The sequence below is a fragment of the Corythoichthys intestinalis genome, chromosome 7, assembly GCF_030265065.1.
Source record: "Corythoichthys intestinalis isolate RoL2023-P3 chromosome 7, ASM3026506v1, whole genome shotgun sequence".
Lineage (NCBI taxonomy): Eukaryota > Metazoa > Chordata > Actinopteri > Syngnathiformes > Syngnathidae > Corythoichthys > Corythoichthys intestinalis.
The window spans coordinates 4,043,399-4,279,026 of record NC_080401.1 but is presented as its reverse complement, the minus strand read 5'-3'; the positions used below and the strand labels follow the sequence as shown (position 1 = coordinate 4,279,026).

The following is a 235,628-nucleotide window of genomic DNA, read 5'->3' as shown; positions in this document are numbered from 1 at the left end:
TGAAGCAAATGTACCTGGAACAAAAGTGCGCTGGTGTCGGTGAAAGCCGTTTTCCATTTCTTGGACCCTGGCTGTTTACCAATTGAAAAATGGAATTGGCCCCGGGCATATTTGAAGCAGATGTCCTTCCAGTAGCTATCCGGCTTCCCTGTTTTTGTCATCTGTAAAAATTAAATATAGAGCAGGACAGGTTCATGTAAAATTTTGCATTCCAATGTTAAAAATCATTTTGTTTTAAGAAGTGTCTTTTTTTAACCACATGCCTAGACTTTTTGGACACCCAAAGTTGACTTTTTAATTACAGTACTATGTATACAATCAACTCTAAAGTGTTTATGTATCATTTATTTAAAAATTGTGACATAGAAGATGAATGAATGAATATACAAGACCCCTTAAAGAACTTGGAGAAAAACAAATACGAGTCTAGCGAATGTATTCTTTAAGACGTCTCTTTTACCATATGCTTAGACTATACAATATAATGTGTTAATGCATTATTTTTTAAATTGTGAGATTCAATATTAATGAATGATATAGTAGACCTCTTTGAGAACTTGGAGAAAACAGATACGAGACTAGAGAATGTTTTAGCTATCTGATTGTTCCGATCGTCCATACACGACAACAGGGCGGAAAACAAAATAGTCATTGTTTTATCTCGCTGATTTCCATTCGTCTTGCATGTTTTGTTGCCTTTATTTTCACTTACCTTTCTCCGATTGTTTCTTCATTGTGGCGGAAAACATGGCTGACACGCGAAACTTGGCGACGCCTCCTCCTCCACGTCACTGTGCGCTGGCTTGCTACATCCGGGTCTTTTTCTTCATCCGGGTCTTTTTCGTTCGGAAGTGTTAGGACCTTCGTTCGGAAGTGTTCGGACCTACGTTCGGACCTTTTGTTAAGTCGCCGTTCGGACCTGTTCGGAAGTGTTAGGACCTTAAAGCAGCCCAACTGCTAGCGGGTGCGGTCACACCCGAAAGAAAAAAAAAAAAAGGACGACACTTTATATGTGCTTTGTGACCATCTATACGGACCTCCATGAAGTTGCCCCCCTCCCCCCATAAGACACAAATTTATATAAAAATGATATCAATCGTTTGTGCTGCAACAATTTTGTTGTTACAGTATTATGCCTTTATAGCGATATTAATTTCGAGTGGTGACGTCACTCGTAGCTTTTCCTCAGTTTAGCTCCCGCGCCTAATAACTTGCACGATCATAACACAAATTCGGGTCCATTTTGCAGTAAATTGGGGGGCTTGAGATATTGATTTCGAGTGACGACGTCCCTCTAAGCCCCTCATTTACTGCAAAATGGTTCCGAAGTGGTGCCATTCTTTTGTGCTACATTCGTGCTAGTTTTTAGGACAGCCCTCTGTTACTGAACAGAGTTGGCACGCCTTCTAAGCCGCTGGAGTTTGGATGGGTTACGGAAAAGTTGCTACTAACGTCTTTCCTCAAAATTAATATCTCAAATCTTAATAACTATACAACGATATCAGCACAAAGAACAATTCGACACGTGCAAAGCTTTTAAAAGATAATTTTACGGAAATTGACTCACAAGTTTTCACTTTTTTTAGATAGTTTTGTTTTGTGGTCCCTACGGTGGAAAACACTATTCAAGGAAAGCATCCAATAGTTGTTAATGAATCAATAGCTGCCGAGCAAGGTTAGTTAATCAACTATTAAACTGCTTTAGTGACTTTTGAGAAAACTAGCATATCTTCGTCAGCACCTATTAATGTAGCTCCACGTACTAAATGTGCAACTAAATATACTTCTTTGCGTTTGTATCAAAATGACTAATCTTAAGAATCATAAAAAAAAAAAATCCACACTTCACCCTGCATACCCAGAGGAAAATTTTATTGCTCAAAGCTTGCTCTTCTATAGCTCGGGAGATAAATTTGAGATTCTCATCTTAGCCTCATTGCAGTTTCTATTTTGTCTAAAATGTTTCTCAGATGTTTCTCCTAAAATTCACTAGGAGAAATAGGTGAGACAATAAATTAGAGGGAATCATACTTGAGACTTAAGGGAGATACCTTGCTAATCTCAATTCAGTGTTTTTAATGACTCCTTTTTCTCCTTTGAAAAAGAAAATGAGCATTATTGGAGCTACTATGGAGAAAAATACGAGTCTCTCGCTCGCTCTCCCTTCCATGCGCGTGCGTCTGCGCGCACACACACACGAGACACTTAAATCATGTGACCCTCTCCTCCCACCTGACTGGATTCACCATTCTAAACACAGATCATCCACTTCATAACATCTTGATGGACCAAAGAAACAATGGTGGACACTACTCTCTCGTCACTGCAGGACAGAGGGATACAGAAGATACACCCAAAGCCATCAGGCTTTATTATTCTAGAACAAATGGCTTTAGTGAATTCCAACACAGTCATATTACTTGAAAATTGAGTACTGTTGAGAATTTTGGTCAAAGAATGTGGGCGGGCAAGTGGTGCAGACCCAAACGCAGGCAAATGGAGGCAAGGCAGACAGGCGGGCAAACATTTTTTAATTAACACCAACAAAAAACAAAGTGCAAACAATTTACAACATTTCAAATAGCTATAATAACATCAACAGCCATAATATTAACAAAAATTCAACAGTTTTTAAGACAGCAAACAAAAATTAAGTCTCTATGCCCAGCAGTATTAGGGCTTTGAACACTGCAACAAATTTCTAAGTACATCTAGAATTTATGTTGTACCCCTCATGCGACATTTGTTGATCAAGGCTTTTTTCGACTGGTGTCCAATCATCCAGCGTACTGCAGCGCATGGTGTAAGCTGCCAGTATAAAAGAAAGCACAAATTAGAAATTGAACTAGAAACTGTAATTTCTGGAGAATTTACTATGGGGCTTTGCTGTGTGGAGATACAAATCTTAGCCCTGCCCAGATTGGTTTGGGGACCTTTCGAGGTTGGAAATGAATGGGAAATTTGGACGTCCATGACCGTCAATGGCTTCGACTTACATATGCGTCAATGAAGTCCAAGTACATTGACGTCAATAGAATCTATATAATTGGCTGTCAATGGCATGGACGTACATAGCCCTCATCGGCAATTGAGTACTTGTGTGTCAATGCAATGTGAATGACAATGGAAATGAATGGGAAATTTGAACGCCCATGGCCGTCAGTGGAATCCAGGTGCATTGGCATCAATAGATTCGACATACATGGCCGTCAACGGCATCAATGCGATGTAAATTACATTACAAGTGAATTAGAAATTAGGACGTGGCATCCCATTAAAAATGAATGGAAAGTTTTTGGCAAATTTCCAAGGAACCGTAATTTCCCCCCCCCAAATTCTGTATACAACTTTTATGCCACTCATCATCCCAGAATTTTTGATGCCCCAATGATGACTTTTTCTTGTGTGTGAAAAATCAGCGTTCACATGCGAACGGAAAATTTTTCGAGGCTGGTTGAAAAATTCATTTGCAAATCAAATATATATCAAATGCATTTCATTGTATTTTTTACTTTTTCTCATTTCAAATAATGGGCAGCTAAAACAGTTCAGAAAATTGTCAAAACATTTTAAAGAATAAAGTCTAAAATTGCAATCAAGAAGTAATAGAGGTCTGCAGGTCGCAACAATTAAAAAGCTTTTTGCAAATTGATGCCTATAATGGAATTTCCCCCCCCCCATTTTCTGAGTCGCTTATCCTCAATGAGATAATTTTGATTTTAAAAGAACATCTTTAAATCAATCAATCACCACCCCCCCATGTAGAGATAATTGTACGAATGGAGTTGCAAAATTCTGTCACCAAAATATAGTTTCAAGGGATGTTACACTCCCTTTTCTAGACATTTCTTTTAAAAAAAAAATCCTGTAAATCAATATTTGTTCCCTAAACTGCCAATATAGATAATAATCCCAGTGATCAGACACTAATAAACAAAATGGTTATTATAGTGTCCAATGCAAGTTAAAAATAACAATCACTTTAAAAATTAGATAAGCCGTGTAGTAAGATAAAAACTCAATTACCACCTTGGTCATCTCTTGGTGAGTCAGGGTCTGGGTCATAAAAGCTCATCTTCTTCGGTGGGTATCGCGCTTTTTTGGGCATCTCTTTTTTATTATTTCCTGCTGGGCCATTCAATCTGTGAAATATAATACATTTTAATTTTAAAAAGTGGTTCAATGTCTTATTTGGTTTTACACTGTCATCACATCTCATAATTTGGTACAGCAACTTCTTAATATCTTTAGATACACACATTGTGTTCATTTAACCATATTAGACCACCGAAGGACTGAAAAATATCATTTAAAATCCCCCATACCAATCATCATAAAACAAAGAGACATTAAAGTAAAAATCCATGATGATCCATGATGTTAAGATTTCTGTAAGAATTGCACTTTTATTGGACAAGTTGTTGGGCTCTTCTTTCCTGTACACTGCTCCTAAAAAAAAACTTTTTATTGCTAATATATCGTGAAAAGATGCACCTTCTCAATTCCCTATGTCTCAAGTTTTTAATGTTAATAGGGTGACCATATTTTGATTTCCCAAAAAAATAGGCAGAGCAGCATGTCCTCGGGGTACTTAAATGATACACAGAATTTACTCAAAGATGCCTTATAACTACAGTTTTAAAGTATGCCTTCTCTGTATGGATAGAATATTCCGTTATACTACAAAATAATCTCCATATCCAGAGACACAAATTCAGATAGGCTTCCCAGATGTTTTTCAACATGCAACATTTATTTTGCCAAAAATAATCTCCCTTGGCTGTTTCCAAAGAAGTCATCCTTCTCCCGTCCAATTCAGCCGATCGGTGTACTTCCGCCAGCTGTCTGGCTTCATGGCACAATTGTAACGTGTGTGTCAAACATAGAGCTCAGAGAAAACAAACCAGCGAGCGCAGGAGTCGGGAGATTGAAGGAGAGCGGGAGGGGGGCATTGAGCAGATAATTGACCATGGAAAACCGGCGATATGATCCTTTTAATTTCAAATGAGTAATTAAGAAGGAACTCTTCACTATTAAAACTAGGAACTTTTTTTCTCCACCAGAGGGCACACATGCTCTTTGGACGAATAATGCCTCATTTATAGATTTTTTTTTTCTCATTGGAATTCAATGATTTTTTTCCCCCCTTTGGCTTAATGTGGTTATGCAATGGATTATTTTACAGTATCATTAAAACAACAGTTCATACAGATAATGTTGCGCTCAGGAAAAAAAATACAATTGTTAAAAAATAAATAAATAAAAAAAGAAAAATGATATTATTTTGAAGTAATGCTACTCTTACATGAGTGACATTTTTGCCTACTCTATCCACCTTTGGTCACCCCAATGTAAACTCGTTGCATGAAGCTAGAGAAAATGGGTCTCACTGCAATGAGAAGATGTTCCAAATGTACACAATTTATGTAACTCCAAGACTGTCTAGGGCCACTGTTTGTAGAAATAATTCCAAAGTTAATATTTTTACATGAATATATTTACTTCAGTAAATTCATGGCCCCCCAAGCTAGCTAGCTAGCTAGCTAGCTTCACTATTTGCCACTTATTGCCGACCAGTCCGTCCCCCCCCCCCCCCAAAAAAAAAAAAAAACTATCAGAACTAGCATAAACACAAGCCATATAAATTATACCCAAATTCCGTTCGACAAAGATGTTACTTACCCTCTTTTTTGTCCTGAAACGGTTTCTTCCTCCATTCTTCCTGACACCAACTTCATGAGTAGTACGACTTGACGTCGTTAGGTCAGCCTCCCCCTTATGAGTTAACCAATGACGAAGCAGCATTTGTGACTGATGGCGCTTTCTTCCAATGTAGACGTTAGGTCTGCATTATCTTCAGGGTTGAAAGTTCACAGTGTTTCGCGCCACATACAGCTTGACAGTGCATGAAGAAAACAGCGCTGCAGCGCCGGTCAACGCTGAGTGGTTTCAGCTGCATTTTAAGTAAGAATTAATTTACAAAACTGTTCTTTTTATACACATAAGGCTAATAAAAATAAATAAATAAATAAAAATCTTTTAAAAAATATTCATAAATTGAGTTTATTTGGCTTTATTAATATACAATACATTTTCAGTTCTTGGAGTTTTTAAAGCCTTGTTTTCATTTTAATTTAAGCTAACTGAAATGTTTACATCTTCATTAATTCAATATCATATTATTTCGTTTTTATGAAATTTAATGACCTTATAACACCATCATAATAACAATTTTAGAAGGGTAACATTATTACACGTCAGTAGGAGTTTTCCTTTGTGCATTTTGTACCTACCGGTTTGTAAATGTACCACCGTGATCGTTTTCATTATGATTATTGATTTTTTTCTAACTATATGTTAATCAATTTCTCTTTATATATAATAACTATCTCTTCATATATAATATACTTTATAATTATTCAATTACTATAACCCTTTTCATTCTGAATAAATTGCATACCATATTTTGTGCACTTCTATATGTAAAATCATATTTATGAACTATCTATGCTTTTTTATCCCGTCATCCCCAACTTCATTGACCCTGCAGCTCCATTTCTGACACCAGTAAAGCATGAATATTGCTCCTCTATAGAGGATACAGATAAGTTTGATTGTGCGGTTCATTTTCAGGAGATTGGACTGTTGCAGCAGTATATTTACAGGTCTTGATTTTTTTTTTTTTTTTTTTTCTTAAATCAGTCAGGACGCTGCAGCTAGTACAGAATGCTGCTGCCAGAGTCCTTACAAATACAGTACAAGGAAACTGGACCACATTACACCAGTTTTGGAAATCATTACACTGGCTTCCAGTGAGTCAAAGGATAGACTAGAAATTGATACTGCTCGTCTATAAAACACTTTCATGGCCTTGGACCAAAAGAATCATAGAGACCCCTCATCTGGTACCGATCTGTTGTATGTTCCAAGAACAAGAACCAAGCAGGGTGAGGAAGCATTTAGTATCATGCTCCTCACCTCTGAAACAAGTTACCTGAAGGTCTGAAGTGTGCTCAAACTGTTAGCGCCTTTTAAATCAGGACTAAAAACGATTTTGCTTATCACAGCATATCCATAACGGTCTATATATTTTAACCTTCAAGCAATTTGCTTTTTATTCATTTTAAGTATAATTTTATTGCCTGTTTCAATTCTTGTTTTTCTTTTTTAATTTCATTTAGATTCTCAACAATAATATACTGTACATTGTACTTACAACAGTGAATGACGATAGTCCATTTCTCGATACATTACTTTTTTAACGGAAACAACAACAAAAAAGAAATTAAATAAATAATACATTGATTAAAAAGTACATAAATAAACAACATACAGCAACTTAAACATTTGGGAGCACATCTGATATTGTTTTCTTACCCCCCAAAAAGTAAGGAGGTACTTTCTCTGTTGAGCATCAATTGAAATCCATTCTAATTGGTTTCACGTTTGTCCATTTGGACCATATGAAATAAAATGTATCAATCTCTAATTTAAGTTAAAATGACAGCTTTTCCATGATGTAAATTTCATGTACAATATCTATCCATTCCTCAACAGTTGGTGATTTTTTTTTTTTTCCCTAGAAATAGATTTCTTAGAAGCTGCTAATAGAATATTCAACAGTTTTTTTTAATCATTGACTTTTCATTGTCTTTGTTATAAATTTCTTTTGAACTAATGTTTTTAATTTTTTTAAATCATTTTATCTCTGATTGTGGTTATTCATGTGATGTAAAGCACTTTGAATTGCTTTGTGTTGAATTATGCTATACAAAAACCTCTATAAAAATAAATTTGCATTGCCTGAGAATCCAACGAGTGCTTGTGGAGAGCTCTTCATTTGCTCTGTCTGAGTTCAGAATGAGATGCATGAACGGAAGTTGTGATAAGAGTAGACTGAGCTCATCGAGAGATCTCTCTGATTTCTCTGCCTGAGATCACAAATAGACACAAAAGTTGAGAAACTCTGAGAATTATATGAGAGCTCGTTGAGATCTCTTCTGAAACTTAAAAGGAGACTAAATTGAGATTTAGTGCATTTTATTGCTCCAGAGAAAAAACTGAGACACAGGAGAAATAAACCTTAGTCTCAGTTTGGCGTCACACAGATCTCACAGCTGTCTAGGAGAAATAAATGAGATATTTTGGAGATCTCTTTTCAGATTTTCTTTTCCTCTGGGTAGTTTGCTGTTTAGCAATCTTACATTACCGTTAGTTTCTTAACGCTTGTCCAAAAATGGCTCCTCGAAGTCTCAGAAATTCCACACTGTGAATCCACTTGAACGTTGGATTTTCATCTTAATCATGATATGGTGCATATAAGTAATTTTAGGGTTGCGTATTTTCCTTAATGTTGACTAATTGCGATTGGGACTGCTGTTGTATTCCACTGAACCGTCGCGACCTAAAAATACAGGTGAAAATAAGACCGAACTTCAATACATTCTGTACATTAGACAAATAATTGCTTTTTTTCTCCCTTAACAGAGTACAATGTATTGTTCCTGTTGTGGATTTAATCTCCAGCAGCATACATCATCATCATTTTGCAGTTCTTGTGGGAAAAAAATTGCATTCTTATTCAATGTTGAGCAGCCAGGAACCAGTGAAGGTAAAACTTTAAAGCTTACTCTTCTTAAAATATTTAATATGCTATCCTCATATAATCACTAAGTCGTCACATATACAGTGATGTGAAAATGTTTTTCTCCCTTTTTGATTTTTGTTTGGTTTTAAATATTTATATACGATAAATATGCTGAAACAAAAATAAAGAAAGGGGCAAATACTTTTTGACGGCACTGTAATATTTATTTAATGTATGGTATGAATGAAATTTGTTGCAGGAAGCTCAAGGCAAAGTCCACTGACTTCATTCTTAAATTTCCGGAGTCTAAAAGAGAAGGAGAGGCAATCATGTTTTAAACAGAAAAAGGATCCACCTAGTGTTGCCCCTGTGAATGTAACTTGCTGGCTAATATTCTGGATAATATTTTTTTTTTTTTTTTTGAGTCATACATTTGTATCATATAAATCTTTTTTATAGTAGTCTTGATCTATATTTTTGCAGATTTCAATTGGCTTGATGCAACTGAAAGATGGGGTGCTAAAAGCTGTCAGGGGGATGGTACTACCGGTGGTTGTGAAACCATCATCAGATGCTGAACAATTGCTTAAAGGGTATGACAACACCTGGGGAAATGCTAATATTCCATCATTTATCCATCAACGCATGCCTTTTGAATTCATATCATGCCACTTCGTGTAATTACACACATCGCAACACCAAGAAAATGATAGAAATTAGGTCGATTGTCAAGCTAAAAGGACCCGCCCCCGAGATGCCGGAAATCTAGCATATTGTGTGCGTGATGTCACTATAGGGAAACAGCTCAGTGCTTTGTACTGAATGGCGGCAATGATGGCGGACAATTTTGTTTCTATTTGCAGCGACGAATCCGACATAACGAACTTTCTTCTAATGGTGACGAGGAGAGTTATGAACCTTTCTTTGGTGTTTTGGGTTATCAATTTGAGCCCAAAAGAAAGCCAATGCAGCCTAATGAAAGGATCATTGAGTGGAACAATCACACTGATGAAACACCGGCGGCAACAGAATCACCGAATGGTTTGTTTTGCATTTCTTTTTGTGAAGCTGATACACCGTGACCGCAAAATAGTGTATAGAATAATTATCATTTATTATGCTATCATCGGTTTCGCTCTGCCAACCGACACAAATATGAATGGGATTAGAGGATTTATTCTATATATTTTACGAGCGATAATTTATACATGTGTCCAGTCCTATATCCAATGCGTGATATGTTTTTTATTATAAAAGAGTACTCACTCTGGCCATTTCCCTCATTTGCTTTGCCTGGGGTGGTGAGGTGGTCTCATCAGAGCCAGTCATCGTCCTCTTTCACCGGGCACCGCATCTGCTTTCAGCAGCAATTTCTTAGCAAAACCTGATTTCATTTGCCCATAGTTCGTATAGCTTTCAGGTGTAAAATGCGCACCACACAAAACTGTGCCGGAGGCTGGGTCTGCAAAATTAGCCCTCTTAGCACTGACAAACTTTACTCATTGTCTGCGTAGTCCAGCTCTTTTTCTCGCATTCGGGAACTCATGGGTACTACATTGCGACAAATGGCTATTTGTACACCACACAGCAGGACAGGTTTGAACCATTTTAGCGATTTTTTGGATAAAACACGAACGCAACTCTCTCGTCGATAAACAACGATGGCACCTGCCTCGACCTTATGTTTCCTTGTTATGACGTCTCGGCCCCATTCGGCTGTTTCCGGAACACTTACGGAAATGTTCGTCATTTTCGATCTATTTTCGATAATTGCTCATTAATGTGATTGATTTTTTTGTTAACTTTATCAATATTTGGTATCTTGGCACATAACGGTTCAATTGATGTCTCACATCCCCCTTGCGTTTTCATACCCTTTAAAGCTGCAGAACAAAAGATGCCCCAGAACAGAAACACAGTTTTCTCTCAAGGACTACAAGGAAGCAGTTGGGAAAGCATATCAACTGAAGGAATTTAGTCCTCCCGGCCAAAACAGCGCGGGGACACCGGCAACCAAACGGAAATGGTGCTCCGCTGCTCGACGCCCCCGCGAAACCGGGAGGAAGCAAAACTCCGCGCGTTCCTGTGTTAACCCTTGCACTGACTCCAAGTTCCAAAAAGTTTAAAGAAAGCTCACTGAAAGCAGGTTGACAATTTATTCGTTCACAGTGATCAAAAACAAGCCAAAACAGACGGCGGGGGAAAAATGCTGGATCCAGGGTCGGTAACACAACGGCTTCATAAGAATGTTTCCGAGGAGCGACAAATTGTTATCTCAGAGTTCAGTCTTTTTAACAATTGTGTTGGAGTGGGCCGGGTTGAAGGCGGTGGGACGTGGTTGCCACAGCGACCGACGCAGGCCTTGACGTCAACTCGGCCTTTAGGCGCCCGTGCTATCAAGTTGTTGGTAGGGCAGGAGCGCCCTGACCCCTACCGGAGTGCTGATGACTCTTTTCTTCGCCTATCAGGTGATAGGCTCCTTCACTTCACTGTGCCTAAGGGCATGGGCCTGTTTCCTTAAGCTATGGTTAAATGCTTTACTATAATGAATGTGTTAGACTAATGCAACGAGTTACATGGCATCTAAGAGAAAAGTACCTATTTCCTACACAACGTATCACGTTGTACCTTTGTACAACTGATGATTTCAATAACAACTGTGAGTAATTCATTTTTTTTTTTTTTTTAAACTCTTTATTTTGTTATTTTTATATATATATATATGAACAACAGGAACAAAGACAGTACAAACTAACATAAAATTACAAAATAAAATAGTACAAGGGGGGCATATAAATTCTCATTTAGTTGAGTGAGCATTGTCTTTGTCTTTGAATAATGTCCATTTTCTCCAGTTTTGCGTAAAGTCACCTGCTTTGATTCGCAGATGAAAGGTCATTTTCTCCATCACGTAGATCTCCTCCATAATGTCCATCCAGTGTCCTGTTTGTGGAGCATCACTTTTTAACCAGTTTCTTGTAATGGCCTTCTTATAGGCGACAATCATTATTTTGAAGAGGTACCTATCTTCTTTCATAACAACACCTTCTGGGATCAATCCCAGATACAGAACCCGTGGGTCCCTGGGAACCTTATAATTTAAGATGTCCTCCAAAAGTCCAATACTATCATCCCAGAAAGATTGTAGTTTGGCACATGACCAGAAAATATGACTGTGATTGGCGTTATAGCTTCCACATTGTCTCCAACATTTTTGTTGTAGTCCAGTCTGTTTGCTTTTAATTTGAGGCGTGATAAAGAAACGTGTCAGATTTTTCCAGCCAAACTCCTGCCAGCGTTTGGAGCTTGTAGAGCTGTGTTGTGTTTTGCATAATAGACTCCAATCACACTCTGAAATTTTGGTCTGCAATTCACCTTCCCATTTAGATTTTATATACAGTGAAGTGTTGCCATTACATTTCTGTAGGCATGTGTATAGTTTAGAGACAGCTTTGGAAGGCATTTCCTTATAGGCATCCGTCATCATTTTAACCAGCACATTGCTCTCTGATGATATAACAGTTTTCACTTGTGTATCAAAAAAGTGTCTGAGTTGTAAGAAACGAAACAAGTCTTTGTTTTCTAGTTCAAATTCGTTTTTAACCTTTTCAAATGATTTAAAAATGTTACCTTCTGTCAGTGTGCATATGGCTGTGATACCTCTATCTGTCCATGTTGTAAAGGTTTTGTCAGTTTGTCCTGGTCTGAAAAGAGTTGTCTGTGAGGGCCATAGCAATAACCTGCAGTCCCCTTCAAGTTTATATTTTCTAACTATGTCCGTCCAAGTTTTTAGTGTTTCGGAAAGAGTGAAGTTGTCGTCCTCCTGGTGTCTGTAGTGTTTTCCTCCTAACCTGGTCTGAGGTAAACTTTTGTTCTGGGTGAGTTCTATATTTTTCCATTTAGCATAATATTCTGGAGAACACCAACATACCATGTATTTCAACTGAGCAGCATAAAAGTATTCTCTTAAATTGGGTAACGCAAGGCCTCCATTTAGTTTCTCTAGTTGGAGTGTTTTGAATTTGACTCTAGGTCTTTTGCCTTCCCAAATGAATCGCGAGATCTGCTTATCCCATGCTGTAAATTGAGAGTCTGGGATCCGAACCGGTAGAGAGAGGAATAGGTACAACAGTCTAGGTAGTATATTCAGCTTTATTGCCTCTATTCTTGAGCTGAAATCTGAAGTTATTGATAGCCATTTTGACAGGTCTTTCTGTATGTTGTTGTTGATTTTATGGTAATTTATCTCATATAGCTTATTCAGGTCTTGTGTAATAAAGACTCCAAGATATTTTATATTTCCCAAGTCCCATTTTAATTTATATTTCTGTCTGATGGAGCTGCTCGGTGTGTAGTTCACACACAGGACCTGTGTTTTAGTTATATTTAGTTTGTACCCAGATTTCTGGCCAAAATTATCCAGGACTGACAGAAGTTTGGGAAATGCTGAGTCTGGGTTTTTTAAATACGTGACAATATCGTCAGCAAATAATCCTATTTTATGTTCTTCTTGTGCTATTGTAATTCCTTTAAGTTCGTCATTCTGTCTAATTTCCTGGGCCAGTGGCTCTATGAAAAGAGCAAATAGAGTGGGGCTCAGACAACATCCCTGCCGGGTGCCTCTATAAAGTGTAAAATTATCTGTTAAGGTGCCGTTGATCTTAATTCTGGCAGTTGGCTCATTATAGAGGGATTGGATACATTTAATGAATTGACTGTTGAAACCCATCCTCCCCAAAACAGAGAAAAGAAAGGGCCAGCTGACGCGATCAAAGGCCTTCTCTGCGTCAAGGCTGATTAAGACTGCACTTAGTTTTTGTTTATTAATTGTACCTATTAGTTGTATTGTCCTTCTAATATTATCTTGGGTTTGTCGGCCTTTTATGAAACCTGTCTGGTCTCCCTCTATCAGCTCTGGCAGTAAATGTTCCAGTCTTTTGGAAATTATTGAAGTAAATAATTTGTAATCGACATTGAGGACAGAGATTGGTCGGTACGACTCGCAGTACTCTTTATTTCTACCTTCCTTGGGGATTACAGATATGACCGCTTCATTCCAGGAAGGGGGGATTTCAGCGTGTTTGAGTGTCCAGTTAAAAGACTCCAACAGTAAAGAGGAGACCTCTTGCCTGAAGGTTTTATACCACTCATTTGGGTACCCATCACTTCCAGGGCTTTTATTACTCTTCAGTTTACTGATGGCCTTGTCTAGCTCTTCTTTTGTTATTGGTGAGGTTAAAGCTTTGTTTTGGGTAGTACCTATGGAGGGAAGATCCAGTTTTAACAAATAGTTTTCAATCTCCATCTCGTTTATATTCTCGGGTGACGAGTACAGCGTTTTATAGTAATCTTTGAAGGTTTTTTGAATTATGTCTGGTTCATATATTATTTCATTGCTGGATGGTTCCCTGATTTTGTGTATTGATTGTTTAATTTTTTGTGTTCTGAGACGCTTTGCCAGAATCTTTGTGGCTTTGGGTCCGGATTCATAGAATATTTGTTTTGTAAATCGTAATTTCTTCTCCATTTCTTCAGATACCATATCGTCTATGTCCTTTTTTACTATTTTTATTTGTTCGGCCAGTTCGTCACTATGGTCAGTTTGTTGCTGTGTTTCTAGTTTTCTAAGCAGTTGTTGTGATTTTTCATATTTAAGCCTTTTTATTTTATTTATATAGGATGTCCTTGAGATCAGGCGACCTCTTATTACTGCTTTGACAGTGTCCCAGACTATTGTTGGGGCAACCTCGTTATCTCTATTTATGTTAATACATTCTTTGATTTCTCTCTTTATATCTTCCACATTTGTCTTATTGTTTAGAATTCCTAAATTCAATCTCCATAGAGTTTTTTTATTTATGTTATCCAGATTTATGGTTAAACAGATTGCGTTGTGGTCCGATACGTCTGCAGTCTCTATGGTACATTCTTTAACCCGATGTCTCTCTGTGGTATTCATCAAAAAATAGTCAATTCTGGAGTGAACTTTGTGAGTTGCTGAGTAGTGTGTATAGTCCCTCTCTAGTGGATGCAGGTCCCTCCACACGTCAAACAGGCTGGATTCCTTAATTAACATATTCAATCTTTTGGATAGGTTGTGTTTGTGTCTTCTGATACTTGTTGTATCCATATTATAGTTCAAAATAATGTTCCAGTCTCCTGCGCAGACTATAATTTCCTCACTCATTGATTCAATTTTATCAAAAACAGATTTTAGAAATGTTTTGTCGCTCTCCGGTGGAGCGTATATATTGATTAGAGAGACCAGAACACTGTCTATCCTACCTTTGACAATCACATATCTGCCCTCTCTATCGGTTTCTTCTTTGATCAGTTCGAAATTAACAGAGTTAGGTAGCAATGTTATTACACCTCTTCTTCTGCTGTTCTTACATGAGCTGTAATAGGAGTTCACATAGCCCAGCTTTTTAAACTTTTCATGTTCTTTTTTTGATAAATGTGTTTCTTGCAGAAACACTACACTTGGTTTAGCCTTTCTCAGTTTTGCTATAACCTTACTTCGCTTTATGGGGTTACCAAGGCCATTCACATTTAAAGATATTATTTTATGTGACACACTCATTTAAAGTAGGAAGAAATCAGTCGCCCCGTACACATAAGAAAAACAGTAACAACATCAGTAGAACAACTGACTCTAACATAACATAAATACCTGGAACTCCAAAGGAGGAGCAGATTTTTCTCCTCCTCCATGACCCCGTTGGTGGGTCTAGGGTAAAACCTGTCGTATGGAAAGGGCCCTATGAGGGGGTTCAGTAGTGAAACTACTACCATCCTATGTGTCCAACGATCTCAGTCCTGTCCCTGGAGCCGCTCCCAGCGCAAAAACGTTAATTCAGAAAGTGAATTATGTAACCAACATATTACTGCTCCTGAAGCCGACTTTCCTTTCACTCCGTGGGGCTCCTCTGGAACTCCCGGAGCCTCTTCTTAGCTCTATCAGCCGCGGTAGATGTCCCTCCCTGCGGGTTCTTGCCTTGTCGCTGCCAGCCAAGCAGCTCTTTCAGCCGGGTCACACCGGGGTCCACCTCGTCCTTCGCGGCGGGCACCTCCACACTGTAGCCCCGCCTCTGCAGCTCCCGTCCCGCGTCGTGCGCGCTGGTGTAGGTCCGGACTCCGCTGTCCCAGTGGATTCTCATATTGGTGTAGGGGGTCTGGAAACGTATCCCCTTCGCCTTCAGGCATTTTTTAATGTCGTTGTATTCCCTACGCTTCTGCACGATCTCTGCAGCGTAGTCATGGTCGAAGAATAGCGGGCGGTTACCGAGCTGAATCTTACCCCTTTTCCAGGCTTCTCTTAACACGGTTTCTTTAGTTGTGAATTCCTGGAAGTTAATGATGAGGGGTCTTGGGGGGGCCTCTGGTCTTGGTTTCGGGGCGAGGGAGTGGTGAGCCCGCTGTATCTTTAGGTCCATGTCTGTGGGTAGTGGCAGCTCACGTTTGAGGAAGTCTGAGACGAAGCGCATCACGGAGCTTCCCTCTTCACCCTCTCCAACTCCAAAGATGCGGATGTTGTTTCTTCTTGACCTGGACTCTAAATCTGTGAGTTTTTGTTGCAGAGTCTTCTGGTGTTTTATAGCTGCTGTGAGCGCTTCGGTCATTTCCACAGCCAAGTCCTCCACTTGCCCCACTCGTGTCTCTGTCTCGCCCATTCGCTCCCTCAGCCCCTGCAACTCTTCGGCCAAACCATCGAGTTTACTGCTCACTTCTGTGTGAAACGAGTTAATGTCCTTTCTCACGTTGTCATTGTCCCCCTTCATCTCGGATTTTAAATCTTTTATCGCTTCAAGTAGGTCTCCCGGTGATATGCTCGTTCCGGGGTGTCCTGTAGCTCTACATGGGTTGCCGCTAGCTTGCGATGCTACTTTGCTATCTTTGGTAGCGGAGCTGTTTTTGTCTTGAGTTTTCGGCATTACAGCTCTTGTCTGTTGAGTCTTTTTGTTTCGGCTTCTTTTTATCTATCTAGATTTTCACTTTCTGCTAGAATAACGAGTCTTTAATTAAAGTTATTGAATCTGCGCTAGGGAGCCTCTCAGCACACGTCCTTCTACTCCATCTACCACCGGAAGTTCTCGTGAGTAATTCATTTTGATGGCTAAACAAACAGATATCTTTGTTAATGATCCAAAACCTATAATTTCATTTTAAATACTGTTCTTTCACAGCTCAGCTGTCTGATTCTTCTGATTCGGAAGTTAATGTCACAAGCAGAAGCGCTGTAGAATTCGACAGTGCTGACACAGTGGGTGTAACATTTGCTGTTGTTTCAAGAAAGATCATAATCGATATTCATCATATTAGTCATTGCCATAAATTGAATTTTCAGCTCTATTGATTCAAATCTTTTCGCAAATGTGATTTTTTTTGTTTTGTTTTGTTTTTACTTCTCGGTCTTTGAGCCTAACTCAAATGTCACCATCGTTGATGCGCTTGGAGGTTCTTCACAAGTTGACTCAGGAGCTCCAGTAATGTGTTGTTCCTGAATTTTAATGTGTATTCAATTGCATAATTTGTCAGAAATATTTTTGCATACATAACTTTTATTCTCTGCAGTGCACAGAAGCAGTTGGGAATGCTATGGACACAACATTCTATAAGTTGTGTGTTCTCTTCAAGTGGTATACCTTATGACTGATTCGTAAAAGTTAACCATGAAAGCTCTCCCCCCCATCATTGAGTACACACAACTGTATGCACCTACAGTGATTTATGATGAAGAGGACTTGGGCGTCGGTGACTCTGTTGCCGTTTTCATGGATGCAATGTAAGAAGTGTTTTATTGTTGTTGTTTTGTTTTTGGTTTTATTTAACCCAAATGTCTGACATTTTGTAAAACCTTGTTATAAAGTTACAACTTTTGTTTATGGCAGCCAAATAAACAGGTAATGCACGTTGGAACTGTACGGGCATAATTTCCCCCACAAAGCTAAAAAAAAGAAATTGGGGTATGCTTGATTTCTCACTTTGACATGGTCCCTCTGTTGATAGGGTGGAAGAGCAATCCATAACAGAAGTAGTTAAAAACCTGGCACTATAAATAAACCACCAAGCCATCAATAGGTTTAATATCTGCCGATCAGACATTTGGCAAGGAGCCATCAGAGGATTTAAAGGAGCATCATTCTAAGACTCAAAGGATCTTCTTGTCAAGTTTTCTGATGGCGAAGGAAGACTTGAGGGAGGGATTGATACTGGTGGCCCAAAAAGAGAATTCCTCTCTCTGCTCATTAAGACACTGAATGAACGCTGCATATCTGATGGACCTGCAGAACGCCTGCATAAACCTTGTTTATGATTCTGCGGGTATACTTGAATGTTGTTTTAGTGAAAAATTTCTAATTGCAAGACATTGCTATTCAGCCAAGAATGTGCCTGTTCACCTTGAAATCTAATTGATGACTTAACTATCCATTTCTTTGAGCAGCAATAAAAAAGGACGAATATTATTTGGCAGGCAAAATGATTGCCGTGTCCATTGTGCATGGTGGACCGGGTTCAAAATTCCTCTCAAGGCACCTGGTTAACTACATAGCCAAAATACCAAGTTGTAGCTCTTCTGTTGAAGACATAACTGATGAGGAAATATGCAAAGTGCTGTGTGAGGTAAGAAGTTCATTTACGAAAAGGTGGGAAATTTGGGCAAAGTTCAGCTTGCTATGTCCACTTAAAAATACAAGGTTGGTTACCTTGCATCACTTTTTGCATTTGAAATGTATGGGGCGCCGTTTGTAAAGCAGCTCATGCTGAAAATTACAACATTTTCTCACATTTAGTGCCACACAGTGTTTAAAATTTGGTGTGAAAATTTTAGTTACCTTTTTCTGTTGTTGCACATTTACAAACATTATTTAGCAACTTAAATATTTATTTTTAAACAATAAGTATTGGATCTGAATGATAAAATCCAGAACTAAATATTTAATTTAAATCTTAAATGTAAATCTGAAATTTATATCCTAAATATATCTTAAATCGAAATGTTAAATCTATATCTTAAATCCAAATGTTAAATGTATATCTCAAATGTAATTGTTAAATATTTATCTTAAATGTAAATGTTAAATTTATATCTTAAATTTAAATCCTAAATATATATCGAAATATTAAATTTAAATGTTAAATCTGGAAATGGTTGAAACTAAATATTTAGCTTAATATGCAAATTCACATGACTGGAAACCGGAAGTGACAAAATAAAAGCTGGAGTAGCTCAGACTGTTTGCTTACAGTGGGGAGAACAAGTATTTGATACACTGCCGATTTTGCTGGTTTTCCCACTTGCAAAGCATGTAGAGGTCTGTAATTTGTATCATAAGTTCTCTTCAACTGTGAGGAACGGAATCTAATACAAAAAAACAGAAAATCACGTTGTATGATTTTTAAATAATAAATTTGCATTTAATTGCATGAAATAAGTATTTGATACATGACAAAAATCGAACTTAATATTTGGTACAGAAACCTTCGTTTGCTATTACAGATACCAAACGTTTCCTGTAGTCCTTGACAAGGTTTGCACACACTGCAGCAGGGTTTTTGCCCCACTCCTCCATGCAGATCTTCTCCAGAGCCTTCAGGTTTCGGGGTTGCTGCCGGGCAACACGGACTTTCAGCTCCCTCCATAGATTTTCTATCGGTTTCAGATCTGGTGACTGGCTAGGCCTCTCCAGGACCTTAAAGGGTATGACAACACCTGGGGAAATGCTAATATTCCATCATTTACCCATCAACGCATGCCTTTTGAATTCATATCATGCCACTTCGTGTAATTACACACATCGCAACACCAAGAAAATGATAGAAATTAGGTCGATTGTCAAGCTAAAAGGACCCGCCCCCGAGATGCCGGAAATCTAGCATATTGTGTGCGTGACGTCACTATAGGGAAACAACCGGCTCAGTGCTTCGTACTGAATGGCGGCGATGATGGCGGACAATTTTGTTTCTATTTGCAGCGAAGAATCCGACGAAACGAACATTTTTCTAATGATGACGAGGAGAGTTATGAACCTTTCTTTGGTGTTTTGGGTTATCAATTTGGCCCAAACGAAAGCCAATGCAGCCTAATGAAAGGATCATTGAGGTGAGCAATCACACTGATGAAACACCGGCGGCAACAGAATCACCGAATGGTTTGTTTTGCATTTCTTTTTATGAAGCTGATACACCGTGACCGCAAAATAAAGTAATGTATAGAATAATTATCATTTAATAGGCTATCATCGGTTTCGCTCTGCCAACCGACACAAATATGAATGGGATTAGAGGATTTGTTGTATATATTCTACGAGCGATAATTTATACATGTGTCCAGTCCTATATCCAATGCGTGATATGTTTTTTATTATAAAAGATTACTCACTCTGGCCATTTCCCTCCTTTGCTTTGCCTGGGGTGGTGAGGTGTTCTCATCAGAGGCAGTCATCGTCCTCTTTCACCGGGCACCGCATCTGCTTTCAGCAGCAACTTCTTAGCAAAACCTGATTTCATTTGCCTATAGTTCGTATAGTTTTCAGGTGTAAAATGCGCACCACACAAAACCGTGCCAGAGGCTGGGTCTGCAAAATTAGCCCTCTTCGCACTGACGAACTTTACTCATTGTCTGCGTAGTCCAGCTCTTTTTCTCGTGTTTGGGAACTCATGGGTACTACACTGCGACAAATGACTATTTGTACACCACACAGCAGGACAGGTTTGAACCATTTTAGTGATTTTTTAAATAAAACACGAACGCAACTCTCTCGTCGATAAACGATGGCACCTGCCTCGACCTTTTGTTTCCTTGTTATGACGTCTCCGCCCCATTCGGCTGTTTCCGGAACACTTACGGAAATATTCGTCATTTTCGATCTATTTTCGATAATTCCTCATTAATGTGATTGATTTTTTTGTTAACTTTATCAATATTTGTTATCTTGGCACATAACGGTTCTATTGATGTCTCACACCCCCTTTGTGTTTTCATACCCTTTAAACCATGTCTACATGCCTAAATGCTCTGAGTTGCCGCCATGTGATTGGCTGATTAGAAATTAAGTGTCAACGAGCAGTTAGACAGGTGTACCTAATAAAGTGGCCGGTGAGTGTATATATATATGTATATATATATATACAGTGGGGAGAACAAGTATTCCCAACAAGTATTTGATACAATGCCAATGGGAATACTTGTTCTCCCCACTGTATATAAAACCCTGAGTTCTCAGCCATTTTGATGATATATAATGTACAACTACAGCAAGCACTCAAAAACTATTAAAAGTTTCTTTGTGTCAAATATGCATTGCAATGGGAAAAACTGCTGCTTTTAATACCCAGCAAAGCAGTTTCCCTACAAACTAACAAACCGATCCATCAACAACTAAATCTGATTAGTCAGTCTCTTTAACCATGACCCTTAAATTCATATGCACAGAACATTTCCCTGATACACGTTGTATTTGATCAAATTTTAATCCACCTAAGTTAAATATTTTTGATCTGATTAAAGAACGAATTAAAAGCATGTTTCCGCCCTCTAATGGTAGATCATTAAAAACAAATCCAATAAACAATAGTCATTTGCCGTTTTTTAATTTTATTTTACTAACACAAGTTTCTAACAGATTTTGAAATAATTGAAACAGACCTTTAACATAATAAAAATAAATAGCAACAAACTCACGAGGCACCAACACAGTCACAAACTTTGTTGTGACTGTGTTGGTGCCTCATGAGAGGGGCAGAGGAAAGCATGCTGATCGACATAGAAAAGGGACGTAAATGGGGCTGGGAGCAGACGCCGGTGCACTGCTTATGTGCGTGCACTGCTTACATGCGTGTAGAACGCGAAAGGGAAAAGTAGTATAAAAAGTGTGCACAAAAATATACCCAAAAAATAGACAAAGAAAATATAATATTGTGGTGACCCTTTGTTGACATAATTCACCCACCTTAATTGTGTGTCTGATTGGCCGAGCGCGTTACCGGCTGCGTCACAGTCACGTGACTAGAGTCTATAGAGAGTGTACGAGAGTTCGCGAGAGTTACATCGCTGGACACAGCAATTGAGCAAGACTCTTTAACAAGCATCCCGCTTCACTGGTGACCCCGACTGCCTCGCTGAAGTCTCAGAGGCATTTTGAACACTTTCGGCAATGGCGGCTATTAGCTTTTTCGAGCTTCCGATGTTTTCCGAGTCTTCTGCGGCCGTGTGGTTCGCTAACGCGGAGGAGCAGTTCGTCCTCCGTGGTGTTTCCGACGACACCATGCGCTTCTACCACGTGGTGGCCGCGCTCGGGTACTCAACGGCGGTTAGAGCACAGCGCTTTGTGGTTTATCCGCTGACGGTGGGCAAGTACACGGGGCTCAAGGCGCACCTCCTCAGACTTTTTGAACCGTCGTACAAATCGACTTCAATGGCGCCCAAAAGGGCCGCCACGAAAGCCCGACTGCCCGAGGTTCACGCCTGCGTTGGCGGCCCTTCCGCCCCGTTTCCTCGCAGACGTCCTCCTGTCCCAGTACCCACGCCACCACCGCGCGCTTCCACTCTGGCTATTCCCGACGCCGATGTTGCTGTCTCGCCTCCGGCCCCGCTCTCGCTCGCCTCGGCTCCGTCGCCGCTCTCTGTCGACGGCGCTGCGCCCGTCCCTGGCTTTCCCGGCAGCGGCGCCATTGTGCCCGCCTGCGGCCTACTCGACGACGGTGCGCCCGCCTGCGGCTTACTCGACGGCGTCCCGTCCGGCCCTGGTCTTCTCGTCGACATTGAGCCTGCTCTTGGCCTTCCTCACGACGTCATTCCTGTGCCTGTGTCTCTGGCCTCTGCTGACGTCGCTCCAGCACCTGCGCCTTTGGAAGTCTCCGAGGTCACCCCTCTCCCGGCGCCGCTGGACGCCGCTGTCTCTGACCTGGCTCCTGCGCCTCCGGGTGTCTCCGAGGTCAGTCCTCAGCCTACGCCGCTGGCCATCGCCGCTAGCCCTGCTGCTGTTCCGGCGCCTCAGGAAGTCTCCGAGGTTGCACATCGGCCAGCGCCAGCGAACGTCGTCCCCGACGTCTCTCCTCGTCCGCCGCCTTTGGACAACGATGGCGTCGCTCCGGTTTTGGCGTTTCCCCCGCTCCTGCTACGACCGGTCGACTTGGTTCGTCTCGCCTGTCGCCCTTGTCCACGGCCGGGCGACTCTGACCGCCACGCCGGTCGCCCTCGTCTCCGGCCTTGTCCGGTCCATTCCGACCGCCGCGCCCGTCGCCCTCGTCTGCTGCTTCGACTGGGTGGTGCTGCTCGTCGCACGTCTCGACCTCTTCCTCGACCGCTGATGAGCACCTCGTGCCGCCTCTCTCGGCTTCTGCTTCTCCGGCCTCGCCTGCGCGGTGCTGCACGGCGCGCTCCTCGTCATGGGCGTCCTCCAGACCGTTCTGCTCGGACGTCCCGCTTCTGGCGTCCTGGACGGCCGCCTGATCGTCGCGTTCCGTCGCCCGCTGCCTGGCATCCTGGGCGTCCTCCAGACTGTTCTGCTTGGGCGTCCCGCATCTGGCATCCTGGACGGCCTCCTGACTGTCCGATCGGTCGTCTTCCACAGTCGCCCAGGCCGCGCAACCCTTCCGTTCCGTACTGTTGATTCGGGTTGCGCCTGGCGTCATGTGTGGGTGAATTCTGGGGGGACCTGTATGGTGACCCTTTGTTGACATAATTCACCCACTTTAATTGTGTGTCTGATTGGCCGAGCGCGTTACCGGCTGCGTCACAGTCACGTGACTAGAGTCTATAGAGAGTGTACGAGAGTTCGCGAGAGTTACATCGCTGGACACAGCAATTGAGCAATAAAGACTTTAACAAGCATCCCGCTTCAATATATTAATTCCAAATATCGATACTTTTGCTTGGGGATCGATACCTAAAACTTAACGCGCTGGATCGAAATATCGATATTTTGGTATCGATCCGCCCATCCCTACTATGTGTCAGGACAGGCTTTCTAGTCTTGCCATGCTTTCCATTGAAAGTCAGTTAGCTGGGAAGCTAGACTTTAATGCTTTCAGTGACTTTGCTAGCAAGAAGGCCCGGCGCTGGGCTCTTGGTAAGTAAGGCTGAGCAAGGGACCATGGATCATGCAGTGACAGCTGTTAAATGTACGGCTACATTAAATCAATTCACTTGCTACAGTATGTATAAAAGGTAAAAAAAAAATCTGCTCCTCGCTTTGTTTTTATGATTCTAAAGATTGTTATTTCAATTGTGGTTAATGTATACTGTAGTATAGTGAAGTTAAAACAAAACATTTATTCTAAGTCATTCATTATGGTATTTGCTTTGAGAATATTTCTAATAAAAATATATTTACATTGTAAAAGATGGGCTTCAGTACATTTCTTATAGATGATATCAGTCTATTCATTATTGCTCTATACGCTGTATGTTTACATATAATCTAATCTTAAATTAATGCAGAAAATGCATAAATTAGTGTGTAAAGATTCACCAGAATGCAGAAAATTACGTAACTAATACTCTAAAGCCCCTTTTACATACTCCAAAGCACTGGGAATATCGCCGGACTTAACCGTGCAGCAGTTGTGTGTTAAAAGAATTTCCTGTGTCGACTGACACGGAGTTTACGTGGTCATTTCACGGGTCGCGTCCTAGTATCATGTCCGGGACTTTCCTGGGAAACTGTGTGCGTGAAAGCAGGCTAAATGTGTGTGTGTCCCCAGGCACTGGTGGTGGGGCCCAAAGTGATATCTTTTCATGCGCCCCTGGCCCTGACCACACGATCATATTGTTATTTCACAATATATATATTTCCAATTTCAAATTCCTTCCTTGCTATACTTGTGCTTATTTTCAACCTTATGACAGCTGAGCTTATTGCTGTGGAGTATCTGGCAGCACGGGGAAACCGAAGCGATCTTTCTTCAGCCATCAGTGGAGAAGTGCAGGATGATTAGGATGGGACTGATCTGTTGTGACGGGATATCACTATAGTTTGTACAACTGACACGATCATTCTGATTTCTCCAGTTCATGGTCTCAGGTAATATGAAATGACTGTTTCATTGTGGAAATTTATACTGCAGGTGTATCTTTCTGGTCAGGTTGGGTTGTGTGTGCTTGTGTATTTAAAATCAAACTTCTCTCATGTTTTAACTTTTCCCCGGTCTCATTTAAAACCATACCCCTGTATGTCCTCCTCCACGAGGCCGCATCTGAAAGTAGTTTCTCTCCCAGCCCCAGCAGTGTAAATACATAATTCGATGACATGGACTTAAGTAGGACTCTTCAGACATCAACCTGAGGTAAAGTTGCATTTTATCAAAGACACACCGATGAATTCATCTTTCAGAAGAAGGCCAGGAACATTTGTCATCTCCAAATCAATTATAATGGCATATAGTCATATAAAACAGCTGATTAAGGACTGCCAGGACATCCTGGAGCAGACAAACTTGGGGGCAGTTTACATGGCGACCCAAAGACGCAATGACTGTGTTGCAGAATGGCCTCGCCTTTATATGGTGTCCGCGAAAACGGAAGGCCAAGACACAATAGCTTTCAGGTGTAAAATGCGCACCACACAAAACCGTGCCGCAGGCTGGGTCTGCAAAATTAGCCCCCTTTGCATGGACGAACTTTACTCATTGTCTGCGTAGTCCAGCTCTTTTTCTCGTGTTCGGGAACACCAGGGTACTACATTGCGACAAATGGCTATTTGTACACCACACAGCAGGACAGGCTTAACCATTTTAGCGATTTTTTGATAAAACACGAACGCAACTCTCTCGTCGATAAACAACGATGGCACCTGCCTCGACCTTTTGTTTCCTGGCTGTGACGTCTCCGCCCCATTCAGCTGTTTCCGGAATACTTTTGGAAATATTCATAATTTTCGATAATTGCTCATGAATGTGATTTACTTTATTAATATTTGTTATCTTGCCACATAACGGTTCTACTTATATCTCACAGCCACTTAGTATTATCATTCTCTTTAAACACATGAGGAATGGGGCACAGGTGGGAAAAATCGGTAATCATAATCAGAGACAGGTGAGACAGCAGGAAGGGTGAGTGGTGGAAACAGGAGGTTAAGCCTTCAAAATAAAGCAGGAAGAGACAACAATATACAAAGATATGACAACCCACACCCAGGCGTGACATATCATTGAAGCGATGTTCTGTATTGACAGATCTCAGCTGCTCTCCCCATTCACGACACTAGATGGCACCAGATATCATTGAAGCGATGTTCTGTCATGACAGATCTCAGCTACTCTCAAGTTTAACCTGTTTGCATTATTTTATTGCAATGTTTTTCCTTATTCAGATTTGTTTCAAGACTACAGTTACAGTTAGACTTCACTTTGATGGTTAAAGCAGTTATTGCAATTTTGTTGTTTTATCACAATATATTGGTTTATTTACATTTCAAAAACCATAAGCCATTCATTTACAAATGTGATTGTGCTTTAGTTTACATCAGTGGTGTCCAAACTATTCCACATAGGGCCGCAGTGGGTGCAGGATTTCATTCCTACAAAACAAGGAGACATCTTTTCACCAATCTGGTGTCTCACTAGTGTAATCAGTTGATTTCAGTCAGGTGCTGTTTGTTTTAGCACAAACTTCATTGGTTAAACTGTCTGTGCTCGATTAGTAGGAACAAAAACCAGGACCCACAGCGGCCTTTGAGGACAGGTTTGGACACCCATGGTTTACATATTTAAATGTTCAGATATTAACTCATTTGCTCCCGGAACCGTATAAATACGTTTTATTTTTAAATGCTCAACTGTCCCACAACCGTATTTATACGTCTTTTGCATTTTTTTTTTTTTTTAAGAAGCATATATAGCTTCCGCTGTATCTGAGAAACAAAGAAAAACGCTCCAAACCAATTTTAAAGCAATAAAACTGGCCACTGGAGGGCAGTAGCGCATTTTGGAAGACTAGACAAGCCGATTCAACAGCAGTGAACGGCCGGCCAGCATTGTCAAAGCGCTGGCGGATTGAGCCCAGGTGGCGCTCCGACCGGACAAAACAACGAGAGGACGCCTGGGACACCAGGCGCTGGACGATCGTGCAAAACGAGTGAAACCCCCCGTGGAGCGGCTCGCCTAGCAGACCCCGCAGAAATGCAAAAATAATCCATCTTTGTGAGACAGACAACGATGAGGGAAAAGTTTACACAGCTGACGTGGCGACAACGGCGTCATCTCGGCGACATACCGTCATCTCTCAGTCGTTGTGTGTGAATAAATTGTTACTATTCTATCTAAAGCTCTACTTGTCTGGTTGTTCATAGTATTTTGTAAAAGGAAAACATTATTCAGATGTTTGGGATGTAACTAATGCAAAAAATAGCTTTGTTAAAGTCAAAGTTATGTTTGAAATGTATGCGTTTACAAAAAGCTCATTTTCTCCGTTTTTTCATCAGAAATTGGAAAATTGCTCAAACTAAGCTATTTTCTAATGCTGATTTCTAAAGAATGGAAAAAGATACGAACTTACTTTTTTTTTCTGCTGAAAGAAGAGAGTCCAATCTTTCTTTTGGTGGGTTCAAAGTTTATATAGCAATAGAACAGAATTTTCTGTGGGGCTTGCAAAATCAGTCAAAATCCAGAAAAAACGGCCGGGAGTGAAGGGCCTTGCTCTGGTGAAAATGGCTGGGAGTGAAAGAGTTAAAGGACAGCTGAAGACCTTTCCGGATTGAGGTGTAATTTTACGAATATAAACTTTGGACAAGTTCGTCAAAACAACCATGACATTATCAACACGTAATTGTAAGGATAATTTGCGTTTTTTGTTTTTGTTTTTTTGCACTCCGTTAATGGTCCCTTCGCAAACCTGTAAGTGTGACGTGGATTCCCCGACGCAACAGAGAAGACTATCCACAGCTAGCACAGCAGCAACAACGATGTCAGTGATATTTCCACCAAAGGTAACAGTTCAGGATCGCTCTTTCGTGACGCTACCGATGGCAAAGGCTCCCAGGAAAGATGAACTACAATTAATCTCTACATGTTTGAACCTGAGGCGTCAGACGACGATTTGCTTGACACAGCAGATGTCGTCATGACGCCAATTGACAGCTCGACACTTCACGAACGGGAGAGTGAGTGGTAAGCCTAAGTCCAGCATCGTGATTTTTTTTATTTGAGAGAATGCGATTACATGGTTGTATATTTTTCTATGCTCTCCACATAGCTAAAACTGGATATTAGGTAATGGGACAGCTCCTATCGATCTAAATATGGTAACGCTAGCCCAAATGTGGCTAAATGAATGATATGTTATTGATTTTTCAAAATAAAGGACAAAATGATTTTATTTTCCAGGTGTTGCTGTAAACCGTCAAGTAATTACCCTTTCAAGAGTATGCCTGTTTCGTCAGGAGATCCCAGACGTGAGAGCCAAACTTGAGGAGGCTGAAGCACTGACAGGGGCATGAATTACATTAAAAAAAATAAAACCATAAATTGTAAACAACATTGACATATTTTGTTGACTGTTTAATGTATTCTATTGGTATATAATATATTGAAATTATATTACATTCTGAAACACTATTCAATAGGCCACAAAAATAAATGATACCAGATTTATGTTGAATCAGCATCAGCTTTCACTGTCAGATTGTAACACAACATAGAAAGCTAAGTTATACCAAGCACACAATGGCACACATCAAAGAACATAAATTTAGTAAGCAACACAAAGTTAGGATAGCAACGGACTAGCGCAACATTGAAAAATGATAATGGCAGTGGGAAATATGTATTTACTCTTTTCTGTAGCATTAAGTGTTCTCTATACAAAGATAAATCATTATTAAAATATGAAGGTAACTAGATTTTTCTTTTAAAAATGTGTAAAGTACATATGACTAGTTTATGATTTCATGTCAACAAAATTTGCTACGTTTATTTCTCCTAAGTCATCTTCATCTGATGTCACAGACGGAAGAAATTCAGCATCTGGCAGGCCTCATAGGATCTCTTCAGTCGTCATCGCTGGACACCGCATCACTTGGGTCATCATATGACTTGACCCACTCTCTGTTGATTTTGGGAAACTGGGTGGTGACTGACTTGCAACGCTTTTTTCATCGTGTTGAGGGTTTCCACCGCGTAATTTTTTATGTTTGGCTTCCTGGGGAAGGGGGGGGGGGGGGGGGGGAGAAATCACAGCAGCATGAAAATATTGGATGAATCCTAATTTTAATTTAATAATTTTTAATAATAATTTCTTGGTGATCAAATGATAATGCCCCAGTCAAATCAGCATCTATTTGATGCTATTGTTCCTTCTTCCAAAAAAAAAAAAAAAAAATGTCGCGCTTCAACAATCAGGTAGTAGGAGTGCCCCCTCGTTTATCAACAGAAGTGCATCAAATTTTAGAATCATAAAAGATGAAAACAATGAGCCGATTGGGGACCTGTATGCATGCTCACAAAAACGGTCCAAACCTTTGCAGGAGAAGTTTTTGGGGACCACTCATAGAGTCTCGAGTCTTCCTGTGAGCAATTCATCACTACACATCGAGATGGCATGACGAATCTCGCGAGCAAAACCCAGAAAATGTATGCAATATATGGCGAGGATAGCGTGGTGCTATATTTCCGTGTTCAGAGTGGTGGCGAGGCTCCCTGGAAGTTACGTCATCCGGTAGCGGTCGGCAGGGCGGCGCGTCCCTCGTTGCTATGGTGTTGCTTTGGCCATAACTCAAAAACTACGCGGTCAATCAATATATATTTTTTAATGTGACTTTTTGAGACAGCGAATGATGCATTTAATACAATTCAACCGAGTAAAGCACTAAGAGCGGAATCCGAAAAGCTATTCAGTTGCCCTTTAAGATTTGAATGAGGCTAAATAACATGCTTTTTCTCTCAAATATATTATTATAATTATTTGTTTCGGATGTACTGTAATTATTTTCTGTATAAAAATTAATTTGGTGTTCAAAAAGTCTTTTTTCAAACTTGAGTCTTGAAAAAGAGGGGGTCGTCTCATAATCAGGGCCCTCTTATATTCAGGCCAATACGGTAAATGCAGATTTGGAATTTGCCGTATTCTTGGAGCGTTACCATGTAAACTGCCCCTTAGTTCTTTCCACTGTCAACAACACCAAACTGTCTTCCTAGTGAGTTCAATTTTGTTTAATTTAACCACATTTATTTTTCTTTATCTTAGCCAAATTTATTTTTCTATCTTTTCTTACAAAATTTGTACTCATCTTATTGATATTATTATTATTATTATTATTTTTTATTGTTCTCAATGCTCATCTGAAAATGTGTTTTCAGGCTACAAGAAAGGCTAAAGAGGACAGACAGATTTCTTGCTGCAAGTAGTGAGCTGCCCCAACAAATAACTGCTGCAGGAGATTCACTAATTGATCTAAACAAAGAAAAATTGGGGGAAAAAAAAAAGTTTAAAAGGGTAAATATTTGAAAAAGAATATCTCTTTGATGTCTGCGATTTTTGCATTGCGACCCTTGTTATATCACGTTTCACCCGTAAAATCCCCAAAAGGTCAGTCGATGGCCATTCACAGCTGTGTCTTGACACTTGGTGAGACATGCTACACGAAATTTTTGGATCGAAACAAGGCAAATACACAATAATATCGGGTGAAAGTCATGGCGTCTGTAATTGTGCTCTTTCATGCTCTCACCTCGAGTTAGGGTTTAGGGGTTGAAAACATTTTTTTAAAATGCACTCCAGTTCAAAATTCTTCCTCCCTCAGAAAATTGAGATTTTAAGCTTTCCAATGATGTATCACACATGCGTATAGGACAATTTTGAAATTTGGTCAAATTGGGGGTCTCAGACTGGAACTTCAAGTCACCCGAGTGTTTTATGTCATATTAAATATATATATACTTATATATATATATATATGGGGAAAAAAAGTGAAAAAACATGTCTTATATACATCTCTAATGCTAAATGAATGAGTAAATACATTGAACACACTTTTTTTTTGCGCGGTCGTTGGGTGCGCTACTTCGTGGTGTTTCACATATCGCAGCTCCACTATTGCCCATCAGTAAAATAAATTCAGATTTTAAATTCATGAGACATCATTTTTTCCCTCTGGGATACATATGATAAAGGTATTGTCCCTGTCCGCCCCTTTAAACCCACTACCACGGCCAATGTACAAAACAGTCGCCCGATGTGCCAACATTAGTATTATGACTATACTTTGCCTTAAAGTGCCTGTGACACGAAAAAGCATGTTTATTTCATAATACACGCGGTATTTTATGCTCCTGAATGATATGGACCGCTTGGATGTGTGTGGAAGCGATCGCTTTATTTATTTAGTTTTTTGAATCCCGCGCCAGGAAAATGAGTGACTTCCGGCTTCGGTCTTGCATTGAGGAGGAGGGCGCTGTGACGTGTACGGTAGAAGACGTCCTCTTCACTATAGACCCTACCCACGTGACGTCACAACTCCTTCCTCCTGACTGGTGCCGCCCAATTGTCCGTCAACACATCATGTTTCCCTGTTACGGCTACGTACATTCCTCCTATTTACGACGTGTTTTTCTACTCGTTAACATTAATAATCAAAATGGTGAAGGCGTGTGTGGCGGTCGGTTGCAATAACAGAGAAGATAGACGGAGAAGACGGAGAGACTTGAAGTTCTACCGGATTCCGAGAGACCCGGAGAGAAGAGAGCGAGATGGGCTGCTGCAATTCGACGAGAAAACTGGGCTCCAAACGATTACCACAGATTATGTAGTAGTCATTTTATATCTGGTAAGATGCATTTAATATATATTTAGAGGGTTTTGGGCTGACAACCACAATTAAGATCATTGCTAGGCTAATCGCCGACAACATACACATATGTATGTAGTAAGAGTGCTATCGCTAAACCATATAAACATTAAAAGCCCTAAGTCCATTGACAAACGACATGAAATACATTAGACTTGACAGTGGATGTTAGCAATAACAAAAGATTTTGAATTGAAAATTTCGTAACTCACCTTTCCAAGCACAAGATATATTCCTGCCGAATTTTCGTGGACGAGGACCTGTTTCACCCAACCAGCAACGAAGTATTTATAAGCCTCCAAGCTCTTAAAGTTTTTCAAACTTTCGTGAGAATAGGCTGATTTTGTGTGGACAAGATAGTTGTACAGTTCAGGGTAGCTAGCAGATGTCAGGCAAATACGACAAAGGCAAAGACAGCGGGTCGAAAAACATCGATTTAGGCATCAAATATGGATCTGGCGAATGGATAAACTGAAGCTTTTCCACATAACGCCTTTTATGCAACGCATCAAGTGAGTTTACGGCATCCGAAAGCACCGGGTCTTCCATGAAATGCATTATAAATTGCTCGATCAATTGAGACCATTGATAATACAGACACAAAATGACGGACAAGTGGGCGGAACCATACAGCGAGCACGTGATTTTGTGACGTCGGTGGGTAGGGTCTATACAGCGTACTGTTGTGTATGAAGACGAAGGATTCAGCTGATTTTGCGGATTAATACGTTTATTTTTCGCATCACGCCAGCCAAACGGCTGCAGAAAAATCATTCTGTATGAGGGAGAGGCGTATGCGCCTTTTTGGAGTGTCAAAAGGTTCCCATTCACCGTGGATATTTACTTTGGGACCATTGGACTTACGAGGAAGTGAGTAAACATCTTGTTTTGTATTATGTCAAATACGAATACAGCGACTACAAAGTAAACACTACAAACTTTCTTTAAATAAAGGACTACTTACGTTTGATCATTGATAGGCATGTAAAAAGCTCTACTCACGCACATTAGCAGCACGTTAGCTGCACAACAACTGCAGCCACCCTCCTCCGGGGAACGAACTGTAAATTGCTCTCTGCCGGGCAGTTTGCCGATCTGCGAAGACAATCGACAACCCAGTCGTCATGTCAATAGATTCAGGCTCGTTATGTGTGATTTTCCGCTTCGAAGACTTTGAAACATCACTCTGTTAGGGTTAGCATGTCGGCTAGCTGTCATGCCTTTTGGTTTGTTTACATTCTCCGAAGCCGGGGAAGGGAAATGACATATGTCCGATTTAGGTGTCATAAAATATCGTTCGGGATGTGCGACAGTAAAGGTGAAGTCGACAGTTTTGACCATTATGGAGTAATTTTGCCATGTCGTCCTGAATAAATGCATTTTTATTATTTCATATTCCATTTAGCACAAGACTGTTATTTGTCATGACCATGCCATTTATTTAGCAATTGGGGAAAATACTTGGATAAAAAGAATATCCTGTAAAAATATTGAAGTAAAGAGACATAAACAATGACATTTTGCAGCTCTCTTCGTCGTGTTTTCCTCGTTGTGAATAGTTCCCCCTCGACGGGCTGACTGGTCCTTCTCAAGCCATTTATATAGCTATTGGGGAAAAATACTTGGATAAAAAGAATATCCTGTAAAAATATTCTAGTAGAGAGACTGAAACAATGACATTTTCCGGCTCTCTTCGTCGTGTTTTCCTCGTTCTGAATAATTCCCCCTCAATGGGCAGAATAGTAACCGATGAGCACAGTCTACCGCTGACGTCATCCACCTGTTGGGGACGCTAAAGCCCTATAATGGTAGGCGTGGCTAACCGGCAGATTAAAAGACTAATTTCTCGTCATCTGCGCTTTGCTAAATTTTTGTATATAGTCGACTCGTCTCAAAATATGATTGTAATTCAGATAATAATGCCATTTAAGACTTTTTTTCTCCTGTCGTATGCTCTTTAAGCAGGGGAAATCCATTATAGTTTCCCCGCATGTGATCCGTCAGAGTGCATGTTTCTGCTCTGCTATGATTGGATGCTCGTGTTGAAAGGCGTGTCTTAGTATATGTATTACTACCGACACAGATACCTGATACATTTTTAAAAACGCGTGAAACGGTTCAGCGTGAGTGTGAGTTTTAAATCAAATAACAACTAAAGGAGTTGTAACCTAAACCTGAGGTGTGAAGAATGGGTGCGTTGAAGGGTTTAGTTACTTTGGTCTTGCTGTGCGTATTCACACAGGTAAGAAATGTTTATTTGCTGAAAATCTATATATATAGATATACACTTAAGGATGATATGGATTGCTTGAAAGCAAATGTATTCATTTCTTCTCTTTACAGGCTAGGGCTCAAACTGGTATTGTATTTTTTTTCTTTCTAAAAATATTTTGAACAATATTGGTATAATTTAACATGGCGAGTGTTACAATAGCACAATAACCAAAACAAAAATGTGCCTTACGATACAAATATATCATTTTGTGTAGCAAACCTGTTTCACTTTTTCTGTCAGATTTCATAGCATCAGTGTTTGCAGAAACATCTAGAAGCACAACTCTCCGATGGAACAGGTATCCTGGAGCCAGTTCATATCTGATCACCGTATTCCAACAAGGCTTGGAAGATCCAATTGCTTTCACTCAGTTTGGTGAAAACATAGTGATGGGCACTGTCAACTCTCTGTACCCGAACAACCAATATGACTTCATAGTTCAACCTTTGGACATTAACCAAAACTCGCTGGCCACAACAAATGTTCAGTCATTAACAGGTAACGTTACATCAGTTTGGGGGTAGGGAGCCATTTTTGGGGCAACATAGATCAGCAATATTATATGTATTATTATTCAAAGTTATTTGAGATTTGTTTTTTGCCTTTCTAACCTATTGAAAACTGTATTCATTTAACATGTTTGCATTCATTTTTGAACTGAAAAAATGAAAACTTCCACCTGAAAGTCTTGACCTAAACTATTGCTACCGTTTCAGCTCCTGTGGTGATGGATCCCATTCAGAAAGTCAAGCCAAAAGACAGCCAAGCTTTAATAATCGAGTTTAACTTGGTCAACGGAGCAACTCATTACATTGTAAGGGTCCAAGGTCCTGATGGTTTCTTTAGAGAAGACACAGTTTATTCCTCTCCGGCTGAGATCAGTTCCCTCAAGGCGTACACCGAGTACACTTTGCGCATCATGGCAGGGTATAGCGGAGGCCGCAATCAGCCCTCTCCCACTGTGACTGGAAAGACAGGTACAGTTTTCCTATCTCTGGGAAGTCATACCATTCAGTTCGTAGTGAACATTAACAAAAAATTAGTCACATAACACCCCATTCTCAATTGATGACATCATATCTATATTGTACAGTAAAACATTCACTTGATACATCAGCAACGTTTGAGAAAACGTTTTCATCGGCAGCAACCTTCCGGGAATGTCCTGCATCGGTGGTAACTTTACCTGGGCCTCAATGTAAAACACAAAGGAATGACCTTAAATTCAGCACAAAGATGCAGTATCTATGGCTTTTTACCTCCACCCTCACCCAAGGGGCTACATCTAATCCATGGGCAGAGACACCATCTAGTATTGTCAGTGTTTTTGCAAATCCCATTAATGGTGCTATTATATGACAGTATTGTGTATCTGTTCTTATGATACTAAGCACCTGATCTAATATACAAGCAGCAGCAACAATTTGAGAAAAATTTGATGTTGAAATAGATTTGGATAAAAAACTTTGCAGTTAACGGTGAGAATACAGTATCTACCTTCTGCCTGTGTGCACTGAACCATGATGCTCGTACCGTGACAGTATGGGACAAGTAAAAATTCTGTTAGTCTTACTCGGTTCTTGAGTGCACCATGATGCCTTCGGGATTATTCAGTCTCGCCCGATCCCAATCAAACACTTTTTCTTATGCATATTCAAATAGGCGGGCTTGTGTCAACCCATAGATTAACCCCGTGAGGGCACTCTTCCCTGCTCATTTGTACACACTGGAAAAATACAATGTAAAAACAATAAATTCTAGAGATGTACCAAAAGCAAAATTCTCGGCGGAAACTGAAAATATGAAACACCTAGCTGAAAAACCCAAACCAGCCAACATTACTCTGCTGGCCAAAAGTATTGGCACCCCTGCAATTCTGTCAGATAATGCTCAATTTCTCCCAGAAAATTATTGCAATTACAAATGTTTTGGTAATAACATCTTCAATTAATTTGCTTTCAATGAAAAAACACAAAAGAGATGTTTTTTTTTTTCGTTTTTTTTTTTTTTTGAAATCATTATGATGTTACACAAAACTCCAAAAACGGGCCGGACAAAAGTATTGGCACCCTCAGCCTAAAACTTGGTAGCACAACCTTTAGACAAAATAACTTCGAACAACCGCTTCCGGTATCCATCAATGAGTTTCTTACAATACTCTGCTGGAATTTTATATCATTCTTCTTTGGTCACCTGCTCTAGGTCTCTGAGATTTGAAGGGTGCCTTCTCCTTCTCCAAACCGCCATTTCACATCTCTCCACAGTTGTTCTACAGGATTCAGGTCTGGACTCATTGCTGGCCACTTTAGAAGTCTCCAGTGCTTTCTCTCAAAAGATTTTCTAGTGCTTTTTGAAGTGTGTTTTGGGTCATTGTCCTGCTGGAAGACCCAAGACCTCTGAGGGAGACTCAGCTTTCTCACACTGGGTCCTACATTATGCTGCAAAAATTGTTGGTAGTCTTCAGACTTCATAATACCATGCACACGGTCTAGCTGTCCAGTGCCAAAGGCAGCAAAGCGACCCCAAAACATCAGGGACCCTCAGCCATGTTTGACTGTGGGTACCGTGTTTTTTGTTTTTCCAGTAAACTCTATGTTGATGCCTTTTCCCAAAAAGCTCTACCTTTGTCTCATCTGACCAGAGAACATTCTTCCAAAACGATTTTGGCTTTCTCAGGTAAGTTTTGGCAAACTCCAGCCTGGCTTTTTTATGTCTCTAGGTCAGAAGTGGGGTCTTCCTGGATATCCTACCATATACTCCATTTTCAGTCAGACGCCGACAGATAGTACGGGTTGACACTGTTGCACCCTCGGACTGCAGGACAGCTTGAACTTGTTTGGATGTTAGTCAAGGTTCTTTATCCACCATCTCCACAATCTTGTTGAAATCTCTCATCAATTTTTCTTTTCTGTCCACATCTAAGGAGGTTAGCCACAGTCCCATAGGATTTTCACTTATTGATGACACTCCACACGGTAGACAGAGGAAGATTCAGGTCTTTGGAGATGGACTTGTACTGTAGGTTTGAGATTGCCCATGCTTCTCAAGTCCTCAGACAGTTCTTTGGTCTTCTTTCTTTTCTCCATACTCAATGTGGTACACACAAGGACACAGGACAGAGGTTGAGTCAACTTTAATCCATTTTAACTGGCTGCAAATGTGATTTCGTTATTGCCGCCACCTATTATGTGCCACACACATCACAGATAAGATGTTCTCACAGCAAAGGATGATTAAATGTCAGGGCTAGAGAATAAGACATAACACTTGCTCTTCGGACATGCCCTTCAGCAAAATCACACTACTAAACTGCCATTGCAACGTGAGTGCTGTGTCTGACCTGAGACAAAATGGAACTTGTAGATTGGGCACTGAGTTCTATGGATAAAATATTTTCTACGATGAGACCGACATCCAACCAACGCCCATGTCCAGCCAGCACCTTCACGTCTGGTTATGTGGAGGATGCCTGGGGTAAATGGAGGCCGTTATGCCTAACGTCGTGATCATGAGAGACTCGCTCGAGCAAACCGGGCAAGGGAGGATGATGACTAATCTCCTGAAGCGGATACAGCACACGCGAGCCTCCATAGCACCCCAGGCCTTCCACCCTTCACCTACTTGGACATCAACTGATATATTGTCAATTTGAGTTCATTGTGTGAAATTTCCATGGCAATCAATGACTTTTGAACGAAATGCGTAAAACTATGACTGGACTGATACACAATATGCTGTTTGTGCGACCCGGGCTGATGGGGGACGGGTTTCCGATAAGCATTTGCTTTTCCCGTCTTCCTTGTCTGTCTTCGTCTTTCCTTCGGGTAAACAAATTCCACACCCTGAAACTGTTAATGATTTCGATGATGATGATGACAATGACAATAAATTCAAATTCAAACAGGTAAGTAACTGGTGCTGTTAATTACACATCACAAAAAGCATCACATGCTTTTTCAAAGGGTGCCAATACTTTTGTCTGGCCCATTTTTAGAGTTTTGTGTAAAATGCTAATGATTAATTTTTTCCCCCCATTATCTGTTGTGTTTTTTTCATTGAAAGCAAAATCAATGAAGATATTACTACCAAAGTATTTGTAATTGCAACAATTTTCTGGGAGAAATTGAGCGTTATCTGACAGAGTTGCAGGGGTGCCAATAGTTTTAGCCAGCAGTGTAATGTTGGCTGTCAGATAGTCGTGTTAGCTCGCCATGTTTTGATTACGTCATCACAAGAGGACTAAGGTTCTTCATACTTTTCGATGGCAAACTTTCGGCCTTTTAACAGATAATGCAATTTTGGCTATTTTCGGCCGAAAGTTTTCGCGCCAAATTTTTGGTCACATCTCTAGTTACACCTTGTGGATCTGCCCCTGCCCATGAGGTTTCAGAATCGGCACCTTTCATACTAAATTTCTCCAGCCTCCATAGGCCACAAACACTACTTAGCATCATTTTGACTTGTTTAAATGACATTACATCAAAGTTGGACCAGCCTGTAGTGTGTTTTTCCACTTTAATTTTTAGTATAACTCAAAATCAAGACCTCCATGTGTTGATACAGTTGATTTTTATTGATCATCTTTGTGTCATTTTGTTGCCAACACATGGAAAGAACAAAGTATTTATAAAAAATATTTCATTCATTCTGATCTGCAATGTGTTACTTTAGTGTTCACTTAATTTTTTTTAACAGTGCATTTCATATTATATAGAGCAACCCGCATCACTATAACAGAATGATTAACTTTGGAGAAATTTATTCTTTCAACAAAACATTTTATCTAAATTTTTCTGTCCTTTCCAGTTTTGGCCCCTCTTCAGCTCCACACTTCGTCTCCCAGTAATAACAGCATTGATGTGTCCTGGGACCCCATTGACAGTGCTGTCCAGTACACTGTAGCTCTGTATGATGTTTTCTCCAATACAACCATGAAACAAAACACCACCAGCAACAGTTTGACATTCTCAGGGCTTGAAGCTGGCTCGCTCTTCATGATCATGGGGTTTGGTTGGGATGCTGAAGAACGAAAAGGAGAAGGAAGCCTGTACATCAACCAGACAACACGTACGGAATCACGTTTACATTTTGTATTTGCTTAAAGAGTCCTCCTGTTATATAGTCAATGCCAATCAGATGTAGTGGGACATTTGTATACAGAAAGTAGAGAGAAAGTTATTTTTCTTTTTTATTGTTTTTGACAGGACCACCAATGCCGTCTTCCGTTGATGTCTCTGTGACAATGAACAATGACCAAGCTGAACTGTCTGTGTCCTGGGAATTAAATCAGGAGGTTTATAGCAACATAGAGTACTATGTTACGAGTGATGAGAGCCTCACTTGTAACACCACATCTAGCCCCTGCACGCTCTCACCTGTGGGCTGTGGAGAGGTGTACACTATCCAGGTTATCGCCTTCAACGACGCAGGGCCGAGCTATCCATCATACCCTGTTGAGTTCATCACCTGTGAGTATTAAACTTTCATACCACAGGATATTGACATTCTTGTCAGGAACAGCCCTTTTAATTTTCATCCCAGTCTTTTGGACAAAAATACCTATTAGTCATATTTTAGTTATTTCAAAATGTGTTTATCTTTTTATCTGGTACCAATCCTCTCGAGAGGGGTTGGACTCTCTTCCACTCTGGAGTTGCCCATGGTGAGAGGCGCCGGGCAGGTGTGGGCATACTTTTTGCCCCCCGGCTTGGCGCCTGTACGTTGGGGTTTACCCCGGTGGACGAGAGGGTAGCCTCCCTCCGCCTTCGGGTGGGGGGACGGGTTCTAACTGTTGTTTGCGCTTATGCACCGAACAGCAGTTCAGAATACCCACCCTTTTTGGAGTCCTTGGAGGGTGTGCTAGAGAGCGCCCCCTCTGGGGACTCCCTCGTTCTACTGGGGGACTTCAACGCTCACGTGGGCAATGACAGTGAGACCTGGAGGGGCGTGATTGGGAAGAACGGCCCCCCCGATCAGAACCCGAGTGGTGTTCTGTTATTGGACTTCTGTACTCGTCACGGTTTGTCTATAACGAACACCATGTTCGAACATAGGGGTGTCCATATGTGCACTTGGCACCAGGACACCCTAGGCCGCAGTTCGATGATCGACTTCGTAATCGTGTCATCGGACTTGCGGCCGCATGTTTTGGACACTCGGGTGAAGAGAGGGGCGGAGCTGTCAACTGATCACCACCTGGTGGTGTGTTGGCTCCGATGGCGGGGGAAGATGCTGGCCAGACCTGGCAGGCCCAAACGTATTCCCCTGTCAGAAAGAGTTTCAACACCCACCTCCGGCAGAACTTCTCCCTTGTCCCGGGGGAGGTGGGGGACATTGAGTCCGAGTGGGCCATGTTCCGCACCTCCATTGTTGAGGCGGCCGATCAGAGCTGTGGCCGTAAGGTGGTTGGTGCCTGTCGTGGCGGCAATCCCCGAACCCGCTGGTGGACACCAGCGGTAAGGGATGCCGTCAAGCTGAAGAAGGAGACCTATCGGGCCTTTTTGGCCTGTGGGACTCCGGAGGCAGCTGACAGGTACCGGCTGGCCAAGTGGACTGCGGCCTCGGCAGTCGCCGAGGCAAAAACTCGGACATGGGAGGAGTTCGGTGAGGCCATGGAAAACGACTTCCGGACGGCTTCGAGGAAATTCTGGTCCACCATCCGGCATCTGAGGAGAGGAAAGCAGTGCACTATTAACACTGTGTATAGTGAAGATGGTGTACTGCTGACCTCGACTCGGGACGTCGTGAGTCGGTGGGGAGAATACTTCGAAGCCCTCCTCAATTCCACCGACACGCCTTCCTTTGAGGAAGCAGAGTCTGGGGACTCTGAGGTGGGCTCTTCGATCTCTGGGGTTGAAGTCACTGAGGCGGTTGGCAAGCTCCTCGGTGGCAAGGCCCCGGGGGTGGATGAGATCTGCCCGGAGTTCCTAAAGGCTCTGGATGTTGTAGGGCTGTCATGGCTGACATGCCTCTACAACATCGCGTGGACATCGGGGACAGTGCCTCTGGATTGGCAGACCGGGGTGGTGGGGGACCGGAGGGTGTGTTCCAATTATAGAGGAATCACACTCCTCAGCCTCCCCGGTAAAGTCTATTCAGGGGTGCTGGAGAGGAGGGTCCGTCGGGAAGTCGAATCTCGGATTCAGGAGGAGCAGTGTGGTTTTCGTCCCGGCCGTGGAACAGTGGACCAGCTCTACACCCTCGGCAGGGTCATCGAGGGTGCATGGGAGCTCGCCCAACCAGTCTACATGTGTTTTGTGGATTTGGAGAAGGCATTCGACCGTGTGCCTAGGGGAATCCTGTGGAGGGTGCTCCGGGAGTACGGGGTACCGAGCCCCTTGGTGAGGGCTGTTCGGTCCCTGTACGACCGGTGTCAGAGTCTGGTCCGCATTGCCGGCAGTAAGACGAATTCGTTCCCAGTGAGGGTTGGACTCCGCCAAGGCTGCCCTTTGTCACCGATTTTGTTCATAATTTTTATGGACAGAATTTCTAGGCGCAGCCGAAGCGTTGAGGGGGTCCGGTTTGGTGACCTCAGCATTGAATCTCTGCTTTTTGCAGATGATCTAGTGCTGTTGGCTTCATCAAGCCGTGACCTCCAACTCTCACTGGAGCGGTTCGCAGCTGAGTGTGAAGCGGTTGGGATGAAGATCAGCACCTCCAAATCCGAGACCATGGTCCTCAGTCGGAAAAGGGTGGAGTGCCCTCTCCGGGTCGGGGATGAGATCCTGCCCCAAGTGGAGGAGTTCAAGTATCTTGGGGTCTTGTTCACGAGTGACGGTAGGAGGGAGCGGGAGATCGACAGGCGAATCGGTGCGGCGTCTGCAGTAATGCGGACTCTGCACCGGTCCGTGGCGGTGAAGAAGGCCGAGCCGCTACTCCTCCGCGTAGAGAGGAGCCAGCTGAGGTGGCTCGGGCATCTGGTTCGGATGCCTCCCGGACACCTCCCTGGAGAGGTGTTCCGGGCATGTCCCACCGGCGGGAGGCCCCGGGGACGACCCAGGACACGCTGGAGAGACTATGTCTCTCGGCTGGCCTGGGAACGCCTTGGGATCCCGCCAGAGGAGCTGGTTGAAGTGGCTGGGGAGAGGGAAGTCTGGGCTTCCCTGTTGAAGCTGCTGCCCCCGCGACCCGACCCCGGAACAAGCGGAAGATAATGGATGGATGGATGGATGGTGTTTATCTTTGTCTAGTTTTTATTTACAAATATTTAAAAAGTTTTCGTCTAATTTTAGTCGATAAAGACTCAAAAATCCTAGTGGTGAAATGTAAAGTTACATCAAGAGCGTAGGTTTGGTCTCAACGTTGGTAGGGACAATATATCCTTAATCATAACCTGCATGTACACATTTTGCTGGGGATGGGACATTAATAAAACTAAACAGATTGGGTGAATAGCGCTCAGGGCTACATTTCTCTCCAATAAGAACCTAATTAATTGATAGGCTTGATGATTGATGCAAAATAAATCTGTGTTGACCTATACTAACTTTCACACTGCACACTAAATCTGTTAATTTTTCTTGAATTTAGTCGAATAATTTTCATCTTGTTTTGAGTTTTAACGGCTAGTTACCACAACATATTAATGCATCAGATTTTCCCCTTACTTTTAGTAAATATAACCATTTTTCTTATAAAGCCTATATATCTAAAAGTCAGTCATTTTTCACCTAAATAAAAAAATGCTTTCAAATAATGTTTTGAACAATATCTATTCTTGAATTAAGAACATTTCTTTTTTTTCTTGAACCTGTCCTCTTTAGCTGCTCGTCACAGAGAATGGAGATCTGAGTGTCCGATTGGTCTAAACACTTTTAATCTATCACATGGGAGTATGACATACTCCCATTGACATCATTCAACGTACCTCGTTTATTTGGAGAAAAGCAGCGAACAGGAGGGGAACAGAAGAAAAGAAGGAGGGAGAGAGAGAGAAGAAGCACAAACAACAACAAATACATTGAACGCCAACTCTAACTATGAATATGTTGGTGCAATTTTTAGCTAGTTGTATTATTGAATTAAGAAATTTTCTGGCAAACATTTTTTTTTAAAGATTAAATATACTAATTTTTTTTTTTACTTAAAATAAGTCTGTTAAGCTTATTTTCAGATAGCTGTTTTACATTATTTCAAGAAATATAAGTAAAATTTACTTGAAGCACTAGCAGATAATTTCCCTAATTTCTAGTAGTTTTACACTGAAAACAAGGGAATTTAAAAAAAAAAAAAAATTTTTTTTCAATATTAAGGAGGTGGGTTTTTGCAGTGCATATTTATTAGGTCAGGTGATACACTGTTTGATTCAAACCTTTGTTTTCAAAAACTACTAAAGAAACATTATGAAAACTTCCAGAATAAATTTCTGGATTTTATTAGAAAATTTAAGTTGCATTGTTGTATTGAGTTCATTTTGCCTACAATTGTAAATTCGTCAAACCTTTTATCCCAGGCAATAGTAGGTGGTTTATTTACCTGACATGTTTCAGCACGAACACTTCCGCCTTCGTCAGAGGGTCACTGATGTTGGTGTGATGAGTCTTTAACAGCTGATGGATGAAGGCGTGACTCGCATGTCAGGGTCAATTCTATTGTTCCAACAAATGGGAAGACAATTTAAATGACCTATAGAACTGAACACATTATCAAATGCAAATATGGTTCCTTAAAAGTTGGTGGAGACAATTTGAGCCTCCTTCAAAGTTGGTAGTGTTTTGTCCCTACTGTCCCTATGCAAACCTACGCCCATGAGTTAATAATGGTAGGGTCAATTCTATTGTTCCAACAAATGGGAAGACAATCTAAATGACCTATATAACTGAACACATTATCTAATGCAAATAAGGTTCCTGAAAAGTTGGTGGGGACAATCTGAGCCTCCTGAAAAGTTGGTAGTGTTTTGTCCCTACCATCCCAATGCAAACCTACGCCCTTGAGTTACGTACATTTTTGTGTATCTGTACTTTATTCAGTACAAATATGAAGTGGTACTTTTTACTTATACTTACACTACATTTTACAGGAAGTATCTTTACTTTTTTGCCACTACTTTTTAAATTGTCATCCGCGTGACACGTTAGTTTTCTTTTTTTCTCATTGTGAATTGATAGTTTCGTTCCTATGCCTCCGGCGCAATCGATAAGCACAGTGCAACTGTACCGTAGCTGAGCACTACAGGCAGCAACACGAGTACAAGCAAGATTAGGCAGGTTAACAAGATATTGACCAATAAAAAACCAACACTGTGAGGAGCGCACCCTCAGATGGGTGCTGCACTCTTGTACAGAAGGTAGCAGTATGCACCTGATAGTTGCTTGCAATCTACCATTAAGCTAAATTTTGGAGTTTTTGATCTTGGGAAGCTTTTGTTTATTGCAGAAAAATTCAAAGTTTTCATTCATTCATTCAAAATTTCGTATGAATATTGACAGTCGAGTACACATGTTTTCAACAGTTCAAATACGGGTTAAATAATATATGTCCAAATGTTCTTCCTGTAACATAATTTGCCACAAACAAGCTAATGTATTAGCCTGAACTCAACGCACCATTTACACCAAAAATAAAAACAGATGAATGAAAAATGCAAATAGATTTTAAAATTATAATAGATTACATGCTAAAAGAAATTGTAAGACTACATCTTAAATTGTCTTGTTACAGCTTAACTTTGAATAAATATCCTTGTGATTAACTTTCTGAGAGGTGTAGTGGCAGGCTTTTGTTGCCACCAAATTTGTTGTCTGTGGTCTCCAATAGACCCTACCCACGTGACGTCACAACTCCGCCCTCCTGACTGGTGCCGCCCAATTGTCCGTCAACACATCGTGTTTACCTGTTACGGCTACGTACATTCCTCCTATTTACGGCGTGTTTTTCTGCTCGTTAACATTAATAATCAAAATGGTGAAGGCGTGTGTGGCGGTCGGTTGCAATAACAGAGAAGATAGACGGAGAGACTTGAAGTTCTACCGGATTCCGAGAGACCCGGAGAGGAGAAAGTGAGATGGGCTGCTGCAATTCGACGAGAAAACTGGGCTCCAAACGATTACCACAGATTATGTAGTAGTCATTTTATATCTGGTAAGATGCATTTAATATATATTTAGAGGGTTTGGGGCTGACAACCACAATTAAGATCATTGCTAGGCTAATCGCCGACAACATACACGTATGTATGTAGTGAGAGTGCTATCGCTAAACCATATAAACATTAAAAGCCCTAGCTCCATTGACAAATGACATGAAATACATTAGACTTGACAGTGGATGTTAGTGAGAACAAAAGATTTTGAATTGAAAATTTCGTAACTCACCTTTCCAAGCACAAGATAGATTCCTGCCGAATTTTCGTGGACGAGGACCTGTTTCACCCAACCAGCAATCAAGTATTTATAAGCCTCCAAGCTGTTAAAGTTTTTCAAACTTTCGTGAGAATAGGCTGATTTTGTGTGGACAAGATAGTTGTAAATATCAGGGTAGCTAGCAGATGTCAGGCAAATACGACAAAGGCAAAGACAGCGGGTCGAAAAACATCGATTTAGGCATCAAATATGGATCTGGCGAATGGATAAACTGAAGCTTTTCCACATAACGCCTTTTATGCAACGCATCCAGTGAGTTTACGGCATCCGAAAGCACCGGGTATTCCATGAAATGCATTATAAATTGCTCGATCAATTGAGACCATTGATAATACAGACACAAAATGACGGACAAGGGGGCGGAACAATACAGCGATCACGTGATTTTGTGACGTCGGTGGGTAGGGTCTATAGGGACAATGCATTCCGTATTTCTTTCAATCTGATTATATTTAAAATAAGACCACCGCAGCACATCACATGAGTGACATGACCAAACTATAAAAAACAATATCCAGCATTTTTTCTTGTTTCAGCAGATGAAAACTGGCTATCGTCTTATGTTACAGTCATCCAAGACATATTTATAGCTTGTTGTCATTACGTCATCGCCCTGAAAAACCCCCAATAATAATTATTTTTGTTGCTTTCTATCTTTCTCAGTCCCTTGCCCACCTAAATCTTTGGCTATAGTGGAATCAGCGGAATCAAACTGCACTCTTTCCTGGGATATTGAGCCCTACACTGATAGCTACATGGCTTATATCAAGAAAGGGGACGGCAGCGAGGAGACATGCGCAACTACCAGCAACAACTGCACCTACCACTGCCAATGTGGCTACATGTTCCAGTTGTATGTGTTTGCTTACAACCCTGCTGGCTCCAGTCCTCAAGGACCTGTTGTCAACTATACAACATGTCAGTCAAAGCTCAGACATGACAATGACAATTCTTATGTGAACCGTGCCTTAGTGTTACCATATGTGTACCATGTCTTTGTCAGTGCCCTGTTGTCCGGAAAACGTGTCCGTCTCCCTGGTGAGCACAGAAACTCTGGAGATCACTTGGACAGCATCTCGGGGAGCAGATCTGTATGAGACTCGAGCAGCGGATATTTCAGAAGTCATCCTGTGCAATGACACCGCACCAGTCTGCGCCCTCTCTGACCTCAGCTGCGATACAGCTTACAGTGTAGTTGTGACCCCTTGCAATGACATGAGCGGCTGTAATCGTGCATGCAAGGCTCACACTAAAGACACAGGTAGGCAAGGGTGTAACTTTAAATTGGGGGGGATTGAGATTGTCACCTGAAGCAGGTCTGAGGGTATAGCCTGCATGAAAAAAAAAAAAACAAAAAAAAAACTCAGATTTGTATATGGTGGAAAACACAGACAAGACTGAAAAAGCACATGCGCTCCTCTTTAAAAGAAACTGCTGTATTTTAAGCCAAAACAACTGTTGTGTTTGATAGAACAATATGTCTATATGCTGCCATAGTAGATTCATGGCGCATGAAGCCCCCAAACTATTTTTAATTTGTCCGTTTCACCCTGGAAACGCCCGTTTACAGACGTCGCGCAACCGCTTTTGCTTCAACCCAGCCATATAACGAAGGTAATTAATTATATTTTTATTCAAAATGTCTGTCATTTTTATTTCAGAATTATTAATTTATGTCTAATATTTAGTTAAAAAAAAAAAAAGGCCTTTAAAAAATTATTCACTCGCATATTTTTAAACTTTTAAACAAATTACGTCACAAATGAAAAAATTGGTGTCTGTAAAAAAGTCACGGATATCTACCTCATAATTATTTCTTAATTGTATTTTTTTTCGTTACTGTCGCATCTTCTCCGATATGTTAGATGATAATCGATCCAAACAAAGAAATTAAAAAAAAAAAAGTTTAAAAGGGTAAATATATGAAAAAGGAAGTCTCGACCACTCCTCGATGTCTGTGATTTCTGCATCGCGACCCTTGTTATAGTACCATGTTTCAACCATAAAATCCTCCAAAAATGCAGCTGTGGCCATTCACAGCCGTGTCTTGACACTCGGTGATACATGCTACGTGGAGTTTTTGGATCGAAACAAGGTAAGAACGCGATAATATCTTGTTAAAGTCATGGCGTCTGTAATTCTGCTCTCGTGTGCTCTCACCTCCAGATAGGGTTTTGCTGTTTAATTTTTTTCTTTCCAAATGCCCTCCTGTTGCAAATTTTTCTTCCCCCAGAAAATTGAGATTTTAAGCTTTCCAATGATGTATCACACATGCATATCGAACAATTTTGATATTTGGCCATATTGAGGGTCTCATAGCAGAACTTCAAGTCACCTGAGTGTTTTCCGCCATATATACTGTATATCATATATATACAGTGGTATGAAAAAGTAAATGAACCTATTGAAATTTCTCACATTTCTGCATAAAATCACCATCAAATGTGATCTGATCTTTGTCACAATCACACAGATGAAAAAACGGTGTCTGCTTTAACAAAAAAAAAACATGCCACAGCCTCTCAATGGGGTTCAAGTCTGGACATTGAATTGAACCACTCCAGATGTGTATTTTGTTCTTCGAAAACCATTCCGAAGTTGATTTACTTCTGTGTTTTGGATCATTGTCTTGTTGCAGAATCCATCCTCTTTTTAGCTTCAACTGTCTGACAGACTGCCTCAGGTTTTCCTGCAAAACATCCTGATAAACTTTTGAATTCATTCTTCCATTAATGATTGCAATTTGTCCAGGCCCTGAGGAAGCAAAACAACCCCAAATCATGACGCTCCCTCCACCATGCTTCACGGTGGGAATGAGGTGTTGATGTTGGTGTGTGTTACTCCCAAACAATTCAACTTTCAGTATCAGTCCACACACTATTTTGCCAAAACTTCTGTGGAGTGTCAAAGTGCCTTTTTGCAAACATTAAACGAGCAACAATGTTTTTTAGACAGTAGAGGCTTTCTCTGTAGAGTCCTTCCATGAACACCATTCTTAGCCATAGTTTTACGTATAGTTGATGTGTACACAGAGATATTGGACTGTGCCACTGATTTGTGTAAGTCTTTAGCAGACACTCTAGGTTTTTTTTTAAATTTACCTCTCTGAGTATTCTGCGCTGAACTATTGGCATCATCTTTGGTGGACGGCCACTCCTTGGGAGAGAAGCAACAGTGCCAAACTCCCTCCATTTGTAGACAACTTCTCTGACTGTTGATTGATGAACATCCAGACTTTCAGGGATGGTTTTGTATCTTTCCCAGCTATATACAAATCAACAATCTTTTTTTTTTTTTTTTTTTTTTTTTTTTTTTTTTTTTTTTTTTAAAAACCTGTCCTGTTAAGCTGTTTGACACAGAGAATGGAAGTCTAAGTGCCCGGATAGTCTGAACAGTTTTAATGTTTCACATTGAGAGTCTGACATACTCCCATTGTGATCATTCAAAATACCTTTTTATTATGACAAAACAGCGAACAGGAAGGGATTATGGGGGGACAGAAGAAAAGAAATACAAAATAAGAAAGAAAAGAAACACATACACTAACAAAACAAGAAATACATTGAACAACTAGACTAGTCACTAATATGCTGGAGATGTATTTCCGGTTTACACCATGTGGGGGCCTATTGGCCAGTGAAAGAGGGGGATGAGGGTGTCTAAAAGCCTATAAGCCAAGTGATTGAAAGGGGTAGAGTGTACACAAATCAGTTCTGTGATCTAGAACCCAGTGTGAATCTCTTATGAGTGTAAGCCCGTTGGCGACCAACCCTACGCCGCCGCATCGCCAATCCCGGCACCGGGACCCCCAACCCGAGCGTGCCCTACCACATCCAGCAGCACGCAAGCCCCATCGGGCGCGCAACAGCCACGCAGACGGGCGGAGAAGCCGCGCGGGCACCAACCCAGGGCCACAGCCCCCACCCAGCAAGCCCGGGGAGGGAGGGAGGGCGGGCGGGGGGCCGGGGGGCCAAGCGCAGCCCATCCCTCCTCCCGCAGCCCAGCAAACGAGCCGTCCCCCCCCCGGGACCCAGGGTGGTCCCCCGGGCCACCCGTGCACCCATCAACCGGCCTTCAGGGATGGCCGGAGGGGACGCACCACCAACCCCACGCCTACCCCCGTCCGCCCACCCGGGCCACGAGCCACAGCCGCAGCCCCCCAACCAGCACAGCACGCCACGGGACCCCCAGCGGCCCACCAAGCTCCAGGCAAGGCAGGGTCCCCCCGCCGGTGCAGGCGACACCCCGCTGATACACCAGCGCCCAGCCAGCGACCCGCGACAGAGCGCAGGGCGGATGCCCAGCCAGAGAAGAGTGGGGAGGCGGAGGCAGAAGACCGCCCAGGAACAGCCACGGGGCGATGCAAGATCGGAGCCCCGACCCCCCAACCCGCCCTCGCGGCCGGCAGCCCAGGCAGAAGGGAGGCCACACCCCAGGAGCCACGCCATATGGAAAAAGTGTGGGACCCACCTACCACCCTATTACTGTGGCTGCCAGGTTCCCGACTGGCAGCCATCACCCAGCACCGTGATGGGAATGTGAGGGGAGGGTAGTGCAATGTATGCATTAAAATAGGAGAGCTTGGCTTAGGGCAGTGGGACTGCAGCATGGAGTTTCTGCCCAGCCGCCCGTCCCACCGCCCTTTGCCGGAGCTCTACTGTGGATGATGTGTGTGGTGCATTTAAAAGAGGTGCAGGGATGGCGGGGACTGTGGTGAGGAGACAACCGTGAGGTACCACCCCCCAATAGGTCCCAACCATCCCACAACCTTGGTGTGTGGTGCATTAAAAACGGGGGGAGCCAGGCCGGGACTGTAAAGCCCCGTCCCAACTCTCCCCGGAGAAATGTATGAGCATGGGTTAACAATCCTTGATCGTAGGACTTCAGACAGCTCTTTTGACCGGGCCATGATGCACATCAGACAATGCTTCTCATCAAGACAATTCTTACCAGGTGTTTGTTTAATAGTGGGTAGGGTAGCTTTGAACCACTCATCAGTGATTGGGCTCCCACCTGACTGACCTGAATTGTTTGGTAAAAATTGGTTTCAATGGCTCGTTAAGTCTCCTTAGGTCAAGGGTGTCCAAACTTTTTGCAAAGGGGGCCAGATTTGGTGTGGTAAAAATGTGGGGGGCCGACCTTGGCTGACATCCCTTACGTAGAACAATATATTTAGGCAAATTTTAGCAAGCCATTCTTTGTGTCACATTTGCTTTTTTTTTTTTTTTTTTTTCACTTAATAATTTCAACAATCTCGCAATTTGCCTTTGTGGCGTTCTGTTTCGACTCTTGCAAAATACTGCTGCTGTGAAATTAAACTAGCTTCAAGTTGCTTCAATTTCTTGCTGCGTATCTTCCCTGTAATCTTATCGTACATGTTAGCGTGTCTTGTTTGGTAATATCGCCTCACATTGAACTCTTTAAAAACAGCAACTGTCTCTTTGCAAATGAGGCAGACACAGTTGTTGCGTATTTTAGTGAAGAAATAGTCCTATTTCCACCTATCCTTGAAGTGTCGGCTGTCGCAGTCAACTTTTTTTTGTTGATTGTCGCTATTTTAGAAAATTGGAAGTGAAGGGTCACACGGGATAATGTTGCTTGGAGTGCTGCTGCCTTATAATGGGTAAATGAGGAGCAGCATTTAGTGTGTAATCTACTTCATATGCTGGTAGCAGTACTGCAGACCAATTTATTAAGTCTGAGTGCGGGCCGGAGGTTATTGATTTTATGACAGAGGCTGGGGGCCGGATGAAATTTGACCACGGGCCGCATTTGGCCCCCGGGCCGGACTTTGGACATGTCTGCCTTAGGTCAAGGGTTCACTTACTTATTTGTCCCCTTTCTGTCATTGTTTGCATGCTTTCCTCATCAAAATATAAAAAACCTATAAACGTTTGGGTTGTTTTAGTTAAAGCAGACACTGTCTTTAAAACCTTTGTGATTTTGACAAAGATCAGATCACATTTGATGGTGATTTTATGCAGAAATGTGAGTATGTACTAGTCATTCTAAAAAATAGCAAATTGTGATAAAGTTAAATATTTTCTTTAATGTACTGATAAAGGTTAGACTTTCGTATATTTTAGATTCGCTGTACACCAACTGAAATATTGCAGGTCTTTTATTGTTTTAATATTGATGATTTTGGCATACAGCTCATGAAAATCCAAAATTCCTCACAAAATTTGCATTTCATGAAAAGGTACTCTAAATGAGCTATTAACTTAATTATATGAATCAATAAATTAACTCTAAATACCAGCAATTTTTTTTTTTTTTTTTTTAAATTGTGACGACCTCTCAGGTTTTTGTAAATGTAGGTCCCCGGGTTGCGAACACGTTCCATTCTTACAGTGGCGACGTAACCTGAATTTCCGTGTAAGTTGGAATGAACCCTTTTAGTACTCCTAAATACCCCCTAAATCTAAAAAAAACTATCCAAAAACATGTATTATACGTCATTCTACTGTCCTCACCAATACGTTGGAGCTAAATCCTTGCTAGACAGAGCTAAGTTGTAATCTTTCCCCACTGCCTCTCACTCGGCTGTGACTTCTTTGTGGGAGCAAATACGTTCTTCGTGTGTAATGTGCTCTTACTTGCATGCGGAAGTACTACCTGCTCTACGCTTCCTGCGCCAAAATAAAAGCATGCATCACAAACCAAAAGTCAACATAATCAAATGCACATTTTGCCAAATGGAAGAGTAGTCATATTAAGAAAATTAGGTAAAAAATAACATACGGTGAGGTACGATAAGGTACTGTTCATGCTACTAAAAACAGAAAAAAATGGCAGACGAGACTCCAGCGTCGTAAAATCGAAATCAGTCGGGTGTGTCGTAACTCGGGGATACCTGTATAAATAAATTTAATTTGAATAGCAAAGTTTAGGGCTCCCCCACCTGTCAAATCCCACTTTAACCTCTGGTTATAGCTAAGACACTGTTTTTTTCAGCTGTGAATTGTGAGTGGTGGGACTGGAGCCTCTTGTGGAGACGTGCTGCTCTCTTCTTTTTACTACTGTGAATGCATAACACACAGAGGGACACGGTCTGCAGTGGGCAAAACCAAATATCAGCACGGGAGGGGAGGGAGGTCAGAACAATGTCACTATTTCGTCAGGTAGAACACATAAACTCTGATAGGTCCTAAAGCATAAAGAATAATGTAAATTATAAATATATATATTCATTTATATGATACTTATAACAATCATATGCATTTGAAAAATTTGAAAACCCTATGTGCTATTAATTTTATGATGACTTTTATTATGTTTTGAATGGTTCTACTCTTCTGTAAACTATACATCTTAAACTATACATTCGCGAAAAAAAAGTACTACTCATAGCGAACTTAAGAAATGTCACTAATGCCGAAGACTCAAAAACTGTGGCGCCTCCAGAAATTTTTCATAGGGGTGGCCAGATGGGGCCACTTAAAATCTTCGGGTGGTACAGCAAAACTAAAAGTAATAATTTCAGGTTTTTATTTTGTTGTTGCAGCAAAAAGGCCAGAATAAAACTATAAGAAAGACTTAAGGGGGAAGTTCAGATTTTTTTACATCAGGCTTAATCTCCGAGTTTGTAAGGGTTTAATTAGTTGGTAGAGCTGATTTCAACAAATTCTTTGTATTTTCTCTTGCTAATTCAGCCCAGTTGACTCTTGGTTAAGTAACTCTGGAGCCCTGAAACTATCAAATAAATTATAAACTGCACGGAATTAGTTGAAATCAACTCCACCGACTAATTAAACCCTGCTAAGTCGAAGATTAAACCTACCGTCAAAAATTCTGAACTTCCGCTTTAAGGACACGCCTACTGATATACTTTGTGTATTGTGTTATATTTTGTGTTATACTTAATGTTACAATTGATTTAATTGTATAGTCAGTCCATAACACCCACAGTGAAATGTATAACTGATGCTACTACAATCTAACGATGGGGCGGCCAGTGGGGTGGCCAACAAATTTATTGGGGTGGGGCCGTGGCCACCCCCTGGTGGCGCCACTGCTCAAAAAGACATCTTAAATAAATGAACTATGGTCGTCTTGCTTGGTATCACTGGCTATAAAGCTCCTCTTTATTTCTTCCTGGCCAGCTCCCTGCATGCCCATGCATATCCAGCTTGATCCCAAAAACTCTTCCTGTGTCAGTGTAAGCTGGACAGCAAACAACCGTGCTGCCAATTACAGCGTGAATGCAGTGGGAGAAGATGGCACGTACACCTGCACCTCTGGCGGAAGTAGTTGTGACATCACAGATTTGCCCTGTGGGTGCAACTATGAGGTGATTGTCACTGCAACCAGCGCTGCAGGGCAGAGTTTACAAAGTTACTCGGAAAGACTAGAAACAGGTAAGGAATTCAAACCTTATGAATGCTGCATCACACTAACAAATAAATACCTCCATGTTAATAAAAAATAAACTGAGCATGATTATTGTAAAGTTCACATTATTTTATTCAGCTACTGTATTAAATTGGATATACAGTATATGTATTCATCCCCTTGGATGTGTTATTACATTCATAAATCAATCATGGCTAAAACAATTTGGCATTTTTAACACAAACATTTATTGGAAAAAAACTGCGTAACGTCTAATTGAAAACAGATTTCTAACGAGTAATGTCATGAAATAAAAACATATCAATACAAATAATTGTTTGCATAATTCTTCACCACCTTTTAGTCAGTTGTATCTAGTTGCATCTTTGGTTGCAACCACATCAGTGAGTCTGTGGATAAGACTTAATCAGTCTTATACATCTGCCAACTGCAATTTTATTTATTTAATAGGGACTGTGCACAAATATGACAGATTGTAGCAAAAATGCTATTTTACATCCACAGTCCCTAGGCAGGTAACACAAAACAAAAAAGACCAAAAGATTACAATAAAACAGTACAGTACAATAGGTTACTAAGAACTTAAAAGTCAGTGATTGCAGGACTGATTTTCTCTCAACCACTGCTTGAGCTAATACATACTAATGTTAGGCACTGTAATAAGTCTGTGATTGAGTAGAACTTCATCAATAATTATTTGAATTAAAATTGCAAATACATTTGTCATGGTCACTGAACATATTTCAATTTTCTTCAGAACCCTGTTGTCCAGCCAACACCACCGTGCACCAGGTCACTCAGGCGATGACCAATGTCTCATGGTCTCACGCTAAAGGCGCGTATTCCTTCATGACCTCGTTGACGTCATCGCGTGGTCATGCAAGTTGCCACACCCAGGACTTACACTGCCTCATGGGATGCATCACTTGTGGCACAAACTACACAGTCACAATGGAGGCTTACAGCCACAGTGGACGCAGTACTAATTGCACCTATCAGGGTTTTTCATCCAGTGAGTTATTCATGTACTTTGTATGGTATTCAGTCATACTGACACATAGTAGTAGACAATAATCCATACACACCACACCTATATAAAATTTCTTCAGACTTAAAAAAAACATTTTTTTGAGCTGCCTCTAACAGAAGAGATATTGCTTCATATACAGTATTTACACTGCAAATAAAGTCCTAATCAGGTTATTTTTCTTAAATATAGTTAAATCATTTTCTCCATTTTGTTTTGAGTGTTAAAGACTAGTTAAGAGATCAATGCGTCAGATTATTCCATCTAAGTAAGTATTACGATTTGTTCTCATTAAGCCAATGCATCTAATAGTTGGTCGTTTTTCACCTAAATCAAGAAAACATTGCTTTCAAATATTGTTTTGACCAATACCTATACCTATACTGTACCTTAAGGTTAAATATACAAATTTATTGTTTACAATAACTTTAAGCAAAATACTTAAGCTTATTTTTAGACAGCTATTTTTGTTATTTCAAAAAATCTAAGTGATTAAAATTTACTTGAATCACTGGCAGATAATTTCAATCATTTTTAGGCGATTTAAACTGAAAACAAGGGAATTTAACTAGTTTTAAGGAGGTGCGTTCTTGCAGTGCATATTGATACAGGTAGTCTCTGAGGTTTAGTCGCGTAAACAGTACCTAGTCCCAGTTGACGTTCTTCATGTCATGTCACCCCCAGCAGCATCGCCGACGTCCTGCAGTTCCTTTCGGCCGGGAGATCTGCTGATTCCTTGTTCTTGCCCTTTTCTCTCAGCAAGGCGACGCAGATGCGATTGCGACTAAAGCCCTAACAGTCATCGACCGTCATTTTTTTTTTTAGTACTATGATGTATAATACATGTTTTTTGGATGGTTATTTTGAGATTCAGGGAGTATTTAGGGATACTTAAAGGGTTAATTCCGATTTACGTGGAAATCTCAGTTATGTCGCCAGCACAGGAACGGAAATAGATCGTAACCCGGGGACTACCTGTATATATAGAGTGTATAGGCCTATATATATTATATTATATATATATATATATATGTATATATATAAAGGTTGTCAAACGATTAAAATTTTTAATCACGTTAATTACAGCTTAAAAATTAATTAATCGTAATTAATCACAATTCAAACCATCTATAAAATATGCCATATTTTTCTGTAAATTATTGTTGGAATGGAAAGATAAGACACAAGACGGATATATACATTGAACATACGGTATATAAGTACTGTAGTTGTTTATTATAACATTAAATCAACAAGATGGCATTAACATTATTAACATTCTCTTAAAGCGATCCATGGATAGAAAGACTTGTAGTTCTTAAAAGATAAATGTTAGTACAAGTTCTGGAAATTTTATATCAAAACCCCTCATAATGTTTTCGTTCTATTAAAATTTGTAAAATTTTCAATCAAAAAATAAACTAGTAGCTCGCCATTGTTGATGTCAATAATTACACCATGTTCACTCATGGTACTAACCCATAAAATCAGTTGGACCAAAGCGCCAGCAGAAGGCGCCAAAGACCAAAAACAAGTAACAAGCAGACATTACACTGTACTGTACATTTTAATCCGTTTGAGCGGGGCACGTGCGTTAATTGTGTCAAATATTGTAACGTGATTAATTTAAAAAATTAATTGCCGCCCGTTAACGAGATAATTTTGGCAGCCCTAATATATATATATATATATATACATATAAATATATAGTATGTATATACGTATATAGTGATCCCTCGTTTTTCGCAGTTAATGGGGACCAGAACCCGCCGCGATAAGTGAAGAACAGTGAAGTAGCGCATCCCCCAAATGTTTTTTTGGTTTGTGTTCAATGTATTTATTGAGATTTAGCATTGGAAAGAGATACATACTGTATAAGACATCTTTTTTTCACTTTTTTTCCCCAAAAGTGTAATAAAAAAAAAAAAATAATAATAAATGTTTTTTTTAAGCACTTCAAATGTAGTAATTATGATAAATTTTAAAAATTTTACCGTCCCCCCGAAGTATTTTTAAACAAGAATAAAGTAGAAGTAAAAAAAATGCTTGACTTTATTAAATGCTTCACTGAGTGAGTGATTCAAATCCGCTAGGAGCTGCTCACTTACACACAATGAGTTGCCACAGCAATTGTTTAACAAGTTAAACGATGATTGACGCGTGAACTTCGGGACTCTAGCAAGATGAAACGCATTCATCTGTCAATCATTGTTAACTTTAATAAACAACTCCAGTGCACGTGCACTGCCTGCATGACGAACAAAGAGCAGGGAGAGGGAGTGAGATGCGATCGGCTTGGGAAAGCTCATTTGTTTTGTTTTTGTTTTTTTTGATTGAAAAAAAAAAAAAAAAAAGGACTGAGGGCGCAAAGTTTGATGCGCGAAGCAGCGAGGGATAACTGTATATTATATATACACACACACACTATATGATATATACAATGCAAAAACACAACTCCTTAAAACTAGTTAAATTCCCTTGTTTTCAATGTGAATATACGAGAAATAAGTGAGATTATTTGCCAGTGCTTCAAATAAATTTCACTCAGATTGCTTGAAAAAAGAAAAATAGCTATCTGAAAATAAGTTTCACAGACTTATTTTAAGCAAGAAATGTTATATTTAATCCTAAAAAAGCTTTGAAATGCCAGAAATCTTCCTAATTCAAGAATAGATATTGTTCAATAAATTATTTGAAACGATTTTTTCTTGATTTAAGTGAAAAATGACCAACTTTTAGATGTATGGGCATAATAAAAATAAATACTAATTTACTTGAAGTAAATTGGATAATCTGACACATTAATTTGTTAACCGTCTTTAAATCTCAAAACAAGATGGAGAAAATTATTTGACTTGGTTCAAGAAAATTATACTGATTAAAACGTTAGAAATTCGCAGTGTATATATAAAATACGATAGCCACACAAACCACTGGTCGCTGCCTCACTGTTTTTGTCTTGCAGGTGCATGTTGTCCATCAGGTTTAAGGGTGTACAAGATGGCTGGAAACTCTTTGCGGTTGCAATGGCGCATCACAAGCAGTAGCCACCGTTACATAGCTGAACTGATGGGTAGCAACAATTACTACAACTGTACAACATCTGCAGGAGAGAGCAACTGTGCTATTGCAGATGTCCAATGTGGTGACGTTTATCATGTCACGGTGGCTCCATTAACAGCAGAGGACAGCAAAGTCTCATTTTGTGGTCAGAGGATTTACTCAGGTAGAGTTATGTATGACAGTATGTGTATTAAAGTTATTGATACTGTAGCTTAACATTTGAGCTTGGTTACTAAAAGTAAATTAGCTCATTAATCATGTTGTCTTTTTCAGTCACTTGCTTAGGAGATGATGTTGGTACAGGTAAGTGTAATATGTGATGTCATGAAATAGTGTAAAGTCATGACACAATGATATTAGAGATTTGTCTTGGTCTTGCTATTTTTAATACATTTTTGTCATCTTAAATGATGTGTGTGTTAGTGTATCATGAGCGTGTTTTTATTTTATCCTATTATTTCTTCAGTCATTTACAGAGGCAAGAGAAGTTTGGATGAGTCCATAGTAAGTACTGTAAAAATACATATTACACAAAATCATGGGAAAAAAGAATGATGTTGTTTCAGTGCATCTATTTTTTTTAATCCACAGCCTGCTGATATGATGTAATTCATCAGTGTCATTGTCCTGCATCATCCCCTCCCTCCTTTGGATACAGAAACACATACATATATGAACACCAGTTTTTATGGCACCTGATCGTTTTCGTTTTATAGGTCCAGTCAATGCTAGTTGTTATCTTTACTGATCGTTGATGCTATGTGAGTTGCAAGTAGGCATTTATTCCTGCTTTATCAAGATTTTTTTTTTTTTTAAACAATATTGCTTTGCATCATTTTGTGAATGTCTCCTTGTATTGGCTGAAGTGAAGGAGATGCATGTTTCTAAGAGCTATGTGGTATTTAGAAGTATCAATTTATCATTTCATTTTTCAGGCCTGTCTGAGAATCGCTGCATAAGGTTACAGGTAGTCCCCGGGTTACCAACAAGTTCTGTTTTTACGCTGGCGACCTTCCGTGTAGATCGGAATTAAACCTTGAACTGCCTCTAAATCTCAAAATAACTACCCAAAGTCATGTATTACCGTATTGGCCCGAATATAAGACGGCCCTGATCGCAAATTAAAAGCTTTTTTTTTTCTCGGGCTTCTGTTATTAACACGTTAATAAGACTGCGCTAAATTACATAACTACTAAAAACTAACCTTTGGAATGGAGGATATATAATAGAGAATAATATAATTTGACAGCCCATAAGCCCCACAATTCTTATAGAAATTGCTGTAAGTAGGAAGCCTCCTGGAGATGAACATGGACGGGGTTGTTATTATCAACTTGTACTGTTTTTTTCAGGATGAATTAAACATTTTCAAACCCCATTATTTTGTTTGTTGTGTTTTTTTTCACCCAGAAACAATTTTTTTCAACATATTACTTAGTATTAAGAGTCACTGATTTTGACTGAATATTGGGGTTTTCGTTCAGTATGGTGTGGATGATCGAACAAGTAAAAATCCTTAATGGGTACTACGGATAGAAAGACATGTTGTGAGTTATAATAATTTGATATTAAAACGCCTTTTAATGTTTTCGTTTTAATAAAATTTGTAAAATTTTAAATAAAAAAAAAAACTAATAGCTCGCCATTGTTGTTGATGTTGCAGGGCGGTGAGGTCACATGGCCACGCAGCCGTACTTGACAGTGTCACTCTTTAACTATGTAAGGTAGTGATTAAAATACACCACAAGGTGTCAATGGCGAGTTTTAAATTAATAAGAGCTCAGGGCAATGACTGTGTTTTGTCCCTCAACTGATGGGTCCATTCACCACAAAATAGACTCCTGATAATGGCTCCCAGCCTCATAGCTTGTATATTTTGACTAAATATTGCCATGCAGTGTATTTGTTGAGCTAAACGAGTTGCTAAAATGTTTAAATAGAATTTGACCAAAGTCTGAGTAAGTTTTATGAGTATTTTGCATATCTATTTTGATTGTGAATTCGTAGTTCTCCTGGCATTGTTGTTAAACTGTGAGAATAGGGCCTCATTAATACTGATTAAAGCACTTTTCATGAATATTTTTTGAGAGATATGAATATTATATTTGTTGTATTTTCACTATATGATACTTATGTTTGTTGTGATGGAGTTGCTGAATCTTATGCCAATAAACAGGGCAGTCCGAGCTACGAATCTGAACGCCTGTGTCCACTCTCCTTTCTCTCTGCCTTACAACTCACTGTGGATTAAAGGAAAACTACAGCGTCAGTCAAGGGACAAAACGCACTCATTGGCTTGATCCTTAATTAATGTATAATTCGCCATTGACACCTTGTGGCGTATTTAAATCACTACCTTACATAATTAAAGAGTGACAATGGGAATTCCGGCAGCGTGGCCATGTGACGTCACAGTCACAACGTCAACAACAATGGCGACCTACTCATTAAAATAATTTTACAAATTTCATTGAAACGAAAACATTAAAGTGATCCTCTACCTTAAATACATGTAGGCTCTAATAAACCACAATTGTTCTCTTGTACTAAAATATATTGTTAGAAACACATAAAATGTTAAATCAATGGCAATATTTTATAATATTTAGAACACATTTTGACCGATAGTTGGCGCCATGTTTTGCGGGCTCGCAGTGATGACGTAAAGGGGATCTTTCCAAATGTGTAGCGTATACAACAATTGCGTATTGCTGCCTAAACTCGCTAAGTAAAATGCTACGATGTGCTGCTTTTGGATGCAATTTCCAGTCAAATTGAAACAAGGAGAATGATGTGAGTGGTCAAGGTGGAATTATTATTTTTTGTGAATAAATGTTCATAAGTGGAAGCTTCTCCCGTTTTTGGTCCCTGTATGCACGTATCCTACCTACCACGCATTACAACTGGCGCACAAACATTTTTCCTGGATCCTTAGTCAAGTAAGGGATCCGTCTATTTTCTGGATCCGACGGTCCCACCGCGGGTGCAATATTGGTTTCGGATCTGTCTATTTATTTTCTGGATTCGACGGTCCCGCAGCGGCTTTTCAGATCCGTCTATTTTGTGGATTCGACGGCCTGACCACGGCTAGAACGTTATCATGGGATTGGTCTAATTCCTGGATCTTCGAGTGAGTGAAAAAAATGCACTGATTTGCCGCCATGTGATTGGCTGATTAGAAATTAAGTGTTAACGAGCAGTTGGACAGGTGTACCTAATAAAGTGGCCGGTGAGTGTATATGTCTTTCTATCCGTGGTACCCTCGTGGACACCGAGTCCCTCACGGATGACTGAGTTTCTCACCCTAGTGCAGGGGTGGACAAATCAGTTCTCGAGGGCCGCAGTGGGTCCTGGTTTTTCTTCCAACTGATTCAGCACAGACAGTTTAACCAATGAGGTTTCAGTGGAAACAAGAAGCACATGACTGCAATCAACTGATTGCACTTCACCAGATTGGTGAAAGGCTGTCCTCATGATGGGTATGAACAAAAACCTGCACCTACTGCTGCCCTTTGTTGAATAGTTTGCCCACCCCTGCCCTAGTGTGAAAATAGAATACTTGAATTTATTTGTCATGTCGCAAGCAGATGCTGCCGTTTGAAAGGGATTACTTTCAGTTGCAACAGCCCGCAAAGCATTTTGGGTAAGGGTAGCGAGAAGTGAATAAAATTTAGCTGGGAATTGACTTCCAAATCATTGCAAAATGGCTGACGAGGAGCGTGTGAGAAGAATACATGAGTGAAGTGTCTCAAAGGTGTGACCAGAGGTGGGTAGTAACGCGTTACATGTACTACGTTACATTTACTTGAGTAACCTTAGAAGAAAAATGTAATTCTTAGAGCAGTTTTACTAAGCTGTAATTGTTACCTTCCCTTGAGTAGATTTGTAAAGAAAAAAACCACTACTCTTACACCACTACTTTGGAATACACAAGAGTCATTACATTTTTTCTCTTTGCTCTTCATAATAGTTTTTTTTTTTTTTTTTGCCACCAATGCCAATAGTACAAACGTGCCTGGTGTATTACCCGGGTAGCTCTACCGATTTCACCAATGATATGGCGCAACAATAATCACATGACTCCATTATACCAGTCAGACGCAAGCTTGCCGTTCTATCTTCACGCCAGCCTGTTCAATCACGAGGTGTCTTCAACGCACCGTAAAAAATGAATTTATATAGATCGCTGCCATCAACATGACTCGAAAGCACGGATTTTAACCTCTCTCCCTGTTTTTATTTGGCACCGATTGACCAGAGATATGATCCTTTTAACTTCAAAATAGTAATTATGAAGGAACCATTCACTATTCAAACTAGGAACTATTTTCTCCACCAGAGGGCACTCATGCTCTTTGGACGAATAATGGTTCATTTATGCAAAATTTTTTTTTGTCGTTGGAATGCAATGATTTAAAAAAAAAAAAAAGTGGTTATGTTATGGGTTCTTGTACAGTATTATTATAACAGTTTGTATAGATAACTGTGCTCGGGAAAATACCATTGTTTAAAAAATTTTTTTTTTAAATCCAACAAAAATGTAAACAGTTACTCACAATGTTACTGATTACCTGAGTATTCTTTTCACCAAATACTTTTTTACTTGTACTTGAGTAAATTTTTTGGATGACTACTTTTACTTTAGTAATATTATTTTGAATTAACGCTACTCTAACTTTAGTAAAATTTTGGGCTACTCTCCCCACCTTTGGTATTACCTACATGCTTTTACTGCTGTCCCTGTGGGCCGTCTTAAAAAAAAAAATATATATATATATATATATAATTTTTTAGACCCATCCTGATGTGTGCAGGTGAAAATAAAACACGCAGCTCCGCCCACTAAGCGGAGTCTTTTTTATAGCTAAATTACCTACTAGCTCCGGGCTTGGATCATGGATAAAAAGAGTAGGGGTGGAGCCGAAAAAATAAGAAAAAAGAGAAAAGCACTCGTAAAAACTGACAAATGTGCAATAATAGCAATTTTTAGCAATGCAACAAGCTCACAGCCTCAAAAAGTGGAAAGAACGTAACTTGCACCACTGATCCGACAACAACATGTAACTGGAAACTTTCTTTTACCACCTCACGAGGGTGATGCAGCAACAAACACCACAAGTGATGACAATGTGTACACAACAGGTGAAGTACCGGCAGTTAGGATTGTCATGGTTAGTGAGTGAATATTAGAATTAAAATCATCAATTTTGTGGCGTCTTTAAAACGGCATAAAATTGACTTGACTTGATTAGAACGCTCTGTAAAAAAAGAAAAATGGGGTGGGGGGATTCTGTCACGTTTCTGCCTTGGAAACTATAAGTATTTTACATTTATTTGGGCGTTTAAACAGCTATAGGGAAAAAGCTATATGAACGAAATTGTGCAGTGTGCAGGCTGCCATGACGAGAGTGTCAACATTTTTGGGGTTCAGGTTAATCCTACGATGGAGAATCCTCCACCGGGGTGCAAAAATGCCAAATGAATTTTCCAACACCCTTGTCTGTAAATAAATATCTCTTTGCGGCTCAGGTTCATTCCGGGGTAGGGTCTCATCAGGTACGGCTTTAGAGGGAATGTTGCGTCACCTACCATGGTATGTGGCACATTCCCGAGGTGGGCAGCATCAGGCAGAGGCGTACTCTGTGGGACCTGGAGTCTGCAATTTGCTCTTCCCACCCCCAAATGTGATCCAGCAAATAGACCACCGTCACTTGTCCTACCAAAATCTCCCACCTGAATGCACATGAAGCGGTAATCGGCATCAACAAGCGCCAAAAGCACTATGGAAAATGTTCTTTTATAATTAATGAATAGGCTTCCTGATCGTGGGGGTGCTTGAATCAATATGTGTTTTCAATCAAGTGCACCCAGGCAATTAGGGAAATCCCATTTTAACCTGAAGGAGTCGTTTCATCATGGTCTTTTTGATGGCTGCTCACACACCATATGCACCGAGTTGATTACAGTTGTGTGACCCAGGCGATAGCTGAATGCCAAGCTCATCAGTGAGTCCCCAGATGCCGAGTATCTGTGAAAGAATTGACAAAGAGAAGTTACATGCGAGATTGTTTTATTAACCTCATCTCCTCTTTGTTTCAGCAAATATCTGCAAAACCAGATGGAAGTGCCTGAGGGATGCGTTTGTGAAATTCAGAAGGGAAGTTGCTGTTAGTGGTTCAGCAGGAAGAACCCAGAGGGAGTGGAAGTATGCAGAGCTCATGTCCTTTCTTCTGCCCCATCTACAACCCAGAAGGTCTTTGTGAATTCTAGTCATCCGCAATTTGCAGTATTGCAGACTATCAATTTTGTAATTATTCATGACACATTGCGAAGAAACTGATTGATATTGATTATGTATCCTTAATGTAATACCTCCTATGACGAATGAGTTTAATTTTTTTTCTCAACCTCATTGTTCAAAAGCCAGTATGAGTGCCACCTCCTTGGAAGAAGAGTGGTCATCCACACCTCTGGCACTCAATGGATCAGATGAGCAGCCCAGTGGCAGCTCATCTGTGACTGCTGAGAGACAGCAGCCAGATGCCACTACCTCGGAGGCAAGGGACAGGCCAGAGAGGTCTCGCAGCCCCAGGGTGCGGGACACATTTAGCAGCGCCCGTACAAGGAGACACAAGGGTACAGACTCCATGGTGCATAGACTCTTGTTGGCATTACAAGACATCAGGCCAGACACAGCACTGGATGAGGCATACCACTTTGCCATGAGTCTCGTCCCCCAGCTAAACAGACTAGGCCGGAGGAAGTGGCTCAGAGCAAAGATACAGATACTGAAATACCTGGATGAACTGCAACATTCGGAAGAGGAGAGTGCACAGCCCCCGCAACAACCATCACATTACATAAGTATCTGTACATCTAAATTTGCATAACCTGCCCCACCATTGCCCATCTCACACTTACTAGCAAACAGACCAATTATATTTCAACACCCCACACATCCCAGGACACCAACCAATTGGACATTTCATACAAATGCTTCCAAGCACTCAGGAGTGGGAAGGAAGCAACACCTCACTCTCTGGAACATGTAAAAGAGCTGCCTCATTATTTTTGGTTGAGTTTGTGTGTGTGTGCTGTGGGTGTCTATTTGTGTTGACTTTTTTTTTTTTTTTTTTAATATTGCCTTTGTTTTGTAGTTCTTATACTTTTTAAAATTATACTATGATACTATACCTGTTCAGCTTGTTGTGATTTGTAATGCATTAAAATACGAGCCCACCTCAGTTCAACAGCAAGTCTCTGCTTTGGTTCGATGGCTGATCTGTAGTTGGTGGATTGCCGGGTGAGTTCATTGCCGATAAGAGACAGAAGTTCATCCATTTTCTCTGCACTCATCCTAAAGTACTGGTGAAGGCATTGGCTGTCCAGCCGCAGTTCAGCCACAAGGTGATATTAATCAACTTGCTGACGACGCCTGCGCTGGGTCAGTGGATGGACCGAATCCAGCCTCCTTCTACCACAACCCCTCCTCCGCAGTCTGTCTAGTAGCAGGAGGAAGGCTACTACTTTCCTCCTACTAAATTGGTATTATAACACCTGGGGAAATGCTAATATTCCATCATTTATCCATAAATGCATGCCTTTTGGATTCCTATCATGCCACTTCGTGTAATTACACACATCGCAACACCAAGAAAATGATAGAAATTTGCATCGATTGTCAAGCTAAAACGACCGGCGCCCGAGATCCCGGAAATCTAGCATATTGTGTGCGTGACGTCACAACTAGGAAGCACCCGGCTCATTGCTTGGGTCCTGACAAAGTACTCAATGGCGGCAATGATGGCGGACAATTTTGTTTCTAGTTGCAGCGACGAATCCGACATAACGAACGTTCTTCTAATGGTGACCAGGAGAGTTATGAACATTTCTTTGGTGTTTTGGGTTATCAATTTGAGCCCAACCAAAAAAAAAATGCAGCCTAAAACCTGATTTCATTTGTCCATAGTTCGAATAGCTTTCAGGTGTAAAACGCGCACCACACAAAACCGTGCCGGAGGCTGGGTCTGCAAAATTAGCCCTCTTTGCACGGACAAACTTTACTCATTGTCTGCGTAGTCCAGCTCTTTTTCTCACGTTCGGGAACTCATGGGTACTAAATTGTGACAAATGCTATTTGTACACCACATAGCACGACAGGTTTGAACCATTTTAGCGATTTTTTTGGTAAAACACGAACGCAAATCTCTCGGCGATAAACAACGATGGCACCTGCCTCGACCTTTTGTTTCCTGGCTGTGACGTCACAGCCCCATTCGGCTGTTTCCGGGCTACATTCGGAAATCTTCGTAATTTTCAACCTATTTTCGATAATTGGTCATGAATAATGTATTTTTTTGTTTACTTTATCAATATTTGTTATATTGCCACATAACTGTTCTATTGACATCTCACAGCCCCTTAGTGTTATAATTCTCTTAAAGGTGCTGAAACTACTGATAATTGATGATGCATCTGTTGTATTTGGGGCCTAACAAACTCACAATGGAGCAGAGGGCGTGGGTGTAGCGAGGCTGTGATAATGACGAGGAGTGCAGAACAGGTGGGTTGACAGAGCGCTGATGACTGGGAGGGAAAAAAAAGGGAAAAGCATACAGGCCTGCTGTGGGGCTCTAACAAGATAATGATTCACCGGAACCACCAGTTCATGAATCGCCAGCACTGCCCTTGGAACCCGCAGACGATCTCAAAAGTGAGGGATGATATTTCTTTTTTGCAATGAAAAACTTGACTTGGGATGTTTTTCTGTTTGCTGCGATTACAGGTGTTTTTTTTTTTTTTTTTTTTTTTTTAAATCAAGATGAGGTGTCCAATATTAACAATCTTTTATTCAAATGTATATAAAAAAAAAAAAACCTTGGATAAATGTATCTCAAGAGTAAAACTGCCCCAGATGATGATTCATCGAAACCATCGGTTCATGAACCACCAGCATTGACCCCAGAACCCGCCAACAATCTCGAAAGTGAGCAATGATTTTTGATGGTTTGATGGATTTAGCAATCAATGGTAATATAACAGTGCCTATATGGCAATTTACAGTACTGTACAGCAGGGGAGACTTGTACAGAAGCGTATTCACTTGAAAAAAAGAAAAAAAATCTTAACTTTATTTTGGGGGGTCTTTTTATTTTTTCCTCTTGTTATATATATGTTTTGGGGGTTCTTTTCCGATTGATTTTTCAACTTTCCGTTTTTCTGAGTAAGAAATTCATTCTGTGGGTTGTTTTTTGACTTTTTTTTCCCAGCTGTTTTTCAGATTAATATTTTTTGCTAGGAAACATCCTAAATTAACGGGAAATATCAACTTTACTGGTTTGTTGTTTTAGCTTGCTTGGAGGGGAGCAAATGTAAGAAAATGTGTCACATTGCCCTAGTCTTCCCTACTAACTCGCAAACTCAGAGCTCCTCCGCCTCTTTGTTGTTTTTAGCGGTCATCCAGATCCTACACACTGCCGGCTGCTGAACTGTGTCGGATACAGTCATCTGTAGCTGCATCAGCCGGGCCTCCCCAGCTCCTTCTGTGGAGTATATAATCCTGAAGAACATGACATACCGCATACACGAGGATTGCATCAGTTCAAACAAGCTTAATAAAGACCAGCGTATTTTCAGGGCGTCCTTGAGGGACTCTTCTGAAGGTCTTTTATTCGCATTTGATTTATGATCACGACGATGTGCGAGAACTGATTAAGTTTGTGCTCTTGTTGTAGATGGGATGTTTCTGGATTCTGTCCTGAGTCTTTGCAGTCATACCTAGGTTATATTGTCTCGACAATCCTGATGATTTTTCGCTTATAAAGGACTTAGTCCTCTTGGCGGCAGGTCACTGTCATGGCATAAAGGCTTTAGCACAAAAGCTGTGACGCTACTTCAGGTGAGTACACAAAAAAAAAAAAAATCAACTTGTTGGATGAACATTTAAAAATTATGGAAAGTAGTTCCACCTGATTAAATTGCTCTTCTTCAAGTGTAAAGCAACTGTGTTGGACCTAATTAATTTGTTTGAGTTGGGGCAACTAATCAACTCCAGTTGGTACAACTCTATTCATTAATATCAATTTGATATTGTTTACTAGTGTTGTTCAACGACAACCAAGTTATGGTGGCCCAAGATGATTTACTTGGGTTGACACAACTTAAATTACTGGTGTTGCTCCTGCTTCACTTCACATTAGTTCAAATTTAATTGAACACACACGTTCACACCGCAACAGGACTCATCTCCTATTGGTGCACGTGATCTAAAACTGCTCTATGCACCTAAAATCCGACTCTGCCCATGCAAATATCACTGAACCACAGTAGTAAAAAAAAAAAAAAAAAAAAAAAGTAACACAAAAACGCTAATTATAAATAAATGACTGGAAATCGTGAGTAGTAACTTTTTGGGGGTACTAATTAGCAACATATATATATTATAAAGCAGAGTTCATGTATGTAGATCCACTTGAGTGGAACAAAATTCATTTTCTAAGCACTTTTTACATGGTCCCAAATTTCAAAAACTAGAAAGTATCTAGTTCAAACAACATTCTAGACTTTAGTAGAGGTATAAAGTAACACTTTTCTCTCTGTGACAGAACATGGACACAATGCACCGGCCAGGAAGAAGATACCGGCCAGGGCCGCGCCAATAAGGAAGGCCACAATGGCGCCAGCCAGGAAGAAGATGCCAGCGGGGAGCACGCCAATCAGGAAGGCCACGATGACGCCTGCCAGAACAACGGTGCTAACGACGGCGCGTACAACGATCAGGAAGGCGACGCTGACGCCTGGGCCAACGTCTGTGTAGGCGACCAAGCATTCCTCCGGGTTCCCGGCAACGCTGTCGACCGGGCCAGAGGCAGCGCCGTAGTCCGGACCGTACGCAACGCCAACATCTGGGTTGGGGGCAACGCCAACGTCCGGGTTGGCAGCAGCACCGACGTCCGGTTTTGCAGCAGCGCCGACGTCCGGGCCGGGGACAATATTGTCATCCGAGCCGTGGGCAACACTGTCATCTAAGATGACCATAGGGCAATCGACCTGGACGAGGGCAGTCCCCGAGGCCATGACCAGGGCCTTTGGAACCACGATCAGCCTCCTTGCCAATAGCTTCCGAAGCAGGCCAGGAATAATATCAATTATTTGTTATATGTGTGTGTGTGTGTGTGTGTGTGTGTGCGTGCGTGCGTGCGTGCGTGCGTGTGTGAGAGAACCAACAACGAGTTCCAAATATGAGTGTAATGAAAGAAAATAAAATCTTAATCAAAATGACTGATAGCTTCGACTTTCAATATGTTGCATTTAAAGCCAATTCTTACACAAGGCATATTGACATTCCATTATGCAGGAGTTTAAAGACACGATTTTAAATGAGCCCGACAAGGACGATGAGAAAAACGATGAAGCCTCCGCTGAAGTAATTCAGTTCCTCGATGACAAAAGCCTGTCACTGGTGATGCGCCAGATGACTGACGCCATGCGGTGAAGATCCTCCAAGAGTTCTATGCTGGGAGAGGCAAACCCAGAATCATAAACCTTTACACAGAGGTGACCTCATTGCAGAAGACGCCAAGCGAGAATATCATTGAGTATGTGATCACAGAATTAAGGAACGCAGGAGCGCTGCTCAATGACACTTATAAGCCATGATTCTGAAAGGGCTATCAGACGCATTATTGTGTCCCAGAGTGATAACAAAATAACTTTTCCTGAATTTAAAACGAAGCTCCGTAGTTACTAGGACGTTCAGAACATGCGTACAACAGCATGTGAGGACTACTTTATGAAGGCAAGAGCACAGTTCAGTACAAAGCGCACGCCCAATAACACTGAAAATCAGGAAGTTGTGTCTTACAAATGCCGATCTACCGGTCTCATAGCCAGGATGTGTCCGCGAAAACAGTGGTGTACTTTTTGCAAAAGTAACACGCACAACAGCGCAAGTTGCAGACGGACCAAGCGGCGAAATGACACACGCAAAGCTTATGATGAGACAGCGGACAAAAAATATGCATTCGGGCTGAGCGACATGCAGATGCGGGAGCAGAATGCAAAGAATAAAAGGTCATACATCATCACCAACGTGGCGAAATTCAAGAAGTTATACAGCAGCTTCCAGACCGGAACACATTGCGTGGAATAGGCAAATGGGACCAGAAGCAACGAAGTCGCCATGCACAGAGGTGACGCGGAGGTGTAGCTTGTTGACAGTGGGGGAGTGCGATGCAAGACGATCCTGAGATGCGCCCTGCACGTCCCGACATACCCCCAAGACATCTCTGTGAAGGCTGCTACTTCGTGTGGCAACGGTGATCTTCAGCGAAAAGAAAAATCTTCTAATTGACCAAGGCGGTACAAAATTCCACATACACGTACACAACAAGTTGTATTATCTGCAAACAGTAGTGTCAGGAGTGAGGGGCATGGTGGACTCAAAAGCAGGGAAAACAACAGGGAAGCAAGGCAGGGTGGTGGTTTACTCAAAAATGTTTTAATATCAGTGACAAAACTAAACTAATTATTTTCTGATTAACGTATTTACAGAAAGACAGCCGCTGCTCGTGGAACGAGCACCGGACACCAAATAGGAACGTACATGGCAATGGCGGCAGTGGACGTAACTGAATGGGAGATTTACTCCTTAGGATTAAAACCTAGCGTGCGCAAGCATTTTGGGTTTTGTCAACATGACTATGGAAAGGGCGTTGACAAAAGGTACTCCATTTGTAGAAAATGTAAATGTAAAAACACCGGGAACACGACAAACATGCGACAGCACCTCTACCGTTTCCACCCCGATTTAGCAGAGAACAATCCGCCTGTTGTTGTTGCGCCTGCTAACCAGCGAACAATAGAAGAAGGACTGTCAAAACTTCCCCGTAACTCTGAAGGGCGAAACGAATCTCGTCATCCATCGCAACCTTTTTCGCTAAGGATTTACACCCATATGCCGTCGTTAAAAACCAAGGCTTTCGCGCTCTGGTGCGGACGCTGGAGCCCAGATACAAACTCCCGAAGTGAAAGTATTTTGCCTGTAAAGCTGTTCCTGAACTGTACAACATAACCAAAACCAAAGCGTTGGAATCACTAATGAAAGCATGCAGGACAGCTCTGACATGTGATGCGTGAACTTCAGTGGCTACCAAATCATATGTCACGGTAACGGCGCACCTTATGAGGGAGTTGAGCAACAACTGGGCGCTGGCGAGTTGCGTACTCCAAACGAAGGTGATGACAGAGCCACACCGGAGCAAAATTGGCTAAGCTGTTGCAAATTTTAGCACAAGAATGGCAGATAACAGATAAAGATTTGGTTTTGGTCACTGATAATGCCTCCAATATGATTGTCGCTTCTCAGCTAGGAAACTTCCTGCATGTTAAATGCTATGCACACACTTTGAACCTCGCCTCTCAGAAAGCACTGAAGTTGCCCAGCTGTGTCAAGGCTCCTAGGAAGGGTCAGACGGATCACCATGTTTTTTCACCGCAGCACCACAGCCAACCATCTTCTGGAGGAGAATCAGAACCTGCTAAGCCTCAAAAACCACGAGCTTAAGGCAGATGTGTGCACTAGGTGGAATAGTGCGTACGAGATGGTTGAGAGGTTCCTAGAGCAGCAGCCAACTTTTTGTGCGGCCTTGCTCTCTCCACGGGTGAGAAAAAAGACTGTTACATTGCCACTCTCACTGAAGCTGACATCTCAAATGCAGAAGATCTCATCACTACCCTCAAGCCCATGAAGGATGCAACAACTCTCTTCTCTCAAGAAAAAAAAACCCACTGCGAGTCTGATTGCTCCTGTACATGCCAAATTCATCCAGGACACAACGCCCAGTGCTGAAGATTCACCACTACTCTGGAAAATAAAACAGGCCATCAGTGAGGATCTCTGCAAGCGGTAAAGCAGTGAGCAGGAGAGAAACACTTTTCACACAGCCTCTGCCCTTGATCCACGTTTCAAAGGCTTACCTCTCCTATCTGAGGAGGAGACAAACCAAAGTCCAGCTGCCAAAAGAAGGGCTTTATCATCTTTGCAAGAGAATCTGTTGGGGCCAGCCTTCTTTAATCAAAGTATGAATCAAGATGTTTAAAATGACGTAGTCCAGGAGCTATTTTTGGGAAATCTACAATCCAACTTTATTGTACCAGCATTTAGCTAATTTCCATTAATTTCCGCTACAGTGCAGCAGCCCAAGCCAGCACGTGCCAGAGCTGAGGAGGAAGTGACCAAGTACTACCATGCTGGAACACCCACTCTCTCAGAGGACCCTCTCTGCTGATGGAAAAAGAATCAAAGTTCTGTATGCTATGATTTCTAAATTGACTAGAGATACCAGTGCATTCCTGCCACCAGTGTCTCTGCGGAGAGTACCGCAGGTGACATCGGGACTGCACAGAGAAGCACACTTGATTCAGAGCAAGACAGAGAACGACATAAGAGATAACTATTATTGTTATAGAATTGTGTGTGATGTACCTCAAAAGTATGACGAGGCAATAACCTCGGTAAATGCAAAATAATGGACTGATGCTATGAATGAAGAAAAGGAGTCTTTAAGCGACAATGGAACATTCACCTTAGCTACATTACCAGAGGGCAAAAATGTAGTGGGGGAAAAATGGATTTATGCATTTAAAAACAACAGTAATGGCTCAGACAGTTATAAAGCGCGTTATGTCGCAAGAGGTTTCAGTCAAACAAAGGGCTTTAACTATAATGAGAAATTTTCTCCAACAGCCAGCATGACCAGTATCTGAGTATTGGCACCGAAAGCAGTACAAGATTCTCTAACTAGAACTCCCAAGGGTGGATCAGTTGATACAAATCACATTTATACCCCGAGAAGGGTCATCTGACTCTAATGAGCATATCTTTTGTGAGCACTGAGGTCCCCATTAGTCATTCCTATTCACAATCGCAAAACCACAGGGTTGGATTGCTCCAATAGCGTACCGCACGAATGCTATTTTTAGACCGTGACATCTCCATCGTAACACAGAAGTGGGACATTATACACACGCCCTCGCATAAAATCCATTGTATTTCTGCTTCTTTTCTCCGGTAATCTTTCAAAAATAAACATACCGATCAAACACCGCAGCTATGGAACTTGTAGAAACGACTCTAGACGTCATGACATATGAAGGATGTTTACATAATACGTTTCCCGAAACTAAAAGGAGGAAAAAAATGTGAAGAATGGATCAACTTGCGCGGACGTCCAACAGACCAGTTTAACATCAGCAAGGTGAAACCGTTCACATTTCATATGCAGTAAACTTTTTATTTGGGGCCACGGTCCTTCAGAGGATGAAGAGACAAGCCATTTTGATATTTTTACTTTTTAGCGTGGCGTTTTGCTGCACTGCTTCTGTCTGACAATGATTGACCTGACAATAATTAAAATGGTATCTGACTGTCACTATTACCTTTTCTGTTGTTAAAAAAAAAAAAAAAAAAAAAAAAAAAAAAAAAACTTTAGCAAGGGGAAAGGGTAAATAAATTGTAGAGTTTGTTATCAATGAAAAAATTAAAAGTGTTCGTTGGCTGTCACCGAGTAGCATTTGCGATTGCTACACAAAAATAGCAATGTAATGTGCAACCAAGAACGGTCAGAGATGTAAGACAACCAGAATATATAATATACAAGAAAGACAGGGCATATAGTGGTAAAAGATTGGTGAAACAGGAGAATGTCATTCAGGGTCCCCCCATGATTGATAAATCTAAATTCAAGACTTTTAAGACCTTTTTTAATGCCATTTCAACTGAAAATTAATACTTTTCTCGCACCCATTGTTTAGATCATATTGAATCATATTAAATAAATAAAGCACTGAACATCAAATTTAACCTCAATTACTAAGTGTGTTTGACCAAAGAATGCACATATATTGAAGATACAATTAAAACACTTTTAAAGTAACATTATAAAGTCCGTCAGAATTTTTTTAAACACACACATGCACACAATAATTATGGACATAAAGAGGAGGAGGACAGGACTCAGACCAGCCATCTTCTTTAACAGGCTAGCCGCTAGTGGACCTGCCAAGACCCCAGTGAACATGGCTAACTCTCCAGTTAAAACGGCGAAATTCACATTCATTCGGAAGGCAAACCGAAATGTTTAAGCAGGTCCACTGCCTTCGCATGACCCATAAACTGCAACCTGAAGTATGTGGATGTAACATGAGCCCCTATCACATACTCCAAAACAATGGGAATCGCGGGACTTAACCATGCAGCAGTTGTGTGTGAAAACAATTTCCCATGTCGACTGGCATGGGAAGCAGTGTGCGTGAAAGCAGGCGTTAAATTCCCGGGTCACAGCAGATTGCTGATGACTTCAATATCATAGCGGCAGCCGATTCACTTCACTTCCTCCCTCTTCGCAGTAAGAGGAAAAGCGGTAAACAAACATTGCAATTATAAACACAGCTGGAAACAGCTAAATTAAACTGAAAACATGACCAAAATTAAAATGTCAATTATTACGTCGGGCCGGGCCAGGGTTCTTTCTCGCTAACTTTTTGAAATAACTACAGTGCCTTGCAAAAGTATTCGGCCCCCTTGAATCTTGCAACCTTTCGCCACATTTCAGGCTTCAAACATAAAGATATGAAATTTAATTTTTTTGTCAAGAATCAACAACAAGTGGGACACAATCGTGAAGTGGACCAACATTTATTGGATAATTCAAACTTTTTTAACATATAAAAACTGAAAAGTGGGGCGTGCAATATTATTCGGCCCCTTTACTTTCAGTGCAGCAAACTCACTCCAGAAGTTCAGTGAGGATCTCTGAATGATGCAATGTTGTCCTAAATTACCGATGATGATAAATAGAATCCAACTGTGTGTAATCAAGTCTCCGTATAAATGCACCTGCTCTGTGATAGTCTCAGGGTTCTGTTTAAAGTGCAGAGAGCATTATGAAAACCAAGGAACACACCAGGCAGGTCCGAGATACTGTTGTGGAGAAGTTTAAAGCCAGATTTAGATACAAAAAGATTTCCCAAGCTTTAAACATCTCAAGGAGCACTGTGCAAGCCATCATATTGAAATGGAAGGAGCATCAGACCACTGCAAATCTACCAAGACCCGGCCGTCCTTCCAAACTTTCTTCTCAAACAAGGAGAAAACTGATCAGAGATGCAGCCAAGAGGCCCATGATCACTCTGGATGAAGTGCAGAGATCTACAGCTGAGGTGGCAGAGTCTGTCCATAGGACAACAATCAGTCGTACACTGCACAAATCTGGCCTTTATGGAAGAGTGGCAAGAAGAAAGCCATTTCTCAAAGATATCCATAAAAAGTCTCGTTTAAAGTTTGCCACAAGCCACCTGGGAGACACACCAAACATGTGGAAGAAGGTGCTCTGGTCAGATGAAGCCAAAATTGAACTTTTTGGCCACAATGCAAAACGATATGTTTGGCGTAAAAGCAACACAGCTCATCACCCTGAACACACCATCCCCACTGTCAAACATGGTGGTGGCAGCATCATTGTTTGGGCCTGCTTTTCTTCAGCAGGGACAGGGAAGATGGTTAAAATTGACGGGAAGATGGATGCAGCCAAATACAGGAACATTCTGGAAGAAAACCTGTTGGTATCTGCACAAGACCTGAGACTGGGACGGAGATTTATCTTCCAACAGGACAAATGTCCAAAACATAAAGCCAAATCTACAATGGAATGGTTAAAAAATAAACGTATCCAGGTATTAGAATGGCCAAGTCAAAGTCCAAACCTGAATCCAATCGAGAATCTGTGGAAAGAGCTGAAGACTACTGTTCACAAACACTCTCCATCCAACCTCACTGAGCTCGAGCTGTTTTGCAAGGAAGAACGGGCAAGAATGTCAGTCTCTCGATATGCAAAACTGATAGAAACATACCCCAAGCGACTTGCAGCTGTAATTGGAGCAAAAGGTGACGTTACAAAGTATTAACGCAAGGGGGCCGAATAATATTGCACGCCCCACTTTTCAGTTTTTTAATTGTTAAAAAAGTTTAAATTATCCAATAAATTTTGTTCCACTTCACGATTGTGTCCCACTTGTTGTTGATTCTTGACAAAAAATTTAAATTTTATATCTTTATGTTTGAAGCCTGAAATGTGGCGAACGGTTGGCAAGGTTCAAGGGGACCGAATACTTTTGCAAGGCACTGTATATATTAACGATGTATGAATGATAAACTAAGGAATACTTGTTATAAAATAAATAATTTGGATAAAAAAAAAGAAGGCACTGTATGGTCATTGCAGAGCCAGAGTGTGCCTATATGCCCTTTTTAATCTTCCCCTCTGTGAGTCCGCAAAACTGCATCTGTTTATTTATATTTAACAAACTTTTCCAGGGTTATTTCGTTGTGTAAATAAATTTATAATGATCATAAAAATATGTAGTCTATTTAAACATCAAGTAAATGTGCGTTTTGTGCGAGAATTCGTTATAAAAGACAGGCTTTTATGCAGACATCGTCACAAATGTTATCACACAAAAAGCGGGTCGGGCTTTAACCCTTTAAGGTCTGGGCCTATTTTGTCTGATTTTGCATGCCTTTGAAGTTGCCTTTATATTTCAAAGACAGAATTATTTACGATGGCCTGGTTTGGTCCCTTTTTTTGTGACACCTTGAACTTCATGTCCAAACTGTTGTTTCCTTCACTGACCAATTATAAATCATAATTTTGGGCCCAAAAAGACCAAAAATTCCAAAATCGTTTTGTAAAAATTTTTAATATTGATGTCCAATTGACAACCAAACATGCGTAACGAACCGTTTTGAAACTTTGTAATATTTATTCAACATGTTAGGATGAACATTCAACCAAAAAAAATTAGAATAAATAGTCTTTTATTTGACAATTCAACATAAACAACAGGTATAGCCATAGGCGTTTTTTGCATTTATACATGCTCTAGTCAAAACAGGTTATATACAGCAGACCAAACAGTGAAGAACAGTGAAAAAATATACCATCTAACACAAAAAGTGTTTAGAGGCCATCTCTTTATGAGTTTAGGTATTGCGGCCCATCACCTGATGAAAACTATGTACACAAAATCAAGCTTCTTGAACACACATTTATATACACAAATTGAGAAGACTGATTGTGGGAAAAAATATATATATATAACATTGGGGAAAAAAGTATTTTCAAAAATATTTACAATAAACAAGTTAAATTTTTTTCAGGCATGCCACTCCGAAAAGCAGTTTCGTCCTGGAATTAGACACAGGGCTACATCACAGCCCACACTTCCATGGGGTGTCGGTCCTCTTTCCACCCTTCCGTTTTCATTTCACTTTACTTTCATTGTCACTATAAATGTACATGAAACAAAAGTCAGTATTTATGAAAATAATAAAGTATAAAATAAAAATATATACAGCAATAAATAATAATGGAAATCTATATGTATGACAATAGAAAGAATACCGTAGCTGAATATGTGCTACATCCCTAATCTTCATATAGAAAGAAGACCACAAATTATACTTTGATCTGATATGCACATTTTATTATTACATACACAAACACGCACTTATATTGCATCAAAATTAACTTTGTCTTGCAATATCAAAAGAAACTTTTACAGCATTAAAAAAAAAAAAAAAAAAAAAAAAAAAAAAAAGTGAGTTGGCTTACCTCTGCTCGTCGATGGCGTCACCCACGTGTTCAAATCCGTCACTATCTTCACTCGAGGACTCTTCCGAAGAAGACGATGATGACGAATTTGGACCACCCTCTTCCTCAAGTTGATCAAAAAGCACAATTGCTTGCGCTAAATTTAGTTTTCCGTTCGTCCTCAAAGTCACACAAAGTCGCTCGCCCGCTTGCTTGATTCAAACGGCCGTCGCTCGCCCCCACGCTGCGTCAGAACACTCCTGCCTCTCGTTCGGTGGAACCTCGCACGGCAGTTATATTTATTTTAAAAAAAAAACGCATTTTGTGCTTCCACTGTGACTTGGAAAGGGTTCGTTTGATTTGTGTTTTTTTCATGGAGCTTCCGTTTTGAAAAAGGACAAGAAATGATGGAAATATAGACATAAACAAATGATCCATGCAGCGTTTTAATGTTTTTTTGAGAGGACAATAAAACTATAAAACTTAAATGACAATATCTCACGTTTTAGTTGGTCGATTGACTTCAAATAACAACGAGAGTAAAGCGCAACTTCCGCACTTTAAAAGGAGACCAACCAACGGCATGTGGGTGACGTAATTAAAACGCGAGGGTGCTTCAAAGACGACGTGCGCTGAGGACGCGCCGGCGCGTCCTTCGACTCTCAAGGGTTAATACCCCCGCACCAGTTTGGGTCGGGCTGGACTTTTTAGGCCCGATTTTACCTCTATCTTAAAGTCTTGATGAGCTTAAATTGGCTGCAGTTACGAAGTCGGGAATGCTACCTCCGGAAAAAAAAACACGATTTGAGTAACATTATGTTTAACAAACTTTTCCAGTGTTATTTCATTGTGTAAATGCATTCATAATGGTCATAAAAATATGTAGACTATTTAAACATTAAGAAGATGTGCGTTTTTTTTCTGTCAACTGAAAATTCCTTACAAAAGACAGTTAAGACATCGGGAACGCTCCCTCTGGAACAATACGCAATATGACCAACATTGTGACAGCCGATGCCGACCAAAAATGACGTAATATCCGAAACAGATCACCAATGGACTCATTTGAAGTATATGAATGGTGGTCGGTTTTGGTGTTCAGAATCCACAATACTTCTGCCTGCAGGGTTTTCGTTCCACTGACAAACGGACGCATTCCCGATGCAGAGGTGGATGGATTCTCCGTTTTGCCGGTTGTGGTGGTTTGGCACGCACGAGTTGCATTTCGATTTGTAGTGCAGTGCATAGTAAAAATTCTATGTGTCATCTTTTAAAAAAAAGAAGAAAAAAAAACATTTTGTCACGGATATAATTCAGGTTGCAGAGATGTTCTTGAAAATTAAGACCACAGTGAAAAAATTCCAGACTTACAACAGCTAATTTAATACTTTTATTACCTTTAATAATGGAAAACTAAATTCAATGCTTTTTAAATACTTTTATTAACCCGCGGGTACCCTGGTCGTTGTCAGTGGCGTAAGAAAAAGGTGTCGATAAAAAAAGCTAAGGCTAAGCTTAGGTCGGCTCGCTGTTGACGTTTCTGGGTTATACTGTCCTACCGTGTTGGTCCTCATTATAGTCGAGAAGACGGAGTAAATATAATCTACACAAAGAAACTGTAACCCGATCGACTCACAGCCTCGAAAAGTAAGGGTTACATTACGTTAGAAACTTTTCGGTACGCCACCGTTCTGAACCGAGCACCACGTACTGAAACGGTTCAATACAAATGCATGTACCATTACACCCTTAGCCACCCCTGCTTTATAGCTAAAAAACATTGCTAATTATCAAAAATATGTCAGAACTGCCTACTTACATGCACGTATTGAGTGCGAGATGTATATTGAACAACCTAAAGTATATATGGTCAAATCTAAAGACGGTGGTAAATTAGTGTGCAAACTAGAGAAATCATTGTATGGCCTAAAACAGTCAGGATGCAACTGGAACAGAATGTTGCATGATTATTTGTGTGACCAAAAACTCGACTACAGTGATAATGCTCAAGAACTTAATTACATACGGAAATACAGAGAGGCCGTTGGCAGTTTGATTTATCTGGCAGCCTGTACAAGACCAGACCTAAGTTTTATTGTAAGCAAGCTATCCCAGTATTTTTCTAAACAAACTACAGAACGTTGGTCAACTGTTTAACGTGTGTTAAAGTACCTGAAAGGCACGCAAAATAGAGAACTATGCTTCAGAAGATGTGTAGATGAGAAGCTAAGCTATGCGCACAGTGAAACAAATTAGGATGGTGATATAGACGATCGTAAAAGCACTACAGGTTATTTTATTAGTTTGAACGAACAAGCAAGCGTCTCATGGAAATCAAAACGACAGCCTTCAGTTGCACTCTCAACTTGTGAGGCTCAGTTCATGGCCTTAACTGCGACCATAAAGTAGGGCAGTGCTTCTCAATTATTTTCTGTTACGCCCCCCCAAGCAAGACGTAAATGTTTCAACCCCCCCCAAACTCTCCGCCGCCACTGTAAATAGTATTATTCGTCTATAAAATTACTATTATAAATACGCATCTGCCTAACATTGTGTCCTTTTTTTCTAATAAAGAAAACAAGGAACAGATCAACTTATAATAAAGTATAACTTTATTAACATTGTTTTGTTTGTAACAGAGAAGACTTGACGTGCATCAATTTGCCTGAATTAAAAAAAAAAAGTCACATTCAAACTGTAAAAATACACTCAAGGTATTTTTGACCATTTGATACAGAAAAATGTAATAAAATCCGTAAATAATAACAAATTCAAATTGATTAGAAACATTTACTCATGAGGACAATATGCCAAAAAATTTGACCGAAAAAACAAAAATGAATAAAGGAAAAAAAGAGTGTCCTTGGACAGAAGGACAGTTTTTATTTTTGCTGCTCACACTCAGTAATACCTCCTTTGCAATGGTGTGGAGTCATTATGCAATGAGCATGCTAACAATGCTCACTGGTTTACTGATATAACACTGACAAAGCAGGACTATTGTTGGCAATATTCGGCACGTTTTCGCTGAAAAACAATCAAGCGGCTTATCAATGAAATTGGGGTCGAATGTCTTTAAGTGGCGTCTTAATTGATTTGGCTTCTGGCAGTCCGCTATAATTATTTTCAGACACAGTAAACAGTCTTTCCTCATCACCCCACTGTATTAAAAGTCAAAGCTAAAAGGCAAACGGCCCGAAAAAAGCGCATTCTCGGCGGCCGAGGTAGAACCGTAGGTGAGGGCGGTCGTCGTGACGATCCCAAGCCGAAAATGGCACTTCTCGGGCGGCAACGTGAGAACCGGACAAGACAGTGGGTCGCTGCGTGAGTCAGTCCGGTCGGAAAACGGCTTTCGAAAACGGCGGCGGCGCACTGCTCTTCATATCTGTTTTCTGTGTGCTGAGTGCTCTTCCTTAGTTCAAAAATACTGCACGCACTCTGAAAATGAGAGCGCCACTGCCACCCACTGAGTGGATGTGCAAGTACACTTTATTCCAGTCCGGCAAAAAAAAGAAAAAAGGAAAAAAGCATGTTCCCGAGGACACATGCGCCCCCCCTGGCATCGCTCTGCGCCCCACTATTTGAGAAGTACTGAAGTAGGGCCTGTACTCAAAGCAGTTGTTGTTTTGATGGACAGACCTATAAGTGTATTGTATATATATGTAACCCGTGTGTCAGTGCCGCCCCGCGTTCCGCTCCCACCTCTAACCAGGCTGGGACGCGAACCCGCGTGCCGCGACAAATCTAGTCGGCAGGTAAGGACGTTAACACCACTGCGCCAATAAAGCTCGAGCCAACGGTGCAACCATTAGTGTCCTTACATGAAGAAATCGGTGGGGAGGTTTCCATGTTCCACAACGGATACATTGTGTACCCGTTACATGTTGCATAAAAAAGGGCATTTGTAGTGATTATTTTTCTGTAGAACAAAAAAATGAACGCATCCTTTGTATGCAACGGTGCACACGTGTGCCTCCATGTCGTTCCACTTTTAGACACGTTTTATTTATTTCACATTTTATATCATCTGTAGACATAACAAACATAACATGTTGTATAAACAATGTAATTGCTATTGATTTATTTCTCTATTGAAAAATGAGCACAGCATGTGCTGCTAACTATCAAACAGAAGTATATGTATGTTGATGGTTTTCAACACATTTTATTTTGAAATTATAACCGTAATTTCTGTTCCTTATTTTTCTGCAGAAATACAAATGGACGCAGCGGCTTTTTACGCTAAGCAAGCACATCGGACCAAAACTCCTCTTGTAGAGAGTGATGAGAGTGCTCTCAGTGAAAGTGAGGGCCGATGCTGATGGGCCACCTCATCCACCTCCAACCACCAGTGCTGCACCTGCAAGAGCTACTACATCGAAAAGGAACAGGATACCTTGGAGAACTGTAAAAGAGCAGAACTCTGCAAAACTTGTTCATGTTGTACTGGTCCAGTATAACTCGAATTGCGATAGTAGCAGATGTCATGATTCGAGACAGATGGGAAGAAATAACACAGGGAAAATAGCCAACCAGACATAGGAGCCAGTGGTAACATTGTGCCGAATGCTCAAAATGCGCAGCAACGTTGCAAACTCCCAAACTGTAAGGGGCAAAGCGTTTTCAAATGTGAAAAGTGCAATCTACATCTGTGCTTTAACAGAAACAATAATTGCTTTTCTGAATTTCACAAGCAGTGAAAAAAGATGTATCAATAAAAGTGTGTTCAGACCTGAGATGGGAACATGTGTCTTTTTTGCCATTTGTTTTACTTAATTGCCTGTTGTCGCTAATCGGCATCATACCTAAATGTATGCTTATTTTATGGGCTATATTCAAATGATCACTTTCAATTTAATTTAGTATCTATTTGAAGGTAAAAACACACCCAAAACATTTTTTTTTAATTATTGGAAACAAATTAATAAATTTAGGCATTAAGGGATTAAGACGACATGTTTCCGAAACCCCCACCACCCGCCCAAGAACCGGCGGAAAAAAAGACCACTCAAGAAAGAGGAAGTCATCGGAGGAGTTGAGGGAAAGTGAAATCCAATATGAAAAGAAAAGGGAGGGAAATTATAGACTTCATAATCATTGACAGGTCAGATTCCACCTTCAACGCGCAACACCTTTAAGTAGGGGGCCGTTGGACAGTCTGCTTCAGTTATCTGCAGTCGGTTGCAGAGTCACCATGGATCCAACGCCTGATTTAGGATTGAAAAACTACGAAAGCTGTACCGCATACAAACAGGAAGGATGGTCTCAGGAGTGATTTGTTCGAGGATTCAATTATATTTTTCGTACCATGCATTCATTTTGAAACGTGAAAAAAATCAATTGGAGAAATTAACCGCAATGGACTAGCATCATTCTTCGACATATTTATGTATCCTAAATGCAAAACTGCCCGTTTTTTTTTTTTTTTTTTAACCAAGAATCGAGACCCTTTTACGTCGATATCTATAAAGAATTTAAGAGATTTGAGCATTTATTCACAAAAATGTTTAACGGAAAAAGCAATTGTGGCAGCCCATTATCACAACAAAGAGCTAATAGAAAAGCATCATTCTTCAACATATTTACATAAAGTAAATGCAGACTGCCCGTTTTTTTCACTTTTAACCAAGAATCGAGACTCTTTTACGTCCATATCTATAAAGAATTGGGGGATTTAAGCATTTATTCACAAGAATTTTCAACAGAAAAAGCCATTGTGGCAGTCCCCTTATCACAACAAAGAGCTAACAGACTACCATCATTCTTCAACATACTGTAGTTACTGCTAACTGCACGTTTTTTTGCTTGACCAAGAATCGAGACTGTTTTACGTCCATATCTATAAAGAATTCAGGGATTTAAGCATTTTTTCATAAGAATTTTCCGCGGAAAAAGCTCTTTGTTGTACTAAGGGGCCGCAACAGTGACTTAACTAGCAGCACATTAGTAAGTGGCCAGCATTATTCACTTTATAAAAAAGATTAGTCAAAACACCTATCTTACTAAAACAAACATATTTTTTAGGAGCCTGAAAGGATGAGGACGGCCTGATTTTCGCGCCTGAAGGTGCTGGCCTGGGGGGAGAACTACAACTCTGTCAAGGCCGGCTACAATTTGACCCAGAAGGTGCTGGCGCGCTCTTCGATTGAGTAGCTGAGCGTTCACTGCCTTCACTGTGAGACTGCTGCAAATCACTTCTATTCGCACATATTCTATGTGCAATACTTACTTCCGTGCAATATTCAATGCCTTCCCTGTGAAACTGCTGCTACATCACTTTGATTATTTGGACTGCCTGAACATAGGACCATCTCATACGCATTTTTTATTTATTTATTTATTTAGATTTTATACTTTATACTTGCAAGTTACTTTTGAGATTTTAGCTTATCCTGCACTGTAAAGGGAGATGCTCCACAATTTCATTCTACAACTTTGTAATGACAATAAAAGGCTGTTCTATTGTATAATAAATTGTATATGTGATTGTATATAGAATTGATTAATAATCTACTTATATATTTATAATTGATTCTGCCTGTTTTCCTCAAGTATTAAGTTTCTGATGTGAAAATTTATTAGCTGTTGAAAACTAAAAAAATTGAGTTGCTATTTTGGGGAAAAACTTAAATATTGCTGTTGATCCTGAAAATATAGCTGATTATATCTGCATTTGGTGATTTTTGTGCATCTAGTGTAAAATCTGAGAATTTTATAGCCATTTTAAGTTTTGTTATACTTATTTAAAATATAATTATCCTATTTTTCGGACTATAAGTCGCAGTTTTTTTCATAGTTTGGCTGGGGGTGCGATGTATACTCTGGAGCAACTTATGTGTGAAATTATTAACACATTATATATCATTTCACATGTTATTTTGGTGTTTTGGATTGACACTGATGGTTTGGTAAAGTTGTTAGCATGTTGTTTATGCTATAGTTATCTGAATAACTGTTAATAGTAGGGTTGTTCCGATCATGTTTTTTGCTCCCGATCCGATCCCGATCGTTTTAGTTTGAGTATCTGCCGATCCCGATATTTCCCGATCTGATTGCTTTTTTTTTTTTTGCTCCCGATTCAATTCCAATCATTCCCGATAATTTTTCCCGATCATATACATTTTGGCAATGCATTAAGAAAAAAATGAATTAAACTCGGACGAATATATACATTCAATATACAGTACATAAGTACTGTATTTGTTTATTATGACAATAAATCCTCAAGATGGCATTTACATCATTAACATTCTTTCTGTGAGAGGGGTCCACGGATAGAAAGACTTGTAATTCTTAAAGGATAAATGTGACTTTGTATATTGTGACTAATTATTGCCATCTAGTGTATTTGTTGAGCTTTCAGTAAATGATACTGTAGCCATTTAACTTCTGCCAAAATGCATGATGGGAAGTGCAACCATGACTGTGCGTAGTGGTACCAACTGATATATCTTCTCTGTGTTGGGAAATAATCAGTGTTGTTAATAACGGCGTTACAATATAACGGCGTTACTAACGGCGTTATTTTTTTCAGTAATGGGTAATCTAATTAATTACTTTTCTCATCTTGGCAACGCCGTTACCGTTACTGAGGACGGAAAGGCATGCGTTACTATGCGTTACTATATTGGTCGAAAAGTCTGAGGGAGACGGACTCACCGAGACGACAGAGCAGGAGTATGGAGGAGGCAAGACAGTTGTGACGCCGAGCAAACGCGATGCTAGGTAGCTCCAATAATACATGTTGTAGCCGATAGCTAGTACAAACTACGCGCGCATGTTATGGTAGATATGGTAGACATGATAGATATCACATGTACTGTACATAGATATAACTAGATGCAAAATGACAGACATGGCACTAAATGAGTTAGTAGACAGCCGCCATCTTAAAGCAGTACTTTTTAGGACGGCTCTGTTGTAGAGAACCTTCCTAGCGAACCTAAGTAACTTTTTATCTAAAATACTCCTAAATCGGCAAAATCTTGACTTGAATCTATCTTTAAATGATGAAACAGTTTTAGAACTTTCATATGTCGAAAGTAGAGAGAAGGGAACTAATGCAATAATGGGATCAATTTTTTTTTTTTTTTTTTTTTTTTGGAGGAAAAAAAAAAAGTAATTATCACCAATTACTTTGCCAAGTAACTAATTACTCTTACATTCAGGTAATTGAGTTACTAACGCAATTACTTTTTGGGAGAAGTAATTTGTAACTATAATTAATTACTTTTTTTCAGTAAGATTAACAACACTGGAAATAATATAGGGTGTTAAGACAAAGATCAATTACTACCTTTCTTCCCCACATTGCTTCCGACGATATTTCTAATCGTAGGGAGAGGGACTGTAAGGCTTTAGCCAATTAAAAAAGGCTCCAAAGGCTGCCAAAATTCACTCTACTCATTTTACGCTGCCTTTTAGCTCTATATATAGGTAATGTATTGGCATTTTAGCAAACTCAAAATCAAGCCAATACTGAGTACACCTTCGGAACCTGAATGTACGCATAGGCTATACCGGCAATGAACTGCCCACATGGATGGTTTTAGTTTGGTGATTTATTCCAGTCATTCAGCAAACAGTCCACTTTCCAATGCAGCTCATGCCATGGCGTGCTATGGTCCTATGGTAAAAACTGTGTGTCCACCAGGTGCACTAATTAACAGTGGAGCTCTAGGCGCACCTTTATAGTAAAATACCTAATGACATTGGTGGTGCCCCCTGGTGGCAAAAAAAATAACACAGTTTCAAAATAAACACATTGATGCACTGAATTGTCACAGTGAATATGGCTTCTACAGGTAAAACGGCGCCATTATAGATTGAATGCGAAAATGCGTGAGTGGGTTGTTCAGAGCATGCGTTAATTGCGTTAAATATTCTAACGTGATAAATTTTTTAAAAAATTCATTACCGCCGTTAATGGGATAAATTTGATAACCCTACCTTAAGCCTAAACTAAAGACTCTGGATGAGTGTAACATTATGTCTGTAACGTTAAATTCAATTAGAAAATGATTTAATTAAAAAAAAAAAATATATATATATATAAATATATATATATATATATATATATATATATATATATATATATATATATATATATATATATATATTAAAAAAAGGCATGTCCAATATTTTTTTGCCGATTCCGATACTTTGAAAATGATGTGATCGGACCCGATCAATCGGCATCGATCGGGTCCGATCACATCACCATCTCTACTTAATAGCTAAGTTATGTTAACATACCGTCCACGTTCACATTTTGTTGTTCATGCATCTTGTAACATTATCATACTGTACACTTATTCAACATGTTGTTCTCTATTGTATTTTTATTATAAATTGCCTTTCAAGATGACATATCAGTTCTATGTGTTGGATTTTATCAAGTAAATTTCTCCCAAAAATGCGACTTATACTCCGGTGCGACTTATATACGTTTTTTTTCCCTCTTCGTTGGGCATTTAATGGCTGGTGCGACTTATCCTCAGGTGCAACTTATAGTCCGAAAAATACGGTAATCGGGATTTTATTTGGGAACCGCTTCGAATTTTTTGATGCCACTGCTCATGGAGACTATATATGCCTAAGGTAGGTGCTGTTTTGGTTTTAGGTTGGTAGGTTTTTTTGCTTTTAACCAAGAATCATGACTGTTTTACTTCCATATCTATAAAGAAATAAGGGATTTCAGCATTTATTCACAAGAATTTTCAACGAAAAAAGCGATTTTTCGGTGATTTAACTTGGTCAGCTTTGACTGCTTCGCCAACAATGCAGGCCCCCTATTTATCGGCCCCGAGTCCCATGAATACATCATTAAGTCTATGAGGAAAACATTGGACGATTCTGTACAGTTCTTCTACAATTCCTATTCTAATCCAATCGACCATTTCTGGAAGGTGCTAAAATATGCTATTTGGAGAAAGACCCCTTCACAGCTGAGACAATTGCATCAAATTGCTCATGTAGAATGGCCCAAAATCCCTGCTGAGAATTCTCAAAGAAAGTTACAAAAATTGATTGCAAAAACTGAAGCAACACACGCACATAGTGCATATGATGTGGTAACTCTTTCTTCTTCATGCGATAAAGATCCCTTTTATCATATGACCCACATGCATGCAGGCTATAGGTTTATCAAACAGGAAATCTACAGTAGTTTTTGTTCAAATGTATTACATAACAACTTTAGGCCTCGATTAGTGAAGGGAGGAGTGTTTCCTATAGGAGCACAGCCAACATGACATTAAACAGTCCCGATTCCCAAGTTTGTTCACTTGACTTTGGTTTCAGTAGCACTTGTTTCCTTCACTTCAGTGTCCCCTCCCAGCCTTTTATCTTTTAGGTTCAGCGTGTTCTCACATTGTTGTTTAGATGAAAAGGAGACTCAAAACATTGTATAGTATGATAATGCAGGATGCTTTTATGGGTAAAAAAAAATACTTTTTACAGTTTGCTTCTGTTAACATACGAATACATGTGTTAGTAGGTCACTAGATTTAGGCCACCTCTATTATGACACTGCTGAGATATGATCAATGTTGGTCATATATCTGAACCGATCTATTAGTAGAGAGTCATACATTTTTTTACGGGGGGCCCCAGTTTCCAAAACAATATACGACTATGCTTTTACTTTTTTTTTTGTTAAAATTATCATGGACATAAAAAACTAGGCCTGCAAGCAGGACTGAATGGGCCCTCGCAGTTTGGTGCAAATCCGAAGGCACGCAACTCGGGCGGCACGCAGCTCAGGGTGGCGGCAGATCGTCAGTTGGTGTAACCTCTTTTTTCATGTGGGCATGCCTGACAGGGATGTTTTTGTATATCCTGAGATGATAAATACATTCACATACCTTGGTGGAAAAAACCCTTCTGAAGAGGGTCCTACAAAAAACAGAGGCACTACTGAGCTGTGCAGCCACGCCCTTATTCAAAACCAAAATGAATCTTCTAATTGGCCAATTCGACCTAGTGTTCCAAATTTCATGGCTCTATTACCTGCCCAGGTCCCTGAAGAAATCTAGTTCCTTTTAATGGCTAGCAAAGGGTCGTCATGGCAACAGACAGAGACATGGATGTGGGCCTTATGTAGTATTACAAAATGTCTTGTACCTACACTAACATACCTACAAAAAAACTAAACTTGTATCAGTAAAATGAGTGACTTTCTGTTGCCACTAGTTGGCGCTGTAGATATGATGATGCAAATGAACCCTTCAGGGTATGACTCATCAAGCACGGGAAGAGCACCACTTGGTGCTACTTTAATTGAAGGAAACTGCATATATTATGCAGCATTTACACCATGTCCTGATCCAAAATAGATTAGATTTACACACATAAACACAAAGTTAAACAAATTACGACAGGCCGAATCCTGAACTGTCATCAGCCCAGAAACGTGACAAATACACCCGAAACCCTAAAAGCTTCATCAGCCCAGATAAATGATGACCACACACCTAAAGAGTTTGAATGCACTCTATTGGCAAACTCTGAAACAACAGGCAAAAATAAGTCTGCAGTTTATTCATCAGCTCTGAGACAAAACAATTGAAAATCGAGCTCCAAGCATTGATATGTAGTATATATCCCAAGACTACATGCCAAATTTTATTGTGCTCTGTCCAGAAACAACAAGGAAGAACAAAGCAAATTATTTTTTGCTGCTTTGTGCGGACATTGCATTTGAAAGGAATTCAACGACAAATGTAATGTTGTTGCTCAATTTTACAACAATCCAGGGGTTAATTTGTGACTTCTTGATTGTGGTCTCACTCTTGGAGTCATTTCGGCCGATCCTGCTCTGTATTAAATGAGACTTGGCCACAATTTTAGAGTATTATATTTAACATAAGTTTTTGGCTATGACCACTGGGTGGTGGGTGCTTTTGTACTATATAGCGTTTTATACGGTCATATCTAAGCACTCTCGCAAGGGCAATAGATTACTGTGCCTTTATTTTTTATACTGTGTTGTTTTCTGCTTGAGCAGTCGTTCAATAAAAAAGCCGCCCATCTCAATCTCTAAATCAGAAATCTTGCACACAAGTACATGTTGCATGAGCCAAATAATTTTGTGTAAGGTGTTATTTTTAATATCTGTTTTTTATAAGTTAAACCTGTTGAGAAAATAATTACTAACTGCAAATCCATACGGTGAGTCGCACCTGTGGTGATGTGAACAATGAATATAATGTACGTTGGGCTTGTTGTAAATTATTTTCAGTGGTGTGTAGTAACGCGTTACACGTACTCCGTTACATTTACTTGAGTAACTTTTTGAGAAAAATGTACTTCTAAGAGTAGTTTTACCAAGCCATACTTTTTACTTATACTTGAGTAGATTTATGAAGAAAAAAACAGTAGTCTCACTCCGCTACTTTGGGCTCCACAAGAGTCGTTACATTTTTCCTCTTTATTCTACATATTAGATTCATTATTGTTTTGCCAGCGATACCAAGACCACCAATTACAATTACACCAAAGACTACCAATTTCACCAATGAGATGTTGCCAAAATAATCACATGACTCCGTTAAACCAATCTGACGCAAGCTTGCCGTTTTATGATCATGCCAGCCTGTTCGATCACATGGCATCTTTCAAGCACCGTAAAAAATGAAGTGTTTGACATAGAGCGCTGCCCCCAACATGACTCGAAAGCGCGGATTTAACCTCTCTCCCAGTCTTTATTTGGCACCGATTGATCACGGAAAACCGGAGATCTGATCCTTTTAATTTCATTATCATAACTACAAAAAAACGTTTTACCATTCAAACTAGGAACTTTTTTTCTCCACTAGAGGGCACTCATGCTCTATGGACGAATAATTCCCTTTTTTTTTCTCTTGCCGGAATTAAATGATTTAAAATTTTTTTTTTGTAATTTAATTAACTTAATGTGGTTATGTAATGAGATACATACAGCAACAGTATCATTATAACAACAGTTCATATAGATAAGTTTGTGCTGAGAGAAAAAAATACCATTGTTTAAAAAAAAAAGTGATAGCTTCAACGTATTCATAGTTGGTGTAAGCGTTCAATGTATTTCTTGTTGTTTGTGCTTCTTCTGTCTTTATATCCTTCTTTTCTTCTGTCCCCCCATAACCCCTTCCTGTTCGCTTCTTTCTACTAATAAATGAGGAATGTTGAATGATCACATTGGGAGTATGCCATACTCCAGGGGTGATACAGTAAATCTGTTCAGACCAATTGGACACTCTGATGTACATTCTCCATGTCAAACAGCTGAACAGGACATGTTAGGGAAAAAAATCACACAAGAATAAGCAGTTACAATGTTACTCTTTACTTGACTAGTCATTTCACTGCATACTTTTTTACTTGTACTTTTTTTGGATGACTACTTTGACTCGAGTAATATTATAATAATGAAGTAACGCTATTGCTACTTGAGCAAAAGTTTTGCCTACTCTACCCACATCTGATTATTATTATCAACATTCCCCATGTATTTTATCCGAAATTGAAATGAGTAAATCCCTCAGAATGCTAAACTGGCGTTTGCATGTTGAATTTCATCCCAATTTGTATTTGTCCAACTCATCATCACTGGACAATCATATGTACTCTGCATTCCGGCACATTATGATTTCCAAATTAACACTGCAACCACCCGAATGGAAAGGTTTGTTGCAACAATTCTAGAGCTCACTTATTCATATGACAAAAGCATATAATAAATACAATGCAACAGTTTCCTTTATATGAATTACGCAATCTGGTGAAAAGGCTGAGTTTAAACATCAGATTCTTCAGGTGAATCCACCCATTTTCCTCCCTGTTTGTGTTCTGCCTTCCTGCGTTGTTCCTGGGGCGGCTTTGAAAGCCAGAGGCTATTTGTTGGTGGGTCAGCCTGTCCCCATTTGGTGAATACTGATTGGTTCGCTAAGACGCCAGGTTGAATCTCAAAAGAATCCAAACTCCCTTTGTACTTGACTCTCTCGTGCACTATACTAATCCTTCACTCAATGTCAAAGATGGGAGGTCTTGGAGCTATTGGGTTATCTTTTGCTTTGCTCTCTCTAACACAGGTAAATATTTTGTGAATCAAATATAATAATGAGGCTGACTTACAAACTAAACAACTAGGATATTATTATTATTATTATTATTATTATTACGCTACATTAAATTTGTTATTTGCAGATATCTTACTGTGCAGATGGTGAGTTAACGCTTTAAGTTGCTGTTTCTTAGAAAGTAAAAAATGAGAATTATCCATTTACGCGCTCTTTCTCACAATATATGTTCCGTAAATTTCTTCCAGCGTGCCAAATCCTGACAGCGGGACCTTCTGGTCCTTCATCCATACTGGTAAAATGGAAACAATATATTGGGGCAACAAACTATTTTTTGGACCTTCGGGTAAAAAACAGTACAAATATTGCACCTGTTGTGGTGACTATGCCGGGTAACCAGACAGAGAAAATTGTCCGAGGACTGCAACCTGGAACTGATTATAGTGTGACACTAAAAGTCTTTTATTTCTACTTTGTGGTTTGCGTAAACAGGAGTGAAGCAGCTACAGGTATAACAACTTATACATTATTTTAGCTTGTCGTGACCATTGCAGAAAATATATTCATGTTAATGGTGGAGCTCTTTCCCACAGTCCCTGACACCTCACAGATTATAGATGGGAGATCACTGTCAAGTACTTCCATTGAAGTAAGTTGGACTGAGGTTCCCTCTGCGGAGCATTACCTGCTGCAGGTGAAAACTGAGGATGGGAGCCAAATCTTCAACATGACCATCACTGGGCTTTCTGCCGTGGTGGGGAACTTGATGCCTTTCACCAACTACGACTGCTACATCCACACTGTAAACCATGCAGGAATGGGCAACAGAAGCAAAGTGAGGACCATTACTACATGTAAGTTAAACGAATAAATTTAAATACTTCTATAACCACAATATTGACAACTTCTGAAGTCAAGCTTTGTCTCTCCTTTTTGTTTTTACAAAAACTGAACATTATTTGTGATAATAAATGTGGTTTCAGAAAGGAAGAAAAGAAAAATTTCGCATAAGATTTTGATCAGCTTTAATTATATTCACGTGTCAGTTTTTTTCCTACCATTATTTCTCTTGCGGCAAAATATATTTTAAATCATTTAATTGTATTTTTTTTTTCTAAATCCATTCATATTTAATTTAATGATACCCCCAAACCAGGGGTCCCCAAACTACAGCCCGCGGGCTGGCGCCCGTCTCCACATTTGGTCCAGCCCCCTGAACAATACCAGATAGCATTTTGAAATTTTTTTTTTCTTCTTCTCAATAGTGTTATTTATTTCCTGGCCTTTTTCTGTGAAGAACTCCGAGAGCGTTTTTTGGTTATTATCTATTTAATTAATAGTGTTATTATTTTTTATTATTATTATTATATTATATTATGTTATATTTGTATTTTATTTACTTTTGTTCCATGAAGAATCCAGAAAGGGTTATTTGATTGTGACTTTCTGAAAAACAATAAATTTTTACATTTAGGCACTCCTGCAATCGTCACACTTTTTCTGTTACAAACTGACCCCGGCCCCTCATCAGAGAAGGGAAAAGTTATGTGGCCCTCACAGGAAAAGGTTTGGGGACCCCTGCCCCAAACAAAAGTCATACATATCTTAGAGACGGAAAAGGAAAAGACAATGTTGCATTATTTAACATTTTTCATGCATATTCATGGTACTAAGGGCTCTGTATTTAACTCATCAACAGAGGTGGGTAGAGTAGCGAAAGATTTTACTCAAGTAAGAGCAGAGGTGTAGCAAGGCTCCCCGGGGGCCCCAGGCAACAAACAACATTGGGCCCTTCGAGCGTGTGCAAGTAAGGGGGACAGTTGGACTTGGAGAAATAGCATATTTAATAAAAGTATGATAACGCCTCGGTCTCATAGAACGCTTTTTAGGACCGGCTTCTACTACATTAGGACATAAAACTACAGTACATTGTACACTCACAGCTGTCTTGCTTCCTTTTCTCCTCTTCTGCTTTTTTTCTTTCTTTTGTCACTTCCAGAAGGATAAGTTCTCTTCATCTTGGATATACGTAAAATAAAAAATAAAAAAATAAATCGCCGCTCACTCTTACTCTGAGTCACGGGGGTGGGGGGTAGGGGTGGGGGGGTGTAGAGCGAGTGAAGGGGCCCCTTCAGGGAACTCAGACGCAAGGCTTTCACAAAGCTGCATGTGCTAAATCTGTTGGCCTTCTGGAGGCCCCAGCTGGCTGCAGGCCCTAGGCAATTGTCTGGTTTGCCTAATGGGACGCGATGCCTCTCAGTAAGAATCGCGTTAAATAATGAGTAACTGCTTACAACGTCTGATTTTGTAAAATACATTTTTTCTCAGCACAACGTCATCTCTATGAACTGTTATTTTTATACTGTACTAGGTCTGTCGCGATAACAAATTTTAGTGGGCTATAAATTCTTTCAAATTATTGCGATATGCGATATTACTGCCCCCCCCAAGCACCCCCATTTTTTATTTTTACCAATTTACAATAACACAGTGAGAATACAGTACATATTAATCGATCAAATACAGCCATTTAAACTCAATAAATATTTACTCTTAAATTTAAAAATACATGTTAAGTAATCACAACCAAAAACAATAGACCATGCCTCTATTAAGTAAAAGACAACAATGTTCGTACCACACAGAAACATGGACTAAATGGTCTTTTTCGAGAAAAAATAAAATTTCACTTCAATAACTTAAGCATTTAGGCAAAGAGGTATAAAGTTGTAGTAACATGAACAATTGCTCTTCAGTGAATAAGTCGCGTTATCAAAAAAATTGGCTTCAATAAGTATCAAACAACATTAAACAGATGTAAAACAGTCTCATTTCTTCAGCAATGTAGCGGACGACACTTTCCGTGAGGGAACGCCACTTTGCGCGGTCTCGTTTGTATTTTACACATCAAGTGGACACCTCTGTAACTGACGAGTGACATGACGAGGAAGGCTCCGTTTGTTGCGATGTAGTTTGCTGACCAAGCAATTAAAAATAAATAGGGTGATGGTGTTTCAAATTAGTATGTAGATTTGTCGTGTTGGCCCACTTTTTTGAAACATCCTCCAAATTTTGCAAACTGGTTCATAGTTTTTTGGTTGCCTCGACATTTTCATTTGGTTTAAAGTCAAAATATTCCCACACTAGGGCCGTGGTGTTTGGCTTGGAAATCAGGATTTTCCGTTAATTTTCATATTTCTCACTCTGCTCGCTCATTGCTGTGCGCTGACAGTGCACTCAGCCCCGCCTCCCTCCATTAAATGGTGGTCACTCAAACTCAAATGTATGAAACTAACATACCTAGAAACCAATAAAACAGAGTGAGTCCTTTTCACGTAGCTGGTAACAAGGAAGCCAAACTTTTAACAGCACGTCTGCTGCATATCTGCCACACGCACGCGTGGCGATAAGTCGCAGCAGGGAAAGTTACCCCCTTCATTTTTATTTACAGTGTGACAAATGGATTTATTGCATATACCTGTAGTGACAGACTTATACGGTACTATAAAAAAATACTTAAAATACATAATAAACCCTAACCCCCCCTAAATAATTTGGTGTTTTGTTTAAAAAAAAAAAGCTTACATATTCACTATGAAGTTGCCAGATTATTAGTTTAAATCAATAATAATATAATGAGTCATTATTAACTTAAATATGATCATAAATTTGTTTCCCCCCACTTCATATAGTAAGGTAGAGAGCCCCTTCAGTGCGTCGTTATCCAATCCATTCAAATTGTTCATATAGAGAACGCCCATATCACTGAAAATCCAGTCCGTGTTTTCCCTGTCACCGAGCTCGCAGCCGGTACCACGTGTCTGTGTACCTCTGATGCACACCAAGAAGAGCGTGAATCGATGAATGAAGGATGGACATAAGGTTTTTCAAGAAAGTGAGTATTTATCACTGCTGGTAGTAAAAATTAGTTAGCTCCAGCCCCCAGCTGACAGCAGAAAGACCCAATATACTAAATGCTCCTTGTTTGACGAGTAAAAAACTTGCTTGCATTCTACAGACAGTCTCTGCGCAGGTCTCACCTTTATTGTTTAGTAGTCAAGTTAAATCCTAGCTCTAAAATAACGCTGCTTCTTAGCTAATGCTAGCTGGTTAGTCTGAAATGCATTGTGAAGGTCCTGGTTTTTTATAGCGTTAAGAGTGCACTCTTTTTCCACTATCTTTGGGGCGATTACCTTCTGGAGCATCAGCTGTGTTTCTCACTTTACGCATAGACGAGTACAGGAGCAGAACTCATTCACGTATGATTATCATCAGTGGATAGTCATAATAATACTCTAATAGTAGAAGATATGTTGTCCGTGCATAACCTCCTTGATTCAGACATTTTTCCCTCTGAAGGGAGTTGCCAAGTTGTCCTAACAGTGCCTGTAAGCAGCTTCTCATGTGAAAGGTCCTTTAGTACACTGCCTCGGCCGTATTCCGGGCTGCGTCAAACAATGGGTCAGAAAAGACTTCACAGTCTTGCAGTCATATCAATTCAAAATGAGCTTTAGCATCTGAGTCACAATAGTGATAGACTGATTTGCCACCCTTAGAAAAATACGGCATTCTTTGATGCTTCCATTCACCAAGTAACTTGCAATTGTTGCCATTTTTTCCTGTTCTCCTGCATTAAGAAATAGACTGAAACAGCAGCAATAATATAGCTGTTTGTGAAGTGTTATGCTTGTACGCTACGTTCACGTACATCCTGTGCATCTCCTGGGGGCTAAGTCACCCCGTTCTTAAATCCTAGTGACACCCCTGTCCATTAACTTACAATACTATCAATAGGGAATATCGGGAAATTGCAAGATATATAAAGACTAACATGTAATTCTCTGCTTGTAGTGATGCAGCCTCCTGTCGGCATCACAGTAACACAAACGAGCCGTGACACAGCGAGGGTGATGTGGCTGCCTGTAGAAGATGTTCTATTGTACCACCTAGCGGTCCAGAACACTGATGAACCCGACAATGAAGCAACTGTGTACAACATTTCCGGCACCAGCTTGGATCTGCATAACATCCTTCCGTGTTCCACGTATTCAATATCAGTATCGTCGTTCAGCTGGTTCCTGGAGCCGAGCGAGCCCACACGCTACACATACACTACAAACAGTAAGTAAGCAGAGCCAAGTCCTGATCCCTAAGTGTGTGATTAGAATCTATGTCAGCTATTCATTCTCAGGGTTTACGTGTAGACATTCACAATATGATCCATAGAATATGATACTCCTGGATTTTATTTAGAGGTCACGCTAACCTACTTTTTGAAGTCAGGAAAACACAAATCTGAAAAATAAATGATAAATAAACAAATGCAAGCTTAAATGTCACCAACATTTTAGATTTTAATTTGAAATCTAAGTGATATTTTAACCATATTAGCTCCTAGCTATGCTTTACCAAATTATAAGATATCAGTTGGTGGAGAACAGACCTCTTAAAACTCTATACAATTTGATTTGGAAAAAGCCCCAATGCAAGTGGAGAGCAAAAAGTACGATGGAAATTATTGTGTCCGCGCCATCTGACAAACGCATCAAAATTCTTCCTCTGCATAGATCCCTCAGAAATTTTGCAAAAAAATGTGTGTCAGTTTTATATAATACTTGTAACATACAACTATAAAACAATCACTTAAAACAGGGGTGTCCAAACTTTTTGCAAAGGGGGCCAGATTTGGTGTGGTAAAAATGTGGGGGGCCGACCTTGGCTGACGTCCTTTACGTAGAACAATATATTTAAGCAAATTTTAGCAAGCCATTCTGAGTGTCAAATTTGCTTTATTATTTTTTTAAATGAATAATTTCAACAATCTCACAACTATCCTTTGTGGCGTTCTCTTTTGACTCTCGGGCTCTTGTGAAATACTGCTGCTGTGAAATTAAACTAGCTTCAAGTTGCTTCAATTTCTCGCTGCGTATCTTCCCTATAATCTTGTCGTACATGTCAGCGTGTCTTGTTTGGTATTATCGCCTCACATTGAACTTTTTAAAAACAGCTACCGTCTCTGCAAATGAGGCAGACCGAGTAGTTGCGTATTTTAGTGAAGAAATAGTCCAATTTCCACCTATCCTTGAAGCGTCGGCCGTCGCAGTCAACTTTCTATTTTTTGTTGATTGTCGCCATTTTAGAAAATTGGAAGGGTCACACGGGGTAATGTTGCTTAGAGTGCTGCTGCCTTTTAGTGGGTAAATGAGGAGCAGCATTTAGCGTGTAAGCTACTTCATATGCTGGTAGCAACACTGCTGACCAAGTTATTAAGTCCCTATGTATTTGTAGTCCTTGCTGCCGTACTCTGTATTGATTTTCACAGGCCACCTCATTATTCATGTGACTACTTAAAGAAATGGTGATTTTTTTCCAAGAAAGTCTATTAATGGGTCTATCGTATTCCTCGTTGAATACTCTATAAGAAAAATATAACATACATGCATCTAAAATAATCCTACACGGTTTTATTAGCAATTTTAATACTCCTTTTAGCAAGGTTACTTGGGTATGCGGTATGCCGCTGCATACGTTCCCATAGCAACCAGTCCTGGATGGGGTGGTTCGCCCAGGGCGCGAAAGTAGCCAGGACCGCCACTGTCCCCAAAAACACGTTTTTAGCTCGTTGTCGTCTTGTCATCGTCATGAAAAAAAGTGTTCATTGATAAAATATTTTCGTTATCATCATCGCTGACGAAACAACACTGATTGCAACTAATTACTCTGTTCGCAAGATAGACAGACAGACAGACAGACAGACAGATAGATAGTATTGAAGTAGTCATTAATAGATACATTGATTTTGGTATATTGAACATATAGAAAAAAATTTAGCAAGCTATTGCGGCAAATCCATATAGGTTCAACACATAGCAGCATTGCAGGCAGACATATACTGGACTGTTTTAAATTATCTATTTTGAAGCGCAGTGCGACATTCTCTAGATTGAGGCAAAAGGGTTTCTAAGATGTAGTGGAGTGTCATATTTTTTTCATATATAGTTTTCAAGGCAAAACCATACAGGTGCAACACTTATAGCCAAGCACAGGGTTGGGATACTAAGGCAGAGCTGCCAACTCTCACGCTTTGAGCGTGAGACACATGCAATTGCCTGTTTTCTCACGCACACTGGCCACACATCCAATTTCTCACGCAAAAAAAAAAAAAAAACAATCTGATTTTGGCCCGAGACTCGTTCGTTTCTTTTTCCAAACTCTCCCACAGTAGATGGCGCTACTCGCCACTGTAATCCTATTCGCTGCATAAACATCCTAGTTGCGACAGAAGAAGATCTTCAAGAAGACAATCGCGGGAGAAACTTGAATGGAGAAAGAATCTCTGAAGAAAGTCACAATCTGAAGATTACAGACAGAGATTAGGTACGTTATAATTAGTGACATATATCGTCAATTAAGTACCCACTCTTTTAAACTTTAAATCTTGAAAGAAATCTGTTTGTGTTTGTGCGTGTGAACTTGATTTTGTGTTGTAAATGTAAACTTAGTTCCCATAACAAGCAGCAGGAGATCACCTTGTTAGCCTCGTAGTATTGCCTACTGCAAGCATGCTCAAAACATCAGCTCATATACAGGCATGAAAATCACTCACCTTTCGGCGAAATTCGCCGTTTTTAAGTCAAAAAGGGGCGACCTACGTGAATTGTGTAGATCCGAGGAGAAATTTTTTAGGGGCGGGGGTCGTAAATCCATCTAACTTAACTAACGACATGTTTTATTGAAGTTGCTAAGCCTGTCGCGATATGCAATGAATCCAATTATCGCAAGGTAAATAAAAATGAGGGCAGTAATTTTCACGGCTGCATTTTATCACCGTGTGCGTGCATACATTTGTGCGTGCGTGTGTAAATGACATATGAGACTCCAATTGTTGTGTCCAGATGTTTATTGGTCAACAACATGCCGTAGAATTACAGTTCACGCATACAAAATAAGGAAACACATAATTAAACACTGTAAACCAGGGGTGTCCAAACTTTTTGCAAAGGGGGCCAGATTTGGTGTGGTAAAAATGTGGGGGGCCGACCTTGGCTGACGTCCTTCACGTAGAACAATATATTTAAGCAAATTTTAGCAAGCCATTCTGTGTGTCACATTTGCTTTATTATTTTTTTAAATTGAGAATTTCTACAATCTCGCAAATAGTCTTTGTGGTGTTCTCATTCGACTCTCAGGCTCTTGCGAAATACCACTGCTGTGAAATTAAACTAGCTTTAAGTTGCTTCAATTTCTTGCTGCGTTTCTTCCCTGTAATCTTGTCGAACATATCCGCGTGTCTTTTTTGGTAATATCGCCTTACATTGAACCCTTTAAAAGCAGCGACTGTCTCTTCGCAAATGAGACAGACACGGTTGTTGCGTATTTTAGTGAAGAAATAGTCCAATTTCCACCTAACCTTGAGGCCGTAGCAGTCAACCTTTTTTTTTTTTTGTCGCCATTTTAGAAAATTGGAAGTTAAGGTCACAAGGGGTAATGTTGCTTAGAGTGCTGCTGCCTTTTAGTGGGTACATGAGGAGCAGCATTTAGTGTGTAAGCAACTTCATATGCTGGTAGCAGTACTGCTGAGCAATTTAATAAGTCTGTGTGCGGGCCAGACGTTATTGATTTAATGACAGAGGCTGGGGGCCGGATGAAATTTGACCACGGGCCGCATTTGGCCCCCGGGCCGGACTTTGGACATGTCTGCTGTAAACGTTAGCATTGCTACACTGAGACTAATGAGGAAAAAAGACAACTTACGTTAGCCTGCTGTAAAACATAGTCTTTTCCAAAACGCAAACTTGTGGTGAAAAGGTGACACTTCAAACATGAAAAATCGCTGGTTAACAGCATTTGCAAACGAAAAAATGACCACAAAAATCTATTAGTGACACCACAAGCAATGACGAAAAGTGCTTTTTGCGGAGTGTAAAGTTGTTCGCGGTTTAGCGAACGTACTTCCGGTGAACATTTCAAAATAAAGGCACGTCACGTTTGTCATAAATAACGATTTCTGGAGTTAATCCCACATACATCAGAATTAATACTATAAAATGTAAACACTATAACACTACAGAATTCAGATTTTAGACTAAGAATAACTTTAAAATGACACCCTTTTTAAAAAATTATGATAGGCAATTAATATATTATTATAATACTATTATTTATAGTACTATACTAAAATAATAATGCTAGACTTTTTTTTATAAGAATTGTTTTGAATAATGTTGAAAAGGCGAAGTCAGTGCTCTGAATATATTTACATTCCAAATTTTTTGCACTAGTAAATTCTACCAACTAAGCCTGCACAATATATCGTTTGAACATCGCCATCGCAATGTGCACATGCGGAATAGTCACATCGCAGGACGTGCAAATTTTTCTTTTTCTCAACATATGAACTTTTGTTTTACTTCATGAACGCAGCAAGTGTGCAGATCCTGGATTAAACTGAGCTGTAAAAATTAGGGCCGATGGCGCCATTTTTCAGAGCATCGGAATCAGTGGCGCCGCCAGGGGGTGGCCACGCCCCCCTCTATAAATTTGTTGGCCACCCCACTGGCCATCCCGCTTGCCAGTATATCGTTAGATTGTTGTAGCATCAGTTATGCATTTCATCCCAAATGCACAGCCAGGACTATGGACTATATGGACTATGCACATGAAATCATTAGTAACATCAAATTTTACACAATACACCAAAGTATATCAGTAGCCGTGTCCTTAAGTCTTCCTGATAGTTTTCTCTGACCTTTTTACTGCAATAATACAATGAAAACCTGAAATTATGGCTTTTAGTTTTGGTGTGCCACCCCAAGATTTTAGGTCCCCCCATCTGGCCACCCCTATGAAAAATTTCTGGAGGCGCCACTGATCGGAATTTAAAAACAACATACATTCATGTTTTTTTTCTTCATGCTCATACAGCACCACAGTGTCTCACTCTACCTACTGCTAGGCAGCGCGACCAAACTGTTTTTCTTCGTCAACAGTGCAGCTGTCCCGAACGGAGCTATTTAAGTTATTTGGTTAAAATTTTGTCGTTTTAATATCGCAAAAGAATATCGCAAACTCCCCCAAGATCGCAATGATAGTTTTTTTCCAATATTGTTCAGGCCTACTATCAGCATTTGACCTGAGTGTTCATGTGTGATTAATTATTGTTATTTACATGTTTATTTGTACTTAAATATATAATTTGAGTGTTCCAAAATGTTTTTGTGAATTAATAAGCGTCAACAAAAATTTCATTGCTAAATTAGTTAAAAAAAAAAAAAAATTAAAAAAACAAAAATTAAAAAAAAAAAAATATATATATATATATTAGGGCTGTCAAACGGGCGTTAATTATTTTTTTTTATTAATTGAAGAAATACCCCTCAATGTCAAGTTATAACTCTCATTTATTGACAAAGATGAGGGAACCCTGAAGAACAAGAAAATAGCTAATTAGCCACAGCATACTAACTTAACTGAATAGAAGTAAACAGAACAACAAGTACTAACACAACTGATAACATATCTTTCTCTGTACATATATAAGCCAAAATACAACAAGAGGCACTTAATTGACATTAACAGTGGGTAGACTTACAGAAATATGTGTGGAGCACAAATAGCACACAGCAATAGCATAAACGTCTCATACAACTACTAACTCTCCCACTGTTGAGATGAATAACACTACCATGGAACGGCTCCACCCCCTAGCGGCCAGTGGCATTCTCTTCATCCCCCCCAGCCCGGAAACCCAGCACAACGCACAGGTAGACTGGCTCGAGTCTATATCCACTGGCCGGACTCTGGTTCATATCGCCTGGGAGGCCTCCTCACACGTCCAGGCAGAGAGGATGGGGGAGTAGGGGACGCAGGAGGCGATGGCCACAACACAGGAGGAGAGGAATCCAGGGAGAGGCCCGAGGGAACGGGGTCGGGCAGAGTCACCGGCTCAGAGGGCACCACATCAGCGACAACCGGAGGCGCGGTACCCAACGAAGAGCCACGGGGACCTCTGGCAGTCCACTGGTCACACCCCAACGGCAGCACCGGATCCATGGGAACAGGCAGAGGCTGGAGCCCTGGGGCCCCGGGAGACGGCAATAAAGGAGAAGGATGAGCCTGGGGTAGAGGCGTGGCAGGTGTGAATCCGCGGAGGAAGCGCCGGTTGCGCAGAGTCAAGCGACCCGAACCGTCAACCCTGACCCGGTACTGATCATGGCCGAGTGATTCCACCACCACCCCGGACCTGTCCCATTTGAGGGGGCTTGGGCCCAGCTGATTCTGAAGGAATACCCTCTCGCCAAGCGCAAGCGGACGGAGGGGCCTCGAGTGGGACCACAAAGACTCGGTCGTACTGGACAGCCGGGTACGGCGGGCGTCCTCCTTCGCCGCCCATGCCTGACGCCACAGAGGCCGGATGTGCGGGTTGGAGAACTTCTCAAGTCTATTGATGAAGGAGAGCGAGTCACGAAGAGGGCGGCCGAAGATAACCTGAGCAGGTGAGAGGTTGCAGTCCGGGTCGGGAGTGTTGCGTAGTTGAAGCATGGCGCGCAGGAAACGGTCCTGATCAAGGCCACCCGTCGGACCAGTATTAGACATGAGGAGGCGCTTAGCAGTCTTCACAGCGACCTCCGCCCGGCCGTTAGATTGAGGGAATGCAACAGAGGAAACACGATGCCTGACCTGCCACACACGGAGAAAATCCTCAGTCCGGCTTGCCGTGAACTCCGGGCCACCATCACTCGAGAGCTCCTCTGGAACGCCGAAGGTGGCGAAGAACGAACGCAGGTGACGGATCAGACCAGCAGACCCACCCAGGTCAGTGCCAGCCGTGGAGCTCAAGACCTCCACCCAACCAGACAGACGGTCACCCACAACCAGGTAGTGGCGGCCACCATAGTCGAAGAAGTCAGCAAACACAGCCTCGAAAGGGGTGGTCGGTGGCGGCGACGGGAGGGGAGGTGGAGCTGCCTGCAATGGGGCGTTGCGGTTGCAATCCGTACAATTGAAACGGGTGGCCCGGATGTCTGCAGTCAGCCCAGGCCAGTAGACTATAGCACGAGCACGCTGCTCCATAGCAGAGGTTCCTTGGTGGGCAGCATGAAGGTGCTGCAGGACCCTCCCCTGAAGAGACGGCGGGACCACTACCCGGTCGTGATACAACAGCACACCGTCTAGAGAATAGATCGAACTGCAGACCGGGGAGAGATCCGCCAGGGCAGGGTCATGCGCGTCCACCACACCTCCACGCTCGATAAGGCACAGAAGGTGACCCATGCAACCATCAGCAGCAGTCTCCTGCGCGAGAAGGGACCAGGAGATGGCCCCGAGCTCCTGTGTATCGTCCCGGATGGATGACATCAGAGCCGATTCCACAGCATCAGGAACGCTCGGCACGCCTAGCCAGAGGCCGCACACTGAGCTCGAAGGGCTGGGGTACCGTGAGGCAGCGTCAGCAGCATGGTTGCTCTTACCAGGCAGGTGAACAATCTCAAATCGCCACAGTAGGGTCCGTTGCTTAAGCCTGAACAGGCGTGAGTTCGAAATTTCATCCAGAGTCCGGTCCCCGAAAAGTTTCACAAGGGGCTTATGGTCGGTGACCACAACGAGATTGTCGCACCCTTGGGTGAAGTACCGCGTCTGTTCCAAACCCCAGGCCACGGCCAGGGCCTCTCCCTCAACAGCTGCGTAACGCTGTTCAGCCGGGGCCAGGAAGCGTGACCCGGCAAGTGTAATCCTCCAGCCGCCGGTACAACAATCCGGCAAGCCAGTGGCGCAGGCGCAGTGTTGCTGGAGCAGGAAGTACCCAATGCCACGTGTAGACCAGTCGGGGCGGAGGCAAGTGCGCTTCTGCATGTCGTAGATCTCCACACCCTGACGGATGGCTTCTATGATCGCCTGCTTGGACAGATGGAAGGCCTTCTCCAATTCCGGGGACCACGAGAACTTGCAGCGAGGGCTGAGAAAAGGTTTGAACGGGGCCATCATGTCGCGCAGTTGGGCATAGTTGGCCACCTGGTTGACTAGGCCGAACCAACTCCTAATATCCGTGGTGGAGACAGGGATAGGGAAGTCACGGATGGCGTCCAAGTATTTCGGGAGAGGCTCGATAGTGGTATCCGACACCCTGAAGCCAGCAAAGTCGACACACCTCTCCGCAAATTGGAATTTGTCAGGGTTAAGCACGATGCCGGCCTGCCCAACACGCGTTAGGAAGTCGATGGTCCGCCACCAATGCTGCTCCAGGTCGGTGTTGTAGTGGAGAGTGTCATCCACACAGCGCTCCTTGCGCTCAAAGTCGGAGAGGACCGCGTCAAAACGGCGGTTGTAGCCATCCCCTGATGAAAGGAAGCCTTGCGGGGCTCGAGTGTAACGCCAGCGGCCGAAAGGAGTGATAAAGGTGGTGAGATGGCGATCAGACTCACGCAGGGGCACACTGTGGTACCCATTCCAAGAATCTGTAACAGACTTCCAGGTGTCTTTCGGGATTCTGCGAGCAAGGTGGAAAGGTGACTCCGTAGCGAACGTCTCACGTAGGCAGAACTTATTAAGGGGGGAAAGGTCCACAGTCCTGCGAGGGGAGCCATCATGCTTCCGAGTGACCACCATACGATGACACCACGTCACAGGTTCACCGTATGGCACCCGCTCGATAACACCGAGGGCTACGTCACGCAGGAGATCATCGTAGACTCTCTGCTGCCAGTGAAGGGGCACAGCAGCCGCAGTGTGGCAGGCTTTCGGGGCGGCCTCAGGGTCAACATGAATCTCGACTGGAGGCCCCACCATGCAAGGTAGCGCCCGATGAGGACAGGTGTTAAAAGTGGACGAAGCATACCTCTCGAGGAGCCAAACTTTCATACGCCCATTGTTCTCAGGCACACAAGGGAAAGGCAATGCAGCAGGGCGAGCCGGGGGAACAGACCGCTGAGGGGCATGAGCACCGGGCAAATCGAGGGCCACACGGGCCGGAACAGCCATCATAGGAGGACCGAGTAGCTTCGACGGACGAGAGCCGAGTAAGTGCACTGGAGCCGCCACAGCCAGTTGGGAAGAAAGAGGGCAGCAGTCCTAGGTTGAGCAGCGAATCACACGAGAGGTACATGGCCTGAACCGAGCTGCTCACGTACACCATGGAGCAGCAGGACACTACCGTGCCATCACGGCAGGCAGTCGAGAGCCTGGCGAAGAACGCCCCCTCAATTGCAATGGGGGAGCGGTTGGCGGCCGACATGCTAAGATTAACAGGGCGCAGTTCGCTACGTGAGAACCCGCAGGCGAGGAAGTCATCCAGAGACCAAAGGTCTGATTGCGCACCAGTGTCTGCGACCGCCGACACCTTAGCCCCCTCCAAAAAGCCCTGGGCTCGGGAACTATTCTGAGAGTCCAAGGAGATAGTGATAAGCACACGGGGGTGGTCTCGAAGCCTGGCCCGCCTCCACTCACCCTTAGAAAAAATGTGGTGATCGAGACTAATGGGTGGGGATCGAACGGCACGACCATGAGACAACACACGGCAGTGACGACTCCGGCGGCGCCGGCAATGGCGGGTTCCAGAATGAATCGCTGAGACAAAGGAGATCGGCTCAGACGTAGTGGCGGCCTGATGACTGTCCGTGGCCGGCTGTAGTCGCCTCTTACGCCGGCGAGCCTTGTAGCAGTCACTGCAGAATTGGTGAGGCTTATTATTCCACCCGCGAGGCCCCTCCATGAAGACGTCAAAGGCGCACTTACAATCCAGGCACAACCCGCGCTTGGTCCTTTCAACTGGACCAATGGTGGGGGAGGGGCAGCGCAGAGGATCCTTCTTAATGCGCTGAAACGACGACAAAGCGGACAGGCCGGATGACGGAAGGGCATTACGGGCCATTTCCTTATTCTCAACGAGAGCAACCACATCGTTAACCGGCATCTGAAGGACGTCATGCACACCAAGAGTCTCTCTGCGAATATCATCGTCGAAGATTCCATTGATCAGCACGTCGCGGATAATATGGTCGGTGTAGTCCACGTGCTTGCCACACTCACACACTGCATGGTAAGCGCACGTCTCCGCCTTGCCCCGAACTCTCGCCGAGAAACCCCGGAACGGCTCATCGCGCCCCTGGTGTAGCTGTAATAACTCAGAACGCAGGACACATGTGGCAACAGGGATGACAGCAAGTGAGCGCATAGCAGCAATGAGGTCAGGTAGCGACCCAGAAGCAGCGTCGGGGTCAGCTTTAAGCAGTCTGTCGCCAAGTTCGGGCCCGGCACATTGGAACAGCTGAAACGGGGCTTGGGCAGCCGCAATGCCAGAGCCAGCACAGAAGACATTCCAACGGCGGAAGAAAACATTCCATTCCTCTACTGACACACCAACATCAATCCTAGGCTGCTCCAGTTTCGGGCCATGGGCATGCTGCTGGCCCAGAGCGGCAATGGCAGGCGAAGCAGGACGATGGGCAAGTCCGTGGTTCGACAGCAGGGCGATGGCGAGCGCCTCAGATACATCATCAGTCCGGAAGTCGCAGCCAGGCACAGAGCATCCAACAACAACCATGGTTCCCTCATGAAGAAATACCCCTCAATGTCAAGTTATAACTCTCATTTATTGACAAAGATGAGGGAACCCTGAAGAACAAGAAAATAGCTAATTAGCCACAGCATACTAACTTAACTGAATAGAAGTAAACAGAACAACAAGTACTAACACAACTGATAACATATCTTTCTCTGTACATATATAAGCCAAAATAGAACAAGAGGCCCTTAATTGACATTAACAGTGGGTAGACTTACAGAAATATGTGTGGAGCACAAATAGCACACAGCAATAGCATAAACGTCTCATACAACTACTAACTCTCCCACTGTTGAGATGGATAACACTACCATGGAACGGCTCCACCCCCTAGCGGCCAGTGGCATTCTCTTCATTAATCACGTTAAAATATTTGACGCAGTTAAGGCAGATGCCCCGCTCAGACAGTTTTAGTGTTTTATGGAGTTTTGCCGCCCTCTGCTGGTGCTTGGGTGCGACTGATTTTATAGGCTTCAGCACCCATGAGCATTGTGTAAGTAATTATTGACATCAACAATGGCGGGCTACTAGTTTATTTTTTGATTGAAATTTTACAAATTTTATTAAAACGAAAACATTAAGAGGGGTTTTAATATAAAATTTCTTTAACTTGCACTAACATTTTTCTTTTAAGAACTACAAGTCTTTCTATCCATGGATCGCTTTAACAGAATGTTTATAATGTTAATGCCATCTTGTTGATTTATTGTTATAATAAACAAATACAGTCCTTATGTACCGTATGTTGAATGTATATATCCATCTTGTGTCTTATCATTCCATTCCAACAATAATTTACAGAAAAATATGGCATATTTTATAGCTGGTTTGAATTGCGATTAATTACGATTAATTAATTTTTAAGCTGTAATTAACTCGATTAAAAATTTTAATCGTTTGACAGCCCTAATATATATTAGTCGACTAATTGTAACAATAGTCGGCTGACTGAACGGGAGAAAATTAGTCGTTTGGGACAGCCCTATCAAAACATATTTCCTCCACACCCTTCTCACCTTTTTAACCCCTGACCCATTTTCATGCCTGCATATAGCATTGTTTATTTAGTATTAGGCCGTGTTCCCACTTGACACTTTTTCGCTGCCTCCTGCGCCTACTGAGCGCTTTCTGAGCACCTTTTGAGCGAGTATTCTAAACGGGATTCTATCTTAAACGTCACAATACATAACGGTTAGTAACGTTGGTCAACCAAATAGGCTACTGGTATTAGCTTTCACATTTGAGGAAGAGGAGGAGGTACCTGAACCAGCAAGGCGCCGTTAATGGATGCATGACATCCTCCACAAAAGGGAGTCACTGGGGCTTTCAATAACCTGGTCCGGGATCATTTGTGACTCATGTCATATAACTCTGTGTAGTGTGAAATGGCAATGGCCAGTTATCCGACTGAGACTAATGCCCCACAAACCACCATAAAAGCAGGGCACAACATGGGTACAACGCCAAATTAATTCTAATTCCCTGATATTTGAGCCACCAACTCTGTGCCTGCGTGCGGGGCAAAATTTTGGTCACCGCCAACAAAATCTCACTCCAAGGTTTTTCTAAAAGTTGGCAGCTCTGTACTAAGGTGTCCATTAACAATATGCTCCGTGGGAAAAAAACAAAACCAAAACCATATAATTTCAAGACACTGTGTTTACTTTAAAAAAATAAGAACGCAACGCTTTATTGTTACTCCACTCCAAGAACGGACTGCGAACGAAGACATGAAGTTAACTAATTTTAGCTAGTAATGAAACACCCACACTTATAGCATTATAGACATTACAGTAATGACATTATAGTAAGATATATGATTCGATATAAGTAATTACAACTTTGATATGCAGTTTTATGAATATTCTTGCATCTACTAAAGCATTTTGATGAACCAGCCCACTAGTTAGCCTCTGGTGTTAGCTTCAATTTACCTTAAGGGGCAATCTCCGTCAAGATTTCGGACGCCCAATTTTCTAATTGATTGATTTCATTAAACTTGGAAGACAAAAAGGCTCAACAAGCTACGGATGTCCAAAATAGTGAAGCGATGCGCCAATGAAATATCTAAATCAGACAAGATGTATCCAAGGGGTATAGGTGTATTCTTCTTTTCCTTCCCAAAGTTAAAAAAAAACAACAACAAAAAAACCAAAAGATGACCAGATATGGTCTGATTTGTGGTGAGTAACCGAAATGTTTTTAAGAATTAATTTATGACAAGACATTAAATAACGTACTGGAGGGTGAGTACAGCTTTTTCACATATTCCTCAGGTACTGGTAAGCGCAGACCCATCACAATGGGCGGGCCATAGGTACCGCCAGCAGAATTTCCTAAATTCCAGGTTGTCCCATGCAATCCGGGACTGTGGGCAACCCTAGCCATAGGGGACCATGCCTGTCCCCGAAACCGAATGCCATCCAAGACCCCAAAAATCCCTTGGGCCCAACCACTGACCTTGGAGAGTGGCGGCCATCCTTTCATAGCTTTCATACAAGTTGATTTAATACCATCTTTACTGCTGCCTTCCAACTGTAAATTTTTGCTATAATGGTCATGAAACTGTTTTATGTCCACATGATGGTGATTTATTGAATCAAACTAAACTCTTAATACTTGACTGTTTGACTTTCAGAGTTGACTCCAGTTTCTGCAGTGTCAGTGGACTACAGCTGCACCTCTCAGTCTGTCGTGGTTAGCTGGACGGCAGTGTTTGGAGCAGACTCTTACAAGGCAACAGCGATGGACCAGAATGGCATACTGCTGACATGTACTAGTGAAGGCACTAACTGTCCCATCAGTGGACTGAACTGTGGCCAGACTTTCACAGTTCATGTCACACCCATGTCTGACAACTGCGAGAACACGGTCAACGCCACCTGGGCTAGTTTTGAGACTGGTGAGAGAATTTTTTTTTTGTAATTAATACTGCCTCTCAGTTTATTAAGCATGTTGTGAAAGGAGTACAGTATATGGAAATGTCCTTACATACAGCATATCATATTAACTGTGGTCGTGTTACAAGACACGATAGGCCAGCTGACACAATGCGGTTATTGAAAAGGTCAGAACTGGACTGTTCTGGTTCTATCACCTGAGCAGTTATCATCAATCACCTAACAAGGCTGTGTTAGCACAGCATCATTGACTGTAAAAAAGAACTGGACAAAGCCTAATATCACTCATGGCTTTAGTTCGGTGCACCGCCATAACAATTATGTTTCTGTCTGTGTTGGTGAAACCAATATATGGGTTATTGGGTGGGTACCTACTTCTTCAGTCGGAACGAACCAAATTCACATGTGGGGTTTTATGTATGTTAACATCTACAGTAAATGCTTCAGTAGGTCAGATCATGGAAAAGTATGACATCCAAAGATGTAGGTTTGATCTCAATGTTGGTAGGGACAATACTAGTATAACCTTAATCATAACCTGCATGGACTCATTTTGCGGGGGACGAGACATTAATAAAACTAAACAGATTGGGTGAACGACGGTCACGGCTACATTTCTCTCCCGTAAAGAACCTAATTAATTGATAGGCTTGATGACTGATGCAAAATAAATCTGTATTGACCTATACTTTCACACTGCAAATTTATAGTATAATGTCTTAATCTGTTAATTTTTCTTGAATCTAGTCGAATAATTTTCATCTTGTTTTGAGTTGTAAAACAAGTTAACATATTAATGTGTCATATTCTTCCACTTTTAGGAATTATTACCATTTGTTCTAAAGAAGCCTATACATCTAAAAGTCCGCATTTTTCACCTAAATCAAGAAAAAATGCTTTCCAATAATATTTTGAACCATATCTATTCTTGGATAAAGAACATTTTTTCTTATTTTTCTTTCACCTGTCCTGTTCAGCTGCTATTCACAGAGAATGGAGGTCTGAGTGTCCAATTAGGCTAAACAGTTTTAATATATCACATGGGGGTATGACATACTCCCATTGTGATCATTCAACGTACCTTGTTTATTAGGAGAAAGCAATGAACAGGAGGGAACCAGAAGAAAAGAAGGAGAGAAAGAGAGAGAGAGAGAGAGAGAGAGAGAGAGAGAGAGAGAGAGAGAGGGACAGATGAGGCACAAACAACAACAAATACATTGAACGCCAACACTAACTATGAATATGTCGGTGCTACCATAAGCTAGTTGAATTATTGAATTAAGAACATTTCTGGCAAACATTTTTTTTAACTTGTGTTAGCAAAAAAATATATAACGCATCATACAAATTTTACAAAAATTGTAAAAGTATTTTAAATGTGATAACTAAGTTATTTCTGAATATTTTTTTACTTTCAATCACTCAAAATGTTCAGTGGCATCAGAGCTATATATTCACATATAATTTTTATTTTTTATTTGTACTTTTTTGGCCTCTATTGACAATAAAAGCAGTACTGTGCTATGACCAAAACTAACTATGTTGGATATATATGTATAAAACAAAATTGAATTGGAAAATTTCATATCACACAATTAGAGCCTTGAAAAGGTCAAAAAGTTATAACAACAGAATTTTTTTTATCCATGCCCATTTTTGGCGATGGCCGTTTTTGTGCATAATACCCCTAAACATACATTGTTCTACAATAATTGTAAACGTTTTGCGGTGCGATAACTAAGTCATTTCTGAATATTTTTTTTACATTCAACCACTCAAAATGATTCAGTGGCCTCAGAGCTATCAATACATATATAGTTTTTATTTTTTTATTTGTATTTATTGCCCTCTATAGACAATAAAAGCAGTACTGTGCTATGACCAAAACAAACTACGCTGCATACATATATACATATAAAACATGAATTGGAAAATTTCATATCACACAATTAGAGCCTTGAAAAGGTCAATGAGTTTTAACAAAAAAAAAAAAATATGCATGCCTATTTTTGGCGATGGCCATTTTTGTGTATAATACCCCTAAACACGCAATTTTTACAATAATTGTAAATGTTTTGAGGTGCGATAACTAAGTCATTTCTGAATATTTTTTTTACATTCAACCACTCAAAATGATTTGGTGGCCTCAGAGCTATCCATACATATATAGTTTATTTTTTTCAATTTGTATTTTTTGCCCTCTATGGACAATAAAAGCTGTACTGTGCTATGAACAAAACAAACTATGCTGCATACATATATATGTATAACATGAAATGGAAAATTTCTTATCACACAATTAGAGTCTTGAAAAGGTCAATGAGTTATAACAATAAAAAAAAGTATGCATGCCTATTTTTGGCGATGGCTAATTTTGTGTATAATACCCCTAAAATTTTTACAATAATTGTAAATGTTTTGACGTGTGATAACTATGTCATTTATGAATATTTTTTTTTACTTTCAACCACTCAAAATGTTCACTGGAGTCAGAGCTATCCATACACTATAACCTTGAAAAGGAAAGTCACAACAACTATGAAGAATTTATAACAGAATTTATATAAAGCAATAATCCACCACCAAATACTGAAGAAGAACAAACAACACTTCGGAACAAGAACAACAACACTTTTCAGAACAAGAACAACGAACACTTCAAAACAAGAACAACAAACTTTTCAGAACTTTTTTTCCCCAGCAGTTTATGCAGATGCTCCTCATGTGTTTGCGCAAATGGGGGTACCGCGCTTTTCACATGCATTGGATGCAATGAGTTTGTCTGTGCAAATGTCACATTGTTTTCGCTTGGGCGAAGCATTAGATGACATCATGACAAGACAGCTTTGATAAACACTTTGTGACCAAGATAAAACTTGTGCTTACCTGGTCCAAGTGGTCCACTGCTCCTCTACATTTATTGTAATCTAATATCATTTAGGGTTTTCTTCAGTGTTGTTAATCTTACTGAAAAAAAGTAATTAATTATAGTTACAAATTACTTCTCCCAAAAAGTAATTGCGTTAGTAACTCAATTACCTGAATGTAAGAGTAATTAGTTACTTGTCAAAGTAATTGGTGATAATTACTTTTTTTTTTTCCCTAAAAAAAAATTAAAAAAAAAAAAAAAAAAAAACATTGGCCACACTATGTGAAGTTTTTTGTGAAGGTTTTTGGTACAATTGGCCCGAGCCCAATTCTTTACCCTAATTTACCCTTTACCCTGAATCAACTGTTGAAAGTTGTTAAAATTGCTCCCATTATTGCATTTGTTCCCTTCTCTCTACTTTCGACATATGAAAGTTTTAAAACTGTTTCATCATTTAAAGATAGATTCAAGTCAAGATTTTGCCGATTTAGAAGTATTTTATATAAAAAGTTACTTAGGTTCGCTAGGAAGGTTCTCTACAACAGAGCCGTCCAAAAAAGTCTACTGCTTTAAGATGGCGGCTGTCTACTAACGCATTTAGTGCCATGCAGTGTTGTTAATTTTACTTTAAAAAAGTAATTAATTACAGTTACAAATTACTTCTCCCAAAAAGTAATTGCGTTAGTAACTCAGTTACCTGAATGTAAGAGTAATTAGTTACTTGGCAAAGTAACTAGTGATATTTTTTTTTCTCAAAAAAATAAAAAAATAAAAAATAAACAGGTCACACAATGTGAAGCTTAAAGGGTTTGGGGGACAATTGGCCCAAGCCCAATTCTTTACCCTCCACTTAACTAGACACAAGGGTATTGCGATAACTAGCTAGTAACCTTTGCTATGTGTGGAAGTCATTTAAAGTTGTGAATCAATCGTTAAAGTTGTTAAAATTTTTCCCGTTATTGCATTAGTTCCCTTCTGTCTACTTTAAACATGTGTAAGTTTTTAAACTGTTTCATCATTTAAAGATAGATTTAAGTTAAGATTTTGCCGATTTAGGAGCATTTTAGATTTTAAAAAAATTACTTAGGTTCGCTAGGAAGGATCTCTACATCAGGGCCTTCCTGAGAGGTCTACTGCTTTAAGATGGCGGCTGTTTACAAACGCATGTAGTCCTTAAAACATGTTGGCAATGCAGCAGTGTCGGTCATTTGCATCTAGTTCTATAATATGATATCTACCGTGTCATGTGGGCGTAGTTTGTCGGCTATGGCTGCAGTCAGGTATTATTGGAGGCATCTAGCATCGCGGTTGCAATGGCGTCTTCCCCACTCCTGCTCTGCTCTCGTCCCCGTGAGTCCGTTTCTCTCAGACTTTTTTTAATTTAACCAACTTAGTAATGCATAGTAACGCACGCCTTTCCCGCCTCAGTAACGGTAACGGCGTTGCCAAAATGAGAAAAGTAATTAATTAGATTACTCATTACTGAAAAAAATAACGCCGTTAGTAACGCCGTTATATTGTAACGCCGTTATTAACAACACTGGTTTTCTTGTGCCCCCATCCTCCACTTTAGGCTCCTTGTGTGCTGTGCTGAGCACCAGCACATTTTTCCCTTTTTTGGGGACGTATGACACCAAAGCCATGTCTTTGGTGAAGCAGAAGATGCTTGAGAGGGGCTGCCTTCCTGTTATTTGTGTCACTTGTGCAGGGAGCTCCGGCTTGTTCCTCCTTACAGTGCTCACAAGCAAGTTTCTTTTTTTTTTCCTCAGTTCTGCTGCAAGAGGTATTGATGTATAAAAGTTGTCCACAGTTATTGTGTGCCCTTCCAGCGTGTCAGTGAGTCCCAGCACCACACGCATTCCCAGAGCTGCAGCGTCCTCTAAAGGCAATTAGCTGCTCGTCCATGCACACGTCACGTCCCACGTTATACATTTTCTGCAGCCGGAAATTCTGCTCCACCAGTCTGAAATCGGTGACAGTTTGCTTGCATGGTACCGCTATGGTCTAAGCACCTTATCATCGAACCAGAGCATTTGGTTGATCTCCATGAACCTCCGATGAGCAATTGCGTTGGGGAACATTAAACGGCAGAACACCGGTCTTGACGCCCCACAAGCTGCTCGTCACTTCATGCCTGGAGCGGTACATTCCAGCCAAGATCAGTAGCCCGATATATGCCCGCAGCTCTTGGGGCTTGAGGGGAGACCAGTTCTTGAGCGATCGGAGCCCTTGGAGGTTGGTCATTGCGACTATTTTCGCGACTATCTCATCGTCCACATACAACGCAAAAGCCGTCTCTGGACTGATCATTCTTGCTACTGCATACAACGTAGGCGGGGGGAATTCGCGCAGGGACGTAATGTCCAACCATTTCATTGGTTGGATGCCATAGGACTTTTTTGTTTTTCGAGTTCCATAAGTATGATCGGCGCTGCCCGATGGATCTGACCCAACTATTTCCGCCGCGTCATCCTGACGCTCTCTAGGATGACGCTGCGGAGCTTGACCAATCGCGGGATAATATATTCAAATTCAAACACGAGGTGGACCAATCATAGTTGAGATTCAAAAACGTAACTTTTGAAATATAAGCCAATCTCTATGCAGAACATTCGTTTGAAATAAAGACGCTCACATGCATGCGTATTGTAAACGCTCTCAACTCAAAAATTTGGCATGCATACGTCTACAAGCGTAAATAGAGCAATGGTAATCGCGGGAAGTGCATTTTTGCACATTAGGTTTACAATGCATTAAAAAATCGGAATAATAATGGGTGTCTATGCTACAATAATTGTAGATATGTTATGTTACAGTATCAAAAGTAAAATCTCATTGCTGCCTTAGAAAGGTCAGCAGGTGGCATTTTGAAATTCAGGACATTTTAGACACCCCCTGGAAATGGCAGCTCTGGGTTTTGTTTTTTAAATGCTTTGTCTTTGATTTAAAGATACGAAATTCAAAAATTTACAAAAAATGTAGACAATGTAGCATGAGTTAACTCATTCACTCCCAGCCATTTTCACCGGTGCATCCCCCTTCGCTCCCGGCCGTTTTACTGGATTTTGACTAATTTTGCAAGGCCCACAGAAAATTTTGTTCCACTGCTATATAAACATGGAACCCACCAAAAGAAAGATTAGACTCTCTTCTTTCAGCAGGTGAAAAAAGTTAGTTAATATCTTTTTCCATTTTTTAGAAATCAGTATTAAAAAATAGCTTAGTTTGAGCAAATTTCCAATTCCAAAAAGAACCCAGAGAAATTGAGCTTTTTGTAAAAGCATACATTTCAAACATAACTTTGACTTTAGGGTTAATAATAGGGTTAATATTTATTAACCCTTAAGTCAAAGGATGACCTATGTCATCCTAGCCCTTGGAAGCACATCCTTGTTTGACATGTCATGTCTGGGTCTGCGAGGAATATAAGATAATATGTTATACTGTACATATATATATATATATATATATATATATATATATATATATAACAGGTCCGTAGCAGAGCGTGGAAACCTCCCTTCAGGGATGTTGATGGGCTGTGCCGTTGGCTCGAGCTTTATTGGCGCAGTGGTTCATGTCCCTACCAGTGAAAGCGTCGTGGCACGCGGGTTCGCGTCCCTGCCTGGTCAGAGGTGGGAGCGGAACGCGGGGCGGCGCTGACACACCGGTTACAATGGTGCCGTGACCCGGATCGGCAGCAAAGGTTTCGGGGGTGAGTGTACGGGTACACGAAGGTCTACAGCGGAGCGTGGAAACATCCCTTCCGATTCCTTCATGTAGGGACGCTGATGGCTGTGCCGTTGGCTCAAGCTTTATTGGCGCCAGGGCCGGCCCAGCCTATACGCAGACTATGCAGCTGCTTAGGGCCCCTGACTACTAGGGGGCCCCCCAATTTGGGAATTGTTTAATTTATATTCTATTTTGTTTACTGCAGTTTGCTTTATTTAATTGTGAGTTTTGATACTTGATTACAAGCTTAAAAAAATACAGGTTCTTCCTTAACGTCTTTCTTTCCTCTTTTAGAAAAAGGTTTGGCGCTATCTACTGTAAGTACTGATAATCATTTGGGGTGAGAAGTTTGAAGTGTGCAACAAAATCTGATTAATAAACAAAATATGGACGTATGGGTTGGATTGCATGTATGGGTTTCACAGTACACTGTGACGAAATGGTGGGCCAAAAATATGGGCCCCTTTGCATTATTTTGCTTAGGGCCCCCAAATGGCCTGGGCCTGCCCTGATTGGCGCAGTGGTTAACGTCCCTACCTGCCAAGTGGAAGCGTTGTGGCACGCGGGTTCGCGTCCCGGCCTGGTCAGAGGTAGGAGCGGAACGCGGGGCGGTGCTGACACACCGATTCCATAAATATATATATATATATATATATATATATGTATGTACTGTATATATATATGTTTGATGTGTGCGGCGCAGTGCAACGTAGTGAGATTAAAGACGTGTGCTACACGGTGTTTACCCACAAAGACCTTCTTAGTCAGGCAATAACAAAAATTAGTAAAAATGGAGCCTTCTTTCAGGAAAAACACTACTGCTTTTGTCCACAAGCACAGCCGAACTCAACAAAAAATGAAAGCTCCTTTGGGCTGCTTTATGACCACATAAGCAAAATAGAAATGAAAACAACGGAGAAGGGGGTAAACCAAAATACATGCTCGATTTGTTTGACGCCTATGAAGCATCTAAACCCCTAAGGTCATCTGGAACCGGTCTGCTGTATGTTCCAACAACAAGAACCAAGTAGAGGAAGGCAGCATTTAGTTACTGCGCTCCTCACCTTTGGAAAAAGTTACCTGAAGGTCTAAAGCGTACTCAAACTGTTAGCACCTTTAAAACAGGGCTAAAAATGTTATTGTTTGGCACAGCATATCATAACGATGTATGTATTTCAAATTTAAAGTTATTTGCATTTTGTTCATATTTTGGTTTTATGTCCATTTCCGATTTAAATTAGTTTTTCATTTTATTGATCATCTAATATGATTTTTATGGATCATTTTATTTCCTGTTTCCAGTGGTGGAATTTAACGAAGTATAAGTGTTACTGTACTTAAGTACATTCTTGTGTATCTGCACTTGAGAACAAATATGAAGTGGTACTTTTTACTTTAACTTCACCACATTTTAGAGCAAGTATCAGTACTTTTTATTCCACTACTTTTCAAATTGTCGCCTGTTACACGTTAGTATTGTTTTTCTTTTTTTCCTCATTGCGAACTGGTAGTTTCGTTTTCATACCTACTGTGCAATCAATAAGCCCCGTGCAACTATACTGTAACTGAGCATTAGAGGCAGCAACACGAGTACAAGCAAGATTAGGCAGGTAAAAAAGATACTGACCAATAAAAACCACCACACTCTTGTACAGTTGATGGCGGTATGCACCTGATAGTTGCTTGCAATCTGCCATTACGCTAAATTTAGGAGTTTTTGAGCTTGTTAAGCTTCTGTTTAGAGTGTAGTCATTTTTTTTTATTTTTTTTTCCCATTCTGCACAGTTTTAAATAAACCTGAGCAGTCAATGAATGTTTGCATTGGAAGAAAATGCTTTTAATATTTACATTTAAAGTTAATTTTGAAGCAAGTACATTTGTACTTTGTATAAATGTTTGGGTGGTTTTAGTTAAAGCAGGCACTGTTTTTTCACCTGTGTGATTTTGACAAAGATCACATTTGATTTTATGCAGAATTGTGAGAAATTTCAAAAGGATCAGATACTTTTTCATACCACTGTAAAGCACTTTGAGTTGCCTTGTTTTGAATTGTGCTATAAAAAAAAAAAAGGCCCTGCCTAGTAAAAACGTAGGCTTGGCACACCCACCCCTTTTTGTATAGATAACAAAGAACAAAGTAGATTGACATTTCTAAGACTGTGTGGAACTAAAGATGATCCATCTACAGCAGCACACTATGAATCAGTCCAATGAATGGCATGGACTTGCAACGCACTGTGAACGATTATTGATTTTCATTTTGCCAACTTACTAAGCTATTGTCCATTATGGGCTTTCACCTTGTGGTCATGCAAACAAAAGTTAGGCTCTCTGTTCCACCCTTCGTAATCCTTATATCACATGTCACTCTTGTTGTGGGAGCTAGTTGAAGTCTTCCATCCAGCGGCACCTACCAAGACTTTCTCCCATAATATTGCTTATTGATGTAATACATATTAGAAATAATAATTTCAAAAAAATATTATTTATAAATGCTGGAGAACGCAAAAAAGCAATATTAATTCATTTTGTTCTTATTTTTGTCATTTTGCAATTTCGTACAAACATTCAAGAATTATTATTACCAGAGATTTCTAAGATGACATTCATTCATTAATCTGCTTCACTTATCCTCACAAGGGAAACACTTTAAATCATCCAGTCAATGCCGTGTTTGATATGTGGGATAAAAATCAAAACAGTAACTCCTTTGGGAATGCTTGTTTGCCTGGTTCCCGAATTCACATGTTCATTTTTGTGTGCGTTGCTAGGTGTCTCCTCTTAAAACTTTCACTATCTTTATCACATTGTGTTCTAAACATCCGGCTTAAAATACCCTTCTGTTTGTGTTAACCTGAAACCTCATACACAGCACACAAAGCAATGATGCAGTGCAAACGCCAACATCAGTTTTTTTTTCTTCTATTTATAGGAACTATTGACTTTTTTATGCTTCTTTTTGCTTAACTACCTAGGGTTGAAAAAAACCCCCGCCAAACTATTAGTTGTTGTGATTCATGATTGACATGTAAAAAAATACATTAGAATACAATTATAAAAAATGTCTTCATTACCGTATTTCCTCTCTTTTAAGTCCCCTGTCCTCCCAAGAATCTGGAATTGTTCCGAGACTGTTCCAGTGAAGTTATTATCTTTTCATGGGAGCATACAAATAACACCGACCATTACATGGCCAGAGCAGTAGACTCCAAGGTACATTTATCATAGAAATTATCATTTTATGAGAATACTGTAAAAGTGTTTCCACATGTTCCTCAACAGAACTTTTAATTGTGTTTTTCTTTTCAGAGAGAGGTTCAAGAATGCCTAACAGTGGATAACTCGTGTTATTTCACAAATACTATGTGTGGCAGACAGTATGACTTCACTGTCTACTCTATATCAGGGCAGTGCAAGAGCCGTACAAGCTCAACAGTTGATATTCGCACAGGTATAATGATCCTGAAACGCAAATAAACCATCGGAAAAAAAAAAAAAGCATGCAACATATTTAGAAGGATGCCATTGTTGACCTTATCTGTTTGTCACCAGCACCCTGTATACCCCAAAATCTACAAACATCAGCTGACTGCAACTCAAACCTTCTGGTCAGCAAGTGGGACCTCGCTGAGGGTGCACTGCGTTACACGGTGGAGGCCTTTGGCAATAAGGGACGCAGCCATTACAACTGCAGCACACTTTCTAACAGCTGTGCCATAGAGAATGTGCCATGTGGAGAGTACTTGACCATCTTTATCACAGCTTTTGATGATGAATGTGCTAGTCCCAGGAGGCTGGGACCTGTTGCTGAGACAGGTCAGGCAATTTGTTTGTTTGCAGAACAGTGGATTTACAGTTCCACTGAAATGAGAACTATAACCTGATTAAAGCATGCATGTAGGACTTTTTCGAATTTTCTAAATTTAAGTACAATAAAAACGCTGAGTTTTAAATATGTGATTAACAGAGGTCCACTAGTAATATTCACCAACCTTGGCCAGAACCTATTCAGAATTGTAAATTTACAGTACCACAAAAATGAGAACTGTAACCTGTAACCAGATCAATGGAGCAGGACTTTTAATTCCAATTATCTAAATATTGGTACAGTAAAAATACATAGTTTTGACTACAGGAGTATTCAAAGAGGTCTACTTCTAATATTCACCATCCTTGTCCAGAACTTATCCAGAATTGTGGATTTACAGTGCCACCAAAATGTGAACTGTAACCTGATCAATGTAAACATGTAGGACTTTTAATTCAAATTTTGGTACTGTAAAAATGCATAGTTTTGAGTATGTGTGTAGTCAGGGAGGTCCACTACTCATATTTACCAACCTTGGCCCAAAATTATTCAAAATTGTGGATTTACAGTACCACATAAATGAGAACTGTAACTTGATTGAAGTTCAAATGCAGGACTTTTAATCTATTAGTCCAAATATCGGTACAATAAAAATTCATTGTTTTGATTATGGGAGTACTCAGAGAGGTCCTCTACTAATTTTCACCAACCTTAGCCAGTACTTATTCAGATATTTAAAGGGCCACAAAAATGAGAACTGTAAACTGCAACCAGATTAGTGTCCACATTCAGTACTTTTAATTCAAATTATCTAAAAATTGGGACAGTAAAATTGCATATTTTTGACTATGGGAGTATTCAGAGAGGTCCACTTCGAATATTCACCATCCTTGTCCAAAACCTATCCACAGTTGTGGATTTACACTGCCACATTAATAAGGTTACAGTTCTCATTTAAGTTCAAATGCAGGACTTTTAATCCATTTGTCCAAATATTGGTACAGAAAAATGCATTGTTTTGATTATAGGAGTACTCAGAGAGGTAAACTACAAATATTCACCAACCTTAACCAGTACTTATTCAGATATTTAGATTTACAATGCCACAAAAATGACAATTGTAACCTACCATCGACTAAAATGACCCGTTTTAATGTTATTATTTATTGTACTGACGTGACAGCGCACGTAAAGATCAGGCGACTTTGTTTCAATTTTAAATGATGATAATGATGGCGTTATATATTTTAGAGTGTTGAGAGTGTTTTTAAGAGTTGGGGACAACGCGTGCAAATGGAAGTCAACTACCTTACCGCTCGATTGGAATGCGTTACCATAATGCTTGGGTTACACAGACCCTAATTTTAGGGTATGCTCATTTGACCACCGGGCCATCGGCCCCTAGGGAAATCACCGGTGTCCCCTTATTCCAGTCTGTCCTTGACACGAAGAAATGTAGTCTAAAAATCCTGGATACTGTTTGGTATATCCTTGAAATAGGACCAAAAGTTTATGATAGGTCCTGTTAGTAGTGAATTCATGCACCACACGTACTTCAGCTGGTTTTAGTGGAACATACATGCTAATGTGCTCCAAAATGTAGTGGTTTCTGCTCGGAAACGTGTACTGCAACTTTGCAAAGAATTTGTATTATGTAGCAAACCTGCCACCCAACAATGATATTATCATATACTACAATATACACAAAGGTGGGTAGAGTAGCCAAAAATTTTAATCAAGTAAAAGTACTTCAAAATAATATTACTCAAGTAAAAATAAAAGTAGTCATCCAAAAAATTTACTCAATTACCAGTAAAAAAGTATTCGGTGAAAATAATACTGAAGTAATGTCCGTACAATGTCTGATTTTTTTTTTTCCAACAATATTTTTTTTTCTCAGCACGTCATCTATATAAACTGATATAGGGATAATATACTATAACTTAATACAGTACATTACCATATTAGACCAAAAAAAATAAAAAACGATAAATACATAAAATACACAAATTTCATCAAACCCCGAGTGCAAAAATCTACAGATGTGAAACATCATGAGTGCCCTCTAGTAGTGAAAACATATTTCCTACAGTGAAATTAAAATTATCGTATCTCTGTTTTTCCATGGTCTATCGTTGCCAAATAAAAACTGGGAGAGCGGTTGAAATTTGCGCATTTGAGTCATGTAGATGGCAGCACTCTATGTCAAATAGTTTATATTTTACAGCGCTCTAAAGACGCCATGATATTGAACAGGCCGGCGTGATCATAGGACTTCCTGTAATCTTGTGTGTAGTCATGTAACTGTATTGTTATGATGATGATCTGATTGGCCATGTGATTATTGGTCATTTTATTGGTGAAACTGGTAGAACTACTGTGCTGGCAAAAATAAAGTCAAATCTAATGTGTAGAATAATGAGGAAAAATGTAACGACTTTACAGTAGTGTAGTGTACCGTTTCTTCTCAAATCTACTCAATTAAAAGTAAAAAATATGTATAAAAATATTTATACTTTATGATGTTCATTCGGAATTTAGTCAATTAAATGTGTTTGATTTTGCGTATAAATAAAATCAGATTTACATATTTTGTCACCCTCTTGTCATCTAGTTCCATGCACGCCTCACAATGTGACAGCAATCAAAGAATGCGGTGCTGACTCCATCACAGTCACCTGGGCAGTGTCAGGCAGCACTCTTTTTTATGTTGCCATGGCGATGGACCCCAGCGGCAACATTCACAGCTGTAACACAATGGATTTTACTTGTACGATTTCTGGCTTGAAGTGCAGCACAATTTATAGCGCATATGTGGTTGGCTCCAACTTCAGGTGCAACAGCACCCAGAGCAAGGCGATCACCATTGAGACAGGTGCTGTTAGTCTTCATTTTAACTAAAGGGTACAGGGGGTGCAATTAAAAGATTTAGCTAAGAAACAATAGTGCAACTTCTCCCACTCAAAATGATGCAGTGGGTTTGCAAATGTCATCAATTATACACTTCAACTGTGACAGACAGAATGTTAAAAAAAAAAAAAAAAAAAATCCAGATAAATTGTAGGATTACAGACCCCTGCCATTAGTTCAAGTGGGAGAACTTTGACTATAATCGGTGGCTGACAAAATATTTTCCCCCTCTGTATCCATTTACAATGTAGACATGCCGTGCAACACAAACAAATATGCATTTGTGTTTTAATTTCAGCGGCTTGCCCCCCAAATAATGTCACTGCCTCTTTGGATTGTGAAGCCAATGAGGCTCTCATCTCATGGAATGGCCAGCCCGAAATTAACTCGTACACCGCCACGGTAGTAGATGAAGAAGACACACTTCTGAGCTGCAGTTCAACTACAACCACCTGCAGGGTACCAAACCTAAAATGTGGCCAACTCTACACTGTCACCGTCGGTCACCATGATAGCATTTGCCCCAGCATGCCTTCTCAACCCATTTACATGGAATCCGGTGGGTTTTCACTCGACAGCACATATTTCAGGTCAATGTTCATATCACAGCAGGAATATTCAAATCTGGTCCTCGAGAGCCTCTATCCAGCTTGTTTTCCATGTCTACCTCCTCCAACACACCTGACTCAAATAGCAGGATCGTTATCAGCCTCCTGCAGAGCTTGCTGATGAGCTGATCATTTGATTCAGGTGCGTTAAAGGAGGGAGACATGGAAAACAAGCCTGATAGGGGCTCTCGAGGACCGGAGTTGGCCACCCCTGCATTACAGGGAGTACTAGGGTTAGGATGTCCTCGACCTACAACGTTTTGAATTTACGACACCCTTGCCTTGTGCCAGGGGTGTCACTAGAAATAATATACAATACCGGGGCACTGGCGCGCAAGCAAAAAAAAAAATTTTTTTAGCACTTATTTATCATAAAAAGTCAGAAATAGAGCTTTAAATTATATATAATCAAACCAAAATACATGTTTCTGTAAAAAAAAAAAAGTGAGCAGTCTAACACTAGAGCGTGACCTTAAATGGCTATTCTCACAATGCTTTGGTACTATTGGTTGAAGAAATATAGTCTGGGTCGGCAGTGGTGGAATGTAATAAAGTAAAAGTACTTCATTACTGTACTTAAAGTGCCTATGACAGCAAAAGTGATGGTTTTATTTATTCAATTTTTGAATCCCGCGGCATGAAAATGAATAACTTACTGTTTCGAGGAGGAATGTGAATGTGACGTCAGTCGGGCCAGCATCTCACAATCCAGCATTGCTTTATAGTATGCAGATGGACTGCGGATTCGGCTGATTTTACGGATTATTTTGTTTATTTTTCACATCAGCCAGCCAAATGTGCTGCAGGGTTTTGTTGCTGCACCAGGGAGGGGGGTGTGAGCCTTTTTGGGTTTCAAAAACCCCCACCCCAAAATTGGCCAAAACAAGTCCGAAAACTGTGGGACCATTGGACTTATGAGGAAGTGAGTAAACATAGTGTTTTGTATTACTGTACGTCATATACTGGGATCATGGTACACGTTTTAAAACGGAGGTGGCTTGCATTTTGTGGCTGACAAAGCTCCTTGTTTACCGAGAATGCCACTCGGGCGATGACCGGCGGCTTGTCGCACACCCCCATCGGTCCTCACTACGTGCCCGCCGGGAAAGCACTAGATTAGGCTTTTGATCTTGCGGTTCCCCATATCGTCCAGACTTCCAGCCCCCTCTACCCACTTCGTGTGCCCGGCAATAGATCACTATCCTCGGGTTGGGCTCAGGAAGCTACGGGCTCCTCCGACGTCGGCCGGTTTGTCCGGCGGTCATTCTCCAGCTGCCTTCCCGGCAAACGAGCTCTCCTGCCAGCAGCAGGGGAACGACGAGCTGTAACACGGGGGAGTTGCTAATCAGTGAATACAATCAACAACCCCGCCGCCGTATGACATGATCCGGGGTGGTTTTGTGTGATTTTTCGCTTCGAAAGCCGAGAATAAGATTTTAAAAAGTGGCTCAGTTCAGGTTAGCATGTCGGGTAGCTGTCACGCCTCCTACTTTGTTTATGCTCGCCAAAGCCAGGGCAGGGAAATGACAAAAGCTGGACTAACTCCGGTAGCATAAAATATCATTCGAGAGATGCAAGAAGTCGATAGTTTTGATGATTATGGAGTAATTTTGCCATGTCGTATTGAATAAAGGCATTTTGAATATTTCATATTCCATTTAGCACCAGACTGTTATTTGTCATGACCATATCATTTAATTAGCAATTGGGGAAAAAAAATACTTAGATAAAAAGAATATCCTGTAAAAATATTGGAGTAGAGAGATTGAAAGAATGACATTTTGCTGCTTTCTTCGTCGCATTTTCCTCGTTCTGAGTAATTCTCTCTCAATGGGCTGAATTCTAAATCAGATGAAATCGTGACCCTGCCGACGTCATCCTCCAGCTGGGGACGCTAGAGTGCTATAGGGACAGGCAGTGCAATACAGCAAATCAAAAAAGACTAATTTCTTGTCATCTGCGCTTTGCCAAATTGTTATATATAGTCGAATCGTCTCAAAATATGATTCTAATTCACATAATAATGCAATTTAAGAATTTTTTTTATGATGTTGCAGGCACTTTAAGTACATTTTTGTGTATATGTTCTTTACTTGAGTATTAATATCAAGTCGTACTTTTTACTTTTGCATCACTACATTTTACAGCAGGTATCTTTACTTCTAACTCCACTACTTTTCAAATTGTCACCTGCGTTACACATTCCTTGTCCTTTTGTTTCTTTGTTTGTTTTCTCATTGTGATTTGATATTTTCATCTTCATGCCTCCGGCGCAATCGATAAGCCCCGCGCAACAATACGGTAACAGAGCACTGGCGGCAGTAATATGAGTACAAGCAAGATTAGGCAGATGTACAAGATATTGACCAATAAAAAAACACCACAGGCTTGTACAGTATGTGACGGTATGCACCTGATAGTTCCTTCAATTCAGTTCAGTAGTTGTGTTCTGTGCCTTCACTTGCAAATTAACCATTGAAAACCCTAATGAAGTTGGTCTTGTAGATACTACCGTAATACCATGACTTGACATGATCTCAAAATATTTCGTCAATCTCCTAATATTACACCAAAATCAAATACAATACAATTACATAGAACTCACAGCCTCCCCTCCTTGTTCTCCATCCACTTTTCATGAGTAATGGAAAGTACAGTTTTTTCATTTTGATGTTATTTAGTTTATTTTTATACTATTTATTTTGGACTTGAATTTCAACTTTATTGGTGAAATCCAACTTACACGGAAATGCGTTTTACGTCGTGAGCATAGGAATGGAACTCATAACTCGAGGACTCATTGATAGTAGAGAGAGTACATTTTGTAAGGTGGGCATTCTGTTTATTCACACAACTGTGTTTTTTGTTCCTGCTTTTCTCAGTCCCTTGTGGTCCCCAGGTGGAAGCCCATTTAGACTGTCAGTCACAAGTACTTACTATCGGCTGGAACGGGTCAAGTGAAGCGAACAGTTACATTGCCGTGCTCTCACACAACAACACACAAACGACTCATAACACTACTGGGTCTGAGTTAAGTATCAGCTCACTGGAGTGCGGGCAAGACTACTCACTCAAAGTGAGGTCTGTCACTGACAACTGTGTCAGTCATCCCTCAGTCATACCTGTCTGGAAAGGTAAGTGAGCATGTGACACTCCACCCCCCCCCCATTTTTTTTCCTGAAAACATGCTGAAATACTGTCAATATTGCATAAAGCTCACACGGCTGTCAGTATATTTGTGTCAATATTTAAAAAAAAAAAGAAAATAAAAATTCTGGAAATAACTAGCAAAATTCAACACATTCAAATACTGTATTTTCCGCAGTATAAAGAGCACCTAAAAGCCTTAAATTTTCTCAAAAGCTGACAGTGCGCCTTAAAATCCAGTGAACCTTATTGATGAATCAGTATTGATCCGCAACAGATTTCACAGCAACTCGGAGCGCAGCTCCGTCTAATGCAGTGCTTCTCAATTATTTTCTGTTATGCCCCCCCAGGAAGACATAAACGTTCCGCGCCCCCCCCAACTTTCTGCTGCCACTGTAAATATACTGTAGTATCATTTGTATATAAAATATTCCTCTGCATAACGCAGTGTTCTTTTTAATATTAAAGAAAAAAGTAATATCGATCAACTTATAATAAAGTTGAAAAAAAAAAATCATCCATACTGTAAAAATACACTCAAGATTTTTTCACCGTTTGATACTGAAAAATACAATTAAAAAAAGTCAGTAAATAATAATAAATTGAAATTGATTAGCAACAATGACTCAAGACGAAAATGTGCCAAACAACTAGACCGAAAAAATAAAATTAATAGAACAAAAACGACAGTGTCATTGGACAGAGGGATAGTTTATTTTTGCTGCTGGCAGTATCAGCTCCTTTCCTATGTTGTGGAGTAATTTTGCACTGAGCAACTTGGTACGCCAACTTATATATGACAGTGCTCGCTGGTTTATTGATGTAACACTGACAAACCGGGAGGATTTTTGGCAACATTCGGCACTTTTTCGCTGAAAAAAATAATTCCTGCTGTCCGCTGCGAACATTTTTAGACATAGTAAGTAGACCGGTCTTTCCTCGTCTCCCACTGTACTAAAAGTCAAAGCCAAAATCCAAATCCTGCATACGCTTTGTCATATTTCCTTGTCTTAGCTTTTCATATCTCCAGTACTCCTATCTGTGTGCTCTTATTTGGTTCAAAAATATTGCGCACACGCTGAAAATGAGAGCGGCACTGCCACCCACTGAGTGGATATGCAATTACACTTTATTCTAGTACGGCAAAAAAGTATGTTCCCCAACGTCACATGCGCCACCCCCAGCATCGCTCTGCGCCCCCCTGGGGGGGCCCGCCCTACTATTTGAGAAGTACTTGTCTAATGGATGCATAACATAACCTCAGCATTTACTGTAGTGTCTATTCTATGCGCCTTATACATGAAAAAAGTTTTAAAATAGGCCATTCATTAAGAATTGAGACTATTTTACGTCCATATCTATAATTCAGGGATTTAAGCATTTATTCATAAGAATTTTCAACGAAAGAAGCCCTTTGTCTGTAATTCCACTCGGTCAGCTTTGAAGGCCACGCCAACAATGCAGGCCCCCTATTGATCAGCCCCGCGGTCCGTGTCCCATCAATATCATTATGAAGTCTAACATATCTTTTAGGATGTAGAGTATGTTTAAATATGTTGCAATGTGATTACAGCAAATGGTAGGAGTATTTGAATGTTTAAACTATAGAGAAAATGATGGTGTGTTTTCCAAATGGTTCATGCTTAGGAATTGTTTTTGTATTTAGATACATTTACAATATGTTTAAGAAAATGGTGTGGTCGCGTTGGGGAGGTCTTATTGGAAAACTATCATTTGATACAGTATATATGAGATTTTTACCTGTTGGTTGACAACTTTACACTTGCTGTCACTTTAAATGTGAACACTCATAATCACAAACTCTTGAACTATTATGTTTATCCTTCCTACAGCACCATGTGTGCCAACAAATGTGGAGGCTATGACAATGTGCGGCCACCATTATGCTGAGGTGACATGGCAAGCAAGCCATGGCGCGTTGTATTATGTGGCGGTTGCAACACACGAAGATGGCCCTCAGCTGCTATGTACTTCCAATGAGACGAACTGCAGGCTGGAAGATCTGAAGTGTAGTCATGTTTACAGCATTGCAGTGTCTGCTGGCAACGACAACTGCTTTAGCAATGCGAGCTTAGATGTGGTGGTGCAAACAGGTGAAGACACACAAAAATACTCTCTACAGTATGTTTGATCCATTTTGGGGGTTTGTATTAATGTGTTTCTAAATGTACCTTCAGCACCATGCCCCCCTGCCCAGCTGAATGTCTCAGTCAATTGTACCAGCAACACTGTCATGTTGAGCTGGAACAGCAGCCCTAATGCAGTGTCCTACACGGGCAAGGCCGTGAGCACCGATGGACACACTGTGTTTTGTGATACGACATCAAACCTTGTTTGTCATTTTGAAGATTTGCACTGTGGTAAGGAGTACAACTTCACAGTGTCAGCCACGAATGGCAACTGCCAAAGCCCTGAGAGCGAGGCAGTCGTCCGTGAAACTGGTGGGTGTTTTATCTTACTACACCTTCTCTTTTGAATAGTTAGCAAATTTTCGATCATGTTATTGAAACCTCTCACCCATGAGTGTGATCAGGCTGCACTTTCACAGGTTAGGTTTACATTGACAAAATGTCCTTAATCCGATCAATTTTTGGATTAAAATTATGATTGGATGCACTGTTTTCATGGACACTAAAAATATTGATCCGATTAGGACTTGCATGTTTATGCATCACACTTTCGGTCAGATTGACAAAATTTACCGAAATTAGTAAGAGAAGAAGAAGCCGTAGAGCAGTGGTCAGACCAATTTTTGCACCACGGACGGGTGTGATGTGATGTTTTTTCCACAGACCAACAATGTGTGGCAGAAAAATACAGTACATATAAAATAACACAAAGGGGCTAAAAATGAACGTTAAGTGTAGGAAAAATGTAACTCACCAGACACTGAATCAACCTTTTTTAACAGCGGCAAATATCCTTGGTCACAGGCATAATAAATTCTCCCATCGTGAAAGGTATTTTGGCTTTAGCATTACAGTCCGACTCGAGGTGTGATGCTCTCACTTTTGTTGATGTGGTGGCCCTCAATTGTTTCGTTCTCGTGCTTTTTTGTTTCAAAAATTCTAAAGGCTTAACCATTGTTCCTGGGTGCTTACTCTCCATGTGCCAAAGCTTTGAAGGCTTCATTACCTCGTTTGGCGTAGGCTCCTCTTCTGACTCGTCTGGTGGCCTTTTCTTCGAAAAAAGCTGTCCAAGATGTTTTTCAGCCATCTTTGCTAGCGTGTCTGAAATCTGATGCGCCTACGTCATACGTCATTATAGAGGACAAGCGCACATAAAGCTCCAAATGATTTCTATGATTACATCCTATCAAATTTTATTAATATATTTATTGACTAATCCGAGCAAAATTACCGTAAGTACCCCTTCCGCCATTGCTGAGGTGTGCCGCCCGCAGCAGCAGTCAACAGCAGGCTGCTAACGTTACTGTTTACATTGATTGACGATGGGCTGCTCCAGAGGTAAGTAAACACCCCAATAATGGCGGCCAACCACTAGAGGGTGATGTCCACATATCTTTACTCGGATTAGTCAATAGAGTTGGCAGGCAGATTGGTGTGTCAAGAGCAGGGGTAGTTAACGTCGGTCCTCGAGGGCCCCTATCCAGCTTGTTTTCCATGTCTCGCTCCTCCAACACACCTCACTCAAATAATCAAGATCGTTATCAGGCTCCTTCAGAGCTTATTGATGAGCTGATCATTTGATTCAGGTGTGTTAAAGTGCCTGTGACGACATAAAAAATCTTAACTAGCATTATTATTGAAAGGAAAATCATATTTTGATTAAGGTGTTTTAACGGAGGTAGACATGGAAAACAAGCTGGATAGGGGCCTCGAGGACCGGAGTTGGCTACCCCTGGTCAAGAGGCACAGGCCAGAATGCGGTCGTTAATAATGCGAATGCGCATATGCTACCGGGCCACAAAGAGAAAAAAAAAAAAAAATTATATATATATATATATATATATATATATATATATATATATATATATGTATATATATATATATATATATATTAATGACCGCATTCTGGCCTGTGCCTCTTGACACACCAATCTGCCTGCCTACTCTATTGACTAATCTGAGTAGAGATATGTGGATCTCACCTTCTAGTGGTGGCCGCCATGACTGGGGTGTTGGCACACCTACTATAGCCCAGCGTTAGTCAATGTAAACAGTAACGTTAGCTATTGATGGTTGTGTGCTGCGGGCGGCACACCTCAGCTATGGCGGATGGGGTACTTCAACAATACTTCGGGGTACAACAGTGTTGTTTTTTATAAGGAAATGGCCACCGGCTAAGCCAGAAGAGGAGCCTACAACCAAGTCCATTCTGCAATCTAATATGTGGCTAAAAGCTAGCAAACTAGGCAACAAATGCGAATGCACTGAGAGCATCATACCTCATATTCGTTGTCAAGTTTTAGGATAGGCAGCTATTAAAAAAGGTTGATTCAGCGAATGGTGAGGTACAGTTTTCCTGCACGTAATGTTCATTTTTTAGCCCTGTTGTGTCATTTTGTATTTACTGTAATTTTCTGACACACATTGCCGGACGACTGACTTCAGCTGTCAACAAAACATCGCTACGTTTGGGTTATTTTATGTATTTTACCCATTTTTCTACCATTAAGTCTTGTAACAATTTTAGGATCTTTTAATATCCCCTCCAAGGTGTCCATCTCGAATACAGACCAGTATAGTCTTGTGCCCAATATGTCACCCTACGTGCTCTGCTTCTATATTAGTTTCCGGGAATATCAGAAACGCATGCACTCACATCACAGACATGTGCAGTAAAGATGGTTTGTTCCAAAATTTTGTAATATAATGCCAGAACACTCACACACAAGTCATGAATTTCCCAACTAAGGGTCTGTGAATGGCGTAAAGACTTGTGTGTAAACCTTCCAAGGGGCAAACGTGACTTTACATACTCGATGAATTCATGACGCGCATGAGTGTTCTGTTAACAATCACACAACACGGTAAGCCTGACTTGACATGGCTACTAATTGAAAGGTAAACTTTGATAGATATCACAAGTGGCAGAATAAATTTTAATCAAATATTTAATATATTTAAAAATAACTATGCCCCATGAGAGGGTTCAAAGAGCAGGGGTTTCCTGAGCCCTGACTTTGACCATTTAATGGCCATATCTTAGGTGCTGTATCATTTATGTGTCATTTACTACACTGTGAAAGAAAGAGTCATATTGTTTGTTTTACTCTTTGCTTGTATTAGCTCCATGTATTGTCCAGAATGTTGTCAACATCTTCAACTGCAGCACCAACATGTTGACCACCAGCTGGATGCTCGGGTTAGTACCCTTAAACTACAGCGTAAGTGCCCTGGCTGCAGATGGAACAGAACTCAAGTGCATCACAGAGACTTCCCAGTGCACATTGGCAAACTTGCGATGTGGAAAGCAATATGAGATGACAGTCACAGCAATTAGCAGCACTTGTGAAGGACCAGCTAGTCTTTCAGAGACTGTTAGTTCTGGTGAGACTCAAACTCATTTGGTCTACATGTTCACTTGTGTCAATTTTTACTTAGTGTTCCCCTTTTCCGTGTTTTCTCAGTACCTTGTGTTCCTGTTAATGTCCAAAGTGGCGTAGAGTGTTCTTCTAATACAGTGCTTACGTCTTGGGAACCAGCCGATGGTGCACTCTGGTATAGTTCCACAATGACCAGAGAGGGAAATTTCACTTCTACCTGCTCGACATCGGAGCAAAGTTGCCAATTCTCAAACCTAGAGTGTGCTAACACATACACGCTAAATGTGGTGGCTCAAAACAACCAGTGTAACAGTTCTGAGAGCACTGAGATCTCCGTGACAACTGGTAAATATTCATTCTTTATCTTTTCAATCTTTGTGGGGTGGGGGAGTAGTTTACTTATACTTCTGCATCCATCTCCAGCGCCCTGCGAGCCTACAAGTGTTAACGTTTCCTTTGACTGCATTTCTGGGTTGGCGACAGTTATGTGGAATCATAGCCCTGGAGCTCAATATTACACAGTCCTGGCTGAGTCAAATGGACATAATGACACATGTACTTCTGTCATGAATTATTGTGAGTTGAGGCAGTTGCTGTGCGGCAAAGACTACAATGTTACTGTACTGGCGGACGACGGAGTCTGCACCAGTGCCATCCATGCTCAAACCGATGTGACAACAGGTACAGTTCCACATACTGTAGCGATAGTGAACATGCTGTATCTGTCCAATGAATGCAACTCCGCAATATAATCCATAGTCTTTTATGACGACCTTCCCAAATGTCAAACAGCATTGTGTGGAATTGATGATGTCTATTGTGTTTATTTCCTGCCTAGCACCCTGTCCTCCAGTAATTCAAGTCCACCCACTGGATTGCGACACCAACCAAGCTTTGGTCTCCTGGCTTCAAACCGAAGATGGCATGAATGCGACAATCAGTGCAACCTCCAGCAGTGGGCATTCTACTTCCTGTTATTCTACCACTAATCTCAATTGTACGCTGACTGACCTTCTATGTGGAGACACCTATATCGTCCAAGCTGTTGCTGAAGGAACTCAGTGTACAAGCAATCCCAGCTCTACCTTTGAAATTGTGACAGGTGACTTGTCATTACTATTGTTTTACGCCTATTGTTTGCAGACGTTACACTTACTCCTTTACATTTACTTGAATAAATTTCTAAGAAAATGTACTTCTTAGTGTACAGCAGTATGCAAAAGTGACTGAACCTTTTGGAATTTCTCACATTTCTGCATAAAATGACCATCAAATGAATTTGATCTTTGTCAAAATCACACAGATGAAAAAAACAGTGCTTTAACTAAAACCACCCAAACATTTATAGGTTTTCACATTTTAATGGGGATAGCATGCAAGCAATGACAGAGGGGGGAAAATAAGAAAGTGAGCCCTCTACCTAAGGAGACTTAACGAGCAATTGAAACAATTTTTTACCAAACAATTTTAAGTCAGGTGTGTGCCCAATCACTGATGAGTGGTTTAAAGCTGCCCTCTCCACTATAAAACACACACCTGGTGAATGGTCTTGATGAGAAGCATTGTCTGATGTGCATCAGGCTCGGTCAAAAGGGCTGTCTGAAGACCTGCCATCAAGGATTGCTGATTTGTATAAAGCTGGGAAAGGATACAAAAACATCTCTATAAGTCTGGATGTTCATCAATCTACAGTCAGGGAAGTTGTCTGCAAATGGACAGAGTTTGGCACTGTTGCTTCTCTCCCATGGACTGGCCATCCATCAAAGATGACGACAAGAGTTCAGGGCAGAATACTCAGTGAGGTAAAAAAGAACCATAGAGCGTCTACTAAAGACTACAGAAATTACTGGCACAGTCCAACATCTCTGTGCACACATCAACTATATGTAAAACTATGGCCAAGAATGGTGTTCATGCGAGGACTCCACGTAGGAAGCCACTGCTTTCTGAAAAAACAACAACAACAACAACAACATTGTTTTATGTTCGCAAAAAGGCACTTGGACACTCCACTGATGTTTTGGCAAAATATTTTGTGGATTGATGAAAACAAAGTTGAATTGTTTGGGAGAAACACAAAACATCATGTGTGGAGGAAAAATGGAACAGCTCACCAACATCAACACCTCGTCCCCACTGTGAAGCATAGTGGAGGAAGCATCATGATTTGGGGCTGTTTTGCTACCTCAGGGCCTGGACAACTTCCAATCATTAATGGAAGAATAAATTCAAATGTTTATCAGGGTGTTTTGCAGGAAAACCTGAGGCCGTCTTCAGACGGTTGAAGCTATAAAGGGGATGGGTGCTGCAACAAGACAATGATCCAAAACACAGAAAATCAACTTCAGCATGGTTTCAGAAGAACAAAATACACGTTCTGCAGTGGCCAAGTCAAAGTCCAGACTTCAACCCCATTGAGATGCTGTGGCGTGACCAAAAGACAGCGATTCATGTCAGACATCCCAGGAATCTAACTGAACTACAGCAGTTTTGTAGAGAACAATGGGCCAAGATTAGTCCTGATCGATGTTCCAGACTGATCTGCAGCTACAGGAAGCATCTGGTTGAAGTTATTGCTGCCAAAGGGGGAGAGGCACAAAATATTACATGTGATGGTTCACTTACTCATTTTCCCCCCTTCTGTTCATTCATTCATTCATTGTTTGCATACTATCCTCATTAAATTATGAAAAATTATAAATGTTTGGGTGGTTTTAGCTAAAGCAGACACTGTTTTTTTCATCTGTGTGATTCTGACAAAGAGCAGATCACATTTGATGGTGATTTTATGCAGAAATGTGAGAAATTCCAAAAGATTCAGATATTTTTTCATATAACTGAAGTTTTACTATTCTATACATTCAGAGTTGGGACCCAGCTCCTTATTGGCCTCTCGAGCCGAACGAAATCTTCCGTGCAATCAGATTGGATTATTTGCGTGATGTGTTCTTAATGAGCAACATCACTCTTGCGCGTCGGAAGTCGTCTCCACAGCAGGACAGATGGCGAACGGGAGAGCCGAGAAAATGTTGCAATCTGCGTTAAAATCAGTTTTAAATTACCAAAAAGACATCAAAACAAGTCATTGACAACAGTCTGTCTCACGCTAGCCATGTTGAATAAACTTCTCAGCTTGCGCTAGAGTTTCTTGTCACTTTACCAACGTCACGTCCACCCGTCGCTGATTGAGCCACTCCGCTGTCTGTTTGCTGTGGCTTGCTCCGACCTGGGAATTTGATCTGCGGGACGGTCGCCATACTCAATCGCTGGAACAGCGGCGAGTCTGGAGTTCCAGGCGAGGGAAGTGACACGTTACATTTACTCCATTACATCTACTTGAGTAACTTTTTGGGATCAATGTACTTCTCAGAGTACTTTTACTAAGTCATACTTGAGTCAATTTGTGAAGAAGAAACACTACTTATTCCGCTGTTTTGAGTGAGACTAGTCATTACATTTTTTCCTCTTTTTTTACATTTTTTCTGCCAGCGGTCCCAATAGTTCGCTCTACCAGTTTCATCAATTAGACATCACAACATTAATCACATGACTCCATTATCCCAATCAGACTCAAGTTTGCTGTTCTATGATCACGTTGACCTGTTCAATAACTTAGGTTTCTTTAAAGCACTGTAAAAAATAACCTTCCCAACGCCTTAAACATATTTCAACTTATTAAACAACACCCATTTTACATAGAGCGCTGCTGTCAGCATTCCTTGAAACCTCTCTCCCAGTTTTTATTTGGCACCAATAGACCACAGAAAACTGGAGATATGATCGTTTTAATTTCATGGTGCGAAATGTTTTCTCCACTAGAGGGCACCCATGCTCTTTTTACAGGAGACGTTACATTTTTTTCTAGTTGGAATTCAATGATTTTTGTGTAAACGTTTTGGCCTCATATGGTCATTGAATATGTTAAAGTACAGTATAATAAAGCATCTAGATAACGTGCTGAGAAAAAAAATACCATTGTTTGAGAAAAAAATCAGACATTGTCAGACGTTACTCATTATTTGACTGTTTTTTTCACAGAATACTTTTTTACTTGTGATTGATTGTATAAAAGCTCAGATTTTGAATCTGCTTGTCTTCGCAGCTCCCTGTACTCCTGCCAATGTGACCCACACATACTCCTGTGCGACAGGCTTAGCCACCTTGAGCTGGGATGAGACTTTGGGCAGTAACAGTTTCTATGCCCATATTTATTCTTCAAACCACATGACTTACTGCAGCTCAATTCAGACAGAATGCTCCCTACCCTCACTAAGCTGTGGTAATATATATAATGTGACTGTAATGGCAGTGAGCGACCATTGCAACAGCAGCATGTCGGGTGTAACACAGATACGGACAGGTAAGAGAGCAACAAATGCAGAAAATAACATTGTATTACATTTTTAGAGTTTAATTATAGTAATGATAGATTGGCTTCTGAATATATTTACAGTATGTATTCTGTCATGTACATGTCATGACATTCAGTTGCTAGATAGTATTTCCACACCATCGTTAAAGTATGGCACAAATGTTGCGTTATGAAAATGCCATAGCACATCATCAAACAAGATTTACTTACAAATGTAAATACTGAAGAGTTAATAAGTCGAGGCAAAGATAGCCGGAGCTGACTTTCTCTTTTAACAGGTTTTATAATTCTCTTAACCCTTTCAAAACTCAATTTTTTTTCTTGGGCAAAAAAAAAAAAAATCTACGCTAACATTTACTCAAACAACAGAACAAAGTGCAATTTTTTTGGTCGGAGATATTTATGTTTTTATTGGTTATTTTTAGTGTTAATGTGTCTTTGATGAGAAATTAGCACTTTACGTTATCCTTTTGAAGTTGCATTTGGTCAGCCATTTTCAAAGAGCCAAAAATAACAAAGAGGGCATGCCAAACCTCATGATTTGATTTCGATGGGTAAATTTTCATCCAGTCATCTCCCAGAAGTGGCAATAACAACTAAATTCAGTGTGTTTATTGGTTTGGAGACGTGGAAGTGCCGTGTCCTTCAGAAGCATGCTTAGGTCTGAAAAGGGGTAAATGAACAGAAGATGAAGACGCACAATTTAGGATAAAAAAGAAAGCAATAATATGAATAATAAATAAACCATTGAACACAGTACCAATTTAATTAATGACAAAAAGACAGGAAAGATGACGAATGACGAGTGGGTCAAAGTTTATTATTATTCCTTTGCAAATGAGCAAGTTCATTCCAGCCTCCAGGGGTGAACCATGGAATCATACGTGGTGGAAAAATACAAAGTGTAAACCATAAAATTCTATGTCCCCCTTATCATATCTTTGAGGAGGATAATTCAAATATTTATAGATATTGATGATAGTTATTCAAATAACTATCATCTAAACATCTCAATTTGCTAACCTAACTTTTGATCTCACTCCAAATCAATTAATGTATTTATTGTCAGTATCACTTCAGAACTCTGGAAATAAAGGGCATGCCTACAGCGTCCTTCTTGCAGCGATGGGGGTAAGGGGGGTGGGTGCCCAAAAAACGAACATAAATACTCTATAAGCCGGACCAGAGTATAAGTTGCAGGCACAGGCACACTATGTTAAAAAAAAAAAGGTGTGATTTATGCTCCGAGTAACTGATCATGGACTAATATCGGTTAGATTAAATGCATTGCATATCTCAATAGATAATATCTCTTTCTTTCTTCATCAGCACCCTGTGCTCCCATGGAAGTTCAAGCATCGCTGCTTTGTGATGACAACAGGGCAGCAGTGAGCTGGCAGCCTAGTCCTGGTGCACTGTGGTACAATGTGAAAGCACAAAGCACAAATAGTGACATCAAACAGTGCAGCTCTAATGATACACATTGTCAACTGTCTGGATTAACCTGTGACCATACGTACAATCTCACTGTCACGCCAATATCTGACCACTGCTATGGCTTTGCTAGTGACCCGTACATCTATATTGCAGGTAAAGAGGCCGCACATGTACTGTAAAACAAAGTTTCCATTGACATTTTTGGATATTATTCCTTCACATGTTAATTATTTTGACTGTAGTTGAATATTAATGCCATTTTTGTTAACTCAGCTTCATGAAAGGGGCAAAATAATTATTACCTTTCTCAGTAATGCAGTTCCAGTTTTTATACTGTATACTAGGGATGGAGGGATACGTTGAAACTCTCGATACAATGCACCTCAATAGGCCAGGGACACGATACGATATCAAAAATTGTAATTAATCATATTTATTAATGTTTGTTGCACATGCAAATTCAGTACAGACGACAGTATAAAGTGCCCGCAAAATGCAAATGCCTGTCATCTCACATTTGGTGGATTTTGGGCTATTATTTTTTTTAAAAACAGCCATATCATCAACACTCTTGGCCTCTTGGGCTTTAAGACCACTTGAGAGCAAATGAACAACCCTCATTTGGCCATCACTGCTCAATCTCTCACTTCCCTTGGGAGAGAAAGACAACCTCTGCTAACACCTGCTGTCAACACTGTTGTCCTCCCAAAATATTGTAAGTTGTGCCACATGCCTCCTAGCATGCAACGTGGCACTGAGGATATAAATAACATTCAAAGTTCATGTTCCATGCTTAGTATTTCTTCAGTTACTGGTCCAGTCGTTTCATTACTGCTATTTATGCTATCCAGTTTGTTATGAGATCATTTTAGTCTTGTTTTGAAACCGTGAGTTTGAATGACCTTTGATTTAATCACCTGCGATTAGTTATCTTGTGGGTGGAAGCATGGTCTTCTAATCTAAACTCATGTGTGCTACGAGATGGCTGTTGGCAACTTGTGGTAACGTTACTGTCTAAATAGTCGGATTTTTTTTCACGTATTTGTGGACTATACTGCTGAAATCATGTCGTAGGGCATCTAGTCATCATATTGCGATGCATTTTTTTATAACTTAATTCTTATTGTGACGTTTTTGTATTTTTATCAAACTATATTTTTGCCGAAATCTACAGTATATTGTAGGTTTTAGATCATCAATGAACGGTTATTGAGCCACCTCTTTTGCTCACTTGCTTTACTTTAGGCCCCTGTCCTCCCACCGATGTGCAGGTGTCGCTTCAGTGCAATGGAAGTTCAGCACATGTGACTTGGAATGCAGCAATGCAAGCAGATTTCTATGAAGCCACAGCAGTAATCTCTACAGCAAACCAGAGCAGCTGTAACACTAGTGATACTCAATGCACACTTGCAGGCTTAAACTGTGGTGAGACAGCCGTCATATCTGTTTTGACCGTCGGGAGAGGATGCCGGAGCGAGGCTAGCGTTCCTTTGTCCTTCCAGTCAGGTAAGAGCAACAGTATAAAATATATACTTAAACCTTTTATTGTGTTTGGGTCTTATGGTCTTTTCACACGTTAAAATCCTTCTTCATTTAGAAATACACTACATTACTTTTATGCTTGTATTTTGTAGTGTAGCACCACTGCACTTCATCCACGATTTACTATTATTATTATTTTTTAAAAATATTATTTTAGCTAAGTATTTTTATCAACAGGTGTCACAATCAAATTTCCTTATGAAAATACTTTGATTCATTATAACTACACAACCTTAAACCCTTTCCTATTCCTAGTTATCTGTCCACCAACATCAGTGGTCGGAGTAACAACATGCGCTAACAATGACATCACAGTAAGCTGGGATCCAAGCCCAGAGAGTGGGGTAACGTACATCATACATGCTCAGGAGGAAAACGGCACCAACGCTACATATTCTGCAACCCAAACGTACCATATAATCAGCGACTTGCAGTGTGGCCAGTTGTACAAACTAGAAGTTGCTGCCATGGACACAGACTGCACCAGCACTAGCAGCCCGACTTTTCAAACACAAACAGGTTTGAATCAAATTATAAAACATTCAGAATTTTTTTTTTTTCCCAACATTGTTGGACGCCAGGACATACTTTATATTTTTCAATAGAAAAAAAGTCAGATATCCACAAAAATGTCACAAAAAGAATAGAAACTGAAATAGTGATGATTAGGGCTGGGTATTATGAGTTATTATCAGTGATCCCTCGTTTTTCGCGGTTGATGGGGCGAGAACCCGCGCGATAAGTGAAAAACCGCGAAGTAGCACCCCCCCCAAAAAGTTTTTTCTGGGTGTTCAATGTATTTATTCAGATTTAGCATTGAAAATTGATACAAATAAGCAGTGTTGTTAATAATGGTGTTAGAGTATAACGGCGTTAGAGTATTTTTATTTATTTATTTTTTAAATAAAAGTAGTGAGTAATCTAACTAATTACTTTTCTCATCTTTGCAAAGCCGTTACCGTTACTGAGGATGTAAAGGCGTGCGTTACTACGTTGGTTGAATAACGCGGGAAAAGTGAGAGACACGGAGAGAGAAGAGTGGGAGTAGGAAGGAGGGAAGGGAGTTGTGACGCCGTTGCAAACGCGATGCTCGGTGGCTCCAATAATACTGTAGCCGATAGCCTACAAACTACGCCCACATGATGCTTCGGTAGATATCACATATACACAGAACTAGATGTTAATGACAGACGATGCGGCATTAGCCACATATATAATAAAGAACTAGATGCGTTAGTAAACAGCCGCCATCTTACAGCAGTAGACTTCTCAGGAAGTCGCTGTTGTAAAGAACCTTCCTCGTGAACCTAAGTAACTTTTTATTTTAAATTATCCTAAATCTGCAAAATCTTGACTTGAATCTATCTTTAAAATGATGAAACAGTTTTAAAACTTTCACATGTCGAAAGTAGATAGAAGGGAACTAATTTAATAACGGGAGCAATTGTAACAACTTTAACGATTGATTTACAACATTAAATGTCTTCCAAACATGGCACAGGTTACTACCTAGTTATCGCAATATCCGCAATACCATCGTTATACGCAATACCACCACAATCATCGTTAAGTTATTAAGTTACTCTGTTGCACTGCCTGACAAACCAGGAGCAGTAGGGGGGAGAATGAGACTACGTGATTGGCTAGGGACAGCTCATCTGTATTTATTTATTTGTTTTTTAATTGGGAAAAAAAAAAAAATCCACGATGGACTGAGGGCGCGAAGTAGCGAGGGATCACGGTATAGATAGCTATATAGCTAGGCCTACTTATTAAGCATTTATGACAACCATGTGAAAATAAGGTACAACAAGCAACAGTGTGTCTGTACGTTGCAAAAACCTACGTCTTCTCGTAATTAAAAACTTTAAACTAATTTTTTAAAAATTTCACTTCATGTTGATTTTCTAATTACACTGGTATGTTGTTAATGTTGTACGTTTTGCCTACGTTTAACATGGTTCAATTTTTTTGTTTTTATGTTACACATACAGTATTTCACAAAAAGTAAACCTTGTATTTGGACATTTTGCATCAGTACCTAAGTGAATAATATGTTTTTCTTGTCAGCCCCCTGCCCTCCAACCAATCTGACGGTGACCACTGAGTGTGGCACTAATTTGGGAGTACTAACTTGGGCCCCGAGTGCTCATGCTATCAACTACACAGCCGCAGTAGCTGGCACCCATGGTCATGTGGTCACCTGCTCCTCTGAATCAACAACGTGCTCAGTGAAGCTGCACTGTGGATATCAGTACACAGCGACTGTGTTTGCCTCTACTTCCACTTGTACTAGCCAATCAGGGACGACTGCAACGTTTGAATCAGGTGTGAACGGGATTCATTGCTTTGGTCTGATAAAATCCTCCAAATTGACTGGATCCTTTCTCTTCCAGCTCCTTGCTTACCTGACAGAGTGGAAGCAGAGCTGTACTGCAATAACAACTCCTTTGCAGTACAATGGAGAGGGAGTGCTGGTGTTGTCACCTCTTATACAGCCATCGCTATTGGCAGTGATGAGAGCCGTTTAACCTGCAACACCACAAACACGCACTGCACCATTCAAAACCTCAAATGTGGCCTCATCTATGGCATTGTGGTCACGACACCTTCAGTTCACTGCGGCACCATAAAGGGTTCGGACTACATGATACAGTCAGGTAAATATTTGTTTGATGTAGTGCTGCAACGATTAATCGATTAACTCGAGTGTTCGATTAGAAAAAAAGATTCGAATTGAATTTTGCTGCTTCGAGTATTCGTTTAATTAAAGTGGCATTGTAAAGGTTCATTTTAAAAGTGTTTGAATTTAGTGATTTGGATGGATACACTGCCCTCTAGTCTACCTCATTTCACATAGCTGAATCCAGCTGCTCCATGTTAAGACAAACATAAGCCAAGTTTTTGTTTGAGCTAATGTTTTTTTCAATGCATTTGTAATTTAATTTATAGGTTTATTTAGCAGTTTTTTTTGCTGGAATATGCGTCTGAACAATTGTTAAGAGCATTGTTAAAAAAAAAAAAAAAAAAAACGTTACAGTTTTATAGCATTTAAGCTAGTGGACTTTTGCTATGTAAGTTAGCCATTGTTCTTTTGTTGTACATACAGTAGATCCTTTTAAAAAAAAATTTTTTTTATACCATTCGAGGCTCAGCTCAGGTATTTGAATTTTTCATGTTCCCTATCCGATTACTCAATTATTTGAAGTAACTAGTTAATCGATTAAGTGACTACTAAAATAATCGATAGTTGAAGCCCTACTTACAATTCAGACTAACTTAAAACTTGATTAACTAGAACTTAAAAATAGCTTGACACAAATGGAAATTCAGTTGACACACATGGGAAAAACTAACTTTTAAGTGATGTGTGTTATCAGGCATAATGACATTTTTAAGTAGGAAATAAGATTTCCTTTCATAAGATCAAGAAGCTTTTTGAGTGACAGCCGTGAATTTGTTTTCTTTTTCTTTTTTCTATTCACATCTGAGATGCAATTGTTAGCTGTTTTCAAAAATGTACATCGAAAATAAAAACATTGCTCCCCGGCCCCAAGCCGAGGTGACCATGGTGTGTGACAAGCCGCCGGTCGTCGGCCGAGTGGCCTTCTCAGTGGACAGGGAGTATTGTCACCCACAAAATGCAAGCCACCTTCTTATTAAAACGTGTGCCATGATCCCAGTATTTGACATAACGTAAAACATGTAGCTTCCTCAAATCCTCATGGGTCCAATGGTCCCACAGTTGCCGGACTTGTTTTGGCCATTATCCGCGGTGAACAGGAACTTTTTGAAACCCAAAAAGGCTTGCACGCCTCTCCTTGGTGCAGCAACAAAAGCATGCAGCACATTGGGCTGGCGTGATGCGAAAAATAAACGAATTAATCCGCAAAATCAGCTGAATCCGCAGTTATTCTGCTTATTTTAGTTTTGGCTGTATACTGATGATAATTATAACCAGGGGTGCACATAAGTGGTCCGCATGCGCGCATGCGTACTGGACGTAGACAAATGCGCTGGCCCTCAACGTCTTCCATACGCTTTTGCGTACCGATGGCTGACCACTGTATTTGCGGCGGACAGGAGAAAATCACTTCTCAAAATGTCAAAGAGGCAGGCCCCGCCGAGTAATTATTTCCGTGTTCCCCTAGCCAGGTACTCCAGACTCACCGCTGTTCCAGCTATTGAGTCTGGCCACCATTAAGCGGATAAAATTTCCAGGGCGGAGCAAGCCACAGCAAACAGACAGCGGAGTGGCCCAATCAGACGGGATGAGGGACTTGCGCGAGGAAGTAAAGATACGAGGAGAGCGAAGTTTATTCAACATGGCTAGCGTGAGACAGACTGTTGTCAATGACTTGTGTCGATGTGTTTTTGGTAATTTAAAACTGATTTTACCGTGGATTGGAACATATTCTCGGCTCTCCTGTTTGCCATCTGTGTTATGGTGGAGGCGACTTCCGACGCGGAAGAGTGAAGTTGCTCGTTAAGAACACGTCAAATAAACGAATCTGATTTGTCGATTGATTTTGTACTTGCTCGAGAAGCCGTTAATGGGCTGGCAGACTATACTCTCAGTGTTTGGAAAAACACAGGGAGAACAGTCTGGCCGTGCCAGGCAAGTGTTCCCCCACCCCCGACAAAAGACAGACGACAGAAACGTCACCGGAGCTACCGAGAAAAAAAAGGACTTTTGCTGAAAAGTGGCTGAAGGATGTACCATGGCTAGAAGCAAATGATGCTCGCACGGAAATGTGGTACAAAATTTGCTATGAGAATCCCGAGTGTCGCTGATAAAAGCAGCGCATTTTATGTAGAGTTAAAGAATTTCAGCCATCCAAACGTTTAAAAGCACGAAAAAACCAGCATGTCGCAATTAAGCAAACTATCGATGTCAGACAGCACCCCACTCGCCCTATGGACAAGTGGCGGAATAAAGTTAATGAAGACCAGCGCCATGCACTGACAAACGTGTTTTTGCTCTCATTTCACAAAGCTAAACATGCACGTTCAATGAGCTCTTATGAGGAGGACATCCCACTTTTACAAGGGCTTGGAGTTAATGTGGGAGCCGCATAATGCCCTTTATTTTGAAATAGTGCTTTTATGTTTATTTCTTTACATTTCACTTCAAAGTAATGGCAATTTTGTTGTGCCAGTTGATGATAATCAAGCATTAATTGTTAATATAATTAATTAAAGGTAATTGGTTCTAAGTAAAGCTTGTCATAATTTTATCGGATCAAGCGGGTCGGCTCTCAAGCTCAATGAGGACCAAGTCACTTCTCCAGGTCCTCCTCTGAGAACTTAGGCAAAAAAAATATGTGCACCCCTGATTATAACCCTGACGTCGCATTCACATTCTTTGTCAATCCAGAAAGTCACCAATTTTCATGGCGCGGGAATCAAAAAATTGAATGAATATATGGATCGCTTCCACACACATCCGAGCGGTCCATTTCATTCAGGAGCATATAATACTGTGTGGAATATGAAATAAACATGTTTTTTGCTGTCATTTGCACTTTAAAGGAGGGAGACATGGAAAACAAGCTGGATAGCAGCTCTCGAGGACCAGACTTGCAGACCCCTGTAATAAACGAATCACCTACTTAATAACATAATCAAACATTATCATCACAATGGGAGTATATCATACTCACATGTGATACATCAAAACTGGTCAGACCAATAGGACACTCAGATTCCCATTCTCCGCGTCAAGCAGTTGAACAGGACGGGAAAAAAAAAAAAGTAATGAGCGATGTTTAATAAGGGAAACATTGTGCCGAGGTTGACAGGTACGGAAATTGTAAGCAGTTACTCATTACTTGACCATTCTTTTCACCGAATACTTTATTACTTGTACTTGTAATTTTTTGAATGACTACTTCTTTTCCCTGAGTAATATTATTTTGAAGTAACACGACTCTACCCACCTCTAGTAGCAATATGAGCGTTCTGGGTCTTTCTCACAACACCTTTTACCCATCCTCTCTCATTGATAAATCCACTCTTTTCTCCCTCTTGACTCTCAGCTCCCTGTGAACCAGACAGCGTGCTGGTGAGTCCGCAGTGTAGCCACAACATGGTGTCTTTGACGTGGGGAAATTCTGGTCCAGATCAGACCCAGATGGCTTCAGCTGTCGACAGCAGAGGACTGACAACCACCTGTAACTCCACCAGCTCAAACTGTACCTTAAAGCAGCTGCTGTGCGGGGAGAACTACATAATAAATGTGGTTGGCCACACTAATTCATGCAGGAGTGAATCAGCGTTTGTACAAAGCTTCGACACAGGTACAAAAAAATTAATTGTGTTGTATAAAGTACTTCTTTACATTCCACCACTGCTAGCGACCGATTGAGGGCGTACACTGTTTTAGTCAGCTGGTATATCCCTAGTGAGATCAGCTAAGTGGTACAGCAAATAGTTGGACGACAATTGTATGGACAGTATATAATTACAGTAATTAGTTTCAATACAAAATTATATTTACAGTTCATTACATACAGTATGTACAGTAAGTGTATACGTGCGTTTTTAATTATGCAAACTGAACTCTATAAGATGAGCAGCACACTAATAGTGTCCTAATGATCTCTCTTCCTCTACCACCAGCTCCATGCATCCCCACCCACCTCACAGCACAGGTGGACTGTGATACTGGCATCACCGTGGTACTGTGGGATGCATCCAGAGGCGCCGCATCTTACACTGTATATGCAAGGGGAAACCTAGGCCACATTGCCGAATGCAATACCACCGACACCAATTGTGATTTCCCTCACCTGCCGTGTGGACAGGATTACACTATTACTGTTGTGGCTCGCCATGAAACTTGTGTCAGTTTGGTCAGCGAACCCATCTACGCCAGTACAGGTAATGGAACAATGCTACACTGACAATGTTAGGAAAAGGTATCTGAACCTTTTGGAATTTCTCACATTTCTGCATAAAATCACCATCAAATGTGAGCTGATCTTTGTCAAAATCACACAGATGAAAAAAAAGCGTCTGCTTTAACTAAAACCACCCAAAAATTTATGGGTTTTCAAATTTTAATGAGGATAGTATGCAAACAATGACAGAAGGGGGAAAATAAGTAAGTGAACCATCACATTGTGAACCCCCACCCCTTAGCAATAACTTCAACCAGGCGCCTCCTGTAGCTGAAGATCATTCTGGCACATCAATCAGGACTAATCCTGGCATCATTCTTCTCTCCAAAACTGCTGTAGTTCAGTCAGATTCTTGGGTTGTCTGGCATGAAAAGCTGTCTTTAGGTCATGCCACAGCATGTCAGTGGGGTTATTGCCTGGACTTTGACTTGGCCACTCCGGAACGTGTATTTTGTTCTTCTGAAACCATCCTGAAGTTAATTTACCGCTGTGTTTTGGAGGATTGTCTTGCTGTAGCATCCATCCTCTTTTTAGCTTCAACTGTCTGACAGACTATGGGGCGCCATTTGTAAAGCAGCACATGCTGAAAATTACGACAACATTTTCTAACATTTAGCGCCACACAGTGTTTAAAACATGGTGTGAAATTTTTAGAGTTACTTTTTTTTGCACATTTACAACATTATTTAGCAACTTAAATATTCCTTTTTAAATAAGAAGTTTTGTACGTGAATGTTTAAATCCAGAACTAAATACTTAATTTAATTCTTAAATTTATATCCTATATCCGAAATGCTGGATCTGGAAACAGTTGGAACTAAATATTTAGCTTAATATGCAAATTCACATGACTGGAGACCGGACGTAACAAAATAAAAGCTGGAGCACACAAAATACTCTTTAAATAGTTTCTCCCGAATATGTATTTTACCTATATATACGTCTAAGAGCAGCCACCGTTGAGTAGGTTTTATTAATTTTCACGCAACGTAAACAGACAGGCTGAGCTGCTCCACCAGCTTTTATTTTGTTACTTCCGGTCTCCAGTCATGTGAATTTGCATATTAAGCTAAATATTTAGTTCTGACCGTTTCCTGATTTAACATTTACGATATAGGATATAGATTTAAGATTTAAATTAAATATTTAGTTCTGGATTTAAAGAATCAGGTCCAAAACTTCTTATTTAAAAATGAATATTTAGGTTGCTAAATAATGTTGTAAATGTGCCAAAAAAAAAAAAAAAAAAAGTGACTCTAAAAATTTCACACCATTTTAAACACTGTGTGGCGCTAAATGTGAGAAAATGTCATAATTTTCAGCATGTGCTGCTTTACAAACCATAACAGACGGCCTCAGGCTTTCCTGCAAAATATCCTGATAAACATTTGAATTAATTCTTTCTTTAATGATTGCAAGTTGTCCAGGCCCTAAGGTAGCAAATCAGCCCCAAATCCTGATGCTAGCTCCACCATGCTTCACAGTGAGGATGAGGTGTTGATGTTGGTGAGCAGTTCCATTTTTTCTCCACACTTGACATTGTGTGTTACTCCCAAACAATTCAACTTTGGTTTCATCAGTCCAAAAAATATTTTTGCCAAAAGTTCTGTGGAGTGTCCAAGTGCCATTTTGCGAACATTAAACGAGAAACGATGTTTTTTTAGGTAGCAGTGGCTTTCTCCCTTGAGTCCTCCCATGAACACCATCCTTGGCCATAGTTTTACATATAGTTGATGTGTGCACAGAGATATTGGACTGTGTCAGTGATTTCCGTAAGTCTTTAGCAGACACTCTAGGGTTCTTTTTTACCTTTCTGAGTATTCTGCACTGAATACTTGGCGTCATCTTTGGCGGACGGCCACTCCTTGGGAGAGAAGCAACAGTGCCACTCTCCAATTGTAGACAATTTCTCTGACTGTTGATTGATGAACATCCGGACTTTTAGAGATGGTTTTGTATCCTTTCCCAGCTTGATACAAATCAACAATCCTTGATCGCAGGTCTTCAGACAGCTCTTTTGACCGAGCCATGATGCACATTAGACAATGCTTCTCATAAAGACAATTTTTACTTTGACTTTCAAACTTTTTTTTAATCTTTTTTTTTTTTTTTTTTTTATACTTTACACCACTCATCAGTGATTGGGCACACACCAAAACCTACTTAAATTGTTTGGCAAAAATTGGTTTCAATTGCTCTTTAGGTCTCCTTAGGCAGAGGGTTCACTTACTTATTTTCCCCCTTCTGTCATTGTTTGCATGCTGTCCTCTTTAAAATAATAAAAACTTATGAATGTTTCAGTGGTTTTAGTTAAATCAGACACTGTCTTTTTCATCTGTTTGGTTTTGACAAAGCTTGATCATGATTTTATGCAGAAATGTGAGAAATTCAAAAAGGTTTAGCTCCTATTTCATACCAATGTATTACCACTACAAAATTCCCCCACTCACTTGCCTTCCTTCATGTGAAGGTCCGTGTCCTCACAGTGGTCTGGAGGCTACACTGAAGTGTGACAGCAACACAGCACTGGTGTCTTGGACACACGGCAGCGGCATTCGCTACTACAATGCTTCTGCTGAAGCCTTTGACGTTACACACGAGGAGGCTTGTTCCACCAATGGCACCTCCTGCAATATCAGCTCTCTACTCTGTGGGGAGAGGTACAAAATAAGTGTCAGCGGACAAGGACGCAATTGCTTTAGTCCTGCCCATGAGTGGGACTGGATAACCACAGGTATTTACTTTTGTGAGAATTAGTGTCATGATTAATAATATTTAATTGCCTTTTCATTTAGTTGTTCTAACCACATGACTAGCCTTAAAGGTGTTATGAAATTCTACAACAAGTGACATTTAAAATAATGGTTCTTAACCTTGCTTAAGGTACCAAACACCACAAATTTCACATTTGCAATTCTTGCACCCTTTGGAATTTAATAATAAAACTTTTTTTTTTTTCTACATTCAAAACCGATATAGCTAAGCTAGCAAACTAATATCTAAGTGAATACCCGCTGAGATTTCCTCAAATTTCAAATTGAGTACAAATACTTTTGCCTTTTGCTGTTAAATTTCATTTTGGAAAATGAAATGATTCATATCACACGGCACGGTTCCTTTTTTTGTTTTCATGTCTACATTCTCAATTTAGTGTTGCATCCTTGCATCACATGCTATTTTCGTGCCGTAAAATAATGCAAATGTTTTCTTTTATTATTATCTGCGCAGCCCATGTAGCCTGTAGGTCTGTTATACTTCCTCATACCAAGTGTGAATCAACCTTCCAATGAGCAAACCAGTTTCTCCTCTATTCAGACAGAGGAATAGCAGTTGAAAGAAATGGAGTAAAAACTGTAAATCAGTTGGCGGGGCTCAGGGCCAATCTGTAGGGGGCCTATTTTCAAAAACTTAAAATTATAATATTTTCAAAACCAAAGCCGCTAGCGACCTAAAACCAAAACAGACACCTCCCTTAGGCATAAGAGTCTAAAATTTTATGCGAGATGCACAAAAGTCACCAAATGCAGAGATCATTACCTATATTTTCAGGTTCAATATCAATATTTAACATATCATATAATTTTTTGCCCAAAATAGCAATAATCTTTTTTTATTTAGTGCAAGTTTTCAACAGCTAATAAATCACTCAATTTTCACATCAGAAACTTAATACTTGAGGAATGCATGCAGAGTCCTCTTAATTTTACTCAACAAAACCAAAATTTGCATTTTCTATATACAATCACAATTTTGGTAAAATTCCGATGTTACTATTGCCTCAGCACGTCTTGCTGACTATCTGAGCCTCGCCGTTTTTAGATTGTAATGTTACATAAAATAATAAGTAAAAGGCGAATTTTTGTTTTCGTATGGAGGCAGAAATGTCTAAATTACTACTTTTTTGCCAACAAACAGGCAGTTGGCCGAAAATTACATGTGCATTCAACTGTAAAGTTACGCTACTGCGTATGGATACAAGATGGTGGCCATCACAAAACAAAGAGCTTTTTAAGTTGAAAATTCTTGTAAATAAATGCGTACATCCCGGAATTTCTATAGATATGAAGATAGAACAGTCTATTCTTGATTAAAAGCAAAACACCAGGCAGTTTTCATTCATTTTACGTTAATATTTCAAGCTAAAATTACACAATTGAGTAATCCAACGTGGCACCCATCACAAAACAAAGAGCTTTTTAAGTTGAAAATTCTTGTAAATAAATGCGTACATCCCACAATTTCTATAGATATATGAACATAGAAGAGTCTATTCTTGATTAGAAGCAAAACACCGGACAGTTTTCATTCATTTTAGGTAAATATTTCAAGCTAAAATTACACAATTGAGTAATCTAACATGGCACCCATCACAAAACAAAGAGCTTTTTAAGTTGAAAATTATTCAACATAACTGCATACATCCCAGAATTTCTATAGATATGAACATAAAGCAGTGTAGATTCTTGGTTAAAAGCAAAAAAATGGTTCGTTTATCATTCATTTTACGTAAATATTTCAAGCTAAAGTTACACTAGTTGTTTTCCATGCATTTTTTTTCACGTTTCAAAGTGCATGCATGGGCATATTTTATGTCAGAATTACCTTGAATCCTCGAAGAAATCACTCTTGAGACACTTCTGCCTGCTTGTATGCAGTAAAAGATTTGTCCTTTTTCCACCTAAATCCGGCGTTTGAGCGCAGCGTGTGGTTGTTTGAGTTTATCACAGTGAAAGCCAAACGCTCTGCCTGGGTCCGCGCCCAACGGGAAGGTGTGGCGCAATGTTTGTGGGAGCTGTCTGATGATGAAGTCTATTCCAAAACCTAGTCTCTGAGAGTGAACGACAGAAAAAGATGATCATAATAGAACTGTTGATTTGTTATTGACAATCTGACTTGGGGTGGGAACTTTCAGGTACCTCACAATATGATACGATTTGAGATACAAGGCTCATGATAATGGTGATCACACAATATGGCGATACAACAATTATCGGTACATGGGTCAGGAAATCATTCTAGAATTTTCTACAAAACACCTAACAAATATATAAACACATTTTTATCCTTCTGCTGTGAATTGGAATGAGTTCATCAGTAGTTGACGCCCAATCCATTTGAACCTTCCCTCCCACTTCCAACCGATTGGACGTCTATGGCCGTCAGTGACAGCCAATGCTAGGCAATGAGTTCATTTAGGGGCATTTCACCTCATTTCCTGTTGATTTTTAGGAGATTCCCTTTTCCTTTTGTAACATTTATGGGTCACTTCTTGTTAATTTTACTGAGAAGGAAGTGACTCAAGAATGTCGCCCAATGGTTAGGAAATGACTGTTAGGATCGTGGAACCGGTGGGGGGGATCCCAACGCAGACAATAGGGGAAACAGATGAGAGTTGCCAAGTTTATTGAGCAGAGGAGGAGTGATTACGGGGGGAGGCACCGTAGACGCCAACGTGGATAGCAGGTGGTGGGTTGGCGGTCCACTGGTAAGCAGAGGTATACGAGGAGGGGCACGCTGATCAAGTCCTGGAGGCAAGAAAAAGGTCATAAGCCGGGTGTCAAAATCAAGGTACTGTTTATATTAGGAGTGCAAGAAAAACTGACGAGGAAACCAGACAAGTTGATCGGGCAACGTGGTGGTGCGTCCGCTGGGCTTTAAGCTGGCTGATGATGATTGACACAGCTGGCCGCTCCACCCGTCTGACATTCGACCTGTAATAAGGCAAACCCCCCTCACCTGAGGCAAGGCTCAGGAAGGAGGGGCGGAGGCCCTAACAGACTCAAAATCAACAGGAGCTAACCTGTCAATGCCCTAAAATGAACTGTAAATGCCCACAAAAGTTTGGCTGTGTATGCTCTGGTTTCAGTGCCATTGATGATGCTGTCAGAATCAATTGGATGCCTAGCTGCGTCAATGGCAGCCAGTGAGCTAACGTAGACACCACTCTAATTGAAGATTTTGGTAGCAACCTGTTGGTTCCTTTCTGTAAAAACAGTGATACAATTTTAAAACGATATATTGATTCTTGGTGATAACCTTTTGGGCTACAAAGTATCGTGGTATATCACCTTTTCGATTTAATGTCACACCTCTAATCTGACCGATCTCTTTATGTCCCAACCTTTGCAGCACCCTGCCCTCCCACCCAGTTAAGTGTTGAGTCATTCTGCCATTCAGACGACATCTTCGTCTCATGGCGGGCCTCGCATGGCTCAGTAACCTACGTGGTTGTAGCAGAGAATGAAAAAGGCCAACAGTGGATGTGCAACACCAGCAGCACTTCCTGTAATATATCTGATCTTCCATGTGGACAGCAGTTCCAAGTCTATGTTGCGGGTGCAGATGAAAAATGTATTGGAGACAAAAGCAACATTGAAGAAATCAGTACAGGTGGGATATTGATGTCCTCTTTATAGTAGGGGTGTCATTAGACCTTACTGGAGCAAAATGGGGAACTGGCTTGCGAGCAATTTTTTTTTTTTGCACTTATCTGTCATAAAAAGTCAGAAATAGCACTCTAAAGCTATATATTATCAAACCAAAATACAATGTTCCATAAAAGAAGTGGCGTTTATTTCTTTTTTCAGCCATCAGTTTTCAAAATCAAAATTGGGACATCCCTTGTTCATAGTCAGTTAACCTCTGCTCATGCTCATCAACGTCCATCTCTTCTTCACTCTTCCTACACTCTGCTGTTCTATTATCTCTGGGGATAAATCACTGTAATTGTTATGCACTTAGAATTTCCCAACTGGTATGTTGTAAGCTAAAAGTGGTTTATGTTGCCTAGGTGGGTTACCTCGCTTACCTCTCTCATTCCTCCTTGCTGATTTATCCTCACTGCGAGCAAATAACTTTCTAATATGCATTTGCAAGAGTAATGCTGTTTGAGTCAAATAGAAATTATAAAATAAAACATCTTATTACAGATTACAGGGACATCAGTAACAAATAAAATGCTTGTGAAACGGCAATTTATTCATTTTAAATGGAGTTAGAATTATGCCAAAACTAAAAAGAATAAAAGTGTGGTTTAAAAATGAAGTCTTATTAAAAAAAAAAAAGAGTAGTTTGCAAATAAAAACATTCATAAAAGAATGAGTTTTGAATAGCTTACAGAGCGATTTTGATTTGCTTGCAGATCGATCTGCTTTCTGTTGTTGATCAAACTACTTTCTCCTGTGAATAAGAACGCTTTCTCTTGCGTATAGTACTGCTTTCTCTTTTCACTCAGCCCGGACGATATGGGGCTGCCAAAATCTTCTCCCTAACAACAGATGGCGCTTTGTTCAAAGTCTACCAGGACTTGAAACGTCAAAACCGGAAGTTGCACTCTAGTTTTATCGATCTGCTCCATGCAAGATAGTCTGGCATGTGGGTTAAATAATTATGCTTTAAAATGATTGGATTTATCCCCAAACAAGCCGACGGTCGTCGGCCGAATGATATTCTCGGTCGACAATCAGCCACAAAATGCAAGCCGCCTCAATTTTAAAACGTGTGCCATGATCCCAGTATTTGACATAGTACAAAATACGATGTTTACTCACTTCCTCGTAGGTCCAATGGTCCCACAGTAGTGGGGCTTGTTTTGGCCAATATCCGCAGTGAACGGGGGCCTTTTAAAACCCAAAAAGGCTCACACGCCTCTCCCCTGGTGCAGCATCAATTTTCTGCAGCCGTTTGGCTGGCGTGATGCGAAAAACAAATTAATCCGTAAAATCAGCTGAATCCGCAGTCCATCTGCATGCTATAAAGCAATGCTGTATTGTGAGCTGCTGACCCGGGTGACGTCACATTCGCAATCCTCCTCAAAACAGGAAGTTATTCATTTTCATGGCGCGGGATTCAAAAATTTAATATAGAAAAATCGATCGCTTTCACACACATCCAAGCGGTCCATTTCATTCAGGAGCATAAAACACCGTGTGAAATATTAAATAAACATGCTTTTTGGTGTCATACGCACTTTAAAATTATTTTAATTTTTTTTTTATGGTTGAAATTTATACTTGGGCACTGCAAATCAAAACTGGGGCACGTGACCCAGTAAAATATGTCTGGCGGTGCCCATGCTTTATAGTATAAAGAACAAGCCTGTATTGTACCCTTATCTGAATACTGAAAGTCTTCTCTTTCCTCTCACAGCACCATGTGTGCCAGGGAATATCCAAAATCACCTTGACTGTCTGTCAGGTGTTCTGAACATTACCTGGGAGTCGGCAGGTTATGCGTCACATTTTCATGCATCGCTGGTGAGCAGCAATGGTGATGTCATTGTGTGCATGACGGACATGAATCACTGCATAGTGCAGGGCCTGCAGTGTGGGCTCACCTACAGCATGACAGTTATGGCCCAAGATGACACCTGCAACAGTTCTTACAGCCTGGCAGACCAAATCAATACAGGTAGGTATAGTTTAGGCTCAAGCCACAAACAGATTATGATAATGATTCATCACATATAGAAAAATGGCAGGGCACACAATTAGCAGTAATTGAGCTACATACCAGGAAAGTAAAACAATCATCTAGGACAAACATTGATTCTTTTACTTTTAATTTACACTCAAAATGTATAATTTAATATCTTATTGTCAGAGGTGTGTAGTAACGTGTTGTATTTACTCCAGTCCACTGACTTCAGTAACTTTTTGAGAAAAATGTACTTCTGAGAGTTATTTTACCACGCCATATTTTTTAATTTTACTTGAGTATATTTGTGAAAAATTAAACACTATTACTCCGCTACTTTGGGCTATAATGGAGTCATAATATTTTTCCTCTTTATTCTACATATTAGATTTGACTTTATTTTGCCTGCACAGTGGCTCTAGCACAGTCTCACCAATGAGATGTTTCAACAATAATCACGTGACTCTGCATACAGTAGGGCAAATAAGTATATAGTCAACCACTAATTGTGCAAGTTCTCCCACTTGAAAATATTAGAGAGGACTGTAATTGTCAACATGGGTAAACCTCAACCATGAGAGACAGAATGTGAAAAAAAATGCAGAAAATCACATAGTTTGATTTTTAAAGAATTTATTTGCAAATCATGGTATTTGGTCGATACCAAAAGTTCATCTCAATACTTTGTTATGTACCCTTTGTTGGCAATAACGGAGGCCAAACGTTTTCTGTAACTCTACACAAGCTTTTCACACACTGTTGCTGGTATTTTGGCCCATTCCTCCATGCAGATCTCCCCTAGAGCAGTGATGTTTTGGGGCTGTCATTGGGCAACACAGACTTTCAACTCCCCCGCAGATTTTCTATGGGGTTAAGACCTGGAGACTGGCTAGGCCACTCCAGGACCTTGAAATGCTTCTTACGAAGCCACTCCTTTGTTGCCCTGGCTGTGTGTTTGGGATCATTGCCATGCTGAAAGACCCAGCCACGTCTCATCTTCAATGCCCTTGCTGATTGAAGGAGATTTTTATCTAAAATCTCTCGATACATGGCCCCATTCATTCTTTCCTTTACACAGATCAGTCGTCCTGGTCCCTTCGCAGAAAAACAGCCCCAAAGCATGATGTTTCCACCCCCATGCTTCACAGTGGGTATGGTGCAATTCAGTATTCTTTTTCCTCCAAACAAGAGAACCTGTGTTTCTACCAAAAAGTTCTATTTTGGTTTCATCTGACCATAACACATTCTCCCAGTCCTTTTTTTGGATCATCCAAATTCTCTCTAGCGAACCGCAGACGGGCCTGGATGTGTACTTTCTTCAGCAGGGGGACACGTCTGGCAGTGCAGGATTTGAGTCCCTGGTGGCGCATTGTGTTAGTATAGTATAGCCTAGTAGCCTTTGTTACTGTGGTCCCAGCTCTCTGTAGGTCATTCACTAGGTCCCCCCGTGTGGTTCTGGGATTTTTGCTCCCCGTTCTTGTTATCATTTTGACGCTCGGGGTGAGGAGGGAGTTGGAAGTCCGTGTTGCCCAATGAAAGCCCCAAAACATCACTGCTCTAGAGGAGATCTGCATGGAGGAATGGGCCAAAATACCAGCAACAGTTTGTGAAAAGCTTGTGAAGAGTTACAGAAAACGCTTGGCCTCCGTTATTGCCAGTAAAGGGTACATAACAAAGTATTGAGATGAACTTTTGGTATAGACCAAATACTTATTTTCCACCATGATTTGCAAATACATTCTTTAAAAATCAAACAATGTGATTTTCTGCATTTTCCCCCCCACATTCTGTCTCTCATGGTTGAGGTTTACCCATGTTGACAATTACAGGCCTCTCTAATATTTTCAAGTGGGAGAACTTGCACAATTAGTGGTTGACTAAATACTTATTTGTACCAAGCAGACGTAACGATACAGTCACATAACCCCGCACAGGTCCTAGTCCGGAAGTCCTATGATCACGCTGGCTTGTTCACGTGGTGTCTTTAAAGCACCGTAAAAAGGAAACTATTTCAAATACGTACAACATTACTCCAAAAAGTTCAGCCTTTGTCCTAGTTTATACAGTATTTGGTGCTGATAGACCACGGTTATGTTTCTTTCTGTAGATTTTTATAGTCAGAATTTTATGATTTTTGTCTATTTTTCTGGCCTAATATGGTTATGTAATAGGTTATCGTACAGTATAATGATAATGAGTTTACGTATATAGATGACGTTGTGCTGAGAACCCCCCCCCCCCCCCCAAAAAAAAGAAAATCAGACTTAAGCAGTTTATCATTACTTGAGTATTCTTTTAACTGAATACTTTTTTTTTTTTTTTTTACTTGTACTTGAGTAAATATTTTGGATGTCTACTTTTATTTCAGTAATATTATTTTGAAGTAACACTACTCTTACATGAATAAAATATTTCACTACTCTACCCACCTCGTTTGATGAGTTAAATACAGAGGAAATTAAATACAGAGGATACAGAGGCCAATTTGTCTTTCCCCCCTTTACGATATACAATAAGTTTTGCTTGAGGGTATCAACAGGGGTGAAAGTGGACCGGAACAAGCCGGAACGGAGTTCCGCTATGAGTTTATTAGGCGGAACCGCCCAGAACGCCGCTTTGATCACACAAATATGACGGCAACTGTCCAAACACGCATCTCCAAAAAGAATCTACTAACGTCAGATTTACATGCACAAGTGTTAACAACAAGCCTAATAAAGAGCTTGTGTAGCGTTATCCATTTCCACAGATATTTATTATTCATTTATTTCTTCGACGTAGTTCTTCCCAGCGCCTCTGACAAGTCGCGTTGCAGGCAGAAAAAAAAAAAAACATGGACTATGCTGTCAGTTCAATTGGCCGACATACTGACACGTGATGAGCAAGTATAGTTATCTCTGATTGGTTCAAATGCACGTTCTTTCTCTCCAAGAGAGTTGGGTGCAAAACGGGACTGAGATGAGCGGAAGAGGAGCCTGAGAGGGGCGGTTTTCAGCCAGAGCCCTCTCCGTTTTTTGGAAACAACAATGGAAACAAATAGAGGGGAAAAAACAAGCTTGTTGAATTAAAGGAGCAATGCAATGGAAAATTGATCAGATCTTTAAGAGAAAGGAAATAATTCCTGAGGTTTATTTTATTTTAATCATCCATGTTAATGTGCACTTTGGACTTATTTTTGTCCATTTATGTTAGGCTACTTACTTCCTCATAATAATATATTCGATTTTACTGTGCATAATGAATGTTATTTGTACTTATTTTTGGTGTTAATGTAAGTTACTTATATCTATCATTTAAAAAAGTCAATGTTTACATTATCTTCCATTTTAAAACGCGTCCTATGTTACTGAATAGTTAAAATTGAGGTTTTGCTTTTAGATTTGAAGAATTGAGGGGAAAATAAAAATTAGATGGAGCTTTAGATGGAATTTTGTAAATCCATGAAAAAATACAATTTTGAATGGAAATCAGAATCCTCACGAGGGTCACGGGGGCGCTAAAGCCAATCCCAGCTAACTATGAGCAATATGCGGGGTACACCCTGAATCAGTTGCCAGCCAATCGTAGGGCACAAGGAGACGGACAACCATTCGCGCACACAGTCATACTTAGGGACAATTTAGAGTGTTCGATCAGCCTACCATGCATGTTATTGTGGTATGGGGGGAAACCGGAGTACCCGCAGAAAACCCATGCAGGCACAAGGAGAATATGCAAACTCCACACAGGAAGGCCAGAGCCAGGGATTGAACCCTTGATTTTTTGCATTTCGGTGGTTTTGGAGGTTTGACCCCCCCCAATAATTTTTTTTTTTTTTTTTTTTTAAATGGAGTCAGGGAATTCCGGCAAGAAGTTCTAGCCACTTTCACCCCTGGGTATCAATAAATGTAAAAATGAATAGATTAAAAAAAAAAAGATAATTAAATGTTTTAGAATTAAATATTTTTTGCTGCAAGAGAGAAATAAGGATAGGAGAAATAATTTACACATGAGTATAATTAAAGCTGATCAAATTCTTATACGATATTTTTGTTTTCTGAAAACTCATATTTCCTAACGCTTGCCCTTTCAACCCACACAGTTTTTATTTGGTACCGATAAACAACGGAATCAGATTTTTGATCATTTTTTACCTACGGATCGGCCCTGTGCCCCGTGTCATGTCAATATAATATGAAGTCTATGGACCAGAACTGTTTTCTGCATCTTAAGGTTTAGTACGTTAACATTGTGTAAATGACATGTAAGCAACGTGTCCCAATTAAAATTGTCACTTTGTTTTTTCAATGAGCAGATGTCTTTTCTTCCCCAGAGCTGAAAATAGGCAAGCTAATTCAAATGTAATTTGATTGTCAGTTTGAATTCAATCTCTATCTCTCTGTCAGCCCCTTGTCCTCTGTCATCCTTTCTTCCCACTGTGGACTGTGACACCGGGATTGTATTTGTAAACTGGACCAACAGCATCGCGGGGATCACGCACACAGTGTCTGCTATTGACGCCTTAGGTCGTCAGCACAACTGCAGTTCTAATAAAGGTGGTTGTGGTCTCAGCGCACTTGAGTGTGGGCTAGAATACAATGTTACCGTCACACCATCAAAAGATGAATGTGTGGGTAGAGACAGTTCAACAAAATCGATTAAGACAGGTAAGGAACGATGCTGTCATGATTTTACAGCGCAAAATCTTCACGTAGTGTTTTCTCCCTAACTAGAGGGAGTCAATTTTTGCTTTAAATAATGCAAACATAAAGTTGATATACACTTTTTTAAAATTTTGCCTGGCAATTTGTTGTATTATGCTACAAAAATATTGCATGTTCTTGTCTTACTTTTTGATCAGTCTTGGCATCTCTAAGTAATGTGATGAAAAAAACTAACTGTAAATTGTGTATCATTCTGTTTTCTTCTTCTGGAAGTTCCTTGTATACCTCACTTATCTGCTGTGGAGATCGACTGCCGTACGAACTCGGCCTTGGTGATGGGCAAAAATGCTGATGATGATGAGGACTACATCGTCCTAGTGACAGATGGCCTGGGTGACATCCAAATGTTTCAGTGTAACTCCACAACTGACAACACATGCCTTCTGCCACCACTGACATGCAGCCAGAATTTCACAATTAGCCTGAAGGCCCGTGGCAAACAGTGCACCAGTCAACCCAGTATTGCTGTCTCAGCTTTCACAGGTGTCTGAGAATGTTTCTTTTAATGTTTTTTTTTCTTTTTCTCATTCATATTACACACTTGGTATTCATAATGATTTATTAATTAAGCATAAGCTATTCAAATGTGATATTTTTAAAAATATTTGTTTACCCAGAATTTGTTGGAAAAACTTATTATTCTTTAATCATGGCAAATGAAAATGGACAATTTGGTGGCCTTAACATGCTCAAAAACTCACCAAAATTTGCAGATTTGCATAAATTTCGATAGTTTTGCAACTTTGCGAAAATCCGTAACAAAATGGTTCGCCCCTTTGAATTTTTCAAAAAGATTTTAGATTATTAGATTTTTTCAATGTAGAGCGATGCATACTGGGGAATCGATACTATGTGCAAAACTGCACCAAAAAAGTCTCGGGACAAATATTTCAAACCCAGCAGGAAATTGTTTTTTTTTTTTGTCTGAATGTGAATCGATTTACAGGGTGCATGTTTGAGCCATTGGCGTCTGGGGAGTTCGTTTGATCCTCCTCAAAAATGGTGACACTGTTTACTAGACATTCGAGATCTAAAGTTATAAAAATGGTGAGTTTACATTCACAGGCCTGACCTGTGTGGCGTGCCAAAGCCGGCCTTTTTTTTTTTTGGCAATACGCCAAATTCAGTCAATGACTAATAACTCCCGTATCCAACGTTCAGTCTTTTTCATATCTGGCATGTATGAGAGATATCCCAGCCTGAACACGACTGGCTTTCGCCATTTTGTCTAACTGCAAATTTTCAATAGTCATAAGTTATACAGTGTATCACAAAAGTGAGCACACCCCTCGCATTTCTGCAGATATTTAAGTAAATTTGAGTTATTTTGAGGGGAAAATAAATTAACTCTATTGTATAAGCTGCACACACACTACTTTTCATTGTGTCAAAGTGTTATTTTGTCAGTGTTGTCCAATGAAAAGATATACCTCAATATCTGCAGAAATGTGAGGGGTGTAGTCACTTTTGTCATACACTGTATATACAACATATCTGCAGCAAACTTCCCGTGGTTGAATCTGAGAGTCGACCCTGAAGGGTCCTTTAGGGGTCATTTTCATCAACCCAACAGCACCAACTAGTGACAATAGAAAGTCACTCATTTTACTTATTCACGTCCAGTTCCATTCAGGTTGGTCAGTGTAGTTACAAGACATTTTGTAATACTACATTTTAAGGCCCATGTCCACATGTCTCTGTCTGTTGACATGATGAACCTTTCTTCACCATTAAAAGAAAGTAGCTTTCTTTTGGGACTTTGGCAGCTTTTCGAGTCACGAAATTTGGCACACTTGGTGGAATTGGCCCAATTAGAACATTCATTTTGGTTTTGAATTAGTGCGTGGCTGTACAGCTCAGTAGCGCCTCGTTTTTTGTAGGATCCTCTTCAATACGTTTTTTTCACCTAGGTGTGTGAATGTATTTCTCATCTCAGGATATACAAAAGCATCTCTGCCAGACATGCCCAAGAAGTTCCACACAAAAAAAGAGACGAGTTTCAAGCACATGTTAGTTTCTCATGAGATGATGAGAGGGGAGCAATCTGAAATCACCCATAGCTGTGTGACGTCCAAGTTGCACCAAACTGCGTGGGCCCGTTCAGTCCTGCTTGCAGGCTGAGTTGGTTTTATTTTAATTTTCTGTGGCAGTTGTTTTTAATTATTTGGGGATTTTAATGTGATTTAAAGCATGTTGAATTACCTTGTGTTGAATTGTGCTATACAAATAAATGTGCCTTGCCTTGCCATGAAGACTATAATAACGAGCAGGACCGTAACATCTTGTTCACATGATCATAACTTCCTTCTCCTTTCTGCAGCTCCCTGCACTCCTGTGGTTGTTGAGAGGTCAGTCAATTGTGACAACTCCATGATCAGTCTCTCCTGGGCGACTATACCCGGTTCCGTATCCTACACAGCCATGCTGGAGAAGGTGAACGAACCCAATGCTTTTTGCATTACTTCGAACACAAGCTGTGACATCACTGACCTGCCATGTGGAGGGACGTACATCCTGCAGGTCACAGCAGAGGGGGAAACTTGCAATAGTTCACAAAGTCAAAAAGACATAATCAGGACAGGTAGAGAGTATACTGCTCATCCCATGTACATTAATCCAGGGTTGAAAACGAGTGATTTGCTACATTTAAATTAAATAATTGTATTTCCCAGTGCCGTGTGTTCCTCAAAATCTCCAAGCAAGCCTGAGCTGCAGCGACAACGTGGCCTCCATGACATGGAACTCCAGCAATGGAGGTCAGATGTACCACGTGGTGGCCACAAGTGTTACTGGTGAGGTAGATGAGTGTTACACCCACGAAACACGATGCGATCTGACCGGACTCAGCTGTGGCCAGCTCTACACAGCTGTTGTGATGGCAGAGGACAATGGCTGTCAGACCCCACCAAGCCAGAGTGTAACTTTCAAGACAGGTAAACCATCAATGAGCAGATTTCTTATATAATCCATTACCTCAAAAAAAAAAAAAAAATCTTGTCAATGTGTTATGGGTCAGTATTAGTCAAGTAATTGTTGCATTACTTCAAAATAATATTACTCAGGTAAAAATCAAAGTAGTCATCCAAAAACTGTTCTCAATGTTCAGCACATCATTTATATCAGTGGTCCCCAATCTTTTTTGCACCACAGACTGGTGTGATGTGGGCCTTTTCTTCACGGACCTACAATGTGTGGCAGGAAATTACAGTAAATATAAACTAACACGACGAGGCTAAAAACAAACATTAAATGCCTGAAACTTTAACCCACCTTATAATGAAGCAACCTTTTATAACAGCGACCTGTCCTAAAACTTGACGGCAAATATCCTTGGTCGCAGGCATAATGAGTTCTTCTCCAATCATTAAAGGTTTCTTGGCTTTAGCAATACGGTTCGCCACGAGGTATGATGCTTTCAGTGCATTCGCTTTTGTTGCCTCGTTTGCTAGCTTTTAGCCACATATTATGCAGAATGGACTTGGTTGTAGGCTCCTCTTTTGGCTCAGCAGGTGACAACTGTCCAAAGATGCCTGGTTTTCAGTCATCTTCGCTAATCTGTGGGCTTATGATTTCCGGAACAAATCTGATGCGCCTACGTCATTATCGAGGACAAACGCGCATAGAATTAAAAAATACATGTTAGAGCTCCAATGGATTTCAATGATGACTTCCTATCCAGTTTTATTATTTTATTACTAAACCCAGCAAAACGACCGTTCCTCGTCCGCTATTGCTGCGGTGTGCCGCACATCCGACAGCAGCTAACATTACCAATTAAATTGACTTTCATACTATAGGTGTGCAAACACCCCAGTAATGGTGGCCAAACCAAATCGGATTAGTCATTAGAGTAGACAGGCATATTGATGTGTCAAAATGTGCAGGCCGGATTGCGGTCGTTAAGAATTTATTAAATATTTCTCTGCGGCCCGGTAACAAATGCATCATGGACTGGTCCACACACTAAGGCGGGAGCTGGGATTGAACACACGATCCCAGAGCTGTGAGGTGGATGTGCTAACCACTGCCTTCATTATGGTATTATTTAAACAAGAATGATGTAGAAAAATACATGCCTTTCTTAAATGTGTCATTGAGTTGGTCAACTCAAATCCACTCACGCTTTGATGTCATGCTGCCGAGGACAGCCTCTCACTTACACAATGAGTTGTGCTGAGTTGCAACAGCACACTTATGACTAGGCTGCACGTTTAACGATGATTAAAACATTTGTGCCTTTGATCGTAGATCGCTTCTCTGGCCAGATCGAAGCTACAAACCTGTCAAACATTGTTTCGGTGCGAAACTCAGCTGCACTGGACAGTTTTGTCGCACTGCCAAGCAGGAGGGAGAGTGAGAGGCTGCGGCGCTGTACGAGCATGAAACAAAAAAACATAAAAATATTTCTTTAATTAAAAACCTGATTTTTTTCACCCGATTCCAATCCTCTGAAAAATGGCTCGTTTGGCCCGATTTCTGATCACGTGATCGGATCGGGACATCCCTAGTTTGGTGTAATGTTACAGGCATATTTTCACTTGTATTATTTGTATTAAAATGACCCATTTGAAAAAATTGCATGAGGAATGATCACTGCGCAGCTTTATTATGAAAGATTTTAACCAGATATGTACCAGAAATCATTAGAGAAAAACCACAGTACTATACATATATGTATATGCAATGCAAAAATAAAAGTGACACTCTGAAGTGATCTGAATTATGTGACAAGACATATAATACTTATTCCAATTATCATTTTTGCAGAGTGTAAAACAAAAATCCAAATGCTCTTCTAATGAAACTGACAACCGACACACATTTGCATTTTTCTCCCCAGTACCATGCACCCCTGCAAATATCTCTTCTACGTTGGACTGTGATACCAACTCTCTGACTGTATTCTGGTCTGAGAGCTCAGGGGCCGAATTGCACATTGCCACCTTACAGGACAGCAATGGTCAGAACACAACATGCCAGGGTACGAATGGCTCATGCATTTTAACAGAAACAGGTTGTGGCATGATCTACCACATCTCAGTGGTCGCCTCTGACGGCTACTGCAGCAGCCCGCCATCTGATGTCATCAACACTCCTGCAGGTAAAATCTGATCAAGGAAATGACATGGACTATCAATGCCTATTGTAACTGTAATGTTCATCTCAGTCCCTTGTCAAGCATCACAAATTTCGGCAGTGCTGGACTGTTACACGCAGAAGACCACTGTGAACTGGTTTCCAAGTGATGGTGCGTTGTCTTACATAGTCCAAGCCAATGCCACAGGCAATCTCTTCACCTGTGAGGCCAACATCACCCAGTGTGATTTTAAAATGCTGCCCTGCGGACAAAGCTACTCAATCTCTATTATAGCTGTGGGAACTAACTGCAGCAGCATAACGAAGATGACTGAGCCTCTGGTTACAGGTGGGCGATTTTCAGCACTGGTTTAGCAATACAATATGATTCCTTCACATATTAAAATTTTAAGTATCAATAAATAGAAATTTTTCTCCAAAACCTTTTGTCAGCGACTTAGAAGTTACATGAGTTATACAGTACAGTGGTACCTTGAGATATGAAAGCTCCGTTACATGAAAAATTTAGTTTTTCGAAGGTTTTTTCTCTACCATTACGCAAAAAAAATATTCATCATACGAAAGATGATACTTACTGTGATAGATACTTCCTGTTCGCAGCAATGCAAATATGTAACTACTGTGCTATCTTATTATTCTAATAAGCAGACGAGGCATGAAAATTATACTCAAACGTTTAATGAACAGTTTCATTGGCAGTCTACCAGTCACACTTTGTAGAGTACACTTCCTTGTATGTAACGTCCTGTGGCCCAAGGGTAATATAATTGCACGCTGGGTAATGGAGTTACCCATCACCACAACTATGTTTGCCTATACATAGATTTCATAATGATGTTGACGGGACATGGGGCGTGGGGACGATTAATAGAAGGCCTATCTCCGTCAAAGAAGACCGAGTGGAAACACAAACAAAGAGCTTTTTAGCTGAATAAATGCTTAAATCCCTGAATTCTTTAGAGATATGGATGTAAAACAGTCTCGATTCTTGGTTAAAAGCAAAAATAAACGGGCAGTTAGCCTTTATTTTACGTAAATATGTCGAATGTTCTGCTAGTCTAAGTCACTTTGGCGCCGCCTTGTCACCACAAAGAGCTTTTTATGTTACAATTCTTGTGACTACATGCCTAAATCCCTGAATTCCTTTTATAGATATGGACGTAAAACAGTCTCAATTATTGGTTAAAAGCAAAAAAAAAACAAAAACAGGCAGTTAGCATTTATTTTACGTAAATATGTCGAAAGTTAACAAGTGTGTCAAATTCACCCGTTCTCTGCCTCTGAGCTTACGATTTTTTGTACCTTGACTTTGGGTGATAAGTCCCAGACACATTCCAAGGGATGTAAAACCCACAAAAGTTCATTCTGAGAAAAATATGAAGTCATCTCAAGAGGCCAACGTGTAGCGTGCATGTGATTGACTGGTACATTCTGCTGAGTGGACTTCTACTAAAAATGTGATCATGCAGTTAATCTGGTTAATAGAATATCAAGTACATTTAAATCAGTGTTATCATAATACGGTTAAGGCTATACATGTTACTAATGTAATTAATAATACGCTTGTATGTAGAGTAAAAATAAACAAAATCAGATGCAATTTTATTTAGTTCCAACAGGAGTTCAATAAAAATAAAATCTTTGCTCCAAGATTGATTGTGCCACAAACCTCTGCTTTTCTTTCCCACAGAACCATGCATTCCCAGTTACATAAGCACCTATTATAGTCCAACGATCGGCCAAGTGCTGTGGGGCTCTACCAATGGTGCAGATGAATACAAGGTGGATGGGGTGACAGAACAGGGTCTGACAGTCTCCTGTAATTCCAGTAGTAGTTTCTGCACCTTGTACAACATGGAGTGCAGTCAGATATACAATGTCAGTATTACAGCAAACAATGTTGCATGCCAAGGAATGTCCACCTCAACCGAAGAGGTTTTGATTAAGACAGGTGAGAAAACAAATCTCAAATTTTTTTTGTCAGTTTTTTTGTCCTTGTTGGGATTGGATCTCTTAGCCAAACGCAATTCGTTTGTTTTGTTTTAACCACTATCTAACCACTAAGAACACTAACTTTCATAATTTGAAGAAAAACTACCAACGACTTTCCAAAACCTTGACAATCGATTCCAGGTCGAAAATAGCCAAAAAATAACAAGGCAACGAAACAGCATACAACAGAGCCCAGAGTCCAATTCTAGCAGTGTGCGCTAAGCATCCAGAGAAGTGATGAAGTTTGAAGGAATTGTTCGGTCTTTTAAAGGAGGCAAAGTTGGGGATGAGTCAGATATGATTGGCTGCCGTGGCGTTGTCCGTGGGTGCCCTTAGTCCTAAATTGGGCAAATGATTTTGTGCATCCGAGTGGTCAGAGCAACGGTGATTTTTTTTTTGTCATCAACACCCAACAGTGGGCGCGACTGGCCGACTGGCCGCAAAATCAGCCAGGAATGGACACAGCATTATGTTCATTAGTTATCTTGTGTCCGAGAAAGTGTGACGAATGTCTTGCTCTGTGAATTTACTTTTTGCGTACACAGCTCTTTTGGTCTGACACACATGCACTCATATTAGATATTTTGGTAACACTTTATAATAACTATCCGTTTTACTAGTTAATAGATCATTAGTAAACTGCTGATAAATGATTCATTGTTGATTTGTGAAGTATTTGTTAATAGTTTGTTAAGCATTTACAGGGTGTTCTTAACGTGAAACACAGTTTGTGTAGAAACGTTTCAAGTTTTTGTGTGTAACGTTTGGCATTTCTATCTTTTCAGGTTAAGAAATGCCGTTCACTTCAAAAGAAAAGGCATTTTGATAAGCCATTTTGCAGGCAGTGCTCATGTTGCACATTTATGAAAATCTGCCATAGAACCAACAAATATTTGTACTTTTCTTTGTATATTTAACCAATAAAACATATGACCTTCAGCATAAAGTGTATATAGTTTTATTAAGATCCATTAACTAGAATGGGCATTTAGAATGGGGTCAGACATATTGGAACACCCTGTAAATGCTTAACAAACTGTTAACAAATACATCACAAATCAACAATAAATCATTTATCAACTGTTTACTAATGATCTATTAACTAGTAAAACGGATAGTTATTACAAAGCGTTACCGATATTTTTACAAAGTGTTATCAATATTTTTATTGTTGGTTACACTGTCGTTTTAATATTTTTATTTTATTATGTACTAAAGCAATAGAAGCAGCCATGTCCGAGTGTGATTATTGATTAGCAAAAATACTATTTCCATCCATCATCCATGACTATTCCTGTTACTTTTAGAACCTTGCCCGCCCACCAATGTTCAAGCGACTGTGGACTGTCCGAACAACTGGGGGAGTGTGTCATGGGAAGCCAGTTTTGGAGCCATTAGATATGAGGCACACCTCGCTGGTCTTGATGGCCACTCTCTGTCCTGCTCCACACAAGAAACATTTTGTAATATAGAGGGCCTCCACTGTGGAATTGTCTATTACACCAGTGTTGTTGCCATCGGAGAAACGCTCAACAGCAGTCAATCTACAACTGTGCAACTGGTCTCAGGTACAGAATATATACTCATAATTGTGTGTTGCTACTGTATTGTACAGTCTTACAAAGTAAATAGGTTTGGTTTTCCCTTTTTTTTTTCATTTTCTATTCCATCAGTAATGGTAAAGAGAATATTTACTAATATTTAATATTTTGCTAATTTCCCACCTCCCCTCACACACGCACATTATTTCTATTGTGGTATAATGACCATGGATTTTTCTGTCTCGTTACTACAATACAATCAAGGACCAACCAAAAATGGGAAAATTGTTCATGTATTTTCATATTGAAGAGAAAAAGTCAGCTGGAGACCACACAAAATCCCGGAAAAACAAAGAAAATGAAAAACACCTAAGATAACACATTTATTCAGAAAAAAATTAATAAAATACAGGACCTCGGTTTTTGAGAGCACAATCATGCCTTCGAGAAGATTCGGTCCCGACCTTCGACAGTAATACACTTGATATTATGCATATGCAAATAGTTAGCACCGCCAGGGCTTTTGCCAGGCCTACACTAGTGGAAATTCCCTGCGCAGCTGTGCATCATGATCACAGCAACTTGTCAGTGTGAAGGAAATTCCTGTTTCACCCATCTCTAACAGAAACATTTGGTTAATTGTATTTGTTAAAGGCTAAACTATGTATTTGGAGAAAAAAGAAAAAAAAAATTTTTTTTTTTCCTAAGGTAGTATCCTATCACCTTGGAGCACTTACAACAAAAGTGATTACAGAATGCGAAGGATTTTTGTGGTCATTGCAGTACATGTAACATGAATGTATTTATTTGGGATGTCCCAATCGCATATTTTTGCACCTGAGTCAGTCACCTGATTTTGAGAATCTGCCGATACAGAGTCCCGATCCAATACCGAAAAAAAGTTGAGAAAAAGAACGGTTCCAAACGTGTTACTATCCCACCCTGCCACCTTCATTTTGTGAATTATTTTTAATAAAGAATAACGTATAAAAGCGCTTGTCTTTATTAAATGCTTCATTGAGGGAGTCCACTCAAATCCACTCACGCTTTGACACTCACACTGCTAAGAACAGCTTCTCAGTTACACAATGAGTTGCCACAGCACAGTTACAGAAGTTTAACAATGATTGACACATTTGTGCCTTTTATCTTACAGCTACCAAGCTTCTATGGCAAGCTCAAAGCAACAAACCTGTCAATCATCGTTAACTTTAGGTACCAAACACAAGCTGGACAGAGGCTGTAGCGCTGTACAAGCATAAAAATATAAATTAATTTTATTAAATTAAAAACCGATCATTTTCACCCGATCCCGATCCTCTGAAAAATGGCACGATCGAATCGGGACATCCCTAAAATATATTATACTGGTACAGTACCAATACATGGTTTGCATATGTTTTGCTCTGTCCAGCCTCCTGTGCAGTTACAAATGTCACAGCATCTTTGGAGTGTTACAACAACACAGTCGAAGTGAGCTGGAGCTCAGCAAGTGAAACCGATTTCTACAGAGTTACTGCAGTTTCTACGGATGGCCACCAGGCTTCGTGTGAGAGCAGAGATGAACATTGTGATCTAAGAGATCTCCAGTGTGGCCAAATTTTTAATGTCAGCGTCACATCAGTCGGTGATCATTGCCAAACTGAATTAACTGTCCATGCTGCTTTTACCACACGTACGTTGCCTCTCATTCCACAATGTGTTTCATATATTTACTGTGACAATATCATAGGAGTTATGATGCCAAATATATTGCAGGTCCTTGTGAACCCATTCACATTAATGTGGACCTGCAGTGTGGGACAAGTACAGCCAACATGCACTGGGAGGAAAGAAAGGAAGTGGAGTTTTACATGGCTACTGCCACCTCTAGCATTGGGAACACTCATCAATGCAACTCTACCAACTCCAGCTGCATATTTTCTGACTTGGACTGTGGAGAAACTTACACATTCTATGTAACAGCGTACAGTAACACATGCTACAGTCAAAAGAGCAAGACTGTTGACATTTACACAGGTAATTATTTTCCCTGTAATTCACATATAAAAGTGAATGAGGAGTTAATGTATGATTTTATGTTACATGCAAAAGTGGATCGAGTAGCCCAAAATTTAACTTAAGGATTAATATTGTTACTTGGAAATAATATCATTCAAAGTAAATAAAATATTACTCAGAGGTAAAAGTAGTCATCCAAAAATGTACTCAAGTACAACTAAAAAAGTACCTAATTACCTAGGTAAGTGAAGATTAACACCTCCAAATCCGAGACCATGGTCCACAGTAGGAAAAGGGTGGCGTGCCCTCTCCAGGTCAGAGATGAGATTCTGCCCCAAGTGGAGGAGTTCATGTATCTTGAGGTCTTGTTCACAAGTGAGGGCAGGAGATTGACAGGCGGATCAGTGCAGCGTCTCCAGTGATGCAGACTCCACCAGTCCGTAGTTGTAAAGGAGCTGAGCCGAAAGGCGCGTTTTCGTTACGTTCTCGTCTCTTCAGGCGAAAAGTGGCAATGGTCCCATTATGTTTTATTTCGTCCCTGAGGTATTTATTAGCTATTTTCTATATCCCAAAAACGCATGGAGAAATCCCACGTTTGAAGCTGAAAGGCTCAACCCTCCTCCACCAGATGTTCCTCAGTCTCAGTGAGTCAGCTGTGCTACATGATGGCTGGAGGAAGTGAAACTCCTGAACTTTTTTTCCCCTATCGAAAAAAACGAAATCGCTGGAACAGGAACACTTCGGCTACAGAAAAGTTACAGACAGCCGCGGCTTAGAGTAGGAAGGCCAACCGACATGTAAAACGTTTGCGGAGGGTGGCTGCCGAAGAGGCAATACCTCCAATATGATTTTGCATTTATACAAAATTAGAGGTTAGTAAACACTGTCATGAACGTTTCCCACCAGCTATTAGAGTTAACTCCAACGTGTTTAGTGTGTCTAGTGGTGGTAAAACGTGGTGTTTTTTTCTTGTCTGACAACTGTCTGTGTTGAGAAAGAGAGTGTGTATAATGTAAACATGATACAAGTTTATGGAAAATAATTCATTTATTTTTGTTCTAATGGTAATAATGTTGAGCAGTAACAATGAGCTTAGGCTCACCTAAAGGACTGCATTTATTTTAATTAGAATATTTTGTTATTATTATTTTAATTTTAAGTTACCATTATACTTATGTTCCGATTTGCTAATATGTTTTGAAAAATAAAAGTCCTGTTTAATGGATTTTTTTTTTTTTAACCCAGATATCTATATATAACTATGTATAACTATATATATATATATATATATATATATGTATGTATATATATATATATATATATATAAGAAACACATTTTAGAGCTGTAATTGCAATACTGTGATACCGAGAAACCGTGATATTGTGGCTTAATGTTATCGTACTGTCAGAATATCATACCGGCACATGCCTACCGGTGACACATTTTCAGCTCATTATCATCTCATCATCATCATGAAAAAAATTGTTTGCTGATGAAATATTTTCGTCATTGTCATTATTGACGAAAACAGCACTGCAGGACATGTCATAAATAGGTCTTATGACAGTCTTATGATTCCGCTGTCAAATAAATTGTTACCTATCAACCCAGATTAATCAGCAAATAAGAGGCATTGGTCTATAAACCGCAGGACTCAAAATGAAGAAAAAGAGTAGCGGTTTATAGTCTGAAAATGAATATATAATTTTAATAAAGACAAATCTAATATGTAAAATAAAGAGGAAAAATGTAATGACTATGGTGTAGCACAAAGTAGCGGAGTAAGAGTAGCATTTCTTCTTCACAAAACTACTCAAGTAAAAGTAAAAAGTATGGAGTGGTAAAACACCTCTTAGAAGTACATTTTTCTCAAAAAGGTACTCAAGTAAATGAAACGCGTTACTACCCATCTCTGGTTACATGTGCTTATTTTAAAGCAACGAATAGCTCATTCCTTAAATAAAAAGCTAGTTCTATCAGTCATAAGAGCGCATTACAGCATTTTAGGACCATCTGACCGACAAATTACTCCTTCCTCTCTAGAGCCATGCTGGCCAACAGACCTGCGAGTTGAAGGAACATGCGACAATAACACAGTCGCACTGTATTGGTCGCCAGCTAAAGGCGCATCAGTCTATGTGGTGACAGCCACAGGGAACCTGGGCTATGTCACATCTTTCCAAACCAATGAGACTATGACCGAAGCTGAGCTTCCTTGTGGTCAACTATTCACTTTTGTCATAAAAGCTCAGGACGATCAATGTGATAGTGCTTTGAGCCAGCCTGCAGTATTCAAGACAAGTATAACCTTCTTTCGTTTTAAATGATGATAAAGTGTGCCATGGGTTAATTTGAATGATCTAATAATTTCTTTTTTAGGTCCCTGTGTGCCCCAACATGTGCAGAGTTTCACACACTGCGAGGACAGCATTGGCTCAGTCAGCTGGGCCGAGACGGACGGTGCAGAGTACTACTTAGCCATTGCGATAGGACAAGATGAACATACTCACGTGTGTGTGACGCCAAACACCAGCTGCACCTGGGATGACCTTCACTGTGGCGAGCGATACACCGTGCACGTGATCGCAGATGATGACATGTGCAACAGCATGCCGAGCAGCAGCACTTCTATTCAAATGGGTACAAGTTTATACATACATCATCAGAGGTGGTAGCGTAGCCAAAATATATGCTTATGTAAAAGTAGCATTACGTCAAAAAACAAACAAACAAAAGAACAGTAAATGTAACGCATTACTACCCACCTCTGCATACAGTAAAATGCATTTGTCATTGTGTTAAAAGTTCACATTTTCCCTGCTGTTTTATCCTTAGCAAGCTGCATACCCCAGAATTTAACCTCAACGATGAACTGTACAACAAAGGTAATTATCTTATCTTTATTATGTGCACATTTTGGCTGTAATATTCTAAAGCTTGAAATGTTCTTTACTCAGAATAAATATTGTTGTCACAGCTAACGTCGCTGACCTGGAGTCCGGTTGAAACAGCAGATTACTATATCGTGACAGCTGGGACAAACAATGGCAATGAAGTGCAGCTTAGCACCAACGACACCTGGTCCTCATTCCATGAGTTCCAATGTGGTAACATTTACTTTCTGACTGTGCAGGCAGTTGACTCGATGTGCACCAGTCCACCCAGCGAGCCATCGGTTCTTAAATCAGGTAGATTCTACTTCTAGAAACTGGATAAGGGGAAATAATTTGTATCTTGAATAGCACATAAGTATTCAATATCAATATACTATATAAATACACATATATGAGTATAAAAATCTTTTCTCCATTTTTTCAACCCCACAGAGCCTTGTCAACCATCTGGAATCACTAGTTTCATGAACTGTGAATCTAACATAGCTGCAGTATCATGGACCGGCTCGACAAGTGCCAAGTATTACACCGCCACCATAATACCAGATGATGGTCAACCACAAATCTGCATGTCTGAAAGCTTGCATTGTAACATGCCGAACATCCCTTGTGGTCAAAATTACACGGTGACTGTTGTCGCCTCCAATGAGAATTGTCACTCTGAGCCCAGTGAGGAGAGTACACTGAAATCATGTGAGTTTTCTTTTTGTATTTCGTGATAGGCCTAATAAGCTGTTCAATCGTGAAAGTTTTCTTGGCAACATAGCCATGAGGTATGATGCTCTCAGTGCATCAGCTTTTGACTTCGACTGTTGGTGATGTAACGTCTGTGTGAAGACAAATTTGCTTTTGGCAACGAGCAAGGCGTTTTTATGCGACAGTTTAACTTTAGTCTGTACGCAACATAAGTCTTTACTGATGTTTGTCAGTATGTCTCCTTTCTTCTCTCTTTATATGATGTTAAGTTTTGTTTCCTTGGTAATTGCTTTCCATTTAGCTGTACCTGTGAAAAGAACTAGCTTTCTTATTTGGGGCCATAATGTAAAGATAGGGAGGGGGAGAAAGGCAAATTTACTCCTGGTCAGTGTAGTCACAGATTACTTAAAAAAGTAATTTAATTACTAATTACTCCTCAAAAAACTAATCTAGTTACTTTACTGATTACTTTACTATTAAAGTAGCTAAGTTACTTTAAAAGTAATTTACTTTTTTCCAATTTTTCTACCTTTGCTGCCTCAACATAAAAATGACAACAGAAAAATTTCATCGCATGTAATTGAATTTTTCAGATAAGGCTTCATCTTCGATTTACCAGGGGTTTAATTAGTCAGTGGAGTTGATTTCAACTTTATCCTGACAACAAACGCAACATTATTAATTGCATAGTCATCGGTGATTCTCATGCGTTTATATGTTGTTTTTTATTGGTATGCTAAGCAGACACAATTGACTCACGCTAGCTTAGCCACTCAGGAGCCCTGAAACTAACAAATAACTGACAAACTGCACAGAATTTGTTCAAATCAATTCCAACAACTAATTAAACCCACACTAACTCCAAGATTAAGCCTAATGTCAAAAATTCTGAACTTCCCCTTTAAAATAAAGGCCTAGCCTTTAAAATTGTGTCTATAAATTATTTTGTCTATGTTCTTTAAACCTAAGCTTTCAAAAGCAACAAACAACAACAGAGCTTGAACCGAAGATTGACGACAACACAGCACAGGCCAAAAGTTTTGACACACATCACGGGTGGATACCTTGAAGAATGTAGAATATAAACCTGTTTTCAGTTGTTTCTTTCTTTTTTTTTTTTTTTTTGCCAATTACATCATTCCACATGTTCATTCATAGTTTTGATATCTTCAGTGAGAATTTACACTAGTGGTGAAAATATATAAAACACAAATGATGAGTTGTGTCCAAGTTTTTGACTTTTGTTACAGAGTCATCAACATAAAAGTCACACTACTCCTATCGTTACAAACTATATAAAATGTACGTGAAGGCTGGTTACAAACTGTAGAAGTGTTGGCTGTCTCAATTCCTGCAGACTTTGTTTCGAGTTTTGTCGTGTTTTGCTGTAGTTCCAAGTGGTTCCTTGAATTGGATGTAGAGTTCTTAGCTGTCGACTGTCTTTTTGAGCAAGCGCAAAGTTTGCGACACACAGAGATATTTTTTGTCATCTTTACTGGAGAGAAATGTGAAGTCATGGCTATATGTCCAATGAGCAAATGCAGCTGTTTGTGGTTCTTCTCCTACGTCTTCCACTGTTAGCATCCTGAGAGGTAGCCAGGTTATGTTTGTTGGCCGCCGACAGCGCTCACAGCATGGTAATACACGTCACGTGACTCGTTTTTTTTTCCTGTTGCGAAAACATGACATGCGATGTCACTCCCAAACTCAAGAGCAACATGTATTCGAAATGTTCTTCGTACATGATTGCTGTATTCTTTATTCTACATACATTATGAGGCAACAACAAAATAACCCTAACGGACAGGCACTAAGGAAACTAACTTTATTCAGATTACTGGCTTCGAAAAATGAACGCATTAGATTACTCGTGACTGAACGAAAGTAATCAGATTACAGTAACGCGTTACTTAGTACTGCGTTACTGACAACACTGCTCCTTGTGCACGAACACAGACAACCACTATGCACTAAGTAAGCAGACACTATGGCGCTGGGGACTAAAAGGCAGATAAAGTCAAAACATCGTAGTTCAAGGACACGTAACCTGAGGTCTCCCTGTATTGAATGTGATATTTTACAAAGATACCCTGCTCTCCCATGTAGTGCCCTGTGTTCCTACTGATGTGGATGTGGTCCTGAACTGTACAACCAATGAGGCTGTGGTTACCTGGACTGCAAGCAGGGAGGCGCTGTCATACATTGTGACAGCTCGTAGCACACAGTGGACCCAGTCTGTCTGTGAGAGTACTGAACCAACTTGCACCTTGACCAACTTGACCTGCGGCCAGTCCTTCTTTGTCCAGGTGGTAGCACAAGATGATATGTGCTCCAGTTTACCCAGCCCACCAACAGAGTTCAAATCTGGTACAACACGATACTGTTTTTAATGACTTTATTTGTATTAAATTATGTATCTTCTTTGATATTTCATCTCTCCTTTGTATGTCAGTTCCATGTACACCCAACATTAGCTCGGTGGTTCTTGACTGCTTCACCAACTCTGCTGTATTGTTGTGGAAGTTTGACGAGGATCCCTTGAACTACACAGCAATAGCCAAGTCCTCTAATGGCCATATGTCCATCTGCAACTCCAATTACACCAACTGCAAACTAATAAATCTTCAATGTGGCCACACATACAGTGTTGTCACTCTTGCATCAGATGAGAGGTGCAATAGCACACCTAGCACCAGTTTCTTGGTTGAATCAGGTAAGCATTACCCCTACTACAATGTATTTTAATGCACCGATTGGAATCCTATAAATTAAACAATATATTTTAATTTTATATAATGATAATGTACTCAATAACCCAACATGTTTAGGCTGCTCGTTTGCCTTAATGCTTCTGCACACACGCATTACCTTTGCACTGCGCATGTGTGACATTATTAGGGCCACTATGAAAAACGGCGGTCGGAACTGCCTCACAAAAAGATTACTGTAATTTTCGCACTACAAGCCGCTACTTTTTTCCTTCGTTTTGAATCGTGTGACTTATAGTCCAGTGCGGCTTATTTGTTGATTAATGGGGGCAATGGGTAACAATTTATTTGACAGCGGCGTCATAAGACCTTCATAATTGTGACATAACACTATCATGGGAATTACTGAATGCTTATGACAGATGTCATTAAGTGTCATCCAGAAAGTTATGTCACAAACTGCATTTATGTCCAGATCTTTTACATCCATTGAAAAGTGAGATAATTTGGTGGATAACACTAAATGACATCTGTTATAAGCATTCGTTAACGCTCATGGCAGTTTCATGTCATCATTATAATTGTCTAATGACAGTCTTATGGTGCCAATGTCAAATAGAGTGTTACCAAATACCATAACTAGCAATTAACTGAATTAACTGAAGGTAAATAAAGAAATAATTAGCACAGAACATGAATTTTGATTGTTATTTACATCTGTAGCGCTGGAATTCATGCTAGGAGGCATGTTGGACAACAACAGTTTTGACAGCAGAGGTTGCTGTCTCCCTCAAGGGAACAGGGATGGCCAAATGAAGCTTCCTGAACCAATGAAGCTTTGCGGCCAATTAGTTCAAAGCATCATGGTGGTTCAGTTTGTCTTATGACAGTCGTCTGATGCCGCTGTCAAATAAAGTGTTACCAGTTGATATCTTTTGGTGTAAATATCGCATAATACAGTGAGGACAGCTGTGGCTTACAGTCCAGTGCAGCTTATCTATGAACAAATGTTGTTTTCTTGTCAAATTTGGTGGGATTGCAGCTTACAGTCAGGTCCGCTTTATAGTGCGAAATTTAAGGTACATAAAAGTAGGATTGGGCATTAAGACCTGCAGTCTGAACGTAACCGAAGTTTCTGAAGCAGGCTACGAATGTTCATGTCTGATCTTTAGACTGGTCATCCTGTGGTGTGGAAAGGTTAAAGGTTTTATCTACTCAGAAAATGATGGGTAGATAAATCTCAATAAAAACAACAAAATGCAGTTTGGGGGTGGTTTGACCTCCCATGGTCCTCTCATTTTTGTGAACTTGGGGGCATTTTTGGGTCACATCCATGTTAACTCATTGGCTGCCATTGGCGGCGCTAGACATCCAATCCATTTAGACAGGAGGTAGATAGGATATGGACCCATGTTCCCTGTCTAAATGGATTGAATGTCTAGCGCTGTCAATGTCACTGAAACCAGAACATTCCCAGCCACCTCTCCCATGTTAAATGAATAGAATTGAATCTGTTGTTGTCATTGGCAGGGAAAGAGTTAATTGTGGGTCACTTCTTTGTTAATTATAGAGTACTTATGGGTCACTTCCTGTACATTTTAGGGCATTTCAGGGTCACTTAGGCTAGGTTCATGCTACAGGTCTTAATGCACAAATCCGATTTTTTTGCCATATCTGTTTTTTGGCGTGCCCGTTCAGACTGCCTTTGTCCATTGAGACCGTTCAAGTATCACGCATGCGCACTAATTCGCAGTCCGAGATGCGCTCAGCAAAGAGACCTGCATGCGCAGAAGGATCAAATAAATTACACAAGCTAGCTGTATGTCATTCCAGAGTGATCATATTTTTATTTCCAAAAAGAGGACACAAATATCAGATATTAATAATTCCCGCTTAATCTTATAATCAAAGTTTATATGGACTGATAGAACGCATACACGCACACACATGAGCCTTGTCGGTGTCCGTGAAATGACGTGGGTGCGTCAGTTTGCCCGACTCGGCCATGTGTGCAATAATGAAATATTGCTCATTCGGCGCACAATGAAAATGGAAAATTGTAAGGCTTATTCTTTTCTTCATTTTATTTTTTTTATGACTGTGGTCAAGCCCGCTTTGTGCTTAAAAGCAGAGTTCAAGCTAAACGCTATATGCCTACATGGCTGGCGTCCTCCGTGCCTCTTGCTCTTTGCCGACGTAATTGCTGCACGAATTCCGATTTGGGAGCCCTGACAGTTCAGACTGCCAGCCACGTACTGAAAAAAATGTGGCACAGATCGGATTTGAACCACATACGAAAGAGACTCAGATCGGATTTAAAATGGTCCACTTCCATGCGACTTATCCCGTTTAGACCGTCAAGTTAATGACTGACTCGAGTCGGAAAAACAAGAAAAAAATCGGATTCGTGCATTAAGACCTGTAGTATGAACCTAGCCTTATTGTGTATTTTGGATCATTTCCTGTTTGTTTTGAGGAAAATAGGCATGTTTTTTTTTTACATGTTTACATTTTACATGTACAACCCTGCATTAGTTAATTGCGGGGTTATTGTTGCTTCAACAACCCAATAAAACCAAGAGTGATGAAAGAAAAATATTTTATTCACCATAAATGAGTCACTAAAACATGCCATTTTAGAAACAAGGATGGAATTTTAATTTTTTTAAAATGACGTCCTGTAGATGGCATCCTCCTGTACGAATGCAATCTTGAAATCTGTTGGGATTCCTCATTGATTCCTCTTCTGAGCTGGGATACTGTTAATGTCATCTTGAATTCCCTGTTTTAACTCATCCAGAGTTCTTGGTCAAGTTTTGTGAACTTTACTCTTGAGATAGCCCCACAAGAAAAAAAAAAGTCACGATCCAGGTGATAGGGGTCCAGGCAACATTACCGAATCTTGAGATCACATGGTTACCGAACAATTCTCGTACAGCCTTCAATGATTGCCATGTGTTAATCGTGTTGAACCAGGTTTCTTGTACATGTGGAAAATTGTTCAATTCAGGTGTAACAAAGTTTTGTAACAGCTCCCCCTAATGATTTGCAGTGACAGTGACTGAGATCCCCTCTTCATTTAAAAAAAAAAAAAGGGTCTGATGATCTCATGTAACAAAACAGCACACCATACTGTCCCCTTGCCAGCATGTAAAGGCCACTCATGAATTTCATTAGGATTTGTATCTGCCCAGTAACGGTAGTTCTGTTTATTCACGTAACCTGTGAGATGAAAATCGGCATCATCTGACGTCCATAACTTCCTTTTTGGTGGTCAATGTTAAGGCGAAGGTTTTTCGAACTTTTTGTCACGGTGACTGATGATGCTGATTATCAGTACATGTGTACAGTACTTGGCCTCAGACTTATTTGAGACATCTTAACAGATGTTTATTTTACACAAACCTACCCCAAGGGATTTTTATGATGCTCTTCCTCCTTCGTTTTATTACTTTACACAGTTTCCTTATTTATGACTTTCTTATCCAGCTCCTTGCCCGCCCGAGGGAGTGGAAACTCATTTGGACTGTACTACCAACACGGCTCAGGTGGAGTGGCAAGCCAGCAAGGGAGCTGATACCTACGCGGTCCAAGCAGTTGACACAGAAGGACATGAATCCACCTGTGACACAGGGACAGAATCTTGCATTTTATCAGATCTCATGTGTGGCTTTACCTACAATATCAGTGTGACTGCCCTAAACAGTGTTTGTAATGTGTCACAGGGTGACACAAATCAGCTAAGAACAGGTATGCATTCATGGTGATACAGGACAATCAAACATAAGATTTTTATGTTTGCCTTTAATATTGATATCTGTGTCTGGGGCAGTGCCCTGTGTTCCACAGCAAGTTGAGGCACATGTGGTCTGTGACGCTGGTGCCGTGGCTGTGTCCTGGGAGGCCAGTAGGGGTGCGCTTTCCTACACAACAGTGGCCAAGGCCAATAGTGGCCTTGCATACTCGTGCAACAGCAGTGGGACAACATGCCTTTTTGATGATTTGATGTGTGGTCTGAACTATTCTATCACTGTTGGTGCTGCAGATGAAAGTTGTACCAGCACCGGAAGCACTGCCATTGAACTCAACACAGGTATTATTTAAATTTTTGACTGTAATGAACAAAGGGTCTCTTTCACCTATGTTTTTCAGTAAAATTGTTTTTAAACCTTGAAAGGTTCTTGAACCACAGAGTTGGTTTGCATCCTTGCTCACTCCTCTCAAAAGTTTGTGGTTGTATAATGTGGCTATCTAAGAGCGCTTTCATACTAGCAGTGTTTGGTCCTTTTTAAAGGGATCAGAATTCTTTTTCTCAGATAGTCCGCTTCGTATTGTTAATTTGAACGCTCATCTGAACTCTAGTTCAGACCAAACAATTACTGTAAGTATTTAGTTCTCCCACTTGAAAATATTAGAGAGGCCTGTAATTGTCAACATGGGTAAACCTCAACCATTAGAGACAGAATGGAACCCCCCCCAGAAAATCAGTTTGATTTTTAAAGAATTTATTTGCAAATCATGGTGGAAAATAAGTATTTGTTCAATACCAAAAGTTCATCTCAGTACTTTGTTATGTACCCTTTGTTGGCAATAACGGAGGCCAAACGTTTTCTGTAACTCTTCACAAGCTTTTCACACACTGTTGCTGGTATTTTGGCCCATTCCCCCATGCAGATCTCCTCTAGAGCAGTGATGTTTTGGGGCTGTCGTTGGGCAACACGGACCTTCGACTCCCTCCACAGATTTTCTATGGTGTTGAGATCTGGAGACTGGCTAGGCCACTCCAGGACCTTGAAATGCTTCTTACAAAGCCACTACTTTGTTGCCCTGGCTGTGTGTTTGGGATCATTGTCATGCTAAAAGACCCAGCCATGTCTCATCTTCAATGCCCTTGCTGATGGAAGGAGATTTTCAATCAAAATCTCTCGATACATTGCCCCATTCATTCTTTCCTTTACACAGATCAGTCGTCCTGGTTTGTTGTTTCCATCCCCATGTTTCCACCCCCATGCTTCACAGTGGGTATGGAGTTATTCGGATGCAATTCAGTATTCTTTCTCCTCCAAACACGAGAACCTGTGTTTCTACCAAGAAGTTCTATTTTTGTTTCATCTGACCATAAAACATTCTCCCAGTCCTCTCCTGGATCATCCAAATGCTCTCTAGCAAACCGCAGACGGGCCTGGACGTGTATTGGGTTCAGGAGTGGGACATGTCTGGCAGTGCAGGATTTGAGCCCCTGGCGGCGCATTGTGTTACTGATAGTAGCCCTTGTTACTGTGGTCCCAGCTCTCTGTAGGTCATTCACTAGGTCCCCCCATGTGGTTCTGGGATTTTTGCTCACCGTTCTTGTTATCATTTTGACGCCACGGGGTGAAATCTTGCATGGAGCCCCAGATCAAGGGAGCTTATCAGTGGTCTTGTATGTCTTCCATTTTCTAATAATTGCTCACACAGTTGATTTCTTTACACCAAGCGTTTTACCTATTGCAGATTCAGTCTTCCCAGCCTGGTGCAGGTCTACAATTTTGTCTCTAGTGTCCTTCGACAGCTCTTTGGTCTTGGCCATAGTGGAGTTTGGAGTGTGACCGACTGAGATTGTGGACAGGTGTCTTTTATACCAATAATGAGTTAAAACAGGTGCCATTAATACAGGTAACGAATGGAGCCTCGTTAGACCTCGTTAGAAGAAGTTAGACCTCTTTGACAGCCAGAAATCTTTCTTTTTTGTAGGTGACCAAATACTTATTTTCCACTCTAATTTGGAAATAAATTATTTAAAAATCAAACAATGTGATTTTCTGTTAATTTTTTTTCCCCCATTCTGTCTCTCATGGCTGAGGTTTACCCATTTCAACAATTACAGGCCTCTCTAATCTTTTCAATTAGGAGAACTTGCACAATTGGTGGTTGACTAAATACTTATTTGCCCCACTGTAAACTCGGCTCTGCTCAAAAATCGTGGGTCTTGATCTGCTTTAAGCGCATTCTGTTTCGCTTGTGAATGGAAGCGGAGCAGGGTGCGCTTTCAACATTTACGTGTAGCATCACAGCACCACGCTGTGCGCTCCACGCTCCCTCCCTTCCCAGGAGGTAGGCATTTCCTCTTCAAAATTTGTGCAATCAATGAATGCGACTTTCGTCCACGTGATGCTACTCGGAAAGTTCAGTTGGCGCAGTGTGAATACTGAAACTTTTTAACAAGTCCATTGCACGGCTTTTGTGAGGAAGCTCTCCAACTGGACTCTGGTCCTCTTGGTCTGGCGGTGAGCAGCCTGCGGCTCTAGAGCCGCATACGGCTCTTTAGCGCTGCCCTAGTGGCTCCCTGGAGCGTTTTCAAAAATCTTTGAAAATGGAAAAAGATGGGGCAGGGAATTATATTTTTAGTTTTAATATGGTTTCTGTAGGAGGACAAACATGACTCAAACATTCTTCTAATTCATTTATACTATAATCATACAACAGAGTAATCATGTGGGGCGTCATTCTCTATTGGATGCCCTGCTAATAAAAGCTCATTATGTATTTGTAGCTAATTTAGTCATTTTAAGAGTAGGCTAATATAGATACATAGAGCATGTGTTGCCTTCATTATAAGGCTTATAATATAAGGCTATCAATTTTTTGCAGCTCCAGACAATTTTTTTTTTTTTCCCCCTCCAATATGGCTCTTTCAAAAATTTGGGTTGCCGACCCCTGTCTTGGTCTAATGTGAAAGTGCCCCAATTTACTATAACAATCCGCACATACTGTGTGAGGCAAAGTATGAAGTAGCACAAGAGAAATGTTGAATTTGGCCAAAAATTTGGTCGCATATTTAGGCAATCTTTTGAAACATGAATTCTTCATCATTTATTTCCACCTGTGTTTGTAGTGCCCTGTATGCCACAGATGATAACGGCAGAGATGTTGTGCCGTAACAACACAGGTGTTGTGTCTTGGCAAGAAGATGAGGGCTTGTCTTCTTACATGCTACAAGCATTTGGACTTAATGGCCATAAGATTGAATGTGAAAACATAAGGTCCAGATGTCAGCTACCTGATATGCATTGTGGTGAGCTCTACAACCTGACAGTGACCGCTCAGGATGGACGCTGCGATAACATTAGCACCTACCTCAACCTGCGGTCAGGTAGCTTTGAAGAGCATTTACGATTTGCACTTTCACAGTATTTGAATAGCAAACTAATTCAGCCATACCACTTCTTCTCTCTTCTAGTACCTTGCAGGCCAACCCATGTTAAAGTTTCTCTACAATGCCATTCAAACTCTCTTGCTGTGACTTGGGAGCCAGCCAGTGGAGCGGTCTCCTACCTTGCTGTGGGTGTTAATTCAGATAGGAGCCACCGGACTCAGTGTCACAACAGTATGACTTATTGCAATATGAGCGAGCTGCAGTGTGGACAAACCTATAATGTAAGCGTATTTGGCCAAGATGAGTCCTGTTCCAGTGTGGAAAGTGAGACAACATTTGTGCAGACAGGTACTGTGAAGAAACGCAAAGGCAGAACATAGACTTCACAATGTATTGATGGGGTACATTGTTGGCGAGGCCGTCAACGCTGACCGAGTGGAATCACAGACAAAGAACTTTTTTTGTTGAAAATTCTTGTGAATAAACGCGTACATCCCCGAATTCTTTATAGATATGGACGTAAAACAGTCTCAATTCTTGGTTAAAAGCAAACAAACCGTGCAGTTAGCATTTATTTTACGTAAATATGTCGAAGTACAATGCTAGTGTGTTAGTTTAATGTAGCTAGCGGCCGCCTTAAGTAAACAGAGCTTTTCCGGTGAAAATTCTTGTGAATAAATGCTTAAATCCCCGAATTCTTTATAGATATGGACGTAAAACGGTCTCGATTCTTGGTTAAAAGCAGAAAAAAACTAGCGGCCGCCTTATGTAAACAGAGCTTTTTCTGTCAAGATTCTTTTGAATGCCCGAATTACTTACAGATATGGACGTAAAACAGTCTCGAGTCTTGGTTAAAAGCAGAAAAAAAAACGTGCGGTTAGCATACATTTTATGTCAATATTGCGAACTAGGATGCCAATGCAGTAGCGGCTTATTTCTCCCATTGATTTTTCACAACGTATCAAAATGCATGCATGGTACGAAAATTATAATAATTACCTTGAATCTTCGAACAAATCACTCCTGAGACACTCCTTCCTGTTTGTATGCGGTACAGCTTTCGTACTTTTTCAACAGAAATCCGGCGTTAGATCGCAGCGTGCGTGTTTGTGAATAGCTCCTCTTGATGTGGGCGGCCCCCTACATGAAGGTGAGGTGCAGCGCATGACCGTTCTGACCCATCAATACCATTATGAAGTCTATGGGCAGAATTATTCAATCAGAACTGCCTGTCTATGAATTATTGTAACTTAAATATATATTTTCACGCTCATTCTTTGTTATATCTCGCTTGCCGCCATGCAGCTCCTTGTCCACCTCATGATGTGTCTGTCTACGCACATTGTGATGAGGGTGTCATATCTGTGTCCTGGTCCCTCAACCCTGATGCCCATTATTATCAAGTAGATGCAATGAGCCACAGTGGGGCACGACTGTTCTGCAACACGACTGGCACCGTCTGTTCTTTTGAAAATCTACCATGTGGAGCGTGCTACAACGTGACTGTGGTGTCAGTAAAAAATGGCTGCAAGGGCGAGGCCAGCCCAGCTGTTGAGATATATTCAGGTAAACGGAATAGAATGTATTAATGGCATACTGCACATTTACCCCGTCATCTGAGGCAGGATCCCCAACCACCGGGCTGGGGACCGGTACTGGTCCGTGGCGCATTTGCTACCGGGCCGCAGAGAAATAATGACAAACTTTTTGACGACCTCTTGACACAGCTATATTAATGTGAATAGAGGTGTGTACGTCGCCCTCTAGTGGTTGGCCACACTTACTAGGGTGTTTGCAGCCGGGCGTCAGTCAATATAAACAGTAACGTTGCTACTGTTGGATTTGTGCTGCTGGCAGTGACTTTTAGACAGCGTTTTCACGGGGAAAAGGCCACCTGCTGAGCCAGAAAAGAAGCCTGCAACCAAGTCCATTCTGCATAAATGTGGCTAAAAGCTAGCAAATGAAGCAACAAAAGCAAATGCACTGAGAGCATCATACGTCGTGGCGAACCGTATTGCTAAAACCGAGAAACATTTCACAATTGGAGATAACACATTGTTATAAAAAGACTGAGTCAATGGTAAGTTACATTTTGCCTGCACTTAATGTTCATTCTTAGGCCTGTCGTTTTATTTTATATTGACTGTAATTTTCTGCCACACATTGCCGGTCTGTGAAAAAAAGGCCAATGTTACACCAGTCCGTGGTGTATAAAAAGGTTGGAGACCACGGTAAATGGTCATTTGTGGAGTGCCCAACAAAAAGGAGCCCGCAGCGCATGAGAATTACAGTTGTTTTGGTGTATGAATGGTGTCGGAGGGTCAAACGTTATTTTGCTGGGCGGCGCGCCAAAGACGCCATTTAAAAAAAAAAAAAAAAAAAAAAAAGGAATATTATATATGGTAGCTTTTGCATTACATGCTAAGTTCCCATCAAAAATATGTTTCCCATAATCTAAACATGTAAATGGTAAACATGTTATTGGCACAGGAGTTACTGAAGAAATACAAATACAAAACTCCTACACAGTTGGTCACTTTTTCTGATGAAAACTAAACCTTATTTTACCATCATGCATAAATAGCTTTTTACTGTACAGTATATCATTTGTGCTGTAACGATTCCAATTAAGCAGGACCATTTCTTTGTAGCTCCATGCATGCCTATTACCATACACGGACATCTAGACTGTGTCACCAACTCTGCCTGGATGTCATGGAACGTATCTGAAGGAGCTCTCAGTTACTTTGTGTTGGCTCAAGGTGGTGGAGGTCACAACTCCACCTGTACCTCCACGTCCTCTTCATGTAATGTTCCAGATCTGAAATGTGGGACCCACTACACCTTCCACGTGACTGCTGTCAACAACCAGTGCCACAGCAATCACAGCTCATCCTTTGCACTTGAAACAGGTATGCTGAAACACACTAAGAAATGAATCAAATTGATACCGTTCATTCAGACTATAATAATATGGTATAATATGGTACAGGTAATAATAACCTGTACTTGACTCTTAAATAGCTCAATTTTTTGTATTACCAGAGGTGGTAAAGAGCCTGTGTGTAAGGGAGAACAATACCTGACAGTCGGTACCCACGCAAGCCACAATTGTAGCTTTTGTGAGAACATCACTGCACATCTAGCTCCATCGGCTGCACAAACTTGCTCTTCAGTCAAACCAATGTAGTATCTGTTCTCATATTGAATACTGTACATGCTAAAACAACCCAGAGAATGCATTCACACACCATTATTTCCTGTCAGTGTGTGCGCTATGTCAGGGTCCGAGTAGGATTTATTGATTAATGACCTAATATAAAGAACTACAGTGGACCCTCATGATACGAGCACCTCACAAGTTTTTCCACAATATGCCCATCATCACGAGAGAAAATTAATTTGATTTTGCTAGCAAATTTTCACCTCATGAGCACCAGAAAAGCCTCTCTCTCGATTAGTGTGTCCAAGTGCCTCGGTGTCCTGCCAGGGGGCATGCAAGCTCTCTTTTGCTTTGTCTCTCCAAGGGTCTCGGCATCCTGCTATGGGGCATTTTAGCATCTCGCGTCAACACAATCCACCATCTGCCGCTCATTGTCGTTGTCTAATTTTGTATCGAAGTGCATTTTAATCATTTGGTCCTTACAAGTGAACATTAACCATGCTCCCTAAGAAAATGGCGACCAAAGACGGTGGTCAGAAAAAGAAAAGAATGAAAGAATTGAAACAAAGCAAAAAAAAAACAAAAACATGAATATAGAGTGTGTGTCAGTAATCTTTGTCAAGAGTATAAGCGTTCAAGTTGTACAATCTGGCAAGTGCTTGTATGTAAATAAATTGTTTTTATACTTACGGGCCCCGATCAAAACCCGAGCGGTGTTCTGTTATTGGACTTCTGTACTTGTCATGGATGGTCCATAACGAACACCATTTTCAAACATAGGGGTGTCCATATGTGCACTTGGCACGAGGATGCCCTAGGACGACTTTGTAGTCATGTCATCGGATTGCGGCCACATATTTTGGACACTTGAGTGAAAAGGGGTGGAGCTGTCAACTGATGTGTGTTTGCTCCAGTGGTGGGGGAAGATGCTGTTCAGACCTCTCGGACCCAAATGTACTGTGGGGGTCTGCTTGAAACATCTGGCAGAATCCAAGTTTCAACACCCACCTCCGGCAGAACTCCCCTGTCTCGGAGGAATTTGGGGACATTGAGTCCGAGTGGGCAATGTTCCGCGCCTCCTTTGTTAAGGCAGCCAATCGGAGCTGTTGCCATAAGGTGGTTGGAGCCTGTTGTGGCTGGTGGACACCAGCGGTGCGGAATGCTGTCAAGCTGAAGAGAGAGGCCTAGTGGGCCTTTTTGACACCTCCAAGTCGGAGACCATTGTCCTCAGTCGGAAAAGGGTGGCGCGCCCTCTCCGGGTCGGGGATGAGATCCTACCCCGAGTGGAGGAGTTCAAGTATCTTAGGGTGTTGTTCACTAGTGAGGGTAGGAGGGAGCAGGATATTGGCAGGCGGATTGTTGCAACTTCTGCAAAGATGCGGACTCTGCACCAGTCCGTAGTGGTGAATGAGCCAAAAAGCGAAGCTCTGGATTTACCAGTCAATCTACGTTCCCACCCTCACCGATGGTCACGAGCTGTGGGTCGTGACCGCAATAGCGGATACAAGCAGCCGAAATGAGTTTCCTCCGCAGGTTTTCCGGGCTTTCCCTAAGAGATAGGGTGAGACGCTCAGTCATCTGGAGAGACTCGGGGTCGAGCCGCTACTGCTCTGCATCAAGATGAGCCAGCTGATTTGAAGCCAGCTGATTTGGATTTTGGTTCAGATGCCTCCTGGTTGCCTCCATAGAGAGGTGTTTCAGGCATGTCCCACTGGTGGGAGGCCCCCCTGGGACCACCCAGGACATGCTGGAGAGACTTATTCTCTTGGCTGGCCTGGGAGCATCCCATTGGAGGAGCTGGTTGAAGTGGCTGGGGAGAGGGAAGTCTAAGTTTCCCTGCTAAAGCTGCTGCCTCCACGACCCGACCCCGGATTGAGCAGTAGATAATGGATGGATGGATGGATGGATGGATGTTTTTATACTTTGAATTTCTTTTTCAGATTACTTAGCCTTAAAATGATACCTTTAATTATTATTTAGCGGTTGAATGGGAAGTGTTGCTCTCTTTAAATGGAATTCTTATGGAGAAAATACATTTAATAAAAAATATATAATAAATAAATAAATAATAAAATATATCATATATAAAAAGAAATAAAAATACATACATTTGATACACGCTTGGTCGTTTAACAAATTGTGCTCCTCTCATGAGGGTCCACAGTACATAAAATAAATGCACTGACAAAATACGTTTCTGGCACATCTAATGTGTTGTGTCTTGCAGGTCCTTGCGCCCTTACTTCAATCAACACAGTGAAACACTGCTACAGTGACAGCATCCTCGTCGAATGGGAGATGTCCAACGAGACACCCTTTTACGTAGTGACGGCTGAAGGCAATGACCAATCCATAATTTCCTGCAACAGCACCTCTACTTCTTGTGAACTCCAGAATGTTGGCTGTGATATGCAATACACCATAATTGTATCAGCTTCTTCTGATAAGTGCAGCAGCCTTAGGAGTCCACCTACAATGATCAAAACAGGTACAGTTAGGCATGAAAGGTGAAACTCAACCTTTAGCAACAGCACTTGATGTAAATGTCAATAGATTTATTCTTTATATTCAGTTCCCTGCGCACCAAACAATGTGACTGTGACATCTGCTTGCGAGGACAATGGAGCCACAGTGAGATGGGCCCACTCTCCTGTGGCCACGTCATATCTGTTGACAGCTACTGGTAAAGATGGACATGTTGCAACCTGCAAAACCTCTGTGAATAACTGCACCCTCGCTGATCTACGCTGCGGCCAATTTTATAACTTGAGCGTCACTGCCAGTGGAGAAAACTGCACCAGTGAACTAACCACTGCATCTTTTAGAACAGGTGAACAAATAAGCTAATCTTTCATTTCTACTGAGCCAACTGTATCACAGTGTGTTAGCCAAATAAGAAAATATGCAAATGCCCTTCCTGAACATTGTGTGTAAAGGTTTGTTCCGTTTAAACAGTCACAGAACTGTTTAACAGTACACAAAAATCAAGGTTTGGTACATACCTGAGTACAGGGATCACGATTTGGTAACAGTACAGTACAATTGAGTAACCCGATTTTTTTTTTTTTTTCCTAAATCACAGCATTTGAAAGTTAAAGTTTGTTCTATTCGTTAAAACTAAAAAGCAACTCTTATTAATTAAAGTAAAAGAATTAATTGAAAACATCAAATTTGTAAATTTGTGTTTTCAAATGTTCTAATATGCTTTAATTCACAGTTTACGGTGAAGAAAGTAAGTATTTGAACACCCTGCTATTTTGCAAGTTCTCCAACTTACAAATCATGCAGGAGTCTGAAATTTTTATCTTAGGTGCATGTCCACTGTGAGAGAGATAACCTAAAAAGAAACATCCTGAAATCACAATGCATGATTTTTTAAAACAGTTTATTGTGTGATACAGCTGCAAATAAGTATTTGAACATAGAATTCTGACCCTGAAAGACCTGTTAGTCCTTCTATTAAAGGTCCGACTCCACTCCATGTATTTCCAGAATCAGATGCACCTGTTTGAGGTCGATAGCGACATAAAGACACCTGTCCACCCCAAACAATCAGTCAGACTCAAACTTGTAACATGGCCAAGAGAAAAGAGCTGTCCAAAGATGCCAGATACAAAATTGTACACCTCCACAAGGCTGGAAAGGGCTACAGAGCAATTGCCAAGCAGCTTGGTGAAAAAAGGTCCACTGTTGGAGCAATCATTACAAAATGGAAGAAGCTAAACATGACAGTCAATCTCAATCGGAGTGGAGCCCCATGTATGATATCACCTCGTGGAATCTCAATGATCCTACAAAAGGTGAGGAATCAGCCCAGAACTACACAACAGGAGTTGGTCAATGACCTGAAAAGAGCTGGGACCACCGTTTCCAAATAGTAATCCACTTAAGACGTCATGGTTTGAAATCATGCATGGCGCGAAAGGTTCCCCTGCTTAAACCAGCACATGTCAAGGCCCGTCTTAAGTTTGCTTCTAATCATTTGGATGATACGGAGGACTCATGGGAGCAAGTTTTGTGGTCAGATGTGAAAAAAAATAGAACAATTTGGTCATAATTCCACTAACCGTGTTTGTAAGAAGAAGAATGATGAATACTATCGCAAGAACACCATCCCTACCCTGAAGCATGGGGGTGGTAGCATCATGCTTTGGGGGTGTTTTTCTGCGCATGGGACAGGACGAGTGCACTGTATAAAAGAGAGGATGAATGGGGCCCTCTATTGTGAAATTTTGGGGAACAACCTCTTTTCTTCAGTCAGATCAGTGAAGATGGGTCGTAGCTGGGTCTTCCAACATGACAATGACCCGAAGCACACAGCCAGGAAAACCAAGGAGTGGCTCTGTAAGAAGCATATCAAGGTTCTAGCATGGCTTAGCCAGTCTCCAGACTTAAACCCGAATTTGTAGCGAGATTAAACTCCATGTTTCTCAGCGAGAGCCCAGAAACCTGACTGATCTAGAGAAGATCTGTGCGGAGGAGTGGGCCAAGATCCCTCCTGCAGTGTGTGCAAACCTGGTGAAAAACTACAGGAAATGTTTAACCTCCGTAATTGCAAACAAAAGCTACTGTACCAAATATTAACATTCATTTTCACAGGTGTTCAAATACTTATTTGCAGCTGTATCACACAAATAAATCGTTAAAAAAATCAAATATTGTGATTTCTGGATTTTTCTTTTTAGATTTCCTCTCTCACAGTGGACATGCATCTATGATGAAAATTTCAGACCCCTCCATGATTTCTAAGTGGGAGAACTTGCAAAATCGCAGAGTGTTCAAATACTTATTTTCTTCACTGTATGTGCAAAAATTGACAACACACTTTTTTTTTTTTGTAGGGATCCAATCAGGTAACAGTTATAGTTGGGTACAACTCGCCAGCTGGCAACATTGGTAACTTTATTTATTAGCATCTCTTGAAATAATGCAAAAAATACAGTGTTTTTTTTTTTTTAAACCTGTTCTGTTCAGCTGTTTGACACGGAGAATGGAAGTCTAAGTGTCCGTTTGGTCTGAACAGTTTTAATGTTTCACATTGAGAGTATGACATACTCCCATTTTGATCATTCAACATACCTCGTTTATTATGATAAAGCAGCGAGCAGGAAGGGGTAATCAGGGAATAGAAGAAAAGAAACAAAAGAAAGAAAAGAAACACACAACAACAAATACATTGAACGCCTACACTAATTATTAATATGTTGGTGCTATCGTCAGCTAGATGTATTTCCGGTTGACACTCTGTGGGGGGCGTATTGACCAGGGAAAGAAGGGGAGGGGCTTGGGGAAGTCTGTAAGCTAGTGATTGGGAGGGGTAGAATGTACACAAATTAGCTCTGGGATCTAGAACCCAGTATTCGTCTGAACCCCTTGTGAGTGTAAGCCCGTTGGCAACTGAGCCTATGTCGCCGTCCACTTCCAATCCCGACACCGGGACCCCCACCCGAGCGCGCCCAATCACATCCAGCCGCGCGCGAGCCCCACCAAACACGCGACAGCCATGCAGACGAGCGGAGACGCCGCGCGGGCGCCAACCTAGGGCCACGGGGTGTCAGTGCAGCCCATCCCTCCTCCTGCAGCCCAGAAAAGGAGCCATTGTCATCCCCCTCGGGATCTCCCCGCGCTCCCCTCAACCGGCCCTCAGGGTTGGGTAGAGGGGACGCACCACCAACCTCATGCCCACCCCTGTCCGCCCACCCAACCCACGAGCCACAGCCGCAGCCACCCAACCGGCACAGCATGCCACGGGACCCCCAGCGGCCCACCAAGCCCAGGGCAGGGCAGGGTCCCTCGCCGGAGCAGGCAACATCGGCGTCCAGCCAGCAACCCTTGACGGAGCGCAGGGCGGATACCCAGGCAGAGAAGAGAGGGGAAGGCGGAGGCATGAGAACGCCGAGGAGCCGTAGCGGGGCGACGCGAGATCAGAGCCCCGACTTCCCCCCACTGCCGCGGCCGGCAGCCCAGGCAGAGGGGAGGCCACGCCCCGGGAGGCACGCCATAGAGAAAAAGTGTGGGACCCACCTACCACCCTATTACTGTGGCTGTCAGGTTCCTGGCTGGCAGCCATTACCCAGCACCGTGATGGGATTGTGTGGGGAGGGTAGTGCAATGTATGCATCAAAATAGGAGGGCTCGGCTTGGGGAATACACAGTGTTTCAATGACTTCAGCCTAGGGCCAGAGCAAAGGAAACATTTCCTGACTTGAAAATATAAAAAAAATACAAGTTAAGTATTAGTAAAACTCAAGGGCGTAGGTTTGGTCTCGATATTGGTAGGGATGATATAACAGCATAACCTGCATTTACACTTTTTGCCGGGGACGAGACATGTTGGAACGGGGGTCAGGGCTACATTTCTCACCAACATGAACCTAATTAATTGATATTCTAAATCATTGTTGCAAAAATAAATCACACTGCAAATTAATTAAAAATTTAATTTTAACGTCTTTATCTGATATCTATTTTTTTCTTAAATATCTTATTTAAGAAATAAGATTCTTCTTATTCTTATTAATATCTTAATTAATTAATACCTTAATTAATCTTGTTTAGAGTGTTAAAGGCTAGTTAACAAATTAATGTGTCAGATTCTTCCACTTATTGTAAGTAAATACTAATACAGTATTTGATCTTATTAAGGCCGTTCATCTAAAAGTTGGTCATTTTTCATCTAAATCAAGAAAAAAATGTTTTCAAATGTTTTGAACAATATCTATTCTTGAAATATGAACATTTCTGAGCAACTTTAATATTAAATATATATTTAATATTAAATATACAAACCTTTCGCTTAAAATAAGTCTGTTAAGCTTATTTTCAGCTAGGTATTTTTCTTATTTCAAGAAATCTAAGTGAGTAAAATTTAGTTGAAGCACTAGCAGATAATTTCACTTATTTCTAGTAGATTTACATGGAAAACAAGGGAATTTATTAATATTTTTCTTCCAGTTTTAAGGAGTTGGGGTTTTGCAGTGCATATGTATTGGTTTAGTTGGCACACCGTTCAATTCAAGCCTTTGTTTTCAAAAACTGTGAAAGAAACATTTTGAAAACTTTCAGAGTAGGTGTCTGGATTTAATAAGCAAATTTAAATTGCAATATTTGAACACAAATTATATTAACATACACAGTAAAAAATAAAAAAACTTGTTAATCATCACAACTGTCCAGGAGTGCAAAAAATAAACGGTTCTGCGTATGCGCGTAATGTTAAAAATGGCTGCGATGCAGTGGTTCTAAAGTAAACACTAAGAACTTTCCATAAAGAAATCTAATATTTACTTAGGTTTGATCATGGACGGACATGTAGAAAAGTTCTTCTCAGACACATCCTACCATGTGGTTGTACTCAACTGCAAGCCGATCTCTCGCTGTTAACGTCTTCGCCGTTTCTTCAAGCATTTATTTATGCCATAGTCATGTTGCAAGTGTATATGTTTATGTTTTAACTTATTTATTTAAAGAGTGCTTATTCACCACCACAAAAGCTTCGGGAGAAAAATATTATCAGGGTGAAAATTTTGACAACACCGGCTGTAAACGTGCGTTCGCCCAAGTCATCACCCAATCGAACTTGCATTTGAGGGGAAAAAAATGGACTAGCGCATTCAGCAAGTGAAAAGGGGTCAATGTAAGTCTGAACATATTGAAATACTGTAATTCATTCAAAAATGGTTGGGTTTATTCTATTCTTACAGCATGGAAAGATAATCCAAATAACCTATATAACTTGAAGTAATTATATAATGCAAATAAGGTCGCGTAAAAGTTGGTGGGGACAATTTGAGCATCCTGAGGAGATGGTAGTTTTATGTCCCTACTATCCCTTTGCAAACCTACCCTTGGTAATACTGCATTTAGAAGGTCCCACTCATTCATTCAAACAATCGCCATAACTTTCCTAGTTGTGATCAATGATAACTTAATCTTCGTCTGTTTTGGATCATATTCTTTTTTTCCCCATAATTTGAGTTGTTGCTTTAGGCCCATTACTGTTACCGCCCCCCGGAGTAAAGGAGGCCGAATTCCAACATGGATTTTTTTTTCCTTTTACTCAAACGTATACTCAAACATGTGAGAGTACGGGACGAAACATATTCCGTTACACTCTTTACACTCCTCTATTTTTTGTTTTTCACACAGTAGCATTTTATAGCCAGCGTACTTTATACAAATGACAGAATGTCTAATTGACTCATTCACTGCCATTGACAGCTGTAGAAGTATGATGGATGGCAGTAAGATTACTGCCATCCATCCCAGTTCAATTGGATTAGACATTTCACTCTGTAAATGGAAGTGAATGATTTAAGGTCAGAGCCCAGCTTTCAAAGCATTTAATACATGGGTCTTCTTTCCTTTGCAGTGCCTTGTGCGCCTTCTACCCTTACAGTGGATTTTGAATGCAAAGACAGTTCTGGAATCCTAACATGGACCACCGCTGAAGGTGCTGTAAAGTATTATGCTTGTGCCCAAGCAATAGGTGGAGAAACTCTTTACTGTGACAGTACCAACAATTCCTGCGCTATACAAGGACTGCACTGTGGTGGCATGTACAACTTCTCAGTTGAAGCATCTGACGGCTACTGCAACAGTTCATTAAGTGTTCCTGTAGAGAAAGGAGCAGGTAAAGCTTGCATCAACACTAGATACAGGGAGAACTCGGGTTACGATGCCCTTAACTTATGACTTTACGATGCTGGTGCCTCATCCGCCATTCAGGTCCTCAGTGCCGTAGTTTCTGCTTAGCTTTTAAAAGTCAGTCATTTAGGAAAATGGGTTGCATGTATGCAATGTTGATGTGTTGAGTCTGGGCTGTCCCTTAACACTCCACGTGTCTGACGAGTGGGAGAGGGAGGGGTGGAGGAGTTGGCGAGTTGGTTTTTCTGACATCGGCTGTGGCCTACAGTAGTCCTGTTCCATGCTTTTGGTTGCAAATAAACCACTGGAATAAATAACCTCTTCATTGGTAAATACGGCATCTTATTTTTTTTCAATTTAAATATATTTTAGTCAATGTTGTTTTTGGTAGCCCTTTTAATTTTTGTCTTTTGGACGAAAATACTTACTAATCATATTTTAGTCATTTCAAAATCTGTCTTGGTCAATTTTTTGTTAACGAAACCACAGATGAATTTCGTCTCGTTTTATTCGAGGCTTACTCATAATTGCATTTAATTTATTAATTTTAATATTATTAAAAGTTATTTCAGTCAACTGTACCCACCTGGAAGCCACGAACTTATGTTTAAAAAAAAAAAAAAAAAAAAGTTGTCCAAGAGTTCAAGAAGATGCTCGCCACGCTAAAGTTAATGCTAAGGAAAATGCTATGCTAACGAGTTATATTTAGTGTGCAATGATCACTCAGCACACACCTTTAAAGGCTAAAGCAACACTACATATTTTCTCTTGCTAAGATAAGAAAACAAATCTTACCGTGTGTTTCAAAACAAACAATCCTAGAGTGCAGCCTAGCTTGATGAAGATACTAAGCACTGGTGGTGGGGGTGAGGGGCCGCAGGCTCGCATAGCAGATGTCACATGAGTGAAATGACCCAAACACTGCTACGTTTCAGGCTAACGTACTACATGTACAATAAGATAATGTCCCGCATTGTGAACATATGACAGAAACTGTCGCACTTTGTTCCCATCGTTGTCTCATAAAACAAAAACTGGCATTAGTCTCGTTATATTTATGTACATACAGCATTATATATGTCTCCCATGACACATTTAAGCTCGTCATAATCACGTCATGAAAAAATTATTCGTTACAAAATATTTTCGTTCTCGTCATCGTTCACGAATATAACAATTATTTTAGTTAGTTTAGTTAGTTTTTTTACTTAAATTTTGACTTTAGCAGTGAAGTCTGATTTAGTGGAATTTCGGATTACGTCGCCATTGTAGGAACGGAACTCGTTCGTAACTCGAAGGCTCCCCGTATTCTTATTTTTGTGTAGAAACCAAATAAATGTGGATTTATATTTCAACCAAATGACTATTACTGATTGATTTCTTTGTACTTCACCCTTCAGCTCCGTGTCCTCCCAATGCTCTTGATGTTAGGATGCAGAAAATAGACCAGAATCACTGGCTCATGACCTCATGGGAAGCAGTCAACTGTTTGGATGTTGAGTACTTAGTAGAGATATCTGGCCAGATCCAAGATGATCCTCAAGCCCTGATGAGTCTCTCTTCATACTGGCTATCTGTGCCATACTTTGAGACCCCAATGCCTTGCAGCACACTGTACAACCTCACGGTTCGCTCGAGAAACTCAGCTGGAACCAGTGAACCTTCTAGTGCCTTTACTGGAGTCACAGGTAATACACAAAACACATACTGAATTGTGTACATCATCCCCTTCATTGCTCGTTTGAGGTCCTCCCTTCAGGCAGGAGATTCAGAGTCCCTTGTTTTAAGTCAAACAGGACAAAGAGCTCCTTCTTACCCAGTGCAATTTGGTTGCTAAATTTGCACAATTCTCGCACTTAGATGCAAAACTGTCTATAGAATCTTAGATTGTAGTCTGTGTTATTTTATTGTATGTGTATGAGTTGTTGTGTTATCTGTATGCTTACCTGCTTTAAGACAAGTTTCCCTTTCTTAGGGGACAATAAACTTAAAACTGAACTACACTGGAATTTCATTGCAGGTCCATTACAATGGTATATATTATGCATCTATTCAACTTTTAATTGATCTGTGTAGCAGTATTATTGATTGAAATGGTTTTAAATCTGCAGCATTGTGGACAAATGGTTATGACGACACTTCCCAGTTCAGAGTATAAGAATTTAATTTAATCCCTCCCACTTTACCGTGTGGAGTTTTTAAATTCTCCCAATGCCTGTGTGGTTTTTCGCTCAGTGCTGTTTCCTTTCCACATCCTGAAAACATGCATTGTAGGATGATTGAACACCCCCTTTCTCCATGAGTGTGATTATGTGTTGCAAAGTGTTTTTTTTGTCTATACGTGCCCTGCAATTAGCTGGCAACCCGTTTATGATGTGCTCCGTCACCTACCTATAGTCAGTTGGGATAGGCTCCAGCACCCCCGAGTCCTTCGTAAGGAGAACCGGTAGAAATAACCAAACCTTATTCTACTCTTCCTCCCACTTACTTCTCTGACTGTTTTCAGAAAGTAAAGTACTTGCTTCTCCATCAATTTCCTAAAACTTAACAGTAATAAAACCAAACCAACAATCTAAAATAAACACCTCCTCAATTTCTATTGACAACTCCTCAGTTTTCCCCTCAGCTTGGATGTCACCATCCATAGCACTTTCATATCAACTCCACATATATATTATCACGCATTCAGCTTTTTTCACCTTCTTCCATCTTCCGTCTCTGTCCTTCTCTCACACCGAAGAATACTGTAACTCTGGTACATAGCCCTGTAACATCTCGCCTTGAATCCAATTAACTCTGTATTATTTTGTTTACCTGACAAATCTCTTCATAAACTGCAACTGGTTCAAAAAACTGCTCCCCGTATCATCAAAACAACTCCATCCAAGAGTCACATCACAATAGTTATGCAACAACTCTGCAGCCTTCTGCAGCTACATCATGATTACTAAAATTTAACAATGACTTTTGTTATAATTGTATGTAGCACTTTTGGCCATTTTTATCGTCTTTTGATGGCTGCACTTCATGGCACTTCAGCTCACAATTGTTTGACTTGAAGGTAGTTCGTTAGTGTGTCCAATTATAAATAAAAAAAGGTCAGTTGACAAAATTAACTTATCGATGCAATCTTTGAGTCAGGGAACATTTCTTTAGCTAATTCTGAGAAGTGATCAGCAATAGTTGCAGGCAAATTGTGTTCGGCAACAAATTGGCAGAATAACATCTCCGCTTTCGTCCTGCAGACTGCATCTTTATGACCAGTGTTGTTAATCTTACTTTAAAAAATTAATTAATCACAAATTCTCCCAAAAAGTAATTAAGTTAGTAACTCAGTTACCTGAACGTAAGAGTAATTAGTTACTTGGCAAAGTAACTGGTGTTACCTTTCATGTTTTTTTTTTTCATTTAGAAAAAAAAACATAGGAACTTTTGCTATGTTTGGAAGTCATTTAATGTTGTGAATCAACTGCTTACGTTGTTGAAATTGCTCCCGTTTTTGCATTAGTTGCCCTATTTCTCCTTTCGACATGTGAAAGTTTTAAAACTGTTTCATCATTTAAAGATAGATTCAAGTCAAGATTTTGCCGATTTAGGGGTATTTTGGATAAAAAGTTACTTAGGTTCGCTAAGAAGGTTCACGACAACAGAGCCTTTCTGAGAAGTCTACTGCTTTAAGATGGCGGCTGTTTACCAACGCTGCCGAGTCTGTCATTTCGCATGTAGTTGGGCGTAGATTGTAGGCTCTCAGAGCCACCTAGCCTAGCATCGCGTTTGCAACAGTGTTACAATACTCTCCCTTCCGTCCCCCTCCTGTTCTTCTCTCTCAGTCTCTCTGACTTTTCTCGCGTCATTCAACCAGCGTAGTAACGCACATTGTGTCGTTGCCAAAGGTAATGCACGAAAAACGTACAGATTTTGAACGTATGGCGTACACATTTAAAAATCAGTGCTCACTTTAATTTACAAATTACGCCGAAACCGTACAACTTGACAGGTATGGGCTAATTGGTTGCTATTGCAAATTACAAGCGCCAATCAAATGCACAACATACTTCAATTTACAGGTGTCGTCCTGTTTTGTTGGAAGAAATCCTGCACCCACTGCGGGATATGGGATGGTTTGGGATCCCATGATTTATACGGACATAGAGGTGTCATGGAAGGCGCCGTGAAATAAAATGTATTATTGTTATTACCGTAATTTCCCGAATATAAGGCGTACCCGTGTATAATGCGCACCCCAAATTTACTTGTAAAATCAAGGGAAATTATTGTACCCGTTTATAAGGCGCACCCTAATTTTGGCACCAATAAATAGAAGAATACAAGAAAACAGAGCTTGTGTACAGATACAGAAGTGTCATTTTACTGACTGGTGAAACACAGCACAAGCATAGCACATTGGTAGTTCAAAACATTACCATAAACTGACAATATTTACGGTAATAATATGATTTGACAACTTCTCCAACTTACCAGAATCTAGGAGAAAACAAAACAGATGTGACTTTTCTTTTAAAGGCTGCTGTATAACATGCTCGTTCCATCATGATGAATAAATGTTTCTTCCATGGATTGATACGGTAAAATGAAAGAGAGAACGTAAGTCGGACATCCGTAAGAGCTCATCGCTGTTGACACGACAGTAACAATAGGAACTACTGTTATTTGGGTTTGAGTTTCCTGAGGCACGAATATAGTTGACGGACACAGGAAGTCTGTATGCTTACGTTTGTTATGGTCCGAGTTGCGGAGCTGCAATAAACGTTGACTCAAATGAGTTCAAGAAACTAAATTCTGTGCTTTACGAAGATTTGATATTTGATACACTGCCAATGGGAAAACCCATTGGCAGTGTATCAAATACTTGTTCTCCCCACTGTATATATATATATATATATATATATATTTCTGTCTCTATCCATGTACCCATTTATAATGCGCACCATGATTTTACAAGTTGATTTTGGGGAAAAAAGTGTGCGTTATATTCGGGAAATGGTATTATGATTATTAATATTATTATAATGAATGAATGATTGGTAACAACAAAATAATCTCAGGGCTATTTTTTAATATTGTTTACAATTAACTTTTTGAAGCAACAGTTGCGCAGTGGTTGCTCAAGACATCCATTGATGGAAAAGTCGGGAGTTCAAATCCAGCTCAGACTTGTCCCCATTGGTGTTGTATCCTTGAGCGAAATACTGTACTTCACCCTACTTGCCTGTGAGAATGTATGGTTGATTGTGGTCAGAAGGGCTGATGGTGCAAATTGGCTACCTTGGTTCTCTCAGACTGCGCTTGGGCAGCTGTAGCTACATTAGTAGCTTACCCCCATCTAGTGGGGAATGAAAGAATAATGCAATGTAACGTGTCTTTTGAGTGTTCTAAAAAGAAATGCATTATGATTTGTTGTCAACATTATGTCATGCTTCATTTTCTAGTGCCATGTTCACCACTTAATGTACAATACAGTGGTAGCACTCAGTCTGCCGTGCTTTCCTGGGAAGCATCCGTTCTCGCCACTGGATACAGCGTCTATGATGTGTCAGGGGAAGGCAGCGTCATGCTCTGCGCCACTGCGGCACTCTCTTGCCAATTGACAAATTTCAGTCCCGGTTCCACAGAGGTGACAGCCAGCAATTCTGCTGGGGAGAGCGTGCCGAGTCGAAATATTACAGGTTAGATACTGTTTATGTTTGAATTCTGTTAGATAGAAGCCACATCAAACTCTAAACACTTTGGTTTATAAACAAATATGCTAAGTTTTATCTACATTGTTGAAGAAAAGTTATTCTGAACAATTATACAGATTGAATATGGTATCCCGTTGAACTTAATTGGAAAGACACCACCTTTATCATGTGCATACAAAAGGAAAGAATCTAATAAATTTAAAAAGGACACAACTTCATTTTTCAGATGTGTAATGAGCAGAGAAAAATTACATAAAAAGTCCATAACAAATTGGCCGTCTGGCACGGGGTGGGGGTGGGGGTGCGACATTTTATCAATGCCAGTACTATTTCAACCTATCAAATCTGAGTATCACATATTACCTACCCTTTCTCGTGATGTCATTGATACTCTTTATCACATGCACCTGTGCTCAAGTCTATCAGTGGCTATGTACATTTCTTTAGTTTGATATGATTTCGGATTGAAATTATTATCGGATGCAGTGTTTTCATGGACACAAAAAAATATTGTTCCAATTAGGATTTAGGCATTTTCACATTTTCATTGAGAATAAACTATGTTGACACGTGCAGATTAACTACACCAGAAATAGTAATATTTGTACAGATACCGTATTTTTCAGACTAAAAGTCACTTTTTTTTTTTCATAGTTTGGCTGGGGGAGCGACTTATACTCAGGAGCGACTTATGTGTGAAATTATTAACACGTTATGATATCATTTCACATGTTATTTTGGTGTTTTGGAGTGATACTGAAGGTTTGGTAAACTTAACTCTTTATGCTATAGTTATCTGAATAACTTAATAGCTATGGCCACGTTCGCGTTATGCCTTTGGCAATGTGTGTTCAATTGTATTATAGATTTTTTGTATGTTGAAATGCATGCTTTTAGTTTGTGGCGCTTTCACGCCCACGTGCGGGCGCACTTGCACCTGTTTACGTGAAGAACAGCACTCACACGCCATAAGAAGAAAGACAGCTACGTAGCTCTGACTGAGTGGGCGAGTTAGCGAGAGAGAAACAGGGCTATGAACCTACGTTCGTTGTTTATGCTTGTAAAATATCTCTACAGAGGCAACACCTGTGTGTATCATCTTTTCTGTTGTTGTTGTGTGCTTTCCACCCGCGATCGGACACTTAGAGCCAGTTGTGTGGTTGTTTGAACGATGCACTAATGCTAGCGAATGCATGCTAACCGTTTGTGTCATGTCATAGCTGTAAAAGCACCAAATTATCATTTATTTACGTTGATGTGAACCTGTTTGGTATCGAGGACGAAACTGATTCAGCAAATTATACGGACGTCCAGCATCGTCATTTGGGAGTTTAGCCCGCTGAATAGCCAGGACCGAGCCGTAGCGTCCTGGTGAGGACAGTATATTCACATTTGGTTGTTCATGCACTGTACACTTATTCAGTACGTTGTTCTCTATTGTATTTTTATATTAAATTGTCTTTCAAGATGACATGTCTGTTCTATGTGTTGGATTTTATCAAGTACATTTCCCCCTAAAATGCGACTTATACTCTGGTGCGACTTCTATATGTTTTTTTTCTCTTCGTTGGGCATTTTAAGGCTGGTGCGACTTGTAGTCCGAAAAATACGGTATTTATTCCCACATATTTGATCATTTTACTTGATATATTTATTTCTAGAGCTGAAACGAATACTTGAGTAACTCGAGTTTAAAAACTGTTCCGAGTAATTTTATTCACCTCGAGGAATCATTTATTTTGCCAGCTCTAAGCATCACGTTTTGCCCGGACTACTTTTAATGCGACGTTGCTAAAAACGACCCCTGCATCATGCTACGGTTGTAGCAGGTAGCGTCTGATGCGTCTAATAGATATCACATCTATGTAGAACTAGATGCGAAATGACAGACTGGGCGGCATTAGTAAACAGCCGCCATCTTAAAGCAGTAGATTCTCAGCGCTAATACATAATTATGTCGCATTATGTCGCTCGCTGTCACTCACTCACGATACGTTAGCCCTGGGAGGGCTGGGTTTCTATAGAGGTATATTTGTGTCTTTATTATTCAATCAAAAAAAAGTTGCTTCAATCAAAATATATATTTTTAATTAAAAAAAAGTCACTTCAATCAAAATAATGTGTTTGACTGCAAAAATAAATTTGAAACTCAAAAAAAAGCATTTGAAATCATTTTCTTTGACTGAATTTTTTCTTTTGATTGAAGTCAAGTTGTTTTTGATTGAAGTAATGTAGTTTTGCATTTGGGCGTTTGTTATTTATTTATTTTTAATTTATAATATATATATATATACAGTAAATATATATATTTTATTGAAGTGTCACTTTTTTTGGAGAACAAAAAGTTTTTAACTCATTTTTTATTTGAAGTACATAAAGTTTTGAAAGCACTTTTTTTTTTTAAGTAGAAAGTTTTGATTGAATCATTCTGACACCAAGATCCAACATAGTGACAGGTGATTACGCCAATGGCATGAAAGCATGATGAATCAAGAATAATGGCCACCAGGGCTCCAGCCAGCCATCGGACTCAGCTCGAGGAATTCAAGCGGAAAATAGCGCACCTAAGACTTCTATGCGAGGCAGTGCTTCTATGATCCAAGAGTACACCTGAAATGCAATTGTTGGCTGTTTTGAACAATGTACATCGAAAATAAAGACATTAACTGTAAATGGTTCAATATTAGATGAAATGTCTTGTTTTCTCATATATATTTATAATTGCTCTTTACCTAAAAAAAAAAATCAGTTTTATCCGATTACTCGATTAATCGATAGAATTTTCAGTCGATTACTGAAATATTCGATAGCAGCAGCTCTTTTTATTTCTATATTGTTTGTATTGTTTCTGACTTTATTTGAATAAGATTAAAGTGCATTTGCCAGTGTATTCTGTGAGACAAGGTCAAATCAGAGAACATAACATAGCTCCCGGTTAATTTCATATTTCATGTTTTTGTCATTTCTTGTCCTTTTTCCAAAACTGCGAAAGCGCAGTGGAAAACTAGATATCCCATGATTCTATTATGACGTCACACCAAAGAATCAGAGAACATAACATAGCTCCCGGTTAATTTCATATTTCATGTTTTTGTCATTTCTTGTCCTTTTTCCAAAACTGCGAAAGCGCAGTGGAAAACTAGATATCCAATGATTCTATTATGACGTCACACCAAAGATAACAATTGTCACACATGAGGTGGAGGACATGTTTTCATGAGAAGGCTCGCGTATTAGCAACTGCGATTAGGAGTAGTGCTCCTCCAGGGTTTCCCCCACAGATAACAGATTGTGGCGCACCGCCACACCAAAATAAAAGCCGCCACGCCTTGCAAATGAGATTGTTCTAAAAATTTTTTAAGGCCATATCAAACTAGCGGCAGTCGAGTGTGAAGGGTTTAGCGGCAACCTATTCATTGTGTATTGTACCTATGCGCGGCCCCCTTAAGAGACAATCGGACTGGGGAGCTGTGACGCATGGGGAAACGAGTAGGAAGAATGGGAAAACGGGCAAGATAGTGAGAGATAGCGGTCGCATGTTGCAGCAGCCCGCTGTTATTTTGTTATTGTTTTTCTTTATTATTGTTGTTACCACAATAAAGTGGGTAAGCCAATACCGACTTCTGTCCTTCTTCCCCATATCCGGGGCATTATTGGATCATACTTTTTGGCAAAAGTGAGAGGTGGACGAAAGTTTGAATGAAATTGCGCAGAGAGGCACGGCCCAAAATAGAACGTCGCCACGCTGACGTCAACAACGAGGTGCGGGCATACTTATATCTGTGCTATCAGGCTGTTTTGGATGACGGATATACGCAATCACGGCTGACGAAACTTTGATAAATTCGCTTTTTTTCAAGTTTCACGAGCCCCGGGACACTAAAAAAAATTACTCCCATACCCCTCCTTGTTAGTGTTAATGGTAAGTTAATGGTACCTTGACGTGCGTTTGTGTGGAAGAGTAGTTCACAAACAACAACAACAACAAAACTATTCACCTTCCCACTGAAACTAGTGAAACTCTTTACACGGCTATTAGAATTTTCCCCCTACTCCTTGAAATGGGTCCATTAAAAGAAGGACTATTATTGTTGTGGTAATGTAGTACGTACTAGGACCAAATAAAAGTAAAAAGAAGGACGACGACGGGGGTCTGTAACCCGCAGATCTTTAGCGCTGCCCAAGGTGCTCCCTGGAGCTTTTTCTAAACTTTTTGAAAGTGGAAAAAGATGGGGGAGGGAAATATATTTTTTGTTTTATTATGGTTTCTGTAGGAGGACAAACATGACACAAACATTCTTTCAATTCATTCATGTTGTAATGAAGTTAAACTTGAGGTGGCATCGTACAACAGAGTAGTCACGTGGTGCGTCATTCTCTATAGGATCCATTCCAGCGAAAATAAACATTTAATCATGAAGGCTAATTATGTATTTGTAGACAACTTAGTCATTATGATAGTAGGCTAATATAGCTAATATCGATTAGGTCTGCAGCTATCGAATATTTTAGTAATCGACTGAAAATTCTATCGCTTAATCGAGTAATTGCATAAAACATTTTTTTGGGGTAAAGAGCAATTACAAATGTACATGAGAAAACAAGACTTTTCATCTAATATTGAACCATTTTCAGTCAATCAATGTCTTTATTTCCGATCTACATTGTTGAAAACAGCCAACAATTGCATCTCAAATGTAACTAGAAAAAAAAAAGACTAATTCACTGCTTTCACTCAAAAAACTTCTAGATATTGTTAAAAAAAAAATAAAAAAATTCTTACCTAAAAATGTCATTACGCTTGATAACACATATCACTTAAAAGTTAGGTGTTTTTCCCACGTGTGTCAATTGAATTTCCATTTGTGTCAAGCTATTTTTAAGTTGTAGTTACAGTTTAGACTAACTTAAAAACTTAAAAGTCCTGATAGGATTTTGAGTTTTTGCAGTGTTCAAAATAAATGTATGATACCTTCTGTATTGGAGCACATTGGGCACCAGTGCTACTTGTTGATTTATCCAGCAATGACTACTGAGCTAAAATTGACAGTTAGCATTATTAAGGTTTTATTTTACACCCTAAATCACTCTACAGCGCTATGTTTTCACAGATTAAATAAAGCCTGTATGTAAGATTCAATTCAATTCAATTCAGTTTTATTTGTATAGCCCTTGATCACAACAAAGTTGTCTCAAAGGGCTTTGCAAAGGCAATAAGATACACAATCAGAAACAGCAAATGAAGCAACAAGGATGAATAAATAAATTCAAGTCCTGGGTATCCCCCATCCTTAGACCCTCCATGTCGGCAAGGAAAAACTCCAAAAACTCCAGTCACTCCCAGGGCGGATAGACAGGAACCCCAGGACCGCTAATGGGAATTAGCATGTGAAGTTACAGTCCGTAAAGATGCAGTGGAGTAAAGGAACAAGAAGGGGTCCATCTAGCCAGATGAGACGGGGGTAGCCACGAGGACGTCCATCCAGCTTGGGGTCCGGACAGTCAGGAGGCTGCAGCTGAAAAATAGCCCCTCCCCAGAGGGGAGGGGGGAAAGGGGACACCGGGTGACTAGTAATGAAGAGACTAAGCAACTAGATATCAACATTGTAAAATAGAAATAAAGTAAGATAAGTGGTAGGTAGCATGAGAAAAAGGAGATAGAACTCAGTGGCTGTACTTCCCCCAGCTTTATAGCTTCTAGTGCAGCTTAGACTAAACTTTGAGTCTACTCCGACTTCAACTAGCCTGACCATAAGCTTTGTTGAATAGGAACGTTTTTAATCTAATCTTAAATGTGCAGGCTGTCTCGGCTTCTTTAATATTAGCTGGAAGCTGATTCCATAAAACAGGGGCTTGGTGGCTAAAGGCTCTAGCGCCGACAGTACTTTTAGAAACCCTGGGAACTACCAGTAGACCTGCATTCTGAGAGCGGAGTGTTCTGTTGGGGTGGTATGGAACCAGAGCATCGGTGAGGTAAGATGGCCCTAACCCATTAATGGTCTTAAATGTAAGAAGGAGGATTGTAAATTTAATTCTAAACTCGACTGGAAGCCAGTGAAGGGCCTGGAGCACAGGGGTGATGTGCTCTCTTCTATTGGTTCCTGTTAGAAGTCTTGCTGCTGCGTTTTGGACAAGCTGAAGACCTTTTAGAGAACTTTTAGGACAAGCAGCAAGTAGGGAGTTACAGTAATCCAATCTCGATGTAACGAACACGTGAATTAATTTTTCTGCATCGCTTTTAGATAAAATGTTTCTAATTTTGGCTATGTTGCGCAGGTGATAGAAGGCCGTTCTGCAAATTTGTTTAATGTGAGTTTCAAACGATAAGTCAGGGTCGACTAAAACTAGGTTTTTAACTGTGGTGCTGGAGGCTACACTTACATTGTCCAGAGTGACTATCTGGGCAGCTAAAGAGTCTCTCACACTATTCGGGCCTGGAAATGCTCAAATAAACTATTGTCCTATAGGTGCTGACAGAGCTGTTTGATTACCACTCTTTCAAGGACTTGGTAATGGAAATGGTAAATTAGAGATAGGTCTATAATTGGCCAAAATATCAGGATCAAGAGTGGGTTTTTTCAAAAGTGGTTTAATAACTGCATATTTAAAGGACTGCGGCACGTGGCCAGTAACTAATGAGGTATTTATTATATTTAAGATAATATCAATAGTTAGAGGCAGGGTCTCTTTAAAAAGTTTGGTTGGGATCGGGTCTAGGAGGCACGTTGATGGTTTGGAGGACATTATAATTGAAATTACATCAATTTGGTCTACAGTGGTAAAGTTATTTAATATTTTAGAGGGGTTTATAGGAGATTCTGAATTTTTTGTCTGCACTTTATCAGACCTGATAGTTGGAAGTAATTCATTTATTTTATTTCTAATAGTTGCGATTTTATTGTTAAAAAATTGTTGGAAGTCATCACAGCTAAGGGTGGTTGGGAAGTTCTATTGAGCTGTGACTGTTTGTCAGCCTTGCTACAGCGCTGAACAGAAACCTAGGATTATTTTTGTTTTCATCTATTAAGGATGAGTAATATCTGGTTTTAGTCGTACGCAAGGCCTGTTTATAGGTCACTAAACTGTGTTTCCAGGCAGAGAGAATGTGCTCTGTGTTGGAACGGCGCCAAAGTCTTTCTAATTTACGTGCCGATTGTTTAAGAGAGCGTGTTTCAGCATTATACCAGGGAGAGGCTCGTCTCGGCTTGACAAACTTTAATTTGGGGGGAGCGACAATATCGAGTGTAGCACGAAGAGTAAACGTAAAACTATCAACAAACTCGTCATTAACAGCAGGGCTGGACATTATTCCTTCATAATCAGATGACATGGAGGCAAATATTGGCTGGATTATCTGTTTATACTCTGAAACAGAGCGGTCACATAATGTCCTTTTCATCTGAGTTCTGGTCACTAGTGACGGATTATCTTGGAGCACAAACTGAAAGGTAATTAGAAAATGATCAGACAGTACAGGGTTGTGGGGATGGACACTAAGATCACTAATCTCCGTACCGTAGTTTAAAATCAGGTCCAGGGTGTGCTTGTGACTATGAGTTGGTTTATTTTCATTTTGAATGAAGCCAGTCCCATCTAGTAGGTCATTAAAAGCCTCACCAAGAGAGTCGCCGTCATCATCAACATGTATATTAAAATCCCCTACAATTATAATTCTATCCCAGTTTAGCAAAATACTGGATAAAAAGTCAGAGAAATCTAACAAAAACTGTGAGTAGGGACCAGGGGGACGGTAAACCACTATGAAAAGAACTGGTTTTTGGTTCTTCGAGTTAGCATCTATAATTGATGGTACTAGACTTTCAAAGGGTTGTAAATGTAATTAGCTTTACTTTTTGGGCTCATACCTAAACAAGAGTGTGATATTACTGCCACTCCCCCTCCGCGGCCAGTGCTTCTAGCTGTGTGAAAATTCACGTGACTTGGGGGTGTGGATTAATTAAGTCTAACAAAGTCATCCTGCTGAAGCCAAGTTTCAGTCAGGGCCAAAATATGAATATTATAATCCCCAATTAAGTCATTAACTAACAGAGATTTGGGCGAGATTGACCTGATGTTTAATAATCCGCATTTTATATATTTATTAAGAGTTATTTTATTTTCGCTGCTATCAGGGGCTATATGTATTAAATTATTTGGTCTTGTCCCTATTGTACTCTGTTTTCTCCTATTCACTATACAAGGCACGAACACAGTCTCTATCTTCTGTCCTAAATGTTGGATTTGTGACAGCTCGGAAAAAGGCAAGTGATCACTAGTAACAAGAGTTGTGTTTTACACTACAACACTGCGCCCGGGCCCCCACTCTGAAGTGTCACTTTGGGAGACTAAGTTTGGCGGCTAAATTTCGAGTTAAAGAGAGCAGCACCATCCCAAGTCGGATGAATGCCGTCTCGGCGCATGAGCCCGGACTTGCCCCAAAACGCGTGCTAGTTATCAATAAAAACTATATCGTTTTCTGGGCACCATCTAGACAACCAGCGGTTAAATGATGAGAATCTAGGGTACATCTCATCATTGACCAAATTAGGCGATACGTTAAGATACGTTAGCCACGCATCGACAGTGGTCATAATGAATAGAAACCTAGCCCTCCGCAAGGCTAACGTTACGTGAGCGAGTGACAGTAACGTTAATCTTATTTATTAGCGCTGAGAGGTCTACTGCTTTAAAATGGCGGCTGTTTACTAACGCCGCAGAGGCGGTCATTTCGCATCTAGTTCTACATATAAGTGATATCTATGAGATGCATTAGACGCTACCTTCTACCACCGTAGCATGATGCGCGCGTAGTTTTTAGCAACGTCGGCGTAGTTTGTAGCGGCTGTCGGCTGCAGTAAGGTTTTTTATTACTTCTTCCTCTACGCACGTGACATCAGCGCGTTGTCCCGCATTAAAAGTAGTCCAGGCAAAACGTGATGCATAGAGCTCGCAAAATTAAACAATTCCTCGAGATGAATAAAATTACTCAGATCAGTTTTTAAACTCGAGTTACTCGAACTGCTAGAGTATTCGTTTCAGCTCTGATATCGATACATACAGCCGGTGTTGCTTTCTTTATAAGGCTTATACAAGGCTTTTAATTTTTTGCGGCTCCAGATGTACTGTATCAATTTGTGTTTTTTTGTTAAATATGGCTCTTTCAACATTTTGGGTTGCTGACCTCTGGACTACGAGATGTAAGTCGTATTATTACGTAGGGTAACATTTAGGGCATTTTACGTAAATGTACCACAGCTGAGAGGTACGACATTAGCCTGGCTAATGAAATATTTCAAATCTTTGTTATGGTTCTTCTTGGGGAAAAAAACTGTTTTTGCCGTTGCACGACATGGTGAGGCTGAGACTCTGATGCAGCCCACCACAGCTTCAAAAAATCCTAGGGTAAACCCTGTCGTCTGAGCGAGCGACTTTGGAGAGTATATTTGGAGGGGATGATCTGTTAAGTGAATTTTGAAAAGTTGATGAAGAGGATGACTCATATGTGTCATCAAAGATAAGGTGAAGGGAGGAAAAACAAACCTCACCACATGACCTCTTCCAAACACATTTGGTGTTAGATGGTATATTTTTGTATTATATATTTCAAAAATATTTGCACTGTTTTTGTATTCGTGTTCTACTGTATATAATCTGTTTAAGTATGCCAAAAACAATGATAATGAAAAATCCTGATCAAAGGGAAATTTCCGTACTAATTTCTTTTCATGTCAAATGAAAGAACACACTTTAATTTCTTACAATTAAACAAATTCTTCAAATATTTCTGCAGTGTATTTAGAAAGGTGGGACAAAAACGATTCACTATAAAGGCATATTAAATGACCATTTTGACGAAAAAGCATTTTGAATCATTTAACAAAAATAATAAGAGCTCTTCTCATTCTTAGGCCCAGTAGGAGCTCGCAAGAGAAGGGATCTACGGGCCTCGCTGATACATGCCACAATCGACAAAGGTAAATTGATGTTTTATGAAAATAAAGCTAAAACAATCATGTATCATTGGCAGTATTTCTGAAAGTGTTAAGTTCTCACTCATATTCCTCTGTTCTCTCAGCTCTGGAAGTCCCAACCATCCTAAATGTATCATCTAATGGAGTTTCCATCTACATAAATTGGACAGCAGTTAAAGATGGAAGTGAATATACCAGTACAATCATCATGGTTGAGAAACAGGACGAGCAGCATTATCAACCCCGAGTAATAATTGTGGAAGGAAATTTTCACACTGAGACTGAGCTGAAGCCTGGGACCATCTATTGCATCAGACTGGCAGCCAAAACCGCCATCGGCCGTAGCAATTTCAGCAGGCCAAAGTGTACGATCACAGGTGCCTTCAAATGAAAACGCACCATCATATCATATACGTAAATGTTTTGTTCACAAATAAATTATGATTGATACGGAGAAGCTTTATGTAAGTGCTCTTTAAGTTGTAATTATTTCGGGTAGCTCATAGCTTATGTACATTCTCCTTATAGATGATCCTTTTGTCATCTTTTGAACTTGCTTTTATTGTCGATTTTTAAAAAAAATAATTCATCCTGTTATTGTTTTTGAGTAAATATCAGGCTATACGATATATACAGTATTTTCTTAATAATGTACCATTTGAAGACAATAAAATCTTTTTTTTTATAACTCTGTAAAAACTAAATAACATTAAAGTGCGTATGACACCAAAAAGCATGTTTATTTCATATTTCACGCGGTGTTTTATGCTCCTGAATGGACCGCTTGGATGTGTGTGGAAGCAATCTTTTTATTTTAGTCAATTTTTGAATCCCGCGCCATGAAAATGAGTGACTTCCGGCTCCAGTCTCGAGTTGAGAAAGAAGGCACTGTGACATGTACGGTAGAAGGAGTCCTCTTCACTATCCAGCCGTACTGTTGTATCAGAAGGATTTAAGGATTCAGCTGATTTTGCGGATTAAAATGTTTATTTTTTGCATTACGCCAGCCAAACTGCTGCAGAAAAGTTTTGCCGCAACATGGATAGGCGTGTGAGCCTTTTTGGGGTTTCAAAAGGTTCCCATTCACTTGTGGATATTGGAAAAAACAAGCCCTACAAGATATGAAAACCTATAAATGTTTGAGGGGTTTTAGTTAAAGCAGACACTGACTTCATCTGACTGATTTTGACAAAGATCAGATCCAGTGTTGTTATTAACGGCGTTAGAATATAATGGCGTTACTCACAGTAATCTAATTAAATACTTTTCTCATCTTGGCAACGCCGTTACCATTACTGAGGATGGAGAGGCGTGCGTTACTATGTTGGTTGAATGACGCGAGAAAAGTCTGAGGGAGACAGACGGAGACGACAAGAGCAGAGCATGAGTGGGGAGGAGGCAAGGGAATTGTGACGCCGTTGCAAACGCAATGCTAGGTCGCTCCAATAATTCCTGACTGTAACCGATAGCCTACAAACTACGCCCACATGATGCTACGGTAGATATCACATATGTAAAGAACTACAGGGTGACCCAAAAAAAAGTTTACACTTCCATAATACAACTTAAATGCCATGTTTATTCAGCTTAAAATTAGAATTTAATCACAAATTATACATTATTGTAAAGAACATGTACAGTACACTCTATTTTTCAATGTGTCCTCCCTTAAGTGTCACAACAGCCTCCAGGCGCCTGCGGAACGCTTGACAGGTCTTCTTTATGTAGGATGCTGTCATCTTTTACCAAGATCTAACAATGGACCTCTCCAAGGCTGCCACAAAAGTTTGTGGCTTCATACAGGCACTGTCCTCCACAGTTGCCCATATGCTATAATCCAGGGGATTGAGATCTGGACTCTGGGGTGGCCACATATCACCTTGTCAATCAACTTTTTGGTCTGCACAGATCGGGTTTTCCAGACCCAGGTTTTCGTGTGGCTGTTCCAGTATCTTTCAGCTTCTTTTTAACTTTGTAGACTGCACATCTGGATATTCTCAGATTTGCTGCAATCTCAGTAGGTGTCAGACCGGCACGCAGCAATTCAGGTACAGCTAAAGTTTTCTTCATTTTCAGCAAAAGCACAGGAATTGTAGAGACGAGAGATTACCAGCTGCATTGAGTGACCTTAATGAATCACTGAAGCATGACAACCTATTTAGATATGTTTCAATGGCACATGAAAAATAACACCAGTTACTTTGCCAAGTAACTAATTGCGCTTACATTCAGGTAACTGAGTTACTAACGCAATTACTTTTTGAGAGAAGTAATTTGTAACTAATTTTTTAGAGTAAGATTAACAACACTGATCACATCACATTTGATGGTTATATTATGCAAAGTCAAAACAATTTAGGTGGCTGCGTCTTGAAGCACATCAAAAGAATGGCAAGAGTGTGCAAACAATCATAGCAAAGGGTGGCTACTATAAAGATACAGTGGTACCTCTTCATACGAAGTTAATTCGTTCCAGGACCTTGTTTGTAAGTTGTAATGGTCGTATGTCGAGCAGGATTTTCCCATAGGAATACATTATAATTCCATTAATTCGTTCCACAGCCCAAAAACCTACACTAAATCTTTAATAAAACTGTTGGTACGATTACAAATGGCAATTAAATATAGCAAAACAAATAAGTTATGTATAAAAATCGTAATAACATAACAATAATAATTAATAATGATTCCTGTAAATAATGTAACGAATCTGATCCTAATGTGGCGGACACTTTTTGCTGTACCTGCACGCACCGTGGGGCTGACGTCACAGTAAGATAGGTCGGTGCGGTAGAGATAATACTTTCGTTTTTTTGAGAGCACAGTCAACTGTGGAGGACAATTGGCGTTTTGTGTTGGATAGTTCTTAAAGGGTATTAAAACACTAAGGGGCTGTGAGATATCAATAGAACCGTTATGTGGCAAGAAAACAAATATTAATAAAGTTAACAAAAAAATAAATCACATTCATGAGCAGTTATCGAAAATAGATCTTAAATTACGGACATTTCCGAAAGTATTCTGGAAACAGCCGAATAGGGCGGAGACGTCATAACAAGGAAACGAAAGGTCGAGGCAAGTGCAATCGTTGTTTATGGACGAGAGAGTTGCGTTCGTGTTTTATCAAAAACACGCTAAAATGGTTCAAACCTGTCATGCTACGTGGTCTACAAATAGCCATTTGTCGCAATGTAGTACCCATGAGTTCCCGAACGCGAGAAAAAGAGCTGGACTACGCAGACAATAAGTAAAGTTCGTCCATGCTAAGAGGGCTAATTTTTCAGACCCAGCCTCCGGCACAGTCTTGTGTGGTGCGCATTTTACACCTGAAAGCTATTCGAACTATTGACAAATGAAATCAGGTTTTGCTAAGAAATTGCTGATGAAAGCAGCCACCATACACGCGCAGCCACCTAAATGTCCCGAGATATCAAGAAAGAGGACGACTGGCTCTGATGAGACCACCCCAGGCTAACCAAAGGAGCGTAGCAGCCAAGCTCTAAATGGCCAGAGTGAGTACTCTTTTATAATAAAAAATTATCACGCATTGGATATAGGACTGGACACATGTATAAATTATCGCTTGTAAAATATATAGAACAAATCCTCGAATCCCATTCATATTTGTGTCTGTTGGCAGAGCGAAAACCTATGATAGCACAATAAATGATAATTATTCTATACATTACATTATTTTGCGGTCACGGTGTATCAGCTTCACAAAAAGAAATGCAAAACAAACCATTCGGTGTTTCCCACATGATGTTGCCGGTATTTCATCAGTGTGATTGCTCCTCTCAATGATCCTTTCATTAGGCTGCATTGGCTTTCATTTGGGCTCAAATTGATAACCCAAAACACCAAAGAAAGGTTCATAACTCTCCTCGTCCCCATTAGAAGAATGTTCGTTACGTCGGCTTCGTCGCTGCAACTAGAAACAAAATTGTCCGCTATTATCGCTGCCATTCAATACTAAACACTGAGCCGGTTGTTTCCTTGTAGTGACGTCACGCACACAACATGCTAGATTTCCGGGATCTCGTGGGCGGGTCCTTTTAGCTTGACAATCGATCCAAATTTCTATCATTTTCTTGGTGTTGCGATATGTGTAATTACACGAAGTGGCATGATATGAATCCAAAAGGCATGCGTTTATGGATAAATGAATGATGGAATATTAGCATTTGCCCAGGTGTTGTCATACCCTTTAAATAAATGATAAAAATGTGACGAAGCTAGCGATTTCCTTGGCGATCTTAGCACAATAATTGTTAACTTATAAAAGAGTGGCGAATGGTGGTCGGAAGAGAACCGTGGAGCTGTATTGTTGAGCCAATTCACGGATGTGCACCGCACGCTCATATTTTTTCTATAATTTGCATCTTCATTTCAAAGGTAAGCATCACTTTTTTTCCTTGTTTCACCAACTGTACCAACTTTTTTGAAACTTGTGTTGATTTCTCACACAAGAAAATCCGCCGTGCGTTTGTTTGCGGTGCTGTCGTCGGATGTAGAAACAAATGGCGAGTCAAATTTTATGTCGGATGTCGAAAAGATCGTGTGTCAAAGCGTTCGTATGTCGAGGTACCACTGTACCAGAATATTATACATGTTTTTAGTTATTTTACCTTTTTTTTTTTGTTGCTAAATACATAATTCCACACGTGTTCATTCATAGTTTTATTACCTTTAGCGAGAATTTACAATGTAAATTGTCATGAAAATTAAAAAAAGGCAGGAATGAGGTGTGTCTGAACTTTTGGCCTGCACTGTATGTACATTTATGTTCAAAACGACACACATTTTAACAATAAAACACTTGACACAAAACAGTTGGTGTTCTAACGTCCATCTAGTCTGATCAATACATAAATTTGATAAGATTAAATTAGCCTAACAAGGCTACTACCTTAAATGCTACGAATGCTAACATATTTATAATTCTCATAGCAAATCACTCCTACATAACTCCAAAAACTGTATCTCTAAATGAAATACAAATTCATGCACAAACATATTAACTGAAACAATTTACAGCCTTATATGGGCCAAACCAGAGCGCAGCTGTCCTTTATCCATTTCAGACGAGTTTGCCCCTCAATCATACAAAGCAGCCCCAGCGCTGCCACCAGAGGTTAGTGTATCCTAAATCATTAAACAAAATACAGTACTCTTGGATTTTTTTTTTAGTCATTTTGAGATTTAGGGATACTTAAAAGGTTAACTCCGATTTAAGTACAAATTCTGATTACACCACCAGCATAGGAACGCAACCCGTTTGTAACCAGGGGACTACCTGTATTGTACCACTGGTATCTAAATGTAAAAATGTTTATATTTTGTTTAGGGCTGTCAAACGATTAAAATTTTTAATCGAGTTAATTACAGCTTAAAAATTAATTAATCGTAATTAATCGCAATTAATCGCATTTCAAACCATCTATAAAATATGCCATATTTTTCTGTAAATTATATATATATTCTGTAAAATAAATTGTTGGAATGGAAAGATAAGACACAAGATATATATATACATTCAACATACGGTACATAAGGACTGTAGTGGGCATTTCACTCTACTGTCATTTAAATCTGTCTATGCTGTCCTCACTCCGAAGTGTCTACTTTTTCCAAAGCTAGACAGCTAGTGAACGATGCCATAATAATCAGACTTCTTTCTTTTTCATCTGATTTATTAATAAAATGGCCTCAAACCATTGTCCTCTTTAGACCGTCGTAAAACTACAAAAAAAGTACACAAGCATTGCATTAGTGACAACGTTAGCTTAGCACGCTATACAGGTTCACTAAACATAAACAAGAAGCGTCTCATACAAAAAATATAACATTTCGCTTACTAACATAATATGTACATTATTTACAACAACCATACTTACGGACAAATCTTGTCCAAGGATCATATAAGCACAACATTACAACGTAGGAGTCAGTCCGAGACGTCGTGCAGCCATATTGAACTGGCAAGACAACAATAAACCATGTCGCAAAGCGACCACAAGAGTTCGCTGTTAGACAGCACAAAAAGCCTTGCTGTAAAACTTACCAAAAGGCAGAATACTGTCTGAGCGGGACATGTGCGTTAATTGCGTCAAATATTTTAACGTGATTAATTTAAAAAATTAATTACCGCGCGTTAACGCGATAATTTTGACAGCCCTAATTTTGTTCATACGGACAGACCACCTTGAGAATTCTTGAAATGTGAATAATTTAATTTGTTAACAGTTAAATTTACGGGGATTTAGCCAGGTTGATGTTGTAGGCCTGGCTGTTACAGTTCTTGTTTATATTAGCAATTTGTTGTAGGCCTAGATCAGGGGTGCCCAAGTCTGGTCCTCAAAAGCCCCTATCCAGCTTGTTTTCCATGTCTTCCTCCTCCAACACACCTGAATCAAATAATCAGGATCGTTATCAGGCTCCTGCAGAGCTTGCTGATGAAATGATCATTTGATTCAGGTGTGTTAAACACATTTGGGATCTTGGCTGTGCTGTAAATATTTCTTGGGAAAACAATACATTTGCATCCTGAAAAAGCAATCGATGTTGTCAAAGCCTGTGTGGTCCTACACAACTACCTCACCTACACTGATGAAGTGAGCACAACTGACAGCAGATAAATCCCACCAAATTTTCTTGACTTTGATGCATCCAAATCAGTGCAACCTGGTGAGTGGAGAAAAGTGGTGGCCAATGAATCCAGTCTCATTCTACCGTTCCACCGGAGCTGCCATGGCTGTTCGAAATGAGTGACCTGATGGCTTTCTTTCAGTCACCTCAAGGAAAGACACCATGGCAAAATGAGATGAAATGAGAATCAGTGATGATGAATAAAGCGTGTAAACCGTTTTGACACCTAACTTGTGCTTTATTATTCATATACTTGTGAAGTGTCTATGTAAATAAGTCACAGCAAACATATGGACAACATAAATAGTAAAGTGCACCCAAACCAAACAATATTAGTTACAACCAAAAGTCCAAATTTAGGCCACTCTTTGCTCTCATGAATCAGTGTAAATCCTGAACATTGCTTCAGGCCTCCGGTCCTCAGGCACTTGCCGTGGAAGGTCTGCTACCGTTCATGGAAGACCGGGAGGAAAATGGCGCCGATGAGGAGGAGTCAGTTTCGCTCGTGGATGTAGAGCAGTGTTTTTCAACTGTTGTGCTGTGAGAGATCGTCAGGTGTGCCGCGAGAAATTATCCAGTATCGCATTTTTATTTTTTTTACGTCGTCGGATGGAGTTGCAGTAGGAAGGAAGGAGGAGGTAGAAAGTTGCAGTCGTGTGCAGATGAGCGAGGTATTGCTTTTGTCGCGTTCACTAACTGCCCGGATTTCTAGCCATCAGCTACCTTGCTGTCCGCGACAATGTGGACCCTACCACGTCTACTGTACATCATTTGATTAGACTCGTCAAGAGTCAATATTCACGAAAGTGTCCTTTCCATTTTATCCATATGTGACGAGTCAATCCTCCCCTTGTGTTATATTCCAACACATTGTCAAGGGCAGCAAGGTGGCTGATGGCAAGAAATCTGAGCAGTTCTTGAACGCGACACGTGCAGCTATCCTAAACGTCACCCCCAAACGAAAAACCCGTCGCTTCAAAACAAGTTGATGGACTATTTTGTTCGCCTTTGTGAAAACACAGAGAAGCAGACAACTTTTTTGAGAAACGCTACAAAGGTAAACGAGAAAGCCCCCAAAGCCGGTTACCTTGTTGCTAAAGCCAAAGTCTCACACTGTGGCAGAGACCTTAATACCTGTAAAGTTATTGTCAGCGAGCTGCTTGGCCCTGAGAGAGACAGCGAGAACCAAAAGTGGCATGTGGCATTTTTTTTTTTTTGCCATGTGGCAAAAATGTTAAAATGCAGGGCTAGGAAGAGCATACCTTACAGGAAGTTGGCAAATACCTTAAAGTGATCCTCTAACTTAAATACACACACAACAATTGTTCTCTTGTCCTAAAATATGTTGTTAGAAACACATAAAATGTCAAATCAATGGCAATATTTTATAATATTTAGTCCATATTTTGACCGTTAGTTGGCGCCATGGTTTGCGGGCTCGCAGTGATGACGTCATTGGTATCTTTCGTGTTCAACAATTGCTTATTGCTGCCTAAACTTGCGAAGAAAAATGCCACGATGTGCTGCTTTTGGATGCAATTTCTAGTCAAATGGAAACAAGGAGATTGAAGTGAGTGGTCAAGGTGGAATTATTATTTTTAGTGAATAAATGTGCATATGTGGAAGCTTCTCCCCCTTTTTGGTCCCTGTATGCACGTATCCTACCCACCACGCGTTACAACTAGCGCCTGAACAGTTTTCCATCCGTCTATTTTCTGGATCCGACGGTCCCACCGCGTCAGCAATACTGGTTTCGGATCTGTCCATTTTTTTTATTCGTCGGTCCCAAACAGCAGCTTTTCAGATCAGTCTATTTTGCGGAATCGACGACATGACGCGGCTGCGACATTGCCATGGGATCAGTCTAATTCCTGGATCTTCGAGTGGGTAAAAAACGCGGATTTGGATTACTATTGCTATCTTTTATGTTGACTATTCTTCGTGGGAGTTTTCCCAAAATCATACTAAACAATTAAAGCTTTATGGCACACTACAGTGACGACAGTGACTCTGACGTGGACCTCACAACAATATTGGGAGTTCGTCAAGGAACGCGTGTTTGCGTACTGCTGAGCTCCCGAGTGAAGAGTGGTCAAGGGGGAAACATTATTTTTTTTGAATAAATGAATAAAAGCTTCTCCCCTATTTGGTACTTTTATACACATAACCTAGCTACCACCCGTTACAATGTACAAGACATGGATTACACAAGGTGTGCTCTTTGGCCTGTACTGTATGTAAAGCACACGACAGCTCTGGATGCTAACAATCTACATAATTATATTGGGATAAGTTTGAAAATGCAATATGCTTACCTTGAATATCTGCTAATAAAACCGGACAGCATACACTCTCGCTCCCAACCGGACTTCCCAACAGGACTCTCACGCATCACCAGTTTTGCCCAACTTTTGTGTTATCATGTATGTGCTGCACGCATTTTTCCCTGAAGCTCATCTTGTGAACGACCGACAGTGCTGTCCTGCTCTTCACTTTTCAGATCTGGTTCAAATAGGAAGGGTAGAACTGACGACATGTTGGGAAAGCTAACGAGTGACAAGCTGGAATTTCGGCAGCGGGACCAGTGACGTCACGCACTGCGACGTAACAAGAATGGCGACCTATCACTTAAAATAATTTTATAAACTTTATTAAAACAAAAATATTAAGAGGGGTTTTAATATCCAATTATTATAACTCATACTAACATGTATCTTTTAAGAATTACTTGTCTTAAAAACAGAGGATCCCTTTAAAAAAATGGAAGAAAATCCGCAACAAGTATGTGCGTCTTCAGAAGCGAATGTCCACACGAAGTGGTGATCCAGCCGGCTAAAAATTACCGGGTTTTTATTATTACATGTCATGGCTGGCACCACACGTGAAGCACCAGGAAATGTGGCAATGGTAAGTTTTTTGCTTTTATGCCTTCTATCGATGGAATTCTATTGTTAAACAATCGCCAAATGGGACGAGAAGCACGCATAGCAAAAATCAGTCGGTTGTAGTTGTAACCTAACACACGGACTAATATAGCTTTCCCTTTTGCATTAAAAATGTTGTTGCCCTCTACATCAGTGTTTTTCAACCTTTTCTGAGTCACGGCACGTTTTTACATTGGAAAAAAAATCTCGCGGCAAACCACAAACCATGAATATTCCAAAATTACTTTCTGTACAGCATATGAATTAATAATTAATTATGCTTGAATTCATTTTATTTAGGACATCCCCCCTAAAAGTGTAAGAGTAATTAATGTATGTACAAGGGAGGAATTTCTGACTAACCGCTCACAGTATGTTAAACGCCCCTACACATCCCCTACCATCAAACTGAGCACTGGAGCCCCTCAAGGCTGCATGCTGAGCCCACTTCTTTATTCCCTGTACACTCATGACTGCACACCTGTCCACTCATCAAACACCATCATAAAATTTGGTGATGACACAACTGTTGTTGGTCTCATCTCCGGAGGTGACGAATCCGCCTACAGAGATGAGATACAGCGACTGTCAGCATGGTGCTCGGTGAACAACTTGGTTCTAAATACCACCTAGACCAAGGAAATAATAGTGGACTACAGGAGGGTGCGTGACTCAAAACCGGCACCTCTCTGGGTAAACGGAGTATGTGTGGAACGTGCAAAGTCCTTTAAATTCCTCGGTGTCCACCTCTCTGATGACCTCTGCTGGTCAGCTAACTCCTCGGTCAGGGTGAGGAAAGCTCGTCAGAGACTCCACTTTCTGAGGGGCCTCAGGAGGAACAACCCGGGCAAGAGACTAATGGCTGTTGACGACCATTCAAAGAAAGACTGCATTAGAAAAAAAGTGTGTCAGGCAGCAAATCTGCTTAAAGTAAGTTTGCTTAACAGTATTGAAAGAATTTGTGGGTAGTAGGTGATTTTTTTTTTCAGTTGGTGGTCGATCCAGACCCTTCGCTACTGACCCAGTGTTATCAGATGAGGATTTTGAATCAATGATTGCTGTTTTAAGACACTCTGCTGATGAAAAAACTATCCGTGAGAAGATGAAAGCTGCCTTCAATTATCGTCACTCGATGGTCAATGATGTTAAGAAAGCACCAGCACCAGATGTCTTTACAGTTTTCCCACAGTCTCTCTACACACTTGGACTGGTAAGACATCTTTTGCTGAATCATTAAAATATTCCATGCACTCATCAATTTTTTTCTTTTGTACTGTATTTTTTACATCACAGATAGAACAAGATTTTCGACTCCTAAATGGTGAGGCCACTGCCAACAAATTCTTGGAGAAGTGGGCCACCAATCTCAAAGCAATTGAGATTGAAATTGTAAAGGAAAGCAATGGACTGGTTCCAGCCACAGAGCTCCTGGAGGTAAAGAGCAATGCTGAGTAAGCTGTTGGTATGAGTGTTTTTTATCAGGTAATTGTGCCAATTTAATGCATACTGTTATTCTAATGTTTGTTGGTTTATAGGGTGGGACAGTGACATGTCTGTTATCTTGCTGCTTCTACATCTTTTACGACCATCGGCGTAAGGAGGAAAGAGACCTGGAAAAATGTCAGCATCTCAAGCTGTTGATAACCTTATACGATTTCTTAAAGGGTATTAAAACACTAAGGGGCTGTGAGATATCAATAGAACCATTATGTGGCAAGATAACAAATATTAATAAAGTTACCAAAAAAAGAAATCACATTCATTCCGCCGCTCCTTCCTGCCTGCCGCTATCAGGCTGTTTAATAAGAACACTAGATAGTCTCTAAAAACATCCGGTCATTGGTGCAATTGTGCCGTTCAGCACTTTTGATTATACTGTGCAATATCTAACATTCCACTACTATATTTTTTATTGCTTCCAATTCTGTACTTTATATTTGCACTGCTGCACTGCCACCTATTTTTTTCCTCCTGTACTATGTACAGACTATTAATGTGTTTTCGAATGTTGACTGCTAATGTTATACATTAACGGCCACATCATGCAGTCCTCTGAGCTACCTATATCTTTGCTGCTGTAACACCGAGAATTTCCCAATGGTGGGATCCATAAAGGTCTTCTTATCTTATCTTATTCATGAGCAATTATCGAAAATAGATCGAAAATTACGAACATTTCTGAAAGTATTCTGGAAACAGCCGAATGGGGCGGAGACGTCATAACAAGGAAACAATAGGTCGAGGCTAGGTGCCATTGTTGTTTATCGACGAGAGAGTTGCGTTCGTGTTTTATCAAAAAATCGCTAAAATGGTTCAAACCTGTCATGCTATGTGGTGTACAAATAGCCATCTGTCGCAATGTAGTACCCATGAGTTCCTGAACGCGAGAAGAAGAGCTGGACCACGCAGACAATGGGTAAAGTTCGTCAGTGCTAAGAGGGATAATTTTGCAGACCCAGCCTCCGGCACGGTTTTGTGTGGTGCGCATTTTACACCTGAAAGCTATACGAACTATGGACAAATGAAATCAGGTTTTGCTAAGAAATTGCTGCTGAAAGCAGATGCGGTGCCCACCTACACGCGCAGCCACCTAAATGTCCCGAGATATCAAGAAAGAGAACGATGACTGGCTCTAATGAGACCACCCTACCACCCCAGGCAAAGCAAAGGAGGGAAATGGCCAGAGTGAATACTTTTTTTTAAATAAAAAACATATCACGCATTGGATATAGGACTGGACACATGTATAAATTATCGCTCGTAAAATACATAGAACAAATCCTCTAATCCGACTCATATTTGTGTCGGTAGGCAGAGCGAAAACCGATGATAGCAGAATAAATGATAATTATTCTATGCATTACTTTATTTTGCGGTCACGGTGTATCAGCTTCACAAAAAGAAATGCAAAACAAACCATTCGGTGTTTCCCACACAATCTGTTGTTGCCGGTGTTTCATCAGTGTGATTGAATGGAATACCAAATGTGGCAGTAGGGGTCAGATTGTCCACCTGTTGGCACTTTGGGCTAATCAGCCCAGCATGCCAATCAGCTTGTAGAGCACTCCTTTATAAGGAGGGAACTATCTTGACCCTATCAATTGCTCTTTGGTGTCGAGGTCTCCCACGTCCGATTGCCTCCCTTATGCTCATTCAGCTGTCAGCAGTGATGGCAAACTGAAGCATAATGAAGCAATGAGGCTTTCCATCAAACTGGTTCGCTCCTGGGCTGAAGCATCATGAGGCTTCATTTGTTCTATTGCGCCTTCAAGTGGAAAATAAATGTCACGACAGACAGAGCGATTAAAATGATATCATGGATTTGATGGGGTCAAAAGGGCAGTTGTTATGTGAATGAATGTGTGTGTGTTACTTGAAAGTAGAGCCTAAAATCCAGCCCGACCCAGCCCGAGCATTAACTTAACTTTCTGGTCCGAGCCCGAAAAACCCCTAAATTGTATTTTTTTTATTTGTATCCCCGAGCCCGAAAAAAAAGCCGAAATTGTATTTTTTATTTGTGAGGACCCAGGAGGAGGAAATAAAGGGATGCAATGCGTCAGTCAGACCTGGACAGAGCACTGCTTGGAAAATGGTTGCATTTTGTGTGATCAACTTTGTGACAACACCTATGTGCATAATGATAACAAATTAAAGCCTGTCTTTTGTAACAAATTCTCCCAGTTGAACAAGACTGTAAAATGCATATTCAATAAACATGTTTCATATTCGTGTTTCTGTTCTATCAGGTGGATAGTTCATGCGTCATTTCCTTGGCAAAATGCAGCAACAGACATTAATTTTAATTTCTTCAAGTTGGCAGAAAAGAACGCAATTTTTCCTAATGTTTAAATACTCTACATATTTTTATGATCATAATAAATGCATGTACACAACAAAATAACGCTGGATAGGTTTGTTAAATATATTTCTGCGTGGGATATTGTGCTCTCATGGACGCACCTCTCCAGCAGCATATACAAAAATAAACTAATATACTTTTAAATAACCTTCTTTATTTCAATGACTCGCATCAGAATACATAAAAGAACAACCTGCCTTAAGGAGCACTGAACCAAAATAACATTTTAAGGAACACCACGAACTCCATGACGTCCTGCTTAGCACGAAGAGGTGCGGCCCTCGAAACAAATGATAATAAAAGATGCTTGACTAATATCACATCCATATCGAAATTCGAAAAGGACATATCAGGATGCAGAGTTGCAGAGTCGCGGAGAGCCCCAGAGCCTTCATGTGCGCAAACAATGCACTGGCTCTCCTGCGGCTCATGACAGCGCCCTTTCTCTGTTTTATACAATTCATTTATTTTATAACAAGTATTCCTTAGGTAAACATCCATATACAAATATACATTTATTCAAAAAAGTTAGCGAGAGAAGAAGTCCGGCCCAACCCGACCCGAACGTAAATGAGTGACATTTTGGGCCCGACCCGAGCTCAGATTTAGGCTCTACTTGAAAGATATTTTGCTTTATTTTAGACGTTGACATATAAACAAGGAACAAGATACACCTTTCGTTCTCTTGGTACCCAAGTTCTTTAGAACAAAGTTTGCACTTCACCTTATGAAAAATCAGCAAGTAGAAGAAAGGCATTAAAACGAGGGATAGATACACTGTGTTGCCACAATAATTTACAATATATATTCACACTGGTTATAATTTGTACCTTTTTAGGAGAGAACTGCTAAAAATGATCCCAGACAGGGGATGTTCTCTTCTTTTTCGATGTTGGACAGTGCGTCCATTGCAAAACGAATCCGATTGAATTTAGGTTTGAAGATGCGAGTTGGGTGTGTCAGTGTCACCTGTCAGCTCATTGTCGTCTCGGTGCGCCATTTCATTTCGAATCACCGGCGAAACTATGTGTTGGTGATGACGTAGGAAGCCCGTCTCGTGAGGCTTCGGACGTGGCAACATGCCTTCCGAGGTTTCGGGCGTGGCCACAAGCGTAATCAACACATGCCTCGATGCGCGCTTTGGAGATTTTTTTTCCGGTTTCCTCGGCACACGCATCGGCGCCTCGGCACAGTAGGGCACATCACTAGCTGTCAGCCAGGTAAGAAAGCGCATGGCTGTGAGCTCTTTAATGTTGCCTAAAATACACCGATCGCTCTAGTTTTGTGACGACCAGCGAGACTCTCCTCCTGCTGCCGTTGGTGTAAATGTGTGACATCTGGCGCTATTGTTTAGCGTGAGACAAAGTTGGATCCACCTCCTAACTTTGTCATGCAGGATCACTGACTCGGATCGGTACGTATGGCGTCTTTTAAACTAATGTTAGACCAGCTTTGATTAACACGATTCGTTTTAATTTTCTTTTAGCATGGAGTGATTGCAGGCTGGCCATGTTACATGGCGACTGCTAATAACGAGACCCTGCTGCTTTGCTAAGCGCTAATTTCCCTTCGTCCGATTGTCCCGTGTTTGGCTGAGCCGACGTCATCGCCTTGCTGAGCGGACGTCATTGCGGTGCTCCGCTTTGCCGCCCTCAAGGAGCGGGACGGTATCCTCAGGCTGTCCCCTTGAGGACTGTCATATGCTGTCTGGAGTTTCTTAATTTGGGACATTATAGCCCAATACGAGACTATTGCCCTTTTATTGTATGCAATCATAACCATTTGTCCAGTTTCTCTGTTCAGGGCTGAGGGCTTGCAGTGGGTGTGTTGGCGCCCCCCCTGTGTGCCGTGAGTTTTTGTTTCAGTTGGGGTTGTTTGCAGTGTTTTGAGGGTTCGCCCCCACTGGTAAGTCCCAGCCCTGCGGATCCAGCAATCTTTTAAAGTCTTTTTATTTATTCATTTATTTATTTTATTTACAAAATAAAGAATTTGTATTTCACAGCTTGCCTCTTGCTCTCCTTGTAGCACGAACCGTGAAGCCTTGCCTATCTTGTGAACCTTAATTTCCCTGGTGCAAACCCAGGGTGGCGTTGTTTGGCGAATTGTAAAGAAATTTTTTAAATCCCTCCCCACGTGTTGCCACACAAAGAAAGGTTCATAACTCTCCTTGTCACCATTAGAAGAATGTTCGTTACGTCTGATTCGTCGCTGCAACTAGAAACAAATTTGTCCGCCATCATCGCCGCCATTCAGTATTAAGCACTGAGCCGGTTGTTTCCTTGTAGTGACGTCACGCACACAATATGCTAGATTTCCGGGATCTCTGGGGCGGGTCGTTTTAGCTTGACAATCGATCCAAATTTCTATCATTTTCTTGGTGTTGCGATGTGTGTAATTACACTAAGTGGCATGATATGAATCCAAAAGGCATGCATTTATGGATAAATGATGGAATATTAGCATTTCCCCAGGTGTTGTCATACCCTTTAAGGCAAGCCTGTCAACAGGGGCGGGGGTTGGGGGGTGCAAGCGGGTATGTTGTCCCTGGCCTCAGGACCCTGAATGACCCTTAATTTACTTTAAATTCACATATTTCTATTTTATTTAAATTGTTGTCTGATTAAATATACTGTATATGTTATACTCGATATACAGTGATACCTCAGCTCACGAACATAATTGGTTCCCAGAAAGTGTGCGTGAGGCGAAAAGTTCGTCTTCCGAACATTTATTTCCCATAAGAAACCATTAAAATGAGAATAATCCGTTCCCAGGTCCCCATAAAACATAATTTTCTACTAAATAAGCCTTAAAACTACACAAAAATATACCTTATTTTATGTATAATAAGTGTGCTATTGTATTATAATTGAAGAAATAAACTGTACTGTATAATAAAGTTGTTTTATTTACCTTTGCGATGGTATGGGAGTGGGAGGAGTGGGAGGAGGAGGGAGGGAGTTACTGTTTGGAAGGAGAGTGTTACCGGCAAAGTGCGCAGTTAGCGTAGACTCCACTGCTGTGCCCCCCACATGCTTTTGGTTGTTAATAAAAGTGCCCACAAAAAGCCATCCGACGCCTCTGGGTGTTTGTATGCACGCCGCCTCCTTTCTGGAGAGGAAATCGGGCGAACCGAAGACAACCGACGACAACGAGCCAACGTGACTCGCCGGTCCACTTCTCACGACGGTGGGAAGCTGAAAGCACCGCCAATTACCAGTCGAGGGCGAATTGGTAACACGAGTCACCTTCCATAAGGACTGTATGTAACTCTTTTTCGGTCCTATAATAGCAAAAGTACACTCAATATGGTCCAAAATGTCTATCAAACACAAACCACGTCCGCACTCAACGAAAGGGAGGGGACTAACTGGGACGCCGTGAGCGTGCGTCAGCTTCTCGTGGCGCTGTCCGACCGCGTGGCTTGGTTCGTCCGCCGAAAACTAGTTCGCCAGCAGAGACTATATGCTCGCGAATTTAATGTTCTTGAGGCGAAAAGTTCGTGAGCTTAAGCGTTCGTGAGCCGAGGTATCACTGTATACTTATATTATTTAAAAAGTTAAAGTTTTTATTTTTTTTTCCTTTTTTGGCACAACACCCCCTCCCCCCCACCCAATGTTCCCTCTAATTTTCTATGTGTCTGAGCAAACACACCTGCTCCCTGAGCACACTGCGGCCCACGGTGAGCAACATCAGGTGTGTACCGTATTTTTTGGAATATCAGTCGCACCAGCCAAAAAATGCGCAATTAAAAGGTAAAAACATATATGTCTCACCGGCGTATAAGTCGCATTTTTGGGGGAAATTCATTTGGTAGAATCCACCACCAAGAACAGACATGTCATTTTGAAAGGCAATTTAGAATAAAAATACAATAGAGAACAACAGGCTGAATAAGTGTACGGTATACTAACATTACATGACTCATAAACAACGAACTGAGAACATGCCTGGTATGTTAATGTAACAGCTATTTAGTTATTCAGATAACTATAGCATAAAGAACATGCTAACTAGCAACAATGATATAATAATGTGTGAATAAGTTCACATACAGTATAAGTCGCTCCAGAGTATAAGACGCACCCTCTGCCAAACTATGAAAAAAAACTGCGATTTATAGTCTGTAAAATACGGTACATGGCGGCCACACACCAGTATCACACCTTTTCACGCCTATTAGCATTTCTACTGCCCGTAAATTATCTAGTATTAAGAGCATTTAATGATTAATTGTCAGGGAATGCTGGGCAGGCAGGTGTGTGTGGACCCAAACGCAGGAAACAAAATGCAAGGCAGGAGGCAGAAGGCAATGAACTCAAAAAACGTTTTAATTATAACTAACAAAAACACAAAGTACAAACAAAACCACTGGGGATCAAAGGGCAAGATTAAAACAAAACTTACTTAAATCAGAGGGACAGGTACACGAGGGCTTGGAACGGACTTGAAGTTTGGCAGAGACGGACATAGACATAGACAATGACGCAGCAAAGGAGTGAACAGAAAATGGGAGCATATATACACACAAGCAGACAAGGGATAACGAGACAAGGAACAGCTGGGTAACACAGGTGGATGCAGATTGCAGAATACACTGGGAAAACACACACAGGTGAGAGCAATGGGTAATCACAGGACAAGTCACACAAGGAGAAACCAAACACAAAACCTAACAGTACCCCCCCCTCAAGGGACGGATCCCAGACGTCCCGAGGAAACAAAAAGTCAGAAGGTTGCTCGGAGGAGGGAGCAACACCAGCCCGTCACGGCCAGTCAGGCGGGCGTCCAGGACGCCAGACGTGGGCCGATCGCACGGGTCGATCGGGAGGGCGCCCGGGGCGCCAGACATTGGGCGACCGCACAGGCAGATCAGGCGGGCGTCCCCGACGAGGTAGTGCTCGGTTGTCCATACCGCCACGTTTTGGCAGGAAACGGGGAGCAGCATCATCGGGGCGAGGGTCAGGAACAGAGTCGGAGTCGTCGTGCGGCCCAGGAACGGAGTCGGAGTCGTCGTGCGGCCCAGGAACGGAGTCGGAGTCGTCGTGCGGCCCAGGAACGGAGTCGGAGTCGTCGTGCGGCCCAGGAACGGAGTCGGAGTCGTCGTGCGGCCCAGGAACGGAGTCGGAGTCGTCGTGCGGACCAGGAACGGAGTCGGAGTCGTCGTGCGGACCAGGAACGGAGTCGTCGTCGTCGTCGTCTGCTGGCGGGACAGCAGCGGTGTCGTCTGCTGGCGGGACAGCAGCGGTGTCGTCTGCTGGCGGGACAGCAGCGGTGTCGTCTGCTGGCGGGACAGCAGCGGTGTCGTCTGCTGGCGGGACAGCAGCGGTGTCGTCTGCTGGCGGGACAGCAGCGGTGTCGTCTGCTGGCGGGACAGCAGCGGTGTCGTCTGCTGGCGGGACAGCAGCGGTGTCGTCTGCTGGCGGGACAGCAGCGGTGTCGTCTGCTGGCGGGACAGCAGCGGAGTCGTCTGCTGGCGGGACAGCAGCGGAGTCGCAGGAGACTGCTGGCGGAGCAGCAGCGGAGTCGCAGGAGACTGCTGGCGGAGCAGCAGCGGAGTCGCAGGAGACTGCTGGCGGAGCAGCAGCGGAGTCGCAGGAGGCTGCTGGCGGAACAGCAGCGGCGTCGCAGGAGGCTGCTGGCGGAACAGCAGCGGCGTCGCAGGAGGCTGCTGGCGGAACAGCAGCGGCGTCGCAGGAGGCTGCTGGCGGAACAGCAGCGGCGTCGCAGGAGGCTGCTGGCGGAACAGCAGCGGCGTCGCAGGAGGCTGCTGGCGGAACAGCAGCGGCGTCGCAGGAGGCTGCTGGCGGAACAGCAGCGGAGTCGCAGGAGACTGCTGGCGGGAGAACAAGACTGCGGGGAGTCGGCGCGGGAGCCACTTGACTGCGGGGAGTCGGCGCGGGAGCCACTTGACTGCGGGGAGTCGGCGCGGGAGCCACTTGACTGCGGGGAGTCGGCGCGGGAGCCACTTGACTGCGGGGAGTCGGCGCGGGAGCCACTTGACTGCGGGGAGTCGGCGCGGGAGCCACTTGACTGCGGGGAGTCGGCGCGGGAGCCACTTGACTGCGGGGAGTCGGCGCGGGAGCCACTTGACTGCGGGGAGTCGGCGCGGGAGCCACTTGACTGCGGGGAGTCGGCGCGGAAGCTTCGGGAACCCACGACGTCAGCACTGCCGCGCGCCGTCGGCGTTGACGGCCACGCCGAGGCTTTTGCTGAGTGCCTTCAGGTGGCAGGGGCGGCAGAATAGCCCCATTAGGCCGCAGTGAGCCTGGGCGTCCCCGCAGACCACCCCGGGGGGGTCCCCGATAGATGGCCCAACGGGATCCCAGGTAGGAGTCTTTGGCCAAGATTTCAGAACGGGACACCAAGTGCGACGGGTGGAAAGAAAAATTACCAGGGGAAACAGAGGGCGTGAAATCAAAATCCAGGTCGGAGTCAGAATCAGAGTCCAAAAATATATGCCGAGGGAACACAAAATCGGGGGAACGGGCAGAAAGCCGTCGGCGAGCATGCCGGTGCCGGTTGTTTCCCGCTGGGTCCACTAGTGGCTGCGTCATTCTGTCAGGGAATGCTGGGCAGGCAGGTGTGTGTGGACCCAAACGCAGGAAACAAAATGCAAGGCAGGAGGCAGAAGGCAATGAACTCAAAAAACGTTTTAATTATAACTAACAAAAACACAAAGTACAAACAAAACCACTGGGGATCAAAGGGCAAGATTAAAACAAAACTTACTTAAATCAGAGGGACTGGTACACGAGGGCTTGGAACGGACTTGAAGTTTGGCAGAGACGGACATAGACATAGACAATGACGCAGCAAAGGAGTGAACAGAAAATGGGAGCATATATACACACAAGCAGACAAGGGGTAACGAGACAAGGAACAGCTGGGTAACACAGGTGGATGCAGATTGCAGAATACACTGGGAAAACACACACAGGTGAGAGCAATGGGTAATCACAGGACAAGTCACACAAGGAGAAACCAAACACAAAACCTAACATTAATATCCATAATTAAAATATCTTTATAAATGTCACTAGAATACACACCAATCTGACTTAAATTGTACCTTATTTTTTTCACATCTTAATATATAGGACTAGCATTTGGTGTACTGATATGTCAGTGCTCTCATCTACTATCGGTGTATGCCAGGGTGCGTTTTTAACACTGCACATTATCTCGTTCTCCACTATCTCATTTATTGAGTTTACAAATTCAAAGGCATAGTTTTTACTTCGCCAGCTTTCTGGTATACTTACATACTTTGCCATGTGATTGCGGATTTGTTGAACTGACACCATTGACGCATTCATTTCGATGGCAAGTAAAATATAGTCAATGAGAACTTCAACTTCCTCTGGGTCAGATTTTGTTTTGTGGGACAGCTCGTTTCTCTTCTGTCGGTCTTTTTGCATTCTCCCGCAATAATGTACCAATCGCCTGTCCAATCTTGAGTCTTTGTAATTTTCAACAGCTTTCAAATGACTTTTCTGCTGAGTATGACACTTGAGGAAGTCCAACTTCCATTCAGTCCGCATTTTTTCCTCTGAAAACTCACTTGGTACTTTGGCTTCGTGGCAAATATCACAGTTTCACCGCTTGTTCGTCTATTTGCACATGCTCCGACAGCCACTCCATCTTATATGAACTGCATTTCTTTTTTACTTTGGCTTGGTGAGTGGATGTGTCGCTGCCTGTTCGTTTCGCCATGATAAGGGGTTGGCCTTTGCGTCTCTCAACTCCGCCGCACTCACGCACTGTTGATAGCTTGCTAACCTACACCGCGCGTGTGGGCTGGGCAATACACAAGCAATGTCAATGCTATGATTGGCTGCGTAGCGGAAGTGAACCTTATCGTATCATTTGCTGGACACCTGTCACTCACCAAGTTACAACGCAATTAATTCGTTTCTGTTGTCTTTTTTTTGAGCGCAGCATAGAATTTCTTGTGCGCAGAGCAGGTGCCAGCAGTGCGCGATTGCGCACGCGCGCAGCTTAGAGGGAACATTGCCCCCACCCCCTCTGTCTAAGCAGAGAATGGTTTGACCCCGTTCTGGCGCACTCAAGGCTACACTACGTACGTGCCCTGAAGTGGGGAATTGGGGTCGGGCCGATTTTTAGGTGGTGTGGTCTTATGACCCTGTGGGTCAATTGTTCTTTTTACTGATTTTTTTCCCACTGGTGTGTGTGTTTGTGATTTGGGTGGCTGAATGAGTGAATTAGGTGTTGGTGATTAACCACTCTTGATTGGTGCCCCATGATTGGCCCAAGTGTGGAGCCCCTGGCCTATTTAAGAAGCTCGCCACCAGCACTCGTCCTCCTCTCCAGCCAGACCAGTAGTCAGAAACGCCAGTTTGTGTGCAGATTCCAACAGTGATGCCTGATTCGTTTGATCCTTGTATATTTTTGTAAATTGTGTAGATAGTAGAGCAGTCACGTGGGAAGGAGAAGCCATTTTTGTTGTACGGTTTTCACTGTTAAGGTAGGTTAAGTGAATGTAATTAATTGACCATTGTCTTTTTGTTTAGGGAAGTCAGGGGTTTTCTTAGATTGTTTTGTTTGTTATTTTGGCAAAGTTCTCATGTGAGCCGAATAAAGAAACTGCTTGATTTTCTGTTTTCACTGGCTTTTCTGGGTGCGGGTTTGACGGGAGGAGCACACACCCTATGTTGCGTCCTGAAACCCCTAGCCCGAGGTGTAACAACTGTTTCCCATTGTTGTTCGTATTTGTCCATTTTATTTGTCTGTTTGGGAGATATTTTCTCCAATGTTATATATTCAATGATTAACATGAACCAATCGCTTAATGTTTTGTTTTTCCAATTTAACAATATTGTTTTTTGGCTATCGTTAACTTGCTAGTAGTGGACGGGCTTGATGGTTTGAGATATTTACTGTATTCAGATTGCTAAGCAGACAAAGGATTGGAGACAATGGAATCCTGCAGTTCAATAGGAAAGTTTCTTCGTTACCTGTGACCTCTTGCACTGGTTTACATTGCCAAGGAGCATGAAAGTATGTATCTGAAGTATCATAGTAGCAGTTTGTGCATTTTTCTGATTGGGAGAACCCCATTTTGTGCATTTTAGAGTAATGTGTCATCTGTGCAGTATCTTGAACTGTATAAGTTAAAGGTTCTTATCCTTTGTCATTGTCAATGTATTTTTGCAGATGTTGGACCTATAGTTTATATCTAATTTGACAATCGGCACTGATTTCCTCAACCATTCTATAGAAAAGTGGTGCCAGCACATTCCAAAAGTGTTAAAGATATGATGTCGAGAACCCATCGGGCCCTGGTGCGCGACCTGTTGGCATGTCCTTTACACCATTCCATAATTCGGATAAGGGCAAGTGGGGTATCTAGCAATTGTTTGCTTTCAAAAGTTATTTGAGGGATGTCAAGATTGCTAACGAATGAGTTAATTTCTTCTTCGTTATGTTCATTTGTCACAGAGTATAAGTTTTTGTAGTAGCTATAGAACGTTTTGTTAATTTTTTCTGGTGATTGTGTTATTATGCCGGCTAAATTTTGTATTGTTGTAATCTTTTTTTCTATGTTCCGTTCAAGTTGGTTTGCAAAATATTTCCCGGATTTGTTATTATGCATAAAGTTTGTATTGTCACGCCTGGGTGAGGGTTGTCATGTCTTGGTATATTGTCTCTTGCTGCTTTAATTTGAAGCCTCACCCTCCTGTTTCCATCTCTCACTCTTCCTGCTGTCTAACTTGTCTCTGATTATGATTACCTATCGTTCCCACCTGTGCCCCATTCTTCATGTGCTTAAATTATTTGTCACTCCCTAGTCTCGTACCAAAATGTTTTCGCCCTTTGTTGTCACTACAGCCAGTATTCATAGTCCAAGATATTTCTACGTTGTAAGTTCATTCATATTATTCTACCAGTTTGTTATTTTATGCCTGGTGCCAAGTCCTTTGCTATAGTGTCCTACTCCAGTGAATTTTGCCTGGCTCTCTTGTTTCCCGTTTGTATCTTTTTATTTCTTAGCTCGTTATTTCCTCCTTCTGTAGCGTCTTAAGGTTGTTCCTGCTTCTGATTGTGTTCAATACTGAATTCTGCATGTGAGTCTGCTCCATTCCGTCGAAGTGTGACAGGTATATCGTAGTTGTTGTAACAGAACCTGAGTTTTTTTTAGACAGAGGCTATCTAGCCGTTCTTTGGTACTGATGAGTTCTTTACAGCGCGAGCTTGCGTGGGGTATCGTGCGGGAGTTAATTTTGAGGGCTAAAGAGATTGGTGAATGATCACTGATGATTATCGGATGTATTCTTGGTGAAATATTGTTATTTGCTAGGGAAAAAAATCGATTCTTGAGCACGAACCATGGACTAGGAATTGAAAAGTATATTCCTTTTTTTTTTTTGTTGAAAGCTTTGCTCTCCAAACGTCACTTAAGCCAAAATCGTCCATATATTTCATAAGGATTCTTGCAGTTTGTGACTGTTTAGTGCAGTGGTCCCCAAACTATTCCACATAGGGCCGCAGTGGGTGCAGGATTTCACTCAAACAAAACAAGACTACACATTTTCACCAATCTGGTGTTTTATAAGTGTAATCAGTTGATTGCAGTCAGGTGCTGCCACTTCCTATTGTCATTCTCTCCTGAGGAAGCCAGACCTGGCGAAACGCCGAGAACGACAGAGGTGAGACTTACGCCTGTTCCAAATCGATTGCCTGCTACAATTACCAAGAAGGACTCTACTGCATAAAAAGAAGACAAGACTGGCCTACACATCTGCTTACCATCATGCAGGTGGAAACCAACAGCATGCAAGTAAATGGGGAAGTAGCGCTCATCTAATGACTTTTTTGTTTGGGGAAAACCATTCTACCCCATGTAAGTTTTGTCTATAATTTTCTAAGTGCGACACACTTATAATATATATATGGCGGAAAACACAGACAAGACTGAAAGCAGTTTCTGCTCTTACACCCCTCTTTGAAATAAACTGCTGTATTTTAAGCCAAAAGAACTGTTGTGCTTGATAAAACAATATGTCTGTATGCTGCCATAGCAGATTCA

The 235,628-nt window shown here is 40.7% G+C and overlaps 2 protein-coding genes and 1 long non-coding RNA gene across 3 annotated transcripts; 2 read left to right on the top strand and 1 right to left on the bottom strand.

The window, feature by feature from the left end:
* Positions 1–2,523: 2,523 nt before the first annotated feature.
* On the bottom strand, positions 2,524–5,963 carry LOC130919170 (uncharacterized). The gene is made up of 3 exons (XR_009063897.1): positions 5,683–5,963; positions 4,030–4,142; positions 2,524–2,808 (listed from the first exon to the last, which is right to left on the bottom strand). It is a non-coding gene; the product is annotated as an uncharacterized LOC130919170 (long non-coding RNA).
* A 27,599-nt stretch (positions 5,964–33,562) lies between these two features.
* LOC130918999 (fibronectin type III domain-containing protein 7-like) lies at positions 33,563–63,589 on the top strand. Its single transcript, XM_057841347.1, has 14 exons — positions 33,563–33,616; positions 33,718–33,733; positions 33,890–34,147; positions 34,366–34,626; positions 38,456–38,716; positions 38,854–39,117; positions 45,676–45,930; positions 46,016–46,273; positions 53,118–53,372; positions 54,125–54,379; positions 57,360–57,620; positions 57,731–57,760; positions 57,924–57,961; positions 63,557–63,589. The coding sequence occupies exons 1-14, from the start codon at positions 33,563–33,565 to the stop codon at positions 63,587–63,589; spliced, it is 2,499 nt and encodes an 832-aa protein (XP_057697330.1).
* Positions 63,590–108,176: 44,587 nt separating this feature from the next.
* On the top strand, positions 108,177–211,709 carry LOC130918998 (uncharacterized). Its single transcript, XM_057841346.1, has 55 exons — positions 108,177–108,180; positions 109,364–109,627; positions 119,321–119,439; positions 119,536–119,677; positions 119,779–120,042; positions 122,649–122,909; positions 123,243–123,503; positions 126,435–126,686; positions 128,553–128,813; positions 128,898–129,161; positions 131,973–132,233; positions 132,314–132,574; positions 132,653–132,910; positions 133,068–133,331; positions 136,332–136,589; positions 137,931–138,191; positions 139,284–139,544; positions 139,836–140,099; positions 141,651–141,908; positions 141,977–142,240; positions 145,619–145,879; positions 146,202–146,462; positions 148,953–149,216; positions 152,612–152,872; positions 154,631–154,891; positions 159,283–159,543; positions 159,814–160,083; positions 161,921–162,181; positions 162,273–162,533; positions 164,441–164,701; positions 164,768–165,025; positions 166,388–166,648; positions 167,997–168,257; positions 169,645–169,905; positions 169,989–170,249; positions 172,276–172,533; positions 172,612–172,872; positions 173,068–173,117; positions 173,210–173,420; positions 173,559–173,819; positions 175,929–176,189; positions 176,275–176,535; positions 180,020–180,280; positions 180,363–180,623; positions 183,405–183,662; positions 183,750–184,013; positions 184,971–185,231; positions 186,317–186,577; positions 189,056–189,316; positions 189,401–189,658; positions 195,200–195,460; positions 196,875–197,162; positions 200,925–201,161; positions 211,085–211,150; positions 211,252–211,709. The coding sequence occupies exons 1-55, from the start codon at positions 108,177–108,179 to the stop codon at positions 211,536–211,538; spliced, it is 13,413 nt and encodes a 4,470-aa protein (XP_057697329.1). The 3' UTR covers positions 211,539–211,709.
* The last annotated feature ends 23,919 nt before the right edge of the window (positions 211,710–235,628 follow it).

Bases quoted from the DNA above. Each gene is read 5' to 3' on its own strand.
- LOC130918999 (XM_057841347.1), top strand. From the start codon at position 33,563: ATGGGTGCGTTGAAGGGTTTAGTTACTTTGGTCTTGCTGTGCGTATTC. The intron at 54,380-57,359 runs GTGAGTTATTCA...TTTGTCTTGCAG, and splicing joins CTATCAGGGTTTTTCATCCA to GTGCATGTTGTCCATCAGGT. The intron at 57,761-57,923 runs GTAAGTGTAATA...TTATTTCTTCAG, and splicing joins AGGAGATGATGTTGGTACAG to TCATTTACAGAGGCAAGAGA.
- LOC130918998 (XM_057841346.1), top strand. The intron at 142,241-145,618 runs GTAAATATTTGT...CTTGACTCTCAG, and splicing joins GGACTACATGATACAGTCAG to CTCCCTGTGAACCAGACAGC. The intron at 186,578-189,055 runs GTATGCTGAAAC...TGTGTCTTGCAG, and splicing joins ATCCTTTGCACTTGAAACAG to GTCCTTGCGCCCTTACTTCA.